At 43.6% G+C, this 288358-nt stretch overlaps 7 protein-coding genes and 1 pseudogene across 9 annotated transcripts; 2 read left to right on the forward strand and 6 right to left on the reverse strand.

The window, feature by feature from the left end:
• Window positions 1–30461: 30461 nt before the first annotated feature.
• Window positions 30462–33384, reverse strand: MRPS26 (mitochondrial ribosomal protein S26). Of its 2 annotated transcripts, none has more exons than XM_082670430.1 (4): window positions 33137–33384; window positions 32896–33042; window positions 32685–32808; window positions 30462–31939 (listed from the first exon to the last, which is right to left on the reverse strand). In XM_082670430.1, exons 1-4 carry the CDS (start codon window positions 33346–33348, stop codon window positions 31805–31807), a joined length of 618 nt encoding a protein of 205 aa, XP_082526556.1. In that variant the 5' UTR covers window positions 33349–33384; the 3' UTR covers window positions 30462–31804. The 2 variants fall into 2 exon arrangements, with proteins under 2 accessions (XP_082526556.1, XP_082526555.1); XM_082670429.1 differs by having other exon boundaries at window positions 30462–31933; window positions 32678–32808.
• Window positions 33385–39973: 6589 nt separating this feature from the next.
• PTPRA (protein tyrosine phosphatase receptor type A) lies at window positions 39974–224737 on the reverse strand. The gene is made up of 22 exons (XM_082671561.1): window positions 224694–224737; window positions 111552–111630; window positions 110004–110345; window positions 103061–103087; window positions 89175–89259; window positions 87910–87983; window positions 87559–87695; window positions 74915–75005; window positions 73351–73427; window positions 65142–65178; window positions 61064–61161; window positions 59629–59748; window positions 58662–58828; window positions 58013–58148; window positions 57162–57311; window positions 55906–55999; window positions 55511–55587; window positions 54936–55070; window positions 46467–46592; window positions 46236–46387; window positions 41272–41407; window positions 39974–40611 (listed from the first exon to the last, which is right to left on the reverse strand). The coding sequence occupies exons 2-22, from the start codon at window positions 111622–111624 to the stop codon at window positions 40537–40539; spliced, it is 2409 nt and encodes an 802-aa protein (XP_082527687.1). The 5' UTR covers window positions 111625–111630; window positions 224694–224737; the 3' UTR covers window positions 39974–40536.
• Window positions 68092–68490, reverse strand: LOC309833324 (proline-rich protein 13-like; annotated as a pseudogene). The gene has a single exon. The product of its transcript is annotated as a proline-rich protein 13-like (transcript).
• Window positions 224738–231458: 6721 nt separating the features above from the next.
• On the reverse strand, window positions 231459–252931 carry VPS16 (VPS16 core subunit of CORVET and HOPS complexes). The gene is made up of 24 exons (XM_082669605.1): window positions 252864–252931; window positions 237941–238029; window positions 237600–237697; window positions 237380–237508; window positions 237155–237299; window positions 236915–237030; window positions 236692–236814; window positions 236506–236561; window positions 236045–236134; window positions 235854–235948; window positions 235626–235702; window positions 235038–235169; window positions 234816–234943; window positions 234650–234685; window positions 234349–234457; window positions 234051–234185; window positions 233847–233955; window positions 233659–233756; window positions 233469–233576; window positions 233070–233147; window positions 232804–232973; window positions 232626–232722; window positions 231851–231954; window positions 231459–231735 (listed from the first exon to the last, which is right to left on the reverse strand). The coding sequence occupies exons 1-24, from the start codon at window positions 252914–252916 to the stop codon at window positions 231591–231593; spliced, it is 2520 nt and encodes an 839-aa protein (XP_082525731.1). The 5' UTR covers window positions 252917–252931; the 3' UTR covers window positions 231459–231590.
• Window positions 252932–253377: 446 nt separating this feature from the next.
• Window positions 253378–258083, forward strand: PCED1A (PC-esterase domain containing 1A). The gene is made up of 8 exons (XM_082670431.1): window positions 253378–253463; window positions 253749–253893; window positions 254423–254502; window positions 254611–254849; window positions 254944–255094; window positions 255212–255458; window positions 257086–257355; window positions 257704–258083. Exons 2-8 carry the CDS (start codon window positions 253770–253772, stop codon window positions 257949–257951), a joined length of 1359 nt encoding a protein of 452 aa, XP_082526557.1. The 5' UTR covers window positions 253378–253463; window positions 253749–253769; the 3' UTR covers window positions 257952–258083.
• A 6795-nt stretch (window positions 258084–264878) lies between these two features.
• Window positions 264879–265355, reverse strand: TMEM239 (transmembrane protein 239; the record flags this gene model as incomplete). Its single annotated transcript, XM_082670568.1, has 1 exon — window positions 264879–265355. Exon 1 carries the CDS (start codon window positions 265332–265334, stop codon window positions 264879–264881), a length of 456 nt encoding a protein of 151 aa, XP_082526694.1. The 5' UTR covers window positions 265335–265355.
• A 735-nt stretch (window positions 265356–266090) lies between these two features.
• Window positions 266091–266675, reverse strand: LOC309832672 (uncharacterized protein C20orf141; the record flags this gene model as incomplete). Its single annotated transcript, XM_082670642.1, is given in 4 exon segments — window positions 266091–266207; window positions 266211–266328; window positions 266414–266603; window positions 266606–266675. Coding segments are annotated over 4 exon segments (495 nt in total).
• Window positions 266676–272917: 6242 nt separating this feature from the next.
• CPXM1 (carboxypeptidase X, M14 family member 1) lies at window positions 272918–279115 on the forward strand (the record flags this gene model as incomplete). The annotated part of the gene is made up of 14 exons (XM_082670837.1): window positions 272918–273089; window positions 274382–274543; window positions 274731–274840; window positions 274947–275086; window positions 275192–275282; window positions 275908–276058; window positions 276143–276231; window positions 276559–276682; window positions 276770–276966; window positions 277054–277233; window positions 277318–277615; window positions 277789–277928; window positions 278580–278682; window positions 278784–279115. The coding sequence occupies 14 exons, from the start codon at window positions 272918–272920 to the stop codon at window positions 279020–279022; spliced, it is 2196 nt and encodes a 731-aa protein (XP_082526963.1). The 3' UTR covers window positions 279023–279115.
• Window positions 279116–288358: the final 9243 nt, after the last annotated feature.

Raw genomic sequence — 288358 nt, forward strand, 5'->3', positions numbered from 1 at the left:
GTGAGCAAAACACCTAAGCCACCCCTCTGGCCTGACCACTGGACACATCCCTACCCTCACCCCATGTAAGGAACAAGCTTGCCCCCACTCAGGGAGCGAGCAAGCAGGGAACCTGTTGTTTGTTCTTGCTACCCCCTGCTATAGCAGGGGTCCCAATAAAGCCTTGCCTGAATTTCTTGTCGAGCCTCTAGTCAGTTTCTATTGATTGGGGAAGGCCAAGAACCCTGGTCGGTATCAGTCTCAAGGTCTCCCCTTGTGAAACTGAGTGGGGCCCTGTGGGACTCTCAGGCACGGAGGCCTTTTTGTTCCCCATTTCTTGGAGGAAAGACTCCAGCCTCCATGACCTTCCCTGAGTTCCAAAGGGCAGACTCGAACAGTTGCTAATCAAGGGAGAAACAGCCAAGAAACCACTTCAGACAAGATTAAGGGAGTGCAAACCCTGCACATACCCTAATCTTGTCAGCAACACCACACTTGAAGTATTGCTATAAAACCCCTCATCAAATCCTCCCAGTTTTTTGAGGCAGGAGCCCACTGTGTCCCCCTTTGCCTAGCAAAGCAGTAAAGCTATCCTTTTCTGCTTCACCCAAAACTCTGTCTCCGAGATTCAATTTGGCACCAGTGTACAGTGAAGCTGAGCTATCACTTGTAACTATGCAACAATTTCAGACCCCAAGCAATCCTTGCTTAACAAGCACCCTTACTTCTTGCCAGCTCCAATCCTAATTCTTGACAAACAATTTATGTAATTTCATCTTTGTAAGCCTCCCCCATTTTATAGTCCAGCGGAACACAAGTGCTTCTTGAATCTGTGTCTCCTGGGCTATAGTCTTCAGTTTGGCTCAAATAAAACTCTTCTATTCTTTTTATAGATTGGTTATTAATTATTTCTGTCCACACCAACTTGAGAGTTAACTCCTAAGTGACCAGTCTTAGGAAAGACCCTTAGAGTTCTGTTGGTTTTGCCTTCAGGAAAGCCATCAATTCTCAAAGTGAAGATTGGAGAAAAATCCTGTAAAGATTTTGAAATACACCCAGAGCACTGTATATAACAAAGGCCTGCCCTCAAGGGAAACTACTTTATCAAAGCCTTATCTGACCTGCGGGAAGAACAATTAGACACTTCCAGCCCCCTATAGCCTTCCTGCCTCAGTTAAGGGGAGGAAAAAAAGAAAGGCTAAAATAGGCTTCTGAAGATCACAGCCTAGGGATATACGCCCATTAAAAAAACAACAAAAACCTGAGATTAAATCATAAGACTGTAGAATGCCTCTCTTCTCCACACTTTACCACTACATCAATAGGGCTCCAGTATAATACAGTGGATTACAATTGATGGAGAAAGCTGCAAGACACCAACTCTATGTAAGAAGAAATCCTTAAAGAAAAGCAAAGATAGCAGGGGAGAAAAGCAAAACAAAACATTGAACCTAGAGAAAACATATGCCCTGGGAAACTACAGCTACAGCAAAGATCTACACACAGCCCAGATTCTAACCAGATTAACATAAAAAACCTCATACTAAAAGCCTGGTTACCTCCGTTTCTATTACCAGACATATTATGTCCAGCTTTCAAAAGTAAATGGATAGAAAAGGATTTGACATGAAAACATAAAAGAAAGCTGGAGTGGCTAAATCAGTATCAAAGTAGATTTCAGAGCAAAGAAAATTACCAGGGATAAAGAAATTCATTATATAATGATAAAGTGGTTAATTCATCAGGAAGACAACAATTCTAAATGTGTATGTGGGACTTCTTTGGTGGCGCAGTGGTTAAGAATCCACCTGCCAATGCAGGGGACACAGGTTCAAGACCTGGTCTGAGAAGATCCTACAAGCTATGAAGCAGCTAAGCCTGTGTGCCACAACTACTGAGCCTGCACTCTAGAGCCCGCGAGCCACACTACTGAGCCCATGAACCACAACTACTAAAGCCTGCGTGCCTAGAGCCTGTGCTCCGCAACAAGAGAAGCCACTGCAATGAGAAGCCCATGCACCACAATGAAGAGTAGCCCCCGCTCGCCACAACTAGAGAAAGCCCGAGCACAGCAACGAAGACCCAACACAGCCATAAATAAATAAATAAATTTATTTATTTAAAAAAAAAATGTGTATGTGCCAAGCAACAGAGTTTCAAAATACTGTAACAGGGAAGAGCAAATTCTGACTCCGTGTTGGTTCTGTTTCTTTTAATTTAACCTTTGCTTTTCATTGCTTTTGTTATTGTTATAATCACTGTCTATAGATGTAAGCATACATAATGGCCTGCCACAGGGACCCTGCGTCTGCCTGACTGTTAAAATAAAAGGCCTTTGTTCAGCTCACAGAGAGACATTCTGACCCTGCCCACCTGTGAATGGCTGCAGAAAAGAAGAAATTAACTCATCCCCTCCCTGATGTAGGCAGAGCGAGGAGATTTTGCAAGACAAATGGCCTTTTTACTTTACTTTCTCACTTCCTCCCCATCTCTGTTTCTATAAAAGAAACTGACATCCAGACCCTGATAAGATGAGTTTTTTTGGGTACACTAGTCTGCCATCTTCTCAGTCTGCCAGGTTTCCGAATAAAGTCACTATTCCTTGCCTCAGCACCCCTTCTCCCGATTCACTGGCCTGTTGTTTGGTGAGCAGAGTGAGCCTGGACTTGGTAACAATTTGGCGAGCCAACCAGGAGCCTTGCTGCTCGTGGCTAGCAGGCCCTGGTCAGGGAATATTTGGGCAGCCCTAGCAGCTGCTGGGACAATTTGTCCTGAGGATCTTCCCTTCATAATTCCCTGAAGCGTCATTGGCTACCCCAGTGCTTGGCAGTTGAAATAAGGAAACGACAAACTTCTGAAAGTTGAAGGCCTCGATTTTGTAGGGTGAGTCTCTCAGGTGTGCACACTGGGAACATGTTCCCCCCTCAATTTGGGCTTTTCCTTTATGGGACAAGCCAATTTGTTTGATTGGGGACCTTGCTGGAGAGGGAATTGTTGTTGGACTCTACCTAATTTGGGAACCGGTTAGTTGGTGTTGGTTTTGGTTTTGGTTTTGTGTGCATCGATGTTGGAATTTGTTTGGGCCTTTTGTGTTGGAATTTGTTTGTATCTTTTATGTTTTGGTGTTATCAAACTTATAAAAATGGGAAATACTCCATCTATCCCGAAGGAGAGCCCTTTGGGGAGTGTATTAGATAAATGGGCAAAACATAGCTGTGAGCCTATAACTAAGAAAGACATGATATACTATTGTAATAGGGTGTGGACCCAATATATGTTAGGATCAGAAGAGCAATGGCCCCGAATGGCTCACTCAATTATTATACAATCTCGCAATTAGAGGTGTTTTGCAAAAGAGCAGGGAAAAGAGATGAGATTCCATATGTAGAAGCATTTATGCTACTGCACCAGGAGGAAAAGGAGTCAGAGGACTGCCACCTTATGGTGCAGTGGTCTGAAAGGAAAACCAAGGGGGGAACCTATTCTACAAGGGGAAGAGGGAGAAAATGAGAGTGGGTACATGTTACTTCAAAATTTAACCCCCCCCACCCCGGCATATCCAGCTCCCCCACTGGCTGAGCAGGCCGCACCAGCAGTTGTTCCAACTGCCCCTCCATGCCGCCAACATAGTCACTCCTTTTACTGCCTCCTGTTTCCCCTATCCAAGGGGATCGAATAGAAGTTTCTATGTTAACTCCTGGAGCACAGGGACCTGGCTTAGTATCACCATCTAAGACCCTACAGGGCACCCAATTTGGACTGGGAGCCACTTCTTCTGCAGGGCAATTTCCCTTGTGCTGGTATCCTGCAAAAGGCCAGTGGACTCCCTTGGACTTGAGGCATCCAATTCTAATTTCCCCACAGGAGCCCTGGGTAACTTTCACAGTGGGGAACAAGTTGATTGACTTTCTAATAGATACTGCTCCCCAAACCCTCCCTATTTATCTTGAGAAGTATTAAACAAAGGGGAAACAAAGTCATCCTAGGAGAAACTTGCCTGTATTGAGATGCAAATGTCCTATCTGGTCCTCTCAGGAACCCTCATCTCTGTCATCTTTTTAAAATGCAAATTTTGGGGGCTCCCCTGGTGGTGCAGTGGTTAAGAATCCGCCTGCCAATGCAGGAGACACGGGTTTGAGCCCTGGCCTGGGAAGATCCCACATCCTGCCGAGAAACTAAGCCCATGAGCCACAACTACTGAGCCCGTGTGCCACAACTACTGAAGCCCATGCACCTAGAGCCTGTGCTGCACAACAAGAGAAGCCACCGCCATGAGAAGCCCGTGCACCACAATGAAGAGTAGCCCCTGCTCACCACAACCAGAGAAAAGCCCGTGCACAGCAATGAAGACACAACGCAGCCAAAAATAAAATAAATAAAATGTAAATTTTGAAAAGAGGGTAAAGTAATTTAGAAATTGACTCGTCAAAGGTAAATAGAAATCCTAAGTGTCTTTTCTATAAATATTTAGCCATCTAGACAAGTGAGCTTGATTTTTTCCATCTGCCAAAAACCTAATTTTAATCCAACCTCTTTTGTAAACTGATGGGTTTTACAGTGCTGTACCCAACTCAGGGCTGAAACGAGAACTATGAGGTCTCTCTGTTTGTGTGTTTGTATGTATCTTTGTCTTTGGATAACATTGCTGAGGTTATTTGTGGATGAGCTCTGTGTTTTTTTCCTGCAAAAAGCTTTATTGTTTCCATTTGGTCCAAGGCTTGGGAGAAGGCTCCAGGATGGTTAAGAAGTTGCCTACTGGCTGCAGAGGGGGGCTTCAGGTAGAGGCCCTGACACCAGAGGGGGTCCTCAAAGGCCGCTGGGCTCCAGAGGCTCCTAGTCATGCTTGAGCATGAGCCTCTCAAAAGAGGTACTCGCCCAGCCCATCCTGGGGACCAGCCAGCCTGCAGAGGTTGGTCAGGTGGTCACCCATCTTCTTGATGAGTTTCACCTCCTTATCTAGGAAGTGGCTGGATGAGCTCTGTTTAACTGGCTTAAAGAAAAGTAAGTGCTTACAAACCAAACAATTCTAAACACAAGAGAAATTGAGATAAATGAGTTTCAGGTTCATGTGAACTGGAAAATAGTATTAAATTAATGTTTTTGTTGATCTAATTAATATAGACATGTCTTTAGGGTCATCAACATTAAGTATAATACTTTCACTGCACCTAGGTTTAATAGAAGTTAAATGAAATCTTGTTATACCTGTTGCAAATTTGTCAGCAAGAAAAATAACTTGATATGATGAAACCTTAAAGTAAATGTAGGGCTTCCCTGGTGGCGCGGTGGATGAGAGTCCGCCTGCCGATGCAGGGGACGCGGGTTCGTGCCCTGGTCTGGGAGGATCCCATATGCCGCGGAGCGGCTGGGCCTGTGAGCCATGGCCGCTGAGCCTGCGCGTCTGGAGCCTGTGCTCCGCAACGGGAGAGGCCACGACGGTGAGAGGCCCACATACCGCAAAAAAAAAAAAAAAAAAAAAGTAAATGTAAATGAGATAAGAGCCCTAGGTAAACTCTATATGAATAATAATGTTCTGAAGATTATCTAAAATAGTCTCTCCAGATTTTGGTAACTATTACTTGCCTCTTGGTTTTCACTAGAAATTAAGATTTTTAAGAGTTGGGGATTTTAATTTAAATATATAATTAAAGCTACTGAAAATAATAAAACATTTCAGTATAGTAGAATGTGTGCTTCCAGATAAGAAGGTATGAGGGATGGAATTACATTTTACTGAGAAAGTTTTATACATGGTCAGGATTAACTAAATTTAGATTGAATTTAACTAAATAAATGCATTTTGTTAAGTAAGCTAATACAAGACTGGAATTTGATCTCTCTGTTAGAAGTGCTCCTTTTTGATAACAGATTGTATGAGTTTCTGTGCCCTTAGGTGATCCGTATTTACTTTCTTTTAATTGTTTTGTGACTTTGGTTAAATGAATCAGTATTGTTTCACAGTGACCTATGATCCTGTTTTGTTTTAAAGCGTTTTTGATATTTTTAACAAAATTCCCAAATATCAAAATCTGACAAAAGTTTTTAAGCCTCCAGATGACTCTGGGTTACTTGGAAAGAACATCCCTGAGACATCTCAGAGAGGAATGTCAAACTAAGTTTATTTGGTATGTTAAATTACTTCAAAAACATTGTCAAGTGATTGCAGATGAACCTTAGTTTACAGTGTATGGATAAATGTTATTAATATAGATATTCCAAAATTTATATGGAATCCTTAACATCTGATATGTCCTGATATGTTATCAATCATAATCCCAGTTATTCTAAAATGTTATATGTCACACAAATATCCAAGTTTCCTGCTAATTGCATTGTACACAAATCTTTAGATTGGAACCAAGATGGCCGAGTAGAAGGATATGCTCTCACTCCCTCTTGCAAGAACACCAGAATCACAACTAGCTGCTGGACAATCATCGACAGGAAGACACTGAAACTCACAAAAAAGATACCCCACATCCAAAGACAAAGGAGAAGACAAAATGAGTCGGTAGGAGGGGCACAATCACAGTAAAATCAAATACCATAACTGGTGGGTGGGTGACTCACAGACTGGAGAACACTTATACCACAGAAGTCAACCCACTGGAGTGAAGATTCTGAGCCCCACGTCAGGCTTCCCAACCTGGGGGTCCAGCAACGGGAGGAGGAATTCCTAGAGAATCAAACTTTGAAGCCTACTGGAATTTGATTGCAGGACTTTGACAGAAGTGGGGGAAACAGAGATTCCACTCTTGGAGGGCACACACAAAGTAGTGTGGGCATCGGGACCCAGGGGAAGGAGCAGTGACCCCAGGGGAGACCAAACCAGACCTACCTGCTAGTGTTGGAGGGTCTCCTGCAGAGGCAGGGGGTGGCTGTGGATCACCATGAGGACAAGGACACTGGCAGCAGAAGTTCTAGGAAGTACTCCTTGGCGTGAGCCCCCCCAGAGTCCGCCATAGCCCCACCAAAGAGCCCAGGTAGGGTCCAATGTTGGGATACCTCAGGCCAAACAACCAACAGGGAGGGAACCCAGCCCCACCCATCAGCAGTCAAGCGGATTAAAGTTTTACTGAGCTCCACCCACCAAAGCAAGCTCTACTGAGCTCTACCCACCACCAGTCCCTCCCATCAGGAAAAGTGCATAAGCCTCTTAGATAGCCTCATCCACCAGAGGGCAGACAGCAGAAGCAAGAAGAACTACAATCCTGCAGCCTGTGGAACAAAAACCACATTCACAGAAAAACAGACAAGATGAAAAGGCAGCGGTCTATATACCAGATGAAGGAAAAAGATAAAACCCCAGAAAAACAACTAAATGAAGTGAAGATAGGCAACCTTCCAGGAAAAGAATTCAGAATAATGATGATCCAGGACCTCAGGAAAACAATGGAGGCAAAGATCGAGAAGATGCAAGAAATGTTTAACAAAGACCTAGAAGAATTAAAGAACAAACTAACAGAGATGAACAACACAATAACTGAAATGAAAACGACACCAGAAGGAATCAATAGCAGAACAACTGAGGAAGAAGAAAGGATAAGTGACCTGGAAGACAGAATGGTGGAATTCACTGCTGTGGAACAGAATAAAGAAAAAAGAATGAAAAGAAATGAAGACAGCCTAAGAGACCTCTGGAACAACACTCGCATTATAGGGGTACCAGAAGTAGAAGAGAGAGAGGACGGACCCAAGAAAATATTTGAAGAGATTATAGTCGAAAACTTTCCCAACATAGGAAAGGAAATAGCCACCAAGTCCAGGAAGCACAGAGAGTCCCATAAGGATAAACCCAAGGAGAAACACATCGAGACACACAGTAATCAAATTGGCAAAAATTAAAGACAAAGAAAAATTATTGAAAGCAGCAAGGGAAAAACAACCAATAACATACAAGGGAACTCCCATAAGGTTAACAGCTGATTTCTCAGCAGAAACTCTACAAGCCAGAAGGGAGTGGCATGACATACTTAAAGTGATGACAGGGAAGAACCTACAACCAAGATTACTCTACCCAGCAAGGATCTCATTTAGATTCGATTGAGAAATCAAAAGCTTTACAGACAAGCAAAAGGTAAGAGAATTTAGCACGACCAAACCAGCTCTACAACAAATGCTAAAGGAACTTCTCTAAGTGGGAAACAAAAGAGAAGAAAGAACTTACAGAAACAAACCCAAAACAATTAAGAAAGTGGTAATAGGAACATAAATATCGATAATTATTCTAAACGTGAATGGATAAATGCTCCAACCAAAAGACACGGCTTGCTGAATGGATACAAAAACAAGACCCATATATATGCTGTCTACAAGAGACCCACTTCAGACCTAGGGACACATTCAGACTGAAAGTGAGGGGATGGAAAAACATATTCCATGCAAATGGAAATCAAAAGAAAGCTGGAGCAGCAATACTAATACCAGATAAAACAGACTTTAAAATAAAGAATGTTACAAGAGACAAGGAAGGACACTACATAATGATCAGGGGATCAATACAAGAAGAAGATATAACAATTATAAATATATATGCACCCAACATAGGTGCACCTCAATACATAAGGCAACCGCTAACCGCTATAAAAGAGGAAACCGACAGAAACACAATAATAGTGGGGGACTTTAACACCTCACTTACACCAAGGGACAGATCATACAAAATGAAAATAAATAAGGAAACAGAAGCTTTAAATGACACAATAGACCAGATAGATTTAATTGGTATTTATAGGACATTCCATCCAAAAACAGCAAATTACACTTTCTTCTCAAGTGCGCATGGAACATTCTCCAGGATAGATCACATCTTGGGTCACAAATCAAGCCTCAGTAAATTTAAGAAAATTGCAATCATATCAAGCATCTTTTCTGACCACAATGCTATGAGATTAGAAATGAATTACAGGGGAAAAAACGTAAAAAACACAAACACATGGAGGCTAACCACTACGTTACTAAATAACCAAGAGATCACTGAAGAAATCAAAAAGGAAATAAAAAAATACCTAGAGAAAAATGACAATGAAAACACGACAATGAAAACCTATGGGATGCAGCAAAAGCAGTTCTAAGAGGGAAGTTTATAGCTATACAAGCCTACCTCAAGAAACAAGAAAAATCTCAAATAAACAATCTAACCTTACACCTAAAGGAACTAGAGAAAGAAGAACCAAAAAACTCCAGTTAGCAGAAGGAAAGAAATCATAAAGATCAGAGCAGAAATAAATGAAATAGAAAGAAAGAAAACAATTGCAAAGATCAATAAAACTAAAACCTGGTTCTTTGAGAAGATAAACAAAATTGATAAACCATTAGCCAGACTCCTGAAGAAAAAGAGGGAGAGGACTCAAATCAATAAAATTAGAAATGAAAAAGGAGAAGTTACAACAGACACCACAGAAATACAAAGCATCCTAAGAGACTACTACAAGCAACTCTATGCCAATAAAATGGACAACTGGGAAGAAATGGACAAATTCCTAGAAAGGTATAACCTTCCAAGACTGAACCAGGAAGAAATAGAAAATATGATCAGACCAATCACAAGTAATGAAGTGGAAACTGTGATTAAAAATCTTCCAACAAACCAAAGTCCAGGACCAGATGGCTTCACAAGTGAATTCTATCAAACATTTAGAGAAGAGCTAACACCATCCTTCGCAAACTCTTCCAAAAAATTGTGGAGGAAGGAATACTCCCAAATTCATTCTATGAGACCACCATCACCCTGATACCAAAACCAGATGAAGATACTACAAAAAAAGAAAATTACAGACAAATATCACTGATGAATATAGATGCAAAAATCCTCAACAAAATACTAGCAAACAGAATCCAACAACACATTAAAAGGATCATACACCATGATGAAGTGGGATTTATCCCAGGTATGCAAGGATTCTTCAATATACGCAAATCAATCAACGTGATACACCATATTAACAAATTGAAGAATAAAAACCATATGATCATCTCAATAGATGCAGAAAAAGCTTTTGACAAAATTCAACATCCATTTATTATAAAAATTCTCCAGAAAGTGGGCATAGAGGGAACTTACCTCAACATAATAAAGGCCATATACAACAAACCCACAGCAAACATCATTCTCAATGGTGAAAAACTGAAAGCATTTCCTCTAAGATCAGGAACAAGACAAGGATGTCCACTCTCGCCACTATTATTCAACATAGTTTTGGAAGTCCTAGCCATGGCAATCAGAGAAGAAAAAGAAATAAAAGGAATCCAATTTGGAAAAGAAGAAGTAAAACTGTCACTGTTTGCAGAAGACATGATACTATACATGGAGAATCCTAAAGATGCCACCAGAAAACTACTAGAGCTAATCAATGAATTTGGTAAAGTTGCAGGATACAAAATTAATGCACAGAAATCTCTTGCACTACTAATACACTAATGATGAAAAATCTGAAAGAGAAGTTAAGGAAACACTCCCATTTACCACTGCAACAAAAAGAATAAAATACCTAGGAATAAACGTACCTAAGGAGAAAAAAAGACCTGTATGCAGAAAACTATAAGACACTGATGAAAGAAATTAAAGATGATACCAACAGATGAAGAGATATACCGTGTTCTTGGATTGGAAGAATCAATATTGTGAAAATGACTATACTACCCAAAGCAATCTACAGATTCAATGCAATCCCTATCAAATTACCAATGGCATTTTTTACAGAACTAGAACAAAAAAAATCTTAAAATTTGTATGGAGACAAAAAAGACCCCGAATAGCCAAAGCAGTCTTGAGGGAAAAAAACAGAGCTAGAGGAATCAGGCTCCCTGACTTCAGACTATACTACAAAGCTACAGTAATCAAGACAGTATGGTACTGGCCCCAAAACAGAAATATAGATCAATGGAACAGGATAGAAAGTCCAGAGATAAACCCACGCATCTATGGTCAACTAATCTATGACAAAGGATGCAAGGATATACAATGGAGAAAACACAGTCTCTTCAATAAGTGGTGCTGGGACAACTGGACAGCTACATGTAAATGAATGAAATTAGAACACTCCCTAACACCATACACAAAAATAAACTCAAAATGGATCAGAGACCTAAATGTAAGACTGGACGCTATAAAACTCAGAGGAAAACATAGGAAGAACACTCTTTGACATAAATCACAGACAGATCTTCTTTGATCCACCTCCTAGAGTAATGGAAATAAAAAGAAAAATAAACAAATGGGACCTAGTGAAACTTCAAAGCTTTTGCAAAGCAAAGGAAACTATAAACAAGGCGAAAGGACAACTCTCAGAATGGGAGAAAATATTTGCAAATGAATCAATGGACAAAGGAATAATCTCCAAAATATATAAACAGCTCATGCAGCTCAATATTAAAAAAACAAACAGCCCAATCAAAAAATGGGCAGAAGGCCTAAACAGACATTTCTCCAAAGAAGACATAGATGGCCAAGAAGCACATGAAAAGCTGCTCAACATCACTAATTATTAGAGAAATGCAAATCAAAACTACAATGAGGTATCACCTCACATCAGTTAGAATGGGCATCATCAGAAAATCTACAAACAACAAATGCTGCAGAGGGTGTGGAGAAAAGGGAATCCTCTTGCACAGTTGGTGGGAATGTAAAGTGATACAGCCACTATGGAGAACAGTATGGAGGTTCCTTAAAAAACTAAAAATCGACACACGGCCCGCCGCCGCCATCTTGAACTGCTGTGAGGTGCTCAGCGTGTCTGCACGTGGCTCTGCACATGCGTCTGCACATGGCCCTTGAATCTACAGTGTTTGCTGAAGCCAGTTCGCACTAGGAACTCCAGTGTGAAGGGCTGGGCGCGAGGCCTCTGCACGCAGCCCCCTATGAGCAAGTGCATCTAGACCAAGCACAAAGGAAAAAGAAAAAGATACATCAGAAATACATCTGCATGTGGAACAACTCCTACAGAACACCCACTGAACACTGGCAGAAGTCCTCAGACCTCCCAAAAGGCAAGAAACTCCCCCACGTACCTGGGTAGGGCAAAAGAAAAAAGAGACAAAAGAATAGGGAGGGGACCTGCACCAGTGGGAGGGAGCTGTGAAGGAGGAAAGGTTTCCACACACTAGGAAGCCCCTTCGCAGGCGGAGACTGCGGGTGGCGGAGAGGGGAAGCTTCAGAGCCGCGGAGGAGAGCGCAGCAACAGGGGTGCAGAGGGCAAAGTGGAGAGATTCCCGCACAGAGGATCGGTGCCGACCGGGACTCACCAGCCTGAGAGGCTTGTCTGCTCACCCGCCAGGACGGGTGGGGGCTGGGAGCTGAGGCTCGGGCTTTGGTAGGATCGTAGGGAGAGGACTGGCAGCGCGAACACAGCCTGAAGGGGTTAGTGCACCACGGCTAGCCGGGCGGGAGTCCGGGGAAAAGTCTGGACCTGCTGAAGACGCAAGAGACTTTTTCTTCCCTCTTCGTTTCCTGGTGCGCGAGGAGAGGGGATTAAGAGCGCTGCTTAAAGGAGGTCCAGAGACGGTCTCGAGCCGCGGCTATCAGCACGGACCCCAGAGATGGGCATGAGACGCTAAGGCCGCTGCTGCTGCCACCAAGAAGTCTGTGTGCGAGCACAGGTCACTCTCCACAACTCTCCTCCCGGGAGCCTGTGCAGCACGCCACTGCCAGGGTCCCGGGATCCAGGGACAACTTCCCTGGGAGAACACACGGCGCGCCTCAGGATGGTGCAATGTCATGCTGGCCTCTGCCGCCGCAGGCTCGCCCCGCACTCCGTGCCCCTCCCTCCCCCCAGGCCTGAGGGAGCCAGAACCCCCGAATCAGCTGCTCCTTTAACCCCGTCCTGTCTGAGCGAAGAACAGACACTCTCCGGCGACCTATATGCAGAGGCAGGGCCAAATCCAAAGCTGAACTCCAGAAGCTGTGCGAACAAAGAAGAGAAAGGGAAATCTCTCCCAGCAGCCTCAGGAGCAGCGGATTAAATCTCCACAATTAACTTGATGTACCCTGCATTGGTGGAAAACCTAAATAGACAACGAATCATCCCAAATTGAGGAGGTGGACTTTGAGAGCAAGATATATTTTTTCCCCTTTTCCTCGTTTTGTGAGTGTGTATGTGTATGCTTCTGTGTGAGATTTCGTCTGTATAGCTTTGCTTTCACCATTTGTCCTAGGGTTCTGTCCATCCGTTTTTGTTTTTCTTTTACTTAAAATTTTTTGTCTTAATAATTATTTTTTATTTTAATAACTTTATCTTACTTTATTTTATCCTCTTTCTTTCTTTCTTCTTTTTCTCCCTTTTATTCTGAGCCATGTGGATGAAAGGCTCTTGGTGCTCCAGCCAGGAGTCAGTGTTGTGCCTCTGAGGTGGGAGAGCCAACTTCAGGACACTGGTCCACAAGAGACATCCCAGCTCCACGTAATATCATACGGCGAAAATCTCCCAGAGATCTCCATCTCAACACCAACACCCAGCTTCACTCAAGGACCAGCAAGCTACAGTGCTGGACACCCTATGCCAAACAACTAGCAAGACAGGAACACAACCCCACCCATTAGCAAAGAGGCTGCCTAAAATCATAATAAGGCCACAGACACCCCAAAACACACCACCAGACGTGGACCTGCCCACCAGAAAGACAAGATCCAGCCTCATCCACCAGAACACAGGCACTAGTCCCCTCCACCAGGAAGCCTACACAACCCACTGAAGCAACTTTAGCCACTGGGGACAGACACCAAAAACAACGGGAACTACGAACATGCAGCCTGCAAAAAGGAGACCCCAAACACAGTAAGATAAGCAAAATGAGAAAACAGAAAAACACACAGCAGATGAAGGAGCAAGATAAAAACCCACCAGACCTAACAAATGAAGAGGAAATAGGCAGTCTACCTGAAAAAGAATTCAGAATAATGATAGTAAAGATGATCCAAAATCTTGGAAATAGAATAGAGAAAATGAAAGAAACATTTAACAAGGACCTAGAAGAGCTAAAGAGGAAACAAGCAATGATGAACAACACAATAAATGAAATTAAAAATATTCTAGAAGGGATCAATAGCAGAATAACTGAGGCAGAAGAACAGGTAAGTGACCTGGAAGATAAATAGTGGAAATAACTACTGCAGAGCAGAATAAAGAAAAAAGAATGAAAAGAACCGAGGACAGTATCAGAGACTTCTGGGACAACACTAAACGCACCAACATTCGAATTATAGGGGTTCCAGAAGAAGAAGAGAAAAAGAAAGGGACTGAGAAAATATTTGAAGAGATTATAGTTGAAAACTTCCCTAATATGGGAAAGGAAATAGTTATCAAGTCCAGGAAGCACAGAGAGTCCCATACAGGATAAATCCAAGGAGAAACACGCCAAGACACATACTAATCAAACTGTCAAAAATTAAATACAAGGAAAACATATTAAAAGCAGCAAGGGAAAAGCAACAAATAATACACAAGGCAATCCCCATAAGGTTAACAGCTGATCTTTCAGCAGAAACTCTGCAAGCCAGAAGACACTGGCAGGACATATTTAAAGTGATGAAAGGGAAGAACCTCCAACAAAGATTACTGTACTGAGCAAGGATCTCATTCAGATTTGATGGAGAAATTAAAACCTTTACAGACAAGCAAGAGTTAAGAGAATTCAGCACCACTAAACCAGCTTTACAACAAACGCTAAAGGAACTTCTCTAGGCAAGAAACACAAGAGAAGGAAAAGACCTACAATAACAAATGCAAAACAATTAAGAAAATGGGAATAGGAACATACATATCGATAATTACCTTAAATGTAAATGGATTAAATGCTCCCACCAAAAGACATAGACTGGCTGAATGGATACAAAAACAAGACCCATATATATGCTGTCTACAAGAGACCCACTTCAGACCTAGAGACACATACAGACTGAAAGTGAGGGCATGGAAAAAGATATTCCATGCAAATGGAAATCAAAAGAAAGTTGGAGTAGCAATTCTCATATAAGACAAAATAGACTTTAAAATAAAGACTATTACAAGAGACAAAGAAGGACACTACATAATGATCAAGGGGTCGATCCAAGAAGAAGATATAACAATTGTAAATATTTAGGCACCCAACATAGGAGCACCTCAATACATAAGGCAAATACTAACAGCCATAAAAGGGGAAATCGACAGTAACACATTCATAGTAGGGGACTTTAACACCCCACTTTCACCAATGGACAGATCATCCAAAATGAAAATAGATTAAGGAAACACAAGCTTTAAATGATACATTAAACGAGATGAACTTAATTGATATTTATAGGACATTCCATCCAAAAACAACAGAATACACATTTTTCTCAAGTGCTCATGGAACATTCTCCAGGATAGATCATATCTTGGGTCACAAATCAAGCCTTGGTAAATTTAAGAAAATTGAAATTGTATCAAGTATCTTTTCTGACCACAATGCTATGAGACTAGATATCCATTACAGGAAAAGATCTGTAAAAAATACAAACACATGGAGGCTAAACAATACATTACTTAATAACGAAGTGATCACTGAAGAAATCAAAGAGGAAATCAAAAAATACCTAGAAACAAATGACAATGGAGCCACGATGACCCAAAATCTATGGGATGCAGCAAAAGCAGTTCTAAGAGGGAAGTTTATAGCAATACAATCCTACCTTAAGAAACAGGAAACATCTCGAATAAACAACCTAACCTTGCACCTAAAGCAATTAGAGAAAGAAGAACAAAGAAACCCCAAAGTTAGCAGAAGGAAAGAAATCATAACGATCAGATCAGAAATAAAAAGAAATGAAGGAAATGATAGCAAAAATCAATAAAACTAAAAGCTGGTTCTTTGAGAAGATAAACAAAATTGATAAACCATTAGCCAGACTCATCAGGAAAAAAAGGGAGAAGACTCAAATCAACAGAATTAGAAATGAAAAAGGAAAAGTAACAACTGACACTTCAGAAATACAAAAGATCATGAGAGATTACTACAAGCAACTCTATGCCAATAAAATGGAAAACCTGGAAGAAATGGAAAAATTCTTAGAAATGCACAACCTGCCAAGACCAAATCAGGAAGAATTAGAAAATATGAACAGACCAATCACAAGCACTGAAATTGAAGCTGAGATTAAAAATCTTCCAACAAACAAAAGCCCAGGACCAGATGGCTCCACAGGCGAATTCTATCAAACATTTAGGGAAGAGCTAACACCTATCCTTCTCAAACTCTTCCAAAATATAGCAGAAGGAGGGACACTCCCAAACTCATTCTACAAGGCCATCATCACCCTGATACCAAAACCAGACAAAGATGTCACAAAGAAAGAAAACTACGGGCCAATATCACTGATGAATATAGATGCAAAAATCCTCAACAAAATACTAGCAAACAGAATCCAGCAGCACATTAAAAGGATCATACACCATGATCAAGTGGGGTTTATTCCAGGAATGCAAGGATTCTTCAATATACGCAAATCAATCAACGTGATTCACTATATTCACAAATTGAAGGAGAAAAACCATATGATCATCTCAATAGATGCAGAGAACACTTTTGACAAAATTCAACACCCAATTATGATAAAAACCCTGCAGAAAGTAGGCATAGAGGGAGCTTTCCTCAACATAATAAAGGCCATATATGACAAACCCACAGCCAACATCGTCCTCAATGGTGAAAAACTGAAACCATTTCCACTAAGATCAGGAACAAGACAAGGTTGCCCACTCTCACCACTATTATTCAACATTGTTTTGGAAGTTTTAGCCACAGCAATCAGAGAAGAAAAAGAAATAAAAGGAATCCAAATCCAAAAAGAAGAAGTAAAGCTGCCACTGTTTGCAGATGACATGATACTATACATAGAGTATCCTAAAGATGCTACTAGAAAACTACTAGAGCTCATCAATGAATTTGGTAAAGTAGCAGGATACAAAATTAATGCACAGAAATCTCTGGCATTCCTATACACTAATGATGAAAAATCTGAAAGTGAAATTAAGAAAACACTCCCATTTACCACTGCAACAAAAAGAATAAAATATCTAGGAATAAACCTACCTAAGGAGACAAAAGACCTGTATGCAGAAAATTATAAAACACTGATGAAAGAAATTAAAGATTATACAAATAGATGGAGAGATATACCAAGTTCTTGGATTGGAAGAATCAACATTGTGAAAATGACTCTACCACCCAAAGCAATCTACAGATTCAATGCAATCCTATCAAATTACCACTGGCATTTTTCACAGAACTAGAACAAAAAATTTCACAATTTGTATGGAAACACAAAAGACCCCGAATAGCCAAAGCAATCTTGAGAACGAAAAATGGAGATGGAGGAATCAGGCTCCCTGACTTCAGACTATACTACAAGGCTACAGTAATCAAGACAGTATGGTACTGGCACAAAAACAGAAAGATAGATCAATGGAACAGGATAGAAAGCCCAGAGATAAACCCACACACTTATGGTCACCTTATCTTTGATAAAGGAGGCAGGAATGTACAGTGGAGAAAGGACAGCCTCTTCAATAAGTAGTGCTGGGAAAACTGGACAGGTACATCTAGAAGTATGAGATTAGAATACTCCCTAACACCATACACAAAAATAAGCTCAAAATGGATTAAAGACCTAAATGTAAGGCCAGAAACTATCAAACTCTTAGAGGAAAGCACAGGCAGAACACTCTATGACATAAATCACAGCAAGATCCTTTTTGACCCACCTCCTAGAGAAATGGAAATAAAAACAAAAATAAACAAATGGGACCTAATGAAACTTCAAAGCTTTTGCACAGCAAAGGAAACCATAAACAAGACCAAAAGACAACCCTCAGAATGGGTGAAAATATTTGCAAATGAAGCAACTGATAAAGGATTAATCTCCAAAATTTACAAGCTCAATATCAAAAAAACAAACAACCCAATCCAAAAATGGGCAGAAGACCTAAATAGACATTTCTCCAAAGAAGATATACAGATTGCCAACAAACACTTGAAAGAATGCTCAACATCATTAATAATTAGAGAAATGCAAATCAAAACTACAATGAGATATCATCTCACACCAGTCAGAATGGCCATCATCAAAAAATCTAGAAACAATAAATTCTGGAGAGGGTGTGGAGAAAAGGGAACACTCTTGCACTGCTGGTGGGAATGTAAATTGATACAGCCACTATGGAGAACAGTATGGAGGTTCCTTAAAAAACTACAAATAGAACTACCATACGACCCAGCAATCCCACTACTGGGCATATACCCTGAGAAAACCATAATTCAAAAAGAGTCATGTACCAAAATGTTCATTGCAGCTCTATTTACAATAGCCAGGAGATGGAAGCAACCTAAGTGTCCATCATCGGATGAATGGATAAAGAAGATGTGGCACATATATACAATGGAATACTACTCAGCCATAAAAAGAAATGAAATTGAGTTATTTGTAGTGAGGTGGATGGAGCTAGAGTCTGTCATACAGAGTGAAGTAAGTCAGAAAGGGAAAAACAAATACTGTAGGCTAACACATATATATGGAATCTAGGGGAAAAAAAAAGGTCATGAAGAACCTAGGGGTAAGATGGGAATGGAGAAGCAGACCTGCTAGAGAATGGACTTGAGGATGTGGGGAGGGGGAAGGGTAGGCTGTGACAAAGTGAGAGAGTGGCGTGGACATATATACACTACCAAACGTAGAATAGATAGCTGGTGGGAAGCAGCCGCATAGCACAGGGAGATCAGCTAGGTGCTTTGTGATCACCTGGGGGGGGGTGGGATGGGGAGGGTAGGAGGGAGGCAGATGCAAGAGGGAGGAGATGTGGGAACATGTGTATATGTATGACTGATTCACTTTGTTATAAAGCAGAAACTAACACACCATTGTGAAGCAATTATACTCCAATAAAGATGTTAAAAAAGAAAAAAAAAAGAAAATTAAGTTAAACAAGCCCCTAATTATAGACTACAGACCATAGGAAAAACAATGAAAAGGATAACAATGAACCCCAAGTCTTTGGAATACAGCCAAACTCAGAAAAAATGCATATAATCTCAATAATGTTTAGTATTAAAGAAGAAAGACTAAAAAACAAGGAATTCAGGATCTAAAGAAATTATAAAAGAACAACAATAATAAAATAAGAGAATGTGGAAAGAGGGAATTTATTATTGTGTGGCTGGACCACACTGACTCTATTTTGTCGGCTCCATCTTAGGTCCATGGTCTTCCCCCCTGAGCATGTGCATTTCTAACAAATTCCTAGATGCTGCTGAGGCTCCTGTTTGGGGCCACACTTTGAGAATCATTGACTTCAAGGCCAGAGAGAGAGAGGACCTGAGGCTGAAGGTCAAGTGGCTGCAGCTGTGAGGAGAGTGGGTGCAGAGACTAGGAACCATGCAGGCCCTGATGACATGATTTACCTTTTTGAGTTCTTTTCACTATCAATCCATCTACCTGCCAACTCCCTCTAAAGCCAGATAACCTCACCTACTTCAAAAGGGATTTAAGTATCATTAGTTGTAATGAGATTTTATACTAATAAGACTTTATTGCTACCTATAAAATATATACTCTGTTGGTATGCTACCATGCAGTCTGTCCTAAATGAGAGGAACCCAACTTTGCCTGACAGAATAAATGGACGCAATACATTTTGTAAAAAAAAAACCACCAAAAACTAAACATCGAATTACCATATGACCCAGCAATCCCACTACTGGGCATATAACCAGAGAAAACCATAATTCAAAAAGACACATGCGGGCTTCCCTGGTGGCGCAGTGGTTGAGAGTCCGCCTGCTGATGCAGGGGACGCAGGTTCGTGCCCTGGTCCAGGACGATCCCACATGCCGCGGAACGGCTGGGCCCGTGAGCCACGGCCGCTGAGCCTGCGTGTCCAGAGCCTGTGCTCCGCAACGGGAGAGGCCACAACAGTGAGGGGCCCACATACCGCAAAAAACAAATAAACAAACAAACAAACAAAAAGACACATGCACCCCAATGTTCATTGCAGCACTATTTACAACAGCCAGGTCATGGAAGCAACCTAAATGCCCATCAACAGACAAATGGATAAATAAGTTCTGGTACATATATACAATGGAATATTACTCAGCCATAAAAAGGAACGAAAGTGGGTCATTTGTAGAGATGTGGATGGATCTAGAGACTGTCATACAGAGTGAAGTAAGTCAGAAAGAGAAAAACAAATAGTGTATATTAATGCATATATGTGGAACCTAGAAAAATGGTACAGATGAACTGGTTTACAGGGCAGAAAATGAGACACAGATGTAGAGAACAAACGTATGGACACCAAGAGGGGAAAGTGGCTGGGGGGGATGGTGGTGGTGTGATGAATTGGGAGATTGGGATTGACATATATACACTAATATGTATAAAATGGATAACTAATAAGAACCTGCTGTATAAAAAAATAAAGTGAAATTCAAAAATTCAAAAAAAAAAAAAACTAATGGAAAGCCTGATTACTTCATTCAGATCAACAGGAATTAATTACATGGACTGAAGGGACTGGTAAATATGATTTATAACTTTATGACTTTGGGAAATATACTAGCTTTAATCTTAGTTTTTCAGAAAAAAACTTTTCTCTTAGGCTATTACCTACAACAGGTTGATAAAGTATGCCTTTGTAAACAAAGAGAAAACATTTATCTTCTTCTCTCTACCTGGTTGATCCTGCTAGTAGTATATGCTTGTCTCAAAGATTAAGCCATGTATGTCTAAGTATGCATGGCTGGTACAGTGAATCTGCAGATGGCTCATTAAATCAGTTATGGTTCCTTTGGTCACTCATTATTGCAACTGGATTACAACTAGTTATACCAATCATTGTATTAATTTGTTCTTTGTTTCCAGATTGTTTGTGCTTTGTACTTTGTCAATGTTACTAACTGCATTACTTATATCCTATTTTATAAGATTGTTGTCTCTTACAGTACCCAGTGTGAAACAAGGTCTCCAACAAAACTTTTATGGCTAAACATCTTGAGGAAACATCACATTTATAACATAAAATAATTGTAATAATGTGATTCTAAGTATGGGAAGAAGCAACAAGGGAAAATGTCTCCTGGATCATAATTGACAGAGGATCCAGAGAATCTTTAATTATTGATAGGGCCTAATCCAACAATTAGCACCTGGAGTTGCATTTTAAGAATTTTTGCCTGATCTGGGATGAGCCTCCCAGTGCTGTGGGACAAAGTTTGATCATGAAGTGTCTCCCAAATATTGGTCAAATTCCTGACCAAGAGGAGAAGATCTAAGAAATGGAATGTTTCCTGCCATATCAGCCATTAGACTGCAGCCACTCCCTATGGTGAGCCCCGAGGAAACTCAGGATTTGAAAATACAGGATACAGGCCCCAGATAGCTGAGGTGCATATCAAAGGAATGACTTTAGTGAGCCCAGGCTCTTGCATCTTCCCATACATAGAAAAGCACTAAATTCCTTAACTTGAGATGTTGCCTCCTGGGCTTGAAGTCCTCGAAATTCCCGTTGAATAAAACATAACTCTCAACTTTTAGGCTGTGAATATTCTTTAAGTCTACAGGTGTAAAGTAGACACTTTCCAAAGAGGAACAAGAGAAGCAACATTTGGAACACTGGCACTGATGGTGGACATTCCCAGAAAGATCCATTTGACGAGACACAACAAGAAGCAGTTACAACGGTCATCGCCCCTTTTTCCACAAGACTGTGGAATGGACATTGACAGTGGGGAACTGTAACAGGAAAGAGCAAATTCTGACTCCATGTTGGTTCTGTTTCCTTTACTTTAACCTTTGCTTTTCGTTGCTTTTGTTATTATTATAATCACTGTCTATAGCTGTAAGCATACAAAATGGCCTGCCACAGGGAACCCTGCCCCTCTGCCTGACTGTTAAACTAGAAGGCCTTTATTCAGCTCACAGAGAGATATTCTGACCCTGCCCACCTGTGAATGGGCTGCAGAAAAGAAGAAATTAACACATCCCCTTCCCATGTGGGCTGAGGGAGGAGATTTTGCAAGACAAATGGTCTTTTTACTTTACTTCCTCACCTCTCCCTCCTCTCTGTTCTATAAGAGAAACTGGCATCCAGACCCTGATAAGACGTTTTTGGGGTACACTAGTCTGCTATCTTTTCGGTCTGCCAGCTTTCTGAATGAAGATGCTATTCCTTGCCTCAACACCTCGTCTCCCAATTTATTGGCTTGTCGTGCTGCAAGCAGAGCAAGCTTGGACTCAGTAACAATACACGAAGCAAAAACTAACAGAACTAAAAGGAGAAATAGACAAATCCACAATTATAATCAAAGACTTTAATATTCCACTCTCAGTAATTGATAGTAGTAGACAGAAAATCAACAAGGATACAGAACTGAACTCCACCACCAACCAGCTGGATCTAATTGACATTTATACAATACTTCACTCAAAAACAATATACACGTCACTCAAAAACAAAATATACATTCTTTCTTTTTGTTTTTATTCCTGTTGGGATTTTATTTTTAACCATTTAAAAATATTGAAGTATAGTTAAGTTACAATGTTGTGTTAGCTTCAGGTGTACAGCAAAGTGATTCATATATATATATATATATATATATATATATATACACACTTTTTCAGATTTTTACAAGACATTGAATATAGTTCCCTGTGCTATACAGTAGGTCCTTGTTTTTGTTGCTTCTTTTTATTGAAGTATAGTTGATTTACAATGTGTTAATTTCTGCTATACAGCAAAGTGATTCAGTTATCCATATATATACATTCTTTTTTTAATATTCTTTTCCATTATGGTTTATCACAGGATATTGAATACAGTTCTCTGTGCTATATAGTAAGACCTTGTTGTTTATCCATTCTATATATAATAGCTTATATCTGCTAGCCCCAAACTCCCACTCCATCCCTCCTCTAACCCCTTTTCCCTTGGCAACCACAAGTCTGTTCTCTATGTCTGTGAGTCTGTCTCTGTTTCGTAGATAGGGTCATTTGTGTCATAACTTGTTTAAAATATACATTCTTTACAAAAGCACATGGAACACATTGACCAACAGACTATACTGTGGGTTATAAAATAATATCTAATTGATAAAACAATATCACAACTTTAATCAAAATTCCAGCAGGAATTTTTGTAAATACAGACAAGCTGAATCTAAAATTCAAATGGAAAGCAAAGGAACTGGAATAGCCAAAACAATTTGGTAAAAGAAGAATAAAGGTGGAGGAATCATACTACCTGATTTTAAGAATTACCATAAAGTTACGATAATCAAGACACGTAGACCAGGGGGACATAATAGAGAATCTAAATATAGGTCCACACAAATATGGCCAACTGATTTTTTAAAATACTGTATTTTAAAATATTTAAAGACTCACAAAAAGTTGCAAAGAATAATACAGAGATTTAACCTATACCTTTTACACAGCTTCCCTCAAGATCCCCCATTGATAGTGTTTTACATAACCCAAAACCAGGAAACTGACAAAGTCAGTTTATTTATTTATTTATTTATTTATGGCTGCGTTGGGTCTTCGTTGTTGTGCGTGGGCTTTCTCTAGGTGCAGTGAGCGGGGGCTACTCTTCGATGTGGTGCGTGGGCTTCTCATTGTGGTGGATTCTCTTTGTTGCAGAGCATGGGCTCTAGGCATGTGGTCTTCAGCAGTTGTGGCACGTGGGCTCAGTAGTTGTGGCTCGTGGGCTCAGTAGTTGTGGTTCGCGGGCTCTAGAGTGCAGGCTCAGTAGTTGTGGTGCACGGGCTTAGTTGCTCCGTGGCATGTGAGACCTCCTGGTCCAGGGCTCGAACCCATCTCCCCTGCATTGGCAGGCGGATTCTTAACCACTGCGCCACCAGGGAAGTCCCAAGTCAGTTGATTTTTGACAAACGTTCAAAGGCAATTCAAAGGAGAAAAGCTAGTCTTTACAACAAGTGGTTCAAGAACTACTAGGTATCATATGTAAAATAATGAAACTTGACTTAAACTTCACACCTTATACAAATATTAACTGACATGGATTATAGATCTAAATGTAAAACTGAAGACTATCAAACTTTTAGAATAGTAGGAAAAAATGTTTATTACCTGTGATTAGGTAATGAGTCTTAGATATGACACCAAAAGCATGATCCATGAAAGAAAAAAAATCGATAATCTAGGCTTCATCAAAACTAAAAAATTCAAATAAAAATCACAATGAGACACCCACTGGGATCTATCAAAATCAACCAAACAAACAAAAACAGAAACAGAAAATAACGTGTTGGCAAGGATGTAGACAAACGAACCTTTGTGCACTATTGGTGGGAATGTAAAATGGTACAGCTGCCATGGAAAATAGTATGGTGATTCCTCAAAAAATTAAAAATAAAATTCCCATATGATCCAGCAATTCTACTTCGGGGTATATATCCAAAAGAATTGAAAGCATGGTCTTGAGATATTTGTATACCCATGCCCATAGCAACATTATTCACAACAGCCAAAATGTGGAAGCAACCTAAGTGTCCATGGGTGGATGAATGGGTAAACAAAATGTGGTATATACATACAAAGGGATACCATTGTATTTCAATGATCAATGTGACTTTTTTAAAAAGGAAGGAAGGAATTCCCCCGCAGTCCAGTGGTTAGGACTTGGTGCTTTTACTGCTGGGCCTGGGTTCAATCCCTGGTCAGGGAACTAAGATCCCACAAGGTGTGTGGCATGCCCCCCACCCCCCAAAAAAAGGAAATTCTGACACATGATGCAACATGGATAAACCTTGAAGACATCATGCTAAGTGAATAACCCAGTCACAAAAAAGACAAATACTGTATGATTTCACTTATGAGATATCTAGAATAGTCAAATTCATAGAGACAGAAAGTAGAATGGTAGTTGTCAGAGGCTCGAAGGAGGGGGAAATAGGGAGTTGATTTCTTGGGTAGATAATAACATTAAAGTTACTTTGGAAAATGACCTTGTTCTGAAATGATATATGTTTAAATGTTTAGAGATAAAGTGTTGTGATGGCTGCAACTTACTTTCAAATGAGAGACAGAGAGAGGCAGACTGCAAATGTACAGAGAGCAACAGATTTAAGAGACAGAGTGATGTTAGAGGAAACAGACTGAGAGAACTACCTAGGTTCCTGCTGCCTTTCCTTCTTTCATTTCTTTGTAAAAATGTCAAATTTACCAACTTTTGAAGGCCCTGTCACTGTCTTGGTGAGGCTGCCCTCTGCTGGAGGTAGGGGAAGCTGCAGAGTGGATCTTTTCTTCCTCCGGCAATTGATTCCCTATTTTACTGTATTTGGCATGTAATTCTTTTGAGGAATCACCATATTGTTTTAGTTCGTGGTATGAGTTTAAGGCCATTCTGTAGTTTCATTAAAAAATAGCATTTAACATGTATTGAGCACCTACTAAGTCCCAAGCACTGAACTTTAGCTTTACATGAATGTCTCATTTAATTATAATAATCTTATAGGTAGATATCACTATTATTCCTATTTTACTTTTGAGGAAACTGAGGCATAGAGAGACTAAGAAATGTTCCCAAAGACATTGGGAACAAAGTAGTATGAAGGGGAGCTGGGATTCAAACCCAGGCAGATTGCACCAGGTTTGTAACCACTAAGCTACGTAGCCTCTCACCACGCTTTCTCTATTTTTAACTTATTCATATGGATTTCTGGATTGAAGCAGTGAGCAGGAAAATCATGCAAACACTCCCATATCTCTTGGAGATTTTTAATTTCTACTATAAACTCACAAAAGGGTCCCGGAAGCCACAAGTGTGACTCAATCAGCTTAAGTCATCCCCAAATTAGTTTTCTGGAGCAGATATTCTACTTGCAAAGATCATCCAAAAACAAAAACTTAAATTTTGCCAGGTCAGGAAATAACTGAAATACTGGAAATTGTTTGTTATTATTGGCTATATAATTTTATTTTTTTATTGAAGTATAGTTGATTTACAATGTTGTTAGTTTCAGGTGTACAGCAAAGTGATTCATATATATATATGTATATATATATATATATATATACACACACACACATACATACAAATTCTTTTTCATTACAGGTTTTTTACAAGATATTGAATATAGTTCCCTGTGCTATATAGTAGGTCCTTGTTGGTTATTTTATGTAGAGTAGTGTGTACCTGTTAATCCCAAACTCCCAATTTATCTCTCCCCCTGACCTTTCCCCTTTGGTAACCATAAGATTGCTTTCTATGTCTGAGTCTGTTTCCATTCTGTAAATAAGTTCAGTTGCATCATTTTTTTAGATTCCACATATAAGTGATATCATATATTTGTCTTTGTCTGATTTACTTCACCTAGAATGATAATCTGTAGGTACATCCATATTGCTGCAAATGGCATTATTTCATTCTTTTTTATGGCTGAGTAATAGTCCATTGTGTATGTACACCACATCTTCTTTATCCACTCATCTGTTGATGGACACTTAGATCGCTTCCGTGTCTTGGAGATCGTAAATAGTGCTATGAACATTGGGGTGCATGTATCTTTTCTCATTAGAGTTCTCGTCTTTTGCAGATATATGCCCAGGAGTGGGATTGCTGGATCATACGGCAACTATATTTTTAGTTTTTTAAGGAATCTCCATACTGTTCTCCATAGTGGCTACACCAATTTACATTCCCACCAACAGCGTAGGAGGATTCCCTTTTCTCCACACGCTCTCCAGCATTTATTGTTTGTAGACTTTTTTTTTAAATGTGGGGGAATGATGATTTATTGAAGGCCTACTATGGGCCGAGTGATTTATTTGTAGACTTTTTGATGATGGCCATTCTGACCATACGAGGTGATCCCTCATTGTAGTTTTGATTTACATTTCTCTAATAATTAGCAATGCTGAGCATCTTTTCATGTGCCTGTTGGTCTTCTGTATGTCTTCTTTGGAGAAATGTATACTTAAGTTTTCTGCCCATTTTTTGGTGGGGTTGTCTTTTTTTCCGATATTGAGTTGTATGAGCTGTTTGTATATTTTGGAAATTAAGTCTTTGTTGGTCACATCGTTTGCAAATATTTTCTTCCAGTCCATATGTTGTCTGGGAAATTTGTCATTTAAAAAAATTTCCGAAGTGCTGAATGTCACAGGCAGCAATAAAATATTCAGAGGGAAAAAACCATGTGTCTCACACAAAGAAGTGACAATCCTGATAAATGATGATAAAAGAGACGTATATAGAACAGCTGCTTACAAACTGCTGTTTTCAAAAATATGTATTTTAATGACCTTTGCCAAACAATAATTTGAAGATATTTTACATGAAACTCTTCTTGACAAATTAAATTTGTCTACTATTAAAAGTTAGAATTAAACTATGTTTTTAGACAAAATTATATTTGAAAGTATCACATTTTTCAGATTAAAAAACAAGCTAGTGATATGCTGTTTGTTGCTATTGATAATTTTTGCAGAATTTCAGAAAGTGTGAATCCCTGATTGCCAAAATATATGACTGTCTCAAATTTCATTTCGCCTTATTTTAAAGAAGTCCCCACAAAACAATTCTGCCTATCCCATTCTAAATACTGTAAGTTGTGAGAAACAGTGCTTCTAAAAAAATTGGTTTGTACCGGTTATTCATCCATAGCTCTCAGTTCCACAGGAGGCTGGAGGCCTTCCTTGCCAGCTGGCTTCCATTATGACAGTAACATAGGAGTCACTGACAAAAGATTTGTTTTTAAAGCCAGAGGAAGGGCAAATCCACATTTCCCCTCAGCTTCTGGTACTTCTGGCAGCTGCAGCAGCAATGGCGGCGGTTAAGCGTGGCTCCTGGGTTCCTTCCTGCATAGGCACTGCAGTTCCAGCAGCAGCAACGGGTCAGCCAGCACCAGCACTTGCGGGCTTGGCTCTGGCAGTGTCAGGCAAAGGTGCAATAGTCATGGTTGACGTTTATACCTCAGTTATGGGTTTCCCAGACACAAAGTCCCACTCTCAGACCATTTTCTCCCGCATGAGCCAGCATTAAAAAAGAGTGTGAATATAACACTTCCCTCAGCGAGGGAAAATGCCCAAAGAATGGTGGAAGATTATTAGATATCAGTGACCCACAGAGCCACTGTAGAGTACTGGTGAGGGTGGGGCTTATGCAGCTCTGCCTTTCTTTATGTCACGTTATTGGGCCCCATGGCAGTATGGTGTTCTTCCTTACAGGTTCTTGATCTCAAGGCTTTGTAAACTGCACTATGAATTTACCCAGACATGGATGTTCACATTCATGGCTTATGCATTTACCTGCATTGAGGAAATAATCATTGGAGCACCCCTTGGGAGAAATGCCTGTTTGTCTCAGGATTTGGGATTGCAAATATCGCTTCTGATTTCCTATTTGGGAAGGAAAAAGAGTTCCAAGCTTGACTCTTCCTACCAGAATTCAGAATTGCCCTCATTTTAGCAGTTAACTAGGCTTGTTTCCTAGGTATCCATTTCACTTCTGTACTTGCGTCAGGAAAATAAACACAGGGTAAGTTCAGGGGGAAATTTCCCAAAGATTTCAGGGAACACTGTATACACACAGAAAATTTGGAGTATACTGCAAAAATATGGGGAATGAGTTTAGGCTTACTGAGGTCTAGGTGGTCTCCTTGACGGAACAGACTGAGGAGGCACCCGGCACCCATTCATGTGGCAAATACATTCTTTTCTGTCCACTTGGACTACTACTAGCAGTATGCCTTGCCCTGGCAGCAGTGTATCACCACAACCCAGTCTAAGAGGTGAATAACTCTGCACAACCTAATCCTCAAGACCCTGACCACCCAACCCAAGGACACAATGGTGGTCCACTTTGCTGACATCATGCTGCTTTTCCTAGAGAATTGGAAGCGGCAAGAATCCTGCGTGTTTTGGTAAAACACCTATGCTTTTTTTTTCTGGCCATATCGCGAGGCTTGCAGGTGCTTGCGGGATCTTAGTTGCCTGACCAGGGATTGAACCCGTGCCACAGCAGTGAAAGCACCAAGTCCTAACTACTGGACCACCACGGAACTTCCCAAAACACCTATGCTTGATTGGGGACATAAATCCTGGGAAAAAAGTGCTCACTCAACCAAGTTTTTGGGGGTCAGCATACCTCTCCCAACAAGTGAAACACAAATTCCACTTGTCCCCTATCCTCTCTATCCTATTGTGCACAAGGCACAGTAGGCCTCTTCAAATTTTGGTGAAAGCATTTACATTTGGGTATTGTGCTCCAAATGCATTTATTGGGTAGCCCTCAAATCTACTACTAAGTGGGGCCTTGAGCAAGAGAAGATTCTCTCTAGGAGGTACAAGCTCACGTTGTCTGTAGCAGATCCAAACCGTATTTGGAACTTGAGGTAAGAATCAGAAGAGATCCTGGTGTTTCTGAGCAAGACTGCCCATCAGGTTAACTACTAGGGTTCTACTGGAGATTAAGCATTCTTCCATGGGACACCACATAACTCTGCAACCTGGACTGGGTATGATCTGACAGCTTACCTGTGCACCTAGCAGCACCTTACAATCCATTAAATGCAGGTACAGATGGCATTAGGCTTGAATTAACCCTGAAGTTACTAAACTGCCTATTTGTGCCGAAACCAGTAAGATGGCCGTGGGTGGAGAACAAAAATGTTCAAGCTTGGTTTACAGGTAGCTCTGCATGACCTGCTGCCATCAGCAGTGAATGCTAAGGAATTATAGCCCCATGCAGGACACCAGTGAAGGAAAAACAGCCCAAAGACAGAGTTTCAAGAAGGTATGACACTGTCTCCTGTACCTGAAGACAGATGGCTTGTCTGGATCCTGATAGACGAGCAGGGACTTCCCCAAACAGGCTCAATGTCCCATGTGAAAGCTCACCAAAGGCTTCCTCTGCAGGGGACCAGATGGCCCACTCCTCACCATAACAAAGCCCAAGGCTGTGGGCATAAACCATGGCCCACAATGTGTGCCTATTCTCTCACCCTAGAAATTACGCTGAGCACCTGAAATCCAGGACTCCACTGTGCCTGGGCTCAGTGCCAGGGAAGAGAAGAGCTATTACTAGCCTAAGGAGGGAGGCCACTGCTCTCAGGGATGCGATACCCTGATGGGGACTGTGTCCTAGGCACTATGATAACCATGGCCCTTTGCTTTCATCTCTATTACCTGCTTCCTTACCTGAACGTGAGGGATTGCCCATATTCCCTAAAAGGTTTTCATTTCTTGAGGGTCTCAGGTCCTATCTACAACATGGGAATTAGGGAAAGAAGCAAGGATTCTGTTTTGTTTTTTCCTCTGCTGGTATCTAGGCAAAGTTCAGTGAATGGTGGCAAAGGGACATAAGCTCTGGCTCAGAGAAACATGTCTCTTTCTCACCCTGGATGCTCTTGGAGGGCCTGCACCTGAGTAGGGGCTGTGGATCTGTATGCTCACTTATTCAACCTCGTGAACTTTATTTTAATATTTATTTATTTAGGCTGCGCCGGGTCTTAGTTGAGGCCTGCGGGGTCTTTTAGTTGTGGCATGCGGACTCGTAGCTGCGGCATGCATGCAGGATCTAGATTCCCAACCAGTGATTGAACCCGGGCCCCCTCCATTGGGAGCACGGAGTCTTACCCACTGGACCACCAGGCAAGTCCCTAAGCTTGTGAACTTTAATCACAAGTATTTCTGGTTTGCTCCAAGTGCTTGACAAGCCACACTGACCTTATAAACGTCAATCAAGCCTCTGCCAGCACCAATCTGGTGTGTGGTCCAAGGAAGCTGCACTGCCAGGGTAAATGTGGGTCACTGAGGCCAAAGGTGGAGAGGGCCACCAGAAGAAATGGGGTCTTCTTGCCTTCTGTGTCTTGGGCACACCAGACCCTGGCCAGTAAAACTCAGGGTCAAGCAGAAGCGTATCTTTGGCCAATGGCTACTTTGTGGCTCAGTTACTGGGTGATATCTGCTCCTTGCTGGAGCCTGAAAGCCCTAGATCAGGGGTCAACAAACTTTTTCTGTAAAAAGTCATATAGGACTTCCCTGGTGGTCCAGTGGTTAAGACTCTGCACTTCCACTGCAGGAGGCACAGGTCTGATCCCTGGTAGGGGAAGCTCTGCATGCCGCATGGTGCGCCCCCCCAAAAAAAGTCATATAATTGGGGTGGGGCAGCTAAATTAGGAGTTTAGGATTAAAATATACACATTACTATATATAAAACAGATAACCAGCAAGGACCTACTGTACAGCACAGGGAACTATATTATCTTGTAATAACTTATAACGGAAAGGAATCTAAAAAAGAATAGATGTATAACTCAATCACTCTTCCGTACACCTGAAACTAACAAAACATTGTAAATCAACTATATTTCAATTTAAAAAGGCATATAACAATATTTTAGACTTTGCAACTCATAAGGTCTCTGTTGCACCTGCTCATCTCTGCCATTGTAGTATGAGAGCAGTCAATGAATAGCTGTGGCTGTGTTCCAGTACACTTTATTTACAAAAAGAAGCAATAGGCCAGATTTGGCCCAAGGACTGCAATATGCCAACCACTGGACCCTGAGGATACTCAGGAGATGACCTGGCTGCCGAGGGGACTATGCTCCTCTGTGAGATGGAAACTTCTAAGGTCTGGTGCTTTGCTAAGAGTTGTACATGGGTGCAGAACAGGGCACTGTGTGTGTGGAGTTTCTGACCAAGTGGTGGGTGCTGAGGCCCAAAAGTGAAGGCTGCATTGGAATAGGTAGAGCCTCCTCCTTCATAAGAAACAACTGCTTTATTCCAGATCAGGCCCAACCCCCCTACCCCCACGGTCCCTGGGTGGACACTGTCCTTACTGGGCCCTCAGGAGCCCTTGTGCTGCGGCCTGACCACCAGCCCCTCTCTGGTGATGGCCCAATTGTAGCTCTTGGGGGAGTCCAACGCTTCTTCCACCCGCGCCTCCAGGTTCTCTCGGGTGATGAAGTTTTTTACCTCCTCCTATTGGAAGAGAGAAGGCCAACTGAATGGAAGCCCTCAGAACATGCCTGCTAGCCTTTAGCCCACTGAGGGAGGGGCTCCAGCTCTCCTATGGGAAAGATGTCTGCAGCCCAGGTCTTCTCTGAGCACCCCGCTGACCTTCCAGTGGAAGAATATCAGGCAGCTTTGCCACATTCAGTTCTCTTAGACAATCATCCCCTGGACATTTCGGCCAAAACCCGGACACACCAGCTGTGACAATTCACTGGGTGGAATCAGTCTCTCAATATTGCCTAGATCTCTCAACCTCTCTCAAACTGTCCTCCCTCTATTACTTTAACTCAAGCCTCACCCATTCTCGCTGGATCACTTCTAACTGATCTCCCTGCTTTTAAGTCTCACACCTGGCATCCCAGGCCAAAATGTTTAAACCCTTCGGTGACTTTCCCACTCTCACAGCAAAATATAAACTCCTTGGGGAACGTGGGGGCCAGTCTCACAGACAGTGGCTAGCCAAGTGGCTAGCCACGTGAACACTACTGCATTGTCAACTCTCACCTCCGGGTCTTCGCGCCTGACAGACACTCTCCCTGCACGCCTCCTCTTTCAAATCCTCACCTGCTAACCCCGTGTCAAGACTCAAGGCTACTCTCTTCCAACTCTGCCTGTAGCCGCGGCCCCACCTCCCCCACCTGGCTGCGCGCAGGACTCGCGGCACCGGCAGAGTTCGCGGCCTGCAGCCCCACCCTCTGGAGACACGGCCCACCTGCAGCTGCAGCACTTCACGCTCCTTGAGCTGCACCCAAGCCTGCGCCTCTCGGGCCTGCCGGGCCTCCTCCTCCGCCTGCCGCCGCTCCTGCTCCCGCGCCTCCTGCCGCAGCCTGGCCATCCTGGGAGGAGTGAGAGGACGAGGTTGAGCGTGGCTGGGTGTCTCCGGGCCGGCAAGGCGTCCCCGCCCCGCCTCCCGCCCCACTCACCGCAGCTCGCGCAGCCGCTGGTTCTCCGCCTGGTTCCAGGCCATCAGCTCGCGGTGCTCAGCGGCGTCCTCCAGTGCCTTGCGCTCTGCCAAGACACCGGTCCGGGCCTCGTGCACCTTCTTGCGCACCTCGGACACGAACTCCAGCCTGGACGGAGACGCGCCCAAGGTCGGCACTCTCTTCGCCCGCCCGCCCTAACACACACGCCGGACGGCACCGCTTCCCCCTCCGTCACACACACCTGAGGGCGCGCACCGTCTGGCGGTACTGCCGGTAACGCTCCGTCAGCACGAAGAATTCCGCAGGATCCACAGCGGGTGGGGTCGCCACGCGCCCAACCTTGGACTTGGCCGGCGGGTCGTGGCGGGTCTTGCGGCAGCGCGCGGGGAGCAGAAACGGGGCTGGGGGCCGGCCCATGGGCCGTGCGCCCAGGGCGCTCAGCGCGCGAAACATGGCCAGACCACCTAGCGTCCGGCGCGCCGCAGGGCATCACTGGGGCCCGGAAGTGGCCGCGGGGCACCACGGGACGCGTAGTCCGCGGGCTCCGACCCCACCCTCTGTTGCCCGCTGACATTTGCGTCCGCCCCGGAACCTGGCTGTGTCCCCCCTGGGGGACCGGGTTCCGACCTGCATCCCTCCAGCCCCCACCCGGGGAAGGGTCTCAATGGAGAGAGAGGGGACAAAGGATGCAACAACTTCAGGGACCCCTTTACTGGAGGGCAGCGGGGCGCGGCGGTCGGGGTCGGGTTTGCGGGAGGAGGGCGCGATCATTCCCCCGGACGCTCTGGTCACCTGACCGCAGAGCTGCGGCCTTACCCGCCCCCTCCTCTCCTCCCCTCCTCTTCCCTCGCCTCCCGGCTTGGCCTCGCTGCTTAGGATTGGCCGACGGCCGGTATTGTGGCTCCCACGTCCTGCGGACGCCCCCTAGCCTCCTAGAAGACCCAGCCTGTGGGTTCTCTAGCTCATTGGGCTTAACGGGCGTTGCCCACCTGATATCTAAAAACCCGAGCTCACACCGACTGAAATTAGGCGATAAGGTCTTGCCTTATAGGAATTTACACTTTCTCCTTTAGTTATTGTGCTCCCGTGGTGCACTTTAAAATACAATTTGCAAAATAATAAACCATCTCCCTACACCTGTCTTCCGCTATTGGCCTTGGGGAGCTCTGCAATCACTGAGTCATTCCCAGTGCACGTATCAATGACCACCTGGTTATCGGGGCCGTACTGTAGAGTGTGAGGTCGCACCCCTCACCTCTTTCCACTGGCTGTGGGCCTGCCCACCTTGAGCCACACTGGCTTCCCTTGGCTATCTAGAAGCCTAGGGGACTTCACAGCCTCCACTGTCCTATTTATGGAGGTTTGTAGTACCTCCTTCTACTCCACTAGTGACTTCTAATCTTTTACTTTAATCTAACATAGTATTTCATCATAAATTGTCTAGGATTGGGGCTTCCCTGGTGGTGCAGTGGTTAAGAATCCGCCTGCCAGTGCAGGGGACACGGGTTTGAGCCCTGGTCCGGGAAGATCCCACATGCTGAGAAGCAGCTAAGCCTGCGAGCCACAACTACTGAGCCCATGTGCCACAACTACTGAAGCCCGTGCGCCTAGAGCCCGTGCTCCGCAACGAGAAGACACCACAATGAGAAGCCTGTGCACCGCAACTAAGAGTAGCCCCCCCCTCGCCGCAACTAGAGAAATCCCGCACACAGCAAAAAAGACCCAAGGCAACCAAAAATAAATAACTCAGTGGTGTATCATTCCCCCTCACCCCCAGCCAGTTCTTAGCTTACTTACCAGCAGTGTCTGCACCAGGTGCTGCTTCCTGTGGAGGAGCCACCGGGCCATGGTCCTACTCTCCCAGGGCACACTGTCCTCAGGGGGAGCCAGAACATAGCTTGGGAGGTTGGGGACAATTTGGCCTGGGCTGTGAGATGCAGTGCCCAGAACCCTTCCTTAGAAGGGAACTGAGGCTGCAGCCTGCCCTCCCCACCTCCACCCAAGGCTTGAGGTAGATGAAAGAGCCCCAGCCAGCACCTTCTTCTCACTTAGGCTGGGGAGACCCTTCAACTCACCTGGGGGCCCAGGAGTATGTTGGGGGTCATGGAGTGAGCTGGAGGCTTGCTTTCCTTCAGGGTGCCAGCTGTGGGAGCAGTGCTGAGCCTTCGAGGGCTCAGGGTGGGTGGTCAGCAGCAGCACCAGGAGGCCTAGCCCAAAGCTGGCCATGGCAGGGCTGCTCCCATGGACAGTGGACAGCACTCAGGGAGTGCTCCCATCCATACCCCCTTCCTCTTCCTCCGGGATCCCCTTGGACAACTGGCGTTTCAGGGGCAGCTTCAGTGTCTCCTAATGTTCTTCTCTCTTCTGCTATTGCTCCCTATACCAGGACTACAGGGGTCTGGACCCTGAGGGCTCCTGGCAACTAGCCACCTCTCAGAACCCCTGGGGCACAGAGGCTCCCCGCTTTGCCAGTTGAGGGCCTTCCCCAGTAGGGCAGGACTACCCTTTCTTCCCTCAGGGATCCCAGAAGTGAGAGGTTGGAGAGGGGAACAGGGGAGTTGTTCAAAAGACAGGCAGCAGTGTGGGGGAATCTGGGGCACCCAGTGCTGGGGGACGTTATTGGCAGGCCCTCAGCTCCTTTTCCCTGTGGGTTGCTATCTCTCTTCCATGGCAGTTGGGGATGTGTGGTGGTTACAGGGGCAAGGGTTTCTACCCCTTGTCCCTCCCACGCTAGGGGCAGCAGGCACAGGAATAGTGTTGTTGGGGAAAGATGAGGGAAAGGGGGCTTTTCTGGGCATGGGTCAGGGGTAGAGGGACTTGGGAGGGGGAAGAGGAGCAGTGTACCCAGAATAGAGCTCCATCCCGGAGCCCCAGCCATGGGGAGGGCAGCCTTTTCACTCACCGAGGGAGAGCTGTGGATGAAGTGGCTCCTCCAGGCAGCAGTGGAACCCAGGCAGCCAGACCCAAGATTTATTGCTCAGGTAGTTCCACCCACTGCTCTGGGCCCACAGACTCCAATGACATCTCAAAGAGGGGACGGGTGGCAGCTCGCCACCAACTCTCTTCCCTTCGCAGTGTATGTTCAGCTGCTGGCGCTGGGGTCACCAGACAGATGCCTCCTCCTTCCACCTTCCCAGGGATCTGAAGTCACAAGCCTGGCCTGTGCCCCTGAAGTCTCATCTAGCCACTTCCCTAGCTGCATTCTCAAGCTCCTGCCCTTAGGTCTAGAAAGCCCTCACAGCCCTCTCTGACACAGCAAATTATGGCCCTAAGAGAGGCAATGCCTGGGGTCTTCCTGAGTCCCACCCAGCTCAGGGCTTTCCCTGGTAGAAAAGTGGGGGCCTAAGAGTGAGGAGTCCAGCAGCCTGTTAAGAAGTCTGGGGAGAGCTATGACCACTCTTCCTGAGGGCTTGTTTGCCCACTTGTAAAATGGGTTGGGTGGGATGTCCTTAACCACACACTTGGGCAACAGGACTGGGTCACTCCATGTGGAAGTAGGTTTGGGTGGGGCATAGCTACCCCACAGGTGGCCTCTCTCTCCTCCAAGCAGGTCCCTGACAGGGGGCCCAGTTAAGGGGGCAGTGCAGCCTTTGTGGGCCTATCCGAAGGTGGTAGGAATAATTTTGTCCCTCAAGGTTCCAACCCCTCCTCATCCTGTACTTGGCCCAGGACCATTCATGGATTTGGGCACAGCCCCTGGAATGCCAGAAAAGGCTCCCGCCTTAGTCTGCATCAGCTCAGCTTTCCGCTGCCAGCCACCAGCCTCTGGGGGGCAGAGGCCAATTTATAGGGTTAGCCAATCTCCGCCTTTGGACAGCAATTTGAACAGCAAGTGCAAGGGCAGGGTCAGGCTGGGCATCGCAGTGTCTGGTCACTGGGAGAGCAAGTGTGTCAAATTCTGTGGCAGAGATGGGGGAGATGACATCATGGGCACCTCGACTTCAGCTGCCCAGGCAGAAGGGCATGGGTGAATTTCCAAACTGACTTACCTGAAATGAATATTTGGACTGTATGATCAGTTAAACTGTTTTGGGAAACAGGTTTTGTCCCTTTATGTACCGGTTAACCAAGTAAATTTTAGGAAAACATTTGCTTTGTGGTTTAGTGAAAACAACTGAGTTCAATAAACTAGCTTAGTTCTGGTTTGGGTTTACAGAATGTTTTATTCAAAGGCCCTGGTGTTTATTTTAAAAAAGGAATGGGGTGCCTTTATTTTTTCTGTAATTTGATTGTGGTTTTTCCTGAAAATTCCAAACAAGAACAAGCTTCCCTGGGGAAAGCTTCCCTTTCTTTCTGGCCACATAGTTTGCCTTTTAGGAATATTTGCTTTCCCCTTCCAGGTTATAAACTCTGGAATTCATCCTTGTATCCCTCTCAGCAGGACACAGAAAGCCATTTGTTCACCACTGAGCTCTAGCTCACACTCAGCCCTGAGGCCACATTATTCCAGTCTGGGGGCTGCTGTAATCAGTTGGGAAAGCAGAGGTTTTGAGTTGAATGCTCAGGTGCTGTAGGAGCACAGAGGGGCACACCCCCTGAGCAGGTGGTCTGGGTGAAGGATGGAGAGTTAGCTAGTCTCGGCAATAGGGCTGCAGTGGGTGCTCTAGGGTAAGAGACAAAATGGAGAAGAGCTAACACAGGAACTACGGGGGGGATCTGTGGGGGGGGGCAGGCCTGTGGGTTTGGTGCTCAGTGGGAGTAGGGCTGGGACGGGGTGGGTGGGGGCAGAGAATGCTGGAGGCTGCACGAAAGGGCAGTGGGCTTTAGAGACTGGGCAAACTGCTGGGTGTGTGGAGCCTGAGACTGGTGCCTCTGGGCCACTCTGTGGAGTCACAGTAGGAAGTGGGGTGTGTGGACCAGGAGCTCAGGGCTGGAGGAGGGCTGAGGGTCCACACCACACAGACTGCAGGAATGCCTGACCTCTGAGGAAGGGGGCTGTGGAGGAAAAGCTACAGAGTGAGGATAAAAGTCAGGAGGCAGTCATTACACCAAGCGGGTGCCAGTGGACAGGGAGACAGTGGATCCCTCGGGCTCAGCACTGAGGATGAAAGGGTAAGGAAGGAATATGCGGGAATGGAAGAACTTAGGCATGGGGGAAGTGCTTTTTTTCTCTTCTTTTAAATGAAAGATGAGCATATTGGGCAGGTGGGGGTAGAGGATGAAGGAAAACCCAGGACAGAGACAATTTGATGAAGTGAGGTCTCTGCAAGTGTGGCAGGCCCCAGAAGTTTGGGTGTGCAGTGGGCACAGTCACAGCTGACTGACTGAGGAGTGGGCACTAGATGAAGCAATCTCCTCTGCCCTTCCCACACAATTGTGCCACGTGAGCTTCAACACACTTCCCTTTGAGCCTATGTCGCTTGACACCATGTAAGCTCTGAATAATACAGGAAAAGAAAGAGGTGAAGAGGGAGTGATGAGCCATACCTATAAGCTGAGGGAGAGAAGGGAGCAAAGAGCTGGGGTAATTCCTGCTTGAAGATGTCTGTTTAGCAACCAGGGGATATGTTCGTTGCACGGCTTGCTGACCCAAGGCTTGCCCTCCTCCATCTGCCTGGACATGGTTACACAGAGGCGCCAATAGGTAGCTTGCAAAGAGACAGGGTTTCCTTCCCAAGCATGGCAGCCCTCACCCGAAATTCTTTAGATTCTGTCTTTGCTTAATTTATCCATGCTTCTTTTAAACCTACTGACTTTTTGAGTTTATCGCCCCTTACAGTTCCTTGGTTCCTACAGAAGGACCACAGTACACCTACTGACTTACACGACTTCACCCCTTGCAACCTTCCAGAAGGTGGTCTGTCGTGGCACCCGGGCTTCGTGCATACACCCTGAATATGTGGTGCAGAACTTGGCTTCTATCTTGGAGCCACTGCGTCTTTGCTTCCCTGGAATCTGAGGCCCTCTGTGATGCTGCTCCGCTGATCTTTCCTCCTTTCGCTCATCTAAACTTCCAATATCCTGCAGGTCCAGTTCAAGTCCTACCTCCTCCAGCAAGCACGGCAGTGGTGATCTCTGTGCATTCCTCCATGGGCCAGACAGGGGTGCCACCTCTCACTCCTGACAGCCCCGAGGTGCCCCTGGCCCCTGATCCTTAAGAAAGGCCCCAAGGGCTGCAAGGTTCTCTCAGCCCTGAACTGACAGTCATGGCAACCGGTTTCCTCTCCTGTTCCTGTGTTGGGCTGATCATGAAGAAAGGAGGCCATGAACAGACACACCTTCCCAGCTGTGCCCTCAACTAAAGACCACATTTCCCAGCACACTTTGTAGCTCAGTGTGGTCTTATGACTAGGTTTTAGCCAATGGGGTATGAGTGGAAGTGAAAAGTGCAACTTTTGCTTCATGTCTTTAAAAATGAATTTGTTTGCCCATGCTCTTTTTGCTTCTCCATGGGAAAAGACAGCGACCTCAACCATGAGGATGAGAACAACATCCTAAGGGACACTGGGACCATGAGATGGAGGATACTGGGTCTCTGGACTGGGCAGACTGTTAACATGAAACATAAATGAACATCCACCTTATTTAAGACACTTTGTCTAACATGTTAGGCTCAAATTCGAGTTGGGATCTAAGACTCCCACCATCCTGGCCTCTGGATCTGAGGCACTTCCACATAAAAGTCCTGGAAATGAGGACAGATATGAAAGGAAATGGAAGCGGTTTAACACAATAAATGTAGATATAAACACTTGCTCTGGACAGAGCGACATGATCCAGATAGTTTTGCAGCAAAGCACCAAGGACTGGAGAGGTCAAACTGACTCAAACCCGAAAGCCAAGCCACCCCTCTCTCCTCCATGCCTCTGTACTTAGGGAAGCAGTGAGGACCCTGGCCATCTTCCCCAGGGAGCAAGGCTGGCTAGGACCACTGCACCAAAGATATGCTGGGAGTGAAAGAATAGTCCTGATAACTACCTAAGGGCTAGAGGGGCTGTGTTTGTTGGAAAGAAGGAGCTAGGGAGACTGTGCCCTCTCTGCAGCCAGCTAAGACAGAACAGTAACGGCAGGGACGGGAGTGGCCCAGGAGAACCCCAGCCCTGGTATGACTGCCCCAACCCAGACAAAGGGAGAGACGTTTCCTCAGGGAGTCAAAGCTTTTATTACCTGATAATCCCTAGTGTGGTGCCAGAGATAACACTCTGGTCCCTCTACTCGCCATGGTGGGATGTAGGCGGTACGAGAACGTGGGCAAGGGTGGAAAGGGGAGAGATTATTTACAGAGCAGGGAGGGGAGAGCAGTCTGAACTGGGGGCACTGGGACAACCAATTTCCTCAAGAGCTCTGATAACTTTGTGCTTTTTTTCTTAGTTAATGCCTAGCTACCTGGAATGAGTTTTGTGTTTCTTCTTTAGGAAAAGATGTATAAACCAAAGAACAATAGAGCCCAATTTCCAGGCAGAGGATTTCATGATATCAATCCAAACATCACACTATTTAATTCCCCAATAAAACATTGGAAAAAGGACTATCAGTGCTAACACATTTACATATAAAATCTCCACCTAATAGGTAATAGAAGCCTATGTACCAATTTCTAAAACAGTTGTAAGATATATACACAATTTTGGGTATATTAACAAAACAGAATATTACAAAATATTAAAGGCAATTCTCCTGTCCACGGGGCCTCATCGCTTCTCACTTGAAGTTGGCGTAATCTGAGAATGCATCAATATATTCCTGCACCACCTTGTAGCAGAACTCATACTGTTCCTGCAGAGTGAAAGGTGGGGGAAAAGGCCAGGGTAGTTACAGAAGAGAAAAATGTACCTGCAGCTCCTGACAAACCCATTTTTTAAAAAATGGAAAATTCACAGGAGATGAATGTTTTTGGATTTCCACCTGAGCCCTGAGCTGCCTGCCAGAGTTCTGACAGCATTCCCCTCTGGGCTGAGTGCAGCTATCTTCTACAGATAGAAGTGACTAGACATGCAGATGGCACTCCTAGGCCTGCAGAGGTCAGACACGAGCTCAAGTCTGTCCACACACTCAGTGGTTACTGGTCATCTAGACTGTCAGGAGACCTGCTGAAAGGGAGCCTGAGGAGAGGAGAGGAGGTACTTCTGAGTCTTCCCCACCTTGGACCCATGGAGAAGTGAAGAGCCTCATGGAGCACCTGGGCACCCTCTTGTAGCCTTCACAGAGGCCACTTCCATCTCTTACTGGTGTGGGGCTAGGCTATGCCCCCACTGCTCTCCTGCCTCCCAAAGCTCATTCTGTTTGCCTGAGGCACCTTGAGGAAGGATGAGTCTGTGGTTACACAGTCTTCTGACTATCAGATGGGCCCCTCAAAAGAGCCTCCCCCCTGAGCTGGCTTTGGCAGAGGAGCTGCAGATGGTGTGGTGGCATGGATAAATACGCAGGGCAGCATACCAGTGTCTGGACCATGTGTGGCCTCTGCAGCCGCAGGCTCTTGACGGTCTGGAAGACATCCAAAATCCCCTCTGCTTTCACCCGTTCCAGGACTGTGCTTAGGGCACAGAAGGTCCCTGTCCGTCCTGCCCCCGCACTGTAACAAAGCAGATACACTTATCACACCTGCAATGACTCCCTGTGCCAAGAAGGCGAGTGACAATGACAATGAGCAGATAAAGGCCGAGGCTGGTGCTCCTGGGAAGGTCAGTCATCCAGTGAAACTGCTGGGGTGGGCACAGGAGCTCACACAGCTCTGGGGAGGCGGGTGCACCCCTGCTGCCCTTCTTGTACGACCCATTCTGCTTGCTGAGGGGCTCACTCATTGGGCAGTGGTGAAGAACCTCACCCCCACCCCCAGCACTGAGGCTTCGCTGTCCACCTACAAACAAGCTGGGGTTAGGGTGGGGGTGGGGGGAATCCCCTGGCGGTCCAGTGGTTAGGACCCCGCACTACCAATGCCAAGGGCACGGGTTCGATCCCTGGTTGAGGAACTAAGATCCCACATGCTGCGTGGCGCAGCCAACAAACAAACAAAACACACAAAAAACAAAAACAGCCCTGCGGGGCCCTGGCCTGCTGCTCATTCATGTCAAGAGTTCTGGCCCCCTCTTTCCTGCCCCTCTGCACTGGTATATGGTTGCTGATGCTTTTCCATGCTGCTCATTTTCTTCCGAAATCCCAGGAATCCAGACTCTCACCTTGACACTGTCCACCTGTTCAATGTGTCATCACCAGACCCTTACTGAGTGCCTGCTGTGTGGTAGGGGCTGAGGTGGGTGGCAGTACCCCCAGACAATAAGATATGCAGTATGAGCAGGAAAAAGAGAACAGCAGTTCTAGTCAGTGTGGGAAGTGCTATTGTGAACAGGGTGGTCAGGGAATGTGAGCAGAGACCCTGAGAAGGTGAGGACAAGGCCCTTGGAAATGAGCATCTCAGGAATGACACAGGAGTGTGTCTAGGTGCTGAAGCCACTGTAGCTGCATCTGAGGGAGGGAGGGAAGTGGGCGGGATAAGGTCAGGGCCCTCAGGGAGAAGGCTAGAGCCCCGGTTCACTCCCTGCCTAGCCTGAGCAAGGAGCCCTCAGACATGTTGTACCTCGTGAGCCAGTGTCTGGATTCTGAGTAAAGGAGTGATGTGGTCTGACTGAAGTTTTAGAAGGAGCTCTCACGCTGCTGTGTTGAGAACAAACTACAGGAGGAAGGGTGGGAGCAGGGAAACCAGTGAGGCCAGTATAGTTACTGAGGAGAGGGCATGGTGGCTTGGACAGAGGGCCATGGTGGGGGGAGTGATAAACACTTGATTCTGAAATTATTTTGCAGGTAGAACAAATGTACATGTGTGAGAAAACGAATTGTTCCAGGCTTCTTATCTGAGTTAAGTGAAATACCACTTCTTGATGTGGGGAAGGCTGTGAAACAGCAGGCTTGGAAAGAAAGATAGGGAGTTCTGAAATAACCCTTTAAAACTGAAGAGGCCCAAGTGGAAATGTTGAGTAGGTAACTGGATATATAAATCTGGAGTTTAGGGGAACTGGTGATAAAGATTTGGGAGTTGGTATTAAAGCCAGGAGATTGGATGAGTTCACCTAGGAGAATGACTGTCAGTTGACAGAGGTCCAAGGACTTGGCCCTTGACCACAGATGGGGAGGAATTAGCAAAGGAGACAGAGAAGGAACAGCCAATGAGGACAAAAACCCTGGAGAGAAGCTATGCTAAAAGCATTCCACAGAGAACCAAATGACCAACTGTGTCTAATGCTGATGAAAGTCAAGGATAATGAGATTAGGAAGTGATCACTGGACTCAGCAATGTGAAGGTCACAGGCGGCCCTCACAGGGCAGTTGCAAGGGAGTATGTGGGGGGTTAACTGAAATGGGCTCAAGAGAGGCTGGGAGGAGAGGAACTGGAGAGTTAGTATGAACAAATATTTTGAGGAATTTTACAATTAAGGAAAACAGAGAAATAGAGGATAGCTGGAGGGGAACTGGAGGCAAAAGTTTTTAAAAAATATTAAAATGGGAGAAATTATAGCACATTTTTATGAAGACAGTAGGTATCCAGAAGAAAACCTGATGATGTAGGATAGTGAAGTCAGGTCCCTGAAGAGACAAAAGAGGATGGAATTGGTATCCAAGTGGAGGGTGGGTGTGGCAGACTTTAGCTTGACTCCCAAGATCCCTGCCTCCTGGTGTTCACATACTTGTGTGATTCCCCTCCCCTTGAGTGTGGGCAGGACTTGTGATGTACTTCTAACCAACAGAATGTAGCAAGGGTGATGGAGCGTATACAATTACATGTATGTGATTATGTTACGTGGATCATAATGTCTGTCTTGTAAGGAAATACTCTCTCCTTTGTTGGTTTGGAAGAAGCAAGCACCCATGCTGGGAAGGTCCACCACGTGGCAAGGAACTTCAAAATACAAAATTTCACAAGGAACTGAATGCTACCAACAACCAAGTGAGCTCAGAGTGGATCCTTCCCCAGGCAAGCCTCAGATGGGACCACAGCCCATCTGGTCAACACCTTGACTGCAGCCTTTTGAGACCCTGAAGCACAGGACTCAGCTAAGATGTGCTCAGATTCCTAACCACAAAGACTGCAAGATAAATGTGTGTTGTTTTGAGATGCTAAGTGTGTGGTAATATTATTACACAGCAATAGAGGACTAATGTAGCTGACTTCAGAGAGAGTTCAGACAACTCATCCACTGAACAGGAGGGATGCAGGGTCCACAGCACTAATGCAGGTAGATGGGGAGCTGTGGTGGTTAAGAGCAAGTGGAAATTCTCTGATTGCTTCTTTTTTTCCTAGGCAAATAGAAAACATGGTCATTTCTTAAATATGAGGATGGGAGAGGTACTGGAGGTTTGAGGTTTGAGAGGAGGATGAAATGATCATCCAGGACAAAGGCTGGCAGGCTTTTCTATAAAGGGCCAAATAGTAAGTATCTTAGGTTTTGCTGGGAAGAGAGAAAGTCAAGTTACAACTGCACAACTGTGCTTCTTGTGTGCTGAGCAGCAGTGTGAGGTAGTAAGAGTAACACGAATGGTCTCAATACTGCTGCTGGAGCAGGACAGCAGCCACAGATAATATATAAGCATAGCCGTGTTCCAATAAAACCTTATGTATGAACACAAATGTAAATTTCATGTAATTTTCACGTTATGAAATATTCTTCTTTTGATTAAAAAAATTTTTTTTAATGTAAACACAAGTCTTACCTTGCAGGCCCCACAAAACCATGTGGCAGGCCAGCTCTGGCACTGGGCCCTAGTTTGCTTAGCCCTGGTCTAGAACAGTGGGAGATGCAGAAGGACTGCAGGGCAGTACTAATCGCCAACAATGAAGTCATCAGAAATGTAAAATGAGGCTTGTAACATGGTGCTTTCCTTTAGCCATATTCAGCTGCATGGTGCAGGGTAGCTAGAGAATCTGGGGTTTGTCAAGAGAGGGTGACTAAGGGAGAGAGCAGCATGGGAGATTTAAAAGTGTGGGCAAGGAAGTGTTTATTTTTGTAGTTCAAGGAATCCTTTTAATTTGCCAATCCAATGGACAAAAAGCCATGTTGTACTGTTTTCATCCCCATTTCTCATATTGCTAATAAGGATTAGCATCTTTTCATGTTTACTGTACACTTGTATTAGATGATGGACTTTGCCACTTTTTCTTCTTAAAAACATTTTTTCAAATGAGTTATTTTTGTACGGGTAACAAATTAGCATAGTTCAAATTTCAAAAAGGTCAGAAACAGTGGAAAGTCTCCTTCCTACTCTACTTCTTCATCCTTTTAGTTTCTTCCTGGGAAACAACCAACGTCATCAGGTCCTTGTGTGTCCTTCTAGAGATAATTTATGCATATACCGACATGAACATATTCTTTCCCTGTCTCCCACTGCTTTTCTCACTAAGCAATAAATCTTGAGGATTACTGAATACCAGTACATAAACAGATTTCTAATTAATTATCTGAAGCTCTGTAGTATGAGATATATCAGAGCTTACTGAACCAGTCCCCTATTAATATATGCTTAGATTATTTACCATCTTTTTTTCAATTTTTTTTGGCTGCACCACATGTCATGCCAGATCTTAGTTCCCCAACCAGGGATTGAACCCATGCCCCCTGCAGTGGAAGCCCAGAGTCTTAACCACTGGACCGCCAAGGAAGTCCCTACCATCTTTTACTATTATAAACGGTACTTCGATTCTTGTAATTACATATTTCATTTTGACCATTTGAAGAACATTTACTAGATACATTTCTAGAAGTTCCTTTGCTCATTTTTCTATCTTCAAAACCAATTTGTAGGAATTTAAAATATATTCTTCCTTCCCTTTTAAAAGAGATTCCCTCCCCCAATTATAAAAGCAATACAAACTCAAGGTAAAATTTTTTCTAAAATGCAATCTCATACAATGTGCCCCAAACAAAATCCACCCACTGCCCCATGGGTCCCCTTGCTATCTTCCTTCTGTCAGTGACACCAGCCATTACCCAGCCTCGAACTTAGGAGACTCCTCTTTTTCACAGCTATGTTTATAGTCTTGTTCATTTTTCTTCTAACTGTTTTCAAAATAGTTGCCCTTTTCTCTTTTCCTGTGTTTCTTAGGGAAACAGCCCTCATTCCCATGTTGCCCAACTGGTCTTCTCCACTGTCAGTCTCCCCTGCTGTTCCCCTTCTGCATCACCTCCCCTGGCCAATATCTTAACATTAGGGACTGCTGTTCCCTAGCACTTAAAGTATGAAGTTCTTATCATCTGGGCCTGTCCTGGTCATTAAACTTGATTGCCACGTGCTCGCCAACATCCCACTCTTGTCTGGCTTTCCTCACTGTCTGATACAGGCTCCCATCACACCCCTCTGCCTGCCTCCCATGCCTTTCTCTCTCTTCCCCCTGAGGGTTGGGGTGGGCATACCTGCAGTGCACGGTGATGGGGTGGTTCCCTGACTGCTGCTGCTGCTTCTGCACGGCTGCAATGATGCTGATCATGCCCTTTCCATCACTGGGGATGCCCACTTCAGGCCAGCCATGGAAGTGGAACTGCCGGATCTGCCGGCTCTTGTTCTCCTTTGGAGGAAGGAGGATCAGAGAGGTAGGTGCAACCCTGCTTTCCCTGTGAGAGAAGGCCACCCACCAGGCATCTTACCCTGGTGTTGGTGACCAGGAGGTCTCTGACGGTATAGCTCTCACATTCCTCCTCCTTCTTCAGCTCCACTGTGATGTCTCCATAGGACACCAGTCCATCAGAGGGCCAGTACTGGGCACACTTCTCCTGGGGGACAAATGGGAGAGGTGAGGGGCTCAGAATACCATGTGTGGTAAAAGCAGGGCTGCCCTGTGAGTAGACTGCTCCTTTCAACACAGCCACTTCTTACACCGACACACTTCTTCCCCAAGGTATCAAAAACTCAGAGGGTCCTTCTACTACTTAACATCAGTCCAGTTTAACTTCTGATCCTCAGCAGGACATCCATATTTAACAACTTAAGTCCACTAATCACTTAACCTTTTGTTATTATTTATAGTCTAATTTGCAACACTGACAGGGTCTGTGAAGAACTCTGACCATCAGCTCATAGCTGCATCTAACACTCAATGGCAGGGTGGAGTGAGAGGAGGAATCAGTGTCTTTGTTCCAATTCCTTTTTCTCTGCTCCTTTGAGGTGTTCCCACATTTGTAGTTACTTATGTATATCAGACTGCTAATCCAGAAAAACTGAACCCAATTACATTCTCACCCAGCCATGGTGCTTCACCAAAGCCCAGTCCACAGTATGCTTTCATTCCTTTCCTCTTTAACACTTTTTTTAAAAAAAATGTGTAACTTCTTTTTTTCTGTTTGTTTTAATTAATTAATTTTATTTTTGGCTGCATTGGGTCTTTGTTGCAGTGCGTGGGTTTCTCTTGTTGTGGAGCATGGGCTCTAGGTGCGAAGGCTTCAGTAGTTGTGGCACGCAGGGCTCAGTAGTTGTGGCTCACTGGCTCTAGAGAACAGGCTCAGTAGTTGTGGTGCAGGGGCTTAGTTGCTCCACGGCATGTGGGATCTTCCCAGACCAGGACTTGAACCCGTGTCCGCTGCATTGGCAGGCGGATTCTTAACCACTGCGCCACCAGGGAAGTCCCTCCTCTTTAACTCTTTAATCTGCAGTGGCACCTTATAGTTGCTAGCTCTTGTGTTTTTGCCCTTATTAGTGAGCACAAGATGGTTTACTGTTGTCTCTGCTTGCACCTGGCTCAGTTCCTTCTACAGCTCCTTGCGGGCAGGGGCTGCCTCTTTTCATCTTTGTTTTCCCAGCACCTTGCACACTGCCTGCATCTGGTAGGCTCTCAGTAAGTATCTGGTAAATGAATGTGTTTAATGTCTGCAGAACAAGCCAGGGTATAAATACATAAACAAAACAAAATACGGTTATGCTGTCCTTTCTTTAGATCATTTTAGGGGAGATCTTAGATACTTCACTGTTGGCAATTTAAAGACACTCAACCATATGGGACTTCCCTGGTGGTGCAGTGGTTAAGAATCTGCCTGCCAATGCAGGGGACACGGGTTCGAGCCCTGGTCTGGGAAGGTCCCACATGCCGCGGAGCAACTAAGCCTGTGCGCCACAACTACTGAGCCTGCGCTCTAGAGCCCGTGAGCCACAACTACTGAAGCCCGCGCACCTAGAGCCCACGCTCCGCAACAAGAGAAGCCACCACAACGAGAAGCCCGCACACTGCAACAAAGAGTAGCCCCTGCTTGCCGCAACTAGAGAGAAAGCCCATGCGCAGAAATGAAGACCTGATGCAGCCAAAAATATAAATAAATAAATAAATAAATATACTCAACCATAAATGTACTCTATGTTCATTAGAAAAGATTTGGGGAAATTAAATACAAAAATAAAAATCACTGATAGTCTCTCAGTCCAAATAAAATCAGTATTATAAGTCCCTTTTAATGACTTTTCTTGCTTTTCATGTGTGATCATTCATTACCCCCTTTATAAATGACACTGAGCTCATTTTAAAATACGGGATTATTAAAGTGGTAGATCAAGGAAATGTCACAGACCACTGCTTTTCAATGTGTGCCCACTAGGAGCCCTGGGGATACCCTGAGGGTCAGAGCTCTGGGCCCTCTCTTCAACCAGAACAGCTTTAGAAAAATCTAATTAAGGCTCATCTTAAACAGAGACTACATTGGTTTTCAGGGTTTGGTGGGTGAAGTGAGTTTTGTTACCACAGTTCCTTCCCAACACTGCCTTTATGCAGTTTTATCAGTCAGAACTAAAGACTGGGGCTTTAAAACCATTAGAACTGCTAAGATACAAAGAGCTTTACAGCAACAGCATGTAGGAGCTAGAATCACACTATGGCAAGAAAAGGAAATATTAATGGTCCCACACTTAACAGCCTTCAGACATTTTAGATCTCCTTAGTTTAGGAAAAGAGGCATAACAGAGAAGACAAGGGGCAGATTGCAAGGAGGACTCCCAGGGATGCAGAGTTGAACCATTAAGAGTCCCCTCTTGGCTTCCCTGGTGGTGCAGTAGTTAAGAATCCGCCTGCCAATGCAGTGGACACGGGTTCAATCCCTGTTCCGGGAAGATCCCACATGCCGCAGAGCAACTAAGCCCGTGCGCCACAACTACTGAGCCTGCGTGCCACAACTACTGAAGCCCGTGCGTCTAGAGCCTGTGCTCCGCAACAAGAGAAGCCACTGCAATGAGAAGCCCGCGCACCGCAAGAGTAGCCCTCGCTCACCACAACTAGAGAAAGCCAGCGCACAGCACAGAAGACCCAACGCAGCCAAAAATAAAAAGTAAATAGAATAAAGACAAATTAAAAAAAAAAAAAAGATTCCCCTCTTTAGGGAATTCCCCAGTGGTCCAGTGGCTGGGACTCTGCACTCCTACTGCAGGGGGCATGGGTTTGATTCCTGGTCGGGAACTGAGATCCCGCAAGCCACGCGGTTTGGCAAAAAAAAAAAAAAAATCCCCTCTTCAAACTCTGGACAAGGAGTTGGTCAACAGTGAAAGCATGTCTGCTCTGGCTGCCTAACCAGCCAAAATGATTACCTGTGGTAGGACCAAGAAGTTAGATCAGTGCTGTTGTAGGGTACATTTCAAGGTGACACAGCTATTGTAGGGAAGCAGGTATGGTGTGCTGAGAGAAAGCAAGCCTGGTAAACTTATGGGGATAGGATTTAAGGGACTACATGAAATAAAGAGAAGCCACATAAGATGATCGCAGATGTTGGACCGACGGCAGGAAATTACCCTACTCAGCCAGGTGAAGGCTTATTTAATTTAGCCCTCTGTGTGGGCCCAACAACACAAACAGAAAAATCAGGTTGGGCTTAAATGGGACTTGACTCCTGAGGTGCCTCTCATGGCTGTGGGGAGGGATATGGCAAAAAGAGCTGTAACAGAATCCAGAGCAGGGGCCAGCAGTGGCTGTACCCACTGTCGCCCAGGGCTAAAAATGCCTTGGTATCCTGCTGAGGATGGAGACGTGAGAGCACAGAGCTGGAGACTAGGCCTGTGGGGAATGCAAGGCTGTGACAAATGTGCGACACAACCCTCAGGGAGTAGAGGCTGTGGCTCATCTCAGAATCTATGCTCCACTCTGTATGTGGAGGGCAGATGGGGATGAGGGAAAATGGAAACTAGGAGACTTAAAATAAGCAATAGAAACAGGAGAGGAAGAAGGACCCAATTCAAGTCTTGGGACTGGATATTAACAGGAAAAGGTTTCTAAATTTTGTTGTTTTTTTCTTTTTTTTTTCGGTACGCGGGCCTCTCACTGTTGTGGCCTCTCCTGTTGCGGAGCACAGGCTCCGGATGCGCAGGCTCAGCAGCCATGGCTCACGGGCGCAGCCACTCCGCGGCATGTGGGATCTTCCCAGACCGGGGCACGAACCCGTGTCCCCTGCATCGGCAGGCGGACTCTCAACCACCGCGCCACCAGGAAAGCCCTAAATTTTGAATGCATGGGTAGATTTTCCCTCAAGATGAGGAAGCCCAAAGAGGATTTTAAGACAAGGAGTGATATAATTAGATTTATATTTTCAAAAGGATCACTGGCCTCCATGTAGAGAAGTGGCTAAAAGGGGATGGGAATGGAAGCAGGCAGACTGGCTGCCAGACTACTTCAGTGATGCAGGTGAGAGATGATGGTTTGCATGCGGGTGACAGGAGTTACACTGAAGAGAAGTGGATATGCTCAGCATACATCAGGACTCAGTGACAGACTGGCTGTGGAGAGTGAGAAAAGGAGAGGAATAAAGGTAACTCCTAGACTTCTGATACGAGCATCTGGGTGGAAGGTGGTACAATTTACTGAGATGGGTAGGGTGGGATGAACCAGTATGAGGGAAAGGAGGAAACCAAATTTTATTTGGGCCATATGAAGTTTGAGATTCTTAACAGACATCCATGAGAAGATATCAAGTAGCTATGTGGATACACCGGTCCACAACTGGGAAGGTGGGGGGTAACTGGGCTAGAGACATAGATGTGAGAGTCCCTGACATATAGTATTTAAAGCCACAGAGTTGGATGAGATCCTCAAGGAATAGTGTATCAAAAGAGAACAAAAGTGGGTTAAGACCTGAGTGTTGGACACTCCAATGATTAGAGGTCATGCAGAGGAGGAGGAGGTCACAAAAGAAATAACAAAGGAGTTGCCAGGCCAGTGAGCGGGGAGGGGGTGACATCATGGAAGTCAAGGGAAGAAAATGTCTTGGGGAGGAAGAAGTGTGTGTTGACGGTTTCACACACTGCTACAAAGGTACAAGAAAGACAAGAAAAGAGAAATAACTTTTGCATTGGGCAGACGGCGGTCACCGGTGATCTTGACTGAAGTAGTCCAAGGAGTCAAGGCTAGAAGGAACAGGATGAGAGAATGTGAGGGGAGAAAGCCAACGCTTTTTAAAGGAGTTTTGCTAGGAAGGGGTAGAGAGAAATGGGATGGCACATGGAAGGAAATGTGGGGTTAGGAGATCTTTGTTTTTTAAAGATAGGAAAGTAACAATAGGCTGATAAGAGTATAGAGGAGAGAGGGGAACTATTTACGGATGGAGGTGAGAGAAGATAATGAGAGCAGCAACATTCTTGAGAAGACAGGAGAGGAAGGGATCAGGGCACAGTGGATAGTTGGACTGAGAAATGTAGGAACACTTTTCTACTGCAACCAGAGAGAAGACAAGAGAATGGACGAATGGATACAGATTCATCCAGCCCCAGGCTGGCTGCTTGGGGGTAAGAAGATGAGAGCATTCTTGTCTGCTTTCTTGGAGAAGAATGAGATCAAAAGATAAGGTGTGAGTGTGATGGGATAGGCAAGAGGGAATGTTGAAGGTCTGAGGAAAGAGAAGGAAGGGAAGTAGGATTGGTAGGTGACACTAATTACCCATATTAGATTTGTGGTCACGAATTCAATGTGAGACCACGCAGCACCATTTTGCGTTTTCTCCCAGTAATGTTTGATACCAGATGCAGGCATATAATTGAGTTTAATAGGGTAGAGACCTTGCCATGAAAGTAAGAGACCATGAGGGAATAGTGCATGTTAAGAAGGGAGGGATTATAATCATGTCAAGTCACAAAAACTCTTAACAGAGTAAGAAGGAAGGTGGGGACATTACTGGGGTGATTGAGATTGAAAAATGGAGAAGCCAATGGCTCTAAGGACCTGATGAGGACAAAGAATTACTGGAGTAAGAAAAGAGAAGTAGTGAGGTGAAAGGACAGGAGATGGTAAACAGGGCGGGATGCCTAATGTTGATATTCCAAAGGCAGTGCAGATATGGGGGGATGACAAGGTTGTGGTTTGACCATGGAACTGGATGGCTAAGGAGGCTGAGAAGCTGAAAGACAAGAGTAGATGGATCACCCACATACATACTTTTGCTTCCAAGAATAGAAACAGAAATAGGAATCAAAAAAGGGGCAGCAAGCCAGGTGTTGGAGTCATCTGTGGGTGATCGGAGATGAGGAGTTGGTGTTCAAGTCTAGTAGAAGAATGCTTGGGAACTGGGGTTTAATCTAATATTTATATTTTCAGGTTATGGACTCTAGATATTGGTATCCCTAAAGAAGCTGAAACAGAGAAGCTTTTCAGTCTTTTCTCTTGCTGTCTTTGTTTACCCCTCTTTCCCCTAGATAGCACTAAGTTTCTTGCTATGGTCTGGGGCTGAAAACAGTGATGGTGATACAGAGCTTTGTGGGCAAGGGTCTAACAAGGGTCTATCATGTTTTATTGTCTCTCTGGAGAAGTAGAATGTGGCCTTGGGTTGAGGTGACACCATGCAGAAACTGCTAGAGCTGCTCTGCCCACTCTGATGATGATGGTGGATGCATCAAGCTGCAGCTGATGAGAGGAACTCAGGCCTTACCAAGCCTCTTGGTGCACCCCCCGGTTTAAATGGTGCAGAAAAATAAACCAGGGAGAAGAGAATTTTAGGTTTTAATTCCTTTGGAATTTTAATGTATACAGAATTTACATTTTTGGATCAGACTTTTTCTTGGAATTTAAATTGGGGGTAGGGAGTGGTGTCAGAATGTATAAATGGAGACACCCTTCATTGTCTCACTTAGGCTTACTGTGTTAATATCTCTGGGAGCTACACTTGATAAGATGAATGGGAGGTGGAACAGAAAGTAAAATTTTATCTTAGAGGCCCGTGAGGCTGGTAAAGAATGTTACTATAACCTGTTCTGTTCCACTTCAGAAGCTTCTGTTTCACTGGTCCTAAGACAGAAGCATAGGCACAGTGTTAGTAGGTAGAGGGGAATGGGCCTCATCCAACTGACTGCAGGCCTGGCCAACAGGCAGGAAAACTTGTGTGTACGTGTCCTCTCTCTCCCCACCTCTACAGGTGAGAAATGCTTCCTGCCCTTCTGCCCTGTACTCTCACTAGGTCTACTTCAAGGATGGAAAAGCCTGACAATCTGACTAGACAGAGTCTGAGGTATTCACTGGGCTGCTTTTTATTACAGGGCAGTGGACTGAGAATGTGCTCGCCATTCCAGCTTTTTCTGCCTGCTCTTTGGACCTGCCCACCATAGATCCAGAGGGTGGAAGTGTGGAGGGAACCTCATGTAGGTCCCTGGTCTATATGTACGTTCCATCACAGCTTATCAGAGACGGTCAAGAGACATGCACCTAATTCCTGATAACAAAGTAGCTCATCCCCCAACTGGGGGTGACAAAGTGACAACTTTGTCACTCAGGTGTACGCTTCCTCCAAATCTCTCACCTCATCAGTACTGTTATTAATGATAGGTGAAGACCTATAATGTATGTCTGTTGATTAGATACATGATACAAATCCGAGAAGAACAACTAATGAGTTAAACGATTAAATCTGAAAAAAATCTTGACGTAACAGTACATCAGGGTGAGCAAATATCAAGGCTGTATCAAGGTTAAAATAAACAAACTGCCCAAGTACAGAATGGGAAAGATGTGGCTTGGAAAAACCAATGTAAAAAACGTATTTAATTCTTCCTCTCCCCGCTTCCCCCAGTCCAGTCCACCCCACCTCTGCACCATCTCTTGGGGCAGATCCCTTCTCACCACCCCTGCTGAGTCCAGGCCACCAGCATTACTGCTGCAGTTTCCTCTCTGCTTCTGGCTTGCCTGCTCATTTCTAATCTGTCCTCCTCACCATAGCCAGATGGATTTTAAAAAAACTACAAATCTGATATTGTCAAGAGTTCTTCAACTGCTTTACAAAATTCAAACTCTTCACTATGGCTTAGAAGGACCTTTTCCCCTGGGCCCTTGCTAGCCTCTCCCGCTCTTTCTCTCGATTCTGACCCCTGTTAAGCTGCGCACCAGGCATCATGAAGCACCCATTTACTACACTGTGCACCACAGCAGAAAGAGTCTGAAGATAATAAGCACTATCTGAACACAGACTGAGCCACAAGTAATACTGAGAGGGGTGGGGTGGGAGGTGGGCAGAGAAAGAGTGACCGCTGAGATTTAAAATGCTCAGTAGAGGCTGCAAGGTTCTGATCCAGAAATAGTGTTAAGAGATTTCCTACACTGAATGGGAGCTGGCCTAGGGGGCCTCTAAGGTCCCTTTATATTCTGAGTACGCTGACAATTCTCAAGGGCTTTTTTCTTTAGAAGATTTCCTTGTTATTGAATGTTAACAAAAGTTATTTCTCAAATTCTATTGTTTTCTTTTGTTTAGTCAGCAAAGAAGTGACCCATCTTCCCACCAGTCTTCTAGTTAATTTCTCTGGCTTGGAAGGCACTCTCTCCTTAGAGACACTCACACAAGCTCCATGTCGGAGCCTCAGTCTGGCTCTGTATCCCTCCTCTCACTAGTTCTGCCCTGCCCGTGGAGGTGGGGTGCAGAGGGTGTGCACAAAGCTAGGCTTGGGGAGACCGTATTCAGGAGAGAAATGAGAGGGTGTGAACTGTCTGGGAACCGAATGGAGGCTCTGACCAGTCCTGAGAGAAGCTGACTATTCAGATACCAAGCAGCTGGGCAATGGCTCTTTGATTAGTTTAAGTCAAAGAAAAAGTCCAAATACCCTCTTAGCACCACCCCCGCACCCCCGCTTTTTTTCATGTGTCTCTTGTCTCCTACAGCCCAGGACCTTTCTGAGCTCACCTGGCCTCTCTCCTCCAGTTCTGTTAGCATCACGATAGAGCAGGATTTCCACTCCCAGATCATTCGCCAGAAGTCCTCAATTGTGTGGAGAAGAGGGCCCTGGCTGGCGATGTAGGAGTCCTTCTGCCGGTAGCCCTATACAATCCAGGTCAATGGCAGGAGTGAAATGGTTTGATCAGGGAGGGGCTAGTGGAGAAGACAGGCCACTGGGATGGGACAGGGGCTGCCTGGAGACAAACACATCCCAGGCAGAGCTCCCCTCTGGCCAAGGACCAAACCCTGGCTGGCATGCTGGTCTCTTTGTAAGAAGATGAGGGAAGTGGGGGCTGGGGCTAGGATGGAGACAGCAGGAATGGGAAGGACCAGAGGTTAGTGTTTTTAGCCTTTGGTCTGTGCTGTGAACTTTCCCTTCCAAACTGGGGCCCTGACAGACCTAGTGTACAGGAAGGGTATCAGTTCTGTATTTGATGACTGACTCAAAGACCACCCTTCCAAGCATTGGGAGGGGAGCACTGCAAGGCCCAGCTGAATCTCCATGGAGTGTTGGGAGCTCCGGGGACACAGCCACCACTTACATCAATGAAGGATGCGTTCACGTAGTCTGTGTTCTCCTCACCCCTCTTAACTGGAATGATCACTCTGTTGAATTCATCTGCAAGAAGGACAGCAGCCTGTGGCTCCCCAGCATCACCTGTCGTCTTCTCCCTCTCTTTCCATCTATCCCCCCCAACCTCAGCTCTGAGAAGATATAATTCCAGCTGGGCAACAACATGCCTGTTCCTAGCCCAGGAGGCAGAAAACCTTTGGGCTTCATGCTCTTTCCAGAAGCCACTGAAGAACTGGGAACAATAAGAGACAATGCCATAATTCTTGTCTCCAAGCTGATCATTAACTAGTACCCAAGAAGTTCAAAGGGTGAAGGGAAAGGGGGATGGGGCATTAAGGCTTTGGGTGGGGAAAGGGCTCTTACATGGAATGATCTGTAAAACCCGGTTCTTCTTCATGTTGGCTGGAAGGTTTCCGGTCCGCATCTTGTCATTCTGGATTTTGATTGATGTTAATTTCTGAATTGGGAAGGGGAGGGGAAGCATTACTGATCTCAGTAACTGGACTTGACAAGATTATGTCTGTCACTGGACCTGCATCCAGGGCACACTGGCATACTGCTCTTTTCAGCAGAGCCCTGACCTCCAACATTTTCACATGTTCTTATCAGAACACTGTTTTTCTGTCTTTAATAAGCCAAGAGTGTTTGGGAAACACTGTTTTCCCGGTTCCTGTGATTCCCTTAGACTGAAATTTTATGATCCTGGAACAAGTAATCTACTCTTATAGGAGACAATGTGCCCTTTCTCCCTCTCTCCCTGCTGTTCTACTCCCAGAGGCTGTCTTAGATTCTTTAGAAAACCTTATTCAAATATATATGCTCCCTTCTCCTTATTCCAAGGTTCCTTCTTGATTTTTGCTACTCAAAGTGTAGCCCATAAACCAGCATCAGCCTCGTCTTGTTATATATGCAGAATCTCAGGCCCCAACTCAGACCAGCTGAAACAGAACCTGCATCATAATAGGATCCCGAGGTAATTCATGTGTACATTATAGCTTCAGGAGTGCTTTAAGGCAGCTGGTCTTCCCCATCCCAATCCAGAATCTCTTGCTTCTGGGAGCACTTTTATTGATGAGAGTGTGACATGTCCCTTAGGTGAGTTGAGAACCACTGTCTAATGGCATACAGCAGGGGTCAGCAATCTACGGTCCATGAGCCAATCTGGTCTGCTGATTGCAAATGAGGTTTTACGGAAACACTGCCATGCTCATTTGCTTATGGGGTGTTTATGGCTGCTTTTGTGCTATAACAGCAGTGCTAAGTAGTTGCAAATAGAGACCGTATGGCATGCAAAGCCAAAAATATTTACTTTGCAGAGAATGTTTGCTCTTGCTGTACATTATAATTACCTGGGAGGGGGAGCTGGGGGACTTAAAAAAAATACCATTGCCTGTTTTTGTTTTTTTTCCCCCCTAAACACAACCCAAGTGACTCTAACATGCAGGATGGGTTGAGAATGACTAGGGTATGAGTAAAGGGCCAGAGACCCACCTCCTTAACCACCCACATGCTTTGCAAGGGGATTAACCATTTGTTGGTAAATCCACAAGGAGTCAAGCATCCTGTATTCTGTAGGTCACATAGATCCTTCATCCTGAAAGAGCTCAGCTCCAACTTACCTTAAACTCCTCCTCTAATCCATTGTTGCTGGACCCTGGGATTTTGTTGTAAATTTTTTGCAGATGTGTTTCTAGAGAGGTGACTTCCAGTTCTGTATCTCCATAGAGATAATGCTCCAGAAGGGCTTGGTATATGAAGACGTACTGCATCTGAAATGCAGATGATGCCCGAGTTCCCAGTTATACACATGGTCCTGGTGGTGCCAGAGCACTCCCTCCCACTCCCATTTCACTTCAGTCCACTTCTTCAATCCTAGCAGAGATAAAATGATTCACTCTTGTCCCAATTCAGGGAGGCAGGACTCAAAAGGCATGAGTCCCTCTGGGGGTGCTTAAACTTGGGAGGGAGGGTCCTATTCTGGTACCCTCCTGGAGAGAAGGACAATTCCAACTCCTGCTCATTCAGAGAGCACAGACTAGATAGACTGAGGGGTTGTCAAATTCTGGTGACACACAAAACCTGTGCCAGCCCCCCTCCCCTCCCAGTGCTGTGCCCTTTGAACTCCATGCCCTAACCACAGAGCTGATCTCACTGCTGCTCCTGGACCTGGCTAAGCTGCATCACAACTCTGTGGCAATGGCTCCCTTGGCTGCCCACATACCTACTTCCCTCAGGACCTGTTCCATATCCTTACAGTCTAGTGCAAATGACATCTGCCCCACCTTCCAGATTCCCCTAGGCACAGCCTCCTCTGTGCTCCATAGTTCTTTTAATACGTAATTTATAAGCGCCCTTCATCACACTGTATGATGACCATTTACAATAACCTGGGAGGCTGAGTAATCCATGAGGCTGTTTTGGTCCTGGAATGTTTTGGTCCTGGAATGCCCCCTACCCACAAACCACTCACGTCTGTTTGCACCATCTGGCAGCGCTGTGCCCGGATCCGGCTTACAAAGCCATAAACGTCCACCTTCCGCTCTGTATGCATCATGTCCAGCATGGCATCAATGACGACAAAGGTTCCTGTACGCCCTACACCCGCACTGTAGCCAGAGAGCAGGAGTATTACTGGGATGGCTAGCATGTCTTGTGGGAACACCCAGGGAGGGGGCAGCATAGGGTAGGGCTCTTTCTTCAAGGCTTTAAATTCTAATTCTGTATGGGGTAGAGCTAATTCTGTATGGACTCTCACGGAGCCAACAACTCCACTGTACCCTGAACTCCCTACCTCTAGTTATCAGGACCAGAGAACCCTGACACTTAGAATGGTCTGAAGATTCCAAGTACACAAGGCAGCACTCAACCTAGCTTCTTGGCTTCATAGCAGTGGTCACCCCACCCCCAATCTTGGAGGATTGCCCTTCCCTCTTTCCTCAAGTGCTTTCCCACCCAGCACCTAGTTTTCTTGAGGAGTCTCTCTGGATGCTGCCCTGGCGCCCCAAGAGCTCATCTGCTCTGTGCCAGCCTCCTCAGCCAGGGCTCCTGTGCCTTCCCTGCTCTCAGCATGGGAGCAGAATGTGACATGAGTGGGGAGCCAAGGGTCAGGCCACACTGACCTGCAGTGTACCACAATGGCCCCTGCATACTGCGGGTTACAGGCCTTCACCTTCTTGAGGAACTTGAGCATACCAATTGGGGTGAAAGGCACCCCAAAGTCTGGCCAGCTGGTAAAGTGGAACTGAGTGATGAGGCGCTGTGGCTTTCTGTTGGTCACGTCGCCCACCTGTGAATTGAAGAGATCCCTGTGTGTTGGCCCTGATACCCTGGGGTAGGGCAGCACCAGGGGAAGGAGGGTGAGGCTTAGGGGCCAGGGCCAGCTGTGGCTATCACTGACAATGGGAAAGTGAGAGGATTAAACTTCCCAAGCAAGTTTTAACCATGGACAGAGAACCTTCCCAGAAACCCCATGGGGTAGGCAGGTTGTTACTATTACTCACAGCCTACAGATGTGAAATGTGAAACTCAGAAAAGTTAAATGACCTGGTCTAGGTCCCAGGATTAGTAAAAGGCAAGGTCAGAACTAAAATGCAGGTCTCCTGAGTCTTGGTAAGCCCTCTTTTCATAGCACCACAGTGCCCTCAGCTAAAGGCAACCTTTGCTCAAGCCTCCAGGGTCACCCTGGAGGGTCAGGAGCAGGGCCCACCACATCCTTGATGTCAGAAGCCTTTGGGGTAAGAAAGGAGGAGAGGTAAGTCAAGTACCAGAAGATACTGGTGCAATACCTCCTGATGCACTTGGTTCATACCTAAGATGACCAAACTCCATCTCAGTAATACTTTTTCTCCCAGCCATGAAGTCATGAAAATGTTCCCCCCTTAGCTTTGACGGAAAGAAAAAAACAAGAAAAAAAAAAAAAGAAAAATCCCCTGGGAGCCCAGAACTCTGATTTCAGAGTTCGAACATTTTGCACACTCAGCAATTCCTGACCACTCTGAGTAAGATGGGGATGACTCGGCCTGTTCTGCCCTCTTAATGGTCAGCAGATTCTAAATGAGAACCAAGAAAGGAGGTAGGAGACAGTACCTGTTGAATGCAGAACTTCCGCACTGTGTAGTCCACCAGTACGGTCACATCCTCTACTGACACACGGATATTCCCATAGGTCCAGCAGCCTTGGTCTGGCCAGTACTGGGCGCACTTACACTGGAAAGAAACAGACATGCACCCCCCTGACCTGAGACCTCCCGCCCACAACAGGTGCAAAGGGCCCTAAAGAAAAGGACCACAAAAGCCCAGACTAAAATCCTCAGAAAGCCCTATGGCCTCTTCTCTCACCTCAGTCAGCTACAGACTTATTTAACTGTTCCTTTTTTTTTGCCATGCCATGCGGCTTGCAGGATCTCAGCTCCCTGACCAGAGACTGAACCCAGGCCACAGCAGTGCCCAGAATCCTAACCACCAGGCCACCAAGGAACTCCCTAACTGTTCTTTTTTTAAGTTCCTCAGCTTCTATCCTGTTTAGCACAATCTCTTAACTTATGCAGAGCCCCAGCAGCCCTATACTTCTCACTCTTTCCCACCTCTAGTCTCTCAGTTCAGGGCAAATCGGAAGCCATTTTACCTACAAAATCTGTACTTCCACAATATCCTAGGTCATGCTCTAGGGGTAAGTCTGTCTGATCCCCTGGAATGAGCAACCTGCTATGAGGGAGTTCACCAGGGTGGATTGATGCAGACTGTAAAACCTGCCACGAGAGGCCCAAGGCCTTCTCTGGTTGACTAGGCCTTGGACAGCTCCCAAGAGCCAGAGGTAGGGTTGGAGAAAATGAACCTAAAGCCCAGCCCTAAAGCTATCCCTCCTAAGCCAATCAATACATCCAACAGCCCAGTGTGGGTATCAGGTTGACTCTAGGGCCATCCTGGAGAGAGACTATCCCGAATTGGGATTCCTCTCTGGGGCCTGATCCAGGACTCAGGACTGGTGTTGGCTGTGGCCCAGTGATGGAGCTGACCAGGCATGGACTTGGCAGTCACAGAAAGAAAAGAACCAGTCAGAAGGCTGCCTGAAGGATCAGTTCAGGGGCTCACATTTCCTTGTGCCCTGCAGGGTCTCAGTTCATACGGCTCCCTCTGCTATCTCAGGAGGAGGAACAAAACAAAAACAAAAACAAAAAAACCAGGGGAGTGAGGGACTAGAGAAGCCAGGGGAGAAAAGCCCCACTGTGACTTTTCCTTGTCTAATGGCCCAAGTCTTTCTTCCATGATGTTTTGGATCTTAGGTGAGCTGTTTGGTCACCAACACAGGGTGTGCCCTAGGTATACCTCTGAGTTCATCGGAGGCTTCCAGGCCACAGGAAAGTGTAGTAGGCACATTGGCCTGGGTCCTGTCTGGATGAATGACAGGCACAGAAGCCACAAAGGGTGGAAAGCCTAGGCTCAAACACAGAACTCCAGCAAAGCAGTCCCTCTGTTGGTCATGCCTGTATCAGGGGCCATTCTATCTAATTTCTCCACTCACCTCCTTTCTCTCCTTCAGATTGGTCACCATGACAATGGTGGCTGTGTTTTGTTCCCAGATCATCCTCCAGAAATCATTCACCGTTTCTTCTTTTGGTCCTATAGTAGCAAAGATGAGAACACACACCAAGAGGAAGAAAGATGCTGGGAAACTGGGAACGTTCATTCCTGACTTTTGGAAGCCTGTGCCCACATGCCCCCAGCTAAATATATCATCCATCTACCCATCCACCTACCTACTAACTGAACATTTCCTGTGTATCCACCATGTATGTGCCAGGCACTTCACTAGGGAGTGAAGTGGGGATGTGAGGTTCTTAAAATAAAAAGAGAACACATGAACAATGTTTCCCAAGGATGCTATAGTTGAGGATTAGAAATCACGACCCCTACAGAATACCTATGTTATGGGCGAGATAGTGAGCTATGTGCTTTATATCTCATTTACTCCTTCTTACCATGCTCTGAGGTGGGTGTCATTAACCAGAGAGGTTGGGTAAATTGCTTAGGCTGAAATTTAAAATTTACATCCCACACAGCCTTTTCCAGAAAGTCACTAGAAGGGCACAAAGAATAGGAAAAAAGTGGGATCTAACACAGGAGAGAGACTAACAGAATTTCCAGGGTGTTGGTAAAGGGAAGGCTCAGGATAATTTCTCTGCCAGAGGCTAGATCAATCCAGAATGGAACTGAAGGAAAAAGGTTCTAGAAGGACCCCAAGATAAAAAATTAAACTAAAAAAATTAAACCTCATGTATCTGAGGGTACTGAGAGGAAATATATACTTCTAGCAAAGAGTTTAAAAGAAAAAAAATCAGTGCTAGGTATATAAAGAACTAAGTGAATAAGGAAAAAAGGCAATTATTAACTCTTGGGAAAGAGGGAAACCAAAAACTGTACCAAAAAATTATATAATATTATGTGCTTAAGCTGTGAATAATATTGGCATAGTAATAAGAATGTAAATAACAAGTATTATCTTCACCACAAATTGTGATTTAACTCCACTAGGAGAATGGGGAAAAGGGACATGGGGAATGGGGAAAAGGGACACACTCTGTCTGAGTGTGAGGTAGTTTGTAAGAGGATTAAATAAGTTATCTATAATAAGAAAAAGCCAACAGATAAAAATGGCTGCTTTAGACTAAAAAAGTTTAGACGAAAGGGGGGAGAACTTTGTTTTTATAGACCTTGTAATACCTTTTGACTTTCTTAAAATTTGTATTCCCTTTGGTAAAAAGAAAAATATTAAAAAGAAAAACAAATAATGACAGAAGTGGACACATAGCGGAAAGATGTACAGAGGTGGAATTATTTCACTGCCTGGCAAGGTCAGGAAATATCTCCTGGAGGAGATGACATTTGAGCCATATGTTAGGACAGATAAAGTAGATGGGAGTCTAGAAAGGAGGCATAGGGAGAAGAGGTACTCCAGGCAGAGGTGCAGGGGGCTAGCAGCAAGTAAGAGCATGAGACATCCAGGGACTGTAAGGAGTTCAGTGAGGTCACTGTGTAGGGTGTGTAGAAGGTAGAAGATGAAGCTAGAAAGATAGGTGAGGTACCAGGATCTAAAGGGATGGAGGCCAGGCTAAGGAAGGCTTGTTTTACAGATAATGAAAAATCATTCTAGGATTTTCATGAGAGGCTGACAAAAATTTTGCATTAAGAAAGGCCATTCTGGTGGAAGGAATCCAAGGAGCAAAGCTAGGATCCAGAGGGATCAGTCAGTAGGCTGCTGCAACAGAGCTGGAAGAAGAGATGAGAGTAAGGAAGTGTGTCAGAGAAGGCAGATTTTGGAGAGAGAAACAAGAGGACTAGTCATATGTAAAGCAAGGGACAGGTAGGAGATCTGGATGACCCCAAATCTGGTTTGGTTGATTAGGTAGATTACATTCCAGTCACCATGAATATAGATTACATTCCAGTCTCTTAAGAACAGAGGAGAAAAAGCAGCTTTGGGGCGAGGAAGAGTCACGTTTCAGTTCCTGATGTTGAATCTAGAGTCTGTGGGGGTATTCAAGCGGAAGAGAACAAAAAAATGTGGCTCTGGAGCTCAAGAGAGGCAGCAGCCAGTCAAACAGAGGTGGGTATTAGATGAGGTCTCTCAAAGAGGATACAGAGGGGGAGGAGCAAAGAAGGGGTCAAACACAGAACGCTGGGGATCTTCAAGCATTATTCAAGTTCAGACAGAACAAAAAGCCCAGGAGGCAGAAGGATGGACAGAAATGTGCCATGAAAGACAAGAATGGAGTTTCAAGGGAAGTAGTCATCCACAGTATTGAAGAGAAACTATACTTAAGGGGCAGAAAGAAGAATAAGAGCTAGAGAAACAATATTTTGAAAAGTGAGAAAAATCAAGAGAACTGAATGGCAGGAAATAACAGGAGGGTTTCAAGGAGTGTGAAGTACTGTGGAGAAGTTCAAGAGGGAGGGAGTCTGAGAAAAGGCTAACAGGGAAATCAAAGGTGAACTTAATTTAAGAACTATTTTAGCATCAACAAGGCCCCATGACAAACAAAGAGAGGATGAGATTATATGTGGTTGTTGGTGCCAAAATCATCACTGAGTAGGTGGTAGCTGAGGTGGGCCTTGAAGGGTGGACCTGAACTGACAGATGGCTACAGAGGGAGGGAAAGTGGGGTCCAGTTAGGCAAGGGCCAGGTCCTGGTGGGAGACTACAAGGGCAAGGAAGATCTAAGACTTCTGACCACCTCTGCCTCATGTTACCTCTATCCCTATTTTATCACGATCACAGTACTGTCCAACAGAACTTTCTGTGATGATGGAAATGTTTCATATCTGCACTAATATGGTAGCCTCTAGCCACATGTAGCTATTGAGCCTTAAAATGTGACTACCGTGCAGGCTTCCCTGGTGGCGCAGTGGTTGAGAGTCTGCCTGCCGATGCAGGGGAACGGGTTTGTGTCCCAGTCCGGGAAGATCCCACATGCCGTGGAGCGGCTGGGCCCGTGAGCCATGGCCGTTGAGCCTGCGTGTCTGGAGACTGTGCTCCGCAACGGGAGAGGCCACAACAGTGAGAGGCCCGCGTACCAAAAAAAAAAAAAAGTGACTAGTGTGATTGAAGAACTGGATTTAAAATTTTATTTTATTTTATTATTTTTTGGCCTCGCCACATGGCTTGCGGGGTCTTAGTTCCACACCCAGGGATTGAGCCCTGGGCCCTCAGCACTGAAAGCACAGAGTCCTAACCACTGGACCACCAGGGAGCTCCCCCAAATTTTATTTTAAATAGCCACATGTGGTCAGTGGCTACTGTATTGAACACGATAGACACTTACCAAAGTTCCTGTTTATTTTGCTATAAATTATCCTCTACCAACTAAAGGCTCCAAAAAGGCAGAGACCATATTCTGTTTTATTCCCCTACATATCCCCATCACCTAGGCCAGTGCCTGGCACATAATATTAATAAATGGTCAATAAATATTTGTTGAGTGATTAAATAAATGGGCTTTGATGGACCATAATAACATCAATTACTTTTTAGTGCTGCAAACATCAAGATTTTTATTTTGCTAGGATCCCAAAGGTGAGGACACTTGTTAGAACTTCAGGCTATGGAAACGTGTGCAGAGCATGTATAGGACCATGGCATTGGGTCCCTGCTCTGAGGGTTCTTAGACCACTTATCTGTGTATAATAGTGGAGCTCAGGCCCATGAGTGGGAGGAGGAGATGAGTCAGCCTGGACCAGTGAGGTGGCCAATCCTCTTTGGAGACTAAATCCAAATTCAAATTCTGAGCAGCCTGGTTTGAACTTAAGTTTGCCAAATGACCCCAAGACAGAGAACCTCATTAGACTGTGTTGTATGTGTGTGTATAGCCTTCTCCAGTATTTTTTATGCACATATATAAAAGAATTTCTTTCAAAGGATCCCTGGACACTAAGTCATCAAGATGAAGGCCCTTAGTTATAAACCTGCAAGGTAGATTATATTTTTTTCAGGTGGTAATAATTACAGAAAAGCTAATATATCTGAGTAATCTACTAGCATTTGGAAGAAAAATGCCAAATCCATTCATGGTTAAGCCTAAGAGTAAAAAATTATCTTACTTTACCTTGTGCAGCAATGAATTTGTTCTTTTCTTGGTAGCCCTGGGGGTGGGGTGGGAGAGTAGAGGAGAAACAGAAAGTGAAAACCCAAAAATGGATAGGAATGAAATTCTCCAGACTCCCAACCAGTTTACAAAGCCTTCCTTGTGAAAAGGTCCAGGCAATTAACAAGGATTTCCATTCTAGAAATTTTAATGGGATTAGCTTTGGATAGCAGGAAGCAAAGATTACATGGTCTAGGCAGTCTTCTTAAAGTGAATTATTAGCAAACATTAGTATAAGAACATCCAAATAACAACTCCTAGGCTAGACCCTGTTCTGATGCTCTCTTAGTTGCTGACAATCGGGGTCTTGGTGTTACTGGGTAGGAACCCTCCAAGTCAGAAGCATGTGAGGCTGGGCCCACACGAGGAAGGAAAAAGGGTTATTTTCTTGCTGATGCTGTACCCAGGTGCAAAAGTTTTCGGGGAATAGCCCATGGGTATGGTGTAACAGCTCCCAGTGTTTGACAAGAGGGTTCTCCATTACAGGAAGTGGGAGACAAAGAAGTCAAGGAGCCTGGGGACGTCACTTAATAGATAAGGAGCCTCTGAAAAACTGACACTGGCAGTAACTTTCTTCACTGTTTAGTCATACATCTTTTCAACCTCATTGTTTAAATATAGTGTTCACTTGAGACGTCCCAGGTAAGTGAAAAATCATTTGACTTAAGGATTGTAAATCACCTTCTGCCTCTCTCAGACAGCACTAAGATGGGCAATGAGGGAGGCAACTTCATGGATGGGATACCATACCAAGGTGATGATGTGAAATACTAGTCTGCAAGGCAGTGGCAGAATAAAGGAGGGGGCCGAGTCTGAGAAGCCGCTTCCTATTCCAGCTCAAACAAGGGCAGGGCAGGGTTGCTTCCCAGCACTGGAGAAAGCTTTAGGCCTCAATATGGACATGTTTAGAGTTAACAATAAGAAGCTTGTTAAAATTTTTATTAAGAGGAATTCTCCAAAAGTTTTTAACCACTAGAAGATGGAAACTGATAAAGCCTTAATTCAGGATGCTGCATTCTGCCTATAGCACTAAACTTGTAATTAAAACTGAGAAGCTCTTAGAGTATGTTACGCTGTATAATACGCTTGCTTCAGGAGAAGCTGCGGCCAAGTTCTCACTGGAGCATGTGGGTCATGAATAGCTTAAAAGCACTGTTGGAAGGCCCAGCCCCAAAGTGCTTCCCGCTCCATCTTTACCAGTAGTGTGTTATATATCCCCCATGAAAACATGCCTACATAGTGATATGCTGACATTGCTCAACCAATCAGGAATAACTAGAATGAGGCAAAACTACTGATTCCTTGTGTTATGTTCAAGGGAAAGATGAAATGTGGCTCCCTGGTTCCTGAGACATCTTTGGATTCTGAAAGTCAAATGCCAAGTTGGCTCTAGGTGGCACCTACATTCCTACCAGTTTAAAAACAAAAACAAAACACTTCCAAAGCCCCTCTATACCCTTAGACACCTCAAGGTGAGAGAGGAAGCTGGTCTTCCTAAGACTCCAGGAGGGAAGCCCAGTTGGCATCTGTACTGTCTATTTCATCTTCTCCTGTTACCAATGTCAGGTTCACTTTCAGACCTTTGTATTCTCCAAACCACAGAACCCATCCCCCGTGCCTACTGCCACCACTCTGTGGTGCCTGACACCACCTCTCTTCAAGATACATGTGTGATCTTGGTTCTGTGTGCAAAAAGGGCTTGGTAAATGATTGTCAGGGGGTGGGAATGGGGAGTAACTGTATATGGACAAGAAGCTTCTTTCTGGGGTGAGCAAAAAGTTCTAAAACTAAGAGGCAATAGCTAAAAGGTACAGCGTTTCTCTTCTGAGGTGATGAAAATGTTCTAAAATTGGTCATAGTTGCACGTATCTGTGAATATACTGAAAACCACTGAATTGTAAATTTTAAGTGGGTGAAAATTATGGTATGTAAATTGCATCAATAAAGCCACTGACAAAGTTCTAAAACAATTATAGTGATGACAGCATAACTTGGTAAACTTACTAAAAATCACTGAATTCTACATTTTAAATGTTTGAATTTCTGTTATATAAACTGTACCTCAATCATGTTGGGAGGAAAAAAGGGTTTCGTAAGTGTAACTGGCAGCTCACAACAAATGGCCACAATTTGTTTCAGCAAAGGTTATTGCCTGCCCCTATACTCCAAGCCCTAAGGACATCTGCTCCTTCTTTCCCACTGGATCTCTCATCTGCACTCAACCCCGTTGACCACCTAACACTTCTCCATGCTCTACTCTTTGCCCTCTGAGGTGCTCTTCTCTCCTGGTCTCCTTCTGTCTCACTAATGAGCACCTCTTGCCCAGTGTGCCTTGGCTGAGGTTTGTGGGCTCCAGGGCCCACTCTTTCTCTAATGACTTCAAAGGCCATGGCTTTGGAATCTCTCCCCTGAGCTCAGATTAATGATGCCCAACTATGCTGGATATATCCACATGGATTACCCTATACTCTTTTTTTTTTTTTTTTTAAACAATAAAGGTATAGGTTGTTTTTTTCCCCCATAATTAAATTTGCACAGCATCTCCCCAAGCATAAGTATTACAAAAGAATGTAAAAAATCACATTTTACACATTTACACAATGTGTATAAAAAAATCACATGTCTTCAGCATTTAGCTCAAATCTCACCATCTTCAAAAACTAGATCTCTTGCAAAACTCATCAGCTAAAAGTTCTATCAAAGCACTGCGAAGATGGCCTTTGCTAGCCCATGGCAATCCTTCTCCCATTTTCCCTCGCGAGTTAGGGCTGAATAGCAGAGTGAGGCTCAGATTGCGGACGTGAGGTGGGGAGGGACACAAGGGCTAATTTTCTCCAGTACAAGATGGCATCTAAAGCTTGATGGGAGAGAAGAACTGGAGAGACTGGAGGAAAGGGTCCAGGCCCTGTATTCAGTCAGAGTCACTGCTGGAAGAGGAGGAATGCTTGCCATGCTTATGGTGTTTCTGCTTCTTTTTATGAGCGTTCTTCATTTTCTTCTGCATCTTCTTGTCCATTACCATTCCTGGTCCTACCATGCCAGGAGCCAACGCCAGGGTCAGGTGGTGGGTATGGAGGGGGGTAGGGACCTGAGGGTTGGCATCCTGGATACCCTCGCTGTGGCATAGATAACAAGGCCCACCAGGGGGAAAAGCTGGATTCCCCTGGGGTGCTCCTGGGGGAGTGGGAAAGGGGTCTGGAGGAAAGGTCGGGTTGGCAGGTGGTAGATGAGCAGGATTGCAACCTCCAGGGTACCCGACGTTAGAGGGCTGTGGATATGGCCCTGGCTGCCCAGCACTGGGTTTCCACATGTTCGGGTGTTTCCTCCAGCCCAGAAATGGAGAAAGAAGGAAACTCCACCCTAAATACACTCTACAGAGTATCACCCTATACTCTCTCATATATTAGTCAATCACCATATCCTGCTAAATTCTACCTCCAAAGTGGTTTTTACTTTGATGCATCTTCTCCAACCCTTCTACCCTCACCATTTGTAGCATGCTACTGTAACAGCCCTCAATCTGCCCTTCCTAAATCCATGTTGCACACGGTAACCCGAGTGATCAATATACAAATGTGGCTATATCGCTCCTTGTCTTTAACACCTTTCAATGTTATCCCATTGCCTAGAAATCAAAACTCTTAGCTGGGGACTTCCCTGGTGGCGCAGTGGTTAAGAATCTGCCTGCCAATGCAGGGGACACGGGTTCAAGCCCTGGTCTGGGAAGATCCCACATGCTGCGGAGCAACTAAACCTGTGTGCCACAACTACTGAGCCTGTGCTCTAGAGCCCACAAGCCACAGCGGCTGAGCCTGTGTGCCACAACTGCTGAAGCCTGCGCACCTAGAGCCCGTGCTCCGCAACAAGAGAAGCCACCGCGATGAGAAGCCCACGCATCACAACAAAGAGTAGCCCCTGCTTGCCACAACTAGAAAAAGTCCACGCGCAGCAACGAAGACCCAACGCAGCCAAAAATAAATAAAAAACAAAAACAAAAACTCTAAGCTGTACTGAAAATTTGTAGATACTGTAAGGTGACTCAATCAGCACCCAGCCCCACCCACTTCTAGCTTGACTTTCTTTCTATAGAGGCTGAAAAACTAAAAGCTAAATTCACTAGACTCTCTTGCAGCTCAGTTCTGCCTAAGAACCCAGTTTCTTCCTAGCAGTCCCACGTAAGACTTGGGATAGAAGTGAGCAATGTGAGATGGTGACTGTGCTAGGAAGATCTGGTCTTTGGGCAAGCATGGCAGCGGAAGCATTGAGTTCTTCTGTAGCACCTCTGCAGGGGTTTCACTACGAGAGTCATACGGGGTAGTTGGGTACATCTACGGCTGCTCTGTTCCTGGTGACTCTCCCACAGATTCTGTAAGTCACCCACTATCTTATAATAAACCCCTTCCTGTTGAAAAGAATAGACAGAAAGTGGACTCTTGTCATCTTCAACCAAGAACCCCAACAGACACACTTGACATTCAATGCCTTCTAAGATCGAGTTCCTACCAATCCCCCAAGCCTCATCTCCCATGACTTCCCATCTTATATCTTATAACTAAGACTACTGTTTCCAGTCTCTGACTTTGTTCATACTTCTCTTTTTGCTTTGAAGTTTCTGCCCATCTTTCTTCTCTTGAATTCAGACCTACCCTTCAATATTCAGTTCTACTGGCTCATCAGGTTGGCTGAATGTTTCTTTCTCTAAGTCCCAAAGACTCTGGGAATACCTCCTTCACACATGTTGCACACTAAAGGTTATGATCTACCTGTAGGTAGATCACACTAGGGACCATATCTTATCTCTGTAACCTTGGAGCGTACCCCCAGTGCTTACCACACAGCAGGTGATCAAAAAATTTTGACTGAATTTAATAAACCTAAATCTTCTTTAATCCCTGACTCTTACTAATGGTTAACCATAAGCTTTTTCCTGCTTTTCTATTTTCACTGAGTTCATAAGTACCTCCAATTTAACCCTCTTCATCTAAACTTTCATATTACCTATTAATAACCTCCAATAACCATCAAGCCTTTATAGGATGCCCTATTGTGAGCTCCAACTAAGCATGGCCAAAGGAGAAGGCTTGTTTCCTTCTAGTGCCTTGCTTATCATGACCATGAATAGACCCATCTTACTTGCTTACCAGCCTTAACATCCAACTTACTTTTGTCTGTCTTCACCTTCAATGTGGGAAGGAGCCAAACTGGTTACGGTGACAGACACTGCTGGTCACTAACTGAAAAGCTATTCCTTCCCTTTCTTTCTTGCCATCAAAACCATGCTTTTGTTCAGACATTTACCTTTCATTGGCTTGGAAGGTGGTCATTCCTCAGCCCCAGAAGGGTAAATCATGATAATTCTCAGCACCCTAGCCAGTGACTGGAGAGAGGGTGTAAGCATGTGATCCAATCCTGGCCTGCGGGCTCTGAAGGGCACTGTACCGGAGAGGCTTCTGAGAAAGGTCATGCCCCTAATAAAAAGAAAAGCATAGGGCTTCCCTGGTGGCGCAGTGGTTGAGAGTCCACCTGCTGATGCAGGGGACGTGGGTTCGTGCCCCGGTCCGGGAAGATCCCACATGCCGTGGAGCGGCTGCACCCGTGAGCCATGGCCGCTGAGCCTGCGCGTCCGGAGCCTGTGCTCCGCAACGAGAGAGGCCACAGCAGTGAGAGGCCTGCGTACCACAAAAAAAAAAAAAAAAAGAAAAGAAAAGCATATGCAGAAATTCTCCACCTCCTCCTCCTCCTCTATGTTGTATTTATAAGAAACGTTTGGAACTGCTGTAGCCGTCTTGTGAGCAAGAGACAATGCCAATAGGCTGAAGATATGAGTAGAAAGATGGAAACACCTGGTTTCTTAAGGATGTCACTGAGTCACAGACTCAGCCCACCCCAGAACTGCTATACACCTGCCTTCGGATTAAATGAGAAGTAAATGTTCCTGTGTAGACCACTTCTAGCTGAGTATTCTGTTACCTGCAGATGGAAACATTCTGATATTGCTATACTCTTCCATATAATGTTAAACTCAACCTGTTCCTCCCAACCACTTCATCATAATCTTTGATCTAAATCCTGGGACTCTTAGCTGGTTACTAACCTTTTTCCATTTTCCTTATCTACTACATCAATCATTTCTACCAGGGTTCCTTTCCTTCTAACTATAAACATATGACCATCACTAAGAAACATATACAGGAATTTCAGCAAATCCATACTCGTGAGGGTGCCTGCACTACTCCATTTCTGAAGTCCATCTGATAGCCTATTTTTTAGCCACGGCCCCTTGTTCTTCCATCTTTCTCCTTTTCCTATCCCAAGACTGCTCTTTCAATTTCTTGAGACCTAGTCTTTGATCCCTTCCTTTCTCTACTGAACCTGAAGCCCTCGGCTGACTACTTGAAGCAACAACTGACTTCCCTAGCCCTTTTGTCTGAGTACCACATGTTTTCTGCATATCACCAATCCTAGGGTACAACTGGAGAAAATCACACAACTGAGGCCCCTATATATCAAAGATTTCCATCTTAGGTAGTTCCTCGGTGCAGCTAAACATGCTTTTTTCATGCCCTTTTCAGTATTCTTTCTTACTGACTTCAGTACTCTCATGTCACAGTCCCATCCTCCCTTTTCAGCAGATAACCTTGACTTTACTTCTTAGAAAAAACAGACGAGTTCCCTCAGCTTGATTTATTCACACCTACAAACCACCTCTATCTATTCTATATTCCTTTACCATCAGTCTCAGAGGAAAAAACATCCTTTCTTATGTTCAACGCTAATCTCTCCATGAGTATTCTTTTAAAAAAAATTGTGGTAAGGGACTTCCCTGGCGGTCCAGTGGTTAAGAATCCGCCTTCCAATGCAGGGGACGTGGGTTTGATCCCTGGTTGGGGAACTAAGATCCCACATGCTGTGGGCCAACTAAGCCCGCACACCTCAACTAGACAGCCTGCGTGCTGCAAACTATAGAGCCCATGTGCTCTGGAGCCTGCGCGCCACAACTAGAGAGAAGTCTGTGTGCCACAACTAGAGAGAAGCCTGTGCGCCACAACTAGAGAGAAGCCCTCGCACCATAACGAAGTTTCCCACATGCCGCAACTAAGATCCGATGCAGACAAAAAAAAAAAAAAAAAATTGTGGTAAAATATATGTAACATAAAACTGATCATTTCAGCCATTTTTAAGTGTACAGGTCTGTGGCATTAAGTTTATTCACATTGTTGGGCAACCATCACCACCATCCATCTCTAAAACTTCTGCATCTTCCTCAGCTAAAACTCTGTACCCATTAAATGATAATGCCCTTCTCCTCCCTCCCTCTAGCCCCTGGCAACCACCGTTCTACCTTCTGTTTTAATATATTTGACTACTCTAGGTACCTCATATAAGTGGAATTATACAATATTTATTGTTTTGTGACTGGCTTATTTCACTTACCATAATGTCTTTGAAATTCATCCATGTTATAGCATGTGTCAGAATTTCTTCCCCTTTTAAGGCTAAATAATATTCCATTGCATGTATATGCCACATTTTACCTATTCATTCTTCCACTGATGGAACCTGGGTTGCTACCACCTTTTGGCTATTGTGATTAATGCTGCTATGATCATGGGTGTACAAATTCCATCAGTATTCTCTTCATGCTTCAGTAGTCAGGCTTGCTCTCTCTAGCTCCTTGCTTGCTCTCTCTCTTCCTTTCAAACTCTCTCTTTACTGGTTCCCTCCCGTCAGCCTATAAAACATACTCAAGTCTCGCACACCATCTCTATAAACATTCTCTAAATCACCCCTAAAAACCTTTCAGTTTCAGCTCTTCTCTCAATTCATAGTAGACATGACTAACCAGACTTACCCGGAGTCAGATATTCTAGTCCTGTTTGGAGGACAAGGTGTGCTTTTGTTCTTAGTTATCTGAATAAGCTCAATAAAGGATTCACTGACTCTTACAGAAAAGTATACATTTAGGTTCAGATTTCTGCATGGGAAAATTTTGGGAATGATGACAGGTAAACATAAGAATACATTTTAAACTGTCTGATCTTTAAAAAAAGTTTTTCAGTCTTTTAAAAAAATCAGACTCCTCCGGGAAAAACTGAAATGACAAATATTCCTTCTAACATGCAGCTGAGAAGGAATCAAGGAAATAATGAGAAAAGCTCAAGTTCCTTACATTGATGAATGAAGCATTGATGTAATCAGAATCTGGAACTCCTTCAAGTGGTGTCAGATGGACTCTAGAATGGTCATCTAGAAAAAAAAATTTTTTTTTTCAATTAAATTCAATTTTATTTTTCACTGGTCCCAATGCAACCAGGCCAGTTGTGACATCTATGACTATGTGTAGAGAGACACACAAGTATAAAGTTGTCACTGCAGCACTATTTATAACAGCAAAAATTCAGACACATCTCAACCATCATTAGGGGACTAAGTTAAATAAATTAAGATATATCCATAATATGGAATAGTAAGCAGTTGATAAAAAGGAAAGTGAACACTTCTGTTTCTTGACAATTACCAGTACATATATCGGTATATATATATACCAATACACCAATACATTTCTCTATATTATAGTCATTTCAGGTATATAGCATTATAGTTCAACATCTGTAATAACTATAGTGATCACCACCACAAGTCTAGCTACCATCCACCACCATACAGTAGGACCCCCCCACCAATCCATTTCACCCACCTCCAACCCCCTTCCCCTCTGGTAACCAACAATCTGTTCTCTGTATCTATGAGTTTGTGTTTGTTTTGTTGTTTTGTTTTGTTTTTTTAGATTCCACATGAGTGAAATCATATGGTATTTATCTTTCTCCATCTGACTTATTTTCCAATATATATTGGGAAAAAAAAGAAAAAAGAGCAATGTATACAGCATACCAGTTATACTAAAAATATATAATATATATACATGCATTTATACACAAATAAGACATAAGTATCTGTAAATGCCTAGTACAGTGGTCTTTAATATATTATGCACCCAAAACTGCACCAGGAATTATTTAAAGGATGAGTTTTTAAAAAAAGCAATTATAAAAGATAAAGCAGGGCTTCCCTGGTGGCGCAGTGGCTGAGAGTCCGCCTGCCGACGCAGGGCACACGGGATCATGCGCCGGTCCGGGAAGATCCCACATGCTGCAGAGCGGCTGCGCCCGTGAGCCATGGCCGCTGGGCCTGCGCGTCCGGAGCCTGTGCTCCGCAACGGGGGAGGCCACAACAGTGAGAGGCCCGCGTACCGCAAAAAAAAAAAAAAGCAAAGTTCAAACATTTTGCTCTCACATCCCACTAGATTATGCATATTCCATTCTGGAGACCACTAACCTAGAAAAATGTCTGTTAGGTTATAGATAAACTGATTAGCAATGGCTAACTCTGGGAAGGAGTTACGAAGAGAACTCTGAATTGGAATTTCTTTGCAATGAGCAACAAAAAACCTCCACAACAACCATGCACTTGCTGTCTGGTCTTAGTGAAACTGCTCTCCTTAACTTCCCAGAAACTTTAGGCCTGCCTTAAAAAACCTGGTCAAGCACCCCTACTGACTTTATGAGCACCTGGGGTTGCCTGGGGAGCCATAAAGGCTCTTTCAGTCCAAAGGCTTGACTCTATTCTTATTACCAGCCTTCCTATGATCAATTACAAGATTCTTTCCATCCTCAGAAAATCTGGCTACAGATGCAGTTTCAGGTTACATCCCAAGAAACCCTACAAACACTCACAAGGCAAGATGTTTACATATCGATTTTTTTCCTTGTTCTCCTCCTTAGAGGCAGCTTCACAGGTGGCCTGGATAGGACAAGCAGGGAGAGCCTGAAAGGTTAAGAGAAATTACAGAAGTTATTAAAAGGGATAAACACCAAACATGTAAACTGCTGCACCATACTCTGACCTGGCAGCAAGTTCTACCTTTTCTTAGGGGGGAAAAGATGTGCCCAGGTGAATACTTGCACCTAATACAGAGAGTGCACCTCTCTTCTAAATAGCTTCTAAGCTCCTTAGAGTTTGAATGCCCAGAGGGCAGAATGCCTTTCCTGTTACTGTAAGCACAGCATGCTCTTTATATGATTACTATGTGGTTAGGAGCATGTTACAATGCTGGGTCAAAATGGACCACCCCAGTATATGGGACTGGGGACACAACTGAAAGGATGGGCCATTTATCCCCATGCTGACCACCATGCAAAGCTGGAGATGTATCTCAGAGTAAACCACACAGGAGGGGTCTGGATGGTCAGTTGAGTTAGGAGCCTGACAAGGGGGTATGGCAGCCCAGCCTCTAGCATCATGTGGTAAGGAAGCAAGGACAGGTGAGTGGGTGAGAGGGCATTCACATGGATGCAGCAGTTAGGAAGCAGAGGACTTGGATGAGGTAACACTGAATCTGCAGCAGTTTTGGAGCAAATGTAAATCAGCTAGCACTGGGAGCTATGTGGGTAAGTATAAATGGTTTGACATGAGATAGTCTGGATTGTATGAACTTGAGCAAATCGGCCAAAGTTTCCCATAAAATTGGGAAAATAATACCTGCTACATAAGGAGTAAATAAGATAATCTCATGTTTGGCATAGAATAAGCATTCAATAAATTCGTTTTATAGGAGTAGGAAGCTAAACTTTATTATTTGAATTGTTCTGTGTTCTATATATTCAAAACTAAGAAAGCAAAAAGAGAAATAGTTTAGAATTACAACCTAGACAACCTTCCTGATAAGTGATTTGGAAATATGTCTTAAAGCTTTAAAAATATTCATACCCTTTGACCTAGGAAATCTGGATTCTAGCCTAAATAAATAAAAATCTCTATGTTCAAATTATTTACTTCATCATTATTTAGAATAACCCCAAACTGAAAACAACCTTAGTATTCAGCAGTAGGAGAACAGTTAAGTAAATTATGGTTCATGTATTACTTTTCATTCATTCCTTCAACAAACATATAATGTGTACCTATTAGGTACCGAGTTAGGTACAGAGCAAACAGTGGTGAATCAAATCATATACACAGTTCTTGCTCTCATGAACAATGCAAACTTGTGGGTGAAAGACAGATATTAAATAAATAAAACAAGTAAATATAAAATTACATACCATGATAAATGCAATGAGAGAACAGGTTATTAGAGAAAGTATCAGAAAGCCCAAGGAATACCCCAATACAGATTAAGGGTAGGTCTCTATGAGGAAGGATGAGTATGGAAAAGAGTATTCCAGGCAAAGAACAGCATGTATGATGACCCAGAGGCAGGAGAAGGCTTGGTTTGTGTGAGGAAATAAAGTGTCAGTGAGGGTGTTATGTATAAAATGTTGCTGGTGGAGATGGCAAGAGGAAGTGGGAGGAGATGAGTTTTTTGACAAGGTTGATCACATATTTCTACATAGGTCCTTGAATAGGAAGTTTGAATTTTACTTTAAGTGCACGAGGAAACCATTCAAGGTTTTTATAAACTGCAATCCACTTTACCTGTTAAAGAATCACTCTGGCTGCTACATGGAAAATGGGCTGGGAGGAAGGCAAGTACAGAATGTGGAAAGATGATGGTACAAGGAAATAGATGCCTTTGAAATATATTATGAAGTCAGAATGACTAGATTTAGAGATGGAATGGACAAAAGTTGGGGAGAGAAAGAGACAGGAATGAAGGATGACTCTCAGGTTTCTAGCTTGGATAAAAATAATAAAAAAGATTAAGTAAAGGAAATGCCAGCCTAAAAGGAACCAATTTCGCCAGAAAGAAACAAGAGTTTTAAGAAGGAGCAAATATACTTCCTAGGAACCAGCAAGATAGTGGTAGGAGAAATTAAAGTGAAATACCCCAAGATAACCGGAGTCAAGGTCTCATAGTCCATCTACCTTCACTTATTCAAGAGATTTTCTTTTCAGAGTTAAAACCCTGGAGGTTCTGCCTGTTATTTTACTAAGAAAGCCAATTTCTTTAGACCCACTGCTGTCAATACATAAAGGGGAAAAAGGAGTTTCCTGGACCGGAAGATTGGAATTTCCCAGTTCACCCACAGTTTGCCTTCTCTTCACCCAGATAGGCTAGATTTCCACCTTGATGCAGGGCAGGATGAGATACAAGTTTTTAAAAGCCCTCAAGACTAATCCTGAGGCATTACTTTTCCTCTACATCCCTTGTCTAAAATGATGTAGAACAGATGTAGTGGTAACAAGATTCTTGAAAACAGTCCTCAGGGTCAGTAATGACAATGACCACATCTCAAAGTCCTGTCAGCACCCCTAGCTCCCCCAAGTCATGATGAAGAAAAATTAGGTCTCCAGGTAGGCTGAGGCTCCTAAAAGGAAAGTTAGGAAGAAACAGGAGTCACTGTTTGACAAGAGAAAATAAAAGATTTGCTTTAGAGAACACTGTACTAGATGCAAAATATCAGATTAAAGAGCTTAGGTCAAGGATGAAAACAAGGGGAATCCTACTTTTAGCTTCTACTCTGAAAAACCCAGCCTTGAGAGCTGGGCAGAAGCAGCTGAACCAGAAGGCTCTAAGATGCTAAATTCTCCACAAACAGTAGGTGGCATCAAAGACCACTTCATCCCTTGCTTAGGCCTTTACTGGAAGCAAGACTGTCATTTTTTAAAAAGTGTCAGCTAAAAAAATTTTTTTTTCAATTTTTACAATTATTTTTTTAAAAAGTAAGTTCTTATAAGTTTAACCTGTAAGTTCTCTTTGGGCCCTTCCTCATCATGTCCTTTTCCTTCTCCTCTCACAAGTAAACTTGGAATTTTGTATTTATTATCCCCTTATTTGTATCCATATATTCTGTATCCTTAAAAAAAAATATTTTTATTGTTCAGTCTATTTTTTGATAAAAATGCAATGATAAATGGTGACTTGCTTTTGTTGCCCAACATTATGTTCTGAAGATTCCACTCAGGTTGTTCCATGTAGCCAAAGTTCATTCATTTTAACTACTTTGTAGTCCTCCATTTTTAGACCATACCAACATTTATTTATCCATTCTACTACTGGTGAATATTTGGGTTGTTTACAGTTAACCGTCCCGCTTTGAGCACTAACTGTATGTGTTTCCTCATGCACATTTGCAAGAGTTTCAGGTATGACTATCTTTAACCTTACCAGATGAGGCCAAATTGTTTTTCATAGTAGCTGTACCAATTTACACTCCCACCAGCAATGTAAAGTATTCCAGTTATTCTGTATCCTTGTCAACATTTGCTACGGTCAGACTTTAAATGTATCAAATGTAGGTTTAATTTATATTTCTCTGATTATTAATGAGGTTCACCATCATTTCATAGTTTATTGGTCAACAGGGTTTCCTCTTCTGTGAAGAACCTAGTTGAGTGTTTCCCCATCTTTCTACTGGATTATTTATCTTCTTACTACTTTGTAGAAGTTCTTTATGTGTTCTGGAAACTCATTCTTTATCAGTTATAAGTGTTACAAGTATTTTTTACCAAGTTTTTGGCCTGCCCCTTCATTTTCTTTATAGTATTTATTTATGAACAGAAGTTTTGCATTTTAATGTAGTCAAGTTGATCAATCTTTCCCTTTATAAGCATTTTAAGTCTTAAGAACACCTTCTTATGTGAGATCATAGTATATTTTCCTACATTATTGTCTCTACATTTTTTCCTTTAAATTTCAGTGTTTACATCAACTGGGACTGATTTTTGGTATGAGACAGGAATTCAATTTCATTTATTCCCATGGGGTTACCCAATTGTCTGAGCTCTATTTATTGTAAAGACCATCTTCTACCCCAGCAAAACTACAACAGCATTTGTCACAAATAGGTTTCCCTTTACATATGAATCTGCTTCTGGGTTCTCTATTTTATTCCGCTGGTCAATCTATTCCAGTGCCAATACAAAACTGTCTTAATTACTAAACTTTATAATGACTCTTTATACTGGTAAGGCGGGTCTCCTCACCTTGTTCTTCTTCTTCAGGAATGTCTTGGCTATTCTTGAATCTTTTCTCCTCCATATTAATTTTAGAATCAGCTTGTCAAGTTCCACAAAAAACCTGTTGGGATTTTTATTGGAATTGCATTGAATCTATATATCAGTTTGGGGAGAATTGACAACTTTACAATACTGAGCCTTCTAATCCATTGATCCTATTTCTTTCACTAATTTAGGTTTTTTTCTTTAATGTTTTCAACCATTTTTATAATTTTCTCCAAAGAGTTTGTAAATATTTTACTAAATTTATTCCTAGGTACTTCACATTTTGGATGCTATTGTAAATGGCATCTTTTAAAAATTATTAGATTTTCTGATTGTGGCTTATAAACAGAAAATGCATTCATTTTTATGCTGTTTTTGTATTTATCAACCCTGTTAAAATAACATTAATTCTAATAATTTATTTGATGAGTCTTTGGATTTCTCTGGGACAATAATCTCCTCTGTGAAAAAAACTGATTTTTGTCTCTTCCTTTCCAATCCGTAATACCTTTCGTTTCTTTTCTTGCCTTACTGTGTTAACGTCTCCAGTATAGTACTGAATCTCATTCACTTTAAAGTTTGAATCCCCTTCCAAATACTTTGGCCACAGTCACCAGTGCCTGAACACTCTGCTGTGATGGGGAGCCTACTACTTTCCAAGGCAGTTCCCCTGATCTTGGAACAGTTCTGTTTAGAAGGACTTAAAACCCAGATACACAATTTGTTTTCCCCTTGTACTGACTAGTGTAAAACCCAGGAGGTCAGCTGGTACCTTCTCTGCCCCTTGGAAATCCTGAACTCCCAATTCCCTGGACTGTTGAATTCTAAAGCCCTTGACATAGGTACTGATAATTCCCATAGGCCTTTGGCTCTGATATATTTATTTGGAGACAACTCATCAATGCAGAGACTATTCTGCCTCTGATTCACTCAGATGCCACACAGTTCTGTCACCAAATTACACATAAATGCTTCTTTACCTGGAAATCCAAGAATTAAGCTGTCTCTACTAAAGATGCAGGGTCCTGCGTGGGTTAAGGGGTTTCACATTTCACAATTCACAGATTATGACCGCCTCACAGCCTCTAGTTCTTTCCCTAGCTGTCTCCTATCCCCTTCATCTCAGAAGCTAACTAAAGTCTATTTATTTATTTATTAAATCTTAAACATGTTTTAGGGACCTCAATAAGTGGCTTTTCAAAGTGTTTCTTTTAAACAAATTCAGTGCTTCCTTCTGAGACAAATGCTGGTCAGTAAAATGTTCCAGCTTATAACTTTAGGACAAAAGTTCCATTACCCACAACTTTCAACCAGTGGGGTTTCATAGAAATGTTACACACTCCCCATTTAGTCTGTCAGATATCCGAAAACAGCTGTCATTTCCTATGCTTATTGTTTCTTCAGCTGTTCACCCCCACAGTCCAGTTTTTCCTCCAAAACAACTTCCCATTTAATGATATTCCTTTTCACAGAGACCTGACCACAAGACTCTTGGCACAGTTCAAGCTGGGGACACCAACTCTATTCTATATGCCATCTATACATTAAAGCATAATGGATACTACGCTAAAGCTAATAAGCTTGAATAGCTTTGTTTACTATATTAAAAAAACTTTTAAAAGTTTTTTTCTCTTCTTCTTTTTGGCTGCACTGCGAGGCACGCAGATCTCAGCTCCCCAAACAGGGATCAAACCTGCATCCCCTGCAGTGGAAGCATGGAGTGTTAACCACTGGACCACCAGGGAAGCCCCTTTTAAGTTTTTAATGTCTGCTTTTAAAAATGTTATTTAAAAATATGCTTGTTGTAAAAGAAAGTCAAATAATTCAGTAGAAAGTGGAAGTTCCCTATCATGTCTCTCCTGTCTTTTACCCATCCTTGTAGGCAACCACTGCTCAGTTCACAGTATTCCTCCAGACTTAAAAAAAAAAAAAAAAAAAGGCATTAACACACTCAAATGCAGACATACATAGATTTTTTTTAAAAAAGGGGATTATACCATGTAAAGTCCCCTGGAATATGTTTTTTCCCATATTTTTCTATGTCAACACATTTATTTTAATGACAGTACAGAATTTCATAATAGATGCAAGAAATTATTTAGCCATTCTGCTATTTGATAAATATTTTCCACTTTATTTTCTTTGCTATTATAAGTAATGCTACAATGAACATCCTTGTACAAATATATATTTTGTTTTCTGATAGAGTCCCATAAGTTAGGTCAGAGAGCATAAGCATTTAAAATTTGGTTGATACTGCCAAATCATCCTTCCAATGCTGTATCAATTTAAACTTCCCCTACCTGTGTGTAAGAGTTTCTTTATCCCCATACCCCTGCCCATACTTGATATCAATCTTATAAAATTTTAAAATCTAACAGGCCCAAAATAATGGTTAGTTTTAATCTGGATATCCAGATTACTAAATATAGTTGAGCTTCTTTTCCTATGATTATAGACCATTTGTTTTTCACCTCTGAACTGCCAATTTTTCTCCTGCAATGTTTACTTTTTTCTCACAGGTTTGGAGAAGCTCTATATATTATGGAAAATTCTCTGTCTACCTGTGGCAAATAGTTTCTCCCAGTTGGCCACTTCCTTATGGTGTTATTTTTCAGAGATGCTTAACATCTTAATATATTTATTATCTTTCAATCTATTCTATTCTAGCTTCTGAATCTTGTGTTTTGCTTAGAAAGGCCTTCCTCACTCCATGATTACAAAAATATTATTCTATGATAGTGGACACAAATTAGTGTATTTGTCCTATGTGTTAACTCTCCTCTTTCCTGCCAGGGCTGACCGGTGCAAGCACAGTCACACCTGACCTACATTTGCTACCAACTAGTTCTCTTTTCCAGGATTTTGAAACCCAGGAAGAAGCAGAGGCTTCCCTAGAGGGCCCAGACCCACCAGAATAGGACCTGCTCTGTCCAAAGGCTGGTAGTCTATCTCATCTTTTGATTCTGCCAGCTTCCCCACTTCTTTGCTTGAGTTGACTTCTCTTGTTTTTAAGTAAAAGACCTTAACTCACTTAGCAGTTAGTAACAGAGAGTGGGGTTGTAGATGAGATACTGATGGGGAAAATACGGGTGATGTGAACCTGATTACCGAGTTCAGATGAAGGCAAAGGAACTGTCAACCAACTTGCATTATGGGAAAGCACAAGCCACTCATACCTCACAACTGTAAAACAGTTACTTCATATTGGCTTGCAATCACCTGGGACATGCTCTAGCTGATGGTAAAGGAGTTGGGGGAGGGGGAGTGCCAATTAAAAGGACATGAGAAATGCTGAAACCAAGGAATAGGATTATTTCTGACAATTTTAGATAGTAAAACAAGAAAAAGCCCAGCTCCAAAATCAAATACTTATCTCCAAAGACAGCACAAAATTCAGGGCCCTTCTATGACTGTGCTATATGTATTTTGCTGAAGCAAAAGTTAAAGTTTCAGAATTTTGCTGGTTGTTAAATGTTAATGCCAATGGAATTCACATCTTTCCTTGGCTGGTCATGTGAAAGACACGGCTTTAAAGTGAGATAATTGAAATGAAGCAGAAAGGAAACAGAGGAGTTGGGGAAAGCCAACTTCTAAAAATCTCTATTGTGCTCTCTACTGCATCCTGCTTTCATGATGAAAACTGCCTCACAACCCAGCTCTCATTGCTCATGGATAATCAGGATGCAAGCATAACACGATCTGGAGGGTAAAATACATAAAGAAGGTAGAAAAGCAAAGAACTAATACCCAGAAGAAACTGCAGGAATTCACTGAGTTGGATCACCAAAAACCATAGGAATAGCTGTTGATATACATTTTGAGGATGTTAGACCAAGGAGGGGTCTAATTCTAATTTTTGAATACGGCTAGATTTCTAGTTATGGTACGGTTATCTGAACTTCTGCAGTTAGTGTAACCGTTCAGGAAACTGGCCACGGTTCTAATGGTGGGGTGGCCAGTAGGAACCTGGACAGAATGCTGAGTTCAGCTAGGTAACAAAGAAAAGCCAGAAAGCCCTTGGCACAAAGTAGAGGAAATCAGTGTTACAGGGGATCCAACAGCCTCAACCTTCTCACTGACACCTTCATCATGTCCTTGATGCATGCCTCACTAGAGGGTGTACATGGGTGAGGAAAGCACCCGCATCTTTTAGAAGAAGGAACTGACTTCAAAAAGGGATTCTTGATCTTAGTGGGAAGAAAAAAGCCTCAGAGGCCACAGTTCACCAGGGCTCAGACTTCTCTGAGGTGGATAATTTGTTGTGAAGCTCCCAATAATGGAAATGGGAGGCAGCCAGCTCAGGTCAGTTGAGGGGGCCTGACTAGACTCTCATGCTGGAGAAGGGCTCCTTCTCATCCAACTCTCAGGCCTGAGTCAGTTCACAGACCTAGAACCCTTCAATGATGGGCACATGTAAGAAAGAACACTGCCACAGCACATCAACACTCCTATACCATGAACCTTTCTCCTCATTTTCCCTTAAGAATCTGCAGGCATTTACCACGGTAACCACTGGGTAAAGGCAAATACATCTTTTGGGGTCTACTGGGTTCTGGCCTTCAGATAACTAATTCCTGGGAACCCAGAATGCTATAATTTCATGCTAGTTTGAATGGAGCCTTTGTAGCCCAGGAGATGGAAGGATTTTTGGCTTGAAGTGGTCTCATGTTAAGAGCTACCTATTTTCCCAATGTATGGCTGGAATGGAATTCTACAGCAACGAGTAGGAATAACCACATTGGTCCCCTAACCCTTTGGATAGATACCATTCCAGTAGCTAGAGCAAATGCAAGCTGCTGGAGCAGTCATCTCCCTTTACCAAAAGGCTAGGTCCCTAGATGAGTCACAGAGCTCCTAAGTGCTACAGGAGACTTAAAAGTTGTGGGATAATGATGAGATAATCCATTTAGATGTGTGAGTTTAGTGATGGCATGAAGCAAGTGCTCAATAACTACTAATATTAGCTATTCTGATGCTTCCTATTACTCTCCATGCAAGTTACCAAACAGATAAGCTGACAGTTTTTAAGAATGTCAGTATAATGTCATACATGAACCATGTGGAGCTGCAGATTTGCAGTTGCTTTTCCAGATGTTACATTTCCTACAGATTAATATAACCCGTGGTACCTGGAATTTTGCTATTAATGAGGCAAGTACGCTTATTTTTTCCTTTATGATGCACAAGGACTACATGAAGCAGTTTCCCTTTCTCATGGCAGGAGCAGCTTCAGTGATAAATCATCTTGACCTCTCTCTGCTGTGAACTGGTTCATTGGGATTTTGTCTCACTGTTTCACAGGACATCACCCTCACAACTATATAGTGGCCTGCCACCTTGGCCAAGTTTTCTGAAAGTCAAAAGCCAGCAGCACGTCAGGATATCCCCTCCAACGTAAAGGGTAAGTTGCCACTCCTTGCCCCCACGCCCTCCCCACCGCCCACTTCAAAGAGGAGGAGTGATGCTTGCTGGGTCATTATGGATTTTGGAGACAGCATGCGTATACCACATGCTGGTGTCCTATTCTGACTCATTTATTGAGTGATCTGAAAAGAGAAGGCTCTCTAGCTGATCCAGGCCATAGAGAAATTAGCTCTGGTAGATTCTACGGGGCCCTAAGTGTCTGTGGTTCAGGCTGAGCAGGAGAATCATGATGAAAAACCTTAGGATTTGGGGACAAGACCATGATCCTGTCAGCAAGATTATGTTCCTAGCTTAGCACTGGGGTCTGGTAGAGACTGTAAGCCTGACCATGGGACACTAGATATCCATATGACGTCAACTGCCCGTCATAAACTAAGTATTATGTGATTCAATAAGCTATAAATTGGGACATGTCCAGAATTCAGCTGAAACTGATGTGTACAGAACGCGTGCCACACACCCACTCCTTCAATAGATTCCTCTAACTTCCTGATGATATAAACAGTTGACTAAAGGAGAAAAAAGTCCAGCCTAGTGTACAAATGGCTCTGTGAGACATGCTAGCTTATTCTGGAAGCAGATTGCTATGGGATAATCTACTTAAGGTATGGCTCTGAATGAGTATAAAAGAGAAATCCGTCTGGTGAACAGAACTTCAAGCAAGGTATCACACCATCCACTTCACTGGATGTTAGGATCTAAGCTGATCCCTGGGTAGTAGATAACTGGGACAAAAAAGACAGAAAATATTTATGCTCCATGTGTATGCTCACTGAATGGCACTCACTGCAAGAACCCAGGAGATGTTGATCGGCCCTTTCCCTCACCACCCCAGTGCTGGCCCAATGAGCCCATGAACATAGTGGCCATGATACCACGGCAACTGATTGTCACAATACCTATCTGAATTTGCCTACCATGCCTCTTAGGAACACCACCCCTATCCAGGTATTCACTGGAATGCCTTATCATGGGATCTCAGGGAATCACCTCTAAACAAAGAACTCATTTCACAGAAAAAAGTACAGCCACCAGGTCACATACCCATCACCACCCATCACCCAGAAGTAGCCTGCATCATATTTAAAAAACAGCAGAGTGCCTACTGGAGACCTAGCTATAGTGTTGAGGCTGAGGTGCTATCCTGTGGGATGAGGTGAATGTTCATAATCAATAATGAGCATTAAATGGTGTTTTTCTAACAGCCAGAAAAAAGAGTCCAAGTTATTACCTTAACTCTTGCCTGGTAAATGGTCTTCTGCTTCACCTCTTGCTTCCCTCCCATCTATTCTCCACATTGTAGCTAGTGATTTTCTCAGAGTACAAATCTGACCACATCACTCTCCACTCCCCCAAGCCCTTCAGAGGCGGAGCAGATATGAGTGGTAACCCACCCACCCAATAAACATTCCTCCTTGCTACTAGAGCTCCCATTCTGTGGGTTAACCGCCTATCCTCTACATGACACTGGAATAATCTGGATTGGTCTCAGCCAGTTGCAGTAAGGCTATTTCTCCCTTGCTTATGACTAGTTTAAGAAGGAATATGTGACCAGGGAAGTCTCCAGAAGCTTTTGGGAAAGTTTTCCTCACGAATAAAAGGAGACATACAGGAAGAAACAGTCATTCTCTTCCCACTGGACCTTGTTTACCCCCATGTGGTGCCTAGAACTGGGACAGCCATTATTTTTTGGGGGGGGGGGTCACGCTGCATGGCTTATGGGATCTTAGTACCCCAACCAGGGATTGAACCCGGGTCCTCAGCAGTGAAAGCACGAAGTCCTAACCACTGGACTGCCAGGGAATTCCCTGGGCAGTCATTTTGGCAACATGAGGAAAGCCAGCCTAAGAGACAGGACTGACACATGGCTGAGTGGAAAGATATGAAGGAGACAGAGTTTAACAATGCCCAAGTTGATGAATCAGCCAACTCTGGAACTGTTCCTGTGTCCTTAAATCCATTCCCCTTTCCCTAATCATTACCACTTTACATCAATCTATCAGCGACTCTGGTCTTAACTGCTGCAGCCCCTAACTGTATTTCCTGCTTCTATCCTGGTCTCCCCATGGGCTATTCTCTAACCAGTAGTCTGAGTCATTTTTTCCAAATTACAAATCTGGTTGGTCTGTGGCTTCCCACTTCTCTCATGACGTTCTACAAGATCTACAGTCTGGCCCAGTCTTCTACATTTTCATCTCTTACTACTCCCTTAAGTCTCTGCCCTTCAGCCACTCACAGTCCTTCATTATTTTTTGAATGTGCCCTTCCCTCACCCACCCTCACTACTGACAGATTGTTCCTGATATTCCCAGTGCCTGGAATGTTCCCCATCCCCCTTTCCCCAATGCCCTTGCCTATGATTAGGTCTCAATTAAAATATCATTTTTAAAGGAAGTTCTGAACTGGTGGACTGGAATAATCAACTGGTAGATTCACAAACATGTTCTGCTTCCTTGAGAGAGTTATAAAACATGCAAATGTAAATACTACCGAAGATGAGGCCTGCGCTCTGCAGTCTGCCATGGTCCTCATTTTCCACAATGACCTATTCCTAATGTCTACTTAAGATACCCTGTGACCCCTGGCTCTAGACTCTAAAAGGCCACCTCTTAATATAGGTTCCTATGCCTCTGCACCAGTTCTTCATGTTCTATATTGTTGTTTGAACTTACACAGCAAGTTCCCTGAGTGTAGGGACTAGATCTGCTTTTGCTCCCCAGCAAATCCCTGGCACCTTGCACATATCAGATGCTTGATAAGTATTTATTAAACAAAAGTAACAGATGCAATGATGAATGAATGGATAGATGGGTAGAAGAGGGAGGTATGGCAAATCTTTTTGCATTTCCTATCCATGGTCACATAGGAAAGGAGTCAGATGAACCTGGTAAAAAATTTCTCACCTCTTAACCCATTAGAAACCTGTTTTCTACCCCATGATTCAAAAGGTTTGACCTTAGGTCTGCCTTCCTCCCTGCTGACACACCAGCCTCAGCAAAGAACTCACGTTGAATTCCTCTCTGAAGAGCTTATTGTCATCAGCCATTCTCCGGTTAATCTCCTCTTCCAGCTTGTCCACGGGCAGGGGTGGATACTTCCTGTTGGTGCTTGGGGACCTGGCCAGAAGTGGTACGCTCTGGGGTTCTGCAGTGCATAAGGGGGAAGGTTGGTCAGGTGCCCTGGGGACACAGCCCTTCTCTGGAGACTAAATTAGGGGTTCTATCTCATTGGTCAGGCATCCAAAAACTAGGGCTGCTTTCAAGTCTCTTTTTTCCTTTCCTTTCAGGATGGGGAAACTCCTATTTTCTTGATTTTTCTTCTCTGTGAAGGTTCCCCATGTAATTTAGGGGTGTCTTACCCACATCCTCAGTGCGGCCATTGGATAAGCGGAACGAATTGGAGTGGCTCCCAGCTTGCTTGTATTTCTTAAACCTAATGAGAAAATGTTCATAGTGAAACACTAAGCACAGAGTCAGGAGAGACCAATCATTGGCTTTGTAGCTCCACTTACTGATTCAGCCTTTTAAAATATCCTTTACCAAAAAACAGGCTCTTTTAGAGACAGGTTCTGCACACACGGAAGCAGCTCCAGTGGTGACTGAGCACCTCATTGTGCTCTTGCTCACCCTCAGCACACTAGAATCCAACCCAGAGAACCCCATAGTATGTTCTGGCTTGAATGGCTCCTCTGTGCAGCTCCAGTTCCAGGATTAGCTGCAGATCATAGCCACACCAGGTGGAAGTAGGATGCGTGGGTAGAATACAGTGGGGGGAGATAAGAGTATCAAACAAAAATCCTGGTACTTCCCTGGTCTAACCAGGGAGAAGCCCAGAGCTTCAGACTGGGTTGGCACAGGTCTGGCCACAAGTCTCCTGCAGAAAGGTGGAGACACACAACAAACTGTAGGGGTGTACAAGGTTTCCCTCTCTTTATCCCTGCAGAAGAAGAGAGGGAGCCCAGAGTAGCTTAAGCCAAAAATAAGGGTAGAGTTAAACCCAATTAGTCAGGGTGGAGACTTCAGCAGGAGGAGAACAAATGCACCTTCTTTTTCCCTCCCTTGGGTTTCCCTTCCTGGCTTTGGTACCTGTTTGAAGAGTAATACCTACAAGACCCTGGAAGAAAGTCAGAAAGAGAAACTCTGTAGCTCACATGGTTCAGTTCAGCATGCCTGAGTCAGGGGCCCTAGAAGGGTTTGGGGACAAAGCCCCAACTAGAAATAAAGTAGACCTTTACTGAACACATAATCTTCACTGGGGTGCTTTCAGGGGTTGTTTCAATAGGGCTAGATCTGAAGATCTTAAAACGCCTATTAGTAACAACAGACTGTGACTTCTTCCCTCAACCTCTAAACCACGGTCCTGGATTTTAGGGTGAACTGGAGTTGAGGGACTGGACTTGGGACAGATGGAAGCAAAGGAGAGGGGCTAGGTGTTAAGGAAGACTATGTAAAACTTTAAAACATTTCTAAGCAGAATTTTAATCTTAGGAGTGCTACCATGAGTCATTCCCCTCTATCCCATTCACTGTCTTTATCCTACTGTCTTCTAGACTGTGTGGGCTTATTGAGACCCTGGGGTATTGAAACAGAGTCCAAGAGAATGCAGAAGCATTAGCACGCTCACCTTAACATGTACAAAACTATGATAATAAACACGATCACTAGCAGAGAGGACAGGGCCACCATCACTGCAATAATTGGCGTCTCATCTGAAATCAAGAGAACAAAACATGTTATTATCATTGTATGTAATGGAGGGCTCAAGTTGGCTGCTCAGGGAAACACCCAAATGAGGAAGAAGGGCTCCTCCAAATGCTTATGTAGATGGCTGGGCATGGAGAGGGAGAAAGGGAGAGAAGGAGGGGGGTGGGGGGGAGAGGGAGAGGGAGAGGGAGAGGGAGAGGGAGACGGGGGGGGGGGGGGGGGGGGGAGAGAGAGAGGGAGGGAGGGAGGGAGGGAGAAAAGAGACACCTTCCACTGCCAGCCCAGGGCTATTGGGTGAAGAGGAGGGTACAGTAGGGTAAGAGCCCAGGGTGACATGCCCACCCCATGTCTGACTTATCATACATATGTTTATTTTGTGTCTCCCTGCATTACAATGAAAGCTCTTTGAAGGTAGAGACTGTTTCTTTCATTGCTATAGAGCCTAAAACAAAATCAGTGCTCAGCACATAAGAAATACTCAAATATTTCATAGAGTATTCATCATTCCTAATTGCAAGCTGGGTGTGCAGGGCCAACAATGTACTTTCTCCCAGGCTCAGTGCGCTCCATCTAGAGGAAGATGGGAGAGAAAGGAAAAATGACAATTTTCCTATCATAAATCCAAATGGTTTCCTGGCACAGAGAATACTGTTCCTGATTAAAGCAAGGACACATTATTAGATCCTTAAGTACCCAGTGTCAAAAAACGCTGGGTACTCTTTTCTCCCTCTTTCCACAGCTACCTTTTACCGGGACCCCAACTACAGTGACATCTGGCTTGGAGATACAGCAACTCTGCCCTCCATTCCATAGGGCCTGGGTTCCTTTCCACCCGACACTGAACCTCATGGCAGCTGACCAGGTGCCACCTCATCCTCTTCCTGCACTCTCAAGCCCCCATCACGAACTACACAACCAGCCTGAATTTGTAACTATCTTCTCCTTTTTCCATCTTTCCTAGCAGCACCACTTTTCATCCTCTTTAGCAGATCCCCCCATGTAAAGGTCAATCCTGTCACATATGTTCTGTATTACATCTATTACTGTCACCTCAAAGACCTGTCTTCCTGACCTCATTTACCCTCCTCCAACCACAAACAGCCAGCCCCATGTCTCTCTTCACAGTTAACTTCTCACAACGGTTGTCTTATTTAACAGTTGTTTTCTCCAACCCCTTACCTCTGGGTACTCCTTAATCTATTTTGCTCTGACTCCTACCCTCAGTGAGCCATTTAAATTGCTCATCAAGGACACCAACAAATGGTATATTGTCAAATCCAATGGAAACATTCCCATCCTCATCTAATTCAACTTCTTAGCAGCATTCATTCAAAAAATATTTATGGGGACTTTCCTGTTGGCACAGAGGTTGAGAATCCGCCTGCTGGTACAGGGGACATGGGTTCGATCTCTGGTCCGGGAAGATCCCACATGCCTCAGAGCGACTAGGCCCGTGTGCCACAACTACTGAGTCTGTGCTCTAGAGCCCGCGAGCCACAACTATTGAGCTCACGCACCACAACTACTGAAGCCCGCGTGCCTAGAGCCTGTGCTCTGCAACAAGAGCAGCCCCCGCAACTAGAGAAAGCCCATGCGCAGCAATGGAGACCCAATGCAGCCAAAAATAAATAAATTTACAAAAAAATTTATGGGGCTTCCCTGGTGGTGCAGTGGTTGAGAGTCCGCCTGCCGATGCAGGGGACACGGGTTCATGCCCCAGTCTGGGAAGATCCCACATGCCGCAGAGCGGCTGGGCCCGTGAGCCATGGCCGCTGAGCCTGCGCGTCCGGAGCCTGTGCTCCGCAATGAGAGAGGCCACAACAGTGAGAGGCCTGTGAACTGCAAAAAAAAAAAAAAAAAAAAAAAAAAATTTATGGACCAGCAACTGTATGCCAGGCACTGTTCCAGACACTGGGAATAGAGAATTGATTAAACAGACAAGCGACAGACAGCTGACATTCTGGGGGAAGTGGGAGAAAACTGTTCATAAACAATTTCAGACAGGGGCAAGACATATGAAGAAAAGAAGGGTAAAGGGATAGAGAGTGATGGGTTTTGGGGAGGGGGAATTGGTTGGCTATGTTAGAGTAGTTTGGGAAGGTCTGAAGTGGTTATACTGAGCCATTACTTAGAGTGGTCTAAATAATGTGAATAAGTGAACCACAAAAAGATCTGTGCAAAGAGCTTTCTAGGCACAGGGAACAGCAAAGCATAAGAGCCCTCAGGAATTTGGTGAGCTCAAGAAATAGCACAAAGACCAGTTTTCATACAAGATGTGGCTGGAGATGTGGGCAGAAGCCAGAAGACTTAGGGCTTTGCAGGCCATGGTAATGAGTGTGGATTTAGTTCTGAATGTGATGAGAAACACTATGTGACTGGAAGGGTTTGAATAGGAGAGAGATATAAATGGATTTACATTCTTTTAAAAGATCAGCTAGTTAAATTGACTCATAAGCAGCAGTCATGAGGTAGGAGGTAATCCAGCAGAACGTGATGTCATGCAAGCCAAGAAGAGAATTTTTCAAGAAGGAGGGAGTAGTCAACTCAATCAAATACTCAATCAACAGATTCAGTAGGATGAAAACAGAGATGTGAAATTGGATTTGACAAGAGGGCAGTTATTGGTGACCTTCTCAAGAGTGGTTTCAGTTAAGCAGCTGTTGAGGAAGACCAAATGAAGTGAAATAAAGATGGAAAGAAGAGACAGTGAGATACTGACCCCTTATTTGAGGTGAGGACTTTTATCGTAAAGAGATTCAGAGAAAAGCAGCAGCTGGAGGGAGAAGTGGGGTAGAAAGTTTGTTTTTAAAGAGATGGGAGATATTATACAATGCTTCTTTGTTGATGGCAATTTTCAAACATACCCTGGTATGTGGATCTCATACTAAAATGAGCATTCAAACGGGCTGACTACGCCCTCCTCTCTTTTTAAAAAATTTATTTATTTTTGGCTGCGTTGGGTCTTCGCTGGTGCGCGCAGGCCTTCTCTAGCTGCGGTGAGCGGGGGCTACTCTTCGTTGCAGTGCATGGGCTTCTCATTGCTGTGGCTTCTCTTGTTGTAAAGCACGGGCTTTAGGTGCACGGGCTTCAGCAGCTGTGGCAGGCGGGCTCAGCAGTTGTAGCTCGCGGGCTCTAGAGCGCAGGCTCACGAGTTGTGGCAGACGGGCTTAGCTGCTCCGCAGCATGTGAGATCTTCCTGGACCAGGTCTCGAACCCATGTCCCCTGCACTGGCAGGCAGATTCTTAACCACTGCACCACCAGGGAAGTCCCTCCCTCCTCTTTGAAGAACTTTCCTCTCTTGGTTTCTACAACAGAGCACTCTTCTGATTTTATGTCTTGTCTCCTTCAAATTATTTTCCCTTGTCAGTTGTTGCTCTTCTAACACAGATCTCTAAACGTCTTATTTCCTCAGGGCTCTGTTCTTGGCGCTCTTCTCTATATGCTATCTAGTCGATCAGATCAGGCTGGAAGCTCAAGTGATATGCTAGCAATTCCCACATTTGCACTGCTTGGTCAGACCTCTCTTCGAACTCTTCTGAAACTATAATGTCACCTCTACTTTAAATTTCACAGGCAATGCAAACTTCCTGGGTCTAAAAAAATTTCCCTCACTGGTGATTCAGTAGCTAGTACTGCCACCCATCCACCCTGTTGCTCAAGCAAGAAATGTGGAAATCCCCTTAGTTTCTTCCCCATGCTTAGCTTCTATATCCAACCCAGCTGCAAGTAATGTTGTAGCACTAAAACCAACACCTCAAATTTGTCTGCCTTTTTTCTACTCTGTTGCCATCACTCTAGTCTAAATCTCTGTCCTCTCTCAGCTGAATCACGGTAAGCTGCTATCCCCTGCCAGTCCATTTTCCAGAAAGCAGGGAGAGTGATCTCGAAGAAAGCAAATCAGATCACGTTCCCCTCTTATGTAAAAACCTTTCAATGGTTTCCCAAGCCTTTAGAATGAAATCTAATATCCTTACCCTGGCCAATAACAACCTCCCCCATTTAGCCCCTGCTTTCTCTATCTCCTCCCACTCTTTCCTTGCTCACTGAACTTGAGCCACTGGCATCCTTCCATGCTGGGTTCACTCTTTCCTTGGGCCTTTGAACATGTTATTCCTTCTGCTGTATATAGCCTCCCTCTGTTCTTTGCCTGGCTAACTCCTAGTCATCCAGTTCTCATTTCAAGTGTTACTTTTACCAGAGAGGTCTTTTCTGACTTAACATTAAATTAGGTAAGTCTTAGTTTCCTTATTTGTAAAATCAGTTATTCTAAAGATTAAATGAGATCATCCATGTAAAGCTCTTGGCACAGTAACTTGCACACATTATGTACACAGTCAGTGTTAGCTATTATTGTTTTTTATTAGTCTCACAGAGCACTCTGTTATTTCTCTTGATAATACCCTCACACTTCGTAATTATATATTTATTTGAGTATAGCTGATTATGAGTGTCCTTCCTTTACACCATAAATTCCACAAAGGCAAGGATTATATACCTGCTTTGCTTCTCACCATATACCTAACACCTAGCACAGAATTTCACACACAGTGGGCACTAAACAAATACTGGATGGACTACACTGAGCGAATGAATAAAATAATTAATGATTTATCACTAAATATGTCTTTGTTCAATGCCACTCACAGAGGGCTGTATACCAGGTATTAAAAGAAGGTAATTAGGGCTTCCCTGGTGGCGCAGTGGTTGAGAGTCCGCCTGCCGATGCAGGGGACATGGGTTCGTGCCCCGGTCTGGGAGGATTCCGCATGCCGCGGAGCGGCTGGGCCCGTGAGCCACGGCCGCTGGGCCTATGTGTCTGGAGCCTGTGCTCCACAACGGGAGAGGCCACAGCAGTGAGAGGCCTGTGTACCGAAGGAAAAAAAAAAAAGAAGGTAATTAGAGACATCTGGCTCAAGACAGGGGGCTGAATCCATAATTTTATTTCTTTCTCTTCCCAAAAGGACACTGAAATGACAGAAGAAACATAAAAATACGAATGAAATAAAAATTGCATCTGGGGCTTCCCTGGTGGCACGGTGGTTAAGAATCCGCCTGCCAATGCAGGGGACACAGGTTCGAGCCCTGGTCTGGGAAGATCCCACATGTCGTGGAGCAACTAAGCCTGTGCACCACAACTAGTGAGTCTGCGCTCTAGAGCCCACGAGCCACAACTACTGAGCCCACGTGCCACAGCTATTGAAGCCCGTGCACCTAGAGCCTATGCTCCACAACAAGAGAAGCCACCGCACCACAATGAAGAGTAGCCCCTGCTTGCTGCAACTAGAGAAAGCCCTCATGCAGCAATGAAGACCCAATGTAGCCAAAAATAAATAAATTTATTAAAAAAGAAAAAAATCTTAAAAAAAAAAGCACATCTGGAAGGCAGCAAAGAGTGGCATCAGCAGACCAGAAACTTTGAGGGATTTGTGGACAACAAAGCAGATGGGATTGGACTGCTGAAGAGATCAATCACAGCTGAAGAGCCTCCAAGTTAAAAGGTAAGTAGTAGTTCCATCAGTCTGAGCCTAGAAACACCTCAAGTTCAGCGTCAAACCAGGACTGGGGATGAAAGTAGGTCTTGGGGTAGTAGGGTATTTAACCAAAGGCTTGCCAACGCAGTCCGTACACCCACAGGATGAGCAACAAGCTGTGGTGTCTCATCTGGGCTCAGTTTGAAAAACAGCATTCTATACAGAGTGGGGGTGTGCTGATGGCTTCTTTACTAAAAAATATATATAAAAAATATAAGCTGCATATACATTTTTTAACTTGTTATTATGGAAAACTTTCAAACTTACACAGGAGTAAAAGAACACTACAGTAAATCCCTATGCACTGACCATTTCACTTTGACAATATTACCAGATGCCAGTGTTTTCATCTATACCAGGGTTGGGTTTCTCAGCCACACACTAATAACATTTTGGGATAGGTAATTCTCTGCTGTGGGGGCTCTCGTGTGCACTGTAGGATGTTTAACATCATCTCTGGTCTCTAGCTACTAGATGCCAGTAGCAAACCCTTAACTGTGATGACCAAAATCACCTTCAGACGTTGCCAAATGTCTTCTTGGGGGGGGAATCACCCTGAGCTGAGAACCACTGGATTATATTAAGGCAAATCTGAGACATATCATTTCAACTGTATTTACTTCAGTATGTGGCACTAAGAGATAAGGATTCTTAACATAATCACAATACCTTTACCTTATTTAAAAAGCAACACTGTAGCCCCTGCTACCGGCAACTAGAGAAAGCCCCTGTGCAGCAACAAAGACCCAACAGCTGCCCCCCACCCCAAAAAAAGCAACACTAATTCCTTGATATAATCTAATATTCTAATATTCAGTTACTGTTTAAGTATTCCTGATAGTCTCATAAATGCTTGTTTTGCTTTGGTTAAAATTGGCATCCAGAGAGGATGCTCATGACTGCCACACTAGGTCCACAGAGGGTTTCCTGGGTGGGCCCTAAAGACAGAGGAAGAACAAGAGTGGTACCTGAGGTAATTCTAGGCCACAAGACACGAAGGAGGGGAAAAGAAAGGCAGTTCCGCCTAGAGGATAACTGTGTCCAACTTCCTAAACAATGACTGAACCCCTAGTTTAGGATATGTTCCTGTTTGTCTTCCTGAAGGGACACCTACTGTGAGTACATTCCAATCAACTCAGTGCTCCAGAGCAAAGCTCAACCAGAGCCCTACAGGAGACCTTCACAAATACCAACGACAGCAGAGGCAGTATAAGAAATAGAATAAATCTTTAAAAATATACTGCAATTTATGCAAGAGGACCCTGCATCGATTAAAAAAAAAAGCCACAATAAAATGAGGAGCAATCTCATACCTATCAGGAAAAAAAAAGTCCCAGAAAATAACAGATGCTGGCCAGGATGTGGAGAAATTGGAACCCTGTGCACTGTTGGTGGAAATGTAAAATGGTGTAGCTGCTGTGGAAAACAGTATGGCGGTTCCACAAAAAATTAAAAATAGAATTATCATATGATCCAGCAATTCCACTTCTGGGTATATGCCCAAAAGAATATCCATTTTCATAACTAAACATGGGTTTAGTCACAACAGCTAAAATGCAGAAGCAACCAAATGTCCTTTGACAGATGCATGGATAAGCAAAATGTGGTATACGTGTACAATGAAATATTTTTAGTCTTAAAAAGGAAGGAAACATATGCTACAATATAAGGATGAACCTTGAAGACAATATACTAAGTGAATAAGCCAGTCACAAAAAGACAAACACTGTATGATTCCATTTATATGAGGTACCCAGAGCAGTGAAATTCACAGAAAGTTTAAGGTATATAGTATGATGATCTGACTTACATACATCATGAAATGATTATCAAAATAAATTTAGTGAACATCGGTGATCTGATACAGATACAAAATTAAATAGAAAAATTTTTTCTCTTGTGATGATAACTCTTACGATTTACTCTTAACAACTTTCGTATTTAACATACAGCAGTGTTAATTATGTTTATCATGTTGTTCATTACATCCCTAGTACTTATTTATCTTATAACTGGAGGTTTGTATCTTCTGACTGCCTTTATCCAATTCCCCCTACTGCTACCCCCTGCCTCTGGTGACCATAAATCTGATCTCTTTCTCTATGAGTTGGTTGGTTGGTTGGTTGGTCGGAAAAACATTTTAACTCTCCCAAGCTTTCAGGCCAGAAGAGTCCTCTATCATAAAAGTCAGATTTTACCTCTTGACATCTGAATTACACCCATGTTCTTAATACAGTTAAAGACAATACAGATAGTAAAGATGTTCCCAGGCCTGTGTGAGGGAAGGAGACTCAGATCTATTAATAAAGTAGGAGAGAATTTACAGCTCCCTGTGTCAAATCTCAGACTTGGAGACAGGCTCAGAATCCAGTCACCCTCTTAGGGCTCCTCCCAAAATGGACGGACTCATCATATCATTGTGCTTAGCCTTGTCCTGATCTGGGCCCTCTGGAGATGTGGCCTTGCATGATGCAGGCAAGGCAGGAACAGTGGTCCATTCCCTGCCACTCCCACCCCTACGCCCCACTCCCCAACCACCCATTCTACCAGAAGTTCACTCCCTAGACTCAGACCAGAGGACAGCATTTTAAAAATACTAAAATGGTGTTCTGGGACAAGACTTGTCTATTTGCTTATATCCCCTTTCCAAGAAAACAAAGGGTCATGTTATTTTAAGGGCTCACATGTAGACAGGTGAATCACTCAAGGACTTAAGACACACGTTGGTCAACCGCAAAAATACTCAGTGAAGGGACTTCCTTGGTGGCACAGTGGTTAAGAATCCGCCTGCTGGGGCTTCCCTGGTGGCGCAGTGGTTGAGAGTCCGCCTGCCGATGCACGGGACATGGGTTCATGCCCCGGTCTGGGCTAGGCCCGTGAGCCATGGCCGCTGAGCCTGCGCGTCCAGAGCCTGTGCTCCGCAACAGGAGAGGCCACAACAGTGAGAGGCCCGCATACCGCAAAAAAATAAAAATAAAAAAAATAAAGAATCCGCCTGCCAATGCAGGGGACACGGGTTCCATCCCTGGTCCAGGAAGATCCCACATGCCACGGAGCAACTAAGCCCATGCACCACAACTACTAAAGCTCACGTGCCCTAGAGCCCACACACCGCAACTACTGAGCCCATGCGCCGCAACTACTGAAGCCCGCATGCTCTAGGGCCTGTGTGCCACAACTATTGAGCCCGTGTGCTGCAACTACTGAAGCCCGTGCACCTAGAGCCCATGCTCTGCAACAAGAGAAGCCACCGCAATGAGAAGCCCGCACACCGCAACGGCTGCTTGTCGCAACTAGAGAAAGCCCGCGCATAGCAATGAAGACCCAGTGCAGCCAAAAAAAAAAAAAAAAATCAGTGAAGTAAAAGCCATACTCCTCTAGCCTCACTTCCTAAGGCCCATTTTTTTTGTCGTCTTCACACTTTTTGGTAGAAATATTTATCAACACTCAAAGGCAAAGTTGTTTTAAGTGCTTCTTATAGGTTGTTAAGTGCTCTAAAAACAGCAAAAGTCATCAAAAGTTGCCTCAAGTGCCCAAACATCTGGGATGAACCCAATCACTGTTGTCTTGGGCCAAATTACCATTTAGAAACCTTAATTTCTATTGCCCATCCATCTTCCCTAGGGCCTCTGGAGTTATCTTTCTAAAACAAATATCTGACCATGTCACTTCCTTCCTTAACATCACCAGGAGACACCCTGAGCTCAATGTACTGCTGTTGAGGCTACCTCTGACCACTTCCCACTTCATGCACATCAACCATGCACAGCTCCTCAAACACATGACTGGCTCTTTCACGTCTCCTTGCTTTTACCCTGTCTCGTGCATCCTCATTTTCCTTATATATATATATATATATATATTTTTTTTTTTTTTTTTTTTTTTTGCGGTACGCGGGCCTCTTACTGTTGTGGCCTCTCCCATTGAGGAGCACAGGCTCCGGACGCGCAGGCTCAGCGGCCATGGCTCACGGGCCTAGCCGCTCCACGGCATGTGGGATCTTCCCGGACTGGGGCACGAACCCGTGTCCCCTGCATCGGCAGGCGGACTCTCAACCACTGCGCCACCAGGGAAGCCCCTCAGTTACTATATTAAACTGCCCAAAATTCACCTTCATGCCTCCTCCCACTCCCCAGGTATAGTGAGCCTTTTAAGCTCCCCTCATAGCACTTTGTATGGTATATATCCAATAGCATGTAGTTGAGTGGGCTCTGATTCTTGGTGTTCACACGTTTCTTCCATCAGACAGGGAACTTTTTTTTTTCTTTCTAGAATCCTCAGCACCTCATAGGTGCTGAATGAATATATTATTAAAGATGCTTAGGGAAAGCCATCATAAATGAAGTTCACTTAATAATGTCACTTGCTGTGATAATCCCAAAATACCTATTTTTTTTAAAAAAATTATTTATTTTTATATTTTGGCTGTGTTGGGTCTTCGCTGCTGCACACAGGCTTTCTCTAGTTGCGATGAGCCGGGGCTACTCTTCGTTGTGGTACATGGGCTTCTCATTGCGGTGGCTTCTCTTGTTGGAGAGCACGGGCTCTAGGCACGCGGGCTTCAGTAGTTGCAGCACGTGGGCTCAGTAGTCGTGGCCTGCGGGTTCTAGAGCACAGGCTCACTAGTTGTGGTGCACGGGCTTAGTTGCTACGCGGCATGTGGGATCTTCCTGGACCACAGCTTGAACCTGTGTCCCCTGCATTGGCAGGAGGATTCTTAACCACTGTGCCACAAGGGAAGCCCCCAAAATACCTCTCTAACAAGAATGCCAACCCCCTTCTAGACTTCAACTCTAGCAAAGTATTGAAAGAGAAACCCAGGGGGAGCAGGTGATCTGATTTGAGAGCTGAGAAACTTTAAGGAGCCTCTGGGGTGCAACAGAATGTTTACCCTGCCTGGTTCTAGAACTCTGTAGCTCAAGGACTCCTTCACAAATACTAACAGGGTACTAGTCCAGATTTTTTGAAAAAATCCAGTTATAGAAATGATTACATCTAAAATAATGTAAAGTATGGTTAGACTAGTTTTATCCTGTATTCTTGCTATTTAACAAATATCAGTTATAAAGTCTTCATGTGAAAACCCTAAGTTAAAAAACTATTAAAATAAAAAGTAAGATGAGACAGGTTTATGCAGAACTTTGTTTAAAAGGTACAGGGCAGAGGATAAGCTGATGTCTACAGTTGTGGTAGTAAACTGCAGTGTGACCCTGCCTTAGAGCGCACCCTTGTTTCCACAAATTCTGACTGGCTGGCTGAGATTCCTGATCCCCTTAGGCTCCCATCTAATTAACAGTAATAGTAACAGAGTGGTGGTGGTGGTAAGAGTTGCTGAGCAACTGCTATATGCTGACCCAGCAGTAGGCCAAGCACTAGTTCAACGTTAGTTCATTCCTCACAACAACCCTATGAAGGAAATTCTGTTCCCATCCTATTTTGCCAATGGCAAAAGGAGGCACAGGAGTTAAGTACCTACCCCACCCTGCCGGTTAAGTGGTAGAGAGTCAACACACAAACTCAGGTGGTCTAGCTCCAGAGCCCTTTATTTTATTTATTTATTTTTTTTGCGGTACGCGGGCCTCTCACTGCTGTGGCCTCTCCTGTTGCGGAGCATAGGCTCCTGACGCACAGTCTCAGTGGCCACGGCCCACGGGCCCAGCCGCTCCGCGGCACGCAGGATTCTCCCGGACCGGGGCACGAACCCATGTCCCCTGCATCGGCAGGCGGACCCTCAACCACTGCACCACCAGGGAAGCCCCAGAGCCCATGTTTTAACCACATATACTAATGCTTTTGCTGCCTCTGCTCTGACCCCATGGTATCTCATTTCCTCCCTCTACCCAATACTACTGCCATCACTGTCTCACAGGGGCTGCATGAGAATCTTTATCTCAGAGTCTGTTTCCCCTAGAACAAAACTAATGAAACTGAGATTTAAAACTAGCAAAGACTAAATAACAACTGGAAAGTATACTCATGACCACTGACTTCATGGTGAAGAGGTACCTGGTAGATAATGCCAGAACTGGATTTAATACATTACTATATAGTACACAAATCATCCAAATTAACACCAGTGAAAATGTTTTAAAAGAAAAGCTGGTTACAAAAGAACAAATACTGTATGACTCCATTTAAATGAGGTACACAGAACAGACAAATTTACAGAGACAGAAAGTAGATTAGTGGTTACCAGGGGCTGGGGGAAGGAGAAATGAGGAGTTATTGTTCAATGGGTTACAGAGTTTTAGTCTGGGATGATATTAAAAAAATAAAATGAAAAATTCTGGAGACAGATGGTGGTGATGATTGCACAACAATGTAAATGTACTTAATGCCACTGAACTGTGCGGTTAAAATGGTAAATCTTATATGATTTATATTTTTCAAAATTGGGAAAAGGCTGGCTCTACCAAAATAACTTGGAATACATTTAAAAAATAATACACATGAGAAAATAAGTAGTTTCTTCAACTTTGAAAGAAAAGAAGCAAAGTTGCTTGCCTCCCGTCCTCTCTTTTTTATGCTTATATGGGCTGGCAATTAAAACACCAGCTATTGCTGTTCAAAAGCATATCAAAGGGGTTTCCTTGGTGGCGCTGTGGTTGAGAGTCCGCCTGCCGATGCAGGGGACGCGGGTTCATGCCCCGGTCCGGGAAGATCCCACATGCCGCGGAGCAGCTGGGCCCGTGAGCCATCGCCACTGAGCCTGCGCGTCCGGAGCCTGTGCTCCACAAAGGGAGAGGCCACAACAGTGAGAGGCCCGCATACCGCAAAAAAAGAAAAAAAAAAAGCATATCAAAGGCCAATGCATAAAAATTTAAACCCTTAATCATCTGCATAAGACATCATTTGCTTAGCAAACCCATTATAATGCAAATGTTTCAAAACAATAGCCTCATTTCTCAAAAAGCACTTGGCTTTAAAATTAGAATGTGATATCAAAATTTATAGCAATACTTCTAAGGATTTGCTCTGGTAAAATCATCATAACATATGGGGCTGAGACTATGTATGCCTCTTCATTTTCCTGTTTGGTCAAAGGCAATTATACAAAATTATTTTTTAAACTTAAAAAGATTTATTATATTAGTATGTCACAATTAGCAATAATCTAGATAATTAAGGTAATTTATTTCTTTTTAATCATAATACTGAAACTACTCACATCTGTATTAGTCAGCTAGGTAAAACAGGGATAATATCTGGGGCAAGAAAAAGGCTGAAGAGTAAGAAAATACACACTAAGTAGAGGAAGGAATCAGAGATCTTATGTTTAATTTTGAAGCCTACCACTTTGACTTCGGATTTTATTATAAGATTGGTTAAAAGAGCCGTTTTAGGGAGCAAATATAAGTATCTATTGCTACATAAATCTATTAAGTTCTACATTTGACAGTGAGAATCTGGTAAGTGAAAGTGAATAGCAAGGGCACTACATTAATCAAATCCAGTTCCTGAGTTTAAGAAAGCGAGAGCTGGAAAATCAAGGGAAATCTGTACACAGTGTGATAACACCTCACTGTTCCTCACCAAACACAGTGGCAGATGGGCAACACTTTGGGTTAGAGTATCTACTTTTCTTTCCTTTCTTAAATTATAGTTGCTGTACAGAGTATGTACTTTTCTGATTCAAATGCTCCCTACTTAATGGGACTTCATAAGCCTTCAAGTGTTCCATTACTTATGCAGGAAAAATTGTGCATGTTTAAATAATGGAATCAGAAAAAAAGAAAACAAAACACAAGCCTGATTTGATAAAATAGGAAATCAAGATGAGAAAAATTGCCTCGCAGATTAACATTTTCCAAATTCAAATGCAATGATCATTTCTTAGACCATTGGATAATCTATCTTACGCTCTTTGATGGTAGCCTTACTGTTGTCCTAAGAGAAATATGCCACTTCTACAAGAGTCCCCATGTATTCTATTCTCTGGTGAACAGGGATTCTGCAGTCCTGCTTATTAGACCACTGACATAACATCTCCAGTCATAGGGACGTTACACCAGAGGGCTGAAAATCCATAAAATCCATATAAAGTGACAAGAGGTCAACATTTTATAGACTAGGGGAAAAAACAACATCTACATTTAAAAACGTAATGAATACTTATTTGTTACTCTTCTCCATGAGGTTAATATGGAAACAACTTAAGGAAAAATAAACAAGTAACAGTCAGAGATGCACAAGGTTACCACAGACTGAGCAGAGGAAATGCAACAAATATTGTACACTGTAAAAAGGACAAGAAACATAAGGTGAATGGCTCACCTCTTCTGTCCTTGGAGTCAGAATTACCTGTGTAATAAGTAAAAAAAATAGAAACATTCACTCAGATTAAAAACAAACATTATTATTCAATCTAATGTAAAACAAAATAAGCTCTAGGAATATGGATACTTTTCCCTTTGTATATGCTGGAGCTACAATGAGGCACCCTCCAACAACTGGGAAATAAGACTGCACAGATTCACTAAACTTTTATCGATGGTTTGTCCTTCTCCCTGAGTACAAAAACAATGCAGCGTCAACATTCATAAAAAATACAAGAATGCCAAGAGAAATATAAACACAATAGTACTTGAGGTCTTTATGTCTTTTTAAGCCATTAAAATGCAACAGGGCAAAATTTTAGTTAAAAATATAAAAGACCTTAAATGATAATAGATAATAAAATCTAAATGGCATAGACCAAACTCTGTATACTAACAGAGAAAACCTTTTCAAAGGCTTATGAAATATCCACAAGCCCCTATAAATTCCTCGTAGTAGAAATAGTACAGACAATATTCTTTTATCATGATGCAATAAAACTAGAAATTAACAAAGTAAGAAAACACTTGAAAATTAAAATCAAAACCGAACTGCAAAATGCCTAAACAAATAACAAATCACACTTGTGGCAGAATCTACTGACACTCCCCCAATATCAGTCTCTTCCTCTTCTTGCCTTTAGTACAGAACATCCCCTACTTTTAGCTGAGCACAAACCTGTCCATTTAGAGACTACATTTCTGAGACTCTAGGTGTAATCATATGAAGAATTCCAGTCAATGGGATGTGAACAAAACCAATGAGAGTAACTTCTGGGTCACACCCTTTGGAAAAGAAATTGTTTGTAACTATTTCCTCTGTTGCTCCTTCCCGGGGGCTGGAACCAGAACCCAGTGATGAGAGCCATCTCTTGACCAAGCAGATGAGGGCAACTGTCAGGATGCCAGAGGCACAAGAAAAAAGGAATTTGGTCTCTGATGAGGTAAAGCCCCCCTGTCTACTTCTGGAATGTGAAAGGGGAGAGAAAGACACATCTGTGTCTTAAGTGACTTAAGTGGTCAATGAATTTCGGTATATCTTTGTCAGAGTAGCTTAGACCACTCCCTAACTAATATAACTACCTACAGGAACACTTATAGGATACGCCTAAAGCTGTGCTTATAAAAAATTCATAGCATTAAATACATATTAATTAAGAATAAAAATAAGCAAATGAAGCATTCAATCCAGGAAGATAGAAAAAGCACAAAATAAATCTAAGAAAAGCAGAAAAAATAAGAATAAAAGAAATTAATGAAATAAAAAACTGAAAAATGACAGAACTAATAAATATACAATAGCAGGTTCTTTAGAAGAAAAAAGCAACAAACCATGAAATAGATAAATGGTTAGTCAACCTAAACAGGAAAAAGGACTTAAATATATAAAATAAGAAATAGTCACAGCTATGTAAGAAATTAACCCTAAGGGATGACTTTTCCTCAAATCTATTTGAATAATTTTGAAAATTTAAATGAAATGCAAAATTTTCTAGGTATACTTCAATTCTTTCTATGAAGCAAAACAAAACACTGACAAACAAAACTTATCAAAAATAGCATACATACAAAGGAAACACATATACCAATCTCATTTAGAAATAACTTACAGGGACTTCCCTGGTGGTACAGTGGATAAGAATCCACCTGCCAATGCAGGGGACACGGGTTCGATCCCTGGTTCGGGAAGATCCTGCATGATGTGGAGCAACTAAGCCCGCGTGCCACAACTACTGAGCCTGCGCTCTATAGCCCACATGCCACAACTACTGAAGCTCGCACACCTAGAGCCTGTGCTCTGCATCAAGAGAAGCCGCCACGAGGAGAAGCCCGTGCACTGCAACGAAGAGGAGCCCCTGCTCTCCATAACTAGAGAAAGCCCAAGTACAGCAACAAAGACCCAACGCAGCCAAAAATAAATTAAAAATTAAATCTTTAACAAAAAAAGAAACAACTCAGAAATATCAATGAAAAAATACGAAATAAAATAATATCAAATAAATTGCAACAGTTATTCAAGAAAAATACAAGACCAAGTGGAGCTATTTTTGCTGGAATGTAAATAGTTCAAAATTAGAAAATCAATTAATATGATTCACTGAAGCATATGATAAAAAAAAGAAAAAGACCCATACAGATCTTGCTCAATGATGCTCAGCTGGCAACTGGCAAAATTTAACACTGCTTCTTGACATAAATACTCTTTAAAACAGGAATGAGTCAAAAAATCCTGAACACAATAAATATGTTTATCTCAACGCAAAAGTCAACACCATGTTTAATGAAAAACGACTGAGATCATCCTCCTTAGAATCAAGTACAAAACAAGGCTATCTACTTTTACTATTATTTCCTAACTTTGTTCTAGAGGTATTCACCAATTCATTTAAACAGAAGGAAAGAGATCTAAATATTTGGAAATTTAAAAAGAGATATTTCAGGCTTCCTTGGTGGCACAGTGGTTGAGAGTCCGCCTGCCGATGCAGGGGACGTGGGTTCGTGCCCTGGTCCGGGAAGATTCCACATGCCGCGGAGCGGCTGGGCCTGTGAGCCATGGCCACTGACCCTGTGCATCCGGAGCCTGTGCTCCGCGGCGGGAGAGGCCACAACAGTGAGAGGCCCGTGTACCGCAAAAGAAAAAAAAAAAAAAAAATAATAATAATAAAAAGAGATATTTGCAAATGAGATGATTTGAAAACTTATGATAATTGAAGAAAATTAAGTCAAACACAAAGGAAATTAATTAAGATGATCAGTATAAAATATATTGTATGTACAAAAATCAATGGCCTTATGTTGTACAGCTAAAACTAAAACAGTATTATATGTCAATTGTATCTCGATTTAAAAAAATAGGTTTCATAGCCCCAACAGCAACCAGTTAGAAGATACCATATTCCACCTATACTAACAAAAAACAAAACAAAAAGAAAAACCTTTGAAATATGTAGAAATAAGCTGAACAAAGCACGTGCAACACGAGCGGTGAAAATTTTAAAACACTTCCAAGAAATACAAAATAAAAGACTTCAGCAAATGGAATATACAGCATTCTTGGATAGGAAGAATTAAAAATATCAATTGTCCCTGTTAGTCTATAAACTTAACATGATCTATAAAAACTTTTTTCCAGCTATACAAGTTGATTATAACACTTATGGAGAAAAACAATCAAGAAATGCTAGCAAAATTCTGAAAAATAAGATTAACAAGGGATAACTCATCTTATCAAACATTAAGTATTTTATAAAGTTACAGTCATTAAAACAGTGGGGGGACTTCCCTGGTGGCACAGTGGTTAAGAATCCACCTGCCAATGCAGGGGACACGGGTTCGATCCCTCGTCCAGGAAGATCCCCCCCATGCCACGGAGCAACTAAGCCCATGCGCCACAACTACTGAGCCTGCGCCCTAAAGCCCACGAGCCACAACTACTAAAGCCCGTGCGCCTACAGCCCATGCTCTGCAACAAGAGAAACCCCCGCAATGAAAAGCCCTTGCAGCACAATGAAGAGTAGGCCCTGCTCACAGCAACTAAAGAAAGCCCGCACGCAGCAACGAAGACCCAATGCAGCCCAAAATAAATAAATAGATTGATTAATTGAAAAGAAAAACCAACCTTAACATTGGCTAATAGGGCAGACTGGATAAATACATCAAGGTAAAGCCATACAATGAGATAGCCCCTTACTATAATATAGAAAAAGTATGATAGGCTAACTGAAAAAAGTAATGTGTAGAAATGTACACAGTACATTTATTATCTGTGTTATAAATGGAAGAAAAAAGGTATGTATGTGTGTGTGTGTATATATATATATATACACACACACACTTGCTATTTTAGAAAAGTGAAAAAAACCCTCAAAGCAAAGGTCAATAGAAAAGAAAAATTAAGATTAAAGAATTAATTCAGGATATGTCCAACATCCAAATAATAAGGATTTTAGACAAACAGAACAGAGAAAATGGAAGAGGGAAGAACATTTTTGAACAAATACAAGAAAAATTTCCAGAACTGAAGGACGAAAGCTCCAAAGCTCCTATCCCAAAATAATTAATGAAAGAAAAAGACACACATCAAGACCCATTACTATGAAATTTCAGGGCACCAATGATGAAGAGAAGATCTTTAAAGACACACAAACAATTAGGAATCAGGATAGCAGTAGAATTCTCCAAGCCTGGGAATTAGAAGTCAGTTAGGACAATGCTTTAAAAATTCCAGGGAAAAAAAATATGTCCTCAAATTCTATACACACCCCTAAAGATATTTTTAGACATGTAATTCCTCATGCAATTTACCTCCCATGGACCCCTTTCTCAGGAAGCTACTGGAGGATACGTTCTATCAAGTGATGGGGTAATCCATGAAAGAAGACAATATGGAAGCCAGGAAGCAGCAAAGGAAATTCCCAGAATGATAGAGAAGGGAAATCCCAGGCTGACATTTGAGTAGCAGCCCTAGTGATCAGAAAAAACCTAGGCTTCAATAAGACAATGACAATGGAGGACTCAGGAGGACGATCTCTAGGTAAAAAAGAAATAAACAGATTATCTAATAGGTCTGACTTTGTGGAAAACTAACCGTATTACAAACCTATGGAAAGTTTGGGAAGAAGCGGCTTCCAATAGCAAAAAAAAAAAGGTAATTATGAAATCCAGAAAAAAGTTGTACAAGAAAGAGAAAATAATCACATCACAGCTCAGCATGGAATAGTATTATATAGTCATAGTAATATAAAACATCAAATACTGATTTTACCAAAAGTTATGATGTAACAATTATGGGAGGATTGATAAAATGGTGGTGACACGGCAGATGTGGGGTTTCAGGCTGTAACACCTGATGTACCATAAAGTTTTCCTTCTACTGATCTTGAATAAGAGCCACCAGTGAAAGGCAGTCTCAGCCTCCTCTGAGACATGAAATGTTTTAACTGTATAGTAACTGGTTTCTCAGCTATGGCATAATTTGGACCTACAGCAGATTATAGAAAACTCGGTTCCCTAACAGCAGTGTGGAGAGACCACAGAAGTGAGAAATAGGTCTTACTTGCTACTTGACAGCCTTCAGATCTAAGGCAAATTATTTAACCTCTAAGGTCTTACGTCAAGCAACTACTAAAAAGAGATAATTACTCCTGGTCATCTCACAGAATTGTTAAATGAAAGACAGTACAGAAGAACATAGGCCGTGAAGACAGTCAGTGACAGTCTCACCTTTTCCATTTACTACTTCAGCTTGTATAAGTTATTTTGCTTTTCCTCTCTAAGCAATGGCCATAATTTACAGAAAGAAATAAATTTTTACACCATTACTCAGTATGTGTTTTGTTTTTTTGAAACAAAAGTTTTACAAAATAATATATGTAACATGAGAAGAATAAAAATGGAAGAGGACCATCCACACACACACAAATTTGTGGTGGCTCACTAAACTGATTTCAAGAATCGGTCATGACCTGTGCTTTGAAAAACACTGTAAAACTCCTTCACCTATAAAACATAAAATAGAACCTACTTAATAGGATCCATAGGATACTTTACAGGAATTACTTCTATAAAACTCGTAGTACGATGCCTAGCACTTAAAATTAGTGCTTACCATACGTAGGCCCCATTATAAATATTTTACCCATATTAACTTGTTTAATCCTAACAGCTCCTTTATGAAGTAAGTACTATCATCATCATTCATTCTTATATACTGATGAAGAAACTGAGGTAAAGTGGTTAAATAGACTTGCCTATTCTCACACAGCTAGTGTATGGCAGAGTTAGGATTCAAAATCAAGTAGTGTGGCTCAGCAGATTGTGCTCTTAACCGCAAATGCTGCATAACCTTTATAGTAGAACATATGGGATTAAAGCTGGCAGGTGCAGGGTCTGAGTTGTAAGGTCTAGCTAAAAGATGTCATCAGCAAATGAGATTCAATTCAGTAAATATGCCCCCCAGGAGCCATATGTGATTCCATATGGGGCACTGACCTTCTAACAAGGAAAAAATATGAGCCAAGGGGATAAGACCAAAGAGTAACAGTGATTTTTGCTAGAAAAGGAATGACAATTATATAGCTGTCGGGGAACAATTATTTCCTTTACTACTCACAGAAGCCCTTAGAGGAACCCCCTCCAGTCCTCGGAAATTTGCCCTACCCCACCTGGTCTCAGATTTAGGTCTCTGATTCTATCTTCAAAGCCACTTCCACTTCAACCAGTGATTGATCCAAGAAGAGAAGTGGGCTGGGCTGAGGCCCTGAACAAACTGGCAGTGTAACTTAACTGTTTCCCTGAATTCTTCTTCCTAACTCTACTCCTGGCCACAGGCCTTCCACTCTTATCTAATTGTTATAGACACCCAGACCCCTTCTCCTTCCCATGGTCTCCATGGATTCCTTCCTTTTCAAGGCTAATACTATTACTCAGTTTCACTATCCTTTCATCTTCAGTCTCTCACATCATCAATTAGCTCTCCTCTTTCTCTTATATTTTCAATCTTCTTCTCTACCATTAAACATGATTAAGTCTCCCCAGTCTAACCAGGATCCCATGCAAAGCAGGATAACCTCCAGAATCTCTCTTCTTACCTCCTTTTTATTTTGGCCACACGGCACGCAGGATCTCAGTTCCCTGACCAGGGATTGAACCTGGGCCCCCTGCATTGGAAGTGCAGAGTCTTAACCACTGGACCACAGGGGAAGTCCCCTATCTTCTTTCCTCTTAACTATGTTAACCAGATATTCCTGAGAATCCCCTGTATCTAGGTTTCATTACTTTGTGCTTGGGCGATTTTACTTATTTCAAGAAATTTTATTGCTAGAAAACACAAACAAAAAAAATAAAAGGGTGAACAAACTCAAAGAGGAAAAGAAAGAACAAATAGAAACCACCTCTAGTACCTGAAGGAGGAAAGGTTTCTGGAGTGGTTGCTGCAGTGCTGGCATTTCCCTCCCAAGGTTCTGTTCTGGTATCTGTGAACTGGTTATCTGGAAGCCATGTTCCATTTGGTGAAACTGCAGTGACTACAGAATTGGTGCTTACTGTTCTTGTGGTCCCATTGTCAGAGTCTGAAGAATTGACAGTGGTTACATAGGTGGGTCCCAGAGTTAGGCTTGGGCTGGATGTTGGTGCCAAGGAAGGAGAAGTTACTGAAGAAGTAGGATTTGAAGTTTTGGTCTCTTCTTTAAGTGATTCTGCTGTAGATGCTTTAATAGATGTTGTAACGCCTACTGAAGGTGAAACTACAAACACAAAAAAAGCAAGAAAACATCACACAAAGAATTTGAGAGCTCAACAGGTATGAGGCACAAAGCAGCAAGCCCTTACTACACTCTCAAACACTTGGAGACCAATGAGCAGATACATACACACACACACACACACACACACACACACACACACACACACACACACACACACACACACACACACTCACCCTCTTTTATTTTATTATCTTTTAAAAAAATTGAAGTATAATTGACTTACAATGTTCTGTCAATCTCTGCTGTATAGCAAAGTGACTCAGTTACACATATATATACATTCTTTTTTAATATTCTTTTCCATTATCGTTTGTTCCAGGAGATTGGATATAGTTCCCTGTGCTATATAGTAGGACCCTGTTCTTTATCCATTCTAAATGTAATAGTTTGCATCTACCAACCCCAAACTCCCAGTCCCTCCCTCTCCCTCCCCCTCTCCCCCTTGGAACAACAAGTCTGTCCTCTATGTCTGTGACTCTATTTCTGTTTCGTAGATAGGTCCATTTGTGCCATATTTTAGATTCCACATATAAGTGGTATCATATGGGATCTTTCTTACTTCACTTAGTATGATAATCTCTAGTTGTATCCAAGTAGCTACAAATGGCATTATTTCGTTCCTTTTTTTTTCCATTCTTTTTTATGGCTGAGTAGTAGTCCATTGTATATATGTACCACATCTTTATCTGTTGATCGACATTTAGGTTGTTTCCATGTTTTGGCTATTGTGAACAGTGCGGCTATGAACATAGGGGTGCATGTATCTTTTTGAATTACAGTTTTCTCTGGGTATATGCCAAGCAGCACATACTCTTCTTTTAATGCTGAATCCTTCCCTCACTTCCAAAGGATTACTGTCTAATGGAGGGAGAAACGGGATTCTTTACTTAGTTCCTCAGAATCAATATATGAGTCTTAAATAGCAACCGTTTTCTTTTCTTTTTTTTAACTTTTCAGGAATGAATACATAATCTCTTTATTTAAAGTAGTATATGGTATATAGAACAATGCTGAGCATAGCATACACTATAACCCAGAGATGTGCAAAGACATTTTACTATCACTTTTAAGTACAACTTTAATATTTTTTCTTTCTTCAGTATCACCGAGGCCTTCAAATTTGGGTCATTAAACATAAAACCAAAATTCTATTCCTAATACCAGTCTTATCAAATGGCACTTTACCTATGGTAGTGTTGTTGGCACCAACATGTATCAGACCACTGCCAAGCAGAACAAGAAGGAACCAGGAATCCATGTTGACCTGGAAAATAGAGAGCCATTTTAGATAAGGTCCCGTTATACTGTAACTATGTCCAAACTATTCACCAAAGGAGTATATTGGGCAAACTCTTCCTAGCTATTAAAGTGCACACACAGGACCAATGATCTTTTGCGAGTCTGGTAAGCACAATTCCCCAGGAATCCAGCTACTTAATTGAATCTTCACACAACTATAAGTAAGAGCAGTGGTTCTCCACCTTGGCTGTACTTTAGAATCACTCAAAGAACTTAACAACAACAACAACAAATCCCTGCGCCAGACTACATCTCTGGGGGTGAGAGGCAGGTAGCAATCCGTTTAAAAGCTTCCCAGTTAATTGCTATGTGCAGCTTTAGTGTCTTCAGAATGAGAAGTATGGAGAAGGTAGGTTGACTGCATGAATGTACTGCCCTCCAAAGCAGACGTTATACAGCTGTTCTCAACCTTTTATTTCACTTCAAACCATATCAGAGGGCTATGGCACATTCCCATTGGTAGCAGTGGCTCATTCATCCATTCAGATGTCTATGCCCTATACTAAGCTAGGTACTAGGGAAACAACTAGGGAGCAATACCCTCAGAGGTCCCATTTTCATGAGACTCACAGCCTAGAGGTAATTTAATATGGTAGTGACTCTCCAAGGGAATCAGCACATGCCTCTCCATGGGGCACATGACAATCTCTGAGGAAGCGTGAAGAAATGCAGGTGGTTTATGCACATCCCAGGAGTTTGCCTCTGGTACCAATAACCATGCCTAGCAGGGAATTGGGTTCAGCCAGTGGCCTTCCCAAGGTACAGCCATACAAGATTTGACCAGTTCCCCTCCTCCCCCCGATCATTATCCAAAATTGGGAAAGCATACAATTCCCTCCATAAGGGTTAGAAAACAGATTGGAAGGCTGATTATTATGTATGTATCCATGTCTATTTTTGATAAACCAATAGGACATGGTTTTAGGAAAAATAACAATGTATTTGCGGGGAGGGGGTTAGACCATCACTGCATTCCATATATCAAAATAAGATCCAGATGGGCTGAAAAATTAAATGCTTACAAACACATTTTAAGAGGGAATAAATGCAAATGTGAGTGCAGAGTGAGGAAGGATTTTCTAAACATAAATGCATTGTAAGAAATCACAAAGGAATAAATCACAAAGGTAAAAATGGAATATCTGACAATAGAAAAAAATAAAAGCTACAAAATATAAAAGAAATCAATCATAAACAATGTTCATGGATAGGAGGACTCAATATTGTCAAGACGTCAGTTCTTCCGAACTTGGTTTACAGATTCAGTGCAATCTCAATCAAAATCCTACCAAGCTATTTTGTGGATATCAAGAACTGGTTAAGTTTATATAGAGATGCAAAAGACTGAGAATAGGTAGCTCAATACTGAAGCAAAGTTGGAGGATTACTGTAAAAGCAAATAGTAATATAAAAAAGCAAATAGTAATCAAGGCAGTGTGGTATTGGTGAAAGAACAGACAAATAGACCAATGGAACATGAGAGAGAACCCAGATACAGACCCACATAAATATAGTCAATGGATCTTTTACAAAGGAGCAAAGGCAATACAATGGAGCAAAGATAGTCTTTTCAAACAATGGTGCTGGAATAGCTCGGCATACATATACAAAAAAAAGAAAGAAAAAAAATCTAGACACAGACCTTATACCCTTCACAAAAATTAACTCAAAATGAATCACAGACCTAGATGTAAATGCAAAAGACTCCTGGAAGATAACATAGGAGAAAATCTACATGACCTTGGGTTTAGCAATGACTTTTAAGATACAACACCAAAGGCAGAGCCATAAAAAAATAATAAGCTGTACTTCATCAAAATTAAAAACTTCTGCTCTACAAAAGACAATGTCAAGAGAATGAGAAGACAAGCCACAGACTGCGAGAAAATATTTGCCAAACACACATCAGGTAAAGGACTGCTATCCAAAATCAAGAACTCTTAAAACTCAACAATAAAAAAACTATCAACCCAATTAAAAAATAGACCTGAACAGACACCTCACCAAAGAAGATACACAAATGGCAAAAAAGCATATGAAAAGATGTTCAGCAACATATGTCATTAGGGAATTGCAAATTAAAACAATGAGACACCACTACACACCTATCAGAATGCCCAAAATCCAAAACACTGACAACATCAAATCCCGGTGCTTCTGCAGAGCAGCATAAACTCTCATTCATTGTGGGAATTCAAAATGGTGTAGCCACTTTGGAAGGCAGTTTGGCGGTTTCTTACAAAACTAAACATATTCTTACCATATGACACAAGCAATTGTGCTCCTTGGTACTCAAAACAGAACTCAAACTACTGATGGTAATACCAATTAGCCTATAATAACAAACTCCTTTCCAGAAAGATTATACAAGAATCTTAAAGGTGCCCACATTGTTTTCTGACCCATTTCCAAGGTTCTATTCTTGAGTATATGTAAATAATCTGAAACTCAGATTAAAATGATATGGAGCTATTCATTAAGTGGAAAAATACAAACAATCCAAATACCCAAAAATAGGGAAAATAGGGAAAAGTCAGTAGTATTACGCTGCTCTTCAAGACAATAATTGTTGCTACTCGATATGCTATATTCGAAGAATTTAAGAAAATGGAACAAGCCCATCATTTTTAAGCTTAAAAAACCCCGTCAGATCAAAACTGAATATAGGGACTTCCCTGGTGGTGCAGTGGTTAAGACTCCATGCTCCGAATGCAGGAGGCCTAGGTTTGATCCCTGGTCAGGGAACTAGATCTCACATGCATGCTGCAACTGAGTTCACACACCACAATTAAGGAGCCTCAGAGCTGCAACTAAGGAGCCTGAGAGCAGCAACTAAGGAGCCTGAGAGCTGCAACTAAGACCTGGCACAACCAAATAAATAATAATAAAATAAGTAAATAAATACTAAAAAAACTCTGAATATACCATTTGATCTCAACTAAATTTATGTATGTATATGAATGTATATGCATGAAAGTAAGCCTGGAAGGAAAAATCTATAAACATTTTAGCACAGCATTTTTGATTTTTATTTTCTTTATATTGTATTTTATTTCCAAGATTTTTCAAATAAGGAGCATGATATTTTTATAAATAAAAATAATCAATAAAAGTAAGTTAAAAAGAAAATAGATTTCACTACAAAGCATGAATATAAGAAGCAAAACTAAAGGAAGGAAACTGCAGAGGAAAGTGAAGTGAAAGAATTCAAGGAAAAGAACAAATGCATACTGGATGGCAAGTTGGAGAGGATTTGTATGCATAAACTAGGGAGTGAGAGGCATGTCAGAATTTAAGAAGAGCCATGTCAGTAACAAGGTAGATCCATGGACCACAACCAGGAAAACCATCGTAAAGGCCTCATTCTTCCCAGAGGATATAAAGACCCTCAGGTAAATTCCTGTGAGTTCTGACACCCTGACTAAACTGCAACCACACCTATGCTTAACTTTCCCTCCTCCAGTCTCCAAGTCTTTCATTCCAAGTATTCCAAAGCTGCAAAGTCAGGAAGTACAGTTGAGGTTTCCTCAGTCCTCTAGGATGCCATATACAAACCATTTTTCCTGGAGTCTGCTCTAATACGCCCTGTTCTTGAGGGCTTTTTTGCCTTATGATCTCCTGGCACTCACTTGTCACTGAAGACACTGCATTGTGGCTCACAGTTTTCTTCCCATTCCAAAGTCCTGATATTCTCCTGGAAGATTTTGTTTCAACATCTTTACAGATGACAGCCACAATTCACATCCAGACAAGTCTCTGAGTTCCCTGACTTCCTCACCTCCAATGACCTTATACCTCCACTCCACTGGGGCTTGTCATGACAATGGCTGCACTCTAGATTTTTTTTTTTTTTTTTTTTTTTGCAGTATGAGGGCCTCTCACTGCTGTGGCCTCTCCCGTTGCAGAGCACAGGCTCCAGACGCGCAGGCTCAGCAGCCATGGCTCACGGGCCCAGCCGCTCCGTGGCATGTGGGATCCTCCCAGACCGGGGCACGAACCCATGTCCCCTGCATCGGCAGGTGGACTCTCAACCACTGCGCCACCAGGGAAGCCCTGCACTCTAGATTTTGTCAGCACCAGGAAAAGCTCTCATACTGAATCTTACTTTCCCACTCTCCAACCATACTCCCTTACCCTTGCAGTTCACACTCTTGTCTACTATATCTGCACTTTGACCTCACCCAGGATTTCAGTCCCTTGAACCTCTAATTTTCTTTCCAATATCTCTGTTCTGTCTTATTTCCTTCTCTACTCAACCAAGAAAACTTGGTGTTAGCTCAATCACTACCTTGCTAATATCCTAAATTCTTTTGCTACGTTGTTCTTCTATTACACCTACATGGGGGAAATAGTCCCCAACCCTGAACTAATCCAACTGTCAGCCCTACACCTGGACTGCCAAATGTTCCTTAAGAAAATCAAACAACCCATAGGTTAAGATCACTGTTTCTGCCTCAGTGGAACTCTGAACACTTTCTGCAATCTTTCTATATTTCCCTACTCAGCTCTCTCTCTAATGCTCCAGTGATTTCAAAGAACCTCCTCTCCTCTCCAACCATCTCCTCTCACATCCTTGGCTGTTGGCCTTGCCTTCACTTCAGAGATAAGAGAAACTACTAGACTGGGATACCCTTACCTACCAGTCACCTTATTTACAAATTCCTTCCTTCTCTGCAATTCCTCCCAAGAATCTCAGTCCCTTAGGAACCTTGTCCTGTAGATCCTCTAACACCATCTCCTAGGTTTAACGCCCTTTCATAACAGCATTTAAACACAATTAAGAATTTCTCAAAGAAAAGAACTCCTTTTAATCTATATCAATCCTCCAGCTAGCATTCTCTCTACTCCACTTCACAGCCAAATTTCTAGAAAGAGTTGTCTCCATGGCAATCTGGCTTCTTTTTCCACCATTCCACTAAAACAGCTACCTCCATATTTTTAAAGAATGAGCTCTTTAAAAATATTTCCAACTCATTCACAAAGGTCTATTTTCCTCGATATATAAAGGACTCCTACAGATTAAGAGATGGCAAAAGAGTAAAAGAGACGAAACAGACAATTCACAGAAAACTGAACAGTTCTCTTAATAAGAAAAAATGCTTAAACTCACTCATGATCAAAGAAAGCCAAATTAAAGCCATATTGTGATATCATTTTTCACATGTCAGATAGGCAAATATAAAAAAACTTTAACAACACTGCGTTGGGGCAAGGGTTTGTGTAAACAAGTACTCTCATATGATCTGTAAATATTTATCAGAATTACAAAAGCACAAACACTTTGACACAATTCTACTTGAGAATTTTACAGATATACCCATACTTTTAAAGTGACCAATATACAGGTTATTCAATGAAACATAGTCTGCAATAGAAAGAGACTGAAAATAACCTAAATGTTTATCAGTGGGAGAGGGAGACGTGTTTAAATAAATTATGGCATATTCATAAAATGGAATACTATGCAGCTGTTAAACAAAATGAGGCTCTTTGGAGATCATTTTATTTCAGCATACAAGCCTTTTTTAAAAATTTTGAACCATCTTAAAAATAACTTTTGCGGGACTTCCCTGGTGGCGCAGTGGTTAAGAATCCGCCTGCCAGTGCAGGGGACATGGGTTCCATCCCTGGTCCGGGAAGATCCCACATGCCGCAGAGCAACTAAGCCCGTGTGTCACAACTACGGAGCCTGCACTCTAGAGCCTGCGAGCCACAACTACCGAGCCCACGTGCCACAACTACTGAAGCCCGTGCACCTAGAGAGCCCGTGCTCCGCAACAAGAGAAGCTACTGAAATGAGAAGCCCACACTGCAACAAAGAGTAGCCCCCGCTCTCAGCAACTAGAGAAAGCCCGCGTGCAGCAATGAAGACCCCACACAGCCAAAAAAACAATAATAATAACTTTTGCAAAAAACTCAAAATTCATGAGAGGAGGGACTTCCCTAGTGGTCTGGTGGTTAAGAATCCGCCTTCCAATGCAGGGGACGTGGGTTCCATCCCTGGTTGGGGAACTAAGATCCCACATGACGTGGGGTAACTAAGCCCATGCGCTCCAACTACTAAGCCTGTGCACCACGACTAGAGAGCCCATGTACCACAACTACAGAGCCCACGTGCTCTGTATCCTGCATGCCACAACTAGAGAGCCTGCGCACTGCAACTACAGAGAAGCCTGTGCACCGCAACAAAGAGCCTGCATGACTCAACGAAAGATCCTGCATGCTGCAACTAAGACCCAATGCAGCCATAAATAAATAAATAAATAAATATATTTTTAAAAATTCACAAGAGGAAAAGCCCACTGGTATTTCTTTCTCCTTCGCCCATCCCCCTTTCTCTTCCTCTCTTCCCCACCCTTCTCTGTGTGTGTCTGTCTCTCTCTCTCTCTCTCTCTCTCTCTCTCACACACACACACACACACACACACACACGATTTCTTTGTTGTTAAATCCCTCAACCTCTCTGTCACATCTGATTTATTGACATCCCATACTCTCCCAAATTTATCTCTTCCCCATACCTCTCTCTGAATTGAGGATTTTGAAAGCTGGTTCTATGACGAAGGCCTAGTCTTGACACAGATGAACAGGTAAATAGTTTGAATCTGAGGGAAATATGCACTATCAAACGTCAGAAGGAAACCAGCCCTCCCTTTCAGCTATAGTCTGCATGATGCCAGGAAGCCTGTGCACAAATTCTAATAGTAGGAATGGTTCTGCCTTGTCACAGGATGATTTTTAGATGAGCTATTTGTGATACTTTTATTTTATTTTAAAAATTAGTTTGTCTGACAACTTCTTTTAAAACTAAATATACACCTAACTTTATGACCCAATAATTCCATTTCTACATATTTACACAAGAGAAATAAGAACATATGTCCAAGAAAAGACTAGTACAAGAATGTTCATAACAAAAAGCTGAAAATAATCCAAGTAACTATCGCTAACAGAATATATAAACGGAAAGTGGTTTTTTTCTTACAATGGAATATTACTCAGTAATAAAAAGGAAAGAACTACTGATATACACAAAAACATGGATGAATCTAAAAAACATCATGCTGAGTGAAAAAAGCCTTACATAACATATGACTCCATACAGATGAAGTTCTAGAAAAAGCAAAACTAATCTGTGGTGGAAAAATCAGAACAATGGTTGCCTGGGAAAGAGATGGAGGATTTACTGAAAAGGAACATGAGGGTACTTCCTGGACAACAGTAATATTCTATATCTTGACAAGGAAATGGGTTGTGTGGGTGTATGAATTTTTCAGAACTCACTGAATGATAACTTAAGATTTGTGCATTTCACTGTACATAAATTTTATCTCTAAAAAGATTCCACCCATAAACACATGTTGTAAATGATATGTATGCTTAAATAACTGGGAAGAAGTATACTGATATACACAACTTACTTTGAAATACATAAAAACAATATGGATTGATGAATACAGGGGATGGATAGACAGATACAGTAGAGTAAAATGTTAATTGTAGAATTTTGCTGGGTGGATATAAAATTCTCTCAACTCTTCTCTACATTTGAAATGTTTAGAATAAAAGGCTGATTACAAAAATCAGTTCTGAGAGAACTGGTATTTTCATGGTATTGCATTGCATAATCTTGGGACATAGTATTTTGCCCATTTAATCAAGTTTTTAGTATTTTGCCCATTTATTCAAGTTTTTATGTTCAAAGTGTTACTGTATTTTTTGTCCTATTCATTTCTTCCTGGTTTTTTAATATTATGTTACCATTATGAATGGAATCTTTGTTTTTTAAAATTTCAGCTTCACTAAGGTAAAACTGACATATAAAATTATAAGATATTTAAAGTGTACATTGTGGTGATACTATATACATATACACTGTGACAGAATTTCCCCCATCTAATTAATTAATACATTCATCACCTCACCTGTTTATCTTTTTTGGGGGCAGAGAAAATTTAAGTTCTAATCTCTTAGCAAATTTCAATTATACAATAGAGTATTGTCAAATACAGTTACCATCTTTTATGTTAGATCCTTAGACCTTATTCATCTTCTAACTGAAATGAGTGGAATCTTCTAATGTTATTTATTAATAGATTACTTTTCTTATATAGGAAAGACATTGGTCCTCCTCCCCTTCACTGAAATTATAAGCTATTAAAATAAATAAATAAAGCATGCTCATTACAAGACATACGAACAGGGAATTCCCTGGTGGTCTAGTGGTTAGGACTCAGTGCTTTCACTGCCGGGGCCCGGGTTCAGTCCCTGGTCAGGGAACTAAGATCCTGCAAGCTAGGCATGGCACAGCCAAACAACAACAACAAAAGACATACAAACGGAACCGATGGATATAAAGAAAAATCTAAGTCTCATTCACCTCCTGCCTGTCCCATTTCCCAAAAGTGATCACTAAACACTTTCTTTCATATACTTTACAGATTTCCTATACTATAAAATTATATACCTACACATAAAAAATAAATAAATAAACAGGATAGTAGATCTGCTGTCTACAGTTTGCATTTTTACTTAAATAATAAATTCTGGACATCTTCCACATCAATACTTTCCAGCTACTTTTCTTTTCAGTAGCTGCATAAGTGCTTTATCATATGGATATACCACAATCATTTTAACCAGTCTTTCTGTTTGCTTTTGTTAGGTAGGAGTTAACTGTATATGATTTCCTCCTCTATCTTACACATTTTTAATATTAATTAATTAATTAATTATTTTTTGGCTGCGTTGGGTCTTCATCGCTGCGTGCAGGCTTTCTCTTGTTGCGGTGAGTGGGGGCTACTCTTTGTTGCGGTGTGCGGGCTTCTCATTGTGGTGGTTTCCCTTTGTTGTGGAGCACGGCCTCTAGGCACGCGGGCTTCAGTAGTTCTGGTTCGCGGGCTCTAGAGCGCAGGCTTGGTAGTTGTGGCCCACGGGCTTAGCTGCTCCGCGACATGTGGGATCTTCCCAGACCAGGACTTGAACCTGTGTCTCCTGCACTGGCAGGCGGATTATTAACCACTGCGCCACCAGGAGGTCCTTACACGTTATTTTTGATTGGGCAACAGTGGCCTGAGTAAAGACTGAATTATATACTCCAGGAAAGCCAAATAATGGAAGAAACTCAAGCTTATACATTTTTCATTTTTTTCAAACACCCTTGTGAATAATAAGCCTTTGGTTATGTGAGTATAGAATAAATGAGCAGGGAGGCTTTGGGAGATGAGTCATGAAGGTCTGGGCAGTTCCCTAATTTATTGGACACAATGGCATACACACTGTATCCTTTCTCCTACCCCACCACACCCAGACAAAAGGCTAATATACAGTTCTTTTTTCATTACAAAAACATTTCTTACTTAAAAAAATTTGTTTCCACTGCACATACATTAGGGAGATAAACCAGGAAAGTTTAACATTCAAATAACAAAGGAAAACCAAGATGCCATTAGCGATACTTAAAAGCCTTAGGACAAACAACAAAGCAAGTTCTGAAAAATTATAGCTATTGTTTTCCTAATATTTTAGTGTCTAAGAACATTTCCTAAATGTTCTTAAAATTCAAATTCAGCATAGCAGATCTGAGACGTTCCCATGTGGAGGCTGAATTCTGCAGTGGGGACATGGATGGTGGGCATTGTTCATTGGCTGTTAAATCACTCACACTTGCCCTCCCATCTCAAATCCCAGTCTGCACTGAGCACTTGGTATGCTTCCTCTCGCTTAATCCTTCACAATCGTATGATGCTGATATTGGTGTTATTACAACTTACCATGCTGTGTACCTTGTGGGGGAGGGAGTCTCTCTTGAATTGCAATCAATTATACATGCTTACACACATTTCAGGGGTAAATTATTTTAAATATATATACTGCACCCAAGATTAAGGAACCATCACAGGCATATTGAGTATCTAGTAAAGAAAGAATTTTTGAGCTTCTGGCCAAAGACAAACACTCCTTGCCCAGATGTACACTCCCTGTCAATGAACCCTGAGGTCTGGAGAGACATGCCACCCTCACCTAAGAACAAGGAGAGGAAGAAAGAAAGAAAACTGGATGCTAGTACTAAGGAGAACACGCCCATTCCTCAGCTAGGTGTAGACAAGTGACTAAATTCTGGCCAAGGAGATATAAGCTAAAGTATATTATGAGATCTCTAGGAAGGTGGTTTAACAGGGAGGGAGGTAGGGAGTCTTTTTTCCCTGTTCTCTCTCTCCTGTAATCTAGAATTCAGATGTGATGATTAGAGCCCCAGCAGCCATTATGGGCCCTGAAGTGACTTTCAAGATAATAGAATAGAGAGCTAGAAAGAGACCAAGTTCTCTGATGACACTGTTGAACTGCCATACCAGCCCTGCTTACTTTCAGATTTCATATATACAAGAAAGAAATAAACCTATTTTCTGATATATGCAACCAACCCCAATCCTGATACAGATAGTTATAAAGAATAAGAAGACCAACTCCTAACATTATGACTTGCTATGGATAAGGAATGGAAACGATGAGGGTGCTCTGAAATGCATTTTCCTTGGTGCTCTTGCTAGGAAGCACAATGTGGCATACATTTGCTAAAGAAAAAATGTTACAAGGAATTAATATTATGACGTTCCCACTAGCAAAGGAGAGCTCAGCCAATCTGCACATTCTCCAGAGTAGAGACTCTGGCTGTGATAGCTTCCATTAAGAGTCCATCTATACAAAGCTAAGCATTCAATACTCAATACATTGATAAAATATGATCAAGTATCAGGTACAATTTATCTCAATATTCAACACATTGATAAAATATGATCAAGTATCAGGTACAATTTATCTCAGTATTTGGCCTTTTATCTCAGTTAAATCTCAGAGCAACTCTACATGAGAGAGATTCTTCATATTCCCATTTTGAAGATAAAGAAATTGAGAGATGGTCACATAGCTGGGAGTTGTAGAAGTAGAATACAAATCCAGGTCTACCGGACTTTTCTTCACATATCACTGACCCTTCAAAAGCTTAAAGACTGTTGAAAGATGTCTCCCAGGTGTGGAAGAAACAAAGTGGCAGCCAGGAGTGTTATGCTCTGCCTGAGCCTTCTTCTAGAGCTTTTCAGATTCTCTGATTTGAGAAAAAGGCACCTAGATGGAGAGTTCAGTTCTTTCAGCTAACTGTTCACTCATTAACATTATATTATTTATTATTAAGATCAAAAACTATTTTTACAACTATAATCCTTGGTTGCCTGCTATGTGCTAGGCATTTGTATGAGGCATTCTATATACTTTAACCTAATTAATTCCCACAACCACCTTTTGAGTTAGGTACTGTTTTTCCATTCTACAAATGAATAAAGATCACAGAGGTTAAGGAATTTGTCCAAGCCACATACCTAGTAAGTGCCTACTAGGATTCAAACTCAGGGCTTTTAAAACTCCAAAGTTCCCGCCTGCCAATGCAGGGGACACGGGTTCGTGTCCTGGCCCAGGAAGATCCCACATGCTGTGGAGCAACTAAGCTCGTGCGCCACAACTAATGAGCCTGCGTTCTAGAGCCTTCAAGCCACGACTACTGAAGCCCGCATGCCTAGAGCCTGTGCTCCACAACAAGAGAAGCCACCGCAATGAGAAGCCTCCACACCGCAACAAAGAATAGCCTCTGCTCACCGCAACTAGAGAAAGCCCGCATGCAGCAACGAAGACCCAAGCAGCCAAAACAAACAAATAAATAAATAAATTTTAAAAAAACAAAAAAACAAAAAACCTCCAACCAGATAATGGGAATACACAGACAGATTAGATATGGACTAAGTATAGACTGCCATCAAGTAGTTCACTAACCAGCAGTGAGGCACAAATAAGCTATTTATTTCAAACCCTGAATTATCACCTGGCAAAATGTTAGTCAATTAACACTAAGGCGAGGTAGTAAAACTGCACACCACAGAAGGATTTTCAGGGGAGATAATGCTTGAGATGAACTTGGAAGGAAAAAGAGCAGTTAGCCAGGAGAAGGGTCAGAAACAAGAAAAAGTCTTTAAAGCAAAGAGGACTTTGAAGCTTGAAAAGATCTATCTGGTTCCAGGAATGGCAAAGAGCTAGGTAAGGGCATCAAGCAGGACCTCGATAAACATTTGCTAAATGAATGTGAAAATGGCAGACATGAAAGACTGGGGACTGTGAGGATATGTGGAGGAAATGCAGGAGATGAGGCTAGAAGAAGCAGCGAACAGATCACAAAGGGGCTTGTTAGGCCACAATAAAAAGTTTTGACTTTCCACTGGACACACTGAGGAACCACCAGAGGCTTTAACACAGGGAGGTTGACCATAACAATATGGATTTTCAAACAATGACTAATAGTAGGGTAGAGGATCAACTGGTGTAGTTTGAGGTTAGAAGAGCTGCTGACTGAAGCTTTCTGAAATAATCTAGCCAATGAACCAGGAGGACCTCAGAGCAGGGCTGATAAGTGTATAGGGACAGAACTGAAAACTTAACAATGAGATGCCAGAGGTAAGGAAGGCCCAGGTCCCTGACTTAGAGGAATCTCAATGCTATATGCAGAAGAATGATTGCTTTGAGACATACCATAGGGAAGGTGATGAGCTTAGTTCTGAACATTGAGAAGAGTACAGTACTACAGTACATGTTGTACCTACAGGGGATGGAATGGGGGTGAAGGGTTGGAGAAGGGGCAGAATGGCAGACAGGCAATGACAGAGCAACTGCCACGGAAGTCAGGCAGTAAGCCAAAGAAAAGAAGACAGCTGTAGAGATTGACAAAAGCAGCAATGAGCAAGCCAGGCAGGAGACATCTGACAAACACAGGAGGCAGGAGTAGGTGGGTGCTGATGAGTAAAAAACTGACACATGCCTGGGACTTCCCTGATGGTCCAGTAGCTAAGACTCCACGTTCCCAGTGCAGGGGCCTGGGTTCGATCCCTGGTCAGGGAACTAGATCCCACATGCCGCAACTAAGAGTTTGCACGCAGCAACTCAAAAGATCCCACATGCTGCAACTAAGACCTGGCACAGCCAAATAAATAAATAAATAATCAAACAAGCTAACAACAAAATATAATTCTCAACTTAAAAAAAAAAAATTGACACATGCCACTAAGGGAGGGTGGAGTAGGAATGGCACACACACGCTGAATACTTGCTAGTGAGAAAAAAGAACCTGAAAAACTGCTGAAGGGCTCCTGAAGAAGTCCTGGAACACCAGAAATCAACTTTCATTATAGGTCTTCAATGGAGAAAGACAACGTGATACAGGTCCCAAATAAAGGGGAGAGGAACCCCTAAAATTAATAGGAGTCTGAAGCTCTCAAGAGCAGCTCATTTCCAAAGATGAGCTTATGCAGAGAATGAAAAAGGCCCACTAAGGCTCAGAAATAGATTGTTAAATTCTATTGTCTTTGAGTTACACCTAAGGCAAGATTCAATTTGGGGCCTGGAGACAGATGAGCCTGGAGACAATGAAATCAGCTTACTTCAATAAACAAAACAGTTTATACTAAACTTATACTGCAGATTAATTAAGACAAAGAGCAATATGGAAAGGTATTTGTTCTGCTTAAAGCACATACTGGAATAAACTACTGGAGATATAAAACCAAAATATAGTACAGGTTATGTGCATAAAATAAAATTGAAAAACAAGCCAGAGACGGAGCCTGGCCAAGATGGTAGAGTAGGATGACCCTGAGCTCACCTCCTCTCGCAGGCACACCAAAATCAGAATTATCTGCAGAGCAACTATTGATGAGAAAGACTGGAATCTAGCAGAAAAGATCTACAAAGATATAAAGAAGGAAACCACAACCAGATGGGCAGGAGGGATGGAGTCTCGATATAGTCAAGACCCATAGCCCCAGGAGGGCAAAACGCAACAGGAGGATAATTTTTATTGCAGAGGTTCTCCCCAAGCAGCAACAGGTTTTAGCTCCACATTGGGGTCCTGCACCAGGAAGACAAACCCCCAGAATACTTGGCTTTGAAGGCCAAGGGGACTTACCTGTGGGAGTCCCAGAGAGCTGTGGGAAATAGCCTCTTAAAGGGCACATACAAAATCTCACATGCTTCGGGATCCAGAGCAGAAGCAGTAATTTGAAAGGAGGCTGGGTCAGACCCACCTGCTAATCTTGGAGAGTCTCCCAGAGAGGCAGGAGGCAACTGGAGCTCACTCTGGGGACATAAACACTGGTGGCAGCCATTTTGGGGAGCTTGTTCTACCACATGCACATTGGTGCTAGCAAGCAGCATTTTGGAATCCTCCCTCTAGCTTATTAGCACTGGGACATTGCTCCGCCCACCAGTCTGTCAGCACCAGTACTGGGTCGCCTCAGGCCAAGCAACTAGTCAGGCAGGGACAGAGCCCCACTCACCAGCAGGTAGGCTACCTTAATACCTCCTGAGCCCACAGCCAACTTGGGACATGGCCCTGTCCACCACAGGGCCTAGGACCTGGCCCTATACAACAGTGGGCAGGCACTAGCCCTGGAACCTCCGGGGACCTGCAGCCAGAGACCCTAGGGCCCAGCTCCACCCTCCAGTGGGCAGGCATACCAGTGAGCCAACACACCAACTCCAGGACCCCCAGGGCCCTGCAGCCAGAGACCCTGGGCCCTGGTTCTGCCCACCTATGAGTTGGCACTAGCCCAGGGGCCAGACTCAGACAACAGTGGGCAGGCACTAGCCACAGGACCCCCTGGGCCCCAGCTCCACCCACCAGCAAGCCAACGCCGACTCCAAGACACCTTGGGCCCCTCAGCAAGTCAGCCTGGTATCTGGTCCCATGCACTAGTGGGCGGGTACAAGCTTCGGGACACCCTAGAGAGAACAGCCAACTGTGTTGGGAACTGGCTCCACTCACCAGAGGGCCAACATCAGCTCCAGGACTACCAGGGCTCTACAGCAGAAATCACAGGACCCAGCTATGCCCATCAGTGAGCCAGCACTAGCCCCAGAACCTCTAAGACGTTGACTCCATTCACCAGAGGTTCAATACCAGCTCTGGGACCACTTAGCCCTGCAGCCAGAGACCCGGGGACCTGGCTTCACTCACTGATGGGCAGGTACCAGTCCTGGGATCCCTTGTACCCCAATCCCACCCACCAGCTGGTGGATACCAACCCCAGGGCCACTGCAGCCCTGCAGTCTGCCCTGTCAGGACCCAGATAACAAGCCAGCAGGCTGGCACCAGCCCTGGGACCCCCTCACCCAGGACCCAGTTCTGCCCACTAGCAGGTCAACACCAGCTCTGGGACACCCTGGGCCCCTCAGCCAGCAGCCCCACCCAAAAGCAGGTTGAACCAGCTTTGGGACCTTGGGGCCCTGCACCCAGAGACCCCAGGACCCAGCTCCTCCTAGCAGCTAGCTGGCACTAGCCCCAGGACCCCCTGGGTCCTGGCCCCGCCCACTAGCTGGTCAACACCAGCCATGGCCCCACATACCAACAGGCCAACACCATCTCTGAGATGCCTTGGACTCCTCAGCCAGGTGCCCCAGGGTCCAGCCCCACTCACCAGTGGAGTAGCACCAGCTTTGTAACATCCTGGAACCTGCAGCCAGCCATGTCAGGAATTGGGCCCACTCACCAGCAGGCTACACTACATCCAGGAACCCTGGCCCTGCAACCTGCCTCCCCCCAATCCGGCTCTGCCCACCAGTGATCCAGCACTAGCCCTGGGACTCCCTCGGGGTTCCACAGCCAGCTGCCTCATGACCTGGCCCAGCCAACCAGTGGCCAGCAGCCTCCACGCAAGGTAGGGCCTGGCAACCAAATGGACCAGGGGCCAGCCACACCTACCAGACCACCACAACAGAAGGACCCATGCAATTCATATAGCGGGTACCCCTAGAGCATACAGGTCTGGTGGCTAGAGGGGAGTGCACTGCTGGGATGCATAGGACGTGTCCTACAAAAGGCCATTTCTCCAAGGTCAGGAAATGTAACCTACCAGATACACAGAAATAAAAACAGCAAATTAGGTATAATGAGGTGACAAACGAACATGTTCCAAATGAATGAACAAGATAAAACCCGAGAAGAAGAACTAAGTAAAGTGGAGACAGGCAGTCTATCCGATAAAGAGTTCAAGGTAATGATTGTAAAAATGACCAAAGAACTTGAGAGAAGAATGGATGAACAGAGTGAGAACTTAGCAGTTTTAAACAAAGAGTTGGAAAATATAAAGAAGAACCAGAGATGAAGAATACAATAAATGAAATGAAAAATGCACTAGAAAGAATCATCAGTATATTAAATGATAAAGAAGAACAGATCAGCAAGCTGGAAGACAAAGTAGTAGAAATCACTGAAGCTGAACAACAACAACAAAAAGAAATGAGGACAGTTTAAGAGACTGCGAGAACAACATCAAGAGTACTAACATTCGGGACTTTCCTGGTGGTCCAGTGGCTAAAACTCCACCCTCCCAATGAAGGGAGCCTGGGTTCGATCCCTGGTCAGGGAATTAGATCCCATATGCCGCAACTAAAAAGACCCTGCATGCTGCAACAAAGATCCTGTATGCTGCAACGAAGAGCCAGTGTGCTGCAACTAAGACCCAGAGCAGCCAAAACATTAGCATTACAGGGGTCCCAGAAGAAGAGAGAAAGTGGCAGAGAACATATATGGAGATGTAACAGCTGAAAACTTCCTTAACCTGGGAGAGGAAACAGACATCCAGGTCTAGGAAGCACAGAGAATTCCAACCAGGATCAATCCAAAGAGGACCACACCAAGATACACTGTAATTAAAATGGCAAAAAAAAAAAAAAAAAAAAGATAAAGAGACAATATTAAAAGCAGCAAGGCAAAAGCAACAAGCTATGTACTAGGGGACTTCCATAAGGCTATCAGCTGACTTTTCAGAAGAAACTCTGTAGGCCAGAAGAGAGTAGCATGATATATTTAAAGTGATGAAAGGGGAAACCTACAATCAAGAATACACTACCTGGCAAGGCTTTCATTCAGATTTGATGGAGAGATCAAAAGTTTTACAGACAAGCAAAAGCTAAGAATTCAGCACCATCAAACTGCTTTACAAGAAATGTTAAAGGGGGGATTCCCTGGTGGTCCAGTGGTTAAGAATCGGCCTTCCAATGCAGAGGACACAGGTTCGATCCCTGGTCGGGGAACTAGGATCCCACATGCATGCTGCACGGGGCAACTAAGCCCACGTACCACAACTAGAGAGCCCGCATGCTGCAACTACTGAGACCATGCACTCTAGAACCCGTGCGCCACAACAAAGAGCCTGCATGCTACAACGAAAGATCCCATGTACTGCAACCAAGACCTGACGCAGCCAATCAATCAATAAAAAAGAAATATTAACATTAAATGTTTTTTTAGACTTCTCTTAAAAAAAAAGGCTACAACTAGAAACATAAAAACGACAAAAGGAAAAGGCTCATCAATAAAGGCAAATAAACAGTAAAGTATTAAATAAACCACATACAAAAGCTAGTAGGAAAGTTAAAAGACAAAAGTAATAAAATCATCTACATCTACAGTAAGTAGGTAAAGGATACCCAAAACAAAGAGATGAAAAACATGATGTCAGAAACAGTAATCATGGGAGGAGGGAGTTAAAAAATAATGCAGGGTTGTTAAAATGCATTTGAAATTAAGAGATCAGCAACTTAAAATCTATAATAGATACACACACAAAAAAGAGAAAGGATTCCAAACACAGCATTAAAGATAGTCATCAAATCACAAGAGAACAAAAAGAGCAAAAAAGAACTACAAAAAAAAAAACCACCCAAATCAATTAACAAAATGGCAGTAAGTACATTCCTATCGATAATTACTTTAAATGTAAATGGACTAAATACTCCAATCAAAAGACCAAGTGGCTGAATGGATACAAAAATAAGACCCATATATATGCTGCCTATGAGAGACTCACTTCAGATCTAAAGACACACACATAGACTGAAAGTAATGAGATGCAAAAAGGTATTTTATGCAAATGGAAATCAAAAGAAAGCTGAGGTACAAACACTTATATCAGACAACTTAGACTTTAAAACTAAGACTAACACAAAACAAAGAAGGACAGTATGGAGGTTCCTCAAAAAACTAAAAATATAACTACCATATGATACAATTCTACTCTTGGGTATATACCCGAAGAAAACAAAAACACTACTTTGAAAAGATACATGCACCCCAATGTTCACAGGAGCATTATTCACAATAGTCAAGATATGGAAGCAACCTAAGTGTCCATCAACAGATGAATGGATAAACAGGATGTGGTGTGTACAAACACATACACACACACACAGGAATACTACTAAGCCATAAAAAAGAATGAAAAATTGTCATTTCCACAATATGGATGAACCTGGAGGGTATTATGCTTAGTAAAATAAGTCAGACAGAGAAAGACAAATACTGTATGTTATCACTTATATGTGGAATGTAAAAAATAAACACGGACTTCCCTGGCAGTCCAGTGATTGGGACTCTGTGCTTCCATTGCAGGGGGCATGGGATCCCTGGTTGAGGAACTAAGATCCTGCATGCTGCACAGGAAGAGAGGAAGGGAGGGAGAGAGGAAGGGAGGGAGTAAGGAAAGAAGGAAATAGAATAGAATAGAATAGAATAAATAAAATAAAATAAAAATAAAAACTAAACAAGCAAATGAATATAACAAAACAGAAACAGACTTACAGACATAGAGAACAACTAGTGGCTACTAGTGTGGAGAAGGAAGGGGGGAGGGGCAAGATAGGGGTAGGAGATTAAGAAGTACAAACTACTATGTATAAAATAAGTAAGCTACAAGGATATATTATACCGTAAAGGGAATTACAGTGAGTATTTTTATAATATCTTTTTTTGTTTGTTTGTGGTACGCGGGCCTCTCACCGTTGCGGCCTCTCCTGCTGCGGGGCACAGGCTCGGACGCGCAGGCTCAGCGGCCATGGCTCACGGGCCCAGCCGCTCCGCGGCATGTGGGATCTTCCCGGACCGGGGCACGAACCCGCGTCCCCTGCATCAGCAGGCGGACTCTCAACCACTGCGCCACCAGGGAAGCCCCTTTTTATAATATCTTTAAGTGAAGTGTAATCTATACAAATTTGAGTCACTATGCTATATACCTGAAACTAATATAATGCTGTAAGTCAACTGTATCTCAATTAAAAAACAAAGACAAAAACCAGGGACAATTTTGAAAAGAATAAAATGTGAGGAATCCATTTACCCAGTGTTAAGGCTATAATGTACAGATCTATGAAATAAAATTAAGAGCCAGAAAAAGACCCACACAAATATGCCCAAATAATTTTTGACAAAGGTACAAAGGCAATTCAATGGAGGAAAGACAGCCTTTTCAACAAATTGTGCTGGGACAACTGGATATCCACATGCCAAAGAATAAGGTTGGACCCCCAACTTACATCATATACAAAAATTAACTCAAAATAGATCAAAGACCTAAACATCAAAGCTAACACTATAAAACTCTTAGAATATAAGGGAAAAGCTTCATGACATTGGATCTGGCAATGACTTTTTAAAATATAACACCAAAAACACAGGCAACAAAATAAAAAAATAGCTAAATTATCAAAATTAAAAACTTCTGTGCATCAAAGGACACTATCAACAGAATGAAAAGAACACTCAGGGATGAGAGAAAATATGTGCAAACCACCTATCTGATAAGGGACTGAAAACTAGAATACATAAAGAACTCCTACAACTCAACAACCAAAAAGACAACCTGGTTAAAAAAAATGGGCAAAGGACTTGAATAGACATTTCTCCAAAGATACACAAGTTGCCAATAAGCCCATGAAAAATGCTCAACATCACTAATCATTAGGGAAGTCAAATCAAAACCATATGGAGATACCATTTCACATCCACTAGGATAGCTATAATTATTTAAAAAAAAAAAAAGAAAAGAGAGAAAGAAAAGAAAAATGAAAGAAAAGAACAAGTTTTGGCAAGGATGTAGAGAAACTGGAACACTTGTACATTGCTAATGGGAATGTAAAATGGTGTACCCACTGTGGAAACCATCAAATTTTTTGATTCCTCAAAAAATTATACAGAATTATCATAGGATACAAGATCACTACTTCTGGGTATATACTCAAAGGAACTGAAAGCAGGAATTCAAACACATACTTGTATACCAATGTTCATAGCAGCATTATTCACAACAGCCAAAAGGTGACCCAAGTGTCCATCGAAAAATAAATGGATCAACAAAATGTATATTCATACAATGGAGCCTTACACAGGAAATTGACACATACCACCACATGGATAATCCTTGAAGACATCATACAAGTGAAATAAGCCAATCACAAAAGGACAACTATTGTATGATTTCATTCATATGAAGTATGTAGAGGAGTCATATTCATAAAGACAGAAAGTAGAAAGGTGGTCGCAGGGGCTGAAGAAGGGGGAAATGGGAAGTTATTATTTAATGGGTACAGAGTTTCAGTTGGGGAAGATGAAAAAGTTTTGGAGATGGACAGTGGTAATGGCTACCCAACAATGTGAATAAAATTAAAGCCACAAGAACATACACTAAAAAATGGTTAAAACAGTACATTTTATCATATATTTATATATACATCTCTCCAAAACTTTTTAAAAAGGCAAGCCAGAGAAAATCTTAGAAAGCATTTATCTGATAAAGAATTGGTATCCACAAAAACTCTCAACCTTCAACAATAAGAAGCATCCCAATAAAATAATGGGCAAAAGATTTGAACAAATTTTCACCAAAGAAGATATATGTAAAGGGAAACCAGAACATGGAAAAGGCTACAAATCATCAGTCATCAGGGAAATGCAAAGTGAAATGCAAGATACCCCTATCTGCTCACTGAAGTGGCTAAGATTAAAAGATCAATAATACCAAGTGTTATCAAGGATATATAAAAAAATCAGAACCCTCACACTGCTGGTCGTAATGTAAAATGGTATAACCACTTTGGAAAATCATTTGGCAGTTTCTTTAAAAAGCTAAACATATACTATGATCCAGCCATTCTACTCTTGGGTATTCATCCAAGAGAAAAGGAAAGGTATGTCCATATAAAAATTTGTTTATTATTGTTCACAGAAGCTTTATTTGTAATAGACAAAATCTGGAAATAACCCATGTGCCCATTAATAAATGAATGCATAAGCAAATTTTGGTATAGACATATAATGAAATACTACTCAGCAATAAGAATGAATTAACTGTTGATACACACAAGATGGATGAATCTCAAAATAATTATGCTGGGGCTTCCCTGGTGGCGCAGTGGTTGAGAGTCCGTCTGCCGATGCAGGGGACACGGGTTCGTGCCCCGGTCCGGGAGGATCCCATGTGCCGCAGAGCGGCTGGGCCCATGAGCCATGGCTGCTGAGCCTGCGCGTCTGGAGCCTGTGCTCCAAGACAGGAGAGGCCACAACAGTGAGAGGCTCGCATACCGCAAAAAAAAAAAAAAAAAAATTATGCTGAGTAAAAGGAGCAAGACAAGAGTACATACTTGTTTTAAAATGTAGGTTTTATTATTATTCAGGCATGGTGAGACCAACAAATCAGATGACTGTTCCTGAAAAGATAGTTTGTTAGTTTGTTACTCACAGTTCCCAAAAGGAGGTGGCACAAGAGGAGAGGGAGTGAGGGGAAAACCTGAGTAAGAGCCATTATTGTGGCTTCTTCAGGAAGGAATGGGCAATGGACAAGGTAAAGTTTTAAAATTAGCTCTGGGGGGCTTCCCTGGTGGCGCAGTGGTTGAGAGTCCGCCTGCCGATGCAGGGGACACGGGTTCGTGCCCCGCTCTGGGAAGATCCCACATGCCGCGGAGCAGCTGGGCCCATGGGCCATGGCCGCTGAGCCTGCGCGTCCGGAGCCTGCGCTCCACAGCGGGAGAGGCCACGACCGTGAGAGGCCCGCTAAAAGCAAAAAAAAAAAAAAAAAAAAAGCTCTGGGGCTTAAAGGTTGTCCTTAGTCACCTGGTACATGGCCCTAGGGTGAATTGAGCACGTCAACAGTGACCCAGAGTATGACAGCCCAATAAAGGAGGTATTTAGGGTGTGGGCTCTGGATTGGTTGGTTTGCATATGAAAGGCACTCTAGCAGGTGAGTTGTTTACTATCTACAGAAACCGGCTAACCCAGGAGGTGAAGTCTCTCCAAGGTCAGCAAGGTTCTAGATGTCAAAGCATCATAAACACATGATTAATACAATAACACATGACTTCACTTAGATAAAAACTTAGAGGACTTCCCTGGTGGTTCAGTGGTTAAGAATCCGCCTGCCAATGCAGGGGACACGGGTTCAAGCCCTGGTCCAGGAAGATCCCACATGACACAGAGCACCTAAACCCGTGTGCCACAACTACGGAGCCTGCGCTCTAGAGCCTGCGAGCCACAACTACTGAAGCCCATCTGCCACAACTACTGAAGTCCGCGCACCTAGAGCCTGTGCTCTGCAACAAGAGAAGCCACAGCAATGAGAAGCCTATGCACTGCAACGAAGAGTAGCCCCTCCTCACCACAACTAGAGAAAGCCCACGTGCAGCAATGAAGACCCAACGCAGCCCAAATAACTAACTAAATAAATGAATTTATTTTTTAAAAAAACCTAGAAAATACAAACACCTATAGTGACAGAAAATAGGTCACTGATTGCTTGGGGATGGAGGAGTAGGCAGGGGCAAGAAGGAGGGATTACAAAGGGACATAAGAAAACTTTGAGGGGTGATGGATATGTTCACACTCTCTTGACTGTGGTGAGTTTCACCGCTGTATAGATATGTCAAAACCTACTAAATCTTAAACTTTAAATGTGTACAGTTTACTGTATGTCAATTATAAAGTTGTTTAAAAATTACAGAAATAATAGACAAAATAAAAGTACATAAAATATACAATAAAGACAAATACCGTATGCTACCACATATATATGGAATCTAAAAAAAAAATGTCATGAAGAACCTAGGGGTAAGACGGGAATAAAGACACAGACCTACTAGAGAATGGACTTGAGGATATAGGGAAGGGGAAGGGGAAGCTGTGACAAAGTGAGAGAGTGGCATGGACATATATACACTACCAAACGTAAAATAGATAGCTAGTGGGAAGCAGCCGCATAGCACAGGGAGATCAGCTCAGTGCTTTGTGACCACCTAGAGGGGTGGGATAGGAAGGGTGGGAGGGAGAGAGACGCAAGAGGGAAGAGATAGGGGAACATACGTATATGTATAACTGATTCATTTTGTTATAAAGCAGAAACTAACCAAAAAAAAAAAATATATCTATATATATATACAATAAAAATGAAATAAAGTGAAAGGATGGTTCTTTGATAAACAAAAAAATAAAGAGAAGGAACAAAATATTATGAGTAAAAAGTAGAAATAACTACAACTACAGCATATGAAAATCAATACTGTTTTCAATAACTATAGGCAAATAATTTTGAAAACTTCAAGGTGAACCCGCAGTTTAAAATTTTCCCACAAAGAAAACACTCGGCCCAGATGATAAGTGAGAAGAAAGAGGAACTAATTCCCAACTCATTCTAAGAGGTGAGTAAAACCTGACAAAAACATTGGAAGAAAGGAAATTATAAGACCACTTCCACTCAATAATATAGATTCAAAAATCCTAAACAAAATATTAACAAACTGAATTCAGTACACGAAAAAGATAACCCACGATCAAACTGAGTTTATCCAAGGTGTACAAGGATTTTAAAAAATTATTTATTTATTTATTTACTTTTGGCTGTGTTGGTCTTCGTTGCTGTGCTCAGGCTTTCTCTAGTTGCGGCAAGCAGGGGCTACTCGTCATTGTGGTGCGCAGGCTTCTTATTGTTGTGGCTTCTCTTGTTGTGGAGCATGGGCTCCAGGTGTGCAGGCTTCAGTAGTTGTGGCACACAGGTTTAGTTGCTCCATGGTATGTGGGATCTTCCCGGACCACGGCTCGAACCCATGTCCCCTGCATTGGCAGGCGGATTCTTAACCACTGCACCACCAGGGAAGTGCAAGGATGTTGTTTTCTTCTCTTTTCTTTTTTTGAAATTTATTTATTTCTGGCTGCGTTGGGTCTTTGTTGCTGTGCGCGGGTTTTCTCTAGTTGCGGCGAGCGGGGGCCACTCTTCGTTGCGGTGCACGGGCTTCTCACTGTGGTGTCTTCTCTTGCTGTGCGGAGCATGGGCTCTTGGCGTGCAGGATTCAGTAGTTGTGGTGTGTGGGCTCAGTAGTTGTGGCTCCTGGGCTCTAGAGTGCAGGCTCAGTAGTTGTGGTGCACAGGCTTAGTTGCTTGGCAGCATGTGGGATCTTCCTGGACCAGGGCACGAACCCGTGTCCAGGACCAGGACCCGTGTCCCCTGAACTGGCAGCTGGATTCTTAACTATTGCGCCACCAGGGAAGCCCCAAGGATGTTTTAATATAAGATCTATAAATATAATTCACCCATATTAAAGAAGAAAGATCATATAATCATTTCAATAAATGTAGAAAAAGCACTGAATTAAAACACATGAACTCACGATTAAAAAAAAAACTCTCTTAATTAGGAATTGAATAAAATTTCCTAACCTGATAAAACAGCTATTTTAAAACAACAACAAAACTTTGCAATTATCATCTTCAATAGGGAATCATTGAAAGCATTCTCTTTAAAAAGGAAGAATAAGACATGGTTATGCACTATTACTTCTATTCAGTAATGTATGAAAGGTCCCAGCCTTTGCAGTAAGAAAAAATCAGAACCATAAAATCAAAATCATAAAAATTAATCATTAAAGTTACATATTTGCAGGAAATATTATCATTTACACAGAAAATCCACAAGAACATATAGGCAAATTACCAGGGGGTTACCAAGGTGACTAGATATAGGTTTTTTTTTTTTGCAGTACACGGCCCTCTCACTGTTGTGGCCTCTCCAGTTGCGGAGCATAGGCTCCGGACGCACAGGGTCAGCAGCCATGGCTCATGGGCCTAGCCGCTCCGTGGCATGTGGGATCTTCCCGGACCGGGGCACGAACCCGTGTCCCCTGCATCGGCAGGCGGACTCTCAACCACTGCGCCACCAGGGAAGCCCGAGATATAGGTTTTTATACCCTGCAAAAATAGCCACTGATTTGCACTCAAGAGAGGGTTGCTTTGTTAGGTGAAGAGAATGAATCATGTGTAAATGCTGGTAAGAAGGAATCAGAAGGGAAGGAAAGGAAGGTATATAAGAAAGATAGGAAGAGATAAGAGAACTAGTAGAAAAGTGAGGGAGCTTTCATCTTCAAGATTTCCTGTGAAGTACAAAGCAAAATTAAAAGCTAAAAAGGAGCAGGAGATAGTGGGATAAAGCTTTAAGAAGTGATCCGACTAATAGTGCTGCTACAGAAAATGGCAGTGTGTTGACACTGGACAGCCCTGAGGGCTCAAGTGAGATGAAATCCATTTTTCAAGAACTCTTTTTTGGAAAAATGCTCTAAGTAATAATGGTTTGGAGAACATACAGAATTAAGGTTTTGCTGGATGAATGTAATAGAAATATAACCAACAGAGTTGAGTACTAGCAAGAGAACAGCTGAATTGCAGAACCAATCTAACCTTGGTAGGAGAGGAAGGTAGATATTAAAGATGATTAGAGAAAATAAAGACTTTAAGTGACTACAAACTCAAAAGCTGTTGGAGAATATTTTATAGTGGGAAGAACAGAGTAAATAAACTGGAAGCCCCCCATGCTCCAAGAAACTAATTTCACCAGAATTGTTTGGAATTCATTGTAAATGATAGGCTGTAGTCCTTGAAAAATCAATAAATGTGGTTGTGGTTAACTTTATATACAGTTGACCCTTGAAAAATATGGGGGTTAGGAGCAACAACCCTCCATGCAGTTGAAAATCCGCATATAACTTATACTCAGCCTTCTGTATACATGGTTCCTTACCCTCGGAATTCAACCAACTGTGGATCATGTAGTACTGTAGTATTTACTACTGAAAAAAGTCAGCATATAAATGGACCCACGCAGTTCAAACCCATGTTGTTCAACAGTCAACTGCAGTTATAGTTTCCTTGAGATATACAGGGTGCCAATAAAATGCAAATCCTTTACTACCAGATAATGCCACAAGCAGCTTGCTTTATATCCCTTCAAAATTCCATGTTTACTTTCCTCCTCTACTCTCGCAGGTGAAACAAACAATTTCAGTGCTGACTGTCTTCTTTTAAAAAGTTAATTATGAGGGACTTCCCTGGTGGTACACTGGTTCAGACTCCAAGCTCCCAATACAGGGGACCTGGGTTCGATCCCTGGTCAGGTAACTAGATCCCACATGCATGCCACAACTAAGAGTTCGCATGCCACAACTAAGGAGCTGGTGAGCCGCAATTAAGGAGCCCGCCAGCCACAACTAAGAAGCACACGTGCCGCAACTAAGGAGTAGGCGAGCTGCAACTAAGGAGCCCGCCTGCCGCAACTAAGACCCGGCGCAACCAAATAAATAAATAAATATTTTTTAGAAAAGTTAATTATGAGTATGTAGATTGTTTGAAGCATTCATCAATCTCCTACCCAACTGATTAGACAAACTATCTATAGGCCAATTTTACATATAATAACTTTAATATAAATACTTATTAAGCTTTGACCTAATAATTTGGCAAAAATTAGGCTGCAAGTCACTATATGTATTAGATTCTAGCAGACACTAACTTTTGTAGCTATGACACTAATCAATATTGAATTCTCTTATCTAGAAGGAGGATTCTTCATATATTCAGTGTCTGCAAAGAGTTCCCGCTGAGCTAAACATAGTGCAGTGTGTACTCTATGAAAGAGTCAATGAGACAGGCATGGGGGGGTGTTTAATTCTTTTATAATGCCTGCAGAGAGTCTGGCAGTGATGAAAGCATAGAAAATTCATGAAAGGCCCTTTTATAACCAGAGTGAATGTGGAGCACAAAAGCAAAGTCAGGTGACCTACTTAAAGCTTTGCTTTTACTGATGAGAATTCATTCTCATTCCAGTTTAGTCTCTTTCGAGAAAAAAAAAACCTTACATAATGGTTGGAAAATTAAGAAACAGGGAGTGTAACTCTACTAAGTTCCAATCTTTCCCTCTCAAATATCAGCTCAAGCCCTACGGTCTGTGGCCAGAGACAGAATACTTTATAAGGATCTGTGAGGTATGACCTTGTTTACCTCAGTGTAACAATGTGTTCTCTGACTGCTGGCTATGAAGAAATTTAAGTTCTATAATCCATCAATCAGTTCAGAAGTTTGGGCTAATAATATTATAAGAGGAAATAGTTTCTTAATCCCTCCCTGGAACTTATACAAAGCAAATGGATGGTAAACTGTCTGATAAGGTAAGGACAGCCAAAGTTGCTTCAAATCAGGGAAACACTCATTTGCTAACTTGTTCAGGCAATTGTCTTGTGCCAAGTGGGGCTGCAAAGGAGAGAGAAGTTCCTGTTTCTCTCAAGTGTTCTCTCATCTACCATTCTCATGTTACTCGAAATATTTTAGGGTAGTCAATAAAATCCTTGTCATCCAGGAGGTAGATAAATATGACTATTCTTCATTTTGATTCATTTACTCTCTTTCCTTTAAGTAGTAGAGGAATAAGATAGAAAATTCTTATTCTTCTCTTCCATGATTAATTCCCCATTAAAAATATGATTTGATCTGTTCTCATTTTGCTAAATCAACAGGTGTATGATGCCTACTATACACGCCAAACAGTGCAAACACTTGTGAGGAATACAAGGAAACTTGACAGTCTCTCTCCTCATGTGCTCTTTTCATTACTTCCCATCCCACCTCCACATTTGTCCCCTCCTTCCCTCCCTCCCTCCATTTTGCTCTGAATGAAGAATTAAGTAACTAGTCTAAGATCACAGAACTAGATCTAGTACCTAGATTTGTCAATTCCCAATTCACTAATCTTTCTGAAGGAAAATGAAACAAAAATGGCAGTGGCAGCAGGGGAGAGGGGTGTTGTCTCCAAGGCTCATTATTATGGTTCTAAATCAATCCCAACTCTCTCCCCCCACCTCTCCCCTTACCCACTTTTTTTGTTGCCATCCATCCTTTACATTGGCACTGCTGCTGTTTGAATGCTTCTGCTCCCAGTCTTCTCATATCAGCCAGATCTTGGCTTAAACAAAACCTGCCCCATTTTAGTTATAATAGGATCATTTTCACTCCGTCCCCACCCCAAATATTCACTACCATAACAGCCTATTCATTGCTTTCCCAAAACTTAATTGTATATACATTTACCTGTCAATTGTAATCAATACTCTGTGCTCCATGTGAATCAAAGACTATGACTACTCTGCTCACAGGACCTACCCAGCACCTAGCAAAGTTCCCCACACATAACAGGTAGCCTAGGTAGTGGACTGAAGTCGACCTGCCCCTGCTTAAAAACAACTGAATCCCCAAAACTGGATTAAAACGATCCAAGACCCCTATGAAAGGCCAGAAACAAACATAAATCCTCTAGAAAAAGATATCATCCTGTGTCTCATATTATTTCTATAAACAATTTTAAAAATACAATGTCTGGTCCATGAAGAAATAACATGCAAATAAGTAGAAAACAGACAACTACTACAACATTGAGAATTTCAGCCAAGAGTCAGTGCTATTAAAAAAGGTAATGGCAGAACTCAAAAAAGAACAAACAGAAATTCTAGAACTGAGAAAATACAATAGTTGAAACAAAGATCTCAATAGAAGTATTTAAGAACAGATAAAATACAGCTGAAGAGAGAATTCATGAAATGGAAGATAGGTCAAAAGGATTTATCTAGAATAAAGCAGAGGGAGGCAAGAAGATAAAAAATACACAAGAGAGGATAAGAGGTAGACAGAATATGAGTGAGATGATCTAACCTACATGTAATGTGAGTCCCAGATAAGAGGAAAGAGGGAAATGAAACGGAAGAAATATTTGAAGAGACAAAGGCTAAAAATTCTCCAAAACTGACAGAGGACATCAAGCCACAGATTTAAGGTGTTCCAAGAACCCCAAACAGATAAATAAAAATGAAATCTGTGTCTAGATACACTAAAGTAATACTTCTGAAAAACAATTTTGTTTTTTTTTTAAAAATTAAGCGTTCAAAAGGGAAAAAAAGACACTGTGGCAGACTGCAAAGATGGCTATAAACATTCCTCTCATTTCGGTACATATACTTTTTTTTTTTTTTTTTTTTTTTGCAGTACGTGGGCCTCTCACTGTTGTGGCCTCTCCTGTTGTGGAGCACAGGTTCCGGATGCACAGGCTCAGCAGCCATGGCTCACGGGCCTAGCCGCTCCGTGGCATGTGGGATCTTCCCGGACCGGGGCACAAACCCACGTCCCCTGCATCGGCAGGCGGACTCTCAACCACTGCGCCACCAGGGAAGCCCCATATACCTTTTATAATGAAACTTTGGTACTCTTCCTACCAAAAGGTGAAATTTATTTCCCCATCTCTTGAATTTGAGCTGGCCTTGTGACTTGACTGAAACAATAAAATGCAGCAGAAGTGACGGCATAATTTCTAAGTTGAGACCTAAAGAGATCTTACAGCTTCCATTTTGCTCTCTGGGAACACTGCTGCCATAAGGTGAAGTAGCCCTTGCTGACCTCTTTACATAAAGAGCTCCAGCAGACAGGTAACACCAACTGCCAGACATGTACTTGAGGCACTCTCAGTCCCAATCTCAGTCCTAGCTGACTACAGCTGCACGAATGACTCCAGTCAAAACTACAGAGGAATCAAACAGCAAACCCAGCACAGATTGCTGATTCACAGAATCACAAGCTAATTACAGATTTTCCTCAACTTAGGGTGGGGTTATGTCCTGATAAACGTATTGTAAGCTGAAAAAAGCCCAAGTCAAAAATGCATTAAAATTTTTTTTAATGCATTTAATAATCTAACCTATACCAAACATAATAGCTTAGCTTGGTCTACCTTAAACATGCTCAGAATGCTTACATTAGCCTACAGTTGAGCAAAATTTTAAAATAAAGTGTTGAATATCTCATATAATTTATTGAATATTGTACTGGAAGTGAAAAACAAAATGGTTGTATGGGAACAGATGGTTATAAGAGTATTGGTTGTTTACCCTTGTGATCGCATGGCTGACTTGGGAGGTGTGGCTCACTACTGCTGTCTAGCATCACAAGAGAGTATTGTGCCATGTATCACTAACCTGGAGGAAAAAAATCAAAGTATGGTTTCCACTGAATGCATATTTCTTTCACACTACCATAAAGTTGAAAAAAATCATAAGTCAAACCATTGTAAGCTGGGGACTGTTTGTAGATAGCTGTTGTTTTAAACCACTAGGTTTGGGGATCTTAGGTTTGCAGCAGTAGAAAATACAGAAATATTTTCTTAAAGAAAAAGCAATCAGACTAAACAGCTGATCATAGTATTTACATAGTGTTAACTTTATATCTCAGTATTTAAGTTATAAGATATCAAGGAGAAAAGTAAACATCATCCAGGCTTTGCATCCTCTTCTGGGAAAGGTTTAGTGAGCTTCTGGTTGTATGCAGGATAATTATATCATGTTAGGTATAAGTATGGCCTTGCTATTGTCTTTATTTGGAGACTAAATATGGTTTACGAAGATGTGCGTGGGTGCCAAGTTAGCAAGGGATAGACCTGTGATGGTTAATTTTATGTGTCAATTTGGCTGGACCACAGTTCCCAAATATTTGCTCAAACAGTCTGATGTTTCTGTGCAGGTGTTTCTGGATGAGATTTACATTTAAACTGGTAGACTGTGAGGAAAGCAGATTGTTCTTCATAATGAGGGTGGGCTATATCTTATCAGTTGAAAGCCTGAACAGAACAAAAGGCTGATTCCCTGAGTAAGAGGGAATTCTCCAGCAAACTGCCTTCAAACTTCAACTTTGAGTCTCCAGCATATTGCCCAACCCCTCATCAGATTTTGTATTTGCCAAGCCACCACTATTGGGTGAGCCATTTCCTTAAAATGAATCTTTTTATATATACATGCACATACAACCTACTGGTTCTGTTTCTATGGAGAATCCTGACTACTACAGACAGAAGCCAGAAGACAATGTAGTGATATCTTCAAAGGGCAAAAATTGCCAACCTAGGATTCTGTACCCAGCACAAATATCTTATAAGAATCCTGAGGTGAAATGTAAAAATTTTCAGACTAAGAAAAGGAAACAAAATTCATCACTGGCAAAACTACAGTAAGAAATTACAAAAGGACATTTTTCAAGCCGAAGAAAAACAATTTCAAAAAGATTCAGAAAGGAGTGGAGAAAAATGAAAATGGTGGGACTTCCCTGGTGGTCCAGTGGGTAAGGTTCTGCGCTTCCAATGCAGGGGGCCCGGGTGTGATCTCTGGTCAGGGAACTAGATCCTGCAATGCATGCTGCAACTAAGAGTCCACATACCGCAACTAAGAAGCCTGCATGCCACAATTAAGAAGCCCACATGCCGTAACTAAAGATCCCACATGCCGCAACTAAGGCCTGGCACATCCTAAATAAATGAATAAATAAATAAATAAATAAATAAATATTTCCAAAAAATGAAAATGGTAATACGTGGGTAGATCTAAGTGTATGCCAACCATATAAAACAATAATAATGTCTTTTGGGGTTTAAAACACATACGATTAAAATACACAACAAAAGGGGCTTCCCTGGTGGTGCAGTGGTTGAGAGTCCACCTGCCGATGCAGGGGACACAGGTTCGTGCCCTGGTGTGGGAAGATCCCACATGCCGCGGAGCGGCTAGGCCTGTGAGCCATGGCCACTGAGCCTGCGCGTCCGAAGCCTGTGCTCTGCAACGGGAGAGGCAACAGCAGTGAGAGGCCTGCGTACCGCAAAAAAAATAATAATAATAAAAAAAAATACACAACAAAAGTAGATATTTATGGGGAGGGAGATTGAAGAAATCAAGTGTTCCAAGATCTTTGTATTGTTTAAGAACCAATATATTGTTAACATTAATCTGATAGTCTAAGTTGCTTGTTGTAATCTCTAAAATAACCACTAAACAATATAGAGTCTATAACTTCAAAGATAAGAGGGAAAAAAATGCAATAGTAAAAAAGCCAATCAATCCAAAAGCAAGAAAAGAGAGAAAAAGGAACCTAGAATAGATGGGTCAAATAGAAAGCAAGGAGTAAGGGCTTCCCTGGTGGCACAGTGGTTAAGAATCCGCCTGCCAATGCAGGGCACACGGGTTTGAGCCCTGGTCCAGGAAGATCCCACATGCCGCGGAGTAACTAAGCCTGTGCGCCACAACTACTGAGCCTGCACTCTAGAGCCCATGAGCCACAACTGCTGAAGCCCATGCACCACAATTACTGAAGCCTGCACGCCCTACAGCCTGCTCCGCAACAAGAGAAGCCACCACAATGAGAAGCCCACACACCACAACAAAGAGTAGCCCCAGCTCGCCGCAACTAGAGAAAGCCCAAACACAGCAATGAAGACCCAACATAGCCAGAAATAAATAAATAAATACATAAATAAATTTATTTTTTAAAAAAACAAGGAGTAAGATGGCAGATTTAAATTCAATTAATTACATTAAATGAACTAAATGTTCCAGTTAAAATATGAAAATTATAAGACCTAATAACAAAAAAACCCAACTGTTTGCTGTAAGACGTTTAAAACATAAGTATATAGAAAGTTGAAAATAAAAAAACAGAATAAAATAAAACATGAAAATAACAGGATAACTCTGATATCAATATCTGACAAAGCGCACACACACACACACACACACACACACACATACACAGTAACTGTAAAGATCTTAAAATTCTAACCAAGAAAATGCAGCATGTGTTATAATTATACTACAACATGACCAAGTAAAGCTTACTTCAGAAATTTAGCAATGGTCTCTTACTAGGAAACATATTAATAAAAATCCTCACAAAAATAATTCAAAATATAAAAAGCCTCATGATTACCCTGATGGTTGCCAGAAAACCTGCTTGTAAACTCTTGATTTTTAAAAAAGGCATTCATTAGACAAAACGATTTACCAAGCACTCGTTTTGTGCTAGGTCCTATTCCTGGTACTAGAAATGAAACAGTAAGCAAAACCTAACTGAATCTCTGCCTTCATGAAACTTAACAGTCAGAAGCAAAAAAAACCTGACATTAAACAACCCACCTCAGAGATAAACGTGAGAGGAGAATTACAAGACTTTAAGAGCCTATAAGAAGAAAATCTGACCTAGTCTGGGAGCTCAGTAAAGCTCCTTGAGAACTCCTGACTCCTGAACTGGGATGTCAAGGATGACTAGGAGTTAAGCAGACAAGGAGTATAGGGAACTCTATTCTAGCCAATAGTCTCAGAAATGGTGGGAACAAGGCCTGAAAGCAGCCGTTGTATCTAGAGCACAGAGAACAAGGAAGATCACGGTACCAGAGAAGGGTGGGGATGTATGCAGGTCAGGACCACATAAGGGGGATTTTTCTTTGTCCTAAGAGCATTAAGAAGCCTTTGAACAGTAGAAGCATGACTTCTATTTCTACCAGAGACTGATTTACCTGCCAGGCATTTTGGAATGAACACTCTAGCTGGGTACAGAGGACAGTGTACAGGACGTGGATAGCCCAGTTAGGAGGCCAGGCTACTGGCAAAGATGTAAAGTATTACAAGTAGGAAGACATTTCGAGGTAAAATGCATAAGACTTGATAGTGGATTTGCTCGAGCTGAGGGAGAGGAGGTGTCAAATGCTACTCCTCTTGGGTTTCTGGTTTACCTAGTTTGTGCCATTCAGTGAGTCAGAGAACAAAGGAAAAGAATCACATATGTGAGGGAAAATTCTCAGGAATCCTTAAAAACCAGAAACAAAAGAATCTTTCAACTGAGAAAATTATCTCAAAATAATGGCCAACAATATACTGAAAAGCAAAACACTGAAATCATTTATCACTAAACCAGGACAAAAAAAAGCATGTTGGCTATCACCATAATGATTTTGTAATCTTCTACAACAGGGGCTGGCACACAGTCTCTGTAAAGACTCAACTCTGTTGCTGTACCATAAAAGCAGCCATGGACAATATGTAAATGAATGAGCACAGCTGCATTCCAAAAAGACTTTATTCATGAACACTTAAAATTTCATGTAATGTTCATACAGTATTCTCCTTTTGAGTCTTTTTCCATCCACTTAAAAATGTAAAACCCATTTTGAGCTTGTATGTTGTACCAAAAAAAAAAAAAAAAAGGCAGTAGGCTGAGTATGGGAGATGGGCCATAGATTGCTGACCTGTTTTACAAGTTCTAATTAATGGAGTGAGAAAACAGAATGAGGTATAATTACTGGGGAACCCCCCCCCAAGTTATCTGTAGATGCATGACTGTGTACTTAGAAAAAAAAGTACATAGGTGAAAACTAGTATTCATAAATTAATGTTTATAATTTAAAACTGAAACAGGGACTTTCAGTTCAGGACAAGGTAGAATAAGCATACTTCACCCTATTCCTCCCATTAATTTACAACACCACCACCAACAAAAAGCCCACATAAAATTCATGAAGCAACTAACAGATGATTCCAAAAAGGAGAAAAAAGAAGATGGACTGGCTAGAGACCATGGGACACAAGGACTGACCCCGTAGGAAGTTTCCTATTTTTTGCTTGGTTTGACTTCTAATATGTCCTGTCCTCAGCTCTGGAGAGGTCTACAACCTGAAAACAACAATGAGCACAAACAAAAAAGTACCAAGAAAAGCCTGCTTTCTCTAGACAAAGGACCAGGGAAAGGCACAGCAAGACAGAAACATTTCGACATACATACTCCAGGCAAACAGCAATAAAAAAACTGGCACCCCTCTTTCTCCTCAGCAGGCACTGTTTCCCAACCTTGTCCTGTATTAATGAGGCAGCACCTCCCCCATCCCCATCAGGCTGCAGTTTTGGAGAATGTGGGTGGAGCCCTGTTTTCCATTTCCATTCCATTATGAAAAATTTCCATTTTCCATAAGGTGGAGCTCCAACCCCAGCCCACCTAGAGAATGGGGGGAAGATTATGATGAGGAGGGAGCTAGAGAAATGAATCCTCTAAATATCAGTACAAAATCCTAGACTACCTCTGAGCGACCTATTTGTAAAAGTGACCAGAAGCAACACAGTAAAAGGTTTCAGTACAAAATACTGGTCTGAAATAATGCCCAGGTTTCAGATTGGTCTCTTGGTAGCAGACAAGTAGGGCAGACCAGAATAGCATAGCAAGACTTCGAAAATTAAACTGACTTTTGAACCACAGCCAACAAAAGTAGGCCAGGGTGTGTGCTCTAAACCTATGCAGGTTGACTGCCTGTTAAATAAAAAGATTTAAATAGGAATCAGAATACTCAAAATGTCTAGGATGCAATCCAAAATTACTTGTCACACCAGGAACCATGAAAATCTCAACCTGAATGAAGAAAAGGCAATTGATAGATGCCAACACCAAGATAATACAGATTTTAAATTATTTGGAAATGATTTTAAAGCAGATATCCTAAAAACTCTCCAAAAAGAACTTGTAAAAACTCAGCAAACAGAAGATATAGAGTATCAGACGGAAATTTTAGAATTAAAAAGTACAATAGCTGAAACTGAAAAAAACCAAAAAGCATAAAAACACTGGATAGGCTCAATAGCAGAATGGAAATGACAGAGGAAACAATGAACTTAAAAACAAATCAATAGGGCTTCCCTGGTGGCTCAGTGGTTGAGAGTCCACCTGCCGATGCAGGGGACACGGGTTCGTGCCCCAGTCTGGGAAGATCCCATGTGCCGCGGAGCGGTTGGGCCCGTGAGCCACGGCTGCTGAGCCTTGTGCGTCTGGAGCCTGTGCTCCGCAATGGGAGAGGCCACAACAGTGAGAGGCCCGCGTACCGAAAAAAAAACCAAAAAAACCAAAAAAACAAATCAATAGAAAATGTCCAATCTGCACTACTGAGAGCAAAGAGATTCAATAGAAATGGACAGAGCCTCAGAGTCCTGTGGGACAATAATAAAGACCTAACATTTGTGCCACCAGAGTCCTAAAAAATGAGAAGAAAAAGAATGCAGAGATAGAAAAAATTATTTGAAAAATAATGGCTGAAAACGTCCCAAATTTAGTTAAGGATATAAACCTTCAAACTGCTGAAAACTAGTGAAAAAGTCCTGAAAGCAGCTAGAGAGAACTGATACACTATTTCTAAGAGAATAACAATTTGAATGACAGCGTATTTTCCATCAGGAACTATGGAAGCCACAAGGAAGTGTACAGTATTTTTCAAATGCTAAAAGAAAGGATCAAGCCAAAATACATTACAGTAAAAATATCCTTCAGGAGTGAAGATGAAAGAAAGACATTGGCAGATGAGGGAAACAATGTGTCATCAGCAAAACAGCTCTAAAAGAATGGCTAAAGGAATTTCTTCAAATAGGAAATAAATGATAACAGAAGGAAACCTCAAACATCAGCAATAGTGAGCAGTATAAAGTGTGCACACACTGTACATATACATAAATACATATACACTAATTAAACAATTTTTCCCTTCTTGAGTTTTTAAAATTATGTTTGATGGTTGAAAGTAAAAATTTTAACATTGCCTTGTGGTTCTCAATGTATATAAAGGTAATACTTAAGACAACTGTATCATAAAGAGGGTAGGGTAAAAGGCCCTAAAATGTAGTAAGGTTTCCACTTAAAGTGGTAAAAAGGTCGATTATTAGTAGACAGTGATAAATTATGTACATATATTTTAATCCCTAGAGTAATCATATAAAAAAACTATACAAAGAGATACACTCAAAACACTAGAAAAACCAAAATGGAGTGCTAAAAAAATGTTCGGAACTTCCCTCGTGGTGCAGTGGATAAGAATCCGCCTGCCAATGCTGGGGACATGGGTTTGATCCCTGGTGCAGGAAGATCCCACATGCTGCGGCACAACTCCCATGTGCCACAACTACTGAGCCTACATGCCACAACTACTGAAGCCCGTGCACCTAGAGCCTGTGCTCTGCAACAAGAGGAGCCACTGCAATGATAAGCCTACACACTGCAATGAAGAGTAGCCCCTGCCTGCCACAACTAGAAAGCTTGCATGCAGCAACGAAGACCCAACACAGCCAGGAAAAAAAAAATCAAATAACCCACAAGAAAACAAGAAAGAGAAAGCAGAAGAAGAAAAATATGAAAAAACAAAACAATTCATAAAATGGCAAACTTAAATAGAAAAAATACTGAAAATTACATTAAATATAAATGGTCTAAATGCACCACGTAAAACACAAGGATGAGCAGAATTGGTTAAAAAAGGAAAAAGACCCAACTATATGCTGTCTATAAGAAATTTACTTCAAATATAATATAACGATACAGACAGGTTAGAAATAAATGGATTCCATGTTTTCAGGGGAGGGAAGGAAGGATAAAAAAGTAGAGCACAGAAGGATTTCAGGGTAGTGAAACTATTTGGTACGATACTATAATGGATACATGTCATTATATATTTGTTAAAATTCATAAAATGTACAATACAAAGAATGAACCCTAATGTAATCTATGGACTTTAGTTAATAATATTGTATCAATATTGGCTCATCAACTGTAACAAACTGACCACATTAATGCAAAATGTTAATAAGGGAAACTGGTGGGGGGTGGTGAGAAGAGGGTATATGGGAACTCTGCATTTTCTACTTTAAACTGTTTTTCTATTAATTTTTTAAAAATGGATGAGGAAAGACACACCATTGAAGTACCAAAGAAAGCTGAAGTAGCCATATTAATATTGGATAAAGTATTCTTCAGAGCAAGGAAAATTATCAAGGACAAAAAGGAATAATACATAATGATACAAGGGCCAATTCTAAATAGACATAAGATTCTAAATATGTAGGCACCAAAAAACAGCTTCAAAATACATGAAGCAAAAACTAGCAGAACTGAAAGGAGAGACAGACAAATCAATAACCCCCTCTCAGTAACTGACAAAACCCCTGATTGAAAATCAGCAAGGATACAGAAGAACTGAACAATACCATCAACCAACAAGACCTAATTGACATTTATAGGACACTCCATCCAACAACAGCAGACTAGACGTTTTTTCAAGCTCCTATGGAATATTCCCCAAGACAGACCATATGCTGGTTCATAAAACAAACCTTCACAACTGTTAAAGAAGGGATATCACTATAGAAACCACATACATCAAAAGGATAAGGGAATACTAAGAACAACTCGATATACAGAAATCCGACAACTCAGACAAAATGGATGAATTCCTTGAAAATCACTAACTCCTATAACTATTAAACATTTAACTTCAGAAAAATAAATCTTCAGGCCCAGATGGCTTCACTGGCAAATCCCACAAATATTTAAGAAGGAAATAACACCAATTCTACACAATTTCTTCCAAAAAACAGAAGAGGAGGGAACACTTCCCAATTCTTATTTTTATACTGGCATTATCCTGATAAACACCAGACAGTAAACCAAAATTCCAGACCAATTTCCCTTATGAACACAGAAACAACAATCCTCAGCAGAATACTACTAAATCAAATGTAGCAATACATAAAGAGAACAATATCCCATAAACAAGTGGGGTTTATCCCAGGAATTGAAGGCTGGTTCAAAAAAATTTTTTCTTTTCAATTTTTATATTAATTTTATTTATTTTTTTATACAGCAGGTTCTTATTAGTCATCAATTTTATACACATCAGTGTACACATGTCAATCCCAATCACCCAATTCATCACAACACCATCCCCACCCCCACCCCCATGGCTTTCCCCCCTTGGTGTCCATACATTTGTACTCTACATCTCAACTTCTATCCTGCAAACTGGTTCATCTCTACCATTTTTCCAGGTTCCACATACGTGGGTTAATATATGATATTTGTTTTTCTCTTTCTGACTTACTTCACTCTGTATGACAGTCTCTAGATCCATCCATGTCTCAACAAATGACCCAATTTCGTTCCTTTTTATGGCTGAGTAATATTCCATCATATATATATATACCACAACTTCTTTATCCATTCGTCTGTCAAAGGGCATTTAGGTTGCTTCCATGACCTGGCTATTGTAAATAGTGCTGCAATGAACACTGGGGTGCATGTGTCTTTCTGAATTATGGTTTTCTCTGGGTATATGCCCAGTTGTGGAACTGCTTGATCATATGATAATTCTATTTTTAGTTTTATAACAGACCTCCATACTGATCTCCATACTGACTGTATCAATTTACATTCCCACCAAAAGTGGAAAAGGGTTCTGTTTTTTCCACACCCTCTCCAGCATTTGTTGTTTGTAGATTTTCTGATGATGCCTATTCCACCTGGTGTGAGGTGATACCTCACTGTAGTTGTGAATTGCATTTCTCTAATTATTAGTGATGTTGAGCAGCTTTTCATGTGTTTCTTGGCCATCTGTATGTCTTCTTTGGAGAAATGTCTATTTAGGTCTTCTGCCCATTTTTTGATTGGGTTGTTTGTTCTTTTAATTTTGAACTACATGAGCTGTTTAAATATTTTGGAGATTAATCCTTTGTCCATTGATTCGTTTGCACATATTTTCTTCCATTCTGAGAGTTGTCTTTTCATCTTGTTTGTAGTTTCCTTTGCTGTGCAAAAGCTTTTAAGTTTCCTTATGTCCCATTTGTTTATTTTTGTTTCTATTTCCATTACTCAAGGAGATGGATCAAAAAAGATCTTTCTGTGATTTATATAGAGTGTTCTGCCTATGTTTTCCTCTAAGAGTTTTATAGTGTCCGGTCCGAACTTTAGGTCTCGAATCCATTTTGAGTTTATTTTTGTGTATGGTGTTAGGGAGTGTTCTAATTTCATTCTTTTACATGTAGCTGTCCAGTTTTCCCAGCACCACTTATTGAAGAGGCTGTCTTTTCTCCATTGTATATCCTTGCCTCTTTTGTCAAAGGTTAGTTGACCATAGGTGCATGGGTTTATCTCTGGGCTTTCTATATTGTTCCATTGACCGATGTTTCTGTTTTTGTGTCAGTACCATACTGTGTTGATTACTGTAGCTCTGTAGTATAGTCTGAAGTCAGGGAGTCTGGTTCCTCCAGCTCCGTTTTTTTCCCTCAAAACTGTTTCGGCTATTCTGGGTCTATTGTGTCTCCAAACAAATTTTAAGATATTTTGTTCTAGTTCTGTAAAAAATGCCATTGGTAATTTGATAGGGATTGCATTGAATCTGTAGATTGCTTTGGATAGTATAGTTGTTTTCACAATATTGATTCTTCCAATCCAAGAACATGGTGTATCTCTCCATCTGTTGGTATCATCCTAAATTTCTTTCATCACTGTCTCATAGTTTCCTGCATACAGGTCTTTTATCCCCCTAGGTAGGTTTATTCCTAGGTATTTTATTCTTTTTGTTGCAATGGTAAATGAGCGTGTTTCCTTAATTTCTCTTTCAGATTGTTCATCATTAGTGTATAGAAATGCAAGAGATTTCTGTGCATTAATTTTGTCTCCTTCAACTTTACCAAATTCATTGATTAGCTCTAGTAGTTTTCAGGTGAAATTTTTAGAATTCTCTATGTATAGTATCATGTCATCTGCAAACAGGGACAGTTTTACTTATTTTCCAATTTGTATTCCTTTTATTTCTTTCTCTTCTCTGATTGCCGTGGCTAGGACTTCCAAAACTATGTTGAATAATAGTGGTGACAGTGGACATCCTTGTCTTGTTCCTGATCTTAGAGGAAATGCTTCCAGTTTTTCACCATTGAGAATGATGTTTGCTGTGGGTTTGCTGTATATGGCCTTCATTATGTTGAGGTAGGTGTCCGCTATGCCCACTTTCTGGAGAGGTTTTATCATAGATCGGTGTTGAATTTTGTCAAAAGCTTTTTCTGCATCTATTGAGATGATCATATGGTTCTTATTCTTCAATTTGTTAATATGGTGATTCACATAGATTGATTTGCGTATATTGAAGAATCCTTGCATCCCTAGGATAAATCCCACTTCAGCATGGTGTATGATCCTTTTAATGTGTTGTTGGATTCTGTTTGCTAGTATTTTGTTGAGGATTTTTGCATCTATATTCATCAGTGATATTGGTCTGTAATTTTCTTTTTTTGTAGTATCTTCGTCTGGTTTTGCTATCAGGGTGATGGCGGTCTCATACAATGACTTTGGGAGTGTTCCTTCCTCTGCAATTTTTTCGAAGAGTTTGAGAAGAATGGGTGTTAGCTCTTCTCTAAACGTTTGATAGAATTCACCTGTGAAGCCATCTGGTCCTGGACTTTTGTTTGTTGGAAGATTTTTAATCACAGTTTCAATTTCATTACTTGTGATTGGTCTGTTCACATTTTCTATTTCTTCCTGGTTCAGTCTTGGAAGGTATATCTTTCTAAGAATTTCTCCATTTCTTCCAGGTTGTCCATTTTATTGGCAAAGAGCTGCCTGTAGTAGTCTCTTAGGATGCTTTGTATTTCTGCAGTGTCTGTTGTAACTTCTCCTTTTTCATTTCTAATTTTATTGATTTGAGTCCTCTCCCTCTTTTTCTTGAGGAGTCTGGCTAATGGTTTATCAATTCTGTTTATCTTCTCAAAGAACCAGCGTTTAGTTTTATTGATCTTTGCTATTGTTTTCTTTGTTTCTATTTCATTAATTTCTGTTCTGATCTTTATGATTTCTTTCCTTCTGCTAACTTTGGGTTTTGTCTTTTTTTCTTTCTCTAGTTCCTTTAGGTGTAAGGTTAGATTGTTTATTTGACAGTTTTCTTGTTTCTTGAGGTAGGCTTGTATAGCTATAAACTTCCCTCTTAGAACTGCTTTTGCTGCATTCCATAGGTTTTGGATCCTCGTGTTTTCATTGTCACTTATCTCTAGGTATTTTTTGATTTCCTCTTTGATTTCTTCAGTGATCTCTTGGTTATTTAGTAACGTATTGTTCAACCTCCATGTGTTTGTGTTTTTTACATTTTTTTCCTTGTAATTGATTTCTTATCTCATAGTGTTGTGGTCAAAAAAGATGCTTGATATGATTTCAGTTTTCTTAAATTTACTGAGGCTTGATTTGTGACCCAAGATGTGATCTATCCTGGAGAATGTTCCGTGTGCGCTTGAGAAGAAAGTGTAATCTGCTGTTTTTGGATGGAATGTCCTATAAATATCAATTAAATCTATCTGGTCTATTGTGTCATTTAAAGCTTGGGTTTCCTTATTAATTTTCTGTTTGGATCATCTGTCCATTGGTGGAAGTGAGGTGTTAAAAGTCCCCCACTACTATTGTGTTACTGTCAATTTCCTCTTTTATAGCTATTAGCAGTTGCCTTATTTATTGAGGTGCTCCTATGTTGGGTGCATATATATTTATAATAGTTATATCTTCTTCTTGGATTGATCCCTTGATCATTATGTAGTGTCCTTCTTTGTCTCTTGTAACATTCTTTATTTTGAAGTCTATTTCATCTGATATGAGTATTGCTACTCCAGCTTTCTTTTGATTTCCATTGGCATGGAATATCCTTTTCCATTCCCTCACTTTCAGTCTGTATATGTCCCTAGATCTGAAGTGGGTCTCTTGTAGACAGCATATATATGGGTCTTGCTTTTGTATCCATTCAGCAAGCCTGTGTCTTTTGGTTGGAGCATTTAATCCATTCATGTTTAAGGTAATTATCGATATGTATGTTCCTTCGACCATTTTCTTAATTGTTTAGGGTTTGTTTTTGTAGGTCCTTTTCTCCTCTTTTTCCCACTTAGAGAAGTTCCTTTACCATTTGTTGCAGAGTTGGATTGGTGGTGCTGAATTCTCTTAGCTTCTGCTTGTCTGCAAACCTTTTCATTTCTCCATCAAATCTGAATGAGATCCTTACCGGTTAGAGTAATCTTGGTTGTAGGTCTTCCCTTTCATCACTTTAAGTATATCATGCCACTCCCTTCTGGCTTGTAGAGTTTCTGCTGAGAAATCAGCTGTTAACCTTATGGGAGTTCCCTTGTATGTTATTTGTCATTTTTCCCTTGCTGCTTTCAATAATTTTTCTTTGTCTTTAATTTTTGCCAATTTGATTACTATGTGTCTTGGCATGTTTCTCCTTGGGTTTATCCTGTATGGCACTCGCTGCGCTTCCTGGACTTGGGTGGCTATTTCCTTTCCCATGTTAGGGAAGTTTTCAACTATAATCTCTTCAAATATTTTCTCTGGTCCTTTCTGTCTCTCTTCTCCTTCTGGGACCCCTATAATGCGAATGTTGTTGCGTTTAATGTTGTCCCAGAGGTCTCTTAGGCTGTCTTCATTTGTTTTCATTCTTTTTTCTTTATTCTGTTCCACAGCAGTGAATCCCACCATTCTGTCTTCCAGGTCACTTATCCGTTCTTCTGCCTTAGTTATTCTGCTATTGATTCCTTCTAGTGTATTTTTCATTTCAATTATTGTATTGTGCATCTCTGTTTGTTTGTTCTTTGATTCTCCTAGGTCTTTGTTAAACATTTCTTGCATCTTCTTGATCTTTGCCTCCATTGTTTTCCCAAGGTCCTGGATCATCTTCACTGTCATTACTCTGAATTCTTTTTCTGGAAGGTTGCCTATCTCCACTTCATTTAGTTGTTTTTCTGGAGTTTTATCTTGTTCCTTTATCTGGTACATAGCCCTCTGCCTTTTCATCTTGTCTATCTTTCTGTGAACGTGGCTTTTGTTCCACACGCTGCAGGACTGTACTTCTACTTGCTTCTCCTGTCTGCCCTCTGGTGGATGAGGCTATCTAAGAGGCTCGTGTAAGTTTCCTGATGGGAGGGACTGTTGGTGGTTAAAGTAGCTGACTGTTCCTCTGGTGGGCAGAGCTCAGTAAAACTTTAATCCGCTTGACTGCTGGTGGGTGGAGCTGGGTTCCCTCCCTGCTGGTTGTTTGGCCTGAGGCAACCCAACACTGGCGCCTACCTGGTTCTTTGGTGGGGCTAATGACAGACTCTGGGAGGGCTCACGCCAAGGAGTATTTCCCAGAGCTTCTGCTGCCAGCGTCCTTGTCCCCATGGTGAACCACAGCCACCCCCACCTCTGCAGGAGACCCTCCAACACTAGCAGGTAGGTCTGGTTTGGTTTCCCCTGGGGTCACTGCTCCTTCCCCTGGGTCCTGATGCACACACTACTTGGTGTGTGCCCTCCAAGAGTGGAGTCTCTGTTTCCCCCAGTCCTGTCAAGTCCTGCAATCAAATCCCAGTAGGCTTCAAAGTCTGATTCTCTAGGAATTCCTCCTCCCGTTGCCAGACCCCCAGGTTGGGAAGCCTGACGTGGGGCTCAGAACCTTCACTCCAGTGGGTGGACTTCTGTGGTATAAGTGTTCTCCAGTCTGTGAGTCACCCACCCAGCAGTTACGGGATTTGATTTTACTGTGATTGCACCCCTCCTACCGCCTCATTGTGGCTTCTCCTTTGTCTTTGGATGTGGGGTATCTTTTCTGGTGAGTTCCAATATATTCCTGTTGATGACTGTCCAGCAGCTAGTTGTGATTCTGGTGTTCTCAGAAGAGGGAGGAAGAGCACATCCTTCTACTCCACCATCTTGGTTCCTCCACCAAAATTTTTTTTTATATATGTGAGTCAACAGATCCTATCAACTGATGCAGAAGAAATATTTGAAACAATCCAACCACCACTCATGAGAAAAACTCCTGGCAAACTAGAAATTTAAGGATTCTTCCCCCTACCTGATAAAAGGTATCTAAAGAAACAAAAACTCTAGTCTGAATACTTTCTCCTAAAATTATGAACAAGGCCAGGATATCTGCTCTCACCACTCCTATTCAGCATAGTACCAGAAGCCCTAGCCAGTGCAGTAAGGCAAGAAAAGGAAATAAAAAGTTGCACAGATTGTAAAGTAGAACTAAAACTGCCCCCATTTGTAGAGGACATGAACATCTTCATAGAAAATCCCAAGGAATCAATTTAAAAATTCTTGAAACTACTGAGTTTAACAATGTTACAAAATATTAAGATCAACACAGAAAAATCAGTAATGTTTCAATATACTAGCAATGACTAAATGAAAAACAAACTTACACATAACACCATTTACAATCACTCCCCCAAATAGAAAATATGTAAGTATAAATCTAAGAAAACATGTTTAGGATCCTGTATGCTGGAAATTACAAAACACTAATGAAATAAGGCCTAAATAAATGGAAAGACATACTGTGTTCATGTTTTGGACAACTCAACATTAGTATAGCTGTCAACTCTCCCCTAAATGAACTACAGGTTTAACACAAATCCTATCAAAAATCAAAGCAGCTTTTTTTCTGGGTGGGGGGGGGCACACCATGTGGCGTGCAGGATCTTCCCCAACCAGGGATTGAAACCGTGCCCTCTGCAGTGGAAGTGCAGAGTCTTAACCACTGAACCACCCGGGAAGTCCCACAGCAGCTTTTTTTTAGTAGATATGGATAAGTTGATTGTAATGTTTACATGTAAAGACAAAGAATTTAGAATAAAACAATACTGAAAAATAAACTTGGAGGAACCATATTACCCAATTTAAGACTTACTATATAGCTATAGTAATCAAGAGTGTACAGTACTGGACTTCTCTGGTGGCACAGTGGTTAAGAATCCAACTGCCAATGCAGGGGACACGGGTTCAAGCCATGGTCCAGGAAGATCCCACATGCCACGGAGCAACTAAGCCCGTGTGCCACAACTACTGAGCCTGCGCTCTAAAGCTCGTGAGCCACAACTGCTAAAGCTCACGAGCCACAACTGCTGAAGCCCTCATGCCACAACTACTGAAGCCTGTGTACCTAGAGCCTGTGCTCTGCAACAAGAGAAACCACCGCAATGAGAAGCCCGCACACCACCATGAAGAGTATCCCCTGCTTGCCGCAACTAGAGAAAGCCCGTGCGCAGCAACGAAGACCCAACGCAGCCAATCAATTAATCAATAAAATCTAGTTAAAAAGAAGAGTGGGGCTTCCCTGGTGGCACAGTGGTTGAGAGTCCGCCTGCCGATGCAGGGGACACAGGTTCGTGCCCTGGTCCAGGAAGATCCCACATGCCGCGGAGTGGCTGGGCCCGTGAGCCATGGCCGCTGTGCCTGTGCGTCCGGAGCCTGTGCTCCGCAACGGGAGAGGCCACAAGAGTGAGAGGCCCGCGTACCGCAAAAAAATAAATAAATAAAAAGAAGAGTGTATGGTATTGAAGAAGGGACAGACATGGAGATCAGTAGACCAGGATAGAGAATTCAGAAATATACTTACAAGTATGCCTAAACTGATTTTTTGCAAAGATATAAAAGCAATCCAATGAAGGAAGAATAGTGTTTTCAATAAATGGGGTTGGAGTAAATGGACTTCCACAGGCAGAGGAAAAAACAGAGATACAAAATTTATGTAAAAATTAACTCAAAATGGATCCTAGATGTAAATTTTTTACGTTTTATGGTAAAACTATAAAAATGTTACAAGAAAACACAGGAGAAAACCTCTGTGACCTAGGGTTGAGCAAAGAGTTCTTAGACATGACACCAAAGCAAGACCTATAAGAGAAGAAATCATAAATTGGACTTCATCACAATTAAAAATCAAGTTTCTCAAAGACCCTGTTAGGGAGATAAAAAGACATGACACAGATGGGGGGAAAACACATATCTAATAAAGAACATTTATCCAGAAAGTATAACTAACTCTCTAAACACAACAGTAAGAAAACAAAGAATCTCATTAGAAATGGGCAAAACACATGAAGAGACATTTCACTGAAGAATATATTCAGATGGCAAATAAGGACATGAAGGTGTTCACCGTCATCAGACATCAGGGAAATGCAAATTAAAGCCATGATGAGATATTATTATACAACTATCAGAATGACCAAATTTTTATAAAGGTGACAATGCCAAATGCTAGTGAGGATACAGAGAAACTTCATCTCTCATATAATGCTAGTGGAAATATAAAATTGTTATAACCTGTCTGCAAAATAGCTTGGCAGTTTCTTTAAAAACTAAACGTACACTTACCACACGACCCAGCAATGGCACTTCTGGGCATTTATCCCAGAGAAATGGAAAACGTGTCCACACATAAAATGTGTACATGAATGTTCATAACAGTTTTTTGTATACCACCAAACTGGAAATAATACAAATGTCCTTCAACAAGCAGATGAATAAACTGTGGTACATCCACACAATGTAATACTACCGAGATCCAAAAAGAACAAATTATTATTACTTTTTTTGAGAACAAATTATTGATACACACAAAAACTTGGATAGATCTCAAAGGCATCATGCTGAGTGAAAAAGCCAATCTCAAAAGGTTACATACATTCCATTCATATACCACTCTTGAAATGAAAAAATTACAGTGATTAGGCTGCCAAGGTTTAGGTTGGGGAGAAGTTCTGATATAAAGGGGCAGCATGAGGGATTTTTTTTTCTTTGTGGTGATGGAGCAGTACTGTGTATCCTGATTGTGGCAGTGGTTATACAATTTGATAAAATTTCATAGTAGTATAGTGCTGGGTCAGAAAGCCAATTCAAACCAGTCCTTGTCTTCAATGAGCTCATGGCCCACAGGCAAACTTCTTTTTTGTGCCCCTAACTTACACTATACACTCCTTGAAAGCAGAATCTAAGTCTACTTCACTCAGCAAATGCCCAATACATGAGAAATTGAGAAAGCAATTATTTTCCTTAGAGAGGCGACAGGATGGAGTGAAAAAAGCATGAAATGTGAAGTCACACAAAACTGTATATGAATCTTAGCTCTGTCACTACTACAGATTAGAAAAGCTCTTGGTATTTAAGTTTTGAGTTTTCATCTCCTCATCTTTAAAATAGCAATGTCTCCCACTGATGACAGAGGACTGCTGTGAGTACTATAAAAAATGCAATACAGGGAATTCCCTGGCGGTCCAGTGGTTAGGACTCCATGAGTTCACTGCAGGGGGCATGGGTTCACGCCCTGGTCAGGTATGCTGCACAGCTCAGCCAAAAAAAAAAAACGTAATATAAATGTAAATATATCTACATGTAATACTGTAAATCCACATCATAAAGTCTAGTATACAGCAGGCACTATCCAAGTTTTCCCCTACACATGTTCCTTATTCACTAATCCTTCACTATGATTAAATGACCATTTGTATTCAAATTATACATTTCTTTGCCTTGATTTTTATGGTGTACACTTTTGAGATGAGGAACTCAAATTCCATATAACTCAATTTCATAACACCCAAATTTCTAAGACTTTACACAAACTTTTTCCCTAAGAAGCATTCTACAGGTTCCTTGAACCTCAAAATTTGCACATGTAGTGATGAGAATGAAAACAGTAATGCATTTATGTTGGTAGTAACAGCTCACTCTGTTCCTCATTTCTACAGCCACTCTGGGATGTGATTAGAGGCTGGGAGCTTACTCTGGGGTTCCTTCTACCATAAACTAGAAATCTTCTGACTCCAGGCAGCCTGGCTTTAGGTGGGGTTTGGAGTATCCACAAACCTTTAAGTAAATTTTCTTCAGTCAGTGCCTGCCTCACTGCCAACATTTCCAGGTTCTGGGCCTTTCCTACTACAGATCCTTCCTGATCCAGAGTCCATCCCATGAGTTCTCTGGGCTGTGGCTTCCTCCATTTAGTTCTTCTCTTCCAATTCCCTTTCTTTCACCTACTATGGGCCCTATTCCAAATTTCTCATTGTTAAACTTCTTTTATTATTCCTCCACTATCGTTTCAGTGAGGTGTTATCAGGAAGAAAGAATGAATAAATGTCTTTAATCTGGCAACATGAACCAGAAGTCTGCAACCTGATTTTTCTTTTTTTTGTCCTACACTATTTTATGGTCATTTTTTGATGTCAATACCTACAATCTTACCTCACTCATTAATGAAGACACAGTGTTCAAAAGCAGGGATGTACATTAAATAAATAAGAAAGAATGTGTGTAAACACACAGCAAGGGCTAAAGTAAAGTTGGAGAAATAAGAAGAATAAAGAGAGCTAATGCTGTGGTCAAGCCCTCTGCATTCTTCAAAGTTTAACAGCCAGCTAATGCCCACTTAACTCTGCCAGCTGACAAGCCCTGCCTATGTACTCAAAGCTCTTACTCAACTTTTCTGATCTTTCATTCTTAAAAATGAAAGAACAGGCAAGGATCACCAAAGATAAACAAGCATGAAAAGAAAATGACTGGAGCAAAGAGGAATAATTCCAGAAAAAAAAAAAAAACTTAAAAAACTATCTTCACAGAGAAATCAAAAACAGAATGCAATTTTTAAAAATGATAAAACAAGAAACAGTTCTAGAAAATTTTTAAATAAACTGAAAAATATTCAATAGAAAGATTGAAAGATAAAGTCATGACAATCTCCCAGAAGAGAGAACCTAAAAAAGGAAACCAAAGGCAAAGAGTTCGAAAACAGGAGAGAATAGATAAGAACAGTATAAGATCAATCCAGGAGGCCCAATATCAAAGAGTTTCTGACAGAAAGAAACAAGAAAATGGAGGGGAGAATATTATCTAAGAAAAAACATAAGACAATCATTAAATATGAAAAATATGGGTCTTCAGATTAAGGGGGCCCATCAAGTACACCACTATGGAATTCTAGAATACAGCTGATCCTCGAACAACTTGGGGGTTAGAGGTGTCGACTAGGACCCCCTCCACTGCCCCCACACACAATCAAAAATCCATGTATAACTTTATAGTCCGCCCTCCTCATCCCAGGTTTGGCATCCCCAGATTAAACCATCATGTGGTGCTATAGTACATTCACCCATGCTTCCTTTTATTGCACTTCACTTTACTGTGCTTTGCAGAAATTGTGTTTCCTACAAATTGAAGGTCTGTGGCAATCCTGCATCAGCAACTCCGTCGGCACCATTGTCCAATAGCATTTGCTCACTCCGTGTCTCTGCACCACGTTTTGGTAGTTCTTGCAATATTCTGAATGTTTTCATTATTATTATATGTGTTATGGTGATCTGTGATCAGTGATCTTTGATGTTACTACTGCAAAAAGATTACGATTCACTGAAGGCTCAAATGATGGTTAGCATTTTTCATCAATAAACTATTTCTTAATTAAGGTACTTATATTTTTTTTAGACATAATGTGATTGCACACTTAATATAGTATAAACTTTTTTTTTTTGGCTGCGCTGTGTGGCTTGGGGGATCTTAGTTCCCTGACTAGGGACTGAACCCGGGCCCTCGGCAGTGAATGTGCCTAACCACAGGGCTGCCAGGGAATTCCCCCTAAACATAACTTTTATACGCACTGAGACACCAAAAAAATTTGTGAGACTCACTTTATTGCAATATTTACTTTACTGCGGTGGTGTGGAACCAAACCCACAATATCCTTGAAGTATGCCTGTTATTTATTGAAATAAATCTGTGTATAAGTGGACCTGTGTTATTCAGGGTCAAATATATGGAAAAAAGAGAAGCTTCCAGAGAAGGGAGAAAATAAATTTCCTACAGGAAACAAAATGAGACTAAATTTCACCTCTCATGAGGAACAATGGATGCCAGAGGAAACCGAGCAATGACTTCAAAGTTCAGAGGGAAAATAATCTGCAATCTAGAATTCTAAACCCAACCAAACCATCACTCAAACATGAGGGAAGAACAGACATCAGAAAGAGTCAGTTTATCTGCAGGTACTCTTTCTCTCAGGAAGTTACCGGACACAGATGTAGAGAACAAACGTATGGGCACCAAGGGGGGAAAGCAGGGAGTGGGGGGTGGGGGTTGGGATGAATTGGGAGATTGGGATTGACATGTGTACACTAATATGTATAAAATAGATAACTAACAAGAATCTGCTGTATAGCACAGGGAACTCTACTTCACTTCGCTGTACAGTAGAAACTAACACAGCATTGTAAAACAACTATACCCCCCCCCAAAAGTCACTTGAGAATGAACTCCAGCAAAAATTTTAAAAAATTTTGTTTTAATTTAAAAAAGAAGACTGAGATCTAAGATCAGCGGGATGGATCCAACTCAAACATGCAATAAGGAAAATCCCAAGAAAACAAGCTGTTCAGATGACCTAAAGAACAACTAGTACAAATTGGAGCAGGGTCTTGATAGACTAGAATGTGTGTGATTGAGAGCTTGGGGGAAAGTAGGATAATAATAAAGACAGACAGATAAAAAAAACTCCAGGGAGAAAATTATATGAGAAAGTTATAGTCCAAACAAGAAATAAAGATATGACTGGAAGCAACTGATAGTTTCAAAGAGAATTAACTTTTTCTTCATTTTCTCCTTTGAACAGCGCAGGGTCCATGACATAAAACCCACAGAGAAAGAAATATAAACCCAGAAAACAATGCTTGGCTTGACAATGAGCAATATTTACAAAGCTATAATAATATAAATGCTGATTACTGGCTTTCCAGTTTAAAGAGAACCTATGGACAGACCACGAAAGGCTTTGCAGTGTTTACAGGACAGTATGCAGAGATTAACAATTCTGACAGCTTAAAATGAAAACTATACCTGACAGAAAGGCAGGGGTACTAACCTCCACATCTGACAAAGTGGAAGTCAAGTAATACTGCTCAAAATTAACACAACAAAAAACAGAAGTTCAAGAACACTTCTGATAACTGGAAAGGTAATCAACTTGTTATGGGTTGATTTGTATCCTCCCAAAAGTCTTAACACCCAGTACTTGTGAATGGGACCTTATTTGGAAATAGGGTCTTTGCAGATGACTAAGTTAAGATGAGATCATTAACGTGGGCTTTAGTCCAATGGACTGTTATAAAAAGCGCAAATTCAGACACAGAGATAGACATGCATAGAGGGAAGACTATGTGAAGATATGGGGGGAAATGCCATCTACAAGTCAAGGAATGCCTGAGGCTACCAAAAGCTCGGAGAGAGGCAAAGAACAGATTCCCCCTCACAGCTCTCAGAATGAAGCAACCATAGCGACACCTTGCTTTTGGACCTCTAGCCTCTGGAACTGTAAAGCAATAAATTTCTGTTGTTTAAGGCACACAGTTTTGTGGCACTTTATTAACAGCAGCCCCAGGAAACTAATACATAACAGAAGAACAAAAAACAATGAAAAATATCAAACGAGGGGTGGTGATGTGCGGTAACCCTCTTCTTTCATACTGGAGGAGCAGAAAATTGTGCTGATTTCTTTTAAGGTTAAACAGCAATATAAATATATAATCTAGAATTATGGAGGTCATGAAAAAGTCTCAAACAATTAAAGACTGTCTCAGCAGAGCGGGATGGGGAGCTGAAGAACATGTTTATTTCAGGCTCTTTCACTTCTTTCATGTGTGCTGCAGATCATTCATGTGCGCGTAGTATAATAAAAATTAGAATTTTAAAAACAAGTTATTAAAACATGAATAATCTCACTTTTGAAGAAGAAATATGACAATGCAATTTTTTAAATGACCTAAGGACTTGAACAGACATTTCTCCAAAGAAGATATACGAGTGGCCAATAAGCATATGAAAAGATGCTCAACATCACTAATCATTACGGAAATACAAATCAAAACCACAATGAGGGCCTACCCGGCTCTTTGGGGGGTCTAATGGTGGACTCTGAGAGGGCTCACGCCAAGGAGTACTTCCCAGACTTCTGCTGCCAGTGTGCTTGTTCTCATGGTGAGCCACAGCCACCCCCTGCCTCTGCAGGAGACCTTCTAACACTAGCAGTCCCCCAAACAACAAACTGTTAAACGGAAAGTAACACAGGAAGCCAGCAGTACAGTTCTGTTACCACGGAGCCTCAGCACACATTTTTTGAAGTATGAGAAATTGAACGTTCAGAGCGGTCAAGTAACTTGCCCAAAGTACCTAATTTGGATTGTGCAGGAATCACAGAATCATAACAGCAAGAGCCTTGACCACCTCGCCACAGCACAGCCTGCAACGTCTGTGCTTCCCAGCAACCAAGCTGTAAAACACCCTTCCCTGCTCTTCAGGAAACAACTGTCAGACGGGCTGGCACCCACAGTAAGGGCAAAGCTTACAAAACGCTACAAAAGTTTCTGTTGATGAGGAGTGGGCTCTGAAGCTGACTGCTAGGAGCCTGACAACAAACGCACTGGTGAGATGCACCTGAGCCCTTTGAATTACTGTTCTTCTTGTCCGCCTGGTGAAGGCTTATTAAGAACCTATGAGAGAAACAAAAAGAAATACAATCCTGCAGCCTGTGGAACAAAAAACACATTCACAGAAAGACAGAAAAGATGAAAAGGCAGAAAGATAGGTACCAGATGAAGGAACAAGATAAAACTCCAGAAAAACAACTAAATGAAGTGGAGATAGGCAACCTTCCAGAAAAAGAATTCAGAGTAATGACAGTGAAAATGATCCAGGACCTCGGAAAAACAATGGAGGCAAAGATCAAGAAGATGCAAGAAATGTTTAACAAAGACCTAGAAGAATTAAAGAACAAACAAACAGAGATGCACAATACAATAACTGAAATGAAAAATACACTAGAAGGAATCAATAGCAGAATAACTAAGGCAGAAGAACGGATAAGTGACCTGGAAGACAGAATGGTGGGATTCACTGCTGCGGAACAGAATAAAGAAAAAAGAATGGAAATAAATGAAGACAGCCTAAGAACCTCTGGGACAACATTAAACACAACAACATTCGCATTATAAGGGTCCCAGAAGGGGAAGAGAGATAGAAAGGACCTGAGAAAACATCTGATGAGATTATAGTCGAAAACTTCCCTAACATGAGAAAGGAAATAGCCATGCAAGTCCAGGAAGCGCAGACAGTACCATTCAAGATAAACCCAAGGAGAAACACGCTGAGACACATAGTAATCAAATTGACAAAAATTAAAAACAAAGAAAAATTATTGAAAGCAGCAAGGGAAAAATGACAAATAACATACAAGGGAACTCCCATAAGGTTAACAGCTGATTTCTCAGCAGAAACTCTACAAGCCAGAAGGGAGTGGCATGACATATTTTTAAAGTGATGAAAGGGAAGAATTTAAAACCAATATTACTCTACCCAGCAAGCATCTCATTCAGATTCAATGGAGAAATCAAAAGCTTTACAGACAAGCAAAAGCTAAGATGAATTCAGCACCACCAAACCAACTCTACAACAAATGGTAAAGGAACTTCTCTAAGTGGGAAACACAAGAGGAGAAAAGGACCTACAAAAACAAACCCAAAACAATTAAGAAAATAGTCGAAGGAACATACATGTCAATAATTACATTAAACGTGAATGGATTAAATGCTCCAACCAAAAGACACAGGCTTGCTGAATGGATACAAAAACAAAACCCATATATATGCTGTCTACAATGGACCCACTTCAGACCTAGGGACAAATACAGACTGAAAGTGAGGGGGTGGAAAAAGATATTCCACGCTAATGGAAATCAAAAGAAAGCTGGAGTAGCAATACTCATATCAGATGAAATAGACTTCAAAATAAAGATGTTACAAGAGACAAGGAAGGACACTACATAATGATCAAGGGATCAATCCAAGAAGAAGATATACAGTATCTTATACATGCAACAATAAATATATATGCACCCAACACAGGAGCACCTCAATACATAAGGCAACTGCTAACAGCTATAAAAGAGGAAATCGACAGGAACACAATAATAGTGGGGGACTTTAACACCTCACTTACACCAATGGACAGATGATCCAAACAGAAAATTAATAAGGAAACCCAAGCTTTAAATGACACAATAGACCAATTAGACTTAATTGATATTTATAGGACATCCATCCAAAAACAGCAGATTACACTTTCTTCTCAAGCGCACACGGAACATTCTCAAGGATAGATCACATCTTGGACCACAAACCAAGCCTCAGTAAATTTAAGAAAATTAAAATCATATCAAGCATCTTTTCTGACCACACGCTATGAGATTAGAAATCATTACAGGGAAGAAAACGCAAAAAACACAAACACATGGAGGTTGAACAATACGTTACTAAATAACCAAGAGATCACTGAAGAAATCAAAGAGGAAATCAAAAAATACCTAGAGATAAGTGACAATGAAAACACGACGATCCAAAACCTATGGGATGCAGCAAAAGCAGTTCTAAGAGGGAAGTTTAAAGCAACACAAAACTACCTCGAGAAACAAGAAAAGTCTCAAATAAACAATTTAACCTTACACCTAAAGGAACTAGAGAAAGAAGAAGAAACATAACCCAAAGTTAGCAGAAGGAAAGAAATCATAAAAATCAGAGCAGAAATAAATGAAGAAGAAACAAAACAATAGCAAAGATCAATAAAACTAAAGGCTGGTTCTTTGAGAAGATAAACAGAATTGATAAACCATTAGCCAGACTCCTCAAGAAAAAGAGGGAGAGGACTCAAATCAACAAAATAAAAGGAGAAGTTACAACAGACACCGCAAAAACACAAAACATCCTAAGAGACTACTACAAGCAACTCTATGCCAATAAAATGGACAACCTGGAAGAAATGGAGAAATTCTCAGAAAGGTATAACCTTCCAAGACTGAACCAGGAAGAAATAGAAAATGTGAACAGACCAATCACAAGTAATGAAATTGAAACTGTGATTAAAAATCTTCCAACAAACAAAAGTCCAGGACCAGATGGCTTCACAGGTGAATTCTATCAAACGTTTAGAGAAGAGCTAACACCCATTCTTCTCAAACTCTTCGAAAAAATTGCAGAGGAAGGAACACTCCCAAAGTCATTGTATGAGACCGCCATCACCCTGATAGCAAAACCAGATGAAGATACTACAAAAAAAGAAAATTACAGACCAATATCACCGATGAATATAGATGCAAAAATCCTCAACAAAATACTAGCAAACAGAATCCAGCAATACATTAAAAGGATCATACACCATGCTGAAGTGGGTTTTATCCCAGGGATGCATGGATTCTTCAGTATACACAAATCAATTAATGGGATACACCATATTAACAAACTGAAGAATAAGAACCATATGATCATCTCAATAGATGCAGAAAAAGCTTTTGACAAAATTCAACACCGATTTATGATAAAACCTCTCCAGAAAGTGGGCATACAGGGAAACTACCTCAACATAATAAAGGCCATATACAACAAAACCCACAGCAAACATCTCTCTCAATGGTGAAAACCTGAAAGCATTTCCTCTAACATCAGGAACAAGACAAGGATGTCCACTCTCACCACTATTATTCAACATACTTTTGGAAGTCCGAGCCACAGAAATCAGAGAAGAGAAAGAAATGAAAGGAATACAAATTGGAAAAGAAGAAGTAAAACTGCCACTGTTTGCAGATGACATGATACTATACATAGAGAATCCTACAGATGCCACCAGAAAACTACTAGAGCTAATCAACAAATTTGGTAAAGTAGCAGATACAACATTAATGCACAGAAATCTCTTGCATTCCTATACAATAATGATGAAATATCTGAAAGAGAAATTAAGGAAACACTCCCATTTACCATTGCAAAAAAAGGAATAAAATACCTAGTTAAACCTACCTAGGGAGACAAAAGATCTGTATGCAGAAAACTATAGGACACTGATGAAAGAAATTAAAGATGATTCAAACAGATGGAGAGATATACCATGTTCTTGGATTGGAAGAATCAATATTGTGAAAATGACTATACTACCGAAAGCAATCTACAGATTCAATGCAAACCCTATCAAATTACCAATGGCATTTTTTACAGAACTAGAACAAAAAAATCTTAAAATTTGTATGGAGACACAAAAGACGCTGAATAGCCAAAACAGTCTTGAGGGAAAAAAACGAAGCTGGAGGAATCAGACTCCCTGACTTCAGACAATACTACAAAGCTACAGTAATTAAGACAATATGGTACTGGCACAAAAACAGAAATTGGATCAATGGAACAGGATAGGAAGTCCAGAGATAAACCCATGCACCTGTGGTCAACTAATCTATGACAAAGGAGGCAAGGATATACAATGGAGAAAAGGCAGCCTCTTCAATAAGTGGTCCTGGGAAAACTGGACAGCTACATGTAAAAGAATGAAATTAAAACACTCCCTAACACCATACACAAAAATAAACTCAAAATGGATTCGAGACCTAAATATTTGACTGGACACTGTAAAACTCTTAGAGGAAAACATAGGCAGAACACTCTTTGACATAAATCACAGCAAGATGTTTTTTGATCCACCTCCTAGAGTAATGGAAATAAAAACGAAAATAAACAAATGGGACCTAATGAAACTTAAAAGCTTTTGCACAACAAAGGAAACTACAAACAAGATGAATAGACAACCCTCAGAATGGGAGAAAATATGTGCAAACGAATCAACAGACAAAGGATTAATCTCCAAAATATATAAACAGCTCATGTAGTTTAATATTAAAAAAACAAACAACCCAATCAAAAAATGGGCAGAAGATCTAAATAGACATTTCTCCAAAGAAGGCATACAGATGGCCAAGAAACACATGAAAAGCTGCTCAACATCACTAATTATTAGAGAAATGCAATTCAAAACTACAGTGAGGTATCACCTCACACCAGGTAGAATGGGCATCATCAGAAAATCTACAAACCACAAATGGTGTAGAGGGTGTAGAGAAAAGGGAATCCTCTTGCACTGTTGGTGGGACTGTAAATTGATACAGCCACTACGGAGAACAGTATGGAGGTTCCTTAAAAAGCTAAAAATAGAATTACCATATGACCCAGCAATCTCACTACTGGGCATATACCCAGAGAAAACCATAATTCAAAAAGACATGTGCACTCCAATGTTCAATGCAGCAGTATCTACAATAGCCAGGTCTTGGAAGCAACCTAAATGCCCCTCAACAGACGAATGGATGAGGAAGATGCGGTACATATATACAATGGAATATTACTCAGCCATAAAAAGGAACGAAAGTGGGTCATTTGTAGAGACGTTGATCAATCTACAGACTGTCATACAGAATGAAGTAAGTCAGAAAGAGAAAAACAAATATCGTATATTAACGCATATATGTGGAACCTAGAAAAATGGTACAGATGAACTGGTTTGCAGGGCAGAAATTGAGTCACCGATGTAGAGAACAAACATAAGGACACCGGGGGGGAAAGCGGCGGGGGGGCGTGGTGATGTGATGAATTGGGAGATTGGGATTGACATATATACACTAATGTGTATAAAATGGATAACTAATAAGAACCTGCTGTATAAAAAAAATAAATAAAATTCAAAAATTCAAAAAACCCACAAAATCCCACAATGAAATACCATTTGACACCCATTAGAATGGCTATTATCAAACAAAAAAACAGAAATTAGTGTTGGTGAGGAAGAAAAACTGGAACCACTGTGCATTGCTAGTAGAAATGTAAAATGGTACAGCCAGTATAGAAAATACTACGGTGGTTCCTCAAAAAATTAAACATAGAATTACCATCTCATCCAGTAATTCCACTTCTAGGTATGTATCCAAAAGAATTGAAAGCAGAGACCTGAACAGGTATTTGTACACCAATATTCATAGTAGCATTATTCATAAGAGCCTAAAGGTATAGACAACCCAAATGTGCATTGAAGGATGAATAGATAAACAAAATGTGGCATATACACACACTAGAAAATCATCCGGCCTCCAAAAGGAAGGAAATTCTGATCCATGCTACAACATGAATAAACCTTGAAGACATTATACTAAGTGAAATAGCCACAAAAGGACAAATACTGTACGATTCCACTTACATGTGTACCTAGGGTACTCAAATTCACAGAAACAAAGTAGAATGTGGTTGCCAGGAGCCCAGGGGAAGGGGAAATGGGGAGGTAGTGTATAATGGGTACAGAATTTCAGTTGGGGAAGATTAAGTTCTGGAGATTGTTGGTGGTGATGGCTGCACAACAATGTAAATGTACTTAATGTCAATGATTTGTACACATAAAACTGATTAAAACGGTAATTTTTATGTTATGGACAACACAATCTTTATTTTGCACAACAAAGAAAAATATTTATATGAATATATTAACGTGTAAAACCTTTACAATGCTGCTGTCTCATACCTCCTCCTTCTCCCACCTCCGGCCAGAGGAACCACTATTCTGATTTCTATCATCATATCTTCTGGCAACTGAACTATATCTACTTTTTTTCCGTCTGGCTTCTTTCACTCAAACTTATATCTGTGAGATTCATCCACGTTGTTGTACAGTAGTTCATTCCTTTCTATTGCTGAGTAGAATTCCACTGTATGAATATATCACAATTTGTACCTCTTTTCACCTGTTTTTAGACATTTGATTATTTCCTTTTTTTTTTTTTTGCTATTTTATAAATAAAGCTATAGTGAATGTTCCCATGCACGTCTTTATGTAGACATATGTTTTCATTTCTCAAGGGTAAATACCTAGGAGTGGAATTTCTGAGTCATTGGATACATGTATGTTTAGCTTTGTAGAAAATATTCAACAGTCTTCCAAAACTGTAGTGCTGGTTTACACTGCCATTTCAAACTTAGAGTGATGGCAAAGTTGAATAATGAAAACCTGTTTTTCCTTTTTTAATACAAGTTGTTTAATGCTACACAAACTAAGTACTGAATGCTTTGAATCTCTCAGTGCATCAGTTTTTCAACAAGGATCCATATTCGGTGTCTACTAAAAAACTGCACAACTTGAGAGTTGTGAGTTAAGTTTTATGTGGGGCAGAATGAGGACTACAGCCCGGGAGTCAGCATTTCAGATAGCTCTGAGAAACTGCTCCGAAGAGTTAGGGGGGAAGGTCAGTATATATGCGATTGGTGAAGGTGGAGTACACGCAATCAAGCACGCATTTTTGCAGAAGGTTGCTGCTAGTCTCGTGAAGGTTACTGCCAGTCACAAGGAGCAGATGTCACCATGAAAGATTTTAGTGCTTTTCTAGATACAAGGAGATGCAAGAATTGGGCTCATAAAATCTTCTCCTGAAAATATCTATCTGAAGGGCTGTTCTGCCAGTTTTTCCCAGAGCACAGAATGCCTCATTCCTGATCTCCAACCTGAACTCCTTTCAGGGTGTGTTGAAGGTCAGCGGTCGCTGCAGCTTGTGATTTGATCCTTGTAGAGGCAGATGGCAAGTGCCAATTTGTAGCTGACGTCAGGATCACCTGTGCTCTACCCACAGAAACTTTTGCTCTACCCACAGAAACTTTAATTCAACAAGGGCAGGACAGCAGGCCACAGACTTTGGTTTTTTATTTCTTAAAGCTCTTTAAGTGATTCTGATACATGACCAGGTTGAGAACCACTGTCTTAAAGGATGATAATTATAACTTTTTTTTTTTTTTTTTTTGCGGTACGCAGGCCTCTCACTGTTGTGGCCTCTCCTGTTACGGAGCACAGGCTCCCGACGCGCAGGCTCAGCGGCCATGGCTCACGGGCCCAGCCGCTCCGCGGCATGTGGGATCTTCCCGGACCGGGGCACGAACCCGTGTCCCCTGCATCGGCAGGCGGACTCTCAGCCACTGCGCCACCAGGGAAGCCCCAATTATAACATTTTTAATCATAAAAAATACACTACTCTTATAGCTTGGAAATAAAATGGAGTGGGAGAGAATCTGATTTTAGCTATATTTTGTGAGGACAATAAGTTGGGTGACAAAGTTTCCTTGCAGCTCAGGTTTTATTTCTCTTACTTTAGTTACTTGAACTGCATCATCCATCAACACTCATTGGAATTCCATAAACAACTTTTTTCAGTTGTGCCACCTGCAATTACAGGAAAAAACCTTTAGAAAGATAAACCAGCCCTATTTAAATACCACTGGTTGTTCCAGGGGAGAGGAGTACACTCTAACAAGATGTCTCATAGAGCTGTGCTGAACATTTCAGTAGCCACAGGACAAAGCTCCATCTTAAACAGTTAATTCAGATCACTGAAGAACTCATGAGAACGGAATTCAACAATATATTAGGTCCTTCCTGTGGAGGACCTTCCTCCCTAATCCCCAAACCTAGAATATTCCACTGTAGGGTTGTTTATGTACCATAAGGTCCCCCCCAGGGGACATCTGGCAATGTCTGAAGATAGTTTTGATTGTCTAACAAATCACAGGACAGCCCTTCCATGACAAAGAATTATCCCAAAGGCCAAAGTTGAAAACCCCAGCATTGGTCAAAAACTCACCTTCAGGTCCAAGCTCTGCAACCCATTAGCTAAGTGACCCAGGCCAAATTTATTAACCTCTCTAAGCCTCAGTTTTCTCCCTTGGAAAAAGACTAGAGTCTGAATTTAATATTCTCTCCCATTCTAAATGTTAAGATACTAAAATAATCAAATTTATATTGAAATAATACCTAACACTTAAGCATATGCAATGGGCCAGACATCATACTAAATGTTTTTATGTGTTCTACCTCATTTAACCTTCAACATAGCCCTATAAGGCAGATGCTACCACTATCCTTCTTATTCAGATGAATAAACTGATGCACAGAGACTTGCCTAAGGTCACAAAGTGGTAAGCAGCAGAGCCAGGATTTGAACCTGATCAATCTGATTCTGGAGCCCTCATTCTTAACATTATCTTCTCCATCCTTTTGGACCTTTGGACAGAGGACTGAGTTAACCAAATCCCTCAATTCACAGCCCAGTAAAGACCATACAGACTGCAGGTCAGAAACAAAGAGACACTATTTTTAAGCTACAAATTAGACAAGATTAAGAAACAAAATCTGAAACTGTTGAGGATCTGATGCTATAGGCTGCTTATACCTTGCACTGACACTGTAAAAGAACTTTCAACATGAAGAGCCATAAGAATATTCACTCTTCAATCTACTTTACTTCTTGGAGTCTATTCAAAGAAAACAATCCTAAGTACAGTAAAGAACTTCACAGAAAGATGCTCATTGCTCTATTTTTATTAATATAGAAAATTTAGAAACTTAGGGAATGGATATATAAACTTGTTAGAATATTATGTATCCACTTAAAAAGTTTAGAAAAATTACAAAATAACCCACTTATGTAAATAGGAAAAACGGGAAACTTTTTTTTCATTTTTTTATTATGTTAAAACACGTTACATAAAATTTACCACCGTAACCATTTTTAAATGCACAATTCAGTGGTGTTAACTACACTAGCATTGTTATGCAGCCATCATCACCATCTAGCTCCAAAATTCTTTTGATCTTGTAAAACTGAAACTCTATATACCTATTAAACAATAACTCCCCATACTCCCCTCCCTAAAAGCCCCTGGCAACCACCATTCTTCTGTCTGTCTCTATGATTTTAACCACTCCAAGTACCTCATGTAAGTGAAATCACACAGTATTTGTTACTGGCTTATTTCACTTAGCATAATGTCCTCAAGGTTCATCCACGTTGTAGCATACCGAAGAATTTCCCAAGGCTGAATTTTACTCCTCTGTATGTATATGCCACATTTTGCTTATTCATTCATCTGCTGATGGACAGTTGGGTTGTTTCCATATTTTAGCTACTGTGAATAATGCTGCTATGAATGCTGGTGTACAAATATCTCTTAAAGACCTTGCTTAAATGCTCTGGGGCATATACCAGAATCAGAATTGCCAGATCATATGGTAATACTATGTTTAATTTTTTAAAGAATCTCCACACTGTATTCCACAGCTTTTACACCACTTTACATTCCCACCAACAGTGCACAGGGTTCTAATTTCCCCACATCCTCACCAACACTTGTTTTCTGGTTTGTTTTTTGGATAGTAGCCATCCTAATTAATGTGAGCAGGACAGTACATTTTATGTCCTAGCAGACACAAAGATATACTGCTCAGATCCCTCTTCGATAAGGGAATTCCTGTCTAGTTGCAAGGACTGTGGTTAGCTGACAGCTTCCTGCTGTTAACCCCTTTAGAATCCACCTTAGCTTTCAAACAGAGGGCACACTTTCCTCAGGACTGCCCCCAGCCAATGACTGGGCAATGTGGTGGTACAATGGCCTAGCCCTTTCCAACCAGTGAGGCAATCTGGCAATCTGGGCTGGCAGAGATTTTGTCAGGTGTGAACTGCAGTCTGATGGCTTCCCATGCCCAACCTAATCCTTTCTCTTTTTCTTCACAGGCATTACTCCTCAATAAGCCCTTTGCCCTCCTACTCCATCTCAATCTGATTCCTGAAGAACCCAACTGGCACATATATTAAATGTACTCTGATTGAGAAACAAAAACCAGTGGGGAAAAATAAGACTCCCAAATAGATAAACTAAAATGTTAACAACAATGGTGGGTACTATCCAAGTATTCCTTAACCAACATCTATTGCTTGTACATAATAAAAAACATTAAAAGAAGACTCTATACTAAATTTTGCTCCTGAGGAAATATTCTAAGGGTAGGATAAATTGGTATATTTTGTACACAATGTGCCCAAATATTCACTGAGGGGTGTGTCATAAACTGCTGGTGTTCTTCAAAAAAAGCACATGCCCAGGTACTAAGGAACTAAAAGATCAGGCAGTGGGCTTCACAGACATTTCACAGGCTTTTCATAGACATTTCATAGGGTTCCTCATTCGTGTAATTAAAATTTGTACTCATTTAAATGAAAGATTTTCAGAAGAGATAATGGAGCCTGTTCAGTTCACCCTCCTATTCTCATGGATGAGATCAATGCCCCAGACAGGATAAGGGAAGAACAGTTGTTGGCCTTGTTTCTCAATGCCTATGTCCATTTCTCTTTCCAGCTATACAGATACTGTGTCCAAATGTAGGAAGCACATTAAAGATACAATTCCAAAAAGGATAAAATAAGATTATTCCAAGAACTATTCAAAATCTATCTCTTTCTATGAAAAACTGAATGGTGGCATCTGATATTGCCATTCCAAGCAGTTTCCTTGCCAAGTGCTGACTCCCTCAGTACATGAATAGACACAAGCATTTATCATCTTAAAGAACTTCTCAAACCAAATCTCCAATGCCTCCCCTTCCCAGCTATCAATTTCTCCCCTTTCCTTCCCTCAATAGTACACTCAGTTTCTCTCAATAGTACACTCAGTTTCTCTCCTCCTCTACCTCAAACCCTTTGACATACACTCTCACTTGGTCTCCACAGGAACTCCTCTTGATAAGAGTCAACAGCGATCTCCAAAGAAGACTTCACAATCCTTATTTACACCACCAAACTGTGAATCTGACCATTGCCACAAGTCCCATCATTACTCAATCAGCACTTCATCTCAGTAAATATAGAACTGCCCCTTAAATACTGGTTCCATGCCCAAGCTTCTCACTCTATCCCAGCAGTTCCCAAAGCTGGCTGCACATTAGAAGGCTGGGGAATTCTTTAAACCACCTCCCCACCGCCCCCAACTCAAGGACATCACAATCTCAGAGGGTGGGGGTAGGAAGTAACCCTGGCAGTGTGTGTTTGGGTTTTTTGGGTTGTTTTTAATTAAGTACCCAGGGTGATTCCAATGTGCAGCCAGGGCTGAGAACCACTCCTCCATCAGGCTTTCTGGATCTCATCTTTTCTCCCCCCATGTATCTCCAGCCTCAAATTCTCTTCAGAATCCCATATCTATATATGCCCTTGCCTTCTAGACCTGCATAGCTCACAAGCACCTCTGATTCAAATAACCAACATTCATAGAAATATGTTATTTTCTCCTATATCTATTCCTCCTTAATTGCTTATCTCAGTGGATAAAAATCACCATCTATTCCAGGAATCAGCAAACCTTTTCTGTGAAGAGCCACACAGTAAACATTTGGCTTTGTAGGTCATACAGCCTCTGTCACAATTATTCAGCTCTGCTGTTGTAGCACAAAAGCAACAAAAGACAACAGGTAAAGTTTGAGTGGAGCTATAGTCCAATAAAACTTTATTTATGAACACTGAAATTTGAATTTTATATAATTTCCACAAGTCATTAAATATCATTCTTCTTTTGATTTGACTTTTTCCAACCATTTAAAGATGTTAAAACAATTCTTAGTTTGTGGGCTGTGCAAAAAACTGTCAAGCAGGTCAGTTTGCCAACTCTGGTCTTCCCCCTTACCCAAGCCAGAGATCCTAGATGTCCCAATTCCTTCCTCTCCTTTAGCCACAAGAATCAATCATTACCTCTAGTAAAGTACTTGTTACAAACTATTATAAGTGTTTATGGCCTCCTTCAACTGACAGTAAGATCCTTGAAGGTAAGAAACATGTCTGTTCTAAGACATTGGTTTCTTTTTAGTTCAGCTCATTTTTGAACTTAACAGTAAGGTTTAAAGGGAAAAGAAAAACACAACAAATGTTAAAATGCATTAAATAAAGGCTCAGGCAAACATGAAGGATATTCCTTATCAAGTACAATTAATAATGATCTTTGCTATTCAATGCTTCAATAACTGCTCGATTTCTGTTTTCTGGGTGTTTTCTGCTTTTCAAGGCCATGAAATGTTGTATGGATCTTTGAAACAATCAACTTGAGATGCCAATACTGTTGCTATCACCACGAGAGCTGGGTCTATAAGCAGCCTTTATGCCTTCTACACACATTTCCTTTCTAAGTGGCACCTTCAACTATAATCACATCTTGAAAGTCATTCAATAAAGAAGGAAAAACCAGGCATACTAAGAAAAAAAAAATTTAAAGACATAACCAGAAACATCAAAAATCAGCAGCTCAACAAGGATCAGAATAATAACCATTTGTTAATGCTTAGTAAGTGTCAGGCACTGTGTCAAAGTGTATAATGTTCAGAATTTAACATATCTTCAAAACAAGCACAGAAAACAGATGCTTCATTTTGCACATGCAGAAACTGTGGCACAGAGTAGTTAAATAACTTGTCCACAGTCAAACAATTGGTAGGTGACAAGACTGAGACTCAAACCCAGGTATATATGATTCCAAAATCTATGCTCTCCCCACTGGTTGAATAGGGCCTATAACCAAGGTAGGTCAATAGCCACTGGAGGAGAAGGGCTTCCTCCAGAAGGAAAGTTTCAAAGCCCTGTTTGAAATGTATCATAACTGTCATATAATTACAAAACTCCTGAGTATGGTGCCACGTACACAACCAGTGAGGCTTTCTAATCACTGTCTAACTAAATGAATAAAATAAACTGGAAGAGCCAATTCCTTGATATAGTGGAACCTCTTACTCTAAAGATGGGAAACAAAATCTTATGGCAAATTAGAACACTGCCATGGTTCCATTTCCTACTGTTAATAGAGCCATTGTCAGGAAGTCCCATGCTTACTATAGCAACCACTGGTCTTGCTATTCACAAAGTTTCTGCCTTTTTGCTTCCTCAGGAAACAGACAAGAAAATCAGGCTCCTGATCTCTTTCTTTAAAGGGAAAGCTGTCGTTTAAAACTGGAAATTAATAAATGAATATGTAAAAGTAATTTTATATTTTGGCTGACACCCAATATTTCTGTACATTAAACTCAATCTTTAAAGCACACGGTCTTATCTTTTTAATCTTCAAATACAGGAGTCTAGAAAATCTGCTACAACTCTCCAGCCACAAAAATCTAAAGATACTGGATAAATGCTTACATGCTTTGAAAAGTTTAGCTAAGTTCTGAAGAAAGTAGAGGAAACTGCTAAAGGCATAACAAGTTACCACAAGGTTAGAGGTCAGAAGTCCAGGCACACCATGGCTAGATTTTCTGCTCAGGATCTCATCAGGATAAACTCAAGATTTATGCCATTCTGTGTTCTCATCTGGAGCTCAAGATTCTCTTCCAAGTTCACGTGGTTGTGGCAGAATTCAGTTCCGTGCAGTTGTAGGACAATGGTCCCTGCTTCTTTGCTACTTCTCATTCAACGGTTGCAGGAGAGGGGGGCATGAGAGAATGGTCACATCCCACGTCTCGGGCAAGTCCCTGGGATAGGCCGCCAAGTAAGGGTCCTTGGCTTCTCACAGGGAAGAATTCAAGAGTAAGCCAGAAGTAGAGTGAAAGCAGATTTATTCAGGGAGATACACACTCCATAGACAGAGTACGGGCTGTATCAGAAGGTGAAAGAGCCCTAGGAGATACACATTCCATAGACAGAAGGTGGACCATCTCAGAGGGTGAGAGTGGCCCCGGGCTGTGAGGGTGATTAGTTTTTATGGGCTGGGTAATTCCAATTATTTTGGGGAAGGGGCAGGGATTTCCAGGAATTGGGCCACCACCCACTTTTTGGCCTTTTCTGGCCAGCCTCGGAACTGTCATGGCGCTGGTGGGTGTGTCATTTAGCATGATAATATATTACACTGAGTGCATAATGAGGCTCAAGGTATGCTGGAAGTCATCTTGCGACACCTTGCGCCTAGTTGGTTCTAACTAGTTTTTATCATATTCTCAACGGCTGTGTCACTCTTTCAATGGTTGTGCCCTGTCCCCTTCCCTCCTGTCTCACAAGGGCCATTGTCAGCTGCTAGAGGCCATCTGCAATCCTTGCATATGGACTCTTCCATCTTCAAAGCCAGCAATGGAAAAATCTCCCTCTTGTTCAATCCTTCTCATGTTTTAAATCATCTGACTCTTCCTTGCTGACTCTGGACCCCCAAATTACAACTTTCTGCTCTTTGAGAAACACCATTAAAAACTGAAAAAGCAACTCACAGGCTGGGAGACAACATTTATTTTATTTATATAGTTGGCTAAAAAGTTCATTCAGTTTTTTCCATAACATGGCTCTAGTGACACTTAGTTGTCTTTAACTTCATTTGAAACAATTTTGTTCGACTGTATGTGACAACTGTCATATCAGCGTGCATTTAAAAAGACTTATCAGGGACTTCCCTGCTGGCACAGTGGTTAAGAATCTGCCTACCAATGCAGGGGACACGGGTTCGAGCCCTGGTCCGAGAAGATCCCACATGCCACAGAGCAACTAAACCTGTGTGCCACAACTACTGAGCCTGTGCTCTAGAGCCCACATGCCACAACTACTGAAGCCCGTGCTCTTCAACAAGAGAAGCCACCTCATTCAGAGAAGCCCTCGCACTGCAACAAAGAGTACCCCTGCTTGACGCAACTAGAGAAAGCCCGCACACAGCAACAAAGACCCAATGCGGTAAAAAATATTTAAATAAATTAATTAATTTTAAAAATAAATTAATTAAATAAAATTAAATTTTCATATCAAAATTGGTGAATTTTTGTGTAGCCATTTTAATATTGAAGATGGAAGAAAAGAAGCAACGTTTTCGGCATATTATGCTTTTTTTTTTTTTTGCGGTACCTGGGCCTCTCACTGTTGTGGGCCTCTCCCGTTGCGGAGCACAGGCTCTGGACGTGCAGGCTAAGCAGCCATGGCTCACAGGCCTAGCCACTCCGCGGCATGTGGGATCTTCCCGGACTGGGGCACGAACTCGTGTCCCCTGCATCGGCAGGTGGACTCTCAACCACTGCGCCACCAGGGAAGCCTGTATTATGCTTTCTTATTTCAAGAAAGGTAAAAACGCAACTGAAATGCAAAAAGAGGTTTGTGCAGTGTATGGAGAAGGTGCTGTGACTGATCAAACATGTCAAAAGCGGTTTGCGAAGTTTAGTGCTAGAGATTTCTCCCTGGACAATGCTCCATGGTCAGGCAGACGAGTTGAAGTTCACAGCAATCAAATCAAGACATAAATTGAGAACAATCAACATTATACCATGAGGAAGATAGCTGACATACTGAAAATATCCAAATCAAGCACTGAAAATCATTTGCACCAGCTTCATTATGTGAATCGCTTTGATATTTCAGTGCATATAAGTTTAGCGAAAAAACCTTCTTGACCATATTTCCGCATGTGATTCTCTACTTAAACAATGAAAATGTTCCGTTTTTAAAACAAATTGTGACGGGCGATGAAAAGTGGATGCTATACAATAATGTGGAACAGAAGAGATCGTAGGGCAAGCGAAATGAACCACCACCAACCACACCAAAGGCCGGTCTTCATCCAAAGAAGGTGATGTCTTGCAATAAACCTTTCTCCGCTCCCAATTCCACGTTTTGGTTTGTTTGGCCTCACTGTGGGTCGGCACACGAACTTGGGTTCGACAACAATTTCACTACTTATTGAGCCCCAAACTTATACACCATACTGAACATCTGCCATTGGCCCTCCCACAAACACCTTGAACTCAACATGTCCAAAATCAAATTTAGCAACTTGGAAGCATAATGCTTAGGAGGCAAAGGTTCTGGAATGAAGACTACCTGGGTTGAAATCCTGGCCCTGCCTCTTTCTTATTAAATGTCTGACCCTGGAAAAGATACTCCAATCTTTCTTTGTTTCTCTCATCTGTAAAATAGAAATAATAATTTAAACTATCCCACACCGACAGGTTATGGTTTATGACAGTGAATAAAATCAAGGTCTGAAATGGTCAATCCTTGTTTCACCATGGAGGTTCATGCTATGTTGACATGTGAGTCTCATGACAATGGGTTTGTGAAACCGAAAAACTACAGTGCTTCTTAGAATCAAAGATGTAGTTTCCATACCACCACATTTTAACCACATTTCTGTTATCAATGATGTGTACATCTTAAAATATTTTTTTGAAAAACTGACATTAAATTGATAATGAAGGAAATATTAAAGTAGATATTGCCTCTCAAAAAAAAAAAAAAAAAGGTGATGTTGTGTATATGGTAGGATTGGAAGGGAGTCCTCTATTATGAGCTCCTTCCGGAAAACCAAACAATTAATTCCAACAAGTACTGCTCCCAGTCAGACCAACTGAAAGCAGCACTTGATGAAAAGTGTCCAGAACTAGTCAACAGAAAACACATAATGTTCCATCAGGATAACGCAAGACGGCACGTTTCTTTGATGACCAGGCGAAAACTGTTACAGCTTTGCTGGGAAGTTCTGATTCATCGTCATATTCACCAGACATTGCACCTTCAGATTTCCATTTATTTCGGTCTTTACAAAATTCTCTAATGGAAAAATGTCAATTCCCTGGGAGACTGTAAAAGGCACCTGGAACAGTTCTTTGCTCAAAAAGATAAGAAGCTTTGGGAAGATGGAATTATGACGTTGCCTGAAAAATGGCAGAAGGTAATGGAACAAAATGGTGAACATGTTGTTCAACATGGTGAAAATGAAAAATGTGTCTTTTATTTTTACTTAAAAACCAAAGGCACTTTTTGGCCAACCCAATATTATATACATATACATATATATGATTAATGAACTGTATCCAGAATATATAAAGGACTCTTAACAACTCATGTGTAAGATAATTTTAACAAATGATAATCCAAAAGAAAAGGCCAAAGATTTAAGATGATACTTCACAGAAGCAAATATGGCCAATAAACACATAAACAGATGTTCAACATCATTAGTTATTAGGAAAATGCAAATTAAAACCACAATGAGACACAACCACAAACTCGTTACAATGACTAAAATTTAAAAGCTGTCAATACCAAGTGTTGGTGAGGATGTGGAGGAACTACAACTCTTGCACATTGCTGATGGGAATATAAAGTGTAAAACTATGAAAAACAGTTTGGCAGGTTCTTGTAAGGCCAAACATACACTTAAACCATAAAACTCAGCAATTCCATAAAAACATATATCTACAAAAAGACGTGTACACATATGATCCTAGCAGCTTTATTCATAAGGGAATCAAATTAGAAATAACCTAAATGCTTATTAACGTATGGAAGATAGACTATAGTATATTCATACAATGGAAAACTGCTCAGAAAAAAGGAATTAACTACTAATATACCTAACAGCATGGATAAATGTCAAAAACAACATGCCAAGTGAAAGAATCCAGACGGAAGAGTACTACTGTATGATTCTAGTTATACAGCACTCTAGAAAAGACAGTCTAATCTACAGTGACAGAAAGCAAATCCACAGTTGCCTGGGGTGCAGGAAGTAAGGGGAGAGAAGAATGAGAAGGGCACAGGGAACTTTCTGGGTTTAAGGAAATGTTATATATCTTGACTGTGGTGATGGTCACTCAGGTATATAAATTTGGCAAAACTCATTCAACTGTATACGGAAAATGGGCACATTTTATTGTAAGAAGATTGATTATACCTCAATAAAGTTGATTTTAAGAAGATAATATCATTTAGTATTTGATATCCTGAAGACATGCCTGCAATACAATCTTGCAGAACAGTCATTCATAATAAACCCTACATACAATGCAAAAGATAGGATAAAACACAAGATAACAGCTAATTAATTACTACTTAAAAGTCTACGTATCAATGTCATACATCATATTAATAAAAGGGAAAAATACATCATCATCTCAACTAATGCAGAAAATAATCACTTAACAAAAATCAAACACCCTTGCGTGACAAAAACACTCAACAAACTTGGAATAGAAGGGAACTACCCTAATATGACAAAGGGAATTACGAAAAACCCACAGCTATATTCAATGGGGGAAAATTGAAAGCTTTCCCCCTAATAGCAGGAATAAACACCAATGCCCACTTTTGCTGCTTCCATTCAACAAGGTACTGGGAGTTTTTGCCAGAGCAATCAGGCAAGAAAAATAAAAATAAAAGGCATTCAAAATAGAAAGGAAGAAGTAAAACTATCTCTCTTCATATATAGAAAATCCAAAAAAAACACACACAAACTGTTACAGCTAATAAATACAGCAAAGCTGCAAGATCAACACAAAAATCAGTTGTAGGGGGCTTCCCTAGTGGCACAGTGGTTAAGAATCTGCCTGCCGATGCAAGTGAACACAGGTTTGAGCCCTCGTCCAGGAAGATCTCACATGCCACGGAGCAACTAAGCCTGTGTGCCACAACTACTGAGCCTGTGCTCTAGAGCCCACGAACCACAACTACTGAGCCCATATGCCACAAATACTGAAGCCTGCGTGCCTAGAGCCCATGCTCCACAACAAGAGAAGCCACCACAATGAGAAGCCCGCACACTGCAACAAAGAGTAGCTCCAGCTCGCCGCAACTAGAGAAAGCCCGCGCGCAGCAATGAAGACCCAACACAGTCAAAATAAATTAATTAATTAATGTTTTAAAAAAATCAGTTGCAGGGACTTCCCTGGTGGTGCAGTGGTTAAGAATCTGCCTGCCAATCCAGGGGACATGGGTTTGAGCCCTGGTCCGGGAAGATACCACATGCTGCAGAGCAGCTAAGCCCGTGCGCCACAACTACTGAAGCCCGCGCACATAGAGCCCGAGCTCCACAGCAAGATAAGCCACCACAATGAGAAGCCCGCGCACCTACTTGCTGCAACTAGATAAAGCCTGCTCGCAGCGACAAAGACCCAACACAGCCAAAAATAAATTAATCAAAAAATAAAATAAAATACATCTTTAAAAAAATCAGTTGTATTTCTATACACTAGCAATGATCAATCCAAAAATAAAGTTAAGAAAAATCTCATTTAAAATAGCATCAGAAAATAAAATACTTAGGAGTAAATTTAACCAAGGAGGTACAAGACTTGTAAACTGAAAAGTACAAAACACTGCTGAAATAAATTAAACATGACCTAAATAAATGGAAACATATCCTGTGTTCAGGGATTCCAGGACTTGATATTGTTAAGATAGCAACACTCCCCAAATCAACCTACAGAGCCAATGTAATCCCTTTCAAAATCCCAACAGTACTTTTTTTTTAACAGAAATAAAAAAGCTGATCCTAAAATTAATATGGAACTGCAAGGGATCCCAAACAGCCAAAACAGTCTTAAAATATAAAAAAAATGGGGCTTCCCTGGTGGCGCAGTGGTTGAGGGTCCGCCTGCTGATGCAGCGGACGCGGGTTTGTGTCCCGGTCTGGGAGGATTCCGCATACTGCGAAGCGGCTGGGCCCGTGGGCCATGGCTGCTGAGCCTGCGCGTCCGGAGCCTGTGCTCCGCGGCGGGAGAGGCCACGGCGGTGGGAGGCCTGCGTACCGCAAAAAAATAAAAAATAAATAAAAAAGATGGAGGACTCATACGTCCCAATTTCAAAACTTACTACAAAGCTGCGGAAATCAAAACTGTGGTAGTAGCATAAGGAGATAAAGATCAAAGGAATAGTACTGAAAATCCAGAGATAAACACATACATCTTTATTTAATCAACTGATTTTTTGACATGAGTGCTAAGATTATTCAAGGTTGAGGGGAACAGGCTCTTCGATAAATGGTGCCGGGAAAACTGGATATCCACATACAAAAAAATGAAGCTGAACCCTTACCTCACACTGTTTACAAAAATTAAAACAAATCAAAGACATAAATATAAGAAAAGAATGATAAAATTCATAGAAGAAAACAAAGGGGTAGGTCTTCGTGATACTGGATTTGGAAATAGAGTCCTAAAAATCTTATCTAAATGTGACACCAAAAGCACAAACAACAAGGACTTCCCTGGTGGTCCAGTGGGGATGACGCCATGCTCCCAATGCAGGGGGCCCGAGTTCAATCCCTGGTTGGGGAACTAGATCCTTCATGCGTGCTTCAACTAAGAGTTAGCATGCTGAAACTAAGAAGTCTGCATGCCGCAACTAAAGATCCCTCATGCCGCAACTAAGACCCCATGCACCCAAAATTAAACAAACAAAAAAACACCCTAAGGGCTTCCCTGGAGGCGCAGTGGTTAAGAATCTGCCTGCCAATGCAGGGGACATGGGTTTGAGCCCTGGTCCGGGAAGATCCCACATGCCATGGAGCGACTAAGCCCGCGCACTACAGCTCTGAGCCTGTGCTCTAGAGCCCACGAGCCACAACTACTGAGCCCGCATGCCACAACTACTGAACCTGTGTGCCACAACTACTGAAGCCTGCGTGCCTAGAGTCCAGGCTCTGCAACGAGAGGCCACCGCAGTGAGAGGTCCACGCACCGCAACGAAGAGTAGCCCCCGCTCACCGCAATTAGAGAAAGCCAGCATGCAGCAACGAGGACCCAACGCAGCCAAAAATAAAAATTAATTAACTAATTAAAAAACCAAACCAAACAAACAAAAACACCCTAAGCATTAAGGGCACAATTTAGATTTAAGAAAAAACTAAAAAGCACAAATAAAAATATAAAGTGTACTTCATCAAAATTTAAAATTTTGCACAACATAGAACACTATCAAGAAACTGAAAAGAGGGGTTCCCTGGTGGCGCAGTGGTTAAGAATCCGCCTGCCAATGCAGGGGACACGGGTTCAGGCCCTCGTCCAGGAAGATCTCACATGCCGCGGAGCAACTAAGCCCATGTGCCACAGCTACTGAGCCTGTGCTCTAGAGCCCGTGAGCCACAACTACTGAAGCCCGTGTGCCTAGAGCCCATGCTCCACAACGAGAAGCCCTGGCTCGCTGCAACTAGAGAAAGCCCGCAAGCAGCAACAAAGACCCAATGCAGCCACAAATAAATAAAAAATTTTTAAAATAGAGTGAAAAGATAGAATGAGAGAAAATATTTGTAAATCACCGGGCTTCCCTGGTGGCACAGTGGTTGAGAGTCTGCCTGCCGATGCAGGGGACACGGGTTTATGTCCCGGTCCAGGAAGATCCCACATGCCGCGGAGCAGCTGGGCCCGTGAGCCATGGCCGCTGAGCCTGCGTGTCCGGAGCCTGTGCTCCGCAACGGGAGAGGCCACAACAGTGAGAGGCCCGTGTACTGCCAAAAAACAAAAACAAAACAAAACAAAAAAAATTTAAATCACGTATCTAAGTGTCTAGTAACCAGAATATACAAAGAACTCTCACAACCTAGCAACAGAAAGACCCCGTCCCCCAATTAAAAAATGGGCAAAGGACTCACCTAGACATTTCTCCAAAAAGAAGATCTACAAATGGCCACCAAGCACATGGAAAAATGTTCATCATTAGTTGTTATGGAAATGCAAGTAAGAACCACAATGAGATCCACTTCATTGAGACACCTTGTACATTGCTGGTGGTAACGTAAGATGATGTGGCCACTGTGGAAAACATATTGGTGGTTCCTCAAAATGTTAAACAGAGAATTACTATATGACCTAGCAATTCCACAACTAGGTATATATCCAAAAAAGTTGAAAACAGGTATTCGAACAAAATTTTGTACATGAAAGTTCACAGCAGCATCATTCACATTAGCCCAAAGGTGAAAACAACCTAAATGTCCATTGCTAGATGGATGGATAAACAAAATGTGGTATACAAATACAACAAAATATTATTGAGCCTTAAAAAGTAATAAAGTACTGTGGGGAAAAATAAGGTAAGGATGAAACCAACATAGTGAGAAAGAGCTGAAAGCATCATAAACAAATGGATATGCAGCCTTAAAGATACCATCAGACAAAGTATTTATTCTCTAGCTCTAAACTTTTCAGCTAGTTAGCCAAAAAAGTGCCTTTATTACTAAATGAGTTAGTTGAATTTTATGTTATTTTCTCTGACTGATATTCTAAGTAATATAGATAGATGATAGATAAATATAAAGAAGTAAATAGATAGATATATATTGGGTTGGCCAAAAAGTTCATTCGGGTTTTTCCATACCATCTTACGGGAAACCCAAACAAACTTTTTGGCCGACCCAATACATAGATGATAGAGCACAAACTTCATGACACAGGATAAAGAAATAAGATGTATTTGCCCTCAGAATAAAATGGGATAACTTACTGGAATGCATATTTACCTGTGTGATGTATGAAAAATCTATCTGATTTACTGGTTACTAGAATACTTTAATTTTCTAAATGCTGAAAGCAACCAAACTCTTCTATATGACCATCTTGATTTCATCAAAACAGTTCATGTAGGTGACAGCTGGTGATCAATCTTCCAGTGCAATATTTGAAAGAATACAACGACCTTATGTCAGTTGATCCAGTTGAGTTGCATATAAATGATTACATTCATTCTGAAATTTTAGTTTTTATAAAGCAAAAAAAAAAAACCACTTTTTTTTTAATAACCTCTAAAGGGCAGCAAAAGGAAATGTTTAGTTTTTAGAGGATAAACTAACAGTAGTCTCAATACAGTGTGAAGCTAGCAAACTATCACTTGAATTAGAGCATTTTATGTCTAAAGAACAAAATTAAATACCTAAAATTTGCCAGCCAAAATTTGAATAAGATTTTTTTCTCCCAATATAATAATGGCATTATTTATGGTAAAGTAATTTATGCAGATTCAGAAGAACAGGGTTGAATTCTTGCTCTGCCATTTCTTGCTCTGCCATTTAACCATTGGTAATCTGAAGCAAGCTATTAAACCTCTGTAAATTCCATATAAATTCTAAATAAATGATAGACATTATTGTTTAAAAAAAAGGAATAAAGTACTGATACATGCTCCAACATGGATGGACCTCGAAAATGTTACGCTAAAAGAAAGAAGCCAGAAAACAGGTCACATACTGTATAATTTCATTTATACGAAATGGAATATGTAAATCCATACAGACAGAAAGCAGATTAGTGGTTGGTTGCCGGGGATAGGGAGGAATGGGGAGTGAGTACCTAATGGATACAAGGTTTCCTTCTGGGCTGATAAAAATGTTTTGGAACTAGAGAGAGGTCTTGGTTGCACAGCATTGTGAATATACTGAATGCCAATGAACTGTACACTTTAAAATGGTTAACGTTTTTTTTTTTTTTGTGCAGTACATGGGCCTCTCACTGTTGTGGCCTCTCCTGTTGCGGAGCATGGCTCACGGGCCCAGCTGCTCCGCGGCATGTGGGATCTTCCCGGACCGGGGCACAAACCCGTGTCCCCTGCATGGGCAGGCCGACTCTCAACCACTGCACCACCAGGGAAGCCCTAAAATGGTTAACTTTATGTTATGTGGATTTTGCCTCAATTTTTAGCAAAGTCCATGTAATTTAAAGTATGACTAAGAATTCAGCTATGCAAGCAAAACCAATTAAGGTGGTACAGTCTGCACAAGTGAGGTTTTTACACCAACTGAATTTGAGATAACCTCTTTTTCTGCCTGTGATACCTCTTCACATGTATACCATGAACAGTGAAATCTTCACTTTGAGATTCTCAAATGCGTGTGTAGAGAGGAAGGATGGGACCAATCACAAACTGGGAGAAAAGCTAAGACTGAGTTTTTAACAAGGTTTTTCTCAAGTGATACTAAGACTAAAGATAATAAATGATGCTACTTCTATGTGGAGAATAAAAATCAACTGTTTTGGGACTTCCCTGGTGGTGCAGTCGTTAATAATCTGACTGCCAATGCAGGGGACACAGGTTCAAGCCCTGGTCCGGGAAGATCCCACATGCCGTGGAGCGGCTGGGCCCATGAGCCATGGCCGCTGAGCCTGCACGTCTGGAGCCTGTGCTCCGCAACAGGAGAGGCCACAATAGTGAGAGGCCCGCGTACCACAAAAAAAAGAAAATCAACTGTTTTCTTAAAAAAAAAAAAGTAAAACTACAGCCAATGCTTGTTATTCGTGGTAGTTATGTTCTGTAAAGTTGCCATGAACACTGAGTTAGCAAATACTGAACTACTGCTCCTAAGGAGAAATACAGGGTTATGTTATCATGGTCACAACATTTTGTCAACCAAAATGCCATTTGTGTTAATATAAGTTCATTCGTCAATGTCTTTATAAAACAAACCAATCTCAGAATTGAAAACCTACTTTTCCACATAACCCTTTCCCTGAATGACACTTAGCAGGTATTTAGAAATTTTTTTTCAAAGGTTCCTGATCTGTAGAACCTGCACTGCCTGCAAGTTTACCATTTTTCACACAGTATCACCTTTAGAAATGTAAACCAGCCAGCACTAGCCAAGAAGTGTTTAATATTTTCTTTGTCCTGGATAATGTAACTGTAAACTTCTTTGGCCTTCAGCCTTATAACAGTGCTGTCCACTATACCTTTTTCATGTTTATCACCTCACAAATCCACAAATTTACCTACTTTCCCTTCTTTTCCACAGATTCACATGCACTATACATGTTACCTTAGTACTTTCATGTATAGATCAGCAAATTTCCTTTCCTTTTTCTGGATGTTGATTCATTAACACTGAATTTACAGCCAACAGAACTGTAAGATATGACTGAATGAGGTTCACCTAAAACATGTATTTTCCCCATAAGGCACATCACAGCCTTCTTGAAACTTAGTAATACTAGACAGCACACTTGGAGGCCAATTACCAATAAAAGCACAAAAATGTAAAAAAACATAGCACTAAATAGACTGTAAAAAAGAACACTTGTTGACAGTATGAGAGCTGAAACAAGAAGGCAGAGAGTCACCTTGTTTGACTTTAGCTGGGAATATACGTGTTGGATGATGCAAATTTTGCACCCCTCTGCACATGTCCCCAAACAACCGTGAAAGCTCAAGTACTGATTCTGGGGTCACAAATAAATTTTAGCAAGTAGATAAATCTACAAATAATTTTGATCCACTGCACTTCCTTCCTTCTTGAATAATTAAGTCTAAAACTCATTAGGTGGTGCTGAGCAAGGCTGGCATCCACCTGGTTTCAGAAGGAAAGAAAGACTGGGTACATTAAAGGGAGGATCTGAGCAAGGACTTCCCTAGTGGCACAGTGGTTAAGAATCTGCCTGCCAATGCAGGGGACATGGGTTCCAGCCCTGGTCCGGGAAGATACCACATGCCGCAGAGCAACTAAGCCCGTGTGAGCCTACTCAGCAACTACTGAGCCTGCGCTCTAGAGCCCGCGAGCCACAACTACTAAGCCCGTGAGCCACAACTACTAAGCCCACATGCCGCAACTACTGAAGCCCATGCGCCTAGAGCCCGTGCTCCACAACGAGAAGCCACTGCAATGAGAAGCCTGTGCACTGCATCAGAGTAGCCCCTGCTCACCAGAAACAGAGAAAGCCTGCATGCAGCAACGAAGACCCAACGCAGCCAAAAATTAAAAAAATAAATAAATAAATTTATTTTTAAAAGGGGTCTGAGCAATTAAATAAATATATTAATACAAGCAAGATTCTCTGTCAGAGAAGGGTGTTTCAAGTATAAAAAAGGGAGAAAATAAAATGAACTCTGAGGTGTTAGCCTGGAATTGGAGGAACTCACAGCATTTTATATATACATATATATACAGAGAGAAAATATAGATATGGATGCATATGTAAGAGTATATTTTGTGTATGTATATGTATATCCCCTAGGTCTGTCCAGAGAGGCTTACAAGCAGCAATGTCTCAGTAGAACAATCATACCTAGCATCCAGACCTGCTTTTTTTTTTTGGCTGTGCTGTGCAGCTTGTGGGATCTTAGTTCCCTGACCAGGGATCAAACTCATGCTCCCTGCAATGGAAGCTCAGCGTCCTAACCACTGAACCACCAGGGAATTCCCAGACTTGCTTTTTTTTTTTAATTTTAATTTTTTATTTATTTTTGGCTACGTTGGGTCTTCGTTGCTGTGGGCGGGCTTTCCCTGGTTGCGGCGAGTGGGGGCTACTCTTCGTCACGGGCTTAGTTGCTCCGTGGCATATGGGATCTTCCCGGACCAGGGCTTGAACCTGTGTCCCCTGCACTGGCAGGCGGATTCTCAACCACTGGGCCACCAGGGAAGCCCAGACCTGTTTTTTTCTTTTTCTTTTTTTAAAAAATTTATTTATTTATTTTTGGCTGCATTGGGTCTTCACTGCTGCACACGGGCTTTCTCTAGTTGCGGTCAGTGGGGGCTACTCTCCGTTGCAGTGCACGGGCTTCTCATTGCAGTGGCTTCCCTTGTTGCGGAGCACAGGCTCTAGGCAGGCGGGCTTCAGTAGTCGTGGCTCGCAGGCTCTAGAGCTCAGGCTCAGTAGTTGTGACGCACGGGCTTAGCTGCTCCGCAGCATGTGGGATCTTCCCAGACTAGGGATCGAACCCATGGCCCCTGCATTGGCAGGCAGATTCTTAACCACTGCACCACCAGGGAAGTCCCATTAGACCTGCTTTTTAAATATGCTCTTCAGTAAAAGGAACCAGGGCTTGTTGAAATGACTGATTCTAGGGCTGAGGGAGGAAAAGTATAATACAAGAGATTGGAACATCTTGTTGTGCTAGAAGGTAAAAAGGGAAGTGATTAAAGAATGATAGGACATGTCAAAAGGATATAGGAGCCAACTTGAAGGGTTTCCACTGGCCAAATGTGGGACAAATTCAGGCTCAGAGTAACAAATTATATTAATAGACAATAACTCACTGAATAAAATAGGAATCCATAAGTCCATATCAATTTAGTAAATGAATGGAAGAAAAGAAAGCTTTTTGTTACAATGGAATGTCCACTGATGAATGTGGAAGGAATAATAAAATGAGAAAACTGTCATTTGGCAACCATCATAGTAATAATCCTGCCAAAAATTATCAATAGATGCTAAAACCAGTGGGTGAAAGTTTGACAAGAAATGAGATAATTTACATGGTCTCAAAGTACCTCCTCCTCACAAAACACTTATTAACTACAAAGGGAAAAGTGAATAAATTTACAGTAGAGAAAACTGGTAGACACCACCTTAGTATCAAGTCATCAAGGCTAACATTACGAGAAACAGGACACAATGGAAATTGTGAATAAGATTAGAATAAAAATACAGCATCCTTTATGTGGTATTCCTGACAAAATGCATATTCTGAATCAAACCATGAAGAAACATCAGGCCCAAATTGAGGAATATTCCTCAAAATAACTAGCCTATACTCTTCAAAAGTATCAAGATGATCAAGTCAAAGACAGACATGACAACTAAATGCGATATGTGATTCTGAACTGGATTCTCCTGCTATACAATATTTTTATCAGGACAAATGATATCTATGGATATCTGATATCAGTGAAATCTAAGGATTAGCTGGTACTACTATATCAATATTAAGGTCCTGATTACATGGTATGTTGAGGTTATACAGGAGAATATCCCTGTTTGTAGGAAATACACACTAAAGTATTAGGGCTGATGGGGCATCAAGTGAGCATCTTACTCACAAATGGTTAAGGAAAGGAAAAGGCTCTTTGTACTATTATTGCAACTTATCTGTAAATTTAAAATTATTTCAAAATAAAGGACAAAATGCAAGTAAAACAATAAAGGACACACCAATGTCTTAGTATTATAAAAATCTAATTCTTCCTTAGCAAAATTTCTGGACAGAAAAGTATCCTTATACCCCAACTTACTTTTTTACTAGCTTTTCTAATAATGTATCTCATTTTTGAAGCACTCCCCAACAGAAATTTCTGTGACATTGGAAATGTTCTACATAGTGCTACCCAATACAGTAGCACACGTGGCTGATGACTATCATATTGAACAGTGCAGTTCGAGAGAACAGCAGTAAAAGCCATAAAAGATTTAAAAGCTTTTTCATAAAAAATTAGTTTAATACTAATTAGATTTTAAGAGAAGTTAAGTTACTTTACTTTTTCTATATTTGCTGATAGACTAATATACCCTGTATATTTTTCAGTACTCCTATCTTCTAATTTCTTATTCAAGTCTGAATGGTTATTAGAAGCAACCACCTATCTTTAGTTTGAGAGCAGTTTTTGTTTTTTTCTAAACTGACGTTCCTTTTGGTATACCACTCATATTGATTCATACCCATGTCTTCTCTACCTTTTTGAAGAATGCCTTCCTAAAAATCTAGGGACATGTACATGCCTATCCAATATTCTCACCTCTGTCTCTCACAAAGTTAGATCACAAAGTCATTTTCTCTCAAACTTCTTATAATTTATACTTTACTTTTACTTACTCTCTCTCATATTCATCTTCCCCCAATCATAGCTGCTACACTGTATGTAATTGGTGTTACAAGTTTATTTCCTGCCATGCTTAGGATAAGGTTCCTCCTGATCAGATCAGCTTATTTCAGGACAAGCATATTATTCCTTTTCCACATGAAATATACTTAATTATCACTTAGTCAATCAGTGTTTTAAACCAAGATCTAAAAGTCAAAGTCCCTATAATGAAATCATCTACATAGAAAATAGGAAAGGAATAACACAACATGCTTCATACACATCAAATTCTACAACTCCTGATTTGAAAAGAAATGCAAAGTAGAATTTTCATTCCTTGTGATTCACCTTGCTAACCTAATGCCTTGAGCAAATGCAGTAGCAGTCACACACCTAGCAGGTTCGGTTATTGCTCGGGACTGACTTAATTCAGAACTAGAAAAAGAAAAAAAAAATGGTTTGTATACAACAGGCCCACGAAGTGTTAATACCTACGCCAAACATCTTTAGAAATATTTAACAAATCTAGGAGAATATAGAATCCTATCAAAATTAGAACTATTTTAAACAAGAGTTGGTTTAGAAAATTCTCTCCCCCCTCTTGCTTCTATTAATAACTATTTAAAACAACAAAAATGGAATTAAAAAGCAATTCAAAACTCTTAACATCAAAGTTATTTATAAAATGCTTAATGGAACCAGCAAAGTTCTAGCTTCGTTTGAAAAATCAAACTCTAGACTTCAAGGTCAACAGGTATCAAATGCAAGCAGTGCTTGTCATGCTTTCCCAGTAAAACACCCGAGATGATACAAAAGACAGAGGTGGGGGAATTTTCTGGGGCCTCAACTCCACATGCTCTGGCTTCTGAACCGAAGCAACATGTATAGTACAGCAGAGGCAAGAAAGGGACAGGACTCACCCTCTTCTACCTCTGTTCAGGAATACAGAAAACTTAGGTACCAGAAAAAAAAGCAGCAATTCAAACATTACAAGAAAAAACATTTTTTTGGTTTCTAAACACTGATAAATGTAGTATTTGCTTGCTGTAAAAGTCTCAAGCAATACTCAAGTTTATGAAGTGAAAAGTGAAAGCATCCCGTGTTTTCATTTGCCTTTCCTGGTTCAGTATTGGATCAATAGTTCATACAGTTACTGACATTTGTATTTATTTGGTGAATTGTCTTTGCCCATTTTTCTAACAGGATATTGGTCTGTTTCTTATCTGTAGGTACTCTCTCATATTAGGATGATATTAACCTCTTCCTGACATATGGTTGCAAATATTTTTCCCCAATTTGCAGTTTATATTTTAGTTTTGTTTATATTATCTTTTTTTTTTTTTTTTTTTTCCAGTACACGGGCCTCTCCCGTTGCGGAGCACAGGCTCCGGACGCGCAGGCTCAGCGGCTATGGCTCATGGGCCCAGCCGCTCCGCGGCAATGTGGGATCTTCCTGGACCCGGGCACGAACCCATGTCCCCTGCATCGGCAGGCGGACTCGCAACCGCTGCGCCACCAGGGAAGCCCTATATTACCTTTTAAGCAGTCAAATTTTATGCAATCTTTTCCTTCTTGATTCTGGCCTTGTGTAATGCTTTACCCTAAATAGAGGTGAGCAAATCATCTGATTTTAGTAAGACCTGCAAGCTAAGAAACAATTTTATATTTTTTATTGGTTGGAAAAAATAAAAAGAACAATATTTCATGATACGAAAATTATATGAAATTCAAACTCCAGTGTCCACAAATAATTATCAGACACAATGGTACTCATTCATTGATGTATTGGCTATGTATGGCTGGCTTCAACATTACAATGGCAGAATCGAGTGGCTCCTTGTATATGTGGTACTCACAGAGCTTTGCACTGCTGCTCAGTGTACCACACATCGCAGTGATAAAGTTGCAAGTCAACAGCGTTTTGAGTGCTACACATGCATACTGGCATACTATGATAGTTTTTTGGGGTTTTTTTTTACCAGTGCATAGCCATCAAGTCAAAACAAGAAAAGAGAAAAGTGGACTTTGTCATGCTTTTAAGGCACCGTGGAAAGTGTGGATTATTTTGTTATCAAGTCAGATGGGAAAGCATTGTGTTTATTATGCAATGACACTACAGCTGTGCTAGAAAAATTCAATATACATCAACATTACCAGACTAAGTAGTCATCTCAATATTCCCAATTCACAGGAAAGCAATGGTCAGAAAAAATAGAAAATGTGAAATGGAATATCTCATCACAGCAGAATTTCTGGAAGGAAGAAAGAGAGGGAGAGAAGAAAAAAAAATGAGGCTGCAACCAAAGTAAGTTTCCAAGAAGCTCATTTGTTAGCCAAGTAAGGAAAGTAATTTGCCAATTGTGAGTTGATAAAATCATGCTGGGAGTTCCCTGGCGGTCCAATGGTTAGGACTCTGTACTTCTACTGCTGGGGGCCTGGGTTCGATCCCTGGTCAGGGAACTAAGATCCCGCAAGCCATGTGGGGTGGCCAAAAATTAAAATTAAATAAAATAATGTTTGACTGCAGGAGCTCAAGAAATGTATTCAGAGAAAATAAACTTAAGACTCTTATTAGCCTTTCAGCAAAACCAGCTGCTCCAAAAGTTGAGGACAATGGGAATAAAATTAATAATCTATTTTTTTAAAAAAGGCAAATGATTTCAAGTTGATTCCCCTGTCCCTTGATGAGTTAGATGTTACCAATACTGCTCAGTTGCTGTTGTTTACAAAAGAAGTCAATGCCAAGTTTAAAGTATTTGAAGAAGTAGCTTTATGAATAGTCTGTGTGGCTAGAAGCTGAGAAAATACTAATTTAGAACAACCTGAAGTAGAATCTGCTAAGATGAGTTATAATTGATGATGTTTGTAAAAAATATATATGGAGTAGAAAAAGGCTTAGTTGGAACTTACAAAGCTTGTGAAGATATAAGGTGGTTGTTTATTATTTTTCATCAGCAAGTACTGAAAATATTTGAATTTATCATGGTACTGAACCAATAGTGTCAATGGTTAACTTCATTCACTGTCATGGGCTAAATCACTGTCAGCAGCAGAAACAGAATAACCTGTCTTGCCTGCCCATGCAGCAGTTTGATGGCTTAGCAGCTGTAAAGTTTTACTGTGATATCTATTTTTTAAAGCTCAGGGCTGAGATTGAAGTTTCAGAACAATAAGACCGTTTTCAGTCACTATTATCACTATCATCACAAATGAAACTTAGCTTTTGCTGCAGACTTTATACTATTTAATAAACTCAACCTAACCTTATAGGGCAGCACTGGACTTACATGTGAAACTTAAACTGCAGTTAATTCATTTACACAAACGCTAGTAATGTCAACCTGCTGTCAAAAGTTAAAACAAAAAGTGAGATCTCAGTTCTCAAACAAATTTGCAGTGGATATATATTTTTAGCTCAAACTATAATTCTGGAAGCATTTTTAGGACTTCAACGCAAGTGCAAAGAAAATTTCCATCTTTCAAAATCTATTTAACAGTGCAATTACGGCACTTACACCTAAACTTCAACTGGAAGTAATTAATCTACAATGTAATGATATGCTAAAAGGCAAATACTAAGAAAAACCTAATATAGTTCTATAAATGTTTCCCAATTGATTAATATGTTCAATTAAAATCATATGCTTGTGGGCTGACACCAATATTTGGCTGTACATCTGTGTGAAGATATTTCTTTCCAAAGATGAAATATGTAAAATCTCATTACAGATCAGCATTAACAGATGAACATTTGCAATCAATTTTGATGACAGGAAACAGTAACTCTGAACCCCAATTAAGCAAAATGTATCACCTAGAAAAGAAGTCCATTTTTCTCATTAGTATACCTGCATTACAAAAAGTTGTACTCAGTAATAAGAATAATTATTATTACTATTATGATATTTGAATTTCATCAATAATAAATTTGGGGAAATGTGTTTTCTTTCTTGTTATAAAGTACCTACATAAGAGCCTCAATTTTGCTTTTTGGACTGTGAAGTCTAAAATACATACTCTTTGGCCCTTTACAGAAATTGTCTAATTACCTTGCTTTGGAGAAAGGGTTTTCTTTAGCCTAAGCACATAAAAGTATCACCTCTTACTTCCTCCAGGGAATGGTAAAAACTTTTACCCAACACAAATAGGATCTGGGCCTGGTTGGTTACATGAAAAAATACAGTAAATCAGGTAATCAAGAAATATATATATGTATGTAAATTAAATATTTGATTTTTACTTAAAAAATACATGTACATTCATCTGCCAATATTTTGGAAGAATACCAAGGCCTCGTCTTTAAGTACAGATATGCTAATTAATGTTTCTTGCATAGATCATCATATCCATAATACATATTGATGATTTCAAATTTCAGTTTCCTTAGCGTGGAACAAAAACTTAGACAACTGTGAGACAAATGAGCACAGAACCTTTAATAAGATTTTTATGGTTTCTTTCCCTTAATCTTTTAAAGTGTTCATGCCCAAAACCAGTAAGAAAGTAATCTGGAAGGGAGGGACTTATATTTATCCAATCCTTCCAGGATCTTCAACTTAACTTTCTTAAAAACAACTATTTTTACATATTTCCTTGGTTTAAATAATATATAATTAGGTTACAAGATTACAATAAGTATAATTGGCATAAAAGCAGGTTTAGAACATACTGACTCCTGAAAGTAAAAATTCAACTAGTGATTGCAGAAGGCAAGGTATACTCGAGAGTAGTCTGTCAGCCATCAGTGTTCAGATCACTTTAAGAATCATTCAGTACATTCTAAAGAATGCAAAGTGTGGTGTGGAATTCCCTGGTGGTCCAGTGGTTAGGACTCTACACTTCCACTACAGGCAGCACGGGTTCAATCCCCGGCGTTGGGGAATTAAGACCCTGCATGCCGTGCACAGCACGGCCAAAAAAAAAAAAAAAAAAAAAAAAAGCGTGGTTAATTCAGTAATCTGGTTAAGCATACTCTGTAATCTCGTGATTATTTGAGCATAGTCTAAATTAGTAATCTTTATGTATTTTCCCCCAAAACAGCCTACTGTGGCAGGACCATTTATTGAATACTCCATCCTTTTCTCCCTGATTTATTTTATTTATTTATTTATGGCTGCGTTGGGTCCTCGTTGCTGCACGCAGGCTTTCTCTACTTGCAGTGAGAGGGGGCTACTCATCATTGCGGTGCACGGGCCTCTCACTGCAGTGGCTTCTCTTGTTGCAGAGCAAAGGCTCTAGGCGCGCGGGCTTCAGTAGTTGTGGTGTGAGGGCTCAGTAGTTGTGGCTCACAGGCTCCAGAGTGCAGGATCAGTAGTTGTGGCGCATGGGCTTACTTGCTCCACCACATGTGGGATCCTCCCAGACCAGGGCTCGAACCTGTGTCCGCTGCATTGGCAGGTGGATTCTCAACCACTGCGCTACCAGGGAAGTCCTCTCCCTGATTTTTATATGTTATTTTTATCACATTCTAAATTCCCCACATATCCAGGTCTGTTTCTGAACTTACTATTATGCTCTAAATACTTGTTTTGTCTATTCTAACACAAATGCCAAACTGTCTTAAACACCTTTAACTTCCTGGTATATGGTACTATCTGGAGGGTCAAGGGTCACATACCCTCCCCACTTCTACTGCCCTCCAATTATTGTTCTTCTTCAAAGTTTTTCAAAATTTTTCAACTACTGCATTTACTCTTCCAAATGAACTATATATGTGATTTGTCAAGATCTCGAAAAGGCTCACATCACTGGGTTTACCAACAATTTGCATTAAATCTGTAGAATAACTTGGGGAGCACTGACATCTATATAATATCTTTATAATATTTAAGTCTCTCACATTGAGGAACAGAGCATAAATATTGAACTTATATCTTTTAAAAGATCCTTCAGTAAAGCTTTAGTTTTTTCATATTAGTTTTGCATATTTCTTATTAAGTTAATTTGTGTTCTCTCCTATCACCGTATCATTTTTTTTAATTTAAAATTCTGCTAGTGTAGTATTTAACACAATTTATAAAGAATTAAGTTTTGTAAGAATAGGTCATCCTCACTTCTTTACCCTTCTCCATTCATACCCTTCCAAAACAGGATGTGCCTCATTCACCTTTGAAATCTAAGTACCTGCCTAGTATGTAGCAATCAATCAAACAATTACTGTTTCCCAAACTGACAAATATCTTGCTAAGTTATGTAAACCCGATACTAAATCTTTAAAAGGGAGAAGAAAACAGATGGTTTATTCATTTGGGATACGGAGGAGATTCTAAATCCTCCACCACCCTTGTTAACCTAAAAAACAGTACACGTCAAAAAAGATATCTTGGGAGCTTCCCTGGTGGCGCAGTGGTTAAGAATCCACCTGCCAATGCAGGGGACACGGGTTCGAGCCCTGGTCTGGGAAGATCCCACATGCCGCGGAGCAACTAAGCCTGTATGCCAGAAGTACTGAGTCTGTGCTCTAGAGCCCACGAGCCACAACTACCCAGCCTGCACACCTAGAGCCAGTGCTCCGCAACAAGAGAAGCCACCGCACTGAGAAGCCCGTGCACCTCAACGAAGAGTAGCCGGCGCTCACCGCAACTAGAGAAAGCCCGCGGGCAGCAATGAAGACCCAATGCAGCCAAAAATAAAATAAATTTTTTTAAAAAAAGATATCTTCCTTCCTTTGAAAGTCTTTCATAAATGAACTCAGTACAAACCTTCTCTGGATTTATTTTTCAGCCTTTACAACCTCACCAATAATTCTATTCCTTATGTATAAATGGAATGACCAACATTTGCTGAATGCTCCTGGTGAGTTAGATGTGTTACATAATTTAGCTCATTTACTCCTCACCACAACCCTATGAAGTGGATGTTATTATGCCCCATTTTGCAGAGAGGAAACTGAGGCACAGAGAGGTTAAGTAACTTGCCCAAGGTTACATATCTAAGATGGAATTTGAACCAAGGCAGTCAGCTTCAGAATCCACAAAAAATATTTTAAAGAGCACATTATTTCATATTTTTATTTCATCAGTGGATAGCCTTTAGTGGGCCAGTTGAAAACCTTCATTGTGCTAAATAAAGGTCAGCATATCTACAATTCTTAACATTTTAAATTCATAAAGTTAAAAACAAAAAATAAAATCTTCAAATTATACTTAGGAATGTTTTAAAATATTCTTAAAAAGAACTAAACATTAATAATTCTGTATTTTAAATTCCAGTTTAAATTAGGCATAAAATCTTTAGTTAAATCACCGCAGTTTTGTTTAGCAAGCTCTTAATACTTAACTGAATCACATCTATTTAACAACATTCCCAACCACCCCCCTGGGATGACCCGGAATCATCTGGCCCCAACCTTCCCAAAATGAATTATTAAAGAATCTCATGCCTTTAAAAGAAAGGATCAGACCAGTGGTGGCAGCTGCCAAAAATGAGTTTACTGCCTGGTTTCCATGACTACATCAATCTGAGACTCGTGTAAGAGAGAAGACGTATCCTTGGAAACCAACTCTTGGCTTCTCTCAATTAAGAAAAGGAGTGGGGAAAAAAAGAGCAAAGGCTTCAGAATAATTTAACTTGTGTTTAATGTGTTCACTGCACATGATAATCAATGGCAAAAGTCCTGTCCCAATCAAACTTGTGAGAAAGTTATATGGTGCCTAGTGGAAAACCCCAAATTGGTTTTACAGAGGTTATCTTATGACCCATAAACAATTATTTTCGTTTCAGACTTTAAAAGAAAATCACAACAGAAGCTCTACCAGTAGAACTTCATAAATAACGTCTAACTGGGACCAGTATTTGGTAACCCCTCAACTGTACAACTGCATGCCACCATCTGAACTGTCCACACACATCCCATATACTCTAGAGGTGTCCTTTGTTTTAGGTGCTACCAATTGTGAAATTTCAAAATGGAAGGTTTTTCCAAATTCAGGAGCAGACTGAATATATTTATGAAAATAACTATACTTCATAAGAAAAGTTACAGGTCCATTCATTTCAACTTCACTTTCTATGAAGTGCAAATGAGCTTTAATGAAATATATTAAGTACAGCCTCCCAGGTTTTCTTAAACCAGGACCCTACTTCCCTGGAGCTATAAATATACTTCCTGTCATCAATAGCAATGGCTGTAGCAACCTCTCTGTTCAAAAGAACTAAAAATACATTTTTGTACATATCCTCTCTTCTGCTACCCACCCACCATTCCAAGAGGAACTGACAGAGGGAAATGCAGAGCTGTGTAAAGTTAAGCTGAGAGCAATGCAGAGACTGTAATTTTCCTTTAAAAAATAAAAAAAGGCTACCTTCAATTGAATACTGTCTAGGGGAGGTATTAATCAGCTATTACAGGGTCAGAGTAAATTTTAAAGTTTTTGGAGAAGCTATTCCTGATCACAAGTTATATTTACTGTTATTTGGGGACCAGTGCCATTCCGTTAAACCATGTTAGAAATTCATGCATATTGGAACTATGCAAAGTAAGAATTTTCTGTATATAAAAGTGACTCATGGAACTAGATGGGGGTGCTCAGCCAGCACTTTCAGTGGGGCTGGGGTCAATGAGATAGCCCTCATGCTCACGAGACTGTTACCCACAATGGGGCTGGAGTAAAAAAAGACGGAAAGCTAGATTCTAAATGTCAGAGAAAGGAGGTACAAATTCAGAAAGGGGAAACACTAGAAAAAATCCTGTGGTACTGAAACAGAACTAAACATATCAGAGTGAAATCATGGCTTTCAATATTTATAGGCATATATCGATGTTTGTGTATGTTTTGTATATACATGTGTATGTATATGTATAAATTATTACAAACCCTCCAACCACAAACCCCAGCATCTGTGTTTCACTTCCTGCCCAATAGGGAAAATTTCCACCTAACAACTTCCCACCACCACGATGATAAAGGCCCTCATCCATATTTTCCCCTCATTCCTTCTGCCTCCTGACCCTAGTGCTTCTCCCATGTGGCCCTGCATAGCATGGTGCCTCCTGCATCTGAGGAACTATGAGTAATAAACTTCCTTCAATGGCATTGACTTCTTCATGCCATCACTTAGTCGTACTTATAAATTAAATCCCAGGTATATTTTAAAACAATATCCTACCTCTGGACTCTAATAGAGCCTAAGAGCAATGATACCCCAGAAGAAAAGAACATATCTGGTATTCAGATCTTGTTTTCTAAATATAGCCCCTAATAAAAGGTCTGAACCAGAGTTCCTTGATGAAATGGTTGATTCCACAACTGGGGCAGTGAAAGTACAAGATGAGCATGGAAAATCTCACTGTGCAAAAAAGTTAAGAAAAGTAAGTGATCAAAGAATGATGGGGACATGAAAAAAGGGCCCAGGAGCCAGCTTGAAAGAGTGCCTATGGCCAAATTTGGGACAATTCGAGCATCAAAATAAATGATAAATGAATAACACAGGAATCCAGGAGTTCATGCTAATATGTTTAAATGATTTTAAAAAAGAAAAAAGGGACCACTTGGTGGTCCAGTGGTTAAGACTCCGCACTTTGGGACTTCCCAGGTGGCGCAGTGGTTAAGAATCTGCCTGCCAGTGCAGGGGACATGGGTTCAATCCCTGGTCCGGGAAGATCCCACATGCCGCAGAGCAACTAAGCCTGTGTGCCAGAACTACTGAGGCTGAGCTCTAGAGCCTGCGAGCCACAACTACTGAACCTGTGTGGCACAACTACTGAAGCCCATGCGCCTAGAGCCTGTGCTCTGCAATAAGTCACCGCAACGAGAAGCCACCACACCTCAATGAAGAGTAGCCCCAGCTCGCTGCAACTAGAGAAAGCCCATGCGCAGCAGTGAAGACCCAAAGCAGTCAAAAATAAATAAACAAATTTATTACAAAAAAAAAAAAAAAAAAAAACAGGCTCCACACTTCCACTGCAGGGCGCACGGGTTCGATCCCTGGTCAGGGAACTAACATCCTGCATGCCACGTGGCATGGCAAATATATAAATAAATAAATACATAAATAAATACAAAGAAAAAAAGGGGGAGAGAAAGCTTTTTCTTAAGTGAAATGCCAAATGATGAATGCAGAAGGAATGATGAAATTTTAAAAATTTTACCATCTGGTAACCACTGTAGTAATAACTGACTCAGGCACAATCATCAATAGATGCTACAACTAGCAGGTAAAAAGTTGATGAGAAATGAACTATTCATATAGCCTCAAAGTATCATCTCACAAAATGTATAATGTTTACTTACTAGGAAGTGCAAAACACTTCCGAACTAACTTTAACTGAAGAGACACGAAAACTAAATGCAATGTATGGTCCTGGATGGTCTCTGAATTAGAAATATGAGGGAAAGGAAGAGGTTTTTCTGCTTTTGTTTTTGGAGGGGGGAGTGGGTTTTTGTTATCTTTTGGGTTTTTTGTTTGTTTGTTTTTACTGTAAAGAACATAACTGGAAGATCAGCGAAATCTGAGTGGTGTCTGTGAATTAGCAGTATTATATCAATATATATTTCCTGATATTAATGAGTGTGCTGTGGTTCAACAGAAGAGTATCCTTGTTTTGAGGATATACATACTGATTAAGAGGTTACAGAGCCTTCTGTCTGCAATTTACTTCTCAAATGATTCAGAAAAACTGTATAGCTACATGGATATAGTGACAAAGATAAAGCAATTATGGTAAAATGTTAACAATTTACCATTAACGATGTGTAATCTCAGTGAAGAATATACTTGGCCAAACAGCAAATAAATACTAATTTCCAAAGGACTAAAATCATATAGCCCGTATTCTTTAACTACAATGCAATTAAATCTATAAGCCAATATTAAAAAACCTCACAGTTGAAAATTAAAAGACACACTTATAAATAACCCATGGATCAAAGAATAAAACCACAATGGAAATTAGGAAATAGTCTGAACTGTTACTGAAGAAATTCCAACCAAAATATTAGTAATCTGATGCCATCAATGTATAAGATAAAAAGATAATATGGTACACACCATGACCAAATTGTGTTTCATTTAAAAGCTACCTTTCTAATTAATGAAAGGTAGTTGCCAGGGGCTAGAGGGAGGTAGAAACAGGAACGTCCTGTTTAAGAGTTCCACTTGCGGATGGTGAAAAAGTCCTGGAGATGGATGGCGGTGATGATATCACAACAATCAATATGAATGCACACTGAACTGTATGCTTAAAAATAGTAAAAATGGTAAATTTTGTTACGTATTTTTTTTAAATTATTTATTTATTTATTTATTTTTTAAAGGCAAATCCATTTATTCATCATTTTTGGCTGCATTGGGTCTTTGTTGCTGCACACAGGCTTTCTCTAGTTGTGGTAAGTGGGGGTTACTCTTCGTTGTGGTGCACAGGCTTCTTATTGTGGTGGCTTCTCTTGTTATGGAGCACAGGCTCTAGGCACACGGGCTTCAGTAGTTGCAGCACACGGGCTCAGTAGTTGTGGCGCGTGGGCTCTAGAGCGCAGGCGCAGTAGTTGTGGCACACAGGCTTAGTTGCTCCACGGCATGTGGGATCTTCCTGGAGCATCGCTCAAACCCGTGTCCCCTGCATTGGCAGGCAGATTCTTAACCACTGCACCACCAGGGAAGTCCTGTTATGTATATTTTACAATAAAAATTATATAAAATGAGCCCAAAAGAATAAAACAGCATTTTCTCATGGAAATTGATTAATGTAATTTATTATACTGACAGATTAAAGAAATAGCATATGAATACCAATAGATGCAGAAAAAGCATGGGATATAATTCAACATTCGCTCATTAAAAACTCTTTGCAACAAGGAATGGAGGGGAACTTCCTTAATCTGATAAATGGTGTCTACAGCCCTAAGATCACACGGTAGGATTCAACAGACTCCTGCCAGATCAGATAACACTGCACAGAATATAAAACCTTGCACCCTTCTTTTAAAATTCTACTACAATTATTTGAAATGTAAAAGACAGAAAAAGTAGTTATCTCTTCTGTGCTGATAAATATTGTTTTGATGTCAAGAACAATTACCTTAACAGAAAAGCGATTCTTCTAAGCTACTAACAGCAAAAAATGGCTTCAGATCAACAACTTTAAAATCAAAATGAGGGACTTCCCTGGTGGTCCAGTGGCTAAGACTCCACGTTCCCAATGCAGGGGTCCCGGATTCGATCCCTGGTCAGGGAACTAGATCCCACATGACGCAACTAAGACCCGGCACAGCCAAATAAATAAATAAATATATTTTTAAATAATAAAATCAAAATCATTTTGAGCAGGAAGTTAATATCCAACAATTTTTTAAAATAGTACAATTCTGTTTTCTAGAGTAACCTTTTCCAAAAGAGTTGTCCTTATTAGAGGACTCAGCAGAAAACTACGCTCTTTGAAATTTGGCAGATTAGTGATATCTTTCTATAGCTAAAATGAATAACCAGGTACTACAACTTTGACATTTTTTTCAGACTAAACTCATTCAAGTCATGTTCTCTTCAACTGAGAAGGTTGGAGCCTGGTCTATCCATTCATTTGTGCCTTAGAGCAGGTGAACTCTTTCCTGATAACCATCTCAGTCCTGCCTGCAGTTGCTCCATGTAAACAGAGATGGAGTCACCACCTATTCAAGGCACCACTGCTGTCTTCAGCCTTCTTTATTTTCAAAGTAAGTTGGATGTGTCACTAATCAGCAATTGTACTCATGATTTCAAAGTATTTTCCTAATTCAACAAAATTCAATTATGAGAAATGATGAGTAGAAAACTGCCTCTTATTTGGGCAACTGTGGACTCAGCTTAGAATAAGCAAAGCTGTAATCACTACTGCAGGATTTCTCAAATTTGAGAGATACAAATTACCTTTTAAAGGAAACAAAATTTTTAACACACCTTCAATGCTAATTAAAAAATTTTTATTAATGAATAAACGTAACACTGTGCTATTATACAGCTATAAAACCAAAACAAACTTATATAAAAATATAAAACCAGTAAGATTCAAATTAACAATATTAATAGATAACAATCGATTTAATGCTGAAATTAAATCACTAGTCACAACATGGCTATTGCATCACCTACTACAACAGTTTTCTTTTTTTTTTAAGCTTGGCATGCCTAAACACATACGTCATATAATACTAATTCTCCCATCACTTTCCCATTCAAACAACTGCAAACAAGTTGCCCAGCGTACCCAGCACTACTTGGACTTCCACTGACTGGTCCCACAAACTACTTACTTACAAATAAAGACATAGATAACCAAGGATCCTAAACACACACACAAACATGGGCACTGAAATTGTGTGGCAATACTCAGTTACAAGGTGGGCAGTCATTCATATGCTTATAGTTCAGGTTACTGAAATTTTAAAAACTATTAGAGTCTACTCAGAGAAATTTCTCTTCAAAATATATCCAAGGACCCCCATTTGAGATACTGCATTACAGTATGACTGTAGAGGTTCTATTGAAAACATTCACCATATCACACAATATCCCATTTAAGAGGAAAATGCCTCAAACCACAGTGCCAGGAAAGGCTGTTTCTCACTACTGATGATGGTTTCTATCTTGTAAGTCAAGTGAATCTCTTGGAACCTTCGGCTAATATAACTTGAGAGCTCAGTATACAGTCTTCTTTAAATAACTGCATAGAATCTAATGGACTGCGCTACCATAATCAAGCACACACTATAAAAATCAAACATTACAAAAGAAAATACGCTGAATAGAAGGTATCCTTCCCACCAGGCATCCAGTTCCCCACTCCCCAGTGATCATTATTACTGACCAGCTTCTTTGGTGTCTTTCTGGAGAACTCCTAAATGCACTCTCTCTAGAAACACACACACAATGGTATTATATTTGTATCAGTAAATTACTTCAAATTCTCCTTAGAATGAGCTAGGCCATGAGTATTTCCTTCACTGGTCCTAATATTTTAGAAATTACAGTGGTTTTTTGTTTGGTATTTTTTAGTTGTTTTTTGTTTTGTTTTGTTTTTATTGATTTTGGCTGTGCTGGGTCTTAGTTGCGGCATGCAGGATCTTCGTTGTGGCACTCGGGATCTTCGTCGCAGCATGCAAACTCTTAGTTGCAGCATGCGTGTGGGATCTAGTTCCCCGACCAGGGATCAAACCCAGGCCCCCTGCATTGGGAGCACGGAGTCTTACCCACTGGACCACCAGGGAAGTCCCAAAATTACAGTGCATTAGAATTAAATAATTTTAGGGATAGAAGGATGTTAAACCATCAAGTCCCTTATCACTTTACAGAGGAAGAAACTGTGAACGGGAAAGACTTGCCTAAAGTCTCAAGGCTAATTAGTACTACCAGAAATAGAACTCAGGTCTGCTTACTCCAAACCCTTTCTTTATCCAAGGTGTACTCAAATTTCTTTACATTTTCCACAGTCATCAGGTGATTAATTTGTCTTAACCGTGTGAAATTAGAAGCAAGAAGTTCCCCTTGTAACAGAGTTTTTCTCAGGGGATGAACGACTGATTATTTGCAATTAAGTCTGTTTAGTCACCATCGATTCACAGATCTGTCTGCACCAAACACAGCAACATATTGGGTTGGCCAAAAACTTCATTCGATTTTTTTCCCTCAGATGGCTCTGGTAGGGCTTAGTTGTCTTTAACTTCAATTGAAACAATTTTGTCAGACTGTATTGTGACAGCTATCATATCAGCATGCATTTAAAAACAAAACTTATCAAAATTGGTGATTTCTCTGTAGCCATTTTAGTATTGAAGATGGAAGAAAAAAAGCAACATTTTCGGCATATTATGCTTTCTTATTTCAAGAAAGGGAAAAACGTAACTGAAACGCAAAAAAAGGTTTGTTCAGTATATGGAGAGGGTGCTGTGACTGATCAAACATATCAAAAGTGGTTTGTGAAGTTTCATGCTAGAGATTTCTCCCTGGACGATGCTCCACGGTCAGGTAGATCAGTTGAAGTTGATAGCGATCAAATCGAGACATTAATTGAGAACAATTAATGTTATACCATGCGAGAGATAGCCGACATACTCAAAATATCCAAATCAAGTGCTGAAAACCATTTGCACCAGCTTGGTTATGTGAATCGCTTTGATATTTGGGTTCCACACAAGTTAAGGAAAAAAACCTTCTTGACCCAATTTCCACAGGTGATTCTCTACTGAAATGTAATGAAAATGTTCCGTTTTTAAAACAAATTGTGACGGGCGATGAAACGTAGATATTGTACAATAAAGTGGAACGGAAGACATCGTGGGGCAAGCGAAATGAACCACCACCAACCACACCAAAGGCCAGTCTTCATCCAAAGAAGGTGATGTTGTGTATACGGTGAGATTGGAAGGGAGTCGTCTATTATGAGCTCCTTCCAGAAAACCAAACGATTAATTCCAACAAGTACTGCTCCCAATTAGACCAGCTGAAAGCAGCACTTGATGAAAAGTGTCGGGAATTAGTTAACAGAAAACGCATAATCTTCTATCAAGATAATGCAAGACCGCATGTTTCTTTGATGACCAGGCAAAAACTGTTACAGCTTGGCTGGGAAGTTTTGATTCAACCGCTTTATTCACCAGACATTGCACCTTCAGATTTCCATTTATTTTGGTATCTATAAAATTCTCTTAATGGAAAAAATTTCAGTTCCCTGGAAGACTGTAAAAGGCACCTGGAACAGTTCTTTGCTCAAAAAGATAAAATGTTTTGGGAAGATGGAATTATGACGTTGCTTGAAAAATGGCAGAAGGTAGTGGAACAAAACAGTGAATAAAAAGTAAACAACTTTACTGTTCAATAAAGTTCGTGGTGAAAATGAAAAAATGTGTCTTCTATTTTTACTTAAAAATCGAATGAACTTTTCGGCCAACCCAATAATCGATCATCCCTAACATTCTTGGTAATTTCCAAGAAACAAAGTTGAAATTTAGGGTAGCTACACAGCCCTTCGAATCATCAAAAGAAAAAGAAATGTTATATTACAGAGCCCCCAGATTTTGGTATCGATACCTGTTCATCAGCAAACATGTCTGTTTACTATATGCCTAGCACTTGGCTCAATGTTGAACATCAATGTATTGAACACCTAATGGAATTAATAGACATGCTCAATACATAATTGTCCTCAATAAACTAACAGGAAATTAAGACATGAAAATGAGTAATTAAAATACATTGTGATCGGAACTTCCCTGGTGGCTCAGTGGATAACACTCTGCACTCCCAATGCAAGGCGCCCGGGTTCGATCTCTGGTTAGGGAACTAGATCCCACACGCATGCTGCAACTAAGAGTTCACATGCCACAACTAAGGAGCCCACGTGCCAAAACTAAGGAGCCCAAGTGCTGCAACTAAGACCCCGTACAACCAAATAAGTAAATAAATATTTTTTTAAAAAACCAAAAAACATTGTGATCAATACTGTATTTGTTATACCAACCCTAAAAGGAGGAAAAAACAATTCCTAGGAGAATTCAGGAGACTTCCATAAGTGGGTGATACTTCAGCAGGGTCTAGAAGACTATGTAGTAGTGCGGTTACTTAAGTTTTTGTTTATTTAATGAATTCAGTTTCAAAGAGAAAGATAAACTAAATCATATAGGTACAGTCTTTGGCAATTACAGTGAAGGTTGCAAACTGGTAGCACACTGTGTTATAAAAATATTGAATATGAACTCTTTAGATAGGCCATGGAAACTCCAGTATGACATATGACCCAAGAGATCTACTTCTCTCATTCATATAAGCTGCCCAGCTTCCAAAGACATATTTGAGTTTGCATCCCCCGACAAACTTAATGCCAAAGATAAGGGAGATGGAAAGAAGAGAGTAGAAGAAAAAGACATCTTAAAAACCTTCTGAGTTTTCAAGCCATTACATGGGCTTACAGTTTCTTGTTTAAAGGTATTTTCCAGTTTTGGAATCAGAAAACTTACAAAACTAGGAAACGAACAGGAAAAAGAAGGAAATAATAAAAAGACAGCTTTAGATGCTGAGTGAGGTTAGGCTCACTGAAGAACTAAGGGAACTCACCTGCTGCCACCAAACTCAAAGTGCAAGTAATATGAATCCATGCCTCAGCAAAATTACATATTACTATACATCCTGGACCACCAAGATCCTTCTAAAACCATTAATCTGCATGTGTCAGTGTATGGATTATTATATAAGTGTCTGGATTATCACATAATATGATTAAGTGACTTGATAGAAATAGCACAAGGATCTATACCTAGATCAGAATTGAGACAGTCAGTAAGGTAATGCTCATTGGAGGAACTGATCCCTACCTAAGAAATTATAATGCAAGGTAAAAAAGAGGGAGATGGGCAGTCCAAAAGACAGAGGGTCTGAAAGAGCACAGCACAGTCAAGGATACGGGGAAAAGGTAAGGGTTAAGAGGGGTTGGTCACAAAAACTTGCTCTGATAAGGAGTCTGGATTTTACCCAGAGGATTTTAAACTGGGGAGTGCTATGATTAGATAGGGAAGTCAAAAAGATCACTCTTGGCAGCAGTGTGATACATGACGTAGAATAAGGAAATAATAATGGGTAGACAACTAGGGAATCTGCAGCAGTCATCTAAATGAGAAGAAACCAGAACTAAGAGACAGAAGAGGTGGGGGAAAGCAGGCAAATTTGAGAAATATTAAAGGTAAAACAGATGGGAATGCAACACCAACCAGAAGAACAGTGTCATCCAAATTTCTGGTTTGGGTTACAGGGTTTTGTCATTCATCAAGACAGAGAATACAAAAGTAACACATTTAAAGGGAAGATGAGGTCAGTTCTGAGCCTGTTACAGGTGCCTGGGAAACAGTCCAGTGAAGATTACCAGTAGGTTGCTGGCTATCATCCAGCGCGAGGACGAATTTTCTCCTACTTAGCAAGGAGCTGGCAGCCGAAACCCTGGGCATAGGCATATGCTTCCAGGAACAATGCGTAGGATGAAACACAAGAGGGCTAAGGATGTACTCTTTGGTAAGTCAAAGAGTGGTCACCGAAGAGAGGCCTAAGGGAACTGAGGAGTGGCCAGAAAGGTAGAGAAAAACCAAGAAAGTGTGTCACAGAACTCCGGGGAAGATGGTTCAGGAAGCAAATGTTGTACGGTTTATCCCATTTACTCAATTCTTCTCCCTCTCTCTTCCCTCTCCCATCCTTGCCACATTTTCCCCCATTGAAACCCCAGGAAGATAAAAGTTACTCTGTGATCAATTATGCAGCTACACTGTATCCTGACCAACTACTACAGAGGAAAAACAAAATCAAGGTCATTATAATATTTCCTAACATTTACTGAAAGTTTACTACATGCTAAGAACTCTGCTAAGCACTTGGGGTGAACGATCTAATCCTTAAAACAAACATGCAGTAAAAGAGTACTACTGTTGAACCCATTTATTAGGTGAGGAAACAGTCTCAGAAGGGTTAAGTATTAATACTTTGTCCATGTTCACAAAGCATGGCAGGTATGGGATATGAACTCTAGTCACTTCCAACTCCCCAAATTAAAATAACTATAAAGCCTGACAAGGAAAATACGAAAGAAATACAAAATCCAATCTGGGGACTTTCCTGGCAGTCCAGCGGTTAAGACTCCATGCTTCCAGTGCAGGCAGTATGGGTTGAATCCCTGGTCGGGGAACTACGATTTCCACATGCCATGCAACGTGGCCAGGGGGCGGAGGGGGGAGGAACTAATCTGATTCAAGAACTGGCAGTGTTTGACAGACTGACAGTATAAATGTATTTTAAATATCTAAGAAAATTTAATTCACTAACAAAGGGGTATGAAGGAATTTAATCAGTTAAGCTTGAATTAACATTAATTAAAGAGCAAGTGAAAGTTACTGTTCTTATTTCTATGTATAAATTACAATGCTTACAAGTACAATAACAAGACTAAAGAAAAACTAGGTTTTTAAATTTGCCACTTAAATAAATTGAACATTAATTTGAAACCCAAGTAATTTTTAGTCCTTTTCATGAACAAAAGCCCCACTCAGACATTACAAAACACACATAACTGAACTGCTCTGTTAACCACTACTTGCTCTACAACAGCATTCTTCAAAGTAGAACTTCTGAAAGCTAAGTGCAAGTGAATAAGCAGGAAATGTTAGTTGAAATGTCAAACTTAAGTAACTCTCACAGTATACGGGCATGACGCTTTCTGGAAGGTTGCACAAGTACTGTTCATAGTGCCTAGGGATGCCTCTGAGAAGGGGAACTTGGAAGATGAGGGAGAGAGAATTACCTTTTACGTATATTTTTAGTACTAACATCTGAATATTTTAACATGTACATGTATCATTCAAATGCATACATGATTTTAAATGAAGCAAATTTAAAAATATACACACTGGGGCTTCCCTGGTGGCGCAGTGGTTGAGAGACCGCCTGCCGATGCAGGGGACACGGGTTCATGCCCTGGTCCGGGAAGATCCCACATGCCGAAGAGCGGCTAGGCCCGTGAGCCATGGCCGCTGCACCTGCGCGTCCAGAGCCTGTGCTCCACAACGGGAGAGGCCACAACAGTGAGAGGCCCACGTACCACAAAAAAAAAAAATTTAAAAAATAAAAAATAAAATAAAAATATACACATTGATTAAAAAACATAAAGCCATTATTTTTTCCATTTTCTAAAAAGATGCTTTCTCAAATTTACCTTCTCCTTCCCACCACAGTCAGCCACTATTGAGAATCACTGCCTCAGAGCTTCACAACTGCTACCAACAGCACTATTGCTAACTGGGTATGAACTATAGGAGGAAAAAGGATCTTCTATCACTTCCACCAACTAGTAGCAAGATCCTGGGCAAGGCTAACTCCCCAGAATGGAGAAACAGAAACACCAGTTGGAAGTCACTGTATATTCAGCCCCTGTTAACAAAGCAAGCAGGTCCAGGTGGGAAGCAAGGTGCGCTGGAGAGCAGTGGTCTCACAGACAGCAGCAGAAGCACTGATTCAGGAACTGGCCGCATTCCTTGAAAGGTGGGTAAAGCATTCAAATCAATTGAGGCATGGAAAGGGGCACCAGAACAGAAGCATTCCTGTGAAAGCTCTCCCCCACACTTCCCCACCTTTCCTTTTAGAGGAACACTGGAAGTCCTGGAACTATTCTATATACTGATGTACTGCTGATACACCAAATGGAAGACATTCTCTTTATTAATGGGGTATTACTAATGCGTTTATAATACTGCATTAAGCCACCTGTCAACCAGTGTTTGAAAACTAATTGATGGTTATTTGTCAATCAATATTTGAGAACTCTTGAACAATTTATAGCAGCCGGGTTTTAACTTCTCTCCACACACAAAAGCTCAGTTCACTTTCAAAAAGCCAAAAATGTGGAACCCTACTAATGCTTCTACTGCTTAAATCATGCTTATCCACAAATCTCCATTCCCCTATGCCTAGCCAGTCCAGAACACCATCAACCCTGGCCAAATATGCTCTAACAATCATGAAACTAGTCTCTATGCTCTGTCCAGTTCATTCTCCACAGTAATGACAATCAAATTTTTTGACTGCACACCAGTCAATCAATCAACACGCACATCCCCAACATGTGTTCACCAATAAATATGATAAAGATACTAATATATATAAATACTACAAAAAACAGTCATTCATTTCCAAATGTAATAATGATTGTAATAATGGTTTTTATATGGGAAAATATAAAAACCATTACTGCTATCACTAAGATGTTAATATCAACCTTGTTTTAAAAATATTTAGTGTGATCCATATGATCAAATATTTATTATGCTTGAAAAATCTCATTTTAATACTTTGTGACAAAGCAATCTGAAAGCCTGGTTTCAAATCAATACTTGGTTTTAATGGTTATCATAGTCCAAAAGAAATATGGGTCCAAAAGGAAGAAGCACTACAGTTGTGCTTACTAAAGAGTGGTATTTCTTTTTCCAACCCCATCCAATTATACAAACATTTCCCTTCAAATTTGGCTAGCAAATGTCTATCTTCCCTTGAAAAGGAAACGACTATTGAAATTACTCTTGAAAACTAGTCAGAAGATTTTACTTTTTAAATTTCTAACAAATGGATGTGAAACCCACTAAAACTAAGAGCAAGAGTAACTCTATAATAAACCCTTATATACCTATTATCCAGCTTCAATGATTATCAGTAATGGTAAATAACCTACAACCCTCAGACACAATGAATTATCTTAGAGCAAATTCCAGACATCCTATCATCTCATCCATAAATACTTCAGTACATATCTCCAAGGGAAAAGAGTTTTTTCTTTTAATATAACTATACTATTATCATATCTTTAAAAACTTAAAACAATAGTTTAAAAATCATTTAATATATTAAGTGGTATTCAAATTACTCCCAATTGTCTCATAAATACCTTTTTACAGTTAAATTGTATGACATAGGATCTAATCAAGGTCTACACATTACATTTAGTTAATATGTCTCAAGTCTTTTCTAACCTGTAATAGTTTCTCCACTTTTTTCCCTGCCATTTATTTGAAGTAACTGGGTTCATTTGTCCTACTGGATTTCTCACATTCTGAATTTTCTAATTACATTCTATAAGCTGATTGTTAGATCTAGATGCTTAATTAGAGTCAGGTTTGATTTGATTTTGGTAGGGAAAGACTATTTCATGAATGGTGTTATATTTTTCCTATTGTACCACATGAGAGGAACATAAAGTTTGGTTGTACCCATTTTAGAGATGTTATGACTGATTAGAAGATTGTCATTCTGATTCTTCTATTATAAAGTTCCCTACTGGTTTTAATTGCAACTGATGATCAATGTCTAGGTCTTTTATTTCATTAGATCATCTGGAAATTTTTTTAGAAATACATTTGGAGATGTTTATCAGGTAAGAAATTTATGCTTCCAAGTTTTTCATGTGTAAAAATATGAGTTTTTATAGATGCAACAAAATCACAATGAGCCCATGAGTCACTGGGGAAATGCAAATCAAAACTACAATGAACTATCACTTCATACCACTAAGATAGCTACAGTCAAAAAGACAGCATAACAGGGGACTTCCCTGGTGGCACAGGGGTTAAGAATCCTCCTGCCAATGCAGGGGACACAGGTTCAAGCCCTGGTCCGGGAAGATCCCACATGCCGCGGAGCAACTAAGCCTGTGAGCCACAACTACTGAGTCTGCGCTCTAGAGCCCGCGAGCCACAACTACTGAGCCCACATGCCGCAACTACTGAAGCCCGCGTGCCTAGAGCCCGTGCTCCACAACAAGAGAAGCCACCGCAGTGAGAAGCCCGCGCGCCGCAAGGAAGAGTAGCCCCCGGTCGCCGCAACTAGAGAAAGCCCGCACACAGCAAAGAAGACCCAATGTAGCCAAAAATAAATATATAAAATAAATTTTAAAAAAAAAGACAGCATAAATATTGGTGAGGATGTGAAGAAACTGGAACCCTTGTGCATTGCTGCTGGGAATGTAAAATGGCACAGGTGCTTTACAAAACAGTTTGGCAATTCCTCTAAAGTTAAACAGACCCATTTAACCCAGCAATTCCGCTCTATATCCAAGAGAAATGAAAACGTATGCCCGCACATGTACTTGTGCATGAATGCTCACAGCAGCATTAATCGTAATAGCCAAAAAGTGGAAACAACTCAAAAATTCACTAACTGATGAACAGATAAACAATATATCTAAACAATGGATTATTTATTCAGCTATAAAAAGGAATGAATGAATTCATGCTACAACATGAATGAACTCCCCAAAACATTATGCTAATTAAAAGAAGTCAGTCAACAAAGGCCACATTTTATATGATTCCATTTATATAAAATGTCCAGAACAGGCAAATAGAAAGAGTAGGGGCTGCCAGAGGCTGGAGGGAGGGTGGAATGGGGAGTGAAGGTAATGGGTGCAGGGTTTCTCCTTGGTGTGATGAAAATGTTCTGAAATTAGATAATGGTGATGGTTGCACAACTCCACAAATACACTAAAAATCACTGATTGTACACTTTAAAAGGCTGAATTTTATAGTATGTAAATTATATCATGATAAAGCTTCTTTTTTAAATTACAAGGAAAATGTTATCCCATAGCATACTTGTAAGAAAAAAGACGTTACTTTCTCATTCACTGTTAAAATAACATCTTTACTTGAAGAGACAGATTAAGGATATTAACTTCTCAAATAATATTAGCTAGATAGCCATTTATCACAGAAAAAGTAGGCTTTTTTTTTTTTGGTAGAAGTAAAATGTATAACATCAACAACTCCACCACAAGATAACCAACAAGATAACCTGCCTCAATAGTTCATGAAGAGGCAATGAACGCATTTCATTTTTCATTCAAGTGTATGTTCTGTTTACATTTAGACAATTATTCCATACAACATTGTTATGAAGGCAGTCATTTACTATTAAGAATGTTTTCTCCAGTATAACTTTCTCCAGTAGCTCACAAAAGAAGTGATTTTTCTTGGATTTCTTTTAATAAAGAGAATCTAGCAAATACTAAGGCATGCTAGAAGCTTCTATACTTTTAAAACTATGTAACAAACCTCCAACACTGAAAAATTTATTCTAATATTGCTTGTTCAAATCTTCAGCAACATTTACTACATCTTACAAGAGTATCTGCAAACAAAATTTAGTCTTAGTTTCTTGATATATTATTTTCCATACACTATATCAACCTTTTTGTGGGTGCAGGCAGTGCGGACAGGAGAATCTGCCAATGGTATGTGCCTTTTGTTCATTTATAAGAACAGAAAACCTTGAAATAGATACTTTAATCATTAGGCTAGTAAAATTATGTACAGCATCTGACTGAATAGCCTATGTCTTTTTTTCTTTTCTTTTTGGCTGCACCCCATGGCTTGGGGGGATCTTAGTTCCCCCACTAGGGATTGAACCTGGGCCACGGCAGTGAAAGTGCTGAGTCCTAACCACTGGACTGCCAGGGAACTCCCCAGGCTATGGCTTTAAACATCATTGGGGGAAAAAAAACATGCAGAGCTTCTCTTTATGCTCCAGATGCTTAGTTTTCAAATGTCTTGTTGTTAGTGATAGCCTCATATTTTACTATTTAATATCTCAGGTTCTATATAATCTTAAAACAAGATTCCTATAATGACAGAGGATGTAAGTCTATGTTTCAAACAGAGTTCTTGATACCTTCCAATGTAATACGAGCTGACTTATTTAATCTGACTTAATAGCTCACTGAGCGGGACTTCCCTGGTGGTCCAGTGGTTAAGACTCCAAGCTCCCAATGCAGGGAGCCCAGGTCTGATCCCTGGTCACAGAACTAGATCCCACATGCATGCTGCAAATAAGACTAGGTGCAGCCAAATAAATAAATAAATACTAAAAAAAAAAAAAAAAACTGCTCACCAGAACTTCATAATAGGAGCTAGACAAGGGTCAGCTCTGCCATTTTGTTTGTTTCCTTGTGCTTGCGTTATTAATATTTTCTTCAATCACTGGTTTCTTTGCAGGGATCTTTTTAAGCCACTTGTTCATTTTGTGAAGGTTAGTTTAATGAAAGCTGAATAATATAGACTGTTATCAATATGTTGCAATACACTGAAAGTAAATGTATATATACAGGGATTTCCCTGCTGGTCCAGTGGCTAAGACTCTGCGCTCCCAATGCAGGGGGTCTGGTTCGATCCCTGGTAGATCCCACATTCTGCAACTAAGAGTTCACATGCCGCAACTAAAGATCCCACATGCCACAACAAAGATCTCTTGTGCCACAACTAAGACCCAGGTCAGACAAATAAACAAATAAATTTAAAAAATTTTTAAAATATATATACAAAATGTATATATACAGCTCTGCTTGCTTACTGCAGGACTCCCCTCTTACTTCTGGACACCCAAACACTGTTTGACCTACAGACCCAAGAAGATGCCAGTGACAGTCCCTAAATGTAACGTTTTATCATTGTTTAGATAAAAACAATAAAAAGTTCAGCATCCCAGCATCTTATCCACCTCACTTGGAAAACTACTGCTTTGGATTGCAGCCACAGTGAACTTTTCACAACTGCAAATCAGATCAGTTCACTCCTCTTTTAAATCCTTCAATGGCTTAGCCCTGCCTTCACGATAAAGTCCAAAATCCTTACGTGGTGTATAGGGCCCTCAACTCTGGCCCCTGCTTCTCTCTAGTCCAGTGGTTCTCAACCCTGGCTGCATATTAGAATCACCTAGGGAATTAAAACATACATATACATATATATATATATACGTAAGGTACCAATTCCTTCCTAGCTCAGGGTCTCTGTGTTGTTTAAACTGCAAGCATTGTTGAACCTCTCTGGTGCTCCCAAGACATCTTATTCTTCCCCTTTGATCACATCTATAATTACCATCAGGTGATTAATGTCTGCCTTCTGCATTAGCCCTTAAGGACAGACATCACAACCAAGTTACTGGAGTATCCAGTTATCTGGAGTATCCCTAACTACCAGCACAATGTCTGGTATTTTCTACTGAACAGCACCCAGTTTTCTATTTCATACCAGTATGATCTTATCCTAAATTTCCAAAATATTTCTGGCCTATCAACCATGTCTTTCTTCATAAAAAAGTTGACTTTAGCTACATACTTAACACTTGGATATGATATAACACAGCACCGTACTTCATTCAAAATCTAAATGAGCTACTAAAACTCATTTAGTAGCTCATTTAGATTTTTTCTAAAGTTTTTCTAAAGAAATGTAAATTAAACCTAACTCAAAGTACTATTACATTTCTTTTAAATTAACAAAATCGAATATTAGGTTTTTTTTAATTTATTTTACTTTCGGCTGCGTTGGGTCTTCGTTGCTGCGTGTGGGCTTTCTCTAGTTGCAGCAAGCGGAGGCTACTCTTCATTACGGTGCACAGGCTTCTCACTTCGGTGGCTTCTCTTGTTGCGGAGCATGGGCTCTAGGCGCGCAGGCTTCAGTAGTTGTGGCACACGGCTCTCAGTAGTTATGGTGCACGGGCTTAGTTGCTCCACAGCATGTGGGATCTTCCCGGACCAGGGCTCGAACCCGTGTCCCCTGCATTGGCAGGCAGACTCTTAACAACTGCGCCACCAGGGAAGCCCAAATACTAAGTTTTATTTGTAACAGCATTGGCTGTATTGTCAGGAAATAGGGCCACAAAAATTGCTGATGATGTTGTAAACTAGTTCAACCTTTCTAGAGAGCAATTCGGCACTGAAACCATATTCTGATGCAGTGAACCCATTTTAGGGGTAAGAGTGCAAGAAAATAATCCAAAAGAAGTATTTGAACAAGGGTGCTCAGAAGTACCATTTATAATAGTAAAAAGGAGAGAGAAAAGGAAAATAAAAAACGATCGCACAAACTACAGCTATCAATGCATAGAATACTATTCTGTGATTTAAAATAATAAACAAAATGAGTAAATATAAAATATTTGATGTTATTCAAGAAAACAAAAATCATATGCTGTATTTACTTTACTCGCCATGTACATATAAAAGGTTTTAACTATAAAAAAAAAACTATGCCTATACACTGACACAAATGGATATGAATTTAAAGTAAATACAATTTCACATTTAATGGATTCTCTTTTCCACAGAGAATATACTAAAACAAATTTTAACACTGGGTTATTTGAGGGTTTGTTGCTCAATTGTATTGTTAGTGTTATATTATTGCTATTTTTGTTGTACTCAGACTCACTAAAAAAATTTCTTCAAATTTGTCATTTGGGAACATATTAGTTATTACATTAGAAGTAAAAAGACAAGATTGTATATTTGGCCAGATTCCTGCTTATAACTTAAGCTTCACCTGCACCTCATTTTTCCCACATGAAGGTGGAGAAAAACAATGCAACAATGTTTACAAACTGACTCTGAGAACCTCCAATGAAAGATGCTGGGCAAATACAAATATCAGAGCTGCTTAAAAAAATCACCACCACCCAGTGTTTTGCACAAGTCACTTTATCCTTCTGAGACTCAATGTCTCCTTCTGCAGATAGAAAGAAATAGGCTAGAATCACATGAGGGGAGGAGGTTAGGTGAGGGAAAAGCACCTGAAAAAGCAGTCTATCTGAAAAAGCATCCCAGGCTACCCTGATAAATACTCTGATGAAGATCTGTTTGAGGTCCATTCACATTTTTGCAAAGAGGATAAGTTAGTACAACCCCCTCCAAGGGGTGGTAATTTGGCTACATGTCTACAAATTTAAAATGCACACGTATCCTTTGACCCAGTAATTCCACTTCTAAAAATATACAATTCAGGGGCTTCCCAGGTGGCGCAGTGGTTGAGAATCTGCCTGCTAATGCAGGGGACACGGGTTCGAGCCCTGGTCTGGGAGGATCCCACATGCCACGGAGCAACTAGGCCCGTGAGCCACAACTACTGAGCCTGCGCGTCTGGAGCCTGTGCTCCGCAACAAGAGAGGCTGCGATAGTGAGAGGCCCGCGCACCGCGATGAAGAGTGGCCCCCGCTTGCCACAACTAGAGAAAGCCCTCGCACAGAAACAAAGACCCAACACAGCCAAAAATAAATAAATAAAAAATATACAATTCAGGTAATTTTACACATGAGCTCTTAACAAAGTATGTAGAAGGATATTCATTATAATGTTGTAATAGAAAAACCTGGAAACAACTTAAATGTTGTTTGATCCAAAAACTAGTTACAAATAATAGTGCAGCCAAACAATGAAATAAGTAAAAGAATATCAATAAAATAAAAAGAATAAATAGCTCTATATGTACTAACATATAATGATTTCCTAAGTTAAGTAATGATTTTCCTACGTTAAGTAAAAAAGAGCAAGATATGGGAATTCCCTGGCAGTCCAGTGGCAAGGACTCCGTGCTTTCACTGCAGAGGGCCCAGGTTTGATTCCTGGTCAGGGAACTAAGATCCTACAAGCCAAGCCGAGCAGCAGTGAAAAAAAAGAAGAGCAAGATGTGACTGGTATGTACCATGGGGTAGGAGTACGGATAGGCAGATACATGTTTATACAGGAATAGTGTCTATGTAAAGCCACAGAAACTGGAAACTTCAACCATCTCTGGGGAGGTCAGGGTAGAAGGGAGGCATTTCTCTATACATACGCTTTCATACTGCTGGAATTTTTTCTCATAAGTATGACCTGTGCCCAAAACTCAGCAGTATTCTCTTTAGGCCTCACTCTGGGTCTAAGAGGCTATGATTCTGCCTCTGTGAAGCCTCACCATTGCCTCCTAAATTGGAAGGGTATTAACATCTGGCCCCATACTGCCCCTGAATGACCTTTCAAAAGCCTGGTGTGCCCAAGTCCCTGACCTCCTTTATCTTTTAGTTTTTTAATTTATTTTATTTTGTTTATTTTTATTTTTGGCTGCCTTGGATCTTTGTTGCTGTGTGCGGGATTTCTCTAGTTGCGGCGAGTGGGGGCTACTCTTCGTTGTGGTATGTGGGCTTCTCATTGCAGTGGCTTCTCTTGCTGTGGAGCACGGGCTCTAGGTGCGCCAACTTCAGTAGTTGCAGCACACAGGCTCAGTAGTTGTGGCTCGTAGGCTGTAGAGCACAGGCTCAGCAGTTTTGGTGCACGGGCTTAGGTGCTCCGCGGCACGTGGGATCTTCCCGGACCAGGGCTCGAGCCCGTATCCCCTGCATTGGCAGGCGGATTCTTAACCACTGCACCACCAGGGAAGTCCCCCTGACCTCCTTTAAAATCCCCCTTTAAAGTCTCCACTGCCCAAACTCTAACACAGCACTTACAGCCCTTCAAGCCAAACTAATCTCATCTCCCACCCTTCTTCCCTCTACCCTATCCAACTACGTTTAACCTCTCCCTGCTCCCCAAGGACAATGGGTTCCTTCCACCTCCAAGCCTGCCTGTGCTGCTCCTTCTTTCCTGTATCCTGTCCACCATACATAAACTCCTATCTATCCTTCATGACCCAAAGGCTCCCTTCCAGTCAAGTTTTCTCAGACCACCCAGGGAGGGAATGCTGTCTATACAGCCAGGCAGATACTCTGGAACTAGACTGCCAAGATTCAAATCCTGAGTATTCCCTCATCTGCACACTGTATGGGCTCAGTTTCCACCCTTGTCTAGTAAGAATCAGCCACCACATGATGGTAGAAAGAATTATATAAGATAATTCGTGGAAAGCATTTATTACCTAGCCTGACACAAGGCAAATAAAAGGTATTATTACACTCTCATAGTACCTGTGATATAAGTATTTGTATCCACTTGTCCTGCATTAAGCTGTGAGCCCCTCAAAGGTAAAGATGTGACTTCCTCACTTTTATTCTGTATGCCAAGTACTTCACCTGGCAAACAGAATACATGTGAACGTATTTCAGTCAGAGGACTGGCTTTTCTGGTTTCTGAATTTCACCTAGGTGGTAAATTAGTGTCTAAAAGGTACCCAGTGAACAGCCTCCTAGATTGTACCCTGCCTTACAGTACGCACATAGTCAGGCCACTTCAGGCAGGCAGAGGTGAAAAAGAGATGGTGGGGCTTTTAGCCTTTCAGAGACAGTCAAGCAGACTGAAGGCCAGTGGCATATGAGACCGGCCAGCTTCTGCCTGTTGATTACTTATGGGGGCTGGATGGGATGGACATGAAGAGATGGGGAATCAAGATACTAAAAGTCATAGGTGTGCACACCAAGCAGGAAACACTCAGGAAAGATTCTCTCAGGGGACTTCCCTGGTGGTGCAGTGGTTAAGAATCCGCCTGCCAATACAGGGGACACAGTTTCGATCCCTGGTCCGGGAACATCCCACATGCCACGGAGCAACTAAGCCCGTGCGCCACAACTACTGAGCTTGCGCTCTAGAGCCCGCGAGCCACAACTGCTGAGCCCGTACGCCGCAACTACTGAAACCCATGCACTCTAGGGCCCATGCTCCACAACAAGAAGGCACGGCAATGAGAAGCCCGTGCACCACAACAAAGAGTAGCCCCACCTGCTGCAACTAGAGAAAGCCCACGCACAGCAACGAAGACCCAACGCAGCCAAAAAAAAAAAAGATTCCACTGAATTAAAAAAAAAAAAAAGATTTTCTCAGGAAGTGGGTACCTGGAAGTAAACATAAGTGGAAGAGATGGGACAGGACCTGTAAGACAACCGGGAGGAAGAAATCTCTCAATATGGAAGATGAACAGTTGAACAAGGCACAGCTCCTGCCCTCATCAAGCTTCTCAAATGAGAAGGGCTTTAAAGGAAGAGGTGGAGGTTGGCAGGTAAAGGTGGGGAGGAAAGAGGATCACACAAGCAAAAAAAGAGGCAGTCAAGCAATTCTGATTGGCCAGAGAGGGGGATGAAAGGAAGGAGAATTGAAGGATTCAGCTAAAAGTAAAAGAGTAAGTTGAAGCAAGACTGTCAAGTGCCCTGTAGGACCTGTTAAGGCATTTTGGGCTTCATTCACCCTATGGGAAAAGGAAAGCGAGGGAGTTTTAAGTAAACAAGTGACAGCATCAGATCTGTGTTTTGTAAAGGAGTGGCCAGGCAGGAAGATGTTCACCCATCTTCCACCACCAGTCCTCTCCTTGCCCACCATCTTCTGGTTCTAGAGCTGCCTTAATGGCAAGCAGGTGGCAAGAGAAGAGATCTTTCAGGAGATGTGACTGGTTCTAGAGCAGGGATCCCTACCCTGGGCAAAGGCTTCTGAAGGCATTCACCCTCCTAGAGAGGTCTTAAACATTCCTATTTTCCTGTCTTACAAACATCATTCACTGACCTCAAAAAAAAAACAAACAAACCCTCAACATTAGGCTCAGCTCTGCCATTATTATTTTTATCTTCAGGAAATACAATTAGGAACTAATTTTTCAAAAAACGGTATTCTTTGTGTTATTCACCAAAAGTAAAAAAAAAAAAAAAAGGAGGAGACCTGCATTCCCAATTGGCTCATTTTAAATTCTGGGCAGCTCTGAGCCCCTGCTTCCCTTCCTAAGCGGCCTCAACTGTAGGGAGTGGACGGTAAAGAGAGGGGCCCGGGGAAGAAAAGTTGGTCACTGTAAGAGCAAATTTTCTCGTGCCAGGAGTTTTCCTCTTTCTTCCCATTAAATGGACCTGAGCAAATTCTGTTCTCGCTGTCCAAATTTCTTCTTTCAGAATGAACTATGGCAGCGCCCCCGCCCGACCCCAGGAGGACACACGCAAAGTTCCTGGGCAGTAGAGAGGGGTCGGCGCCCGGGCCGGCGCGTTTCCGGGGACACCCCCCACCCCACCCCACCCACACAGACGGACAGCGTTTCCGGGGACACCCCCCACCACACACACACACACAGACAGCGCAAGGATGTGGGATCCCTGGAAAGCCGGATGGATCCGGCCCGGAAAAGAGGGATTTGGGATCGGGCCGGGGACCCCTCCCACCCGCTCCCGGGAGCCGCCCCCCCGCCTCCGGAGCCCGCCTGGGCGGCGGCAGCCGCGAACACTCACCGAGTCCGGCGTTGGGCGGGACCGCTGGGGACGAGGACGGCGGCTCCGCCTCTGTGCCGCGGCGGCGTCTCGGCCCGCCACACGCCCTCAGGGCCGCCGCCCGGCCCACGGCTCGGAGCCCCGCGGCGGCGGCGGCGGCCTCGCCTCCATGGCGAGGGGAAGCGGCTGAGGGGCAGCGGCTGAGGAGCTACCGGGCGGGCGGCGGTGATGGCGGCGGCAGCCTCGGGTCCGAGCTGGAACGCGCGCGCGCGTCTCTGTCAGCGCCGCACTCGCCGCAGCCTCGCTCCCGACCCGGCCTTGGCTGTAAAGAGCCTCCTCATTGGTGGTTCAGAGACGGGCGCTGGTTGGCCCAGACAGAACGGGCGTCTCCTGGCCCTCCTGGGTCCCGCCCTTGCGCGCCTCCGAGCGCTCTCTCGCCTGCCAGCCTGGGGCGTAAGGCCGGGTCTCACTGTCACCGTCTCACTGATGGCCTGGGAGATGTGCACCCCAAGGCAGCGCACATGGACCCTGGGAGCACCGGCCGACCGTGCACCAACACCGTCCGCCTCTCTACTGTCCCACCTCCCTGGATGTGGGCCTTCTTCCCAGTTTACAGATGCGGAAACTGAGGCCAAACACAAGTTACACCAATGTCTAGCGATCAGGGCGGCCTGGAACTCAAAAATCGTCTTTCCACTCCTGTCTCCAAACGGGTTCCCTCGAACTCCCCCCTCCCTTTTTCTAATTGGTGCAAGGTATTTAAAGGACGGAGGCTCTCAGTGGGGAGGGAGAGGAACCTGCAAAACCGCTAGAAGAGGCCTAGCACCGTGGCTGTGGTCTTCCATCAAGTCAACCTAGCCAACCCCACTCGAGCCCCAGCGAAATCTCCCCAGCTTTCCAGATGCGCATATCCGGGCCTGGCTTGCACCGAGCCGGGTAGAAACACGACACACGGTGCTCTGCGGTGGGGGTGTTTGCGATAGGCCTGGCGGGGAAGGGGAGGTTCAAAGCGCCGAAAGGACCGAGAGATGCGTCTCCCCCTGAGGCCAGGGACCGGGGACCGGGTGGGAGGTGCGGAACTCCTCCCCAGCTCACCCCGCCGCACGTGGCCACCTCAAAGCCATCGTTTGGTATGCCCGGCAACAGCGGGGTCCCAGGCTGCAGGACTTCAGGAATCGCTGAAGGCCGATTACACAGTCGTGGTGGGTGCCGGGTGAGACACTCCTCAGGTTGTAGTCCCCACGCAGGGTCCCACGGACGCACCGGGACCCGCACAGGGGGAGTGGCGGGGAGTCTGTAGGCTGGAGAAAGATTGTCCAGCAGTGTGCAAGCGGAGCTTGCTGGGAGACCCTTCATTCCTGACCCGCAGCCTGAGCTGCCTGGAGTTGGCGGTGGCGAGCCTCCCTCTCCCGTCCGTGGCCCGGAAGACAGTCCCACGTTCAACGCGCCCCATGGGAAGGGTCTGTGGCTGGTTGCAATCCATTTGCATGGCGGGGACATTTAGGCGAAGGAGCAGTGACCACCTCCACTCCCCACTACCGCCTGCAGTTGGGGCGTCAATTTGGAACTCTATGCACCCCGCTGCCCCGATTTGTGGAATAAGCGTGTGCTGACCAGAGCCACGGACTGGGAATACCGGGTGCGGCGGGCGTCCTTCGGGGCATCCCCTCCCCAGCAGGGAAGTTCCTCCCTGAGTAGGAATTGTGTCTCCCACTCCCTCTCAGCAGGGCTGGCCCAAAAGTGTTGTGAAATGACCTAATCCTAGACGCCTCTGCCCGACAGACACTCCAGCCCAAAGACCCAGAGGCCACACACCCAGTCTCCTGTTAGAGCCCCAAGGGCGGCGAATGAGGGCAGGTCCTTATATATACCAACCACTTAGTTACCCAGAAAGTAGAAAAACTCCCTCTATCCACACACTGAACTGCCAAGGTGAAAAAGCCTGAACTCAAGGGTTTGGAAACCCTGAAAAATAATGACTGTGAGTGCTGGAGATACCTGGGTAGCTAGGATAGCAGTAGGCTAGAACTAATCTCCACCAGGCTTGCCCTACCTACATCTGACCTACACTACTATTTCTTAGTATGTTTCTTTTGGTTTATTTTTTTATTTATAGTTTTACTTATACTACCATAAAAGGGTTTCCCATGCTACTTATATTTCCTAACCTACATTAATATAAATATATATTAAAATAAAAAGCATTCATCCTTGAGGTCATCTGAAGGATCCCCACCAGATCTGACTACACTTGGGAAAATGCTGTGGTTGGGTGTGGTAGTCAGAGAGCCCTGGGGTTCAAGCCTTACCACTGGCTGCTTGACCCGAGTCTCCCTCTGCTACTCTTCCTGGAACCTCCCAAGGCTGTACCGAGAATTACAGGCATGTGCAGTTTGGTAAGTAACCCATCCTCAGGAAATGCAGTTCCTTCTCTCCATGAGACAGCTGCATTGGGGTCAGAGCATTTGTGGTGTGTGTGCAGGGGTGACAGGACCTCACACCAAGGAGAGACAGGGCCTTGCATATTCCATCCTGGGGACCCTGAGAAGGAAATTGCAGTTTGGCGACCACACAGACCCTATTTGCAGTGGGAGAGGACAGAGTCCCATCCTCAGCTGCCCACCTGTGGAGACCTGCCCAAACTCCCCATCCTACCTGATGCCCAGGGTGTCCACAGCTCCACCATCACCACAAGGCAAAGGGCTATCTTCCAAGAGGAGAGGAGAGGAGAGGAAAGGAACTGAAAGAGGGTGGGGAGGCAGTCTTCTGCTCCAGACCCTGCTTTAGTCCCAGCCCAAAGGAGCACACACCTAGCGGTAGGCACTTGTCAGCCACCCCACAGGTGCCCCAGAAGTCACAGGTTTCATGAGAGAAGGATTAGACTAGAAGGAGAACTGGAGGGTGTGAGTAAAGGACTCCTGTTTCTTTAGGCAAGTCACTTCCCCTTTCAGGGCCTCCTTTCCCCATCTAGTAAATGGACCAATGAGTCATTTGTTCAACAAATACTTATTAAGTGCTGCCGACCATGAGCTGGACACAGCAGGGAATAAGACAGAAAAGGTCTCTGCTCTCAGGAACTTACAGTCTAGATGGGGAGACAGACAATAAACAAGTGAACAAAAAAATTTCCTAAATGCTCTAATGAAAATAAAGCAAGGCAGTATGATACGAAGTTGAAGTAAATGAGAGCCAAGTGACTTCCCAGGCCATTCACTGTTCCATTCCCAAGGGTCATTTGCCGGAGTTTTGTACCTAGAAGAAACTGCAGACCCCTCACCCTGAGAAGATGGCTTATAGGAGCCTTTGCCCCAACTCTCACTCCAGGGATATCCATGGATATCCTAAACCAGAAGAAATGTTTCCAAATTCTCTGCCCCGAGGCCCAAAATCCTGGTCCAAGGCTCAATCCTAGTTCCTTCCATTGGCCACGATGACCCTACCTGTGACTGTAGGCCCAGGCCTGCTGTGCAAATCGCTCAGGGTAGAGAAGGCATTTTACACTAATTACAGTTGAGCAACCAAGGATTTGAAAAATAAATCTTAGTTGTTTTTTTTTTAATTTTTTTGTGCAGCAAACTAGTTGTTTTTAATATATCACTATTTAGGGACTTCCCTGGCAGTCTAATGGTTAAGACTCCAGGCTTCCAATGCAGGGGTTGTGGGTTCGATCCCTGGTCAGGGAAGTAAGATCCCACATGCCACATGGCATGGTCAAAAATAAAATAAAATAAAATCACTGTAAGTGTATAAGTGAGTTTGTCAAAACTCAGCAAACGTACAATTAAAAGCTGAGCATTATATATATTTTGCCTGAAAAGAAAAAATTGCACACAAATAATGAACTCCGGTTAATGAAATGCATTCTTAAGTATTTAGAGGGAGGTACTATACCAATGACTGCAACTTACTTCGAAATGCATCAAAAATAAGATGGATTAATAAAATGGATAGAGGGATAGAGAGATGTATGCAAATTAAGCATAGTAAAATGTTAATGGTAGAATCCAGGTGGTGGGTATACAGGTGTTCACTGTAAATTCTTTCAACTTAGCTGTATGTTTTTAAGTTTTCAGGATAAAATGTTGGTGGGGGGAGATCAAAGTTTATCTTTACTAGAAGGTACACAAAACTGCTTTTAATTTTCAAACAAGTCTCCCCATGGACAATTCCAGTGCTTCTCCACATGCATACACACTTTTTATAAAGTTGTAATCACTGTTTGTATGTCATCGTTCTCACATATTTCTAAAACTTCACGTGTACAGTGCTTTTTTAAAATTAATTAATTAATTAATTATGGCTGCGCTGGGTCTTCGTTGCAACACAAGGGCTTCTCTAGTTGCAGCATGTGGGTCCTAGAGCGTGCTGGGCTCAGTAGTTGTGGCCCGCAGGATTAGTCAAAGCATGTGGGATCTTAGTTCCCCAACCAGGGATTGAACCTGGGCCCCCTGCACTAGGAGTGCCGAGTCTTAACCACGGGACCACGAGGGAAGTCCCTACGTGTACAGTGCTTAGAGTTTGTATATCATACGAGTAAATATGCTGTATGTTTGAGGACACAGGCTTTTATTGTGTACATTCTAAATGCACTGCCCAGGGCCCCCCTTCCAGAGAAAGAGGACTGGGTTGGATGGTTAAAACCCTTTTTCTAGTTAGAAAAGCTGGAGAAAGCATTTGTTAAAAGCACTGAAGGGAATTCCCTGGCGGTCACGTGGTTAGAACTCCACGCTTCCACTGCCGGGGGCACAGGTTCGATCCCTGGTCAGAGAACTAAGATCCCACATGCTACACAGCGTGGCCAAGAAAAAAAAAAGGCAATGAAGAGCTACCAGGGCAGTGGAGAACTGTGGGGGCAAGACTGAGGAGGAAAAAAATCCCAGAGTGACCCCAGTATTGGGAACCTCCTTTCCTTTCCCTGAAGGTGTCTGCTGATTCTAAGAGGGAAGGCTGGTAGATTGTGCCAGACTGTGATTCCAAAAACTGGCCAAATTTCCAGTTTTACACACTCTTCCAGAGCCTTGCTACTCCTCTATCAAAAGATGGCATCGGGGCTTCCATGGTGGCACAGTGGTTGAGAGTCCGCCTGCCAATGCAGGGGACACGGGTTCGTGCCCCGGTCCGCGAAGATCCCATATGCCGTGGAGCGGCTGGGCCCGTGAGCCATGGCCGCTGAGCCTGCGTGTCCGTAGCCTGTGCTCCGCAACGGGAGAGGCCACGGCAGTGAGAGGCCCGCGCACCGCAAAAAAAAAAAAAGATGGCATCTATTTCCCCTTGGAATTGGATGGGGTAGGTCCATGTAACTGCCTTGACAAACAGAATATGGCAGGTATGATACTGTGTGACTTCCAAAACAAGGTTAGGGAAGGCAGTACAGCTCTATGTGGCTCTCCTGGGATGCTGCCCTTGGGACCCAGATGCTATGTCGTGAGGCAGGTGTTATGGCTGACAGAACTAAGGTTCTGGTCAACAACCAGCTTCAACTGCCAGACATGTGAGTTGCCAAGCCCTCAGATTCTAGTCCCTAGCTGTCAAGTCACCCCCAAACTTTGAGTCTTCCAGCTGATGTCCTAGACATTGTGGAGCAGACAAACCATCCCTGTTTTATCCTGTTCAAGTTCTCTAAGTGGTGAGAATAACAAATGATTATTTTACAATTTGATTTATATCCCCTTGCAGGATTTTCACAAACTTACATTTACAAATCAGGTGGAGAAAGAAAAAGAATCAGAAACATCTTAGCAAGCTTGAGTCTCACTCTTTTTAAGCATAGCCCTAGGGGCGTCAAAGAGGGGAAAGCCAGATGTTCCAGGGAGGCCTACCTTCTCTCTGGGCTTTGGTTTCCTCCTTTGTCTTCCTTCAAGACTTAACGGGGGCAACAAAAAGAAAGGTAATGCCCTCAGTGTTGGTTAGGGGCGCTGGGGCATGAAGCCAAAGTGCACTGGAGTACAGAGGCTAGAGGCAGAGAGCCTGGAGGGCCACGAAGGCATTCCCACTGACCAGGGGCAAAGCCTCCATTGAGGGGAGTGGGGAGCCAGGGGTCTCCAGTTTGCAGTTCTTCCTTGACAGAACTGCCAAAAGGAGAATTCCATTCTCCTTTTCTCTTCAGCCCAGAGACCACTCAGAATTGCTCACCACTATCCAAGGGGCAGGGCTTCCAAAGGCTCCTCCTTGATCCCTCCAATCCAATGGCCACATGCCTCTCATTAGTCCTCCAATTCTCACTGTAGTGCAAACCAGGGGGGCCTTCCTTCAGGATCCCCTGCTCAGAGGGCCTGATTTCAGGTCCAGCTGAGTCATCCCTCCTCTGTCACAACAGCCAAGGAGAAGCTCTAAGACTCCCAAATGTCCAATAAGGTTTCAATTCCCATCTTGCCACATACTTGCTCCCCCGTCCTCGATCCTCTTCTGTAAGATGGGGTGATATTAACTATCTCACAGGGCTGTCTTGTGGAATAAATGAAAACAATGGTAAAGTGTTTAGCATGTTTCGTGTGTGTGTGTGTGTGTGTGTGTGTGTGTGTGTGTGTGTAATGCTTTTCAGTGTGGTTCTTGATGACTTGGTGCTTATTATGTTTTGTGCCACCTTTCCCCATAATCTTCCTAGGGGCTGTGGGCTTGAGAGGACTTTCCTTGGTAACTGTGGAGAGGGGTCTGTAAATATCACTGGAGAAGCTCCCTCTCCAGTACCCCACAATCAAACACATGGTTCTGCTGAGGTATCTGGAAGGTTCTGCCTCCAGCTTGCTTTTGCTTAGAATGGACTTCCATAGACAAGTACTCTAAAATGTTTCGACTTTATTTACAACCAGAACCCTCATTCTCACCCCAGCTCTTCAGGCTTTGCTCTGGGGTAAGAGCTAGATGAGCAGTGACACTTCTGCCAGGCCCAGGGCTTGCGGAGATGAGCAGGTAGGCCCCTCACTTCTTCTGGGCTTGAGCCCGGGCCCGCTGAATCTTGTCAGCCGTGGCCCCATCTGTGGCTCCAGTGCAGTGGGACAATACGAGGCTCATCTCTGCCTCATTCCGGTGCTCGATGGCAACGTCTGCAGCCTGAGCCACGTCCCTGGGGTTTCAGCAGGAGGGGAGATGGTATTGCGCTGCCCAAGGGCACAAACCATGCCTCTCATCAGCCCACTGGCTCAGCCACCCAGCACCCTTAGGGCTCTCAGCAGACGCACCCAACGAGAAGCAAGGCCTTGACCTTCTGCTCGGGACCCACGCGGGAAGCATACTTTTTGGCTTCATATTTGTTGTGTTGTTTCATGCAGATTTCCACAAAGGGCTTAGGAGAGGGAGAGGGTGGAGAGGGAAGATAAGGCAGAGACCTCCTGTTCTCTCTCTTATGAGCAAAGTCCAGTGGATTTATTATCCCAATGTATTTTATATACCCTTCAGTCTGTATAATGCCCGCCCATTCCCACCCAACATACACATACAACAGTTGTGATCTCAACATTCTTTGGGCAGAAACAACCTACCACAAAGATCTGTTAGAGCTTTGGGACCAATTATTTCCATGTGTCCACTCCACCATCCACTGCTACTCACTCACAGCAGGCACCTTCCTGCCCTCCCAGGGCCTGAGTTTTCTCTCATGGCTGCCCTTATCCCACCGACCCACCACACCTCTGAACCACCTGCCACAGAAAACAAACCCCTCAACATCCTCCACTGCCTCACATATGTGCCCTCCCTGTGCCCCTCCCTCCCAAACAGGACTTTCCTTCAGGCACGTGGTGTCCCTTGTGGCCCTCCTTTGGGAAAGCAGCTCATTCTCCCTCCTCCTCAACATTTGCAGGCAGACTCAGGCCCATCCTCCCATGTGCCTGGCCCAGGAAGCTCCCACTAGCTCTGCGGGAGAGCTGAACAGATGTGTGAACAGACTGTCTGAGCCTGGCCCTCTCCCCAGTACTACCTCACTGGAGGTGGGGTAGAGGGAGGGCCCCATCTCACCAGGTAGCCGATGGGTGATTTCTTGCTCTTAGAAAACTTCTCTAGCTCCTCCCAGTCTTCCAGATCTGCTAGGGCGGTCAGCTTCAGCCACCAGAGCCTGTGGGAAAGTTGGGGATGGAGGTGTTCCAGGAGGGGCAGGGGGTCCTGGGACCTATAGGCACACCGGGCCCTCATCTACCTCTTGTCAGGGATGCGGAAGTCACGTGCCAGCTGCTCCGCACGCTTGTTTTGGCCGCTGAGGATGAGGGTGGTGACCGTGTCGTGTACAGACAGGTCTAAGAACCGGCCCCCCAGCTCATCTTCTAGGCGTCGCTGCAGCCGTAGGAGCCGCATTTGATCCTCTGTGGCCTGGGGACAGGGATAAGGCAGGACAGGGATGAGAGGGACAAGGAGGGAAGACCGGGAGGGGAGGAGAGGAGGTTGTTAGAGAAGAACGGGACAAACCTTGGCTGCGAACTCATTCTTGGCCTTGTAGAATGCATCGGCTGCCGCCTGCAGAGCTGCGACTCGCCCCTCAATACGCTGCAAGGGCAAGAAGGGACACCTGAGTTCATAGCACAAAGGACCTCGGCCCTCCCACCCAGGCTATGGTTTTCTCCCCCATCGCTGTGCCCAGGGTTGCCACTGCCAGCCTTGGCCACTGGGCACACGGCTCTGCTGTCCCTAATGGAAAGACCAGCTCCCCTGGGACCAATCCCCAGCCTGGCCTCATGTCTTCTCAAGCTCTCCCCCCACAGTGAGGACCAAATGGGGTATGTGCTGCATTCAAGGCCTAGACTCCTGGAGAAGGAGCCAGACCACTGGCCCAGCCCGTGGGCCCCACCCGCCCTGCGGCCCTCAGACCTCCTCTGCAGCGTAGCTGGCTCGGACGTGGAAGCTGCCCAGCTCCTGGTGGTTGTCATCCTGATTGTAAAGGTCCTTCAGCGTCTCTAGCTCTTGATGCTTACAGAACTGGGGCCACAGCAGGTGGGCAGTCAGCAAAGCCAACTCAAGGGCTCAGGAGGCTCCACCCCACGCTGCCCCCTGCACACACCTGTCGGTACAAACTTAAGGCCATGGGCTGGTTCCGAAGCGTCATGAAAAAGTCTCCTCGGTTCAGCTCATTCTTCAGGTGCAGCAGCACCGTGAACACTATGGGACAATAAGGTGGGATGAGGGTCCAGCCCAGCCCCTTCCTCAGCCCAGGGTCCCCAGCCTTGTCCTCACCCAAACCCTGCTCACCCAGGTCAGTATCCCCACTCTCGATGGCCTTGCTTAGCGCCAGTTTGCTCCTCTTCATCTTTAGGAGAAGGGGAACCTGTTCCCCAGAGCGTGGCTCATATTCCAGCAGCTGTGGGGTGGGGAGGAAGGCACAGAGAGAAGGAGCTGGCCTGGGGACCTCTAACACCCACATCAGAGCATCCAGGGAGGGCTAGGCACCCGCACCTTGATGGCCAGCTCCGTGCGGCCGCAGCCATAGGCTCGTGCAGCAATGTCAGAGTAAGAGACACCAGGTGTGTCCCCCAGCTTCTGGTTAATGGCACGAGCAACATCCTCGTCAGACACGTCCTTCTGTTGTACCTGCAGAGGGAAGGGGGTGTCACACAAACCTGGCTCTCACCCCTTAACCCCCACCCCCACTGCCTTGATCAGGACCCACCCTTTCAGCTCTACACTTATTTCCTACACCTCACCAGGGCCTGTAAGCCCCTAAATGCCCTTAAACTCTGTCCTATATCCTCACCTTGTAGCAGGCCCAGTGGGCCAGGATTCTGCTGACGCCCTGCACTTCAGGAAGCCGCAGGTACTCACATATCTGAATGGCCAGGGGGTAAAGCCTCCGCAACACAAGCCTGGCAGACAAGGGAGGTGGAGGGCACAAGGGATAAAGTGGGGTAGAAAGAGGGCAGAGTGGTCCCAGCCTGTAACTCCAGCCTCCCAGATCCCAAGGAAATGAATCACGAGCAGTGACCACAAGAGCACACCAGGGGCTGTAATGCCCACCCACTTACGGCCCTCCTCCCAGCACCCTGGGCTTGCTGTACCTGTCCAGCAGCACCTGGATGGTGAGCTGCTTGTATCTGCATTTTATTTGGTTAAGGATCCAGTTGGGAGATAAGTCCTATTTGCCAAGGACCTTCAGGAGGCATCTCCATCCCCTTGCCCTTCCACCCCTGGAAGTAAACACCCTGTCAGCACACTTGGGGATACTGGCTATAGGTGAGGGGAATCCCGATGTGATAGTCCCGAATGGCATTGAGTACACGAAGGTCCTGACACATGCGCACAAAGCTGTCGGGTGGAAATCTGTCCAGGAAACACTTTCCAAAGGAGGCCGCCTGAAAAGAGCCAGAGGGCAAGAGAGAGCTTCCCTCTCTGCCAGCCCACCCTTGCCCAGCACCCCCTCCCTCCAGCCCTGCCATCCAGCCCAACCCTGAGCAGACTCTTCTGCATGTCTGGCCAGTGCTCATGTCCCGCGGCCTCGATGCACTGCTGTACGGCCTGGGGCAGCTGCCCCAGCTCCTGGATCTCCCGTAGGTACTCATCCGCCTTCTGGCTCTCTTTCTGGGGAGGGGGGAAGGTGCCAGGGACAGTGCGTCATGACTGAGAACACCTCCATGTCTGGCCCCTAACCCCTCCGGGCTGTGGTTCAAATGGGCTGGTTTGGAAGGCTGCAGAGGCCAGGCCCCAAATCCCCTCAGCCCACTCAGTCCTCCCCGCAAGGTGCCCACACGCACCCCCATAGCAGCCCACAGTTGCCTGTGAGGGCCCTGAGACCTCTCAATAGAGCCCTGACTTGTGCCTAGACTGGGGGTTCCCTGCCCCTCCCTATCACCACACGAAGGACACCATGTCCCTTCAATCCACCTGAGCCAGCTCTCTCTAGCCCAGCCCAGCCCAATGTCCTGTCTGGACCCCTGTCTTGACAGGTAGCACTTGGCTGCAGGGGCATGGGCTGGGCCAATTAGGGGAAGGGGAAGGACAGCATCCTGAGGCCCAAGGAGAAGCCCAAGGCTTTACCTCATATTCCTTCTGGGCCTCCAACAGTAGCGCTCCGGGGGCCATTGAGGCAATTTTAAAGATCTCCTCGCTGGCCACTGGGAGGAAATTGGTAAGTGGGAAAGGGGGTCAGGAGACCCTCATCCCTACCTCAGTACCCTGATCCTACTCTGGGGCACCGGCCCAGGGCAGCTGTGGTGCCGAGGAGCCCCTGCCCTGGGTCACCCGGTGCTCTTATGAGGGCCTCACCTGGAACCTCGTGCAAGAACTCATGGGTACTGCGGGAGAAGATGCGGACCCCATCCAGCTCAGGCACCAGGTAGGAGTCCTCATCCAGCACGAACCTGAGCTTGGTCAAGGTTCCTAAGAGCACCCAGAGATGGCGCAGGGCAGGCGACCCTCCTTCCCCCTCCTCACCCCCAGCAGCCCTCCAAGGATACTGGATGCCCTCAGGTGCGTCGCCCACCACCATTAGCCGCCTCTCCCAGGCTACCACAACGGCCCTCTCCTTGCTGCGAGGACGGCTGCACCTGTGGACAGCACCACACACACACACACACACACACACACACACACACGGACACGGACACACGGGATGCCTGGTCCACAGCCATGTCTCCCACATCGCTGCTTGTATCACTCTGCCTTGGGACAACCCTGCATAGGCTTGCTGCCGCTTATCCCATTCCTCTGGCTGACTGGTCTGCTTCCCTCTCATCCTGTGCTGTCAACTCCCAGGGGTATCTGGGGCCCACAGGGGACTGGCCCCTCAAATATGCACTGGCAGAGAAGACAACATTCAAGCTCCACTTGGCTGGGTCAGTAGACAGGATGAATCAACTTGTCCCAGGAGACAAGGCTATGTCCACTTCTACCCCCAGGATAACACCCTCATCCTCACCAGACCATCTGCTTCGGGGGAGCCCGGATGTTGCAGTTGAACTCACACAGCTTCTCCTGAAAGGGTGCAGGGAATGTCATGGTCCTGTCTCAACAGTCACCAGTCTGGTTCAAAAGCCCTTCCCCTACCCACAAGAGATCTTTCCTAGACAAGGCATGGTGCCCCTGTGTTGTCCCAGGATCACACCTTGAGAGACGCTGTCCCCATCCAGATGTACCCTGTGTCTGTGAAGAGCGCCAGGTGTCTGTAGGTGAAGGAGACAGCCATCTGCAGGAAGCTGCTCACTCCTGCGGCTAGGCCAGGGGGTGTCTGGGGCAGGGCCGGGGAGGACACCAAAGATACTGACTTCTCAGAGCCTCCCACTGCCTCCCCCAGTCCCTCCAGTTCACTCCCACTCAAGGCCTCTCACCACTGCAGAGCAGGCTGCGTGATCCAGGAGGTAAAGATCAGGTCCTACAGCCAGAAGAATGTGTGCCACTCGGTCCTGGCACATTGTGGTCCAGCATGATGGTGCACTCTGCAGACCTGCGGCCAGGGAAGAGGACAACCTCAGGCTGACCAGAGCCCACAGTTTCTGCCTCTGATGGTCCCATGGACTGGAGGCACATTTGTGGGCAGTGAATGCTGCCTCAGGGGTGTCAGGGCTCACCTGGCACCTCTGGCATCCGGCGGAGTTTGAGGTCGCCCACGTTGGCACTGAGGGTGAAGCGGTGGGCCCCTGTGAGGATGGCCACCCCAGAACCAAACTCAGTATGGAAGATCCGGGCATCTAGAACCCGGTTCTGGAGCACCTCCTGGAGAGAGGGGCCGTGGGTTGAGGGAGCAGCAGATTCCCAGACTCCATCCCTTTTCCCCAGCCCCCTGGGGCCCCTACATTGCCCATGCTGAAGTGTCTCCGGAAGTCACCATGAAGCCCATAAACCAGCACGACCCCGTCTTCCTGCACACAGAGCAGCTCCTCCTCAGCTGACCAGCCCAGGGACACCACGGGCCCACTCTTCCACTGCAGAGGAGAGGGAGGTTCCGGAAGCTGTCCTCGGGATGCAGAACCCTGTCCAGCCAGCCCCCAGCCGCAGGGCAGGCAGGGTGCTCACCAGCAGACTGGCCAGAGGCACACCAGAAGCTGAGTAGATCTCAAGAACTGGCCGTGCGCTGGCAGGCTTCTCCTTCCGCCCGGGGTTCCTCAGCAGCGCTGTGGTTTGAGAAGAAACCTTCTGTCCTAGCTGCCCAGGCCCACCCCATGTGAAGCAGGCCTTATGAACTAGCTCCTTAGGCCCGCCCCACATGTGGCAGGCCTCCCGAGAACCAGGATTAAAAGCATCTCAGTAGGGTGGAGTGGGGGTGGGTAGCATATGCCAGCAAGAACCACCCAACAGCAAGGACCCCAAGTTCATCCCGCGGTCCCAGAGCATGCAGTGCCAGAGGGGAAACTTACCAATGGGGCCCCCATAGGGCGCAGCGGCCACTAGGCAGTCCCTCAGTTCCTCCTTCAGGCCCCAGTCCATGCTATACAGCTCATATTTCCTGCCCACACAGTGACAAACAGAGATTAGACTCGTCATGATCCTGCATCCAGATGGGCTGAGCCCCAGAGGAGCCCCTAATGCCTCCATCTGTTCCCCCCCAAGGGGCAGGGAGGGGGGTGATGACTAGAAACAGCTAGGCCAGCTGACCACATGCATGCTTAGGGATAGCAGGTGAGGGAGCAGAGGGTGTTTGGAGGGCAGGCTGTGTGGCCAATATCCAGGGCACAAAGTGAGGTGGGACTAGGGTGGGGTGGTTGGCTTGAGCCTGCATTAGCAGGAAATAAGACCCTCCAGGAGGGCCTCCCAGGATAGACAGCCTTTCTTCTATTTCTGGTTCTTAACACTGAATCTGGTTATGGGCTTTACACCCAGGGGTCCAGCTCAACGCCTGTTGATAATGAACTCAGTTTTAGAGGTACTGAGTGAGCAGTGCCTGAAAGAAATCCAAGAGGAGCTCTTTAGTAAGCCTAGAGCTAGGGAGAGTCCTGGGTTGCAGATGCCGATATATGAATGCTTGACTCACAGGAGGTAACTGAAATTACAAACTGGCAAACTGGCACGAGATGACTGCAATCTGAGATATGCATGGATCACCAAGAGACGTGCTGCATGGGAAGACAGAGTAGGAGGCTTGAGGCATGCCATCATTTGAAGGCTGGAGGTGGGGAAAAGGGGACAGAGAAGAAGTGGACACTACACCAGGATACCAAGAGAAGACAATGTTCAAGAAGGAGGGTGTTTCGGCTAGTATCATTTCAGGAAACTTCCCGTTAAAGATCAGGAAGATGTCCATCATTTCTTTCTATTGACATTCTTCTCGGCATTCTAGCCAAAATAATTTAAGAAAAAACCCCCAGAGGTTTCCATTTTGAAGAAGGAATGAGGTTGCTACTATTCATTTACAAATAACGAGATAGTCTACTTAGAACATCCAAAGCAGTCTATGGAACAATGAAAGAAAGAGCTCAGTAAGTGATCAACAAAAATCAATATATTTTTTTCTATACCAACTAGTTTTCTATACCATAGCAAGAACTAATTAGAAATATAACTCTTGATAGCAATAAAACTATGACACCGAAGAATAAACCTAATAAACATTTTTTGCAAAATCAAATCAGTTTACTCAAGGATATAGAAGACATGAAGAAATATTCTAAAGGATGTATAAATGCAAGAGAATTCCATTAAAAATCAGTCCAATTTTCTGGTGGGTAGGGAAGCACAAACTGATTCTACAGTTCATCTGGGGGGGGCAAAAAAATGTCATCTGAAAGAGAAAATACTGGATAATATTTAAAAACATTTGAAAATATGAAAACAGATATATATATCAGATATTGAATACACTTAAAAACTAAAGTTAAGGACTTCCCTAGTGGCACAGTGGTTAAGAATCTGCCTGCCAATGCAGGGGACATGGGTTCGATCCCTGGTTCGGGAAGATCCCACATGCCACGAAGTAACTAAGCCCATGTGCCACAACTACCGAGCCCGCGTGCCGCAACTACTGAAGCCCGCGTGCCTAGAGCCCATGCTCCGCAACGACATGCCACCACAATGAGAAGCCTGCGCACCACAACAGCGTAGCCCCTGCTCGCCGCAACTAGCGAAAGCCCACGAGCAGCAACGGAGACCCAATGCAGCCAAAAATAAATAAATAAAAACAAAAATACTTTTTTAAAAAAGCTCTAATTAATTGTGAAAAAAAATGAAAATAAAAGTAAAAGAAAAATGGTCAAGGGCTATATCATAACTGTGAAAATATTTTAAAACGAAACATAAAAAACTTGAGAAAAATGTAAGCTAATATTTTCATAATGTGAACTATGGAAAAGTCTTTCAGAGTAAGACACAAAACCCAGAAATTAAAAAGGAAAAGACTGATAGACGTTATCACATAAAACTTAACATGTGTATGTTAAACATTAATACATAAAAGTCAAGTGACTACTGTGAAAAAATCTGTAACATTTGTAACAAAGGGTTATCATGGAGAACACGTAAAGAACTCCTTTACAAATCAGTAGAGACAACACAATAGAAAAATAGTCAAAGGATATGAACAGACATACTTAACAACTAAGTAAATATGAATTTAAAAATTATTTTTATGTTTTGGCTATCTGAATGGCAAAAAATTAAGAGGTTAATAAATAACATGGAATATTGTTGAAGATGTGGAAAAATGAACACTTTCCTACATATTGGTGGGAGTGTAAAATGGTTCAACCCTTATGGAAGAGAATGAAGCACTTATGTATCCAATTTTTAAATGTGTATGCACTCTATCTTAGCAATTTCCTTCCAAGAGTCTAACCTATGAAACTACTTGCACAAGTACACAAAGGTATGAATTCACTGCAGCACTGTTTAAAATAGTTTTTAAAAATCCTGGAAAAATCTCCTTAAATGCCCATTAAAATGAGACTGGTTAAATAAACTACTTATGCCCATTTTGGGGAATATTATGTGCCTATTAACAAAGTGACTGGGTATGTTGACATGAAGTGGCCTCTAAGATATATTGTTAAGTAAAAAAAGCAAGCTGCAGTGCAGTATGAACCATATGAATCCACTTACACTATAAAAAACTGAGCACATATTTTTATAAGCATATTTACATATAATCACACGTATGTGTGTAAATACATAGAAGAACTCTCATAGGCCTCCACACTGAGCCAGCGTGGAGAGACAGTGGTTACCTTTGGAGAGGGTGGTGAATGGGGGAGGGGAATAGGGAGACTGACAATTTGTAGGCTATATACCTTTGCATTATTTGAATTTTTCAACCCCATGTACATTTCTTTTGACCTTTCGTTACTAAAATCCTTAGATTAGATCTGATGGGAAGATAGATATCCAAACAGACCTAGCATGCCAGTTATCAATTCACTGACACATAGCTCCAAATTCACTCTTCCATATGTGTTTTGTGATAACAGACAGTATTCTTTTAAGAATTTCTCCTTCACAGTGAGCCTGATGTTAAGCCTCCTCAGTAGAGGGCGCTGGAGGAACACTGCACGAGGAAGAGGCTTCTCCTGCTGCTTCCAGCAGGGCAGTCACCCAGCAGCTAGGGTGTGAGGACATCTGGTGGAGCTCTGACCAGCCATGCAGCAACCTCCAAGGCTTGCCCAGACTGGCTCCCTGGACAGACATGGCATTCCTGGCCTCCTGCCTACACCAGGCCCTACTCCCTCTGCATGCCAAGATGCCAGGCCACTGACTGCCCTGCCCGTAGCCTTGTTTCCACTGACCCCCTCTGCACAACCATGCACCCAATCACTGGCTGTGGCTTGCCTTACAGACACTAAGTGCTCCAGGCTGCCGGCATCAGCTCCCCAACTCCCTCTGCACGCCCACACCACTGACCCCTAGTTGCAGCTCACCTGTGGCCCCTACCTGCTGAACCCCAGAGGGTTGCTTCTTGCTGGCCAAGCAACTGTGGACCAGCTCTGGCCCAGGGAAACCGGTAAACTTCACTGCCATCCGGCGGGCTGCAACTGTATTTTCTCTGAGGTCTGAAATGAACCCCAGCCTGGGGAAGGTCCCTCCTTCCAAGTTTGTCGTTTCTTGAGTACTCGCCCTTAGCCCTAGGCTACCATATAAAAATTTCTCACATCTTATAGTTACTCTTTATGACAGCTTAATAATTCCTTACATTTATTAAACTTGCCCAGTCTACATCTCTTGACTGGACCCAGACTAATTGGTGCAGGGAGTGGCCCCAGGAGACAGACCCCTAAAGATGGGATTTGAGGACTGGTTTGGTCATGTGCTTGGGCTTGGGTGCAGTGCCGTGTTCCCTGACAATGCAAAACGGATGCTAGTAACCCACTGCGTGCAGCAGCATCACAATTAACCAAACCTGTAGTTCAGTGTAGTGAAATGCCAAGTCAAACACGTGCTTGACTGTATGGCAATAACGATGATTATAAAGGCTGTGGTGTGGATGGGTTATTTTGAGTGTACTTGAACATTTACAAAGAGAAAATGACAAGGTTAGGTCCATTAACTTTCAGCTGCAGTCACGGTCTGAGAAGCAGAAAGCTTCTGTAACAGCCTAAAAGAATCTCTTATTTCTTGTAGTCACACAGCTGCTACTGCTGAAAATCAAAGACAGAGTTTAATCTTATGGGTTGTTAAACAATGACAGTTAAATTCTCCGGCACATGTGAAAGTTAGGGCACTAATTAGGAAAGAAAGGAATCCTGAAACTTGGAAGGGAGATAACTGGTTAGACCCAGATGAAACTGACAATCTTGAGCCCCCAAGTCATTCTGAGTCTTCCTTACCAGTGGAAGTAGCTTGCCCTCCTGTGTCCGAGGAGACTAGCCTTCCTCTACTTGAAGACCCTGTTATGCTCTCACTTGAGGTAGATGTCTTGGGAGCCTCCCTCTCCAAGGCTGACCTGGCTAACATTACTGCTGAGTGGTTAATCGGCCAAGAGCAGAGACCAATACATGGTCCCAGTATGGCACCATTCCCAGGGGGAGCAGTCCGCAAGTCGATTACACTGGACCTCTTCCATCATGGAGGAGACAAAGATTTGTCCTCACTGGAATACATATTCTGGATGTGGATTTGTCTTCTTTACCTGTAATGCCTTTGCTAGCACCTACCATCGTGGACTTACAGCATGTCTCATGTACCATGGGACTTCCTTGGTGGTCCAGTGGGTAAGACTCCATGCTCCCAATGAAGGGGGCCCAGGTTCGATCCCTGGTCGGGGAACTAGATTCCGTGTGCATGCCACAACTAAGAATCCTCATAATGCAACTAAGAGCCCGCATGCCGCAACTAAAACGCACCACAAGCAAAATAAATAAATAAATAAATAAATAAATAAATAAACAGAACGTCTCATCTACCGTTGTAGCATTCTGCAAAGCCTTGCGACTAATCAAGGACTTCACTGCACAGCAAAGGAAGTGCAGCAGTGGGCTCAGGTCCATGGAATCAACAAGTCTTACCATATATCCCATTACCCAGAAGTGGCTGGTCTAAATGTACTGACGACTCAGTTAAAGCACCCACTGGGAGACAGTATCCTAAAAGTATGGGGCCCTGTCTTACAGGATGCAAGCTTATGCTTTGCATCAGAGACCATTATATAGTATTATCTCCTCCACAGTCAGAATATGGGGGACCTGGAATCAAGGAGTGGAAGTGGGAGTGGCTCCTCTCACTATTACACCTAATGACTCTCATTAAAATATTGCTTCCAGTTTCACTAACTTTGAGACCTATTGGTTTGGAGAGCTTAGTCTCCAAGGGGAGAATGTTTCCACCAGGGGACACAACTATGGATTCACTGAATTAGAAGATAAGAGTGCTACCTTGGGGACTTCCCTGATGGCGCAGTGGTTAAGAATCCGCCTGCCAATGCAGGGGACACGGGTTCAAGCTCTGGTCCAGGAAGATCCCACGTGCTGTGGAACAACTAAGCCCGTGTGCTGCAACTACTGAGCCTGAGTGCCACAGCTACTGAAGCCGGCGCGCCTAGAGCCCGTGCTCCGCAACAAGAGAAGCCACCGCAATAAGAAGCCCATGCACTGCAATGAGGAGTAGCCCCCCTCGCCGCAACTAGAGAAAGCCCGCAGGCAGCAACGAAGACCCAACGCAGCCAAAAAATAAATAAATAAATTTATATTTTTATATATATATATATATATATAAAGGGTGCTACCTTGCCATTTGGGGCTCCTTATGCCACTGAAACAACAGCCAAGAAAATGGGGTTAATTTACTGGTTGAAGTGATTATCCTGATGGCCAAGGGGAAATCAAGCTGCTGCTACACAATGGAGGCAAGGAGGACTGTCTGAAACCCAAGGGATCCTCTGGGGCACCTCTTAGTACTTCCGTGTCTAACAAAAAAGGTTAATGAAAAACCTCAGCAATCAAAAAAAGCAGAATGACTGAGGTTTGGGTCACTTCACTATGTAAAGAGCAGAGCAGTGAAGGTTCTGGCTGAGAGCAAGGGAAATATGGGATGGGTAGTTGAAAAAGGAAGCCATAGATACTATGATCTTGTGACCAGTTACAGAAATGAAGACTATAGCCACTTTGTGTATTTTCTCTGTGTTTGTTGTATGCATGCGTTTATATATATATATACCAGCCACTATCTTCTCTCCTTCCCATTTTTATTTTATACACAAATTATTAGAGGTTAACTTTAAAATTCAATTTTTAGGTAACAGAATATTCAGTGGGACTGTAATTCAATTTGAGGAGTAACTAATATAGTGATTGATACAATGACTGTTAAGACTGTATGTCTTCTCACTTTGGGAAAAAGAAGTTTACTTGTAAGAAGGATGGTATCTTGTTAAGCAGAAATATAAAGTTGTTTTGTTGTTGTGAGGGAGTTGAAGTGTAGAGGGCACTTGTGGAAGCTGATCAGCCAAAGAATGGACTGTGCCAGTTATCAAATTATTGCCTCCCAGCTCCAAATTCATCCTTCAATACATGCTCCACAGAGAGCTAGATGTTAAGCTTTCTCAGTAGAGGGCCCTGTAGTAAAGGGATATTGTAGGAGGAGGGGTGTCTCTGGCTGTTTCCAGCAGCTGCAAGGTCAGTCAGCAGTGTGGGTATGAGGACATCTGGTGATACCATGCACCCAGAACACACAATCCCTTGGTGACCTCACAGCATTGGCCTGGACTGGCATCCACCTTCCCGTGGTTCTCTCCACAAGACACGGCATGCTCCAGGTCTCCTGCTCATACTGGTGCCCCCTGTGCAAGCCCATGAACCTGGCCACCAGCTATGGCTCACCTGTGCCCTATCTGTGCCCAGGAGGGCTGCTTCCTGCTTGTCCAGTGACTGTGGACCAGCTCTGGCCCAGGCAAACCAGCAACTCCCCCACCATCCAGTGGGCTGCAACTATACCTTCCCCAGCGAGGTAGGAACCCCAGCTTGAGAAGGGCATTCCCCGCCCCCCAACTTGTCCTTCCTTTCTCCTCAGCCCTAGGAAAGGACAGTTTTATTTTATCTTATAGTTACTTTGTTATCACTGTTTAATAGTTCTTTATACTAAACTTCCCCTATTTAATCACTGTATGGTTTGTCTCCTAATTAGAATCACAGTGATATTAACTGTGTCACATTCCACAGACCACTTGCTTGTCACAGGAGGGAAAACGGGTGAGGATGTGGCCATCAGCCTCCAAACTACCTGTCAATCTCAACTTCCCTCGTAGCAGACAACCCGATACAATGATGCCTCCAGATGAACACCACACACACATCACTGTACAAGGTGTTTCTGCCAAAAATGTCAACCTGAATCTGATCAAGCCTTTAGATCTAACACACAGTTTCAGGAAATACAGGCTATGATAGAGAAAAAAGTTCAAAGGCACCACGAGGAAGCAAGGGGACAAATCCAGAAAGCGACTACGTCTCTAAAACAAGTCAACGTCATGAAAACAAAGGGTAGGGGTGAGAGTAAGGATGATAATGTTCAAGTTTACAAGAGACTTAATTAAGAGAGATAAGCAGGGAATTCCCTGGTGGTCCAGTGGTTAGGACCCAGCACTTTCACCGCGGGGGCCCAGGTTCGATCCCCAGTCAGGGAACTAAGATTCCCCACAAGCCACGCAGTGCGGGCGTGGGGTGGGGTGGGTAAGCAAATGAATAATTCTTATTTGGGTCTCAATTTGAACAAACCAGTTATAAAAAGGCATTTTGAAGACAACTGGAGAAGTCTGAAGAAGGACTGGTTGCTAGATGATATTAAATGTTCATTTTGTTTGGTGTGAAATAACACTATAGTTTTCTAGGAAACTGTCTTTTTTTTTCAAAGTAATACACATTTAAGGTGTGACTATAATTTACTTTATATTCTTTTTTTTTTTTTTTTTTTTTTGTGGTACGCGGGCCTCTCACTGCTGTGGCCTCTCCCGTCGCGGAGCACAGGCTCCGGACGCGCAGGCCCAGCGGCCATGGCTCACGGGCCCAGCCGCTCCGCGGCACGCGGGATCCTCCCGGACCAGGGCACGAACCCGTGTCCCCTGCATCGGCAGGCGGACTCCCAACCACTGCGCCACCAGGGAAGCCCTATAATTTACTTTAAAATATAGCAGAAAATGTATTTGATTGAAAAGATGTCTGGATATTGTTTTTAAATGGTCCCAAAAAGTGTGTGTGTGTTGAGGGATGGGGGGCGAGTAGATGAAAAGTGAATGGCAAAGTGCTGACACTTGTTGAAGCTGGGTGATGATGAGCACATGGATGTCCACTACACTACTTTTAGAACATTTACGTATATTTGAACTTTTTCTTAAATTTTTTTAAACTTACAAGTAGTTGAAGCAAATGTATTACAACACAATAACAATTTTTAAGCCTAAACAATGGCTATGGGTATTCACTCTACTATTCCTACTCTGTTGTACATTTAAAATTTTTCACTGTAAAAAGTTATATACAAATTCCAAGAAAAAAGGGAGGTCACCTCTATCCAATGCCCCAGGCAGTCAAGCTCAAATGAGGCCTGAGCTGTGTCCAGTGCAGTAACAGGATGTCACTGAGAAGAGGGTGGTCAGACCATAGTGAGTGATAGGTGGGAAGAGAGAAAATGGAAGCAAGTATAGGTGGCAGTTTTCAGACCTTTGGTGAGGTGAGGAGGAGGGACTTGTTTATTTTTTGAATAGGGAAGTTTATTTTTTGTTAGGATGGGGAGATTTGAATATAGAGGTTGAGGTCTGAAAGGGAGCCCTTGGGGGTAAGGATCGTGGAAAACAATGTAGAGGTCTTCAAATTTTCCTGCAGCAAAGAAACACCTGGCTGCTTGTTAAAATACAGATCAAATTCCTAGGACCCAACCCAGAGATAATGGAGTAGATCTGGCCTAGGAAGCTGCGTGCAGCCAGCACCTCAGGTGACCTTGATGCAGGGGGTCCTGCGTAACAACAGCTGGAGAAACCTATGGTGGCGGGAGGGTGGATGGACGGCGCATGGTTTCTGAGAAGGCAGGGAGACGGGGCACACCTCCTCGGCAGGTTGGCAACACAACAGGCAGATTTCGTCAGGGGAACCCTACACTCTTCTAGGCAATGACTTCCAGCTCTCTGGGAAGCACAAGGTGAAGTCAGCGATTGGCAGGAGAGACCCAAGGAGGCTTTCGCTGCAGTCCAGGAGGTTAGCATCGACACAGACTGGGGTGGGAAAGAAGCATACGGGTACAGGAGTAAGGGTCAGGGAGCGAAGAGCAGCAAAGCATGGGCCACCTCTTCAAGCCTTCAAGGTAAAGAAGGCTTCTCAGGGACAGTGAGGTGACTCAAGGTATGCCTCGAGGTTGGCCTGGGGCGTGGATGGACAGACTGAGAGCAGCATCTCAGAAAAGTCTAGAGGTGAGAACTCTGTGACGCTAGGCCATATCTTCCGTGAGGAAGGTCAGCTACATATTTCTCCTCTACCTGCAGGTCCTGGAAGTGGAAATCCCCAGAGCAGCAGTAAATGGACCCTGGGTCTAATACCAGAAAATCACTAAATCTAGCAGGTATGGTAGTCTCAATTCCAGCCCCCTCCGGGAAACAGTGACAAAATCCCTGCTGCAGTGCAGCTGAACTGCTGGAAAAGCACAGTCCACTGCAGTAAGAGAAGAGCTTGTGTGAAAATAGATGATCTCCAGCCTGTCCAGGCTGAGCTGTCAGATCACTGTGGAGGAAGAAGCGCATCAGGCCTAGCCTTGGGGAATAATCCATCAGTTCCAAAATCCCCAGGCCCCGAAGAGAGACCACAATCACCCCCGAAATCCCTTGACTCCAGCCTGCCTTAAAAATAAATACTACTAAAGTATCCTTGTGCTGGAAATGTAAAACGGTGCAGCTGTCATGGAAAACAGTAGGATAATTCCTCAAAATATTAAACACAGAATTACTATATGATCCGGAAATTCCACTTCTGGGTGAAAACAGGGTCTCGAAGAGATATTTGTACACCATTGTTTATAGCAGCATTATTCACAATAGCCACGAGGTGGAAGTAACCCAAGTGTCCACTGACAGATGAATGCATAAATAAAATGTGGTATATACATACAAAAGAATATTATTCAGCCTTAAAAAGGAAGGTAATTCTGATACATTCTACAACATGGATGAACCTTGAGGACAGTATGCTAAATGAAATAAGCCAGCCACAAGAAAGCAAATAGTGTATGATTTCACTTGTATGAGCTATCTAGAGTAGTCAAATTCATAGAGACAGAAAGTAGAATGGTAGTTGCCAGGGCTGGGGGAATGGGAGAATGAGGAGTTATCATTTAATGGGTATAGAGATTCAAATTTTTTTTTTTTTTTTTTTGCGGTACGCGGGCTTCTCACTGTTGTGGCCTCTCCCGTTGCGGAGCACAGGCTCCGGACGCGCAGGCTCAGCGGCCATGGCTCACGGGCCTAGTCGCTCCGCGGCATGTGGGATCTTCCCGGACCGGGGCACAAACCCGTGTCCCCTGCATCAGCAGGCGGACTGTCAACCACTGCGCCACCAGGAAAGCCCTAGAGATTCAATTTTGCAAGATGAAAAAGTTCTGGAGATTGACTGCACAATGCGAATATACTTAACACTCCTGAATTGTACTTTATAATGAATAAGATAGTAAATTTTATATTATGTGTATTTAACCACAGTTTTTTTTAATGTTCACGTTTATACGTGCAAAACAGACAAACGTACAAAGCCATAAAACCAACTAAAACAGTCAACCTCTCTTCTACGAAGAGTTCCACAAGTACGAAATGTATCTTCGGTCTCCTTCACCATAAAGGATGTTTCTAAGGGCTTCCCTGGTGGCGCAGTGGTTGGGAGTCTGCCTGCCGATGCAGGGGACACGGGTTCGAGCCCCAGTCTGGGAGGATCCCACATGCCGCGGAGCAACTAAGCCCGTGCACTGTAGCTGCTGAGCCTGCGCTCTGGAGCCCACAAGCCACAACTACTGAAGCCCCCACGCCTAGAGCCGGTGCTCTGCAGCAAGAGAAGCCACGGCAATGGGAAGCCCGCACACTGCAGCGAAGAGTGGCCCCCACTCGCCACAGCTAAAGAGGGCCCGTGTGCAGCAACAGACACCCAATGCAACCAAGAATAAAAATAAATAAATACATAAATGAATAAAAATAAATTTATTAAAAAATAAAGTACCTGAAACACTGTGTTCAACACCAAGCTCACCCTTTTCCCCACCAAACTCACTCTTCCTTTCTCATTATGTTAAGCCAAAAATCCAAGTCATCCTCGATTTGTTGCTCTTCCTCCTCCCTACTAAATGCAACTCATCACAATGTCCTTCAATTTTACCCCCTTAATATCTCTCCTATTGGTCCCCTTCTCTCCATCTCCAGTGCTCACCACCATCAACTTCTCCTTGGTCTATTCCACCAGCCTCCTAACCAGTCTCCATTCTTGCTTGCCCCTTCCAACTTGTCCCCCCATTGCCTCCAGGAGGAACTTAAAACACACACACACACACACACACACACACACACACACACATCCTGCAAATCCAATCACATCAATCCTTTCACTTAGGCTTCTCACTGGTCTTCAGATAAAGTGGTCTCTTACCCTGTCTCCTTGTCTGTGGCACTCCAGCCACACTGGCTCTCTCTATTTAGGTCACTGAGAGTGTCCCTGTCTCTCTCGCTTCAGGACCTTTGTATATGCTCTTCTTGGATCCCATTCCCTGCACCTAGGTCTACTCATCTCCTGGATGGGGTATTGTTTCCTTCAGAAAGTCTTCTTTTCTTCTGACTTACCAATCTGTTATATGCTTTCTGAGGACCCTACACTCTCCTTTACCTCACTGCTTATGATCAAACAAATACAGAGTCATTAGTGGTTATCAACTGTCTCCCTGCTGGCTATAAGTTCTGAGGGCAGAAAAGGTCCATGTCTTTTTATTGGTCCAATATACATTCAGTGTGGCAAAGGGTTGGGCAAAATTATTTAATGGTATTATCTCAAACTGGGTTTTTAGAATAAAAATGGTTAAAATTCTGGAGCCTCATAAGAACTAATCACCATTACCTCTCCTTGCCCTCCCAAATTAGTGATTTTTCCAGAACATTACTTCCAATGCAAAAGAATCCCATCCTGTAGATAGGACTTGAAATGTCCGCCACCCTGTTTATCATTCATTCACTTATTTGAACATGTATTAAGTCTTGGCATAAGGTTATGCACAAATACAAATAAACCTAGTATCTGCACCTAAAATATTTTCTACTTATTTTATTTTCCTACTTAAAAACAAAAACCCTATGCTTTAACACAGGTTCTAGAAGAAGACCGAGCTCAAATCCTGGCTCCACTATCTGTGTAACCTGGTCACCTAACTTCTCTGTGCCTTGGTTTCCTCATCAGTAAGATGGGGTTAAAATAATGATACCTACCTCATGGGGCTGTGAGACTTAGACAATTTAATACACATAAAGTACTTAGCATGGTGTCTAGTACATAGAAAGGCTCAACACCCATTACCAAGAGCAACACATCGTCTGCAGCAAGGCTTATACCTCTACTCCCTTCTGGCGGTACAGTACAGGTAAGGGTAGGCTAGCCATGCAGATCATGTCTATAGCATGTACTCAACATTTACACTCATTTAAAACTTTATTGAGGGACTTCCCTGGTGGCCCAGTGGTTAAGAATCTGCCTGCCAATGCAGGAGACACGGGTTCGAGCCCTGGTCCGGGAATACCCCACATGCCGCGGAGCAACTAAGCCCGTGTGCCACAACTACTGAGCCTGCACTCTAGAGCCCACGAGCCAACAACTACTGAAGCCCACGCGCCTAGAGCCTGTGCTCCACAGCAAGAGAAGCCACTGCAGTGAGAAGCCCACGCACTGCAATGAAAGTAGCCCCTGCTCGCCGCAACTAGAGAAAGTCCCCGCACAGCAATGAAGACCCAATACAGCAAAAAAAAAAAAAAAAAAGATAGTAAAATTTTATTGGTGTATAAACAAAGCTAAGACTTCATATGATAACCAGGAGTTCTATGGCAATGAGGTCACCATTTTCAGTACTCTATTTAATAAGCCTGTGTAGGCAACATATATTTTCAAAAGTAATACATATTAATTTTTTATTGATTGATTGCCGCGTTGGGTCTTCATTGCTGTTCGCGGGCTTTTCTCTAGTTGCAGTGAGCGGGGGCCACTCCTCACTGAGGTGCGCAGGCCTCTCATTGCAGTGACCTCTCCCACTGCAGAGCACGGGCTGCAGGCACACGGGCATAGTTGCTCTGTGGCATGTGGGATCTTCCCGGACCAGGGCTCGAACCCGTGTCCCCTGCATTGGCAGGCAGATTCTTAACCACTGCGCCACCAGGGAAGCCCCAAGTTAATATTTTTAAAAGTATATGCTGTGTCGTAAACACCAAATTACACGCTACCTATGTCAACTGACAACCCTTCTCCACAAAAAGTTTAAATCACTTATTTCCTACTGACTTCCCTGATTTTTATTTTTGCAACTTTTTTCACATTGTACAGGCACATTTATAAGAATCAGAAATAAACAACAAATGCAACAGATCTCTAAAAATTGCATCAAGGCATTTGTCCACCTCAGAAGTGTTAAGGGCTGACATTTTGTGTATTAAAGATTACAGTGAAAAGTTTTAACATGTGAATAACAATGGTATATAGTTTCACTAGCATTAACAGTTGTCTTCTATTGAAATAAGACCCCAACGAGATGCCTTTGTGATCTTTAGTTGCAATCAATAAAGTATTTTTTTAAACTTTATTAGGCAACCACTACACAGCAGGCACTGTTCTAAATATGCACTGGAGATAAAGAGATGCAAGAAATGCTCTCAGCCCTCAAGGAATTTGGTTTAGCAGAAGAAACCTATACAAACATTGCCCTACTGTGCCATACATAACAGACCTTAGCACTGGGTCTTGTGAGACCCAAAGGAAAGTCAGCTGAAAGTCAAGTCTGTTGGGCTTAAATCAGGGAAGGTTTCAGAATGAACCCTTAAACTAAGTCCTGAAGGATGAGTAAGAATCCTCCAGTGAAGTAAAGAGGGAAATGGCAGTGCTCACAGAAGGAACTGCAGGCTGGTGTGAACACAGGGAGCCCTGAAACGTCATGATGTGTTGGGATCCTGTTCTGTGCAACTGGAACACAGATTTGGGTAGGAGTTGAAGAAATTGAAGTCGAAGTTGAAAAGACAAATAAGGCCGGTTTATAGATATAACACGAGGAGTTTGTACTTTGTTTTTCAAAGAAGAGAAGTCATTGGAAAAAATCCTAATTAGGGTAATGATGTGATCAGTCTACACTTTAGAAAGATTAGTGGTTTAGGACTCCACGACTCCCATAAGAGGGCTGCCCCTAGCAGGGGGTCCTCACTCGTGCTGCCTCTGGATTTAGTGGCGATTCGCCTCCTTCTCCCGGCCTTGGTCAGCACTGTTACCCCGCCCGCCGTGCAAGCAGGCCCCCGTAGGAGCACCCCTGGTCTGACTTCAGCAGCACTTCCCGGCAGGAGACCGATCACTCACTGTCACCCGTGGGCGGCCACCCTCAACGTGATCTGAGCATCCTTCCAGAGGCTGACAGCCCTGGGCTTCAGTTGGGCTGTGTCGCTACCTGTGTGACCACTACGGTTGCCTCAGTTTCCTTCTCCGGAGAAGGGGAAGGCCCGGCCCTAGGTGGCTGTGTGTTAAGTGGTAGACGCCGCGGGAGAGCCGGCGAGGGGCGGACCCCAGCGCCGTAGAGACCGCGACGCGCGCGTCCGGCTTCGCTCAGAGACTCAAGCCGGCGGGCGAGCGGGATAAGCCAGACCGTGGGAGGCAGGGCGGGGCGGCTCACCGGTAAAAGGCAGAGTCCCCAAGCGGGTTCCAGTTCGCGGTGTAGCAGTCCATAGCTGGTGCAGGTGGCAGCCAGCCAGCGCCGAGGGGACACGCACCTAGCGCGGGCTCCAGGCAGGCACTTCCGCTTCCGCCCGTTCGGGTCACGTGGCGAGGCCGCGGCCACGGCCGTCACCGCTGTGGGCGGCTGCACTTGGCCGCCGCCGCCGCGCCCCTCCCACGCCCGGGTGGGCCGGGCCCTGGCTACTACTCCCCACGGCGGCCACCCCTGCTGCCTTCCTGTCCCCTCGGGCGTTGGGGGGTCGGGCAGAGCAGGACATGGGTGACCGGAAGTGGGAGTTGTGAGTGTCGCAGCCCGGGGCGGGGAGGGCCCAGGCGCTGTCGGGCCTCTGCGACTCACGCATGGAGAGTGCTGGGCGTCGGGCTGCGGACCGACCGCTAACCGGGACGCACGGGCTCTGCTGGGCAGAGGCTGTGCTGAAGCGACCGGCCTCTTCGGGCGCGGGAACATGAGGCCAGGCCCGGACCCCGCTGCGGGAGTGGCGCGCGGTGTGCGGGCCTGCCCGGGTCGCGGGTGAACGGCGCGGCGCCCCGGGACTCGGTAATTGGCGCGAGCGAGCGCGCGCATGCGCGGGGCGGCGGCGGGCACGTGGCGGGGCGCAGGGCTGCACCGCGCGGGAAGCGCCTCGGTGTCTTGGAGCCCTGCGGACCTGGCGACCTCCTGCCTCATGTGCCAAGTGTAATGGAGACCGGCGCCACCATGGGCCCCACTCTGCTAACGCCACCTCGTCCCTGTAGCCCAGAGCAGCCCTGAAGGGGCCGCCGCTGGTCTCGTTTATTCCGTGTGGGCCCTGGAGCCAACCTGTCCTGAGTCTCCACCCTGCAGCCCGTCGTTGTTGGCGGCGGCATGGTCTTCTGTCTGGAGAACGAGAAGGCGCGCCGCCCGCTGGGAAGCACCATGGTCCAATTCCAGGCCTCTGAAGTCCAGCAGCTGCTACACAACAAGTTCGTGGTTATCTTGGGGGACTCAAGTGAGTGCCCTTCTAGAATCACACTTCCCGGTCCCACACCTGCGGCCTGTTTTCTGCATCTGAACCCTCTGCCTCCATCTCAAATCTCCTTCCTGATACCTAGTCTGGAACAGTCCAGTAGGTTTTCTCTTTTTATTTCCCTAACGCCTTACACAGGTGTCCTGACAGATGTAGCCTGTCAAGCTTTTCACCCCATCCTTGCTCAGCATTTTTCTTCCTGACAGTCCCCCACAATGTCCCTCATGGAAGCAGTGGATTGTGCTGTCTGTCTCTTGGGTGACTTGGCTGACTTATTTCTGCCAGGTGATCTTGGGTCACTATATACTGAGTTGAGAAGTGATGTACAGCTAGAAGGAACAGAGGTAGTGCCAGGACTTTGTAACCTCACCTTCTCTTCTGTCTCTAAGTCAACACTCCACAAAGGTGGTGTTGGGCAGCCCCAGCCCTGGGAAGATGGGAGGCCTGGATTTGGAAGGAGCTGGGGTGGAGTGCAGCCTGCCTCAGCCGCAGGATCTCTGTCTCCCTGCAGTCCAGCGGGCTGTGTACAAAGACCTGGTGCTTCTGCTCCAGAAAGACTCACTGCTCACAGCCGCCCAGCTGAAAGCCAAGGTGAGGGAAGCTTGGTGGCCATGCCAGTGGTGGGTGGGCACAGACTCTGGCCTGGTAGGGTCCTCCTCCCTGGCATGGGTCTGACCAGCTGGGTCGGGGGGTGGGCAGGGGGAGCTGAGCTTTGAACAGGACCAGCTGATGGCTGGGGGTCAGCTGGGTGAGCTGCACAACGGGACACAGTACCGAGAGGTCCGCCAGTTCTGCTCGGGTTCTGGCCACCACCTTGTACGCTTCTACTTCCTCACCCGCGTTTACTCCGAGTACCTCGAGGGAATCCTGGAGGAGCTGACATATGGGCCTGCCCCGGACCTGGTGATCATCAACTCCTGCCTCTGGGATCTCTCCAGGTTGGGGCGGGGGGAGAGGGAAACCAGGGGTGGAGGTATGGCTCAGAGGCCACCCACCCCTGTGCTCTTGCCCACCCTTTGTGCTACCCAACAGGTATGGCCGCTGCTCGATGGAGAGCTACCGAGAGAACCTGGAGCGGGTGTTCATGCGCATGGACCAGGTGTTGCCAGACTCCTGCCTGCTGGTGTGGAACATGGCAATGCCCCTAGGAGAGCGTGTCACTGGGGGTTTCCTTCTGCCTGAGGCAAGTGACCAGAGCCCCTTAGGATAGAGGACGGGGCAGCTGACTGGTAGATAGAGGACCCTCCCTTCCAAACCTGCTTCATTCTGTGGCTCTTAGATGCTGCACTTTATCACTCAGCTCCAGCCCCTGGCAGGCTCTCTGCGGCGGGATGTGGTTGAAGGGAACTTCTACAGCGCTACACTGGCTGGGGACCACTGCTTCGATGTCTTGGATCTCCACTTTCATTTCCGGCATGCAGTACAGCACCGTCACCGGGACGGTGTCCACTGGGACCAGCATGCCCACCGCCACCTCTCACACTTGCTTCTGACCCACGTGGCTGATGCCTGGGGTGTGGAGCTGCCAAAGCGTGACTATCCCCATGGTGAGCCCTACCACAAGTGGGGACGGTAGTGATGCAAAGAGGGCCCTCAAAGCATAGGGCTCATAAACAACAGGACAGAGATCCTCAAGGGGAGTAGAGGCCCCTTGAAGGACCGTTGTGGATCCTGAGTGCTCCTTCCTTCCCCTGGGTTTCTGTATGGTCTAGCCGTGTGGTCACCTATGTGTATGTGAGTGAGCATTGAGCACATAAGGCAGCATGTCAGAGACCCTTATGCTACAGATAAACGGAAAAGGAATGGGAATACTTTTAGACAGGAGTAGATGTGGGGGGTGGAAAGGCAGAAACAGAGGAAAGGTAATCCAGACAGTGTGGCAGAAACAACGAAGCCCCTTGGCTGGTGCTGTCACCCCCTCAGTTCCTGCCTGCTTATAAAGGGAACATCGTGGGTGATTGTTCCATGTCTGCTTCTGCCCTGGATCGTGTCCTCCAAGGCTAAGGTTCCTGCCTCACTTGTTGACAACTCATCCCTTTAAGCCACTTGTCTAGGACAATTGCTGTGTACATACTACCTACAGGATAGTGTTTATTGAATTGGAGACACGAGTCATGTTAGAAGGCTGTAGTAGCATTAAGGGATGTGAGGGCATAGAGAGGTCAAGAATGTCACTTTTAGCCTGGAGTTGGAGCATCAGGGAAGTGAATTAGGATCTTGATTATATAATAGTCCAATTTCTTTGTTTTTTTAGGTGAGAACTAAATCTCATCTAAATCAGTTGGAAAACTGATCCCCAACAAATGAAGGGTTGCTCTAAAGGTTGTAAGGCTAGTTTATCGTGGCTCAGGTTTTCTGAATCCAGTTTGGAGCCACAGAAGTAGGAATATCAAAGGGAAGAGTTGGGTGGGAGGATGAGTTGGTGAGTTTGGTTAGGGCAGATCTCTTTGAGGTACTGTGAAGATGTTGAGTAGATTTCGAGTCAGTGATGCCCAGCAGGGAGATGGCAGCTGAGGGCATGAATGTGAACAGATGGAAAGAGCAAAACAATAGCCATGTTTTGGAGTTGGAAGGGAAGAGGGGCTGATGGAGGAAACAAAAGGAGACAAGGGTAGAGTCACTTTCAGGGAGGACAGAGGCTCTTGGCCACGTGACTTGTCAGGAAGCGAGGAAGTGGTTACATTTCATAGGATAAGTGTTGAAGGAGTGGAGTAGGGTTAAAAGAGGTAGTGAGCAGTTGATGGAGAGAATGGCACCTGGGCAAAATACTCTTTGTGGGAGGAAATATGAAAGGAACAAGGGCGTACTGGGAGAAGGAAGTGACAGGATCTTTGTTTTTAAGAGAGAAGGTTTACTAAGCTTATTTATTGGTCTGTGGCAAGGAGCTGGGAGAGGAAAAAGCTAAAGATACAGGAGCTGGGCAACAGAGGGAGGAGACTGGAGGGGAGCATGAGGTCAGAACAAAGGCAAATCCACTGACTATTGAGACAGGCAGGGAAGAAAGAGTGCAGCTTGGGCTTGGCCTGAAATGAGAGGGGATGAGGAAACCTGTGTAGGAAGTAGAGGGTGCTGTGTTCTCCAAGAGGAGGGAGTAGAGGTTTAGAAGTGTGGACAGCCACAGTTCAGGGCGGCCTGGCTCCCCAGGCCTACCTAAAACAACCATCCCATTCCTAGACCCATGGATTGAGGACTGGCCAGAGCCGGATCATCTCTTCCAGGGGAGCCAGGGGCAGACCCCAGCCTTCAGGGAGCAGCTGGCCTTGCCCCCACCCTCTCCTTTACCCCTTCCCATGCATTTTCCCTACCCTCTTCCTCAGCCCTCCCCACCTCCTCTGTTTCCACTCCTGCCCCAGGATCCCCCTTTTTTCCCAGGCCAGCCCTTCCCACCCCATGAATTCTTCAACTTTAATCCAACAGAAGACTGCTCGATGCCACCCCACTTAGGTAGGTGCCTCTACAACCTCCCAGCACACCTTTCCCAGCATCCCCTTGAACCTCCCCCATCCTAGCCTCCTGTGTCCAGGTGGGCTGAGAGGAGTTGGGTAGCCCTTGTGCCCCCCAGGCTTGGGTTCAGTCACAGCTGAGTCTGGAGCAGCATCCGTAGACTCATTAATTAGCTCATTGATTGTCACAATTTCCTGACTTGGAAGTAGGGGAAGTAGTATTGCCATTTTGCAAATGGGGAAATTGAAGCCCAGAGAAACTCACCCTGGAGGACCAGAACTGCCTGAAGGCAGAGCTGGGCTCACCCTGGCCAGAAGCCCATTCTGATAATGGCTGGTTCTTTTGTAGGATGTAGCCCCGCAGTGAACTTTGTGCCTGGCCCCCTGCCTCCTCCAGTCTCCAGCCCTATCCCCCATCGTCAGCACCGGGGCCTGGCCGTCCACCGGGGGATGCCACGCTGTATTCACACCAGCCCCTACCACATGCCAAGGACAGGGGCACCCTGCAGGCAGCGTCCCAGACACTCGGACAGGCTGATCCATACATACAAACTGGACAAATGGCCTCCTCCCCATTCGGGGACGTGGCCTGGGTAGAGTGGATCTTATGCTGGAGCTGAATGTGCCAGTGGCCCTGCAGTGCCTGCTTCCCACCCCAGGTGCTGGGCCAGGGTATCTTGCTATGCCTGGCATTGTTGTTGTCCATTGCTGTCACCAATAAAGGCATGGAAGAACAGAGTAGCATCTTTTTGTGTAAGGGAGTAGGTCTCCCAGCCATGATCTTAAAAGTTGGGGAGGCTGCCTCTGGGCTCTCTGCGACCTTGGACCTTTTAACCCACGCTGTTTAGAAATCATTGAATGCATCCTTCCTACTGTCTCACACACTTGTTTACACCCTCACCAGAACACACGTGTACTTAACAAAGACCCTGGAGGGGTTCTTTGTTGTCAGCAGCTCTTTGGGATTGGGAAATATCAAGGGCTGAGTTGAAATTGTCAATATTTTATATGCAGTTTGGAATCTGGCTAGATCTCACCTATACCAGTCTCACACATTCATGTGTATGTTCAACACTCATCTGCTCCTGGAGATACAAGATACATACCTTGCACAATTTCTTGGCACATGGTAGACACTCATTAAGTGGTTGGAACTAAACAAAAAGCTCCCGAGCCCATGTGGGAGACTGATTAGAACCCTCCTCCTCTCAGAAATCACCCAAGCGAAAGTGAAAATGAGAAACAAATGTAAATACCATATCTGATGACCAGGAAGGAGCAGAAACTCCAAACAGTGAATTAGGTGGATAGGCTGAAAAACGCAGTGGAACCACTGCTTGGTACAAATCAGTTTGGAAATTCTTGGGCAGCATTTACTAAAGTTGAACATTTATGTACTCTGTGATTCAGCAATTTCACTTCAAGAGAAATGAGTACATCTAGACAGATTTACCAAAAGACCTGTGCAAGAATATTCATAGAAGTTTTTTTCATAGTAGCCAAAACTTGGAAACAAGCCAAATGTCCATCAACAGGAGAGTGGGGGCGTCCCTGGTGGCGTAGTGGTTAGGAATCTGCCTGCCAATGCAGGGGACACTGGTTTGAGCCCTGGTCTGGGAGGATCCCACATGCCATGGAGCAACTAGGCCCATGTGCCACAGCTGCTGAGCCTGCGCTCTGGAGCCTGTGAGCCACAACTGCGGAGCCTGTGTGCCACAGCTGGTGAAGCCCACGTGCCTTGAGCCTGAGCTCCGCAGCCGGGGGGAAGCCACCGCAATGAGAAGCCTGCAATGAAGAGTAGCCCCTGCTCGCCGCGACTAGAGAAAGCCCGCGCACAGCAACGAGGACCCAATGCAGCCAAAAACAAATAATTTTTTTAAAAAAAGGAGAGTGGATATTCGTCCCATACAATGGGATAGTAATAAAGGAAAACAAATGCTGATAGATGCAACGACATGGATAAATCTCACAGATATAATGTTGAAAGAAGCCAGAAACTAGAATACATTTTATATGATTTTATTCTGCATGATTTCAAGAATAGGCTAATCTATGGTGATAGAAATCAGAATTGTGGTTACCTTTTGGGGGAAGTATTGATTGGGAAAGGGCATGATGGAACTACCTGGGGTGATGGAAAAGTTCTATCTGGCTGGTAGTTACATGGCCACACAAAGACACACAAATATGTTAAAGTTTATTGAGCCAGAGACCTCCCTGGCAGTCCAGTGATTAAGACTCTGCCCTTCCAATGCAGGGGTATGAGTTCAATCCCAGGTCAGCCTGCATGCCGTGCAGTGAGGGCAAAAAAATTTTTTTAATTGAGCCATACCCTCGATATTTGTGCATTTTATTCATATGTAAAATGTATGTATTATATGTCAATTAAAAGGGAACCAGTGGAGTTCCCTGGTGGCCTACTGGTTAGGATTCACTGCCATGGCCTGGTTCAATCCCTGGTCAGGAGCTGAGATCCCACAAGTCGTGCAGTTTGGCCAAAAAAAAAAAAAAAAGAATCAGGATATCCAGGAGTGGTTTAACATTAAAAAGACACCTAAAAATTTAATTCACCATATAAACAGCATAAAGCAGAATAAGTAGTCCTTTTAGTAGATGAAGAAAAAAAAATTTTTTTTAACATTCAACATCTACTCATGATCAAAACTGCTACTAGCAAACTAGGAGTAGAAAGGAATTTCCTTGACTGGATAAAAGTTAACTATCAAAACTCCACAGTAATTCTTAATGGTGGAAACTTAAAAGCGGTTCTTTTAAAATCAGGATCAAGTCAAAGTTACCTGTGAACAGCAATTCCATATACCATTGTCTGGGAATTCCAGCTTGTATAGGCAGAAGATGAACACAAAGGAAGAGGACCTATTCTCATAACGTCTGGCTTTTAGATGGATGTGGTATCCTTGGGTTTAGAGGGCTTCACAACTTACATATATGTTACAAATATTTTGCAAGTATACAGTATCACATATCAATTTTAAAAACTTTTTTGGTTTTAGACATTTGAAGACACAGGCCAGAAAATATGATAAAAGCTACAGCTCCTAAGTTCTTTTATTTTGAAGATGGAAAATATTTGAAAGGTAATAGAAATGTTTGCTCAGCAGAAAATAACTTGTCCAAAGTTGGTTGCATCCAGATCCTGACAGAACCTTACAAAAGACAGGTCTTTACCCCCGGAAGGATGGAATAATAGACTAGGGTTGGGACAGCAGTCGGAGACAGTGAAGCCAGCTAGATTGGGCCCTTCCTTCTCCTGGATTCTCATGAGCTCTGCCCTCGATGCCTCTGGGTTTCAGGCTGGGGAACTCAGGCTAGAGTTTTGGGTTAAGGAGATTTTGAGGAGTCAATGAAGCCGCCAGTGGGCCGGAGATGCTCCTTCCTGGCCCCAAGATCTACCCTCTCCGCCACTGCCGGCCCGGCCCGGGAGATACCTCTCCCCCTCCTCATTTCCTTCCCACACCCAGCCAAGCCCGACTCTTCGTAGCCAGAGCTGGAGGTCTCCGCTAGGGGAGCAAGCCATGCACCGAGTCAAGGGGCTGCGATTCCGGGGGTGGAGTGGAGGTGGGGGGAGGTGTTGATTTACGGGGGTGGCTAGCACTTACCCTATGTGGGTGCCCACAGCCCTCTGATCCCTGGCAAGGCTAGGGATTTCCTTCCCAACATAAGGCCCATGCCCACCCAGCTGTGCCTCCACGGTCAACGCGCGAGCTCGGCGCTCTCCAGCCGTCGCCCTGACCCCTCTCCCGCGCACCTGAGCCTAGAGGTCGCTCCTGGGGCAACGTCCCCGCGCAGCGCAGGTCTTCTCCTCCTCCTCCTCCCCCAAGGATCCAGTCGGCCCCCTCCTTCTCTGTGACCACGGACTCTCGGCGAGCAGTGCTGCTCCCCTCACCCGCTAGCGGGGGCGGGGCCGCCCCCTTTCCCCGGCACAGAAGCGTCTGGGTGAGAGCGCCCCCTCCAGGCTCCCCGTAGCTGGTCCTGAGCGGTTCCCTGGGCACCGCACCGCCTGCTTCCAGAGACCCCTCTTCTTCCCTCTAGGGTGGCCACTGACAACTCTAGCTCAAGTGGAGCCCCCAGCCTTATGATCCCCCTTGACACCGCCCTCTCTGACCCTCCCGCATCCTGGCCGCTCCTACTCATTGCTCCCCGGTCCTTGGGGCAGAGGAAAGTCCTACCGGGCGCTCCTGCTCCTAGGCGCTCCCCCAGGGTGCGTGTATGCCGCTGTGGATCCTCTCTCCGCTTTCTCACATGCAAGGCCCCTCGCGGCTGACACCTCCTCCACTCCGGTTCTTTATGCTCCGCCTGATCTGATTATTTTTCTGGCCAGGCCACAAGCGTTACTGGAACCCCACCCCATCTGAGCCCGCTGCGGGGTTGGATGGGGTAGGGCCAGCAAAGAAAACTCACCCAACCTCCCAGGTCACTGAGGCCAGTGGGACAGCTTTCCCTTCTTGGCCCAAACGGAAGGGCTTAGAACTTCATTCTAGCATGTTCATTCTCCCCAGACTTGCATTATTAAGCGTTTTAAGTCTAAATGGATGACTTTGTCTACATTTAAAGTAATTTCAGGAGTTATGTTTTTCTTCCCTCTCTGCAAGGTCCCTCACTTTATTTCCTTTTATCTGTGTACTCCATCCATCCCATTTGGCTGGCTCTAGAGTTCGCCATTCCATTCTATTTTTTGTTCTTATCAAGAAAAAAAAAAAAAGAAGAAGAAGAAGAAAGTGTCTGGTTTTGTTGGCATGCATTTTAAGTTTGTGTGAAAAAAATTGCATTATTTTTCATTCAGCTTCTTTTCACTCAACGCTAGGATTTCAAGATCAATCCATATAGCTTCCACCCTTTCTAACTGCTGCCTCCTCTCCACAGTGCTCATCCACCATGTTTCACATTTTCCATTTCCTGCCACCACCAGTGAGTGCAATCATCATTCTCAGACGTATCCCCTCAACATATCCCCTCACCTGCAGCGCTTCTCACAGTGTGCAAAGTTATCCCTTGGGAGTCTTGTTAAAATGCAGGTTCTGATTCATCACACCTGGGGCGAGGCCTGAGACTCTACATTTGTAGCCAGTTTACAGGTGATGCCTATACTGCTAGCCCTGGGACCACACTTTGAGGAACAAGGCCATTATGGGCCTCTGTGAGAATTCATTTTGGGTTGCTGGGTCACAGGGTATGTGTTGATCTAATTTGATAAGTATTGCCTATCTGCTCTCCAGTCTGGCTGTGCCACCCTACCCCACACCAGCAACGCAGGAGGGTAGAAGATATATATTTATGTGGGGAAGGGAAGAAGGCCTTCTCCTTGCTCCTGCCAAAATCCTGCCCCCCAGCGTGTCTGGTCTGGGCCGAAACCTCCTCTCTCAATCAGAGTGGCCCCAAGGCTCTGGAGTGATGTCCCTGGCTAGCAATGCACGGCCAAGTCAATGATGGGCCCAAGATTGGCATCCTGGCTTCATCTCTGACAGAAGCTTAAAGAACAGGCATTGAGAAGCCCTGAGGTCTTCAGTTAGGTTATATCTCCTCCATTGCTTTCCCTTTAGTAGCCTGTTAGGCTGGACTAGGACTCAAACAACCTGGCCTTGCCATTGGCAAGTAGCTATCCTGTGCCTGACTTCTCATCTCTAAAATGGGATGGTAACAGCATAGCTACAGTTTGTGGTGTGAGGAGTCAGTCCAGAAACTTTGCCTCACATACCAAGTGCCCCACAGGGGCCCCAAGACAGGTGTTCTTGCCTTTGTTTTAACCAAGAGGAAAATGAAGTTCAAGAAGGCTTAGCAATTTTTACCAAAGCCATGGAGCTAGAAAGTGACAATGCTGGGATTCAAACCCAGCTTCAGCTAATACACCAGAGCCTGTGCTAACCATGAACCTATTCCACCTCCATGTCCTCCCTTTGCCCTTGCTACCAGGTCATATTTCAGGGAGAACTGAAAGGAAAAAAGGAGGACTGTGTCTGGGGTTTCAGGAGTTGCTGTTGATGACTAGTGGCCAGATGACCAGAGTTATGAAACTCTGCAGCGAATGGGTTTTAGCAAAAATGAACCTGGGTTCTAGGGGCTGGTCACCAGGGCTTGAGTATTTAGCTGGCAGGAGAGGGGCCTTTTGGTTGAGGGATTTAGGAACAGGGATTTTAGGGTTATGTATATAGTGGGGTCAAGACTAGATTGGGGAGGGTCAGGGATTAGGTGGAGGTCTGGAGTGAGGTGGGGGTCAGGTGGTGGGTCTTATCTATCAAATGTCTTACCTGTAGTAACTGATCACTCACTGTTTTATTTGGAGGGTTAGCTGATGTGTGAACAGCCAGCATCCTGGGCATCAAGGGATGCCACCTTCCAAGGCCCTCCTGGTGCTGTAAGCAGCTTGTTGGGTTGGTTTTAGAAACCCGTGGGCTGTGCTTTCCCCACTCACATAGCTGTGCAAGACTTTTCCTGGCACCAAGCCCCAGCCCCAAGCATTTCACAATCAGAAGAGTTCAACACCTGCATATTTTGAGATTTCATGGCATACAACCTTTTACATTTTGTTCACATTCGTCCATCCGCTGTTTACCATGGTAGGGCCCCAGTTGTATCCATGACAGAACATTTCTCTGAAGGCCTGGAGAAGCTATCTGCTCTTTAGAGTTCAATACAATATCGTGCAGTTTTCTGGTCTTTTCAAAGTACTTCACACATAGGTATTATTGCCTTTGACTCACAACAGCTCCATGACAGGACCCACTTAATACCAAAGCTCAAAGAAACTAATTGGCCAAGGCCACACGTTGCATAGGTGGGTGAAATGGGACTTCTTGTTTGTTTTTCCATAGCAAACCTCAGGAGTCTTAAAGAGTAGGTGCTCTCTGGGAACCTCACTACACTGGTTGGCCCATTTCCCAGAGGTGGGGATGTGGACTGAGGCAGGAGGTAAGAAGTCTAGGGAGTGGGGAATGCTTGGGCAGAAAGGTCCGGAAGGTGAGTTGGCTGAGGTCCCATGAGGCTTCTGGCTAGACCTCTCCCAGCTAAGTTTCTGTCAGTGGGCCCTTTCTAGAGCCTGGGGAAGTGGAAAGAGGAGGTTGGTGGGGGGAACGGCAAATACAGAGGTACCCAAGTAGTTCTCTATAAGTCTGAAGCTGAGACAGTTGAGCAGCTGCAAAAAAAAGATGCTGCCAGCTGCTAAGGGGGCCCCAGTGGTGTCACCACATGCGTGTGGGAGCTCTTGACGGCTTGGTCAAGCTCTGCCCCTGGCTAAGCCTTCTGCCCTAATGTCTCTTCTCAAAGTCCCTGCCCCCGCACCCCAAGTACCTGCAGCGTCAGCTTGAGGGAGGTGCCCAGAGGTCAGGACAGTCTACCCTGCCAGTTCCAGCAACATCATGCATGCCCTGACCAGTCCCAACTAAGGCCTGAAGGTCTGGGGCCTGCTGAGGCAGGAAGGCCCTGGTCCCAACTGCCCTCCCTCTCCCCTGGGCTTCAGGCCCTAGGCCAGGGCTCAACAGACACAAGCAGCAGGATGCGGTTGCCCTTCTATTGGTCCAAGTCCTGAGCATGGCTTGGGTGAGACATGGAGGTGAGGAGGCCCATGAGGCTCAGCAGTGTGGAGAAAAGCAGCAGGAAGGAGGCGGTGAAAAGCAGGGCGGGGAGGGCACTGAGCACCAGCAGCAGGACAGCCGGCAGCAGATGGAGCCACGCTGCAGCTGCCACGGGCCACAAGGAGCTCAGCAGGTGGGAGCCGGTGGTGAAGAGCGCGTGGCACAGCATCAGCACCAGCAGCAGGTAGAGGATCCCCTCCAGACCCCACAGCACACGCTGCAGCGGTTGCCGCCAGCCTGATGTGGTCCACCACTGTGTCCAGCTTGGGGGCACATGGCACACGCACCAGCGCACCCAGCCCTCCCGCGTGACCCAGGCCGACCAGGGCACCGCACGCTGTGGCCCTTCACCAGCCCCGATGGCATGCGTCTCCGCTCGCGGCTGCTGCATCACCTCTGGTGCACCTGGGGAGAGAGCCACGCCAGCTGCAGGAGCAGCCCTGGAGATGCCTGGCACCTTAGGGTGGGTGAGGGTGCAGGGGTCAGGAGGGTACCAGCATGGGTGTGGTGGGGCTTTGAGCTGGGGCATGGGTCTTACCTCTGGGCAGAGCCACCTAGGTCATGTTGCTTCCTGCAGCGCCCAGCCAGAGTGGAGCCCCCACTCTCACTGTCCCCACCCTTCCCAAAGGAGCCCCATTGTGACCTGGACTAGGGTGGGGTCCAGCCAAGAGAGGAAACACTGCAGGATGTGAGGCTTACCTGAGCCTCTTTCATGGACCCTCCAGGCTGGCAGGGAGCCTGGTGAGCCCACAGATGTAGTTTCTCATGTTTTCTTGTGGAAAGACCTCTCTGGATCCTCCTTTCCCTGCTGGCCGATATCCAGTCCCACTCCACTCTCTTGCAGTTCTTTCTCTCTGGACCCTCATTCTCCAGAACCACAGTGGAGGCCAGAATAGTGATCCCTAACCTAGAGGTTCTGAGATGGCTCCATTCCCTGCACTGGGCTCCCTGTCCCTTATCTCACTTTTTACTGATGCCCTCGGACTCAGACCTAGGTATCTACTGTCCACATTGTGGGGAGACCTCAGAGGTCCCCCAATGTAGGTGCAGGCTGGGGGATAAAGGAATATCCTCCCACCTTCCCAGACCAGGGTGGAGGAAAGGAGGCCTGAGGAAACAGCACGGTCAGTGTATTTCCGGAGGGCATTCAGGCCCAAGGATGGAGGCAGAAAGCCAGGGCAAGCAGTGCCAAGGGCATGCCGTGGGCTCCCAGAAGTAGCCCCAGGCCCAGGAGCAGCAACAGCAGAGCCTCCTGGAGGCTGAGTCATCCTGTGGCTGCCACTGTGGGCAGGAGTGGAGCCTCCTGCTGCCCTGGACCCTCGCCGGCCCCCTGACTCTGGCCCCCTGTGAGATGTGTGTGCTGTGGCCAGGTGGGACCTGCAGGCCTGTGGAGAGAAAGGGTGGCAGCTGGGCTTTGGGAGGTTGACCCCTTGCTCACCTGCCCAACCTGCCAGGCTGCTGTCCACTTACCGGTGGAGCAGGTCGAAGGCCAGTAAGCTGACCAGTAGCAGCAGCAGCGAGGCTGAGCCAGCTGTGGAAAAGACTGCCCGAACTGTCAGCCCCAGTGCCCCCAGCCCTAGGACACTGTCCAGGACCTGGGCCTGGCTAGGGCCCCAGGGGGACACACATGGACCCACTGGGCTACCCGATCCCTCCCCACACCCACGCCCCTGGAAGGGACTGGGACAGGATAAGCAAGGGCTTCGGACCTGGGTAAGCAGAGGCGGGTCATGGAGGGAGGTGGAGGTTACACGAAGGACTAGGGCTGGGAAGGAGTATTGGGGGGAGGACCATGGGAGGGGGTGGGGCCCTGGCAGACACTCAAGGGTGAGCTCAGGCAGTGGGGAGCTGGGCTCCTTAGAAATCTCCCCCTCCCCACGCACCCACCCACCAAACCCTCCTCACCCCCTCCCACTTCAGTCAGCCATTCTGGTGGGTTGGGCGGCTGGAGCATTGTGACCTACTGCCAGGTGGGGACCTGGGGTAAGGAGCAGGCTAATGCTGGTTCTGGCCTCATAAGTAGCGGGTAGCTTAGGCAGAGTTTAGCCAAAGGGAGGTCTGACTTTTGAGAGCTAAGACTAATCCTCTTGTCTTTGCTAATTCTCCGCCCTAGGGCCCTCCGGTGGGGATTTGAGTTGCCAGGAAGGCATTATAACCCCATCACCACCTGGGCAGCTTACCACAGGATGAAGGGCTGCTTGTCTCCCTGGTTCCCGGGGCTGGGTGTCCAGGGGCAAGTCACTCAATCTGTCTGTCCCCAGCTCTCTCCCCTGAAAGTAGGGTGAGGCCTGTGGGCTCCTGTGGGGGAATCCCCTGTGGGGGATTTTTCAGAACTGCAGTCCTGGAATGCAGAGATAGACTCTGCCAGGAAGCAACCAGAGGCTTTCTGGGGCAGGGCTCCCACATGACCTACTAAATGGGGGTGGGGCAGGAAGGGGCTGTTTAGCTGTTTGAAGCATTGTTGTTTGTGGGAGGTGTTCTGGATACTGGCATTCCAGAAATGGCACAGAGAATGACTGCAAGAGGGCTACAACATAGTAACCCCAAAATTGGAGATTACGGTCACCCTCCAAGAATGAAATTATGGAAAATGAGCATGTATGAAGGGATTGGTCACCTGGAAAAGAAACCTATCTCCACTAATAATCTGTAAATGGTTACAGAGGCTCAGTTTAGTGACTTGAGAGGCAAGAGTGGAAATGGGTCATAACTGAGAGAACTTAATCCTTGTTCACATATCATACTTCGAAGGAAAACTGATGGAGGTAGGGGTAGGGGGACAGTGACCATGCAGGCCCTAGGAGAGGAGGAGACAGAGCAAGGGTCCGGCTGCATATCTGCCTCCAGGGGATTCTGTTCAAAGATTCAAGCCTGGTGACCTTGACATCTTTGGTGGTGGTGAGCTCAACAGTCATAGAGCCAATGCCCCCAGCCCTTGGAACCATTCATTGATCGCCTTTTTCTGAGTCTTCCCAGAGCAATAAAGCAATGCCCACAAAATTCTGAGGGAAAATGATTTACAACCTAGTAACATATCTGTCTAAACGATTATCAAGTATGAGGGTAGAATAAAGACATTTTAAGCCAAACAAGGTTTCAAAAACTTGACCTTGCATACACTCTTTCTTAGGAAGCTACTGGAGCATGTGCTTCAGAAATATAAGGAACTAAACTAAGAAAGAAGTGAGGCTAAACACAGGAGAGTGGTGATGAGAAAGACCTGGGACATCAGCTATGTTTCCAGGTGAAGAAAGCAAGCAACCCAGCCTGGAATCAAAAGATAGATGCTCCAGGAGGGATGTCTCCAGAAGAAAATGAAACTGATTATCTGCTGGGGTTTTTTTGTTTGTTTGTTTTCTAATTTATTTATTTTTGGCTGCATTGGGTCTTCGTTGCTGTATGAGGGCTTCTCATTGCAGTGGCTTCTCCTGTTGCAGAGCACGGGCTCTAGGCGCGCGGGCTTCAGTAGTTGTGGCACACGGGCTCAGCTACTCTGCAGCATGTGGGATTCTCCTAGAACAGGGCTCGAACCCATGTCCCCTGCATTGGCAGGCAGATTCTTAACCACCGCGCCACCAGGGAAGTCCCTATCTGCTGTTTTTAGACATATGCAAAATGTTTAGTTCTGTTGGAAGCTTTGGGATTGAATTAGCAACTAGTGCCTTGAAAACCAAGCAAATGATAAAACAAAGTACTTGCTAACTCCAGGGAACAAAAAAAGTTGAACAATAATCTTTACATGGTCATAATATAAGCACTGAATATTGACTCCAGTGATTTAGTTCTTTTGGGAGGATGGCAGGAGGAAATGTGTATGTGTATTCTGGTGTATGTTGCGGGGAGGGGTGGTAGGAAAGCGAAATCCTTAATTCCATAGCAGGAAATCCACAGATAACATCTAAACATAAAAATCCAAGAAATAGCAATAGAAGCATAAAGGTAAATACAAGAAGGAATAACAAACAGAACTAAAAGTGTTTGACTTGAGAATAGAGAAGTATAGAGAAGAATCTTCTGTTATAGGCCTATATGTGATTTACCTTTAAAATTATATTCTGCATGGACTTCCCTGGTGGTCCAGTGAGTAAGACTCCACACTCCCAATGCAGGGGACCCAGGTTCGATCCCTGGTTGGGGAACTAGATCCTGCATGCATGCCATAACTAAGAAGTCTGCACGCTGCAGCTGAAAATCCTGCATGCCTCAACTAAGACCTGGTGTACCCAAAATAAATAAATAATTTTTTAAAAGGTCTTAAAAATTATATTCTGTAGTATTTCGATTAAAATGATTTCATTTAAAACAAGCAAATCAATATAGGGTCCTTTGGTGGAGATCAGGAATATACCCTCCCAGGATGAATGAAATACCAATTTCCTAATGTTACGTGGATGTCCTCATACGGCTTGAGATAAAATTTCCAGTAACAGCATCAAACACCATCAACCTCAGAAAGCTGTGAATCTCATGCATTTTAGATGGAGTTGCTCTAAACCTCCATCTAATGCTTCTCAGCCCACCTGAATCTCCTGGGGTTGAATCCTCTGGGGATCTTTTTAAAATGCAGATTCTGATATAGTAGGTCTTGGCAGAGATTCTGCATTTCTAACAAGCTCCCAGGGGTTATTGATGCTGTTGGTCCTCGGCCACACTTTGAGGAATAAGGCTCTAGAAGACGTTGATGTACAAAAGAGAGATAGCTGGGGGAGGTAGTGGTGAGGGGAGACGGGCACGTGGGGAGATGCTTCTAGGTGCCACAGGAGTGCCCATCAAAGCTCACCTGCATCATAGGGAGAGCACTTAGTGGGGAGTGAGTACCAGGGACAGGAGATTAGGAGGCACAGAGAGGCAGCAGATTTGCCTACTTCTCAATTTGTACAGCCAGACACATAGCCTCCTCTCTTCTCTTGATAATGTTTTATTCCATCTGCGTATGTGGGAGCAAGAGGACTGTGTTACGCTGTTTCCCTACCTTTAATTCATCTGGTAGTGGCCCCCAAGAACCACATATTATCTCACTTCACAGCAACCCAAAGAGGAAGATATTATTGTTCCCATTTTACAGATGAGAAAATTGAGGCTCGGAGAGGTAAAATTACCGCCCAAGGATACGCAAACAAAATGAACAGCAGAAGTAGGATGTGACATTAAGCCTGTGTGGCACCAAAGTCATCTATCTTCTCTGCCTCCAGCCACCTGACCACACTGGGGAGCAACCAGGAGAGTCCCAGACCATCCCTTAAGCCAAAATCCCTTTGGGGCAGGTATCTCCACCCAGTCCAGCTCAGTCTTGCTCATTTGTGCTTTGCAACATAGCCTTGCTCTCGGGGGGCCACGAAAAAGCCTCCACCTGGCTCCCAGGGCTAGAGATCTGGCTGTGCAAGTACCTGCACCCTGGAAGCCGCCACCTCTAGACCCTGCTTCCGGACTTGGTGCCTTTGCAGCTCTAGGCAACCAAATGGCAAGGGCCAAAGGCAGCAGCTGAGCAGGGAGAACAGAAGGGATGAGCAAGTTAGAAGGGGTGTGAGGAGGTGGGAGATTGGTGGGAGATGGCCAGCATGCCCCGTCCCACCAGTCTCTTTGGGGGCATGTCTCCCAGTTCATTGCTGGCCAACTCCTCTCCTGTAAAACCTGGCACTGTTGAGGAGGCCAGCTTCCCTCCAGCCCTGCTGGGTCCCCTCTAACCTTGAACATATTATACACATACTTTTTGAGCACTGACTAGAGACCAAGCACTGTTCTAGGCCCTGAGGTACAGCTGTGAACATTTGGGTGCAAAAGGCTCTTGTGGGGTTGCTTACCTTCTGCTGGGTGGGAGTGGGGACCCAGACAAAGAACACATAATAAATAACACAAGATATATTCAGAGAGGGTTGAGTACCTTGAATCAATAACAAAACAGAGTGAGAGGATATAGTACGTGTGGAGGCTGGAGTTTACTTTTGTCAGAATGGTCAGGGAAGTAAGTAACATTGAAAGGCCATCTGAGTGATAGGATAAAAACTTGGTGAACCAGTGCAAAGGCCCTGAGGCTGGATGGGGCTGGTGCATTGGAGGAACAGCTAGAATGCCTGTGGGACTGGAGAGATATGAGCCAGGGGGAGAACACAGGGAGATGAGGTGGGAAAGCTGTGGGTGGGGAAGAACATTTTCAGGAATAGCCTGGAAGGTGAGCGCACTAGGACAATTTGGCTGCGGTGTAGGGAAGGGCTTGGAGGAGGTGGGAGCCTCAGGAGGCTGACCTGTCCTAGCCAGGTTCTGCCCCGACCCTCTCGCACCACTCTGTGAAACTTGGATGAGGGTGGGGCCCGTGAAGTGGGCAGACTGGGTTTTGGCGGGAGGTGGAGTAGTCCTCAGGACTTGTACAGACCCGCTTCTAGCTCCACAGAGCCTCTCCCTGCCTCCCACCTCTGCGAAGCCTGGGGCCGCAGTACCGTCTTTCTGCCGCTGACTCGGCCCGGCGCTTCAGGGACCCGGCGCTTCAGGGACCCTCCGCTTCGGCATGCCTTCCTTGAATTTTTCTAGATCCTCCTCTGGTGACTGGGTCCCGGCAGTGGTGTCCAGGCGGGGCGCTCTAAGGCGGGAGCAGGACCCGCGGGGGCCCTGTCCCAGTTTCTCCCTTTCGGGGGTTCTCTACCCAGAGCGCATGGCGTGGACCAAATGCCTTGAGGAGCTCCGGGACTCGAGTCTATGAGATCGTTCTTTCTGGGGGTGGGTCTCAGTTCCAGGAGCGCATATTCCTTTCGAGAGATCCGACGAGATTGGTGCTGACACGCTGATTTAGGGTAATTCAAATTGTTCATATGGGTAGTGACCTTGCAGAAAACATTTGCTCAGGGGCCCCGCGCACTCCGGAGGATTCCCGGCCACCTCTGGGCATCTCTTCTTACTTGGGGATGGCAGTGTCTCCCTGGCGGGATCCTTGCAAAGGCAAAGCCCCGGCCAGAGGCGCACAGTGGACGAATGCCTTCCTTCTGGGGAGGCGACCCTGGTTTGGGGAGCCAAAGGGGACCTCGGAGGGGGATGGGGAGGGTCCTGCGCCCTGGAATCCCGGGGTCGGAGGTGGTCCCGAAGACACAGACCAGGGCTGCCGGCTCCCAGAGGAGAGTGAGGAGGGGGAGGGCAGGACATGCATCAGCCTCGCCCTCCACCCCCTGCCCCAGCCCGCTGGGCATAGGCTTGGACGCCTCTACTCGGATTATGTAACCCCGGAACGTGGCAGCCGGGTGAGCAAAGGAGAGGAGGCTGGGGAAAGGAAGAGAGAGGAGAGGCGGGGCGCCGCGGTGCGGGGGTGGGAAGCACCGCCTCTAGCTGGGCCCCTTGGGTGTCCTTCAGAAGAATTCCTGGAGAGCCAGCCCTCCCCCACCCCGTACCCCAGCCGCCGCCTCAGTTTCCTCTCACCCTTCTTTCCGTCCCACCCGTCCTGGCAGGGGGTTCTGACTGGATAGATTTCCCTCTCGGTTTGTAGTTTCCTCCCCAAAGTTCTCGGCTTCGCTACCTAGGCTAAGTCAGTTAGCCGCCCTGAGCCTCAGTTTACCAGTTTGTAAGATGAGATTTGTCTGAGAGGCCACGGGTAAAGCGCCTGGCACGGGGCATGGTACACAGTAAGTGCCCACTGTGGGACAGGCGCACAGGATCGCGTGGAATCCAGGGTGCAGGGTCTTTGCCGAGAGAGGATAATATGTGGTTAGGTGCAGGGGGCTGGGGCGCGGGGCAGAGAGGGAGGGGGAGGGTCGGCGGGTGCGGAGACCCTGGGCTGCAGCCCTGGCCCCTCCCCGCTCCTTCCTCTCCCCTCCCCTGCCTACCCCTCGGCTCCAGGGTCCGAGGCCAACTAGCGGGCTGTGGGCGTGTCGAAGGCCGCAGGGGGCGTGCGGCGGCGGCAGGAAGGGGCGGGGGGCTCCCGAGCCCCAGCAGGAAGAGGCGAACCCACCGGCCATCGCGGGCCCAGCGCGTGTCCTTGCTTTGGACCCAGCCATGTGGGGTCTCCTGCTCGCCTTGGCCACCTTCGCGCCTGCCGTCGGGTTGAGTCTGGGGGCGTCCGGCGCCTCGGTGCTGGGCCTGGCGTCGCCCGCGACCACCGAGGCCCCGGTCTCGACCCCGGCCCCGCGTAGCAGCCAGGCAGAGCTGTCCGCAGGGAACAAGAACGGTGAGCTTCCGACCCACGGCCCGCTTCTTCCGCGGGCCGGTTGTCCCACTCCTCTGCCCCCCGTGTGGCGACCCCTCCCCAGCACGCGCACACACACCACACACACGCCACACACGCCACACTCCGTGCCCAGCGCCTGTGTGGCGACCCTTCCCCACGCACACACACTCCCTGCCCGGTACAATGGCTGCTGAGTCAGCAGCCCCAGTTCCCTGCCAAACCAAGTCAGCAGTCCTGGGACAGGAACCAGTTGGATGCTATCTCTTCCAGCCCCAAACTTTCCCTTTTCACAGATGAGGAAACTGAGGCCAGAGCCCGGAGGAGGGGAGAAAGAGGTGCAGACAAAGGAGGAGGGTGCAGAGCAAGACTGAGGGCAGGGCCTGGAAGGAAAGAACTGAGGAAGGGAAGAAGAGCTCTCTGCCAGGAGGAACGCGGCACTGCCTGGGGAAGGGAGGGGGAAGGCTGCCTGACTTCCCACCTTTTCAGATGTGGGAGTAAGAGAGGAGGAAAGCAAGGAGATTGGCAGCCTAGGAGGGCTTCTTGGGAGAGGCAAGTGGAACTGGTCCTGAAGGGTATCTCTGAATTAGGAAGAGCTGAAGAGGAGGGCAGCCAAGAAGGAAACAGTCTGTGCAAAGGCACAGGGCACCTAACACAAAAATGTACAGCATGTTCTAGGGGCATCTGTGGAGCTAGGCTGGGTGGGGAACTAGTGGCACCTGCCCTGTGCAATGAATACTTTGTACTGAAGGGCAGGCAGGGCAGGGGTCCAGCTCTGGAAGGCCTGAGCACCCGGGCAGACATGGATTTGAGGACAGGACATCTCAGCTCAGACGGCAAACATAATGATGGAGGTGGTACAGAGGCTTTGGGGCATGAGACCGAGTCTGGAGCTAAGGAAGGCTCCTTGAAGTGTATCTGGGCTGGGATGCAAAGGAAGAATGGGAATTAGGCAATAAAATCAAAGGTGGTGGATGACAGGGAAAGGGACAGCCGGGCAAAGAAGGAGTTAAAAAACCAAATTCAGCTCTTTGGAGTAAGCAGATAGTTCCTAGTGGCAGTGTAGCTCTCTATTGGTGAGGGCCAAGCCGTCAGAGGGGAGAAGGAATCAAGGAAGTGGCTGGAGAGGTAGGTTGGGGGTCAGACTGTGGGCCTTTAAGTCCATGCCAAGGTTCTTGGATATGTGTGGTGGGGCCTGTTGTGGACTTGCAGGCTTTCTTGGGCTGGCAGACCTCTCCATCTGGGGTTTTGTGTCATCCTTTCCTTCCCTGGTGCTCTGCCTCCTTGGTCCCCAGGGACCTCAGAACAGCATGTCCGGATTCGAGTCATCAAGAAGAAAAAGATCATCATGAAGAAGCGAAAGAAGCTAACTCCCCCCAGACCCCCGGTGACTGCCAGGGCTTCAGTGACCACCAGCCCCGCAAGGACCCTTGACCTCCCCGAGAAGCAAGAACCAGGTACCACCGTTCCAGGGGCCCTGCCCAGACTTGCAGTCTCTGGGGCACAAACTAATGTAGCTCTTGGTCTCCTGGGCACAGACATGCCCCCAGCCTGTCCAACACACTGGCAAGCTTAGGCTCAGCTTCCTGTGTGCCCTGACCACTCTTTCTCTGGTCCCATTTTACTGCTCTGTCCCTGTCCCAGACTGTCCCCCTTTGGGCCTGGAGTCCCTGCGAGTTTCAGATAACCAGCTTGATGCATCTAGCAGCCAGTCCTTTGGTCTTGGACCGCACCGAGGACGGCTCAACATCCAGGTCAGCAAGGCAACCCCTAGGACCTCCTTACGTGCCCCTCCCACCTTCGGTTAGGCTTACCCCATACTGCCTACCTGGTTCTGATGACTATGTCCTGTGCCCACAGTCAGGCCTCGAGGATGGTGACCTTTTTGATGGTGCCTGGTGTGCCGAGCAGCAGGATGCCGAGCCCTGGCTTCAGGTGGATGCTAGGCACCCCACCCGCTTCTCAGGCATTATCACACAGGGCAGGAACTCCATCTGGAGGTGAGGCAGGATATCTCCAGACCAGGGAAGTCATGGGCAGACTCAGGAGGACTGGGGTGGGAGTCCTGGGAGCCACCCATCATCTCTACCCATCTTTCCTGCCAGGTATGACTGGGTCACATCATACAAGGTCCAGTTCAGCAATGACAGTCTTACCTGGTGGGGGAGTAAGAATCGCAGCAGTGGGATGGACGCGGTGAGAGGTCCCATGGTGGCTGGGGCCCTCTATGCTGAGAGTTGGGCTCCTGGCCCACTGTAGGGTGCTGGGCTGGGCTGGGGCTCCTCTGAGGACAAGGAACAGTGTCCACTTGGGCATCCCAGGAGAAGGGGGGTTGTTGTCAGGATGGGTGGCACCCAGCAGACAGCCTTGGGAGGCAGGCTGCTTTGGATGCCTGTATCCTCCCCAAATCCTTCCTCCATGCCACAGCCTCCTGCTGGAACACCCTTTCTGGTGATGGGCCCCTGGTCCTTGCATCACTTCTCACCTCCTCATAGCTCTGGCTTCCCCATCTCAATGACCCCTTTTTACCCCAGGCTACAGTGTGGGGTCCTGGCCACCTCCAGGATTGGCTGCTCCTGAGTCACATGGCCATATTGGTCTAATGAGCTGTGACCAAAACGGAAAGCGTGGCTGCCTAGGGCTGCCTGCTGGCAAAGGCTGTGGGCAGCGGTCTGTGTTTGACATAGTGGGCAAGTCTCCAGCTGAGCCTACCGGGGTGGATTTTTCAGTGAGCTCAGCGGCCTGAGCTCCTTCCCTGGGCCCTCCGCCAGGCTGGCTGCTGCGGTTCAAGCCACCCTTACAAAGAACTTGATGCCCCCAGGTATTTCCTGCCAATTCGGACCCAGAGACACCCGTGCTGAACCTCCTGCCTGAGCCGCAGGTGGCCCGTTTCATTCGCCTGCTGCCCCAGACCTGGCTCCAGGGAGGTGCATCCTGCCTCCGGGCAGAGATCCTGGCCTGCCCAGTCTCAGGTGGGCTGTAAGACAAGGGTTGGATGGGCAGGGCGCACCCTCCACTGGCAACTCCCCCTTTATTGCGAACTCATCCTCTACCAGATCCTAATGGTCTGTTCCCTGAGGTCCCTGTGCTGGGATCCTCCGACACACTGGACTTCCGGCATCATGATTATAAAGCCATGAGGAAGGTAACCACTATGACCCAGGTGGGAGGATCTGCCCATCTCAGGTCCTCCGCCTACCAGGGCATAACTGGACATGATTGCCCTCATGTCCACCCTCATCTCACCCTCCTGTTGACCCCTAAACTGCCCCCATTTCCCTTGTTATGGCGCCTCCCTTATTCTGACCCTTCCTTCTGGTCTGCTGCTGCCCACTCCTGTACTGTGCCATGGTGTCCCCATCTGTATGGGCCACCACAAGCTTTTGAAGTCCTTCCGTGGCCACATGTGGTCTGACCCCTGGGTCTGATCCTCCCATGCCCTGCACCATGGGAGGTGCACTCCACCCCCCAGCTGATGAAGCAGGTGAACGAGCAGTGCCCCAACATCACCCGCGTCTACAGCATCGGGAAGAGCCACCAGGGCCTGAAGCTGTATGTGATGGAAATGTCGGACCAGCCTGGGGAGCATGAGCTGGGTACTGGCAGGTGGGGTGGGAGAGGTGGGCACAGTGGCAGGGAGGGACAGGGGCACGAGCCAGTTGCGAGCACCTATATGCTCCCAGGAGAGCCTGAGGTGCGCTACGTGGCCGGCATGCATGGGAATGAGGCCCTGGGGCGGGAGTTGCTCCTGCTCCTAATGCAGTTCCTGTGCCGTGAGTTCCTGAGAGGGGACCCGCGGGTGACCCGGCTGCTCACCGAGACGCGCATTCACCTGCTGCCCTCCATGAACCCTGACGGCTATGAGACTGCCTTCCGCCGGGTAGGCCACTTGGCACGAGGGCCAGCCTGCTCCTTCCGTCGTGGTGCCTGGAGCCTGCTTGGCTTGAACAGACTTCGTCCCTGGCAGGGCTCGGAGCTGGTGGGCTGGGCAGAGGGCCGCTGGAACCATCAGGGCATTGACCTTAACCATAATTTTGCTGACCTCAACACACCACTGTGGGAAGCAGAGGATGATGGGCTGGTGCCTGACACTGTCCCCAACCATCACCTGCCACTGCCTACTTACTACACCCTGCCCAATGCCACTGTGAGTATTCTGGGGGCAGTGGTGGAGGGCCACCCTAGGGGCCTTTGTCTCTGTCTCCCACCCCCCTGACCTGCCCTTGTCCAGGTGGCTCCTGAAACGCGGGCAGTGATCAAGTGGATGGAACGGATTCCTTTTGTGCTAAGTGCCAACCTCCACGGGGGTGAGCTCGTGGTGTCCTACCCCTTCGACATGACTCGGACTCCGTGGGCCGCCCGTGAACTCACGCCCACCCCAGATGAGGCAGTGTTTCGCTGGCTCAGCACTGTCTATGCTGGCACTAATTGGGCAATGCAGGACCCAGATCGCCGACCCTGCCACAGCCAGGACTTCTCCTCGTATGGCAACATCATCAACGGGGCTGACTGGCACACAGTTCCTGGGAGTATGTGCCCAAGGGTGGGGTTAGCTCCGTCCCCATAACTGCCCAGTAAGACAGTCTGCTCTCACATAACCACTGGTGTCAACTGTCACCAGGAATGTGTCCCAGAGGAGGGCACCAGGAGGGCAGGGCTCCCATCCCGCCCCTTTAGGCTCCAGTGTCTGCGGTACCCTTAGGCATGAATGACTTCAGCTACCTACACACCAACTGCTTTGAGGTCACTGTGGAGCTGTCCTGTGACAAGTTTCCTCACGAGAACGAGCTGCGCCAGGAGTGGGAGAACAACAAAGATGCCCTTCTCACCTACCTGGAACAGGTCGGACCTGAATCCCCCCTGTGCCCAGCCTGCCCGAGTCACTCCTGACTGGTCTCTTCTCCATGTTGATGCAACTCCCAATAGGGAGCTGAGCCTAAGGTCAGGCTGAGCATTCTGACTCACAGGTGCCATGGGTCACACTCACTCAGCATCAGATTGACTTGGAGGGATACAGGACAGGAATCACGGTTTGCCAGCGGGGTGGCGTAAGACATTGTTAGCAGGTGGGAATAGACCTGACAGCAGTCCAGGCAATGGTCCATAGAGCTGACCCAGAGCTGTTCTCAGAAGAGTCCGATTTTGCAAGTGCAGGAAATGCCCTGGCATAGACACTTCACTTTTCACAGAACTCATGTCCCTTGGAATGACTCCGTAAGTATAGTTTCCAAGAGTTCTAAAACACAAGGCCAATAACAAGAGTCACTGAACTCGGGAAAGCCCATAGATATGCCCTCCTGCCAGGCGTTTATAGTTCTCCCACTCCAGATGCAATTTGTCAATAAGGAGATATTTTCACCAGAGTATTGTCACGTAGAAACAGAGTAGACGCACCACCTCTATCAAATTTGTGGGAAACAGAGCCAGAAAATGAACTGAAGTCCACATTTTCACACAGAAGGAAAGGGGTTTTGATAACCTTTTCCCACACAGGTGCGCATGGGCATTGCCGGAGTTGTGAGGGACAAGGACACGGAGATTGGGATTGCTGATGCTGTCATTGCCGTGGATGGGATTAACCATGATGTAACAACGGGTGGGTGTGTGGGGGAGGGGATGGGGGGAGGTGTGGGAGGCTTTAGCTGGGTCAGAAGCTGAGGACCACTGGACTCTGATCTTGCCTTTCACTCCTCTCAGCATGGGGCGGGGATTATTGGCGCCTGCTGACCCCAGGGGACTATGTGGTGACTGCCAGTGCTGAGGGCTACCACGCAGCGACTCGGAACTGCCGGGTCACCTTTGAAGAGGGCCCTGTGCCCTGCAATTTCCACCTCACCAAGACTCCCAAACAGAGACTTCGAGAGCTGCTGGCAGCTGGGGCCAAGGTGCCCCCGGACCTTCGGAGGCGGCTGGAGCGACTGAGGGGACAGAATTAACACCTCTAGCCGAAGAGCCCCAGAGCCTTGGGCAGGCTGGACCTGTCCAGAACTGAAGGAGGGGGCACGGAGAGTTGGGAGGGAGGGACAAAGTAGGGGGAAAGATGCTCAGGCTCATTAAAGCTATTTGGCACCTCAGCCAATATTCCTGTGGTCTCTATGTCCCAGGTCCTCCAGCTGGGCCAGGCCTCAGCTTCCCCGATCCTATTCTGCACACACTTGTATACTCTCATCAGTCGACTTCTGGAAAAATAGTGTGGAAAGAGGATCCCACCTGGGTTCTTCCTGAACCAGGGCTTGACAGAGCAACTCTTCAACCCATCAACTTCTGCGGCAGACACCACTTGGTGATGTGAAACATTCTGTAAGCACCTGCTCAGTGCCAAGCATGCAAGGAGTCAAGGATAAACAGTGCCCATCAACCTCCTGGGGCTCCCAGTCAAGAGGGGACAAGCGTGCCAAGGTGGAGGCTGGCTGCTGTGGGAGCAGAGACCGGGGAGGTGTACACATGGGAGTGAAATACAGCGCTGCGGGTCAGTCCGGATGCAATAGAGGTGACGGTTCTCGAAGTTTAGGTGGGAGGTGGGTATGGTGTCGGGGTGTGGACAGGGACAGCTCCAAGGAGAAAACCAGAGAGAACAGCTGAGAGCATTTGGGTTTGCTTCACCAGCCATTTTGGAGAGTGTTGGTAAATGACAGCATTCGATTCATTTCTTTCAGATTGAAGGGGAAGTTATGTGTCCGTCAGTATCTTGCCACGAAAATAACCCACTCTAGATATTTCAAGAAGAGGGGAATTTAATGTTGGACATTGGGTATAAAGGTGTTGGAAGAGGGCTTCCCTGGTGGTGCAGCGGTTGAGAATCCACCTGCCAATGCAGGGGACACAGGTTCAAGCCCTGGTCTGGGAAGATCCCACATGCTGCAGAGCAGCTAGGCCCGGGCGCTACAACTACTGAGCCTGTGCTCTAGGGCCCACAAGCCACAGCTACTGAGCCAATGCACGACAACTACTGAAGCCTGCACGCCTGGAGCCCATGCTCCACAACAAGAGAAGCCACTGCAATGAGAAGCCGGAGGACACAGCTAGAGAAAGCCCGCACGCAACAATGAAGACCCAATGCAGCCAAAAATAAATAAAATAAAAAATATATATATTCCAATGAATGAAACATACCAAATGTCAGTAATAAGCAAGACACATTCCTTTGGGGAAACTGTTAAAAAAAAAAATCAAGTCTGTATATGCAAATAAAGCAAGGAAATGCAGTCTTTAAAAAAAAAAAAGATGTTGGCAGAGCTAGATGAGAAAAAGGGAGAAGGGAGTTTTACTTAGAAGTCAGGAAGCTGATAACACCCTTGGTTTGGGTTTTTTGTTTGTTAGTATTTTTTGGTTGTGTTGGGTCTTTGTTGCTGTGCGCGGGCTTTCTCTAGTTGTGGCGAGTGGGGGCTACTCTTGAGGTGCACGGGCTTCTCAGTGCGGTGGCTTCTCGTTGCAGAGCATGGGCTCTAGGCGTGTGGGCTTCAGTAGTTGTGGCGCGCAGGCTTAGTTGCTCCGCAGCATGTGGGATCTTCCTGGACCAGGGCTCAAACCCGTGTCCCCTGCATTGGCAGGTGGATTCTTAACCACTGCGCCACGAGGGAAATCCTGGTCTGGTGTTTATAAGCCTGATGTTGGTGCTGGTGCTGGAGCCCACAGTCACCTGTGGCCACCAGTAGCCAGCTGTGATCACTTGTGGTTGCCTGGTGTGGCTGGAATCAGATTTCTCCCTTCCTTCCACTTTCTAATCTCCAACCTATGAAGTCCACTGGCAAAATCTAACTGTAACCTAGTTTGCAAAGAAGTCCACAAAATGTAGTTTCCAGGCACCTTAAGCCCCCTGCAATTCAGAGGAGAGCTTGCAAGGGCAGGAATGTGGCAAATACTAACAGGCAAACTATGGCACAAAGACATCCATGTAGCCTATTATGTAAGCTTTGCCTAGTGCTGGGCTGTTGTATTGTCTCTGTCTCTGCCTGTCTCTCATTTTCAATCTCAGATCACCATGAGGGATTAGTACCACATCTCCCATCTCCCTGCTCCTTTTCTCCCCATCTCCAATGCTTCTTGTACAGCAAAACTTTTTCCAAAAAAAAAAAAAAAAATTATTCATTGAAGTTTAATATATATAATTAAAAGTACACATAAGTGCACAGCTTATTGGCACAGTAAATTAGAAGACGTGACTCAACTGTAATTACAACAAACTCCAAGTGTTAAGATACAGGCACCTTGAAAGTAAAAAAATAAAAAAAGATGTATCATGCAAACATTAATTAAAGGAAAGCAGGAGTGGCTATCTTAATATCAGATAAAGTTGACTTCAGGGCAAAGAAAATTACCAGAGACAGAAAGGAACATTATATAATGATATAACTGAACACAGCCAGCCTTGTCTGCTGGAAGTTTCCAGTGAATCTTTCCCTTCTCTCTTAGGTACCCTAGGAACAGCTAGTTCAGCATAACTGAAATGACATGTGAACTCAAGCTCTGAATTTCCCCCATTTCTAGTAAGACATTTCCCTGGCCAGCAAACTCCCTCTGTTACATAGTTGTCAAGGGATTCCAAGGTTCCTTCTACTTTCCTCATAAATATGCAAAGTGGAGTGAAAATGGGGCCCCTCTCCTGCTCTTTTAACACCGAGATCAGCCCTTCTTGGCCTAGCAAGCCATCTTTTGGATAATGGGACTTTGAGGCATTATATGCATGATCCCAGCTCTTTGCCGAGAAGTTCCCTCCAATAAACCCTTATTTGTGTCTGTACCATGTGTCATTAGAGGTGTTTGTCTTTGCATTATGCTTGACATATATGACAAGATGAAGAACACTCAGCGTCATCTAGTAAAACTGAAGGCACACATGCCCCTATTCCTGGGTGTACAATATAAACTGTAGGGAATGTGGACTCGGCATGTGGACTCTCAACCACTGCGCCACCAGGGAAGCCCTCCATATAATTCTTATATGAGGTATCGGAAAAGGCAAATTCATAGAGACAGAAAGTGGAATAGAGGTTACCTCATACAACTCAATATCAAAAAAACCCAAACAACCCGATTAAAAAATGGGCAGAAGAACTGAATAGACATTTTTCCAAAGAGGAAATGCAGATGGCCAACAGGCGCATGAAAAGATGCTCACCATTGCTAATCATCAGGGAAATACAAATCAAAACCACGATGAGATATCACCTCACGCCTGTCAGAATGGCTATCATAAAAAAGAACATAGGGCTTCCCTGGTGGCGCAGTGGTTGAGTCCGCCTGCTGATGCAGGGGACGCGGGTTCGTGCCCCGGTCCGGGAGGGTCCCGCATGCCGCAGAGCGGCTGGGCCCGTGGGCCATGGCCGCTGAGCCTGCGTGTCCGGAGCCTGTGCTCCGCAATGGGAGGGGCCACAACGGTGAGAGGCCCGCGTAACGCAAGAAAAAAAAAACCAAAAACAAAACAGAAACAAAAACAAAAACAGAACATAAAAAGCTAATGTTGGTGAGGATGTGGAGAAAAGGGAACCCTCGTACACTGCTGGTGGGAATGTAAGTTGGTGCAGCCACTGTGGAAAACATTATGGAGGTTTCTCAAAAAACTGAAAATAGAACTACCATATGACCCAGCATTTCCACTCTTGAGTATACATCTGAAAAAAACAAAAACACTAATTTGAAAAGACACATGCACCCCAATGTTCATAGCAGCAGCATTTACAATTGCCAAGACATGAAACCAAATTAAGTGAATGGATAAAGATGTGGTATGTATATATACAATAGAATACTACTCAGCCATAAAAAAGAACAAAATTTTGCCATTTGCAGCAACATAGTTGGACTTGGAGGGCATTATGCTAAGTGAGATAAGTCAGAGAAAGATAAATACTGTATGATATCACTTATATGTGGAATCTAAAAAATATAACAAACTAGTGAATATGGCATAAAAGAAGCAGACTCAGAGATACAGAGAACAAACTAGTGGTTACCACTGGGAGGGGGAGGGGCATTATAGGGGTTGGTGAGTGAGAGGTACAGACTATTGGGTGTAAGATAGGCTCAAGGAAGTACTGTACAACATGGGGAAATCAGCCAATATTTTGTAATAACTGTAAATGGAAAGTAACCTTTAAAAATTGTATAAAAGTTAAAGACATTTTAAAGAAAAAAAGAGTAGAGATTACTAAGGATTGGGGGTAAGGGGAATGGGGAGTTATAACTTAATGGGTACATGTTTCTGTTTGGGATGATGAAAAAGGTCTAGAAATAGATAGCACGTCCAGCATTACAATGTTGTGAATGTATTTGATGTCACTGATTGTACACTTAAAAATGATTACAATGCTAAATTTTACCACAATTAAAAAACTAAATTAAAAAAACCCTACAGAGACTTCCCTGGTGGTCCAGTGGTTAAGACTCCATGCCCCCAGTGCAGGGGGCGCGGGTTCAATCCCTGGTCAGGGAACTAAGATTCCACATGCTGTGTGACGTGGCCAAAAGATTAAAAAAAAAAACAAACCTACAAAAAAGTGGTTAATGTGAATCCTACATCTTTGTTTTTGTTCTTTTTTAAATTTATTTACTTTTTAAAATATATTTATTTTATTTATTTAGTTTTGGCTGTGTTGGGTCTTTGTTGCTGCATGTGGGCTTTCTCTACTTGCGGTGAGCAGGGGCCACTCTTCCTTGCGGTGCACGGGCTTCTCACTGCGGTGGCTTCTCCTGTTGCGGAGCACAGGCTTCAGTAGTAGTTGTTGCATGCAGGCTCAGTAGCTGTGGCTTGTGGTCTCTAGAGTGCAGGCTCAGTAGTTGTGGTGCATGGGCCTAGTTGCTCCACGGCATGTGGGATCCTCCCGGACAAGGGCTCGAACCTGCATCCCCTGCATTGGCAGGCGGATTCCCAACCACTGCGTCACCAGGGAAGCCCTGTTTTTCTTTTTCAAAATTGTTTTGGCTATTCTAGTTTCTTTACCTTTCTATATACACTTTATTTGAATTTTTTTAATGTTTATTTATTTATTAAGGCTGCACTGGATCTTATTTGCAGCATGCGGGATCTAGTTCCCTGACCAGGGTTGGAACCCGGGCCCGCTTCATTGGGAGCGTGGAGTCTTACCCACTGGACCAGGAGGGAAGTCCCTATATACATTTTAGATTTAGCTTGTCTCTATCTACAAAGAGTCCTGCTGGAATTTTAATTGGAATTACATTAAATTTATTGTCCAATTTGGGGGAGAATATATATCTTAAATATACTATGTCTTCCAATCTATAAATATGGTATGTTTTTCCTTTTATTAATTCTTCTTTGATTGCTTTCATTAGCATTTTGTAGTTTCTAGCATACAGATCCTGTATATGTTTTGTTAGATATATTCAAGTATTTCATTTTTTTGGAGCTATTGTAAATGGCTCTGCGGCATGTGGGATCCCCCCGGACCAGGGCTCGAACCCGTGTCCCCTGCATTGACAGGCGGATTCTTAACCACTGTGCCACTAGGGAAGCCCCTTGTTGCTAATACATTGAAGTATGATGGAATATTGTATATTGATCTCAAGTCTTGTGACCTTGCTAAACTTGCTTATTAGATATAGGACTTTAAAAAAATATAGATTCCCTAGAATTTTCTGCATAGATGATCATACCATCTATCAATAGGGGTAATTTTATTTATTCCTTTACAGTATTAAGCATTTTATTTCTTTTTCTTGCTTTATTGCACTTGCTAGAACTTCCAGTACTATATCAAATAGGAATTAAGTAACAATGGCTGAAAACTCCCCAACTTTGGTGAAAGATATAAATCTGTAGATCAAAGAAGTACAAGAGTGGTAAGAGTGGATTTTAGGAGGGAAACATTCAGTTTGACGTTAGCTATTAGGTTTTTATAGATGCCCCTTATCATGTTGAGAAGGTTCCCTTCTAATCCTAGTTTGCTGAGAATTTTTATCAGGAATGAATGTTAGATTTTGTCAAATGCTTTTTTCTGCATCTATTGAGATGATCATTTCTATTTTTCTTTTTCAGTTTGTTAATACGGTGAATTCCATATTAGAATTCCATCCCAGTTAGAAAAGAGGATCAGAAACAGTTCTAGTTCACAATGAATGATCGAAAATAATCACTTGGAGTTTCACACTGATGTTAACTCTCCCGGTCTCTATCATAATATAGTTTGAATATATCTGGACCATCTGTACATTGTGAAGAATGCTACAATGGTTCTTTACATTGCTGACATCATACTGGTTGGTCAGGATGAACATGACACAGCTAGCACACTAGAGACCTTGGTAAGACACACACACTCCAGATAGTGGGAAATAAACCCTATGAAGATTCAGGAAACTGCCACTTTGGTAAGGTCCTATGGGATCCATTCATCAAGGGCATGCCATGATATTTCCTCCAAAGTAAAAGACTAATTGCTGCATCTTGCATCCTCCACCACAAAGAAGAAAGCACAGTGACTGGTGGTCTCTTTGGATTCTGGAGACAACACATTCTTTTTTTTTTTTTTTTGCGGTCCACGGGCCTCTCACTGTTGTGGCCTCTCCCGTTGCAGAGCACAGGCTCCGGACGTGCAGGCTCAGCGGCCATGGCTCACGGGCCCAGCCGCTCCGCTGCATGTGGGCTCTTCCTGGACCGGGGCACGAACCCACGTCCCCTGCATCGGCAAGTGGACTCTCAACCACTGCGCCACCAGGGAAGCTCTCTTTTTTTTAAAAAAAAGATTTATTTATTTAATTTATTTTTGGCTGTATTGGGTGTTAGATGTGGCACACAGGATCTTCACTGAGGCATGCGGGATCTTTCGTTGCAGTGCGCAGGCTCTTCATTGAGGTGCATGGGCTTCTCTCTACTTGTGGTGTGCGGGTTTTTTTCTTCTCTAGTTGTGGCACACAGGCTCCAGGGAGTGTGGGCCTGTAGTTGTGGCGCGCGGTTCCAGAGCATGTGGGCTCTGTAGTTGTGGCACACTGGCTCTAGTTGAGGCGCACAAGCTCAGTAGTTGTGGCATGCAGGCTTAGTTGCCCCATGGCATGTGAGATCTCAATTCCCTGACTAGGGATCAAATCCACAACCCCTGCATTGGAAGGCGGATTCTTTACCACTGGGCCACCAGAGAAGTCCCTGGAGACAACACAGTCTTCATCTAGGAATACTCCTCCAGCCCAGGTACCAGGTGACACAAAATGCTCTCAGCTTTGGGAGGGATCAGGTGCTCGTGTATATTTGTCTTTTTTTTTTTTTTAAGATTTTTTTTTTTGATGTGGACCATTTAAAAAATGTTTACTGAATTTGTTACAGTACTGCTTCTGTTTTATATTTTGGTTTTTTGGCTGCAAGGCATGTTGGACCTTAGCTCCCCGACCAGGTATGAACCTGCACCCCCTGCAATGGAAGGTGAAGTCTTAACCACTGGACCACCAGGGAAGTCCCTGTATATTTGTCTTAGTTATTATTGTTAAGAAACAGATAATATAATATCTTTTTTTGTTTGTTTTACTTGAAAAAGGGACGTCTTTTTCTAATTTGAACCAAGACACCATATGTACTAGAATGTGCTTGAGATGAAACCTGTTTGATATCCACGGAGAGGAAGACAACGGTGGTTCTAGCCTGTGAGATAAGACACAAGCTAAATGCCCCCAAGTCTGTGAAAGCTTGGAAAGTGTGGAAGAAATAAAGGCCAAAGGCTTAAAATTGAATGTCAAACTATTGCTTACGAAACTCTGCGTGTAGGAGGAATTGCAGAAACAATGTAGTGGCCCAAATCCTCAGGTTTCTTGGAACTTTGAAGTTACAGATGTTCTTTTTTTTTTTTTTCAGTACGTGGGCCTCTCACTGTTGTGGCCTCTCCCGTTGCGGAGCACAGGCTCTGGATGCATAGGCTCAGCGGACATGGCTCATAGGCCTAGCTGCTCCGCGGCATGTGGGATCTTCCTGGACCGGGGCATAAACCCACATCCCCTGCATCGGCAGGCGGACTCTCAACCACTGCACCACCAGGGAAACCCACAGATGTTCTTTTAATTACAGCTGTATAAGAAGCACAAAAATATGGAATTGCCTTTCTCAGAGGTTGGGGCCCTTAAGACCTGAGTGAGAAATGAACATTTTTCAGTTATTTCTTCAAGTATTTTTTCAGTCCTAACTTTTTTATCTTTCCTTCTGGGACTTGGTTGACACTAATGTTAACTTTTTAAAAAAAATATATATTTTATTTATTTATTTATTTTTGGCTGCATTGGGTCTTCGTTGCTGCGTGCGGTCTTTCTCTAGTTGCGGCGAGTGGGGGCTACTCTTCGTTGCAGTGCACGGGCTTCTCATTGCAGTGGCTTCTCTTGTCGTGGAGGACGGGCTCTAGGCGTACAGGCTTCAGTAGTTGTGGCTCGCAGGCTTAGTTGCTCTGCGGCATGTGAGATATTCCCGGGCCAGGGCTTGAACCCGTGTCCCTTGCATTGGCAGGAGGATTCCCAACCACTGTGCCACCAGGGAAGCCCCGAAATTTTATATTTTAACTGGCTTTTTCTGACACCAGGCTACCAGGGCAAGGCGGGGTGCTGCCAGACAGAGGTAGAGAGTCTAAGTTTCTCACTTGACCTCTGTTGACACCCAGGGAGTGGTGTTCCTTTTCACTGATGGGCAGAGGTGGGAGGTCTGGCTCCAAGTGTGATCTCCACTGACACCACAGGTTGGGGGTAGACTTTTTACCTCTGGGCCATGGTCAAAGTCCTGACTCATTAGGTTTCTTGTGACACCATCCCAGCAGGGAGAATGAGAAGCCCCTTGTTACTGCTGAGTGGGGTGGAAATGCAGGCTTTTCACATGGTTTTCACTAACATGGTGAAACACGAGTGAGGCCCCAGGGGAGGCCTCATCGCCAGCCAGCGGGGATGAAAGTCTCTGCCCTTTACTTGGTCTTCTCTGGCATCACACTGGCAGGGTGTTGGGGTACCTCCTTGCAGCCTGGACAGGATGGAAGTTTAGGCTCCCCACTGGGCCTTTGCTGGTGTGAGTATAGGTGGGGCTACAGTTTCTTCTGGGGGATTTGACTGGAGTATAAACTTTTTTGTCTAAAAGTTTCTGTCTTACCGGGTTGCTCCTTTCTTGGTCTCTTGACTAGAGAGACAGCAGGTTTTTGTTGGGGCCTTTTGTTGTTCTTTTCACCCACTGGCATTTCTGAGTTGCCAGCTTCTTCTGTTCCAAATCTGGGGTATGTGGGGCAGAAAGTAAACCTACAGAGGGACTTCCCTGGTGGAGCAGTGGTTAAGAATCCGCCTGCCAATTCAGGGGACACAGG

The sequence above is a fragment of the Grampus griseus genome (assembly GCF_964374135.1).
Source record: "Grampus griseus genome assembly, chromosome: 14".
NCBI lineage: Eukaryota > Metazoa > Chordata > Mammalia > Artiodactyla > Delphinidae > Grampus > Grampus griseus.

Coding starts and splice junctions, on each gene's coding strand:
- MRPS26 (XM_082670429.1), bottom strand. CDS start 33,348: ATGTTTCGCGCGCTGAGCGCCCTGGGCGCACGGCCCATGGGCCGGCCC. Junction 32,809..32,895: donor CAGCGGCTGCGCGAGCTGCG/GTGAGTGGGGCG, acceptor CACTCCTCCCAG/GATGGCCAGGCTGCGGCAGG. Junction 31,934..32,677: donor GCTGCAGCTGCAGGTGGGCC/GTGTCTCCAGAG, acceptor CAATAGGAGGAG/GTAAAAAACTTCATCACCCG.
- PTPRA (XM_082671561.1), bottom strand. CDS start 111,624: ATGGATTCCTGGTTCCTTCTTGTTCTGCTTGGCAGTGGTCTGATACAT. Junction 65,179..73,350: donor TCAATGCTTCATTCATCAAT/GTAAGGAACTTG, acceptor CCCCACCCCCAG/GGCTACCAAGAAAAGAACAA. Junction 41,408..46,235: donor CCCATCACCGTGCACTGCAG/GTATGCCCACCC, acceptor GCTTTGTTACAG/TGCGGGGGCAGGACGGACAG.
- VPS16 (XM_082669605.1), bottom strand. CDS start 252,916: ATGGACTGCTACACCGCGAACTGGAACCCGCTTGGGGACTCTGCCTTT. Junction 237,300..237,379: donor GACACTTCAGCATGGGCAAT/GTAGGGGCCCCA, acceptor CCCTCTCTCCAG/GAGGTGCTCCAGAACCGGGT. Junction 234,458..234,649: donor ATCCAGGTGCTGCTGGACAG/GTACAGCAAGCC, acceptor CTTGTCTGCCAG/GCTTGTGTTGCGGAGGCTTT.
- PCED1A (XM_082670431.1), top strand. CDS start 253,770: ATGGTCTTCTGTCTGGAGAACGAGAAGGCGCGCCGCCCGCTGGGAAGC. Junction 253,894..254,422: donor GGTTATCTTGGGGGACTCAA/GTGAGTGCCCTT, acceptor GTCTCCCTGCAG/TCCAGCGGGCTGTGTACAAA. Junction 254,850..254,943: donor TGCCTCTGGGATCTCTCCAG/GTTGGGGCGGGG, acceptor GCTACCCAACAG/GTATGGCCGCTGCTCGATGG.